The 286,866-nt window shown below is 46.4% G+C and overlaps 4 protein-coding genes and 1 long non-coding RNA gene across 13 annotated transcripts; 4 read left to right on the top strand and 1 right to left on the bottom strand.

Annotated features, from left to right (window-relative positions):
* The first annotated feature begins 107,760 nt into the window (after positions 1-107,760).
* Positions 107,761-112,507, top strand: LOC310830259. Its single transcript, XR_014557503.1, has 3 exons — positions 107,761-108,051; positions 110,726-110,825; positions 112,278-112,507. It is a non-coding gene; the product is annotated as an uncharacterized lncRNA (long non-coding RNA).
* Positions 112,508-113,537: 1,030 nt separating this feature from the next.
* Positions 113,538-151,105, bottom strand: KAT7 (lysine acetyltransferase 7). 4 transcript variants are annotated; one of them, XM_083709415.1, is made up of 16 exons: positions 150,990-151,105; positions 144,549-145,107; positions 140,910-141,057; positions 139,946-140,122; positions 138,870-139,109; positions 138,670-138,752; positions 137,525-137,614; positions 135,781-135,879; positions 133,819-133,929; positions 126,477-126,668; positions 126,195-126,284; positions 124,781-124,921; positions 122,049-122,142; positions 120,159-120,305; positions 118,941-119,047; positions 113,538-117,048 (listed from the first exon to the last, which is right to left on the bottom strand). In XM_083709415.1, exons 2-16 carry the CDS (start codon positions 144,561-144,563, stop codon positions 116,947-116,949), a joined length of 1,836 nt encoding a protein of 611 aa, XP_083565541.1. In that variant the 5' UTR covers positions 144,564-145,107; positions 150,990-151,105; the 3' UTR covers positions 113,538-116,946. The 4 variants fall into 4 exon arrangements, with proteins under 4 accessions (XP_083565541.1, XP_083565539.1, XP_083565540.1 ...); XM_083709413.1 differs by lacking the exon at positions 150,990-151,105 and having other exon boundaries at positions 133,801-133,929; positions 144,549-145,497; XM_083709414.1 differs by lacking the exon at positions 150,990-151,105 and having other exon boundaries at positions 144,549-145,493.
* Positions 151,106-151,249: 144 nt separating this feature from the next.
* On the top strand, positions 151,250-191,692 carry FAM117A (family with sequence similarity 117 member A). Of its 3 annotated transcripts, none has more exons than XM_083709664.1 (8): positions 151,250-151,466; positions 173,834-174,006; positions 182,913-183,002; positions 184,786-184,899; positions 186,137-186,271; positions 187,280-187,508; positions 189,127-189,247; positions 189,950-191,692. In XM_083709664.1, exons 1-8 carry the CDS (start codon positions 151,361-151,363, stop codon positions 190,290-190,292), a joined length of 1,311 nt encoding a protein of 436 aa, XP_083565790.1. In that variant the 5' UTR covers positions 151,250-151,360; the 3' UTR covers positions 190,293-191,692. The 3 variants fall into 3 exon arrangements, with proteins under 3 accessions (XP_083565790.1, XP_083565788.1, XP_083565789.1); XM_083709662.1 differs by lacking the exon at positions 151,250-151,466 and adding an exon at positions 157,109-157,192; XM_083709663.1 differs by lacking the exon at positions 151,250-151,466 and adding an exon at positions 169,763-172,923 and having other exon boundaries at positions 173,772-174,006.
* A 503-nt stretch (positions 191,693-192,195) lies between these two features.
* SLC35B1 (solute carrier family 35 member B1) lies at positions 192,196-212,093 on the top strand. The gene is made up of 10 exons (XM_083709737.1): positions 192,196-192,497; positions 192,941-193,405; positions 195,014-195,117; positions 196,399-196,529; positions 198,075-198,105; positions 200,002-200,162; positions 203,205-203,331; positions 207,410-207,516; positions 208,951-209,104; positions 211,688-212,093. The coding sequence occupies exons 2-10, from the start codon at positions 193,179-193,181 to the stop codon at positions 211,738-211,740; spliced, it is 1,095 nt and encodes a 364-aa protein (XP_083565863.1). The 5' UTR covers positions 192,196-192,497; positions 192,941-193,178; the 3' UTR covers positions 211,741-212,093.
* Positions 212,094-234,126: 22,033 nt separating this feature from the next.
* Positions 234,127-285,253, top strand: SPOP (speckle type BTB/POZ protein). Of its 4 annotated transcripts, none has more exons than XM_083709720.1 (10): positions 234,127-234,256; positions 268,584-268,728; positions 269,285-269,406; positions 272,450-272,601; positions 272,742-272,869; positions 276,427-276,604; positions 279,226-279,281; positions 280,306-280,428; positions 282,535-282,677; positions 283,871-285,253. In XM_083709720.1, the coding sequence occupies exons 2-10, from the start codon at positions 268,651-268,653 to the stop codon at positions 284,013-284,015; spliced, it is 1,125 nt and encodes a 374-aa protein (XP_083565846.1). In that variant the 5' UTR covers positions 234,127-234,256; positions 268,584-268,650; the 3' UTR covers positions 284,016-285,253. The 4 variants fall into 4 exon arrangements, with proteins under 4 accessions (XP_083565846.1, XP_083565847.1, XP_083565849.1 ...); XM_083709721.1 differs by lacking the exon at positions 234,127-234,256 and adding an exon at positions 234,517-234,549; XM_083709723.1 differs by lacking the exon at positions 234,127-234,256 and adding an exon at positions 234,638-235,019.
* The last annotated feature ends 1,613 nt before the right edge of the window (positions 285,254-286,866 follow it).

Below are 286,866 nucleotides of genomic sequence, written 5' to 3'. Positions count from 1 at the left end.
CCCTTTTTTTTGCAGGAAATTCCCTTATTCCAGCGCCGTTTCCCGCTGCTTCCCGTTGCTATCCTGGATTTTTAGATATCCTGTAGAATGTCCCTGGGACAGGTGAGGCTGCTGATCCCTTATTTTCAAATCTGAAAGTTGACAGCTATGTATTTCTGGGTTAGCGAAGTCTGTAACCTGAAGCGTCTGTAACCTGAAGCGTCTGTAACATGAAGCATCTGTAACCCAAGGTACCACTGTATATAGGTCCTGAAAATGCTTTGGCTTTGCCAGAGCTAACATTATTCAGCGCAGCTTCCAGCGCACTACAGAGAGAAGCAGGGGTCCGTTCTGTCAGGATTGCTCCTCAAAGTCTCCCCGCCTCCATTATTCCACATTCCCCAAACCCCTCCTTCTCCTATTGTGTACTGCATGCCTGTCAACTGTCCCGATTTGAGTGAGACACCCCAGAATGACAGAAGCCAACCCGGCTTCTGATTGGATGACAGGATGTCCCATTTTGGCGCCCATGAGAGCATGGCCCCAAAAGATACCCATTTGGAGGGGGACGTGTCCTTTTGCACAAGTCACGTGACACACATCCCAATTTTCACCCACAAGATGTTGGAGCGTATTGTAGTGTCATCATTAGTTCTGTACCACAGCCTTATCTCCCACTGGTCTCCAAGCCTAGATGGTCTATCCTAATCAAACCCGCACCATACATTGAAAGCATGTTTTTTCCACTTCTCATGTCTTTCATTTAATGCTTTAATTTATTTATTTATTGCTGCCTTTTAAGCACACTTTCCTTAAATTATTGAGGAGCATGGATGGATGAATTTTTGGTTATCTCTGTTATGTGTCCAACCTTAAATTCGGTTCTTTGTATTTCTCCAGCAATTTGTATGTTGTTGTGGTTTTTTAAAAAATCCTTATTAAAATTCTTAAGCATTTCAGTGCAAATTTCTACTAATGTGCACTTTTTTGTATCACGTTTTGATAAATATACACATTTGTGCAAGCAACTTTCTCTAATATACTGCATTTTTATACGTTGTTGCCATGAATATTTGCATTTATATACATACTTTATCCTAATATCTTCATTTGCACACATATTGCTTGGGTGGAGTAAAGGTAAACGGACCCCTGACCATTAGGTCCAGTCGTGGCCAACTCTGGGGTTGCAGCGCTCATCTTGCTTTATTGGCCGAAGGAGCTGGCGGACAGCTTCTGGGTCATGTGGCCAACATGACTAAGCCGCTTCTGGCGAACCAGAGCAGCGCATGGAAACGCCATTTACCTTCCCGCTGGAGTGGTACCTTTTTATCTACTTGCACTTTGACATGCTTTTGAACTGCTAGGTTGGCAGGATTGGCTGGAGTACTGCATTGCAATATTTGGGGAAAGTGTGTCTTTTGAATAGGGTTGCTATACGCCTGGAATTTCCTGGACATAGCTGGAATATGGCAACCCTACTGATGAAGGATGGCAACATTTCGGTTCCCAATATTGTTTCAGAAAGTGCAAATGTGATAAGTTTGCCTTTAAAGGAGAACTGGATTGAATTTATCCTCCATCCCTACTGCGGACTAAGAGCTGGTTATTCATGCCGCTTAAAAATGGAGGATAGACTATGTCTGGATTTCATTGAGTATTCCTCCTGATTTGCATGCAGATTACACCTTCCTGCTAATCATTTGTTCAGCCCTGTCACTTTCCTAACTGCAAAAAGGTTGCGGTTGTTGTTTTAAAGTGGATTTGTTGTACTAGAGCAACAGAGCTCATTAATCCACTTTAATTGCACAAACCTAAATTTCCGGAGCGGGCTTGAATCCCTTTCACAAGATAGTTACAGACTGTAGCCACTCCTTCTCCAAATGACAGACCAGTGTTATTCCCTGCTGTTCCAGAGAACCAGTTTAAGACGGTTAAACGTCCTAAAATAGCACACTATGCATGGAAACATGTGAAAGAGAAGAGGCAGAATAATTAAAATTGCCCAAAAAATGATAGCAGAGCCAAAAAAAACCCCCGACTTGCACAGATAGCAATACTTTTGAGCACTCTTCAAAAACCTGCAAGCGAGCAACAAATTTGAGCAAGGGCACCAAATAAGCTATGGGAAAAGGTTACTGGGACAGCAACATTTTAAAAAGAAAAGCTTCTGGTCTTTTTGGGAATGTCCTTTCAAAGCATTTTCTCCATCCCAAAAGCCTTAAGCTGCTTTGCATGTCCACCATGGCAGAATGTACAGTGGGACCTCGGTTTACAGACGCTTCAGGTTACAGACTCCGCTAACCCAGAAATAGTACCTCGGGTCAAGAAATAGTACCTCGGGTCAAGAACCTCTGCCGTGCGATAAGAACAGAAATCGTGCGGCAGAGGTGGGAGGCCCCATTAGCTAAAGTGGTACTTCAGGTTAAGAACAGTTTCAGGTTAAGAATGGACCTTCGGAACGAATTAAGTTCTTAACCCGAGGTACCACTGTGACTGCTGTTTCTTGACATTTCCAACAAATACCCGATTCTGATTTATACATCTTTGCTAACTTACTCAGCGTCAGATAAATCCTTTTCATACAGTTTTCTGTAAATTTCAGACCAGTTCCCCACAATTTCCCCTAGAAACTCAGTTCTATATTATGTCCTACATCCCTTGCCCAATGGATCATGGCGGATTTTGCCAAGTCGTCTTTTGTTTTAATGTTTTAATGTTTAACAGACTACTGTATTGGAATATACTTTGGAATATACTTTGGAATATACTTCCAATACTTTGTTGGAAGCCGCCCAGAGTGGCTGGGAAGGCCCAGCCAGATGGGCACGGTATAAATAATAATTTATTATTATTATTATTATTATTATTATTATTATTATTATTATTATTATTTTGTTTCCCATGGAAGGGGGGGAGTGCTCTGGTCCTGCTTATGAGTTTCCAATAGGTGGCCGCTGTTGGAACAGGATGCTGGACCAGATGGGACATTGATTTGATTCAGCAGTTTCTTCTTGTGCTAAATCCTGCAAGTAGAAAACTAGCACATCAGGCTTGCTAATATTTTATGAGACGGAGTCTTCGACATAGGGGAACCATCTGACCTTGCAGTGGTCTAAACCACTGAGCCTCTTGGGCTTGCCTATCGGAAGGTCGACAGTTTGAATCCCCGCGACGGAGTGAGCTCCCATTTCTCTGTCCCAGCTCCTGCCAACCTAACAGTTCAAAAGCACACCAGTGCAAGTAGATAAATAGGTACCACTGCGGCAGGAAGGTAAACAGTGCTTCCATGCGCTCTGGTTTCTGTCACAGCGTCCTGTTGCGCCAGAAGTGGTTTAGTCATGCTGGCCACATGACCCGGAAAGCTGTCTGTGGACAAACGCCAGCTCCCTCGGCCTGAAAGCGAGATGAGCACCACAACCCGATAGTTGCCTTTGACTGGACTTAACCATCCAGGGGTCCTTTAATCTTTTTTTCACCCCAACTTGCCCAGCGGTTGTTTTTTTCTGGGGGTACTCAAGGATACACAGTACAGGCACCATTTTCTCTCTCCAAAAGTTAAAAGTGTGGCACTTACTCTAACAACTTTGTGGTGAGTACAGTGGTACCTCGGGTTACATACGCTTCAGGTTACATACGCTTCAGGTTACAGACTCCGCTAACCCAGAAATAGTGCTTCAGGTTAAGAACTTTGCTTCAGGATGAGAACAAAAATCGTGCACCGGCGACGTGGCGGCAGCAGGAGGCCCTATTAGCTAAAGTGGTGCTTCAGGTTAAGAACAGTTTCAGGTTAAGAAACGGACCTCCAGAACAAATTAAGTAGTTAACCCGAGGTACCACTGTACAGGCACCTTTAAAAGAAGAAGAAGCAGCAGCAGCACTGAATAGGACAGTATGAGGAGTCTTCCTTCTGGGGTAGGGATAGTATTATTTTTGCACTCTGAACAGCACCAAGCACAAGGTTGCCATAAAAACAGGCATTGCACCACAGGTAGCGTGACTTTCAAGCTTTCACTCATACACCCACTTACCTGAGAATGAGTCTCATGGAACCCAGTGGGGTTTATTTCTGTGTAGGATTCCCCCCCCCCCCATGGACGTTGCTCTAGGAATCTCTCACTCATCCTAGTAATCAATTTGCTTGCAAATGTGTAAGTGCTTAATTAGCCGGTGCTCTGCGAGGAAAAGAGGGGGAGTAGAGCCCTGTAACGATCCCCCGGTTTAATTGTTATTAATTATTGAACTCACACTTCTCCGCTTTGCATGGCACTATGGAAAAGATTATAAAGATCTTGCCCCTAAGGCTTTTGGATTTAAATGAGAATCGTAAAAAAAAGAGAGAGAGAGAGAAACACATTGCGAAGCAAAACAACTGGGCGGGGGAGGGGGGAAGAAAAGCAAGAGATGTCCTAAGCCACAAACAAACCCTGACTCATACTGTGGGTGATGCTTACATTTTTTAAAGGCAGAGACTCAGTGAGGAGGTGGCAATGGAGCAAGGTTTGGAGTGTGTGTGTGTGTGTGTGTGTGTGTTGCTGACTCCTTGCACTCACAGCCAATTTTCTGGCACTTACTTATCCCTTCCAAAATACTTCCCTTTGGAACTCCTTGTGGATGGGTTTCGTTCACATCCAGGACCAATGATTACGACTCATCAGATTTGGGGATCTGATTTATTTTACACCACCACCTCCAGGGGCAAAAGTGGTATTTTGCATAAATTTGAAATCTGGCGACGTTTCAAAAATTCAAAATGTTTCAGTGTTAATCTCCTCCCCCAATTGTTTTGAAAAATAGGGCTTTGAGGCCTTTTAAAGGCAATAGAATTAAGCACCAGCTTGCTCCATGCAGTGTTTTAGGATGTTTGCTCTTTTATAACCCCAAATCCAACACTATCTGGAACTGGGAATGTTGGTTGTGGGTTCAGGGTTTGCGGTTGGTAGGTAACGGCAGAATTTTGAAGGGTGCTGTGGGAGTGGCTGTTGCTGCTGCTATGTCCCAACAGCTGTTGCTGTCTGCATTTAGATCACAACTCTATTACACTGGTGTAAACCCTGGTGCAGCAGAAGCCCAGAATAGCAGCAAATAAAATCCGCTCATACGTCAGTGACTGATAAGACTTGTCAACCAGTTCTTCCAAAGTCTTCCTAAATTATAAAGCTCCAAAATACAGGCCAAAAGAGAGTAGGTCTGGGAAAAGAAAGCCATACAATGGGCACCACCAGTGAAAAGGTCCTGTTCTGTGTAGCTCCTGCCCTGTCATTTGATAGGGTGCTCACTTGCCCTCCTTGCTGACATGGAATGCTCTCTATTGGAGTCTCCAAGTCCAGTATAAAGACCATAAGAAGGGAGAGCAGGGATCTTGAAGTTCCCAACAGCTGTTAATCAAAAAAAAAACAAGCAGAGGTCACCTTTGTCACAGGTGTGTCACGCCTATGTCCTGGCCAGGCCTGCACCCAATCTTGTTTTTGTACAATCTTGTTTGTCCTCAGTAACCAAAATTATAATATCAACATATACAAGCAGAAAAGTTGTTTTCCTTCATTTGCAAGGAATCGAACAAAACAAAGTGGCACAAATAAAGAAAAGTTCCAGGGTGGCAACAGAATGCAAACTAAAAATGTTTTGCAGTTCATCAAAACTATCCAGCAATATCAAGTGATAGGAAAACTGGTTCTATTAACAGTAATCCTTCTAGTTGGTTAATTGATTCTGCAACTTCCATGCTCATGACATGTGTTGCTAATTATTTCGCCAAAGAGTGAAATGATAGCTCATCAGAGGCAGCTCCAATTGCAAATGGCAACAAAATATCTGAGAAAGGAAGAGGAGCAGGTTTGCTCAAGTGTGTTACAGGTAGAAATACTGTTTGCAATGAAGTGAGAGCAGGAGTTTAACTTGCTCAAATTAACAAATAAGAAAGTTTTGATAATTTAAATGCTAGGTTAAAATTGATTACTTCATTGAGAAGGGGATTGTAAGAAAAACACTGGGGCCTAATAGTAGAGATCCTGGTATCTGGTGGGCAATCTCATCCTTTATTTCCACACTGTGGCTTCAGACCAAATCACCTGTCAGGAGAGTTATTAGATTCAGGTGAGGGTCAGATGCCTTGTCAGTCCCAGCAGGTATATAAGAGGCCTTCGCCCTGGCCAGGCCATGGCACGAGGCTTTTGGACGTCTGTCTCCCACATGCCTCCATCAGCTGCTGTGATTGTTCCCCACTAGATCCACTATTCCTTCCAGTCTGCTTATCTGCACCCTTAACTCCGTATTTTGAGGTCAGGGTGATGCGATTCTTCTCCTTTGTGGGGGAAATGCATAAGTGGCAGTTCTGGTGACAAACACAGCAAGCCCCAGTAGTATTTGCAAAGCTGAAATGGCATAGCTGAAAATTTGGCCCATCGTGAGCTTTCACAGAGGATAAAATGACCATAAAATCCTCCGCTTCCTCCCTATTCATTCCTATAACCAGATGGCATGGTGTCTCTCTATGCCTATAAGATGACTAAATGTGATTGTTCATTGCTGAATGTGATATTGGCGTTCATTGCTGCTGCCACAACTATAATTTTTATATAGCGTTTTTCAATTTTATACACCCCTGTCGAATTCCAAATCTGTCCCCAAAAGCAATCGCAGTAGGTCGTTATGCCCATTTCATAGAAAGAGGTTGTTGCCAACTTAGGCTCTGTGCATGCTATACCCTGGAAGAACATTGAAAGCACATTCCCCCCTGCCTCAAAGAATTATGAGCACTGTAGATCACTAAGAGTCGCTAGGAACTGGAACTGCTGGAGGTGAAAACTACAGTGCCCCAAAAGATCAGACTTTGGGGGATAATGAAAATGATGAGAGGAGGCTTGCTTCGATTCAGCAGACCCTTAGCCTCCAAATCCAAGCGAACGCTCTTTAAATAGGCAACACTGTCTAATCTCCCTGCGAATGAATCTGGAGGAAGGCTCAACAAACAGGTTGGCTGGAAGTGCCACAGATTGCATTGGAGAGCTCAGTGCTGGAACCACCGAGGACGCATTGCAGCAGACGATATGTTGAGAAAGCAAAACTTCCCAGAGGCCCAGCTGTGGGGAAAGATTAAAGGGAGCAATAGCAAAGCTTGCAGGAGAAAGCCATCTATGGGGACTGGAGTGGAACCATTCCAAGTAAGAGATTTTAACAGAACTGGACAGGTTATGAAAGGAGATTTTGACTAAACGTCAGGAATGACTGTGGCGATCACACAGGGTCCCCGGACGTTTGACGGTCTATTGATGCCTGTGCCACCACTGTGCTCGCTTCCCCCCTACCGCCAACCCGTTTCTCTCAGGTACACACAGAGTCCAGACAGTTGTTAACATTAAACCAAATAAACAAGTTTATTTTATAAGCATTAACAAGTTTATGGTTTCAGATAATTTTTCTTGTCAGTTTCTTAATCTTAGTTTCTTTACCGGCCTATACCATCCTAATAACTTCTAAATTATTATCCCAACTGTCTACCTGACTTCTCTTAACAGATTCTCTCACTCTCTCACATCAAACTATCCCAACCCACAGACTTATCCTCCCTCTCTCTTCTCTAACGCCGGACTGACTCCTTAACAACACTAACTCTAACTAACTCCTCCCCTTGGGTTCCCACTTGCCAATCACTTCACACTCATTTAGCCCTTTCCTTATGACCCAGCATGATGTCACCTAGGAGGGCAAACGCCACAATGACTTTCTGACAGTAAGAGCTGTTTGACAGTGGAGAGGAATCTCCCATAGTAGGTGGTGAACTCTCCTTTATTGGAAGCCTTTAAGCAGAGGTTGGATGGCCATCTGTCACGGATGCTTTAGTTGAGATTCCTGCATTGCAGGGGGTTGGACTAGATGACCCTCAGGGTCCCTTCCAACTCTACTAGAAACAATCTAGTTTGGAGGGCTGGGAGAGAGAGACAGGAAGAGTGTTAGCAGCTTGACTTATCAGACTGGAAGTGAAATAAAAAAGAGGGAGGTATCAGAAGAGTTTAACCTCTGCTTAAAAGCTTCCACCGACTGAGAGAGTCCGCTCCACTGCTTTTTACTGACAGCTGGAAGTGAAATTACAAGGAACCAGGCAGAAGGCCTTCTTAGTAGTGGCACCTGCCCTATGGAACGCCCTCCCTTCAGATGTCAAGGAGATAAAGAACTGCACAACTTTCAGAAGACATCTGAAGGGAGCCCTGTTTCAGGAGGTTTTTAATGCATGATGTTTTTATTATGTATTTAGATATGCTGTAAGCTGCCCAGAGTGGCTGGGGAAACCCAGCCAGATGGGCAGAGCATAATAATGATGATGATGTTTACAAATGCACACAGCATGAAGCTACGAGGCTCTCCTCTTTTTACTTCTCGTTTTGGAAATCACCACACCTCCCAACAAGTTGTTTGACTTCTCCCTCTCACCAAACACAGCATCTTCATCAAGAGATGATAACATGTATACAGACAGATGGAGACAGCAGATGAAAGTCACTTCTGAATCGGCGCTATTGAATCTTCAAGCATCTTCCCTTTGGGAAAAGAACTGCTAGGATCAGAGAGCACATGGTAGCATCTTCTAGCTCAGGGACAAAATGCTAGCCAGGAGTCATTCAGAGTTAGGAGGCCCTGGTGAGCTTATTTGGAGGCCAAGAGACATGAGGTACTCCGGAGGAAAGATGATACTCTTATATAGGAAGTACAAGTAAAAAGAAAAATAGCAATGAAGAAGTTAGAGTCCCTTATTGAAACTTCTTCCATCCTTATAACTCCTTTCCAGGGTATTGGCTATCTGTGACCAAAAAGGGCTCATGATGTATCTGATGCTGACTCCAGCTCCTCAGATGCTGAATAAAATGAAACACCCATGTCATGGATGGAGAACTTGTGGTCCTCCAGATATTAATGGACATCTGCTCCCATAATTCCTGGCCATTGGCCATGCTGGCTGAGGCTGATGGGAGCTGGAGTCCAGCAACACTAGGAGGACCACAGCTTTCCCCATTCATGACCAGCCATGATACAGAACGTATTTGATACAGAACACCATGTGGGTCATATTCTTGATCCAGAGGTTTCAGCCTATGGACCTGCCTGATTCAGGTGAGGAAGTGGACCTCTCTGAAGAACCTGAATGCAGTGAGATGGCAAGGTGCAGGTCTTTCAAGGCCCAGCTTGCATGTTGTCCAGCTATAGAAAGGATGATCTCCACGACTGCTGGCATATGACCAGCTTGGGACCATTGGCTATTTGGTATATTATTGTCCAGTTCCGGTATTTTATTCCACATGGGATGAACAGATGCCTGGTTTTCCCCCTCTCTGGGGGAAAGTGCTCTGCCTTTATTGATTGTTTTGTTGTTTTAACTAATCCTTTAAGGGGAATCAAATGAACCGCTGGGGCAGTTCTGTTAGGAATTGTGAATGCGGGCGACAGTGTGCATAGCTTCTGCTGAACATGAGGATGTTTCAGACAAGGCAGCTTTAGTTTTCTGCATTTCCTGGGTCTTCATGAAGATGTTCCAGTGTTCAGCTTGCAGGTCATGAATCAAAGGGAGGAGGGGAAACCCACTCAAAATCGCAAAGAGAAATCCCCCCAGCTGCTTATGATGGCGTGATCCTTTTCACGTCCGCTCAGAACCAAATTCCACGCTTGCTCCTGGGTAAGTGAGCGTAGAAGTGCAGCTTAAATTTTGCACAGTGTTTGCAGTAGCACAAAACTTGTTTTCCCTGATGAGAGGTGATGGTCTGAGCAACAGTGCCATCTGGCGAGACTTACTGAAAAAGTGCTTGCCTCAGATGCCAGCCAGGATAAAGTTAGGACAGAATGCAGTGTACTTTTGTCTATTTTTATCCAGAGCAGCTTGTCCAGCACTCAGACCCCTTATAGGTACCAAGATAGATAAAGCTCAATTTCCAGAGGCACTTTTCATAACTGGAAAAACCAGGTTTATAGAATGTGCCCATCACTGACCACTGCCAACTAGTGCTTGCTAACCAGCTTCTTTCAAAACACCAGAGTCAATAGCTTTCTCCTGCAGAATGCAGCAGGAGAACTGTTTTCATCTGCTTTTTCTGAGAGAGGGTAGAAATCCTGCCGAGAAGTTTCTGGCGTATAGAGCCTGGCCACCTTTTTTAAAATTCAGGGCTCAGCTATCCCTAAAGGTAAAGGGACCCCTGACCATTGGGTCCAGTCATGGCCGACTCTGGGGTTGCGGCGCTCATCTCGCTTTATTGGGCAAGGGAGCCGGCGTACAGCTTCCGGGTCATGTGGTCAGCATGACTAAGCCGCTTCTGGCAAACCAGAGCAGCGCACGGAAACGCCGTTTACCTTCCTCCTGGAGCGGTACCTATTTATCTACTTGCACCTTGATGTGCTTTCCAACTGCTCGGTTGGCATGAGTTGGGACAGAGCAACGGGAGCTCACCCCGTTGCGGGGATTCGAACCACCGACCTTCTGATCGGCAAGCCCAAGAGGCTCAGTGGTTTAGACCACAGTACCACTGCGTTCACACTTACAAATGCAAGGGACGCGGGTGATGCTGTGGGTTAAACCACAGAGCCTAGGACTTGCCAATCAGAAGGTCGGTGGTTCGAATCCCTGTGACAGGGTGAGCTCCCGTTGCTCGGTTCCTGCTCCTGCCAACTTAGCAGTTTGAAAGCACGTCAAAGTATAAGTAGATAAATAGGTACCACCCCGACGGGAAGGTAAACAGCTATCCCTACCCTCCACTAAAAGAGAAGGAACATAATACAGTATGTGAATATTTCCTGTTAATTTGGCTGCTGGGAACGTGGGTGAACTTGATACCACATTCTCTCAGCCATGCTGGGTGCGAGCAAAGTACTATCTCTCCTAGTCGTTCAGCAGGGTGCAAACAAATTGCCAGCTGCCAGTAGTAGCATTGCCAGTTCACATCTGACCCATACAAATTCGCTTTCTTTGACAATGAAGCAATTTGGATGCTGATGAAAATTAACTGGTGCAGTTCTTAAGAGTAAGTGCAATGAACTTTCTGTTTGTAGACATTTATCAGCCTGGAGATAACACTTGTTTACAGATCCGATGAAAGACTCAGCTAAGGGCTTGTCAACACTTTCATTTGGTCCGTGACTTTTAGGCATGAGTCCAAGAGGTTTTTCGTCTGAACTGTAACAAACGTCAGTCAGGTTTTCTATGGACTGATGTTTGTTCCAATTCAATGGTAAGCAGTGGGTTTTCCAGGGGAATGCGGGAAAGGTGGAGGTAATGAAAACCATATTGGACCCTTGCTTAGAAGGCAAGGGACAAATAGAATAAAACGCAGACCCAACGAAGTGGATGAACTCATAAATGACATAGGATTTCCTTCCTGCCTCTGTGAGCATTTGGCGGGCAATCAACATTAATTAAAATGGGACTTCTGCTGAGGATTGTGAAATGCTCCCCAAAGTGTAGAACTAAAACAAATTTGATTGTGTGCGTGTGTTCAAAAAAGGATGCCAATTTCCACCTTCACATCTGAATGTAAAATTGTGGTATTGCGGTTTGAACTTTGCTATAGCCTGCCCCATTGTCGTTAGACAGTTTTGCAATATTTGCAAGACTTTGCATGGGTGCTGTTTTTTTAAGCAGCTCCAGGAGAAATCAGACCTGGTCTATAGCACTGAGAAAGTTCTACAGACTCTTATGTGATTTCACATTCATTGTTTTTTGAGTCTGCATTGCCCCCTCCCATCCACTCAAAAATGCTGTTTGGCCCATTGGTGGTGGAAGAGAAAGGTACCTGTATAAGATAAGGAAAAGCAGAGAGAATTTCTGAGCTGAACTGTCCTCTTCCAAGTCTTCCAATCTGGAATCCATGTAACTGCAGACAAATATTTCAGCTGCCTTCTACGAAACGTTAGGTTTCCTTCTCAATCTCTGTTCTAGAGCCGTGTTTCAAATTCCATCCCTCAGGGTTCCATAAAATTGTGGAGGGTGATAAGATGATGGGCAGATTGAGTGCATCAAGGCTCATTGTGTTATAATCACCATAATAATCACACCGAACGATTATGGAGTGTTGGCAATTTCAAAACCTTGCATGAACATTAACCGAGTAATTAAACTTCACATTAAACCAGTACTCTGTGCCAAAGCTCTTGAAAGCAAAATCCTCTTGCCTTCTAAGCCAAAGAATCAAAAATTCTGGGCTAAGGGGACTCCATTTCTGCACTCAAAATATATTGCAGAATAAATAACGTTCCCGGAAGTTAGCACAAAGTTTTGCCGCTTGCATGCTCAATTTGGAAACCAAAACTTCGGGTTTTGCAGACTTTTTCAGGGGTGGTTTTTTTTTTTAGTAGGGAACATCTTGATAACAAAATATAAGGTATGCTTCTCTGCATGATAGGACAGGTACTATCTACAATGGTCATGAAGGAATAACATAGAGCCCTGCTAGACACAGCACCTCTCCCCCCTCAGGCACTGAAGTCTCTTCCAGAAACAGCTAGCCTAGTTTCACATATGTTCACAACCATGAGAACTAGGTGGTGGTTGGTTTTGTGTTGGTTTTTTTTTTTTTTTTTTTTTGGTTAAATGGACACTATCAGATTCTTATAACAGATTTCAAGTTTCCCAGGTGATCCCATGTGCACAGAAAAGAGCCACCCCTAATAATAATAATAATAATAATAATAATTTTTATTTATTTATATCCCGCCCTCCCCAGCCAAAGCCAGGCTCAGAGCGGCTAATAACAGTAAAAATAACACCGTTTACATAAAATCACAATCAATTAATTGAAATGCATTCTAAAATCAATTCATTCTAAAATCAATTCAGAGTCAAATTAATGGCAAACATTGGGCTAGAGTTCTATGAGGATTACAGAAGGAGGGGGGTCATACTGTGCCTTGGCCAAAGATCTGGTGGAACAGCTCTGTTTTGTAGGCCCTGCGGAAAGATGTCAAGTCCCTCGGGGCCCTAGTCTCTTGTGACAGAGCATTCCACCAGATCGGGGCCATGGCCGAAAAAGCCCTGGCTCTGGTTGAGGCCAGCCTAACCTCCCTGTGGCCCGGGATCTCCAATATGTTTTTATTTGAAGACTGTAAGGTCCTCCGTGGGACATACCAGGAGAGGTGGCCCCGTAGGTATGAGGGCCTTAGTCCATATAGGGCCTTAAAGGTTAAAACCAGCACCTTAAACCTGATACAGAACAAAGGGAAGCTGGTTCTGCAGGGCTGCTGCAAAACCCGGCTGCGCACAGCCCTGATTGGCTGAATGTCACTAAAGCATAGGAGAGGCCACGAGAAGCAACAGGATTCTCCCTCACAGCCATCACTGCTCTGGATGCTCATCTGCCTCCCTGAGCTCGGCAGCGGTGACACTTGCCGGGGAAATAGGGACATCAGACCAGAAGCAGGAATGGCTTTTGTAATTCTGGGGTTGTCCTTGAAAACTGGGACATTTGGAGGGTATGCCTTTTGGTTGTCCTTCAGTCCTGGCATCTTGATCTTCCCTATTGGTTGATGCCTCCATCTCAGCTGCTCAGAGAGCCAGTGTGGTGTAGTGGTTAAGAGCGGTGGACTCATAATCTGGGGAACCGGGTTCGCGTCTCCGCTCCTCCACATGCAGCTGCTGGGTGACCTTGGGCTAGTCACACTTCTCTGAAGTCTCTCAGCCCCACTCACCTCACAGAGTGTTTGTTGTGGGGGAGGAAGGGAAAGGAGAATGTTAGCCGCTTTGAGACTCTTCAGGGTAGTGATAAAGCGGGATATCAAATCCAAACTACTACTATTCTTCTTCTTCTTCTTCTTCTTTTTCTTCTTCTTCTTCTTCTTCTTCTTCTTCTTCTTCTTCTTCTTCTTCTTCTTCTTCTCCAGTGCGCCCATATTGGCTTCCACAGCAGAGGTAGGACATAGGCATGACTTGGTCTAACCCTCTTTCAAAGCCAAGCTCACGGCTTGAAGAGTACGTTTTCCCAACACAAACCTAATGTTTGGATTATTGTCATCAGACATTCCCCCATTGAATTTGGGAAATGGTCCCCTGCGTGACTTGCCAGCTCAGCATCCTGTTGCAAATTCCGCCCCTGGGTATCACTGAGATGTCTCAACAACCTGGATAGCTGAGCCTTCCTATCTGGGGATGGAGGGAATGGCGTGTTTCGACACCACAAAGAGGTTGCACGCTCAGCAGCAGCACCTGCCCACCCTGCACGTGAGGGCGCAGCCATGTGAGGCAAGCTCAGAACACCCACTGGCGGTGGGCGGTCGAGGAAATAGCTTTTGATGTCGGAGCAACTGAAGCAATGCAGAAAGGAAGGACCGGAGAGCGACTTTATCACAAAGAAGCTCATCCACCAGGGAAGGAGGAGGTGCTGGCTATGACAAAAGAGAGGTGTGTGCATGTGTAGGTAGTCATTTGATCACAATCCAGACTACATGGCCAACAGCAGCAACAACAAAGAAAATCAACAAACGATTGATACTTGGGTTATAGATGGCCATGAAACCAATCCAGAATGAAAAAGCAGCAAACTTAGGAAAATACTTTCTACCAAGTCAGACCATTAGTCCATTGAGCTCAGCCTACTTTACTCAGGGTTTCCCAAACTTGGGTCTTTACCTGTTTTCGGACTACAGTTCCCATCTCAGTCCTGCTAGCAAGGGATGATGGGAGTTGTAGTCGAACAACAGTTGGAGGCCCCAATTTGGGAAACTCTGCTATACCTGATCTACTATGGATCTACTATGCATCTACTATGTATCTACTGTGGAGTGGATCATCTCCCCTGATCCCAGAGGAGCCCCAGAAGCGACTTTAGTCCACATTGCTTAAAATTTTGGGGTCTAGTAGAACCAATCTGAGTCACACTGATTATTATTTTTGTTGTTGTCTATATTTCAATAATCCCAAAGCTTGAGAATCAGTAGCACAGATGTTGTAAAGGTGTGGTGGAACGACCCCATTGAAGAAGACAACCATGGTTACCCAGACCTCATTGCTGGTTGTGAAGGGGCCCCCGTGACAGTTCAAGCTTCAGAGCCCCCCAAATGTTAGGTCCATCACTATAAATTACCTCCAGTATTAGAGGCAGTGAGCCCCTGAATACCAGCTGTCTGTGACCATTGCAGCATCCTCTATACTTCTCATCGCTCAAGGAATTATGGAACAACTATGTCCAAAATCAAGTAGGGGGATTATGTTCCTCGATTTCTTTTTGAACTGGTGAAAAACCAGGATAAGCAAAGTGTGCGCTGCTGAAGCTCTTCCATCAGGGGAGCTGTCTTTTGGCTGTCATGTGACTCCTGCAGCCTCTGCCATTTTGAAGGGCTGGGTCGGAATAGATGATACTGCATCTCCCTTCAGGAATCTTCATGACTAAGAGGTGTCATCATTATACACCCCAATACTAATTATTCAGATGCCTCTGGGCCTTCTCCTCAGGCAAAACCGGCAACATGAAACAAAAACAGGGAGATTATGGAAGAGCTTGGGACAACAAGGCCTCCAGCTTCACCTTGGGTGCCATTTTGAAACATGTGAAAAGGTGATGCTCTGGGATCAAAGAGGGGAAAGTCAGATGGACAGACTAAACCCATGGTGAGGAACCTGTGGCCCTTCATATTTTTTTGAGACTCCGACTCCCAACAGCCCCAACCAGCATGGCCAACAGTCAGGGATGATGGGAGTTGTAGTCCATCAAATCACCTGGAGGGCAAAGAGTGCCCCATCTGTGCTTTGTGTGGGACATTTTGGCCTGGAAAGGCATTTTTATAGCTTGTGTCATTTGTTCTTCAGCAGGGTAAATTTAGGCCAGATATTGAGAGTGCTGCCTCCATGCTCTCACCTCTGAAGATGCTACATATCTGTATGACTGAAACCCTGTGGGGGGGGGGGACCCACGCACCTCAAACAGAAGACTCCACACAGATTAAAGGTAATAATAATATTTTTTTTTTATTATTTATACCCTGCCCTTCCTGGTTCAGAAAACCGGGCTCAGGGCGGCTAACAACAAATTTAAAACACTTAATGGATGCAACAAAAAACAGCATAAAATACAGTATAAAATGTGAATAACAATAAATTCAGAATGCAAAAATCAATTTAGGGGGGAAATCCATCCAATAAACATTAGATGATCACCAGTTCTAGCTGGCTAAGTTAGTCCTATCTGGGCCAGCGAGGAGAGCAGGGGAGAATTAGCTGTGGGATCCCAGAGCGGGTAATCTTCATAAAAAGGGGAGGGGGAGGGAAGGAAGGGGAATAAAAGATCAGGCTAAGTTCGAATTGAAAGCCAGGTGGAATAGCTCTGTCTTACAGGCCCTGCAAAAGGAACTTAAATCCTGCAGGGCCCTGGTCTTATGGGACAGAGCATTCCACCAGGTCGGAGCCATCACTGAGAAGGCCCTAGCCCTGGTGGAGGATAATCTGACTTCCTTAGGGCCCGGGACCTCCAAACTATGATTATTCATGGACCTTAAGGTCCCCTGCAGGACATACCAGGAGAGGCGGTCCCGTATATACAAGGGCCTTAAGCCACAAAGGGCTTTAAAGGTCAAAACCAGCATCTTGAACATTGTTGAAACTAACAGATAATCTGTGAGCATGGACTTTAAAGAAAAACCCAATGAAAAACATGGGTGATCGCCATCACTATCTCCACCAACCATTATAGCAGCAGCCTACTATGGCTGCATCCATCTCACCCAGAGAACAACACTGCAACGGAGCTTTGCATTTAAGCATTTGCCTGGTAGCCGTGGGTGACAAGGAATTGCACGTCAGCAAGTACATGGCATTGATACACTTGGCGCAATTGGCTTTTGTAGCTGTAATCCTTTTCCAAGCCTATTTTGGCATTCGGCGCTTTCTAACTTAACTAAATAAACAGTCTGCAGGCGGGCAAGAAGATTGGCACAGGCGCGATGGATCATTAGCATAGAAATGATCGAGAGAAAGGATAGAGCTCTCTGCTCCTGTGCTAGTCCCTAGCTGGCTAGTAAGCTAACTTACCAAAAAATAAATAAATGGCAGGCTAGTAATTTGTATGTGTCTATTTGCAAGCCTCCTGTAATGGACTTTGAAGCTGAAAAACAGCCAACTGCCCACCAAGGAGGAACCATAGCTGTCAACTTACAGATTTGAAAATAAGGAGCTTTGAAAATAAGGGATCAGCAGCCAAAATAAGGGATTTTAGTCAACCAGCTGAAATGCGAAGTTAAAAGGGACCAGATGATTTGGGAGAGCAGCGCTGGTTTTTAGCCAGCTCAGGACACCAGCTGATGAAACACTGCAATTAAATAACTACAAGCAGCAACCACTTTTCGCACAAAACGAAGTCCAAGCTACAAAGATGCTGCTGCAGTTCTGTATCTTTTCTCTCGTGCTCCATCTGCTGCTTTCAGTTCCATCAGGCGGGGTGGGAGGAAGGGGGGGAATAGCACCCGAAGTAAACCCTCAGATCAGACCATCTATGCTAGTCTACCACTACAAATCTATGGGAGAAGCGCTTGTGGACCTTCCTCCGCTTTCCCCCTCTATGATTAGCCCTTGGAACACCTGCCCGTGCCTCCGCCTCCTCCTCCTCTCTCTGAACTGCTTTCTCTATGGTTGCCCTCGCTCTCCTCTCAAGGCTCCTCAGCAATTCATAGGCTGCGCCAGGCTGCCCATCTCATCTGGCTCCTTCAGCAGCATAGTGGGAGCGGCGGCGGGGGGCAGAGGGGAGGCCACAGGCAGAGACGCTCAGTTTGGCGGCCACAAGGAGGATAGCAGCGGAAGGGCCTGAGGCTCCCACCAGTCTCGGCGGGGAGGGGTTCCCGGGGGCCGAGGCTGGTGAGAGGAGGCCGGAGGGGGCCGGGCCGGGCAGCCAAGCAACACAGTTGGAGCCTCCCTCCTCCCTGGCTGGCAGAGAGGGAGGGAGAGGAGCTGCTTCCTTTGAAACCCAGGAAATTTAAGGGACATCATCAATAAGGGACAGCAGTGGGACACGGCGCTGGGATAAGGGAGTTTCCCGCCAAATAAGGGACGGTTGACAGCTATGGGAGGAACTCCGATCTCTCCTCCTTCCCGGAGTGTGCACCTTCTGAACTCTTCCCTAATCGCCTTGTTTTTGAAGGCTGAGGTCCAATCGATTTGGACTTGCTTCCAAGAAAACGTGATTGGGATCAGGGCGTTGAAGCTCATTTGAAAACAGGAGCATCAATCACTCAGCTGCTCTTCCTATCTCGCTCCTTTTCATTTCCTCCAACACTCCCCTCCCCCCCTCTCCACCTGAACATCCTTCTGCGTTAGGAAGGACCAGGAAAGGCAAAAGCCCGAGGCCTCCTGTTGCCTCTTGGGAGAAGGCTGGCAGGATGCAACTGGCTCCACTACATTCCAAGCCACTTGGTACCTTGCGAAGCAGGAAGGCCTCCAGGCGGAGCCTCTCCTACAATCTGGAGGCACTGGAGTGTCCCACTGAGGGCCAGAATAACAGGTTGTGGAGTCTGACAATCTCCACACACACACCCCCCCCAAAGGAGTACAAACTCAACCAAGGGGGCAGGTTTGGAGCATTAAAACAGAGGTGTCAGCCCACTGCAGCCTGGAACCCCTCATGAAGAAAATCCAAATCTCTATTATTTTTCTTTCCTTTTTTTAAAGAAAGTGTGTTTCTTGTCCTCTTTGTCATTGCCAACAGCAGCCGTGGGAGAAAGGTAAAATGCTCTGACCTGTCAGGAGGAGCATGAGATTATTAATTCCAGGGCCGAGGGTTCGAGCCCCACGTTGGGCGAAAGATTCCTGCTTTGCAAAGGGTTGGAGTAGATTTTCCATGATCACGATCCCTTCCAACTCTTCTACGATTCCTCCTCCTCCTTTGTATTTTGGCTGCTGAAAATAATCCTAAATGATCTGAAACCTTCGCCAAGCCATGCATTTGAAAATAGGGAGCTAAACACACACAGAGAGAGAGACATGGATTAAGAAGAAGGATGCTGCATGGGGGGAGAATCAGTAGCCTAAATTTCTCAAAGTTCATTTGTTTTTCCAGCTGCCATAATTTCAGCATCCTTTTTTTATTTTTTTGCAACCCCCCCCCCCAAATAATAAAACTTTGAACAACAATAACTGGGTACTAATCAAGTTATATAATGCAATCACCACCAAAAATTTTACATTGAATTTGTAGCATCAAGCAGATTCTTAAGACATCAATGGTTAATATAGCCTCTCCACAGACAAATTAGAGTAGTGGGTGGGAGAGAATTGTTATCTACTTTCCTTACATATGAAAAGAAAGGGCACCAGGGCTGTATCTACACACAGTGGGGGGGGGGTGCTATAATAAATTAGATTGTTATAACAAAAAGGGGGGGAACCCCTATGTAAAATCACATAGACAAGTTTTTTGCTCTACAGCGCCATCTGGTGCCGCATCTTTACAATGGCGTTACAACGATATAACTGACTGAGTGTAACTGAGTCCATGGTTTCAACAAAGGTATCACTCTTTGTTATGCTTTTTGCTATGCTTCTAAGCCCAGTTAGTTGCTCTGAGATAGCCACATCCCAAACGCTGTTGAACAATACCTTGAAAGGGTAGCTCAGCCTCAACTTTCCAAAAGTGTGGCATCACCAAACGTGTGTCTGTCAGTAGAAAAAAAACCTAAAGTTCTATGTCAAATAGTGAGGTCAGAACCTATGTTTAATGAAAGCAGGGCTATAGCTAGATTTGGCAAGGAAGTTGCTTAACGGTTTTAGAAATGATATCAAAGACCCTGGTCCAGAATATTTGAATAATTTTACTTCAACAACAACAACAACAAATTTAATTATACCCCGCCCTCCCTGGCCAAAACCGGGCTCAGAACGGCTAACATCAAATATAAAACATATTACCATAAAATCAAGTGATCAATTAAAATACATCCTAAAATCATATCAGAATCAAAGCATGGAAATAGGTTTCAAAAGCTTTTTGATGAGCTAATCGCAAGTATTGGGGAGTTACTCCATATTATAATTTGGGAGTCACTCCACAGATAAGGTAAAAAGGTAAAGGTAAAGGACCCCAGGACAGTTAAGTCCAGTCAATGGCGACTATGGTGTTGCGGCGCTCATCTCACTTTCAGGCTGGCAGCTTTCCGGGTCATGTGGCCAGCATGACTAAACCTCTACTGGCGCAACAGGACACTGTGACAGAAACCAGAGTGCACGGAAACGCCATTTACCTTCCCACTGCAATGGTACCAGTTTATCTACTTGCACTGGCATGCTTTTGAACTGCTAGGTTGGCAGGAGCTGGGACAGAGCAACGGGGTTGCTGACAAAGGACAGCTGGACATATAAAGGGCCCCAGTACCTTCAGTAGCTTAGGGCCTCATCAAACCTAAATCCAGCCCTGCTTTTGTGTGTAGATTTACTTGCAATAATGGGGTACCATCTTGCTGCTTCTTAGCAAGGTTTATAGGAACTGTATTGTTTGCAAGACCTGGGCAGATATTTGCAAGGACTAGGGCTCCATTTCTGGGTTTCATCCATATAACTTTCCCAAACGTTATATGGATGAAACCCAGAAGTGGAACCCTAATCCAGAACATCACCCACAACTGAATATGGACTACATGTTCAGCAATATGGCCTGAGAAGACATTCTCTTTGAGTTCCTGGGCTGAGAGGCACAACAGGAATACCTCTCTGCTTGCTGTTACCCAATGCTGCCTATTTACACCCCAGCCTGGGGATCTGATCTGCCTCCCTTCATCCCAACAGGATGAAGAGTAATTGGTGGAGGTTTGTCCAGGTTTCCCATGAATCACATTAGAAGGGGGAGAAAGAGGGCAGCCCTTTCCCTCCCTCGCCAATAAGTCATGAGTCACCCTTGACCTCAGATGCTCATAGCATCCGTCATTTGTTTTCCACCTGGAGAACAGCGCAATGTCTCGTTCTTCAGGCATCTTCTTCGTTGCCCTGTTGTAAGCTGCTCCACCAAGGCTTGCGCCAACCATCACACAGAATCTACTGGATTATTGCATCAAGGGCAGGGCCTTATCCTCTTCCAAGCCAGATTATCCAGCCTTTGAACTGAAAGAGGCAGCTCCTCCAGGTGTGCTTGGAAGATTATGGATGTTGGCGGAAGTTGCAGGCACAGGGCAGAGATGCAGATTAGGGGGGCAGCCTGTTTGCTGTACAATCTGATTCCCCTCTAAAGCAAAGCAGAGATTTTGGAAATTCAGGACTCTTAAATCAAGTTGCCCTCTTCGGGTCCAGTTCTTCAGATATTGGAGGACCTTGCAAATCTCCCTTCTTATCAAAGGCAAAGGCCCCCATCTGCACTATATATTTAAAGCAGTATGATAGCACTTTAAAGAGCCATGGCTTTACCCCAAAGAATCCTGGGAACTGTAGTTTATTAAGGGCACTCAGAGTAGTTAGGAGATGTCAATTCCCCCTCCCAGAGCTCCAGTTCCCATATTTTCAATAAACATTTTCCAATCTTCTCTAAACTCTAATCTTCTCTTGTTCTCTTATTCTATATGTTAAGTCTGCGAGCTGTGCATATTCCATCAGTTTAAGTTGCCATTCTTCTTTAGCTGTGGCCTCGCTCATTTTCCATTTTGGGAGCTAACAAACACAGGCCGCAGTAGTGGCATACATAAATAACCTTTTTTGACACCTGGGAATTTCAATCTGAGTTATCCCCAACAAAAAGGACTCTGATTTTTGTTTTGTTTTTGAAAAGTACTATTAAGCATTTTTCCTGATTCATTATGGATTACAATGGTACCTCAGGTTACATATGCTTCAGGTTACATATGCTTCAGGTTACATACGCTTCAGGTTACATACGCTTCAGGTTACAGACTCCGCTAACCCAGAAATAGTACCTTGGGTTAAGAACTTTACTTCAGGATGAGAACAGAAGTTGTGCTCCGGTGGCGCGGCGGCAGCTGGAGGCCCCATTAGCTAAAGTGGTGCTTTAGGTTAAGAACAGTTTCAGGTTAAGAACAGACCTCCAGAATGAAATAAGTACTTAACCCGAGGTACCACTGTATTTCCCAATACTCTTTTACCCTTTTACAAGTCCACCACACGCGAAAGAACGTTCCCTCAACCTTAGCCAGCCTACTCGGTGTTAACTACCTTCTGTAAATAGGATCTGCTTACATTCTTAGCTGAAATTTCTTGAAACCCAGTGGGAGAAATCAGTCATGGATTTGCCTCCATTGATTTCAATGGGAACTAAGTGCAACTAACTTGCCTCCATCCGAGCCCAGAAGGCTGTTTCTAGGCAGGCCACACACAAACACCTAGGGCTGACTTGCGTGGGTTATACCATTCTGATAAGGCCATTCCCTGGATGTTTGTTTTCTCCTTTAGATGCCCAATTGTAGGACTTATCCAAAGACTGTCATCTTTCATACACTTGCCTCTCATGCCAGATGTGATAAAGTTATGTGATAAAGTACCTCAGGCTAAGAACTTATCTTAATTGGTTCCGGAGGTCCGTTCTTAACCTGAAACTGTTCTTAATCTGAGGTACCACTTTAGCTAATGGAGCCTCCCGCTGCCGTGCGATTTCTGTTCTCATCCTGAAGCAAAGTTCTTAACCCGAGGTACTATTTCTGGGTTAGCGGAGTCTGTAACCTGAAGCGTCTGTAACCTGAAGCGTCTGTAACCTGAGGTACCACTGTATTCAACACTCCTCTACGGTATGGCAAGGGGAGAGGCAAATTCCCCAAATCAGCACACGGCGCACGAAATAGTAGCTTGCACAGCTCTGCAGGGAACGTATTAACACGGAACAAATCCCAACATGTTTCAAGTCTACTGGCAACTTCATGGGAAGAATCTGCAAGTATGAACTGCAACATGGTCTGAAGGCACAGCCTGCTTGACGCCAGTCGGTCTGGTCAGTGCCTGACTGGGAGACTTGGGAGCCTTAGAGATGCCACCTTGATTTCTACTGAAGAAAGCTGAGATATAAAGAAGATAAATCAGGGTGGGGGAGTGAGGACCCTGTGGACCTCCAGATGTTGCTGGACTCCAGAAGGAGCGTCTCCACCCCCATCATTCTGCCCGGACACTGAGGTCCGGCTCTGAGGGTCTTCTGGCAGTTCCCTCACTGTGAGAAGCCAAGTTACAGGGAATCAGGCAGAGGGCCTTCTTGGTAGTGGTGTCCACCCTGTGGAACACCCTCCCATCAGATGTCAAGGAAATAAACAACTATTGGACTTTTAGAAGACATCTGAAGTTTTTAATACTGGATGAATCATTGTATTTTAATATTCTGTTGGAAGCTGCCCAGAGTGGCTGGAGAAACCTAGTCAGATGGGCAGGGTATAAATGTTGTTGTTGTTGTTGTTGAAAAGGACACCCCTATTTTCATCAAAGAAATGTTGGCAGGTATGTGTTCATGCAGTGATACTGATATAGAATAAAATGCCCCTATTTTCATCTGAGGATTATTGGAGGGCATGTTGTTGTTTTGCCACAATACAGCAGAACAGCCAGTGAGAGCTGAAATGGCCAAAACACTCAAAGTACATTGTTGCAAAGCTTTTCTGGTGCCACAACTTAAGTCCCCATTCCCAAGCTGGCATGAAATCAGAGGATCCGCTAAGCAGAAAATGTCTGCTGCAGCACATCTCTTGTTTTTAGCAACCCAAAGGTTCGCCTTTGTGATATCTGTTACGAACAAGCAATCCCTCCACAAACTCCATATCCTGAACACAGGGCCGGAATTAGGTTTGATGAGGTCCTAAGATACTGAAGGTAATGGGGCCCTTTATATGTCCAGCTGTCTTTTGTCAACAACAAATTTTCACTGTTTTTTGTGTTGAATATATGCTATATGGTAATTTAGGGACCTCGTAGGTACCTAAAGCCATTTGCACATGTTGTCATGCAACCAGTCCATGCAGAATATAGGCACCCTATATATAGAAATGAGCAAACCAGTGATATTTTAGGGTACAGGCTAGCAGGTGGGGCCCATAACTTACATCATAGGAGCCTACACAACACAAAACACTGTTGCTGTATGTAGGTTTTGTTTTATTTGTTTTTTATCTTATATTTTGGAAATGTACATCCAGGTTTTTAACCTTTAATTTTTGGGGGGCCCCAAGAGTGTGGGGCCCTAAGCTATAGCTTGTTTAGTTTATACTTAAATCCAGCACTGCCTGAGCACCTTTCCCCGATTGCGACGGAGCGGCCGATTTCAAAGAGTGCCTTGGGCCTTGTTTTCCCTTTCCTTCGGTGTCAGAAAGGGAATCAGCGACGTGCAGGAGCAGTAAAGCTTAATGAAAACAATACAATTATGCTTAATTGGATTAATAAGGGTTTGGGCACAATGCTGATTTAATAAGCCACAAAGGGAGATTTCTCCCTTGGCCCTTTCCTAACCTTCAGTTCTCGTTCTCTTGTTTAATTTGTCTCAGCTTCTCCTATTGGTCTTTGGAGAGCATTTCAGTGTTTCGCTCATTTATTTATTTTGTTACAGTTCCTTTCCTGCCTGAAGTTCCTGAGCCTTTGTCCAACTACCTCACTGTTACAGATAGGTGGGGAGAAACAATTGTAATGCAAATCTACCTAAGTTGTACTTTCTGAAAAAAATACAGAAAGCAAAATTCAGCTACCCATTGAAACCTGCCTTCCCCCCCCCCCAAAAAAAAAATCTCTGAGTGAAGTTTTCCAGTTGAAAACTGCATTCAAAGTGTTCTATATTGAGGGGAAAGATGCATTAAAAGGCACAAGTGAAGATAACGTATGAAAAATGCAATTTAAAACAGAGAATTGCTTGATATCTTAGGCAAGGTGGCATACAAAAAAGTGTATATTATGAAATAATGGTGAATTATCATGATGACTTTAAAAAAAAGAAATTCACAAATGAATACATAAACATAGCAATAAACGTAGCAAACAGAAATTAAGAATGGAAAAATGAGAAACCGAGAGTGGACAAAATGGACATCCATCGCCTCACAATCACAAGGGAAATTTGACAGGTGCAGCTTTTCCTATCACAAGCTGATAGGCATCATAGAATTGTAGGGAAGGGACCCTGAGGGTCATCTAGACCAACCCCCTGCAAGGGAGGAATCTTTTGCCCAACGTGGGGCTTGAACCCGTGACCCTGAGATTAAGAGTCTTGTGCTCTACCGACTGAGCTAGCCCTGGACTGAGCTCGCTGCCCTGTTGCATTTGCTCCCGCCTTGCAGTCATTAAGATGCTCAGGGGCCTCTGCTGAAAGAGAAGTTGACCACAGTCCATGGAGAGCAATCAGGCCCCTGCCCAACAAACCTTGGTGTGTCCTTGGCCACCTTCTACCTGCCCTATTTTCTTACTTACAACCAGTCCAGGGGGGTGTCAGGCAGCAGAGAAACAAACCCCCATGGCAGATTGCCAGGAATGGACTAGAGAGAACCCTTACCATCTGTTTTTATTCAGTATTCACAGAGAGAGGCTTGGGAATGTGGCCTCTCGGAATAATGGCAGTGAGTCTCCATCCCTATCCTCTAATGCGTCGTCACTGTTGTATTTGCAGTCTCCTGTGCATAGCGGAAGGATGAGCAGTACGTGCCACATACTTTACATTACTTTATTTACACTTCAAAGCTGAGAGATTACAGACATGCATCTTGCCTCTGCGAGAGCAGAGAAGCATCCTCACTCTTCGGAAGCACCGAGAGAACTGAGAAAAACAGGAAACCAGTGTACGTCACATCCAGTCTCCCTTTCCCATGGGAAACCCAACAGTACGCTGACTGTGGAATGTAAACACCTGTCTCATGACAAGCACTTTGCTGCACAGTGAAAGAAGCAGAAACCAACAATCACTATGGGTGCTGAGAGGTGCCCTCTGAGCTCTCTACTCTCCTACTTTCAATGCTCGCCGGGTTCTGGGAGAGAGCGGGAGTCTGGAATGCTTTCTAAAGACACTGTGTCCATCAGCTGTCCTCCCTCTGGTCCTCCTTCCTCCTCCTCCTCTCCCATTATTTCCCAGCTTTTCCCCTCATCTGCCCCTGAACTGCAAACTCCCTCAAACCCCTGTTGTAATTCTCTTTTTTAAATAAAATGTTAATAACAATTTCAACATAACAAATTATCAAAACAAATCATCTTCCTTATTTTCCCCCCTCCCACCTCCCCAACCAACCCTCCCTCCCTCCCCACCCAAGACTTACCTCAGCTCCTCTCTCTGATTTCTCACCTCATGTTGTTCTCTGCATATTGTAAAATTGTATACATCCTTATATTATCTGTCTACTATATTAACCCTCAATAAATTTGTGTATGTTTATTCAAAACCTGTCATGGAGTCCAGTTCATCTTGTTGTCTTTTTAAATAATTTGTAAAAAGTCCCCGTTCTTCTTTAAGGTCACAGTTGTCCTTATCTCGCAATTTGCATGTCAGTTTCACCAGTTCTGCACAGTTCATCAATTTCTCTTACCACTGTTCTTTTGTCGGGGTTTCCTCATTCTTCCATCCTTGTGCTATCAAGACTCTTGCCGCTGCTGTGGCATACATAAATAAGTTCTTTATTTTTCTTGGCAGGTCTTGTCCTACAATCCCTAACAAAAATGCTTCTGGGTTTGTTTGTTTTACAAATGTCATTTTAAACATTTTCTTCAACTCATTATATATCATTCCCCAATTTTTTAAAATTTCTCTGCATTCCCACCACATATGGTAAAAGGTTCCTTCCTTTTCTTTACATTTCCAACATATGTTTGACCCAGTTTGATACATTTTTGCAAACCCCTGTTGTAATTCTGAACTGTTTTCTTTTTCTCTGGAAGGGTCAGGCTGGGGAGGCGGTCTCCACCATTCCTTCTCTGCCCCGTTCCTGACAGGGGGTGGCCTTGACTGTCCATTTCTTCTTTCTTTGCCTCATTGTTGCCCTTGAAAAACTTGTCAGGGAGGAGGATGCAGGTACGAAACTAGATTGAGCTGATTCTGCTTGTCATTGGCTCTGCTCCCTGTTGGACGTCCACCCTTCTGTGCCACCAGCGACCGCAGGCAGTAGCAACACGAAGCATCAACCTCAAACCTCATCCCTTACGATCTGAGATGGTCGGGCCTGCTGACTTCTCTAACTGCTTCAGAAAACAAAGAGAAACACAACAGAACTACAGTGGTACCTCGGGTTACAGATGCTTCAGGTTACAGACGCTTCAGGTTACAGACTCCGCTAACCCAGAAATAGTACCTCAGGTTAAAAACTTTGCTTCAGGATGAGAACAGACATTGCACAGCAGCAGCGGGAGGCCCCATTGGCTAAAGTGGTACCTCAGGTTAAGGACAGTTTCAGGTTAAGAATGGACCTCCAGAACGAATTAAGTTCTTAACCAGAGGTACCACTGTATCAAGTAAAATATGCACAATTATATTGGTTTTAGGCCCAACAAGAAATCCGTATTGAAAATAGCTGGGGGAGAGAGAGAGAGTGCTAGGGCTGGATCTTCTCTCAGACCAATGGAAGTGTATCTGGCATGACATTCTCCAGCAAACACAGAAGGTTTTTACAAGTTCTTATTCCGCTAGTACCTAACACTGTTACATCTTAATCAAATATACAGTACAGCAAGTGATGCCTGTCAGACATGCAAAGGCGTAAATGCTGGGATGTGGCATATATTTTGGATGCGTCCCAGAATTAGAAAATTATTGGAGGCTGTAATAACTGAAATAGAAGTAATTACAGGCTGTGTTTTATCTATGGATCCTCTAATTTTGTTATTTGGCTACGTTAAGCATAGTGTACTAATGGGGAATTAATGCAACATTTGCTGACGGTTGCCAGAATGGTCATTTGCCAAAATTGGAAGAAAATGAGCACACGCTCCAGGAATCAACAGATAACCAAGCTTTAGGATATTGCATGTTTGGTTAAGCTTACAAATGTGGCGGGAACCAGGGAAGGAAGGCAGGCAGATAATGTATTTGTGGGGAACTGAAGTATTTTTTATAATTTACTGGAATAATAAGGTTCAGGATAATGTAAACCTATTTGCATTACTCAGAAACCTATGGTTTTGGTCTGCCATATCTGACCAGTTAAATTTCTTTTGTCTGTTTTTAGGTCTGGATATTTATTTTCCTTTGGTGTTTATTAATCTGACAATATCCTGTTTTCCTTTATCCTGTGGTGGTGGTGGTTGTTGATGATGATAGGTCTGATTCAGTGGGCTGCACTAACATTTTTATGGGGTACAGAAAAAAATATAGTGGGCAGTAGGGGTGCCAGACTGAATAAAATATTTGGGGACAGGTAAGCTCTGCCCCTCTAAATCTATCACAAGACACACACCATTTGAATGACAATGGCCATCAATTTTGGGGGGACTTGGCCCCTCGAATATTTTATTGGGGGGCCAAAGAGCCTTGGCCTCTAAGGGTTGACTCCTATGATGTGAACAGGGATTTTCAACTCTGACAAATATGAAAGATCAGAAAAGAGAAAGGCTTCTTTGGGTCGATGAGAGTTTGTCGGTCTCAAATTACACCTGTTATAAATGAGATTACCCAGCAAAAGCAAGCTCACACCTCTCACAGAGTGTGTACGCATACTTAAAGTACACATGTAAGAGTCTTGTTTATAATTATATTTTGAGAATGATTCATGTTCTTATGTAGCTGTATTGCATTCTGGATACCACATGATCATATTATAAAGTACTTGTGTTCTGTGCTATAAATCAAGCACTGCTAGGAATTGTTTCTTTTCGTTTTCCAATGTATTTCTGACCACGTGGAGCAAGCAGTTTTTTATTCTGAAAGTGTGGCTCAGAGAAAAAAGTTTGAAGAGCCACTGCTATAGACAATACTGAGCTGATGGACCTAACCATCTGACTTGACTGTTTTCTCTGTTCTTATATTCAGATCCAATATTCTATTTTCAAATAGCATCACTTGTGAACAGGGGTGTGTATCTTTGTACAACCTTCCAGATTTCTGTGACCCTTTTGGAAAGAAGGACTCTGCAGAAATCAGACAAACTCCTGACTCACATGCAGGGGGGAAAGCACTTTTCGGGATATGCAAGTGATAACTGCATAATAAAGCTCTTGGCTTCACAGCTTTCATTTGCCTCCTGGCCTTCCACTAAAAGCACATCTCCCCTGACTGGCAACAGGAGATGAACAAAATAATCCCAGCCTGCCATTCTTATGAGTCCAGGAGGAAAAACATTTGGAGAATTATATTAGCGTTGACCTGTCATTTTAGTTTGAGTCTACTTAAGTCAATGAACGAGATCCAATGTTAGTTAGAGTCGAGCCACTGAGAACCATGAAATTCAGCAACTGATTTCAGTGGATGTACTCAATGGCATCCAAAATCTGCAGGGCTGCAAACAACGCAAAGGAACAGCGCCACCTAATGGAGCTTGCAGGTTCTGCCACCTAAGTTCTCCTTTCTGCTCGCTTAGTGGTCAAGTTCAGGCAAACTGGGATTGCGGCACTTCTAAGGCGCAGCTGTGAAAGGAAAGGGAGCTTCTCTCCAGAACAAAAAGTAGCACACCTATTTCCAGAGCTTGGGCTGGTCCACCAGAATCTGCTGAGCTGCTTCCCAGCAGAGTTGGGATTTTGTTTTTAACCAAAAACACAGAAGAGTAAAATCGACATACATGCACATACCGACTTATTGACCCTTCTCTGCATTGAATGCCAGAGCTCTCCTGATCTTATGCTCCTGCTTTGCCACATCATGGGGCTCTGTGGCACTGGTCAGATTATAGGTGGAAAGGGAGGGGGTCCTTCATAAAATGCCCTCCCTGTCTTTCCCCAATTTTAGCTTGAGGTGCCCAAAGTATTGGAGCCTCAGCTTCAGGATCTGTCCTTCCAGTGAGCACTCAGGGCTGATTTCCTTCAGAATGGATAGGTCTGATCTTCTTGCAGTCCATGGGACTCTCAAGAGTCTCCTCCAGCACCAGAATTCAAAAGCATCAATTCTTCGGCGATCAGCCTTCTTTATGGTCCAGCTCTCACTTCCATACATCACGACTGGGAAAATCATAGCTTTAACTATACGGACCTTTGTTGGCAAGGTGATGTCTCTGCTTTTTAAAATGCTGTCTAGGTTTATCATTGCTTTCCTCCCAAGAAGCAGGTTTTTTTAAATTTCGTGGCTGCTGTCACCATCTGCAATGATCATGGAGCCCAAGAAAGTAAAATATCTCACTGCTTCCATTTCTTCCACTTCTGTTTGCCAGGAGATGACAGGACCAGTGACCATGATCTTAGTTTTTTTGAGGTTGAGCTTCAGACCATATTTTGCGCTCTCCTCTTTCACCCTCATTAAGAGGTTCTTTAATTCCTCCTCACTTTCTGCCATCAAAGTTGTGTCATCTGCATATCTGAGGTTGTTGATATTTCTTCCGGCAATCTTAATTCCGGCTTGGGATTCATCCAGCCCAGCCTTTCACATGATGAATTCTGCATATAAGTTAAATAAGCAGGGAGACATGGCTGTAAATAAATGTTCCTGGCGGTTTCTGCTTTTGAGACACACTTTGGTAGCAAACAACCCCGTTGCATTTAATACACACACACACTTCGTAGGCCCGGTGCCCATTCTGGGGGAAGGGGATGGGCGTTGGCATGGCGACATGGGATTTCTAAAGGCCCTGTGGAGAAAAGGAACCTTTCCAGGCCTCCTTTCCAAGACCTGTCAGAGAGAATTACGGGTGCATAAGTGAGGGAAAGCTGATGAAGAAATTGCTGGAGGGGAAAACTGGAAAGGAAGTCGAGGGCAGGCGTGGGAGGGAGAAGAGCATTGTCTCTTCATCATCATCTGTTGACTGGCACAACCAATGACTTCTTGCGGCTTATTTAAAAGCAGCTGGACTATGTGAGAAGCCTACAAAGGGAGGCGGAAATTTCAGCTCCGCCTCGGATTTGGACAAGAAAACCCATATCACTCAGGCTGTGTACAAATGCATACATTTAAAGCTCCTGCACCCAAATCCTGGGAACCGTAGTTTGTTCAGGGTGCTGGGAATTGTAGCTCTGTTAGGGTAAGCTACCGCTCCGAGGGGGCAATTTAAATGTTTGATGTTTATGCATCCTACGTCGGCCCCATTCAGGACCTTTCTTAATGGTTAAGGTTCTTTTACTCCTTTATCACTATTTTTTATATCCTACCCTACAGCGGGGACAGCTCAGTCCATAGATCGTGAGGCTCTTGATCTCAGGGTCGTGGGGGCAAAAGATTCTTGCATTGCAGGGCGTTGGACTGGATGACCCTCAGGGTCCCTCCCAACTCTTACATTCTAGGATTCTGTGTTTCTTTCTTCCAGGATGCTCAAGGCAGCATACATACCCCTTTTATCTTCTTAACAACCCTGCCAGGTAGGCTGGGCTGAGGGAAGTTGACTGGGACCAGGCCAGCCAGTGAACATTTCATTTCAAGCAGGGATTGAGCCTGAGTGTCTTCAGTTGTTGCCTGACAATCTACCATAACTAATATGAGCATCCCCCCCCCCCCCGCTGACCACATAATGCTTCACCATAGATGCAACACTGGGAATGAATGAATGAATGAATGAATGAATGAAATGAAATGAAAGAATGAATGAATGAATGAATGAATGAATGAATGAATGAATGAATCTTTATTTGCGTCAGCCATCGGCCAGAGCAATAAAGCAACGATACGCTATACAAAGGATAGAAATAAAAAGTCAATTCTATAAAATACATTTTAGGGTAGTCCAATAGTGGATCTTATTCTGATTGCCCCTGCTAAAAACCTTGCAACCTTTGCTGTCACCTGCTCATCTTGATTTGCCAAGAGAAAGGACACTGTGGCAGTGACTGGGCGACCCGGGATGGAGAATAAAAGAGGGGTAATAATCTCATTCCTCTAGGCTTTATAAAGAGTGCAAGCCAGAAGGGCATGCGCCACCAATTCAGTACTGCCATCTCCACAAGGACATAAGTGGAATCTGTTGGAATCGTCCCTCAAGTACAGCCGAGGGCAATGCATCCAATCTTGCAAGAGTAAAATCATTGCTAGGTTATGCAGATAGGGTGCCAGAAAGTCGAAATGGGAAGGTGGAAAATAGTCATACCATGGGCAAAATTTCCTTATTGTGGCCAAGTTGTTCTGACGCTCGATATCATTTAGGTGCTGACCAATTAGACTGTTTGCTTTACTAAAATCCAAAGTGAGTAGCTGTTGTGGTGATAAACCACAAGAGTGAAGTTTTTGATAGACAATTTTAGTCCAGTTACAGATAGGTAGCCGTGTTGGTCTGCCATAGTCAAAACAAAAAAAATTCCTTCCAGTAGCACCTTAAAGACCAACTAAGTTAGTTCTTGGTATGAGCTTTCGTGTGCATGCATGTGTATCTGAAGAAGTGTGCATGCACACGAAAGCTCATACCAAGAACTAACTTAGTTGGTCTTTAAGGTGCTACTGGAAGGAAATTTTTTTTGTTTTAATTTTAGTCCAGGCACTCTTGTAACAATCTTGCAGCACTGGGGATATTAGGCTGGGGGAGATTTGAGTTTAGGCGAAGCCAATACAGTGGTACCTCGGGTTAAGTACTTAATTCGTTCCAGAGGTCTGTTCTTAACCTGGAACTGCTCTTAACCTGAAGCACCACTTTAGCTAATGGGGCCTCCTGCTGCCACCGCACTGCCGGAGCACAATTTCTGTTTTCATCCTGAAGCAAAGCTCTTAACCTGAAGCATTATTTCTGGGTTAGTGGAGTCTGTAACCTGAAGCGTCTGTAAACTGAAGTGTATGTAACCTGAGGTACCACTGTAGTTAAGTGTCCTAGGCCAGATTCTACCAAGGGAAAATGTTTGTTGAATATATGGGGAGGAATTGCATACACTTGAAAACATTGGCAGCATTAAGAAAATTCAACAATAAGTTTTGATGGATGTAAATAATGGAATGCTGAATGGTTTCGTTTATGTAAAATATGCAGGGATTTATGGTATGCAAAATGAACCACGGAAAGAGAAGAAGGGAACTTATTGACATTTTAAGGTTGCTTAAATGCGTATTCTAAATTGTAAAACAGAATCATAGAATCATAGAGTTGGAAGAGACCACAAGGGCCATCGAGTCCAACCCCCTGCCAAGCAGGAAACACCGTCAGAGCACTCCTGACATATGGATGTCAAGCCTCTGCTTAAAGACCTCCAAAGAAGGAGACTCCACCACACTCCTTGGCAGCAAATTCCACTGTCGAACAGCTCTTACTGTCAGGAAGTTCTTCCTAATGTTTAGGTGGAATCTTCTTTCTTGTAGTTTGGATCCATTGCTCCGTGTCCGCTTCTCTGGAGCAGCAGAAAACAACCTTTCTCCCTCCTCTATGTGACATCCTTTTATATATTTGAACATGGCTATCATATCACCCCTTAACCTCCTCTTCTCCAGGCTAAACATGCCCAGCTCCCTTAGCCGTTCCTCATAAGGCATCGTTTCCAGGCCTTTGACCATTTTGGTTGCCCTCCTCTGGACACGTTCCAGTTTGTCAGTGTCCTTCTTGAACTGTGGAGCCTAGAACTGGACACAGTACTCCAGGTGAGGTCTGACCAGAGCAGAATACAGTGGCACTATTACTTCCCTTGATCTAGATGCTATACTCCTATTGATGCAGCCCAGAACTGCATTGGCTTTTTTAGCTGCCGCGTCACACTGTTGGCTCATGTCAAGTTTGTGGTCAACCAAGACTCCTAGATCCTTTTCACATGTACTGCTCTCAAGCCAGGTGTCACCCATCTTGTATTTGTGCCTCTCAATTTTTTTTGCCCAAGTGCAATACTTTACATTTCTCCCTGTTATTAACTGAAAAGTTAATAAAAATTAGATATACAGGAAAGCAAGCAGAAGCAAGGCATAATTTGAGCTGGTACTGAACTGTGGGACACGTTGAGTATGGATAATGATATATTGAAGCAAACGTCCATAGTCCTTTTCCAACGGTATATCTGTATAAGTCCCAGCAGGACGAATTCTGGCTTGAAAGTTAATCTTCAAAATTCTCTGTATCAATGGATGTATTTGTATCCAATATTTTCTGGCTCTTTTAAACATCCACCAAGCATGACAAAATGTCCCTTCCTAGAATCTTTGAATTGTAGAGTTGGAAGGGACCACGAGAGTCATCTAGTCTAAGGTTACCAGATGTCCCCATTTGCTGGGGACAGTCCCCGGATTTACAAATCAGCCCCCTGACAAAATCCTATCATTCCTACTGTAGTTGAAAAGTATCCCCAGATTCATTGAAAAAATCTGGGAACCTTAATCTAGTCCAACCCCCCACAATGCAGGAATCTTCTGTCTCATGCTCTAACCCACTGAGCCCCTGCTTAATTAACTGTGATCAGTGGCGTAGCGTGGGGGGTGCAGGGGGGCCGTCCGCACCGGGCGCAACATCTGGGGCTTAGGGTTAGGTTAGGGTTAGGGTTAGGGGGCAAAAAACCACGGGTTAGGGGGCGCAAATCCACGGGTTAGGAGGCGCAAATTACTTGCCTTGCCCCGGGTGCTGACAACCCACGCTACGCCACTGACTGTGATGGGACTATCTAGATGTTACCTGCCACTTTGCGTAAGGGAATCTTGATGCTATTTTGTGTGCACATAAAAGAAGGGTTTGAAAGGGGGCATTTGGAGTGGAGTAGAATTTTGGAGTTGGGAACTTGTCGCTCCCTCCTTGTCCTTGGTTCTTCCTTCCAACCTCCCACCTCCCTTTTGCCTCCCTTGCGCCCAAGCACGTCACTGGTAGGGACAAAAGGGACCTGTCAGCTCTGCTTCTCATTTTAAAATCCAGCTTTCCACATTTCTGCAGCAATTTGCGAATTCTTTTTGTAAAAAAAAAAATCCCCATGAAAATTCCTCACCATTTAGGGGCGAATTTCTCCCAGCAAACACATTGTTGCAAGCGATTTCTCCTAATATAACGGATTTTTTTTATTTGTTATATTCCCATTTTCATTTCTGCACACATTTCCTCCTGAAATGTGCATTCTGTTTGTATACAGGATTGTGATGAAACCCGTAAGGGGTTTTTCCAAACACAGTTAGAAGCAGGTCTTTCAAAGCATTGGGATAATTAAAATCAACAGTAAACAAACAAGAAGATTAAAAACACATGTCAGCATTCTACCTGTCTGGGTAGACTTGCCTGAACAAAACGGTTTTAAGGAGGCACCAAAAGGAATAGAGAGAAGGTGTCTGCCTCATGTCAATGACTAGGGAGTTCCAAAGTTTGGCTAAGAGATTGATTTCTTACAAGTATGGAACCTGTCACACTGCTAGAATGAAGAATGATTTGGGGAAGTGAAGTTGCATATGTGAGCATCACGCCTTCCTAAGCTGGGCAGAAACTTCCTGGGCTTTGGGAAGAAGACGCCTGGCATTAATATTTTAATGTTACTGGGAACATTTAGGGGACTAGTTTAGTCTCCCAAGTCCAGTGACCGCACGCTCCTGTCAAGTGGGCATGGAAGGGGTAAGGCAATCCAGCAAGTCAGCTGTTCCTGAGGTATTAAACAGTATATACTAGCAGTAATGGGACGCGGGTGGCACTGTGTGTTAAACCACAGAGCCTAGGACGTGCCGATCAGAAGGTCGGTGGTTCGAATCCCTGCGATGGGGTGAGCTCCCGTTATTTGGTCCCAGCTCCTGCCAACCTAGCAGTTCGAAAGCACGTCAAAGTGCAAGTAGATAAATAGGTACCACTCTGGTGGGAAGGTAAACGGCATTTCCGTGCGCTGCTCTGGTTCGCCAGAAGCGGCTTAGTCATGCTGGCCACATGACCCGGAAGCTGTACGCCGGCTCCCTCGGCCAATAAAGCGAGATGAGTGCCACAACCCCAGAGTCGGCCACAACTGGACCTAATGGTCAGGGGTCCCTTTACCTTTTACTAGCAGTAACACCTTGAACTTGACCCAGTGTGATACACAAAATAAATGACCTGCCCTTTTATGATGCAGATCTAGAAGAAGCATTTTGGAGAAGCAATTGGGAGAATACCGTTCTTAGCTTGAAATTCTTTGAATCGTCCACATTCCTAACGCCGTCTAGACCTCCCCACTTTCCCCTCCAGATTTCACAGAGTTCACCTGTAGACTCGAAACCGTTGCAAAGGTGTTAAGTTCTTTGGATAAAGTGGTTGCTGTGTTTATGGGGGCCTGGGGTTGTGACCATCAGGTCATCTGCCAAGAGCAAATGCAATTTTGGTTTTAAACTCAGTGTAAAGTAGTCTCTTCCTGCCAACCTAGCAGTTCGAAAGCATGTCAAAATGCAAGTAGATAAATAGGTACCGCTCCGGCGGGAAGGTAAATGGTGTTTCTGTGCACTGCTCTGGTTCGCCAGAAGCGGCTTAGTCATGCTGGCCACATGACCCGGAAGCTGTACGCTGGCTCCCTCAGCCAATAAAGCGAGATGAACACCGCAACCCCAGAGTCAGCCACGAGTGGACCTAATGGTCCTTTACCTTTACCTAAGGTAGTCTCTATGGGAGCATATTTTATTTAATTATGGGGTATCAGAGTTTTTAGGGGGTTCACCAGGTTGGGATACCTGGGATAGTAGCCTTGTTGTTTTTTGAATGTCTGGTGTAGATTTTTTTCAGTTTTGTTGTTCTGTATGGGACAATGGCAATAAAGATTATCGTATGGTATGAACTCTACGATTCAGTGATTCCAGGTTCTTGCAGGCCACCTTGCGATGTGGGAAGCTCGTCATCCTTCTTCTCCCACCCTTTGCCCCCAAATCCTCCCAGCCTGGATGCTTACCAGGTGACCTAAAGCTCTTGGCATTCCCAGCCATCCTGTCCCACCTTTCCTGGAGCCATCCTTGCCTTCGGCAGGAGGAGGAGGAGGAGGAGGCTGCTGGCAGGTATTCATGCCTCCTTCTTTCATCGCAGGTGCCAGACCCACCCCCTTTGATTTTTATTTTATTTTTTTGTGGGGGGCGAGGACAGGGGGAGAGGCTGGCTTAAGGGGCAGCTTATGATGCCCAACCACCTCCCTTCTCCCTCCTCTTCCTCCTCCACCCCTTGTCTCCCAGTGCCACAGACTGGGCGGCGAGATCAAAGGCCTCCCAGCCTCTCTCTCTCTTTTTACTGAAGCTCAAGGTAGATTGCCTCCTGCGCGGCTGGAGCCGCCGTCGCCGCCACCACGCTGAGCCTGCAAGCGGCTCCTCTCGAGTAACCCGAGATTCCCCCCCCCCCCCCACTGCTGCAGGCGGCTCCGGGATTGATAGGTGACACGGAGACACTCAGATGGGGCTGGCCCCGTCCTGACACGCCCGGCGATGCCGAGAGAACTTCCCGTCAAGGATTTTCAATCTGTCTGCGGTTAGGCATGGGATGTGCCCAGCGAGATTTTGGACGGGGAAGAAAGGCAGCAGCAGCAGGAGAAAACCCTGGGAGGAGCCACCTTTTCAACAGCAACACCCTTTCTTTCACCTACGTTTATTACCGCGGCTCTCAACATCTCCGACGAGCCAAAAAATAAAAAAGGCAACATCAAGAGCGTCCCGTCGCCCTCAAACTCCGAGCGACAACCAGAGGTTGCGGAGAGCGCAGGCACGATGCGTTTTGCCAGTCGCCTCAGCCGCCGGACGCAGCGCGCGATTGTTTTACATAGCGCTGCCCGGGTGCTAGGCGCTGTACAAATGCAGAAGAGATGGTTTCTCTCTGCTGGAGACCTTATGAACAGTGCTGGGGCAATAGGGCGGGCGGATGAGCTGAGAAGAGGCCCAGCGTCAGCACGATGGTGCAAATGCCAGAGGAGCTACACATGATGAGGCCTGCCCCATTTTTTAAAAAAATGGCTTGGTATTTCTCTTTGAAGCCCTGAGAAATGTCCTGCCACCTGTCCTTGCTGCTGCTGCTCATTGCAGAGCTGCCACCTTTTGCCACACCATAATTAATGGGGGGTTACCAGGATGCCTGGGATGTGGGTGGCGCTGTGGGTTAAACCACAGAGCCTAGGACTTGCCGATCAGAAGGTCGGCGGTTCGAATCCCCATGACGGGGTGAGCTCCCGTTGCTTGGTCCCTGCTCCTGCCAACCTAGCAGTTCGAAAGCACAAGTGCAAGTAGATAAATAGGTACCGCTCCGGCGGGAAGGTAAACGGCGTTTCCATGTGTTGCTCTGGTTCGCCAGAAGCGGCTTAGTCATGCTGGCCACATGACCCAGAACCTGCATGCCAACTCCCTCGGCCAATAAAGCGAGATAAGCGCCGCAACCCCAGAGTCGGCCTGGACCTAACAGTCAGGGGTCCCTTTACCTTTACCTTTTACCAGGATGCCCAGGATGCCCTCATATCTGATGCCAGCATGGGTTGATGATTTATAGGTGTGAAATGAAGGCATGGGAGAATGAGGAGTCCCTAGGGGCTCACAAAACAGGAGGACAAGGTGACTAAGGCAATAATAATAATAATAATAATAATAATAATAATAATCTGTATATAGCCCTATACCTGTGGATCTCAGGGCAATTCACAACATAAAATTGCTGGTGTAATTGGGGGTAACCTGGGTTGCCGCAATAAAAGGAATGCCTCTAGCCACATGCAGAGTTCTTTCCCTCCAACTAACAAGTGCCCAATCTCTACCAAACGTGGACAATTTAGAGCTAGGGTGCCTTTCTTTTTCAGGCAGCAGCCAGCAAAGAGAAGGAAACGATCAGAGAGGATCCCAGGAACTGATCATCTTGACACAAACTAGACGAATTATCCTATACAGAGGCAAATCTCAAAATATTTAGGTTCCTGGTGTTGTCGCTGAAAGCCCAGAAGGAGACTTGCACTCCCGTCTCATAAGGGTGAGGCACATTAGCCCCAGAGACAGCATATGTAAACGGAACCTGAACGTGCAGACTCAAGGATAAATTCTTGGATACAGAGACCTAGTGCTAAACATGCAGTTCCGATCAGGACTCTTCCTTGCTGAATAGCCAACTGGCCCCATCCAAACAGGGCATACCGGCCATCTGATAAGTGTGCAAGTTGATGCACTTGTAGGTCTCTGGATTGGGGCCTTGACTTGGAAGTCTCTGCCTATATGCTCTGTTCTTAACTGAATTGCAGCCGAAATCTTCTAGCATGCGTATGCCACGTCTCACAGAGAGGCCAAACTCTTGCAACGCTTCCTGGTTGGATCGCGCAACTTGACCCTTGCAAAGCCAAACCTCGCCTTAGCGGGCTGCAAACATGCAGTTCTCCACCTATACCGTTGGCAGGTATAATGAGCCAACGACACTTGATGAGAGTTAAGCTGCATGATCCATCCCAAGTGGTTGTGCAACAGCTCAGCTCCTATGCAAGCTGGTCCATAAGGTGATGTTTTCTCAGCAGCAACAGCTCAACTAGATCCACCACAAGCTGGAGACAGAAGCAGAGGTGGAGATGAAGAAAAGTTCTTCTCATATATATGTGTGTGTGTGTGTGTGTGTGTGTGTACAAAACGTGGGACACGGGTGGTGCTGTGGTCTAAGCCACTGAGCCTCTTGGGCTTGCTGATCAGAAGGTTAGCAGTTTGAATCTCCACGACAGAGTAAGCTCTCATTGCTCCGTCCCAGCTCCTGCCAACCTAGCAGTTCAAAAGCACACCAGTGCAAGTAGATAAATAGGTGCCGCTATGGCAGGAAGGTAAACAGTATTTCCATATGCTCTGGTTTTCATCGTATTTCATTGCACCAGAAGCGGTTTAGTCATGCTGGCCACATGACCCGGATAGCTGTCTCTGGACAAACGCCGGCTCCCTCAGCCTGAAAGCAAGATGAGCGCCGCAACCCCATAGTTGCCTTTAACTGGACTTAACCATCCAATAATTGCATTATTTTGTAAGTTGGCTTCCCACTCTCACCTCCACAGTGTTTTTTCCCCTCAAACATTTTCTACTGCATTATATCTTCATTACAAAAAGTTTCTCTACTATTTCAATTATCTTATCATTTTTCTCCTCTTGCTTTTATCTCACAATTTCATTTGGCTGTAATAATTTTTTTAAAAAAATACTATATTCTTCTATTTTTTTTAAAAAAAAAGTTCATCATTTTTGATCTCTTAATTTCGCTGTCAGCTTTTCACAAGATGGGGCAAAGTTCTGACTCAGAGTTGCACATATAACTGTGCTTGGCGGAGACGACAATCCGATTCTCCTGCAAGGTACACATGCATCCCTCAACTAATTCAAGCTGAAACCTCCTGGCATCTGACGATGTGTGAAAGAGATGAGAACTTGGGGAAGATTATAAAAACTTCAATGGATTTGCTCTACTGGCAGAAGCTGCTCTTTCATCCATTCACCTGTCAGAGGCCTGACTCTACCTGTCTCCTTGATCTGTCTGTCTCCGTCTGACAGTTCATCATATATATATATATATATATATATATATATATATATATATATACGAAAGCAAATATATATATATATATATATATATGCGCGCACCTCCATGCTAGAAGGGACCCCACCCAAAACTTCAGCTAAGCCAGGATGCAGGCACACAAAATATATTATAATTCAGAATCATTGGTGCCACAGGAGTCTCGGTGGTAGAAAAATTAAATAGGAGATATGGGCAAAAAAGGGTGAGGCAAGGTAACTCATGATCTTTCAGCAGGGTGGGGGGTGGGGGTGACCTTGCTTATTAATATATTGAAATCTCTAAGCAGTAGAGAAAAAGGCAATATAAAAACAAATAGATACATAGAAACAGGGATACAACACGGAAACCACTAAAATAAAACAGTATAAGAAAAATCAGATAAAACCTGGAATATGCAGAAATGGTGAAACTTACTGGGAGAATAAGAAATCAAGATAACAAACTTTTAAAATAAAATAATGGAAATGGTTTATGGAATATTTGCAGGTAAATTGTAAGCAGATAAGAACATTGGCAGGATTGTTGTACAGTGATACCTCAGGTTACAGACGCTTCAGGTTACAGACTCCGCTAACCCAGAAATAGTGCTTCAGGTTAAGAACTTTGCTTCAGGCTGAGAACAGAAATCGTGTTCCGGTGGCGCGGCAGCAGCAGGAGGCCCCATTAGCTAAAGTGGTGCTTCAGGTTAAGAACAGTTTCAGGTTAAGAACGGACCTCCGGAACGAATTAAGTACTTAACCCGAGGTACCACTGTAATAACCTGCAGTATATATTTAAAGAAGATGAATAAATGAGCAAATTAATTTGGATATGCAGAAGATATTAAAAATAAACTTAAGGAACTGTAGAAGGGGGGGAAGGAAGGCAAGTTTTGAAATGTCAAAATGGTTGTAAAATTAGTAAAATGTATAAGCCAGCAAAGTGTGTGTGTGTGTGTGTGTGTGTGTGTGTGTGTGTGTGTGCATGTGTGTGTGTGATTTTTAAAGAAAATCAAATAAAACTGGGAATTCAGTAATGACAGGGTCCAATGCTTTGGGTCAAGGAAAACCTGGGCAAAAACATCTGAAGCAACTGACAGATGATGCTTCCCGTGTGGTAGATGGAAAGGCATTACACCGTGCAGTGGCAGAAAATGTCCATTTGGGGGGGGGTGACTGCTCTGTGATACTCTTATCAGGCACAGTGCTCTGAGCCCCATTTTACCACATGAGCTAAGTGATCCTATACAGAGGTTATATTCAATTCAGATAACCTGCTGAATTGTTCAGGGTTTTAGCTGATACCAGCACGACCTGGTTGCTAATCAGCAGCCAGTGCAGTTCCCTCAACGCAGGTGTAAAAAGGTCAAGGACCCCTGGACAGTTATGTCCAGTCAAAGGCGACTATGGGGTTGCGGCACTCAAATACTTTCAGGCCGAGGGACCTGGCATTTGTCCACAGACAGTTTTCCAGGTCATGTGGCCAGCATGACTAAACTACTTCTGGCGCAATGGGACACCGTGACGGAAACCAGAGCGCATGGAAATGCTGATTACCTTCTCGCCACAGTGGTACCTGTTTATCTGCTTGTGCTGGTGTGCTTTCGAACTGCTAGGTTGGCAGGAGCTGGGACAGAGCAATGGGAGCTCACCCTGTCATGGGGATTCAAACTGCCAACCTTCCAATCAGCAAGCCCAAGAGGCTCAGTGGTTTAGACCACAGCGCCACCCGCGATGTGTATGCATTCGGGTATTCCACTCAACAACCCAGCCACGGCGTCCTGCATCGACTGTAGCTTCTGGAACAGTCTCAAGGGAAGCCCCACATATTGCACCTTACAGTAGTCCAGCTGTGGTGTTAGCAATGCATGGGCAAGGTGGACCCTCCCTAAGTGACTCCCTAAGTGACTAATAATTATTATTATTATTAAGTGGATCCTAACGTAGGCTACTGTTGCCCTTTCATGCCCCCTCTTCTTCGTTGCCCAATCCCAGGGTGCAAAGCAGGTGGAAGAGATGGCGCCATCTCCCCATACCCATCTCTGCATGCATGCCCAATGAAGGCAGGTGGGCAGGTTATGGCAGCAAGGAGCAGGCAGACCAGAAGGGTCAACAATTGTGTTGCCATGGCCTAGGGCTCTTTGTCGCTCTCCATGGTCCTGATCCTCAGCTGCCTGACCTGCACCACTCATGTACTCTTGGCCTGAATGAGTCCCAACCTCGAACAGGAGGAGAATGGGCCTTGGAAGGCGCCAGGCAATGCCCAACCCAAATGTCAGCCCTGCTGCACCGACGACAACAACAACCCAGGAATCCCACCAGTACAGCCTGGAAAGAAGCTGGCAAACATGAAGAACCTTCATGGTCACCTATAGGTAGCTGCATCCATGGGCACTAATTTGCTGAGGTCTAAGTGAGGACTACGTGAGGGATGCGGGTGGTGCTGTGAGTTAAACCACAGAGCCTAGGGCTTGCCTATCAGAAGGTGCTTCGAATTCCCGCAACGGGGTGAGCTCCCGTTGCTCGGTCCCTGCTCCTGCCAACCCAGCAGTTCGAAAGCACGTCAAAGTGCAAGTAGATAAATAGGTACCGATCTGGCGGGAAGGTAAAGGGCGTTTCCGTGCACTGCTCTGGTTCGCCAGAAGCAGCTTAGTCATGCTGGCCACATGACCCGGAAGCTGTACGCCGGCTCCCTCGGCCAATAAAGCAAGACGAGCGCCGCAACCCCAGAGTCAGTCACGACTGGACCTAATGGTCAGGGGTCCCTTTACCTTTTAAGTGAGGACTGTGCAGGTTTAGTAGCCACAAGATGCTAAGTGGCTTTTGGGGTGCAGGGATGATGGGACACCACAGCAGAGAGGAAATGGATTAAAATATCCTGAGAGAGTGTGTATGGTTGGCCAGAACAGGAAGAACACTCCACTCAGCAACATTCCGGTGCACCTGTGCTCATATCGTAAGATGCCCATTTTACAGATGAAGAACTGAGTCAAAGGCTGAATGAGGACCTGTGACACCGTGTGGGGTGTCTCTTTTCCCATGTCCAGTATTTCCAGCCCATTGGCGACGTTGCGCCTACTTCCAGTTAGAACCGCTCCCGATCAAAAGAAAACGCAGGCGTGTATTATGCGCCAGTTTGTCTTCTTTCTTCCCTTGCAAAGTTTAGAAAGGATCCCCTCCGGCAGAGAGGGAAGAATCTTCACTCGACTCTCCCCTCCGTGCAGGTTTTCGTTTTCCGCCCAAGGTGGGGGAGGTTGCAAGAGAACAAAGGGAAGCCACTCCTACCCCATCAGCACCCTTGTCTGCCCCCGCCCCTTGGGCTGCCCCAGCCTTTCCGCCGAGATCAAGGCAGAGGCTCAGATTGCTGCAGGAGGGAGCCTGCATGTCTCCTTGCCCTAAAGAGGTGAACTGATCCCAGAGGCCTGTCTCTCTCTCTCCCCCACGTAGACGGGAGAAGAATAGGAAGCGAACGAGAAGAAGACAGAGCTGGGGTGGATCACAAAGGACAAGAGGGAGCAGAGCTTAACCTACTTTGGTAGATCGCGTGCCTTCTTGCAAGCACTGCAAGCAGTACTTTTTTCCCCTTTAAAAATATGTTTAGGGGTGCTTTCATTTTGACTCCAGAAAATCACCATTTTATAGTGCAAATCAGGAAAAACAAATACAGTAAATGGACAAAAGTACAGTGGTTCCTCGGGTTAAGTACTTAATTCGTTCCGGAGGTCTGTTCTTAACCTGAAACTGTTCTTAACCTGAAGCATCACTTTAGCTAATGGGGCCTCCAGCTGCCGCTGCGCAATTTCTGTTCTCATCCTGAAGCAAAGTTCTTAACCCGAGGTACTATTTCTGGGTTAACAGAGTCTGTAACCTGAAGCGTAGGTAACCTGAAGCGTATGTAACCCGAGGTACCACTGTACAAAGATTCACAAAATGTTTAGGGCTATGCGTACCCCTGTATACCCCCCAAGAAAAAAAGCACTGCTCCCAAGTTTAAGCAACTCCTTAAAAAAAGGAATCTCAGGTAGTTAGCAGAGTGGGGAGATATTGTTGCCAGAGATTGTATTAATTGCCAATTTTGGTTTCATTTTATAAGCGAGGAAATCTGAATGAATGAATACACACACAGAGAGGGAGGGAGACACTGCCTCTGCTGCTGCTTTGGAAAAATATTCTGGAGCCCCATAAATCTTTGGCGTTCTCTTTCCCTTCAGGACTTGCTGCTACCTGTGGTAACAATCCAGCTCTAAAATGCACTTGGCAACAGCCTACACAACCCATCCCCAATCTATCTTTAAAAAGAAGTTTGTCCAGCATCCTGGCTGATGCGCTTGACATCATCCGCCGTGGGTGGCGAGGAACTAAAATAACCCCTTTCTGCGGGAGAAATGTGCTTGCGAGATGTTCCAGCGGCTCACAGATGCATGAGCGCACACCGAAACACACACACGCGCACGCTCATGCGCGCACGCACAATCCAAGCCCTTCTGCTGCACATATCAGCTCGGACATGGCAAACAACAAAACGGGCAAGAGAGCAGCAAGAACAGCAGCGGCAACAAATCCTCAAAGGCCAAGCCTTGGAAAGAGATGGCGAGACTGTTCCCCGTAGCGACACGCAGTGGATGCCAGGGTATGCAGCCGCATTCCAAAGGTGTGCCATAGGCAGGGGTGATTATTCCCTGCGCTACAAGATCCATTGGTCAATCCACATTCTGTGCCAAGGGAGGCAGAATTGTGCAGAGCGAATAAAATTGATACCCCGGTTTTCTCCCTTCCTCCTAATTTCTCCTGCTTCTCCTTAAATCTTGGCACTGACTACCTTCAAAGCTTCCATGGCCTTCTCTCCCACTCTCCCAGCAAACCCCAGCTCTCCAGGCTCATATCATATCACATAATACCTGCTGGTCCTTATGCCAGACGCTCCAAGTGATGATGAAGTAAAAGGTAAAGGGACCCCTGACCATTAGGTCCAGTCGTGCCCGACTCTGGGGTTGCGGCGCTCATTTCGCTTTATTGGCCGAGGGAGCCGGCGTACAGCTTCTGGGTCATGTGGCCAGCATGACTAAGTTGCTTCTGGCAAACCAGAGAAGCACACGGAAATGCCGTTTACCTTCCCGCCAGAGTGGTACCTATTTATCTACTTGCACTTTGACGTGTTTTCGAACTGCTAGGTTGGCAGAAGCAGGGACCGAGCAACGGGAGCTCACCCCGTCGCAGGGATTCGAACCACTGACCTTCTGATCAGCAAGTCCTAGGCTCTGTGGTTTAACCCACAGCGCCACCTGCGTCCCCTAGGATGTCCCTATTTTCCTCAGAGAGATGTTAGAGGGTTTGGGATCCATTGTCTTTAATTTGGACATGGATCGAACAATCATTCAAATTCAAGACTCTTATCAATTGGGACTGGTACCCATACTGATTAAGGGCCAGGGCACCTGTAAGTGCATGTTTATCCCAGGTATCATTGAATGACAACTTTTAAGGTCCTTGTTCTCTTCTGAATGTCTATCTTAATTCAGAACCCTTCCAACAGAGAGCTTGCCCTTTGTAAAGTAGGCCACATAATCACCCTGTTTGCTGCACCACACTCAGTACTCCCTGGCAAATCATAGCTTTGCCGAGTGACGCAGGGAAAATTACACAGGGGAAGAATCTGGAGCAGACCGAAGGAGGGTTATGCATGGTGGAGCTGGGAGCTGCTGATCAGCAGAGGCTCAACGCTACGGTGGGAAAGGGAGCATGAAGTCTGGGTTATGTAAAAGCAGTACAGTGGTACCTCAGGTTACATACGCTTCAGGTTACAGACTCCACTAACCCAGAAATATTACCTCGAGTTAAGAACTTTGCTTCAGGATGAGAACAGAAATTGTGCAGCAGCGGTGCGGCAGCAGCAGGAGGCCCCATTAGCTAAAGTGGTGCTTCAGGTTAAGAACAGTTTCAGGTTAAGAACGGACCTCCAGAACAAATTAAGTTCTTAACCCAAGGTACCACTGTAGCAAGCATCAGAGCCTGCTCAGATCAGTCGCACCAGTTTCTCCTGGGAGCAAATAGCAACTATGGGGCTCAGGGAATCCTGATTAGGTCGGCAATAGGGGCAAGGATTAAATCCTTCTCATCCCCCATGCAGCGGACCTGATCTAGATCTCCCCTCTAGGTTGCTATTTCATACCCTCCAACATTTCTCCAATGAAAATAGGGACGTCCCATTCCATAATGATAATTTTACTATTTATACTCTTACTGGGTCGCCCCAGCCACTGTGGGCGGCTTCCAACATACAGTGGTACCTCGGGTTAAGTACTTAATTTGTTCTGGAGGTCCAGAAACTGTTCTTAACCTGAAGCACCACTTTAGCTAATGGGGCCTCCTGCTGCTGCCACGCCACCGGAGCACGATTTCTGTTCTCAGCCTGAAGCAAAGTTCTTAACCTGAAGTAATATTTCTGGGTTAGCGGAGTCTGTAACCTGAAGCATATGTAACCTGAAGCATATGTAACCCGAGGTACCACTGTATGTAAAAACACAATAAAGCATTTTATTTTATTTTTTTAAAAAAAAACCTTCCCTAGACAGGATTGCCTTCAGACAGCTTGGGGTTTGGATAACTCCATACCCTCCAACATTTCTCCAAATAAAATAGGGATGTCTTAAGTAGAAGTGGGACATTCCAGGATCAAATCAGAAACTGGGATGGTTTTCTCTAAATCGAAAATAGGGACACTTGGAGGGTCTGCTATTTAAGAACCAAAAAAACCTAAGGGCCAATTGTGGGCTTAATGCCAGGCGTAATCCGAGCCTTTGCCAAATCTTTGAGCCCGCAGGGTTGCAGAAATATGCCTGGAAATGGAGGCGCAGAACCCAATGAAGTTAGAGAAACTGGGTTTGGGGAGGGGTGCAGATCGTGACTTTTCCAGTGGGTTGGTGGGGTTGCGTTCCAGCCTTCATCCTCCCCACAGCGCAGTGCCATCCATGTGAACGATGCTTTGCAAACATGCAAAGAGGACGGCAGGTCCCTGCCCAGATAATCTTACAGTATAGATCAGAACGTGACGGAGCGGGGAAAAGCACGGGTTTGTCAGTTGCACGTACTTCGTTCCAGCTGCGGACGGGGATTAAGGAGCTGCGCCCAAGGCTTCACGGAAATTGTGGGTTTTGAAGAGAGGGAAATAAGGGGAGGTGCGGGAAGCACGGGATGGGCGGTAGCGCCATGACAGAGCATCAGGTTTGCCTGCAAAAAAAGGTCTCAGGTTAATTCCTGCTTGTTGGAAGGCCGGTACATTGCAAAGGAAGCGGTTGGTTATTTTGCAAGCTGGGGACAGTGCATTGGGGGGGGGGGCGGTCCACGTCCACATCTTACGCTTAAAGCACATGGCTCCCCCTAAGGAATCTTGGGAACTGTAGTTTATCCCCTCCGCGAGCTACAGCTCCCCATCACTTTTAACAAACTACAGTTCCTAGAATTCTTTTTTTAAAATAATTTTTATTAGAAATTTAAACAAAACATATTATCCAAAAATACATCATCCTTAGTTCTCCCCCCCCATTTTCCTCCCCCCCCATACAAAACCCCACCCCCCACCCTGACTTCCCTCAGTTCCAATCTTTGATTTCTCTGTACAGTGGTACCTCAGGTTACATATGCTTCAGGTTACATACGCTTCAGGTTACAGACTCTGCTAACCCAGAAATAGTGCTTCAGGTTAAGAACTTTGCTTCAGGATGAGAACAGAAATCGTGCTCTGGCGGCGCAGCAGCAGCAGCAGCGGGAGGCCCCATTAACTAAAGTGGTGCTTCAGGTTAAGAACAGTTTCAGGTTAAGAACGGACCTCCGGAACGAATTAAGTACTTAACCCGAGGTACCACTGTAAATGCTATTCTCTGCATGTTACAAAGTTGTAGAAATCCTTAAATTATCTAACTAATTATTGTCAATAAAGAGTGTGTGAGTGTTTATTCAAAACCTGCCAAGGAGTCCAATTCACTTTGTTGCGTCTCCAGATACTTTCAGTTACAGATAGGTAGCCGTGTTGGTCTGCCATAGTCAAAACAAAAAAAATCCCTTCCAGTAGCACCTTAAAGACCAACTAAGTTAGTTCTTGGTATGAGCTTTCGTGTGCATGCACACTTCTTCAGATACACTGAAGAAGTATCTGAAGAAGTGTGCATGCACACAAAAGCTCATACCAAGAACTAACTTAGTTGGTCTTTAAGGTGCTACTGGAAGGGATTTTTTTTGTCCATATACTTTGTAAAGGGTTCCCATTCATCTTTGAAGTCACAGTTATCCTCGTCCCGTAGCTTATGTGTCAATTTTGCCAGTTCTGCGTAGTCCATCAGTTTCTCTTGTCATGATTCTTTAGTTGGAATTTCTTCAGTCTTCCATCCTTGTGCTATTAGGACTCTCTTTGCGGCCGTTGTCACATACATGAAGATGTTTTTCAACTTTTTTGGCGGGTCTTTCCCTACGATCCCTAACAAAAATGCTTCGGGTTTTTAAACAAATGTCAAGTGGAACATTTTCTTCAATTCACTGTATATCATTTCCCAATTTTTTTTTTAATTACATTACAATCCCACCACATATGCTAAAATGACCCCTCCTTTTCCTTAAACTTCCAACATATATTTGAACTAGTTTTGTACATTTTCCCTGACTGCACTGGTGTAATATACCATCTAGAATGCATCTTCATAAAATTCTCCTCCAACAGGGAACAGTCTGTAAATTTGTTCCTAGAATTCTTTGCGGGAACCATGCATTTTACATGTATGGTGTGAACGTGACCCAACAAGGCAAAAAAGGAAGCATCTCGTGGTTGCCCGTCTTAGTAATGCTTCTGTGTCCTGGAGGGAACTGCATTGTCCCCAGGGTGTATCAGAGCTGATCATTTGACCTTTAAAAATTAACTATGTCAATGGACCAATCTAACATTGCCAAACAGGGGCCACATGGTTAAAGAAGAAGAAGAGGAGTTTGGATTTTATATCCTGCTTTATCACTACCCGAAGGAGTCTCAAAGCGGCTAACATTCTCCTTCCCCTTCCTCCCCCACAACAAACACTCTGTGAGGTGAGTGAGGCTGAGAGACTTCAAAGAAGTGTGACTAGCCCAAGGTCACCCAGCAGCTGCATGTGGAGGAGCGGAGACGCGAACCCGGGTCACCAGATTACAAATCTACCACTCTTAACCACTACACCACACTGGCTCTCACACCAAATACTTTATTATTATTTATTTACTCGTATATCCCATTTTTTTTTTCCTCCAAGGAGCTGGTAGTTCTCCTCCCCTCCTTGTTTATGCCCCACAGCAACCCTGTGAGGTAGGAGTGGCTGAGAGACGGTGACGGGCCTAAGGTCATTTCATGAGCCTCATAGTGGAGTGGAGATTTGAAGCCTGGTCTCCCAGATCCTAGTCCAAAACTCTGTTCACTACAACACACTGGATCTCTCTTTTTTTTTGGGGGGGTAGGTATTCAAGAACTCAGATGCGGGTGGCGCTGTGGGTTAAACCACAGAGCCTAGGACTTGCCGATCAGAAGGTCGCGGTTCGAATCCCCGCGATGGGGTGAGCTCCCGTTGCTTGGTCTCTGATCCTGCCAACCTAGCAGTTCGAAAGCATGTCAAGTGCAAGTAGATAAATAGGTACCGCTCCGGCGGGAAGGTAAACGGGGTTTCTGCGTGCTGCTCTGGTTCGCCAGAAGTGGCTTAGTCATGCTGGCCACATGACCCGGAAGCTGTACACCGGCTCCCTCAGCCAATAAAGCAAGATGAGCGACGCAACCCCAGAGTCGGTCACGACTGGACCTAATGGTCAGGGGTCCCTTTACCCTTTACCTTAGGCATTCAAGAACCAAATTGTTCATTCTTTGCATGCTGTTCCCAGCTGCTTCTTTCTCTGAGCTGCATCTGTGGTGTTTTTGTTTTTTTTAAACAATATCACTGGCTTCTAACTGAGATGATGTTGACTTCCAGCCAGTCAGGGAATCACATAGGCATCCCAATGACATCACATCATCCAATGGAAGATGGGATTTGCCCATGCAATGTCTTCTCAAGTTGTTCTGGCTTAGGCTTAAAGGAATTCATTTATTAGAATGATCCCCATGAAAAGATTATGCAAATGAAAAAAAAAATGAAAAAATTAGGTGTCATAAGCCAATGAGGTTACATTCTAAACAGGCGTAATCCATTAGTATTTATAACAATGTTTCACAAATATAAATCCCTGGGAACTGTTAGAAGTGTGACAGCAGCAATCATTCAGTTTGTAACGTAAGGGTTAATTCTGTTATCAGCAAGTCGGCTAACGGGGTGCGGTATTGCCTAGCAACCAGGCAGAATCACATGATCTCTCCCGAGGTAGCATGTACTCTGATTGGCTGTGTAGTTCTGAAGGAGTTCTTCTCTGTATGTTTGGTTGGGATTCTTCCTGCTATGTCCAAGACCTGAAGTAGGCAAGACAAAACCTATGGGTTTTGTTCAATTTTCTTAGTAGACTGTTGTGAGGGTTTCTTTTCTCATTAGACACCATCTGCAATATTTAACTGAGTTCCAGAGATTGAACAGCTGCTGATCTTTATCACGGGATCCCAGGGAAAGCCACAAACAATTAGCAACATTTTTAAAAAATTCAATGAAACAAGAAACATGCGACAAGTATAAAATACAAAGAAGATCAATGATTAATGTCTTTATTGTAGCATAAAGTGCCAAGAAGCTCCTACTCCTCAAAAAGGAAAGGTGAGTATGTGTGTGGTGAATCAAGCCTGAATCTTGCAAGAGCAAGGAGACCACATTCCTGACATCACAGTCAGGTGATCTGGTGATGCAATTAAGGATGGAGTCTGACACCTACACAAGGCCTGCCTTGGCTTCCTGGAATATTTGACCACAGTCAAACCTTGTGAAATCATAGACAGACCAGTCAACGATATCTGACCAGCCAATTGACTAGCATCTCAGCCCAAGTGTGTTTCCAGATTAAACCTCCTGCTTTTTCACTCCACCACCCCACAAAATGGGGCAGCCCCATTGCACTGGCCCATGAAAACATGTGCGCTTCCATTCTGCATTGCTGTGATGGATGTGAAAGGTGGGCATTTGCAGGACAAGGTTGCTATACACCTCATAGAGAGCCAGTGTGGTGTAGTGCTTAGGAGCGGTAGACTCGTAATCTGGTGAACCGGGTTCGCGTCCCCACTCCTCCACATGCAGCTGCTGGGTGACCTTGGGCCAGTCACACTTCTCTGAAGTCTCTCAGCCTCACTCACCTCACAGAGTGTTTGTTGTGGGGGAGGAAGGGAAAAGAGAATGTTAGCCGCTTTGAGACTCCTTAGGGTAGTGATAAAGTGGGATATCAAATCCAAACTCTTCTTCTTCTTTAAACAGCTGGAAACTGGAAGTAAATTGTTTCTGAGCATCAAATTGCGCATGGCGTCAAATGTGTCATCCTGGATATGGTAGGATAGAAGAGTGGGGTTGATAAGCACAGATCCTCCAAGTGTCCCTATTTTCCAGGGACAGTCCTGGATTTACAGAAGCAGTCCCGGTTTCCAGTTTGATTCCAGAATCTCCCGCTTTTCCTTAGGACATCCCTATTTTCATCAGAGGGTCTGGAGTCATGTGCCAAGGAGATAAGTAACTACACAACCTTTAGAAGATATCTGGAGGCAGCCCTGAAAGGGGAAGTTGTTTAATGCTTTGTTATGTTTTTATAAGTGTTGGAAACTGCCCAGGGTGGCTGGGGCAACCCAGTCAGGCGGGTAGGATATTATCATCATCATCATCATTATCATCATCCCTATTTTCATCAGAGAAATGCAATTTCTCTGTATGCAATTTACTGAAAGCAGTCACTGCCTATGAGACCAATGTGGAGGGTTTATGAGCTGTCTTATTAGCGAGTCAGAAGTGGCCTCTAGTGGATGAGGAAATTCAGAGCAAGACACAATTAAAAGCAAACCAAAAGAAAGACCAAAGAATTGCCCGGTCAATGATGCCTCTTGTGGTGTTTAGGCTGAATCAATTTCCTGAATGCAACCAGTATCCCAAGAGTGATCTGAACGATGACTCCTGGCTTCTTCATCCCAGATTTTGCAAGGAATTCGAAAACACACTTGGGTGTGGGGTTGGTAAAAGTGGGCAAAAGCCTGGCAGGATGTGAAAGGTGTGGCCTGGCCTTTGTAAGCATCTAGTTTCCAGGCTTGTCATTTTGTGCCTCTCATTTACTAGGAAAGAAACCCTGTTTACTTTGAAAGGAACTCAAGAGGATTTATTCCAAGTAAGCATGTATAGAATGCAACAGGACCTGTTGGGCTCAGGCATTGAAGATATTATTTTGAAAACTTTGCTATTTTTGCATACGGTTCACTTCTTATAAAATACAGTGGTACCTCAGGTTAAGTACTTAATTCGTTCTGGAGGTCCGTTCTTAACCTGAAACTGTTCTTAACCTGAAGCACCACTTTAGCTAATGGGGCCTGCCGCCGCCGTCAGAGTACGATTTCTGTTCTCATCCTGAAGCAAAGTTCTTAACCCAAGGTACTATTTCTGGGTTAGCGGAGTCTGTAACCTGAAGCGTATGTAACCTGAAGCGTATGTAACCTGAAGCATATGTAACCTGAGGTGATACTGTATACCAAAGCAATATAGCAACTGAAACAGAAACAAATGAAAAATAAATCGAAGGAATTTCATACTGAGAACAATGGCATGTGTGAAAGCAAATAAAACTGTATCGTGTAAAAAGAGTTGGAACTGTTTCATACTTGGTAGTGACGTGGGTGGCGCTGTGGGTGGCCACTGAGCCTCTTGGGCTTGCTGATTGGAAGGTCCCCGGTTTGAATCCCCATGATGGGATGAGCTCCCGTTGCTCTGTCCCAGCTCCTGCCAACCAACAGTTTGAAAGCACACCAGTGCAAGTAGATAAATAGGTATCACTGCGACGGGAAGGTAAATGCCGTTTCTGTGCACTCTGTCTTCTGTCGTGGTGTCCTGTTGCGCCAGAAGTGGTTTAGTCATGCTAGCCACATGACCCGAAAACCTGACTGCAGACAAACGCCGGCTCCCTCAGCCTGAAAGCGAGATGAGCGCCACAATCCCATAGTCGCCTTTGACTGGACTTAACTGTCCAGGGGTCCTTTACCTTTTACCTTTACCTACTTAAGAACAATTTGAAATCCAAAGCTGAAATCCAAACATCACTACAGTTCCCAGGATTCTTTGGGAGAAGTCATGTGATCTAAATGTTTGGTGTACACACATACCCCACCCCAGGCCACTGACCCACCAGTGTGTGCTGCAGAAATGAGGCCACCAGGCTCCAACAGAGGCCCCTCATCCTGCCCTAATATTAGGCAGAGTGAGGCAGCCGCCTCAGGCAGCTGGTTCTGGGTGTCATGAAAGGACTGTAAATTGTTAGTTGCTTTAATGTATTATTATTGTGATTTTACTGCCAGGATGAGCACTTGTGGTATTTTCTGGCTCAGGTGCGAAAATAAGTTGATACTATGCCCTTTGGCTTGACACCGCAGCAAGGAGTGGGTGGAATCAGGGGGCATTGTTGAGTTTTCCTCTTTAGATGTTCTAGGCTGGTCCTGGACCTCAGACATTATTCAATGCCACCAGGAAGCCAGGGCTTATCACAAATGTGCTGCTGAAAAATTATCTGTTTTCAAAATAATCTCCATTGATTAGTGAGGAACACTGTCAAAAGGGAGAGAAAATGTTGATGAAATTCTCATGGGTAGACTTCAGGGTGTTTGATGCGCTTAACTTCCTTGTGAAGGGGGAGCTGGGAGAGGTTATGTGAGTGAAAAATGCAAGAAACCAAAAACTCCCACCCCAACAGAAAAGGCCCCACGGAAGCTCAGGGGAGACAGCATGGAGTAAAATTGCTATTTTTTTCAGATCAGAAAGTATAGTTTGCTGAGCAGTTTACTGAGCATTTATCCTAATTTGTTCACACGAAGTTTGTGGGGAGGTTAGACATCACCAGTTATCTACTGAACATTTCATTTTGATTTTGTTTCTGGGAAGCTTATAGGACATCAAGCCATCATTATCATTTTCAGCACATATGCCCCAACACTTTCCTTATCACAAAAAGTCCAGGATTTTTTTTTGGAGGGGGAAGGGAGTTGCTGCATAAGAGTGCAAAATCAACTTTAATTGTGCCGTCTGAATTTGCTAATATGTGATTGAATCCCACTCAAAAACAGTGACCACCAGGAAGCACCCACAGACATCCAGAGAAGCTTCAGAGTGATGGGAGATGTTTACCAGACAAGAAAAACACACATATCACCCTGGGACATCTCGCAGCACCCCCACCCACCCACCCAAACCATGCCCACTGCAATTCCTAAAGAAATTCTCACTCTATTCTGCCTTGGTGAGACCACACCTGGAATACTGTGTCCAATTCTGGGCTCCACAATTTAAGAAGGATGTTGTCAAGCTGGAATGTGTGCAGAGGAGGGCAATCATGATGATCTGGGAAACAAGCCTTATGAGGAGCAGTTGAAGGAGCTAGGTATGTTTAGCCTGGAAAAGAGGGGACTGAGAGGAGATATGATAGCCATCTTTGCCCCTCAACCCCTTCTAAGCCTGGGGTTGGGCCAGGCAGAAGCTATGGTCAGGCAAAGAATCACAGACACCAAGAGACAACAGGACTGCCCAAGGTGCCCCGACTATAAAATTGGAGAAATCGAGAGAGAGATAGCCGCACTGGCAGCATATCTCTTCTTTCTCGTATCAAAAATGCAAGGGCTTTTACGCTTGCCAGAAGCTCAGCTCTGCCCTTGCTGGTCCTGGAAGGATCCTTTAAAAAAGTCCCATACGCTCAGAGATTTTGCGACTGTTCATTGGGGGATATAGGAAGCCCAGAGAACTTGTTCTTTAGATGTTCCTTTTATGAAGAAGCACGTAGTGAGACCATTGATCCCCTGCTGACCTCCCAGAAAAGCAAAAAATTGACCTTTTCCTGTTAGGCAAAGGATTATTCCCAGATTCTGTGTACAGTGGTACCTCAGGTTAAGAACTTAATTCATTCTGGAGGTCCGTTCTTAACCGGAAACTGTTTTTAAACTGAGGTACCACTTTAGATAATGGGGCCTCCTGCTGCCACCACGCTGCCACCGCGCGATTTTTGTTCTCATCCTGAAGCAAACTTCTTAACCCGAGGTACTATTTCTGGGTTAGAGGAGTCTGTAACCTGAAGCATCTGTAACCCGAGGTACCACTGTACAGATCTGTAGACGCAGACCATCCCCCAACACAAATTAGTTCGTCAAGAAAATCCCCAAACTCAGTTCCATGGGTGACTCTGGGTTATCTCTCTGCGGTAGCTTATCTTAAAGTTTTAAGTGTCTATACGCTTATCGCATTTATAAATTTTATTGTTGTACATTGTTTTAAATGTTTGTTTTCCTTCTGGGATTGTACCCCCAAGTGTGTCTTATAAGCTGGTCTCCGACCATAATAAATTATCTATCTATCTGATAGCCATCTTCAAATATCTCAAGGGCTGTCACGTGGAAGAGGGAACAAGCTTGATTTCTCCTACTCTGGAGGACAGGACTCGAACCAGTGGCTTCAAGTTACAAGAAAGGAGATTCTAAAGAAGAAAGGAGAACTAAACATCAGGAAAGACTTTCTGACAGTAAGAGCTGTTAGACAGTGGAACAGTCTCCCTCGGGAGGTTGTGGACTCTCTTTCCTTGGAGATTTTGAAGCAGAGGTTGGGCGGCCACCTGTTGTGGATACTTTAGCTGAGATGCAGCAGTAGCCCGTCTGGTCAGCTTTGTTATGTGGAATGGGTTGGAGAGAGATCTTGTCGTACCCACAGAGCCGGGAGCAAAATCATCTGCAAACAGCAAATCTGCGCACATAGACAGAGGCTGTGAGCAATGGCCAGGGATGGGGCTTAGGCCAGACCATAACCCACGAAATATTGAATGTCCACAAAGTGAACCTGGTTTGAGGTTTTCTGTCTCAGCCAAAAGATATTCATTATGCGCGGCTTATGGTTGCCCCAGAAACAGCTGGTCAGCAGTCTAGGGAGTCTAAGGTAAAACTTTCCTGCGCATCAGAGAGGAATCCACCCCGGAGGTGCGCAGAGCCCTCTGAGACGCCACTTAGCTGACACAAGGCAGTGTCTTCATCTTCCCCGCCAAGCGTCTGCCCAGCTCAGCGTCGTGTTGAAGTGCCAACCGCATAGACGGTCGGTCATGCAAAGCGAGGGGATTATGGACTCTTGACGAAGCCTTGGATCTAAAGCCAAATCGGTCTGCAACGCCTCTCGAAGGAGCTTTCAGGAGAAAGGCTTCAATAGCTTTTGAACTGTCTGCCTCCCTGCAATGACATCACGTCAATCTGTCTTATCCCAATGTTAGCATTGTCTCGGTCTTCTCGCGGCGGGTGGGGCAGAGGATTGGATCTCGCCACTTGTACGGTTCACAGATCGTTCCACATCCTGCCTCGATCAGGTTTCGCAGTTAAACGTTCCTCGTTGCATTGGTTCTTGAGGCCCTGTATTTGTTTGTCTAGCAATCGTTCAACAGTCTAGTGTTTATACGGGGCCTTTTGGGTGTCCCAAGAGCTCCAAATGCATCACTCCACTAATCTGTACAAAAACTCTGTAGTAGAGCCTAGCTTGATCCTTAGATTGCAATTGCCCAGGCTGTCTACACACCTTGCATTTAATAATAATAATTATTATTATTATTATTATTATTATTATTATTATTAATTTATACCCCGCCCACCTGGCTGGGTTCCCCCAGCCACTCTGGGCGGCTTCCAACAGAATATTAAAATACAATAACCTATTAAACATTAAAAGCTTCCCTAAACAGGGCTGCCTTCAGATGTCTTCTAAAAGTTTGGTAGTTGTTGTTCTCTTTGACATCTGGTGGGAGGGCGTTCCACAGGGCGGGTGCCACTACCGAGAAGGCCCTCTGCCTGGTTCCCTGTAACTTGGCTTCTCGTAGCGAGGGAACCGTCAGAAGGCCCTTGACACTGGACCTCAGTGTCCGGGCAGAACGATGGGGTGGGGACGCTCCTTCGGGTATTTAAAGCCAGTCCACCCACCCCCCCCCAAAGAATCCTGGGAACTGGGGTTTGTTAAGGGTGCTGAGAACTGTAGCTCTGTGCAGGGTAAACAACAATTGCTAGGTTGGTAATTCCTGTTGCTTCCAATTGAAGAGTGGCCAATGAAGATGGTGGAATATGCAGAACTGGCGAAGCTGACTGGGAAAATCCGAAACCAGCGTGATCAAGCTTTCCAAAAAGACTGGGGTAAATTTATACAATGTTTGAAGGACAACTGCAAACAATTAACAACAATAGCAGGATTGACTTAAGAAGACTTGTAATGTTGATGATTCTACCTTTTATATATTTTTTTAAAAAATGTAATAATTGAAATGGATGTAATGTAAACAGGAAGAGGTACAAATGCAATGATATAGTAAAGAATTAAGGTAACCATGAGGTGGGCGGGGGGTGGGGAGTCAACCAGCTCACATGGCATGGGCAAAAACTAATGTGCAAAATAAGGATGTATTTACATATTATAAAATGGAAACTCAATAAAAATATTATTAAAAAACAGCAAAACAACAATTGCTAGGGTTATTTGCTGGGGGGTACGTTCAATATGCTTTAAATCGCTTTTGGTTGCCTTGGGCAAGGTATAGCAACTAACAAATTTCATAAACAAACAAATCTGTTCACATGGGCAAAAAAATTAAAAAAGAGCTTCCTCCCACATGATCAATGTCAAAAGGCCATTGCTTGAATTAAAAGCTGTTGCATCATGGGTTGTACACCACCTTTAAAAGTTACTCGACCTGCACTGAGGTGTGGGGTAGAATTAAAGGGTGGGCATGGTATTTCAAAGAGCCCAAACCTATTGATTTTGAACACCTGTCAGGTAGTTAACAGGTCATGGGGAGCATCACCCCAAAACAGGGAGATGGCCTGCAGTCCTAGAATCACTTACTAGGGAGCACATCTCATTAACCCAGTGGAGTTTCCGTCTGAGTAGACGTGTATAGGAATGCACACATCGTCTTGTGAATGTGGACTTGCAATTTCAAAAATATGCCTTTTAAAAAAAAATATTCCAGTTTCGCTATTATCATTTACATTCAAATACAAGTCATAATCTTAAGTATATCGGATTTCCCTGAATCCTTGTACTGCCCTCCACCCCTCCATTGGTTCCATTATTAATCTGGTTTGCACTGCATTTCATATTAAAGGGAAAGGGAAAGGTACCCCTGACTTCACGGACGACTCTGGGGTTGTGGCGCTCATCTCGTGCTATAGACCGAGGGAGCCGGCGTTTGTCTACAGACAGCTTCTGGGTCATGTGGCCAGCATGACAGCCGCTTCTGGTGAACCAGAGCAGCACACGAAAACGCTGTTTACCTTCCCGCTGGAGCGGTACCTATTTATCTACTTGCACTTTGAGGTGCTTTTGAACTGCTAGGTTGGCAGGAGCAGGGACAGAGCAAAGGGAGCTCACCCCGTGGCAGGGATTCGAACTGCCGACCTTCTGATCGGCAAGCCCTAGGCTCAGTGGGTTAGACCACAGCGCCACCCATGTCCCATATTATCCTCATCTCATATTATCCTCCGTTTTTTCTTAAAATACTCATTAGACCCTAGTTCTTACTACGTTACAAGTGTTATTCCAATCCTGCCAATGTTTTTAATTGTTCGCAGTGTTCTCCTAAGTGACTTATAAATTTCCCCCACTCTATATTAAAAGCTTTTGTCTTCTTGGTTTCTAATTCTCCCGGTCATTTTCACCATTTTGGCATAGTTCATCATCTTTATCAGCCAATCTTCTCTGATTGGGACTTTGTCTTCCTTCCATCTCTGGGCTAGAAGGATCTGGGCAGCTGTCGTCGCATACATAAATAGTCTTTTCTGGTCCTTTGGTATTTCTGCACCTAAAATTCCTAGTAAAAAAAGCTTCACAATTTCAAAAATATGCTTGACTCCGATGCAGATCGGAGCACTCTTGAGTCATTCCAGATTCATGTCAGCTACATGAATCCACTGAATTGGGGTGGGGGGTGGGCTTTTTACAAAAGGTAATCTAGGATCCCACAGCTGGAGCATTTCCTGACCAATGGCTCAGCCCCACCGCCTCTTTAACTCAAAAGCCCAAGTCTCCCCAGGTTTACATATTCCCAAACCACCATGGCCTCCTCGCATGCAAGCAGGGTGCTTATTAACTTCTGGAGGATATCACAGCGGCAGCACTAAATTGCAGCTTTCAAGGTGATGGCAGCCTGTCATTTGGTTTCCTCGGGTAGAGCAGAGCCAGGGTCAGACGTGACTTCATGAACCTTCCCCCAGTCCGACAGCTCCTCCTAAGGATATCTGACCAAGCAGAGTTTTAGATTGACCCTAAAATGCCAGGCACCCTCTGCACTTAAGACCTTAAAAGGTCAATGAAGAGAATGAGGTGGGAATGCTTGCGATCAAGAATGGGGATTAAAAGGCCAAGACATGGATAGAAAAACCACCTTGATTTTCATGAAGAAACTGGAGTAAAGTATCGTGCGTTGTTCATTCAAAGGTGACCTGTGATGTTAGGAACTGCATAAAGCTGTTTCGAAGAAATAGAGGCAACTAGAACATCAGTTCTTCATGTTTCATGGGGCTACTCCAGACTAGTTGTTGTTGTTTGTTTGTTTGCGGTACATCACCTTGCCAACAAAGGTCTGTATAGTAAAAGCTATGGTTTTCCCAGTAGTGATGTATGGAAGTGAGAGCTGGACCATAAAGAAGGCTGATCGCCGAAGAATTGATGCTTTTGAATTCTGGTGTTGGAGGAGACTCTTGAGAGACCCATGGACTGCAAGAAGATCAAACCTATCCATTCTGAAGGAAATCAGCCCTGAGTGCTCACGGGAAGGACAGATCGTGAAGCTGAGGCTCCAATACTTTGGCCACCTCATGAGAAGAGAAGACTCCCTGGAAAAGACCCTGATGTTGGGAAAGATGGAGGGCACAAAGAGAAGGGGACGACAGAGGACGAGATGGTTGGACAGTGTTCTCAAAGCTACCAGCATGAGTTTGACCAAACTGCGGGAGGCAGTGGAAGACAGGAATGCCTGGCATGCTCTGGTCCATAGGGTCACGAAGAGTTGGACACGTCTCAACTCTTTGAAACAACATTTTGAAACATGTCACTGATGCAACAATAGCGCATTTATGGTGAAGCATCTACACATAGTTATGTTTTATATGTCATTCTGTAATGCTTCCCCAATGTTATTGCATTGTTGCCTTCTGGAAGGACAGCCTTGCACTATAGCACAACGACAGAAGGGGGGGATATAAACCAGAGTTGGGTCTACACATACGGAGGAAATGATATAAATAAGTCAGAAATCAAATAGTTATAACAAAACGGGGAAAAAATGTTATGGAAAATCGCTTTGAAAGTTTTTTTGCTCTCTGGAGCCATCTTGTGTTGGATGTTTATAACACATCCAAAACACGTGTTTCTTGACTAAAGTAGCTGAGCCCCAGGTCATTCCTGGTGTGAAAAGTTACAAAATTTCAGCTGGACGTTGCGAGACATGCATTGATTGAGAAAATGAAGCAGGATGTCTACCCTTGAAACTTTTAGAGGTACAAGCAGAACTGAAATCCAGATTGTGTACAACTGCCCCAATACCATCAGAAGCCTGAATTCACAATAAAAAAGGACATCTGGAGGGACCTTGAATCTCATCTAATGGTGGAATATGGAGTTGTGCAGTCGCCATCAGGAGTTCTGCCTTCCCTGTTTTGGGCAAGCCCTTCAAATCCCTGAAGGGCTGTCACGTAGAAATGAGCAACGCTTTGTTCTCAAGTGCCCCTGGGGGGCCAGACTAGATCTAATGGAATTAAGTCATGGGAGGGTAGATTTGGTTGAACATTTGGAGAAGCATGGTAAGAGGAGTTCAGCAATGGAACCTGTTACTTAGAAGAGCGGTGGAGTCATCTTTGCTAGAGATCATCCGGCAAAGGCTGGATGGGCATCTGTTGAGGATGCCCCAGCTCTTTAAGACATTTATTTACATACCACTTAATCTTGGGACATTGCTGGGTTTTCCACTTCAGGCACAGTGAGATGTTCTAGGCTAGTCCTGGACCACTTAATTGTTTCGCGTTCTGTCAGGCTTCAGGGAATCGCCTTCCTCCTCCTGTGGCAGTAGATCAGCAGAACAAAGGAAAAGGAGTCTTCTTACCAGTTAGAAACTTTTAATAATCACAGCGAACCCATCTCCTAGAAATGGTGGTGCTCCCAGTTAAGAATCCCACCCTCTTCCGTCTCTATTAATCCATGTCACTTCTATGTTTTGTAATCTGAGCTTGTCCCTTCTGTGCTTTGTGTACTTTCAGTTCCTTGGGAAGAGCGGAGGAATGCTTTCCATAGACAGTGAATCTGTTAACCCCATCTCTCCCAGTGTTCCCTCTCCTAGCTGTTCCCCATTCAGTATATCCCAGCTTCTGCCTTCTAAACTATGCCCCTCTGCAAACCACTGTTCCAAATCTATACTGACCTCCTGCTCCTGGGAAGTTTCAGGATCTGGAGCAGGGGGAGGGGGAGGCTCCCACCATTTTTCCTCAGTGCAGCCTTCCCCAGCCCGGTCCCTGACATGTTCTAAGCTGTGTAAATAAAAACAATCTGTAGAAAGTGGGACAAGGCAGCAACAAAAGTTTGCCATAAAATCAAACACTACATTAAAATGTCTGCTGGAACAAGAAAGCCACACATCTCAAGTTGATTGAGGAGAGTGCCTATCCAATATTAGTCGGGAGAGAGTTCCACAGGCTTCGGCCCACTACCACAGCTTCCAGTAGTTACGAGCCTGCATCAGAACCGTGCATCTGGTGTTTTGATGTTGTGAAGCTTCACGTTTGAGTGCAAAATGCTATTAAATGAAGAATCAGCCAAGAAAATGCCACAAAGAGTTACATCATATACTTCTGAGTCAATACATCAAATCCCTAATAACACTGTATCAACAACACAACAATGGTTATCTTTCAAAATCTGCACTCTGTTTGCCAAGTCAATATGGCATCTCCTAAGTAGGATTGGGAAAAGATATATGTCTGAAACTCTGTCAAGCTGCTGTAAGTCATTGATGCCCCAGTGGTCTGACTTGGTGGAATGTATATTTTCCTATACATTGAAATAAGAATGTGGAATTTTGCAGAAATATCTCCCACATTCTTCAGGAACCCTGCGGTGTGATGATCCTACAACTGGCTTACAGCTGTATACAGTATTTGAATATTTCGCTCTGTGTGGGTTTTATTGATCATTTTGTTGCTGTAGAGTTTGACATATCTACGGCCTATCGAGCAGATCAGTTTATTGTGATTGTTCCTTATTAAGACTCTCTATTCTGTTGTGTTGTCCGCCCTGGAAATGGTAAAATAAGGAAAGCAAGCACAATCCCACCTTGATTTTCAAGTAAGCTGACGAAAGCTTTAAAAACTGAAATGGCGTTCAGCAACAATGCTATCTCGTAAAAAGTACCACCAACAAGACAACCTGGGGGTTAAACCTGTGTGCAAGGCAGATGCCCCAGCACTGACCTACGACCCTCCCCAGATCTGGTCCCAACGGCTGACCACGTGAGCAATTTGCAACATTCCCTTTGCTGGGGACAGTGCCCTCTAAAGACTAGCCCTAGTGCTGGCCTCGTGTCAGCAAAGCCAGAGGCCAAGGCAAAGCTTTTGAGTCATCTTGTTCCACTTCCTGGAGTGCTTGGGTGTTCCTTAGCACTCCTCCCCCTCCTCTCCCCACTCAAGTACAGGCCAGCCCAAGCCTGTTGAGCTGGTTTCCTTGCAGGTCCCGTGCATGATGCCAAGGCTTCGAGTAACTGCATTGGGAACACTAACAAAGAAAGGGGGCAGTAGTTGCAAGAAGCTGGAAGAATCCACTGAGGAGGGTAGCCATTCATATATATATGTGTGCGGCTCTGGCTCGCCAGAGCAGCGATGTCACGCTGGCCACGTGACCCGGAAGTGTCTCCGGACAGCGCTGGCCCCTGGCCTCTTAAGTGAGATGGGCGCACAACCCCAGAGTCTGTCAAGACTGGCCCGTATGGGCAGGGGTACCTTTACCTTTACCTATATATATGGGACGCAGGTGGCGCTGTGGGTTAAAGCCTCAGCGCCTAGGACTTGCCGATCGAAAGGTCGGCGGTTCGAATCCCTGCGGCGGGGTGCGCTCCCGCTGCTCGGTCCCAGCGCCTGCCAACCTAGCAGTTCGAAAGCACCTCCGGGTGCAAGTAGATAAATAGGGACCGCTTACCAGCGGGAAGGTAAACGGCGTTTCCGTGTGCGGCTCTGGCTCGCCAGAGCAGCGATGTCACGCTGGCCACGTGACCCGGAAGTGTCTCCGGACAGCGCTGGCCCCTGGCCTCTTAAGTGAGATGGGCGCACAACCCCAGAGTCTGTCAAGACTGGCCCGTATGGGCAGGGGTACCTTTACCTTTACCTATATATATATATATATATATATATATATATATATATATATATATTCAAAATTAAAACAAGACATATCATCCTTGTCCCCCCCCCATTTTTCCTCCCTCCCCCCACCCTCCCACACAAAACCCACCCCCCGACTTCCCTCAGTTCCAGTCTTTGGTTTCTCTGAGACTGCTGTTTTCTGCATGTTACAAAGTTGTATAGATCCTCAAACTATTTAGCTGATTATTATCAATAAAAAGTTTGTGAATGTTTATTCAAAACCTGCCAAGGAGTCCGGTTCGCTTTGTTGCATCTTCAGATACTTTGTAAAGGGTTCCCATTCATCCTTAAAGTCACAGTTAGCCTTGTCCTGTAGCTTATATGTCAGTTTTGCCAGTTCTGCATAGTCCGTCAATTTTTCTTGCCATGATTCTTTAGTTGGGATTTCTTCAGTCTTCCATCATTGTGCTACCAGAACTCTCACAGCTGTTGTCGCATACATGAAGATGTCTTTCAGCTTTTTTGGCAGGTCTTTCCCTACAATCCCCAACAAAAATGCCTCGGGTTTTCAAACAAATGTTAAATGGAACATTTTATTCAATTCATTGCATATTATTTCCCAAATTTTTTAAATTACATTACAACCCCACCATGTATGATAAAATGTCCCTTCCTTTTCCTTACACTTCCAACATATATTTGAACTAGTTTTCTCCATTTTTGCCGTAACTGCACTGGTGTAGCCGTTCCTAACTGCTGCATAAGATTTCTCTGAGTGCTGCTTTTAAACTGTGAAATTCTGACTAGTATGGGTTCCAAACAAACTTCTCATTTTCCAATTGATTGGCTCATTGCAGGAGTAAATTCTTCGTCTTGGCCAGGGCGAAGGCCTGTTATAGACCTGCTGGAATTGGCAAGGCATCTGACCCTCACGTGAATCTCATCACTCTCCTGACGGGCGATTTACTTTGCAGCCACAGATGCAAAGAATGAGGTTGCCCACCAGATACCAGGCACTCTACTATTCAAATTAGGCCCCAGTGTTTTTCTTACAATCCCCTGATCAATGAATTAATCTATTTTAATCTAGCATGTAAATTCTCGAAACTTTCTGACTGGTTAATTCGAGCAAGTAAACTCCTGCTCTCACTTCATTGCAAACAGTATTTCTACCTGCAACCAGTGGCGTAGCGTGGGGAGTGCAGGGGGGGCCGGCCGCACCGGGCGCAACATCTGGGGGTTAGGGTTAGGGGGCGCAAATCCACGGGTTAGGGGGTGCAAATTACTTGCCTTGCCCTGGGTGCTGACAACCCACGCTACGCCACTGCCTGCAACACAATTGAGCAAACCTGCTCCTCTTCCTGTCACAGATATTTTGTTGTCATTTGCAACTGTAGATTCCTCTGATTAGTTATCATTTAACTCTTTGGGGAGGAAATTAGCATCACACGTCATGTGCATGGAAGTTGCCAAATCAATTAACCAACTAGAGGGATTACTGTTAATAGCACCAATTTTCCTATAACTTGATATTGCTAGATATTTCTGATGAACTGCAAAAGCATTTGCAGTTTGCTTTCTGTTGCTACCCTGGAACTTTATTAGTGCCACTTTGTTTTGTATGATCCCTTGCAAATGAATTAAAACAACTTTTCTGCTTGTATATGTTGATAATATAAGTTTGGTTACTGAGAACAAACAAGATAGTACAAAAACAAGATTGGGCGCAGGCCCAGCCAGGACATAGGCGTCCCAACTGTGACAAAGGTGACCTGTGTGCTTGCTTGCTTGCTTGCTTGCTTGCTTGCTTGCTTGCTTGCTTAACAGCTGTTGGAAACTTCAAGATCCCTGCTCTCCCTTCTTATGGTCTTTATACTGGACCTGGAGACTCCAATAGAGAGCATTCCATGTCAAGAAGTAGGGCAAGTGGGCACTCTATCAAATGACAGGGCAGGAGCTAGATGGAGCAGGGCCTTTTCACTGGTGGTGCCCATTGTATGGCTCACTTTTCCCAGACCTGCTCTCTTTCGGCCTGTATTTTGGAGCTTTATAATTTAGGAAGACTTAGGAAGAACTGGTTGACAAGTCTTATCAGTCACTGATGTATGAGAGGATTTTATTTGCTTCTATTTCCGCCCAGACACTGCTTCCAAATGCAGTATTCTCAGTATGTCTGGGAAATTACCGACGTATAGCAACCCTAATATATCATGGTGGCCCAAGCATATTTGCCATGCACCTGATGAGGCAACACGCAATACTGCTTTCACCTCAGTATTGCCTTCACTAGCAGGACCAGTGATCAGGGATGATGGGGCTCACTTCTTAGTGGATTTGCGCACCCTCCCACATGCATGCAGAAGGTCCCGAGTTCAAATCCTGGAATATCCAGGTGGGGCTGGGAACGTCCCTCGCCTGAAACCCTGAAGGGCTGCTGCCAGCCAGTGTGGGAACACTGAGCCGGAGACAGACCCAGCAGCAGCTTCTGACGTTCCGAAGTGACTCACAAGCTTTGTTTCCCTTCCCCTCCCTCTCCTTCTCCTTAGTTCTCTTCTTCATTTCTTCCTTCCATTCCTCCCTCCTCTCTCTCCCTCCCTCCCCCTCTCTCACACACACAGAGTTGGACGGCCGCCATCCGGGCCCGTCTGAGGCCTAGCAGGAGACGAGAACAGGGCGAGACGCATCTTGAAGCCGCTTCTCTTCACAGACCTGCAGGCACCTTGTGGAAACCACAAAGCAGTAACCAAATAAACAAGCAGCCAACCCGGGTGCCTCCGGCTCACCCTTGCCCGACACACGTAACACCCACCCGCCCCCCTCGCCTTTGCCAGGCCCTCGGCAACCCGCCGCTGAGAGAGCGCATCGGTGCCAGGATGTGGGATACCTGAGTCCCAGGAGGCCTGCGAGGAAGGGAAGAGGCAGGAGGGCTGTTGGGTCCTGCCCTCCTCGGAGCCGCGATGTTTGGCCCCGGGGCCATGTGCTTCAAAGCTGGAAAGATCACACGAGACAGGGCTCCCCATCTTGCGCCCCAAAGCTCCTCCGCGAGGCAACCGCCAGGGCACCCGCGGCTTGTAGCACCTACGTGAGGACAGGCAGGAATCCAGGCGGTGCTGCTTCCCCGCTCTGCCTCCCTGTGCCATGGAAAGCGCCCGGCCTGGGGGGTTTCTGCCAGGCCAGGCTGGTAGTTGAACTGCTGTGGGGTCAGTTACGGCACTGAGCTGCCTAAAAACAGACAGCAACGAGAATAAATAAGGCTAGAAATAAGCTTCTAAGGCTGCATACGTATATATCTTTAAAGCACACACAGTCAAACACCGAAAGAAACTTGGGAACTGTAGTGTGTGGTGCTGGGAACTGTAGTACTGAGAGGTAAATTACATTTCCGGTGTTTGTTTGTTTGTTGGCAGGGAGTGTTCCTGTTTAAATGTTCTTTACATGTTTAGGTGTGCTTTCGACATTTGGTGTGTTTGCAGCCCAGGTCAGAGGAAAAGGCGGCGGCCCTGTTTCGCCTCCCCATAGCTCCTCGCACCTAGTGGACCACATCTCTTTCCGTGCCACTACCCAGGATGCTGCGGGGCAGAAAGGGGAAGCCCCTTTCTCTCATGCGCACACCACATTTGGCAATCCCTGACAAAGCATCGAGCAGAACAATTAATAGAGAACAATGCCCTTGGGGTCTCAGACGATTAATTCTGTTTCTAAAAGGAGAAGTGCCAGGGCTCAAATTTGCCCTCCTCTTTGGAAGGTTCCTTAGCTGCAGAAGTGTTCTGGCTAGTTGTAGTGAGGAAAGGCACTCTGCACATGCTCAAGGCCACTTTCTCATATGTCACTACTGTACTTTATGGGCTGAACCTTTGTTTGGACAGAGCTCTGAGGGGCTAAAATACAACGCCTTGCTCCAAGGAAAAAAGCGGCACCATTGCAGTTCTATGACACATTCCTGCCCGGGATTATGGGCTACATTGGTACAGTGGTACCTCAGGTTACAGACGCTTCAGGTTACAGACTCCACTAACCCAGAAATAATACCTCAGGTTAAGAACTTTGCTTCAGGATGAGAACAGAAATCGTGCTCCAGCGGCACGGCAGCAGCGGGAGGCCCCATTAGCTAAAGTGGTGCTTCAGGTTAGGAACAGTTTCAGGTCAAGAACGGACCCCCCAGAACAAATTAAGTTCTTAGCCCAAGGTACACTGTAAATGAAAAGTGTTTTATATACGTCATAACACTGTCATACCAGATAGCGCTGTAGAATTCCGTCTTTCGGCAACGTGATTTCCCACTACATTCATACCTCGGGTTGAATGCGCTTCGGGTTGAGCGCGTTCAAGTTGCGCTCCGCGGCAACCCAGAAGTAACGGAGCGCGTTACTTCCGGGTTTCGTCGCTTGCGCATGCGCAGACGCAGTGAAAAGCGACGCGCCTGCAGACGTGCCATCGCTAGTTACGTTTGCTTCTAGATGCGAACGGGGCTCCGGAACGGATCCTGTTCGTATCTAGAGGAACCACTGTATGAGGTTTACAACCTACAGTTCCCTGAAATGTTTTTTTTTTTAAAAAAAAAATGTTTCTAGATCCAACCCAGGGCTTGTATGAGCAATACATTATACATACAGCTGGTTCCATGGTGTGGGGGAGGGGCGCACTCTCTGAGCACTCTCTTAGCTCAAGTCTTACCAGTGGACTTTGCAATGACTAGGGCTGGATCTAGACGCATCCAGAAAAAACGTTTCAGGAAAACGCGTTGAAACCTCACAATGGGAAATCACGTTGCCGAAAGACGGAACTCTGCAGCGCCACCTGGTGTCACCGTGTTGTAACGCATTAAAAACCATTTGTTTTGTTTTGCTAATGTAGCAGAGTCCTAGCTCAGTTGGTAGAGGGTAAGACTCTTAATCTCAGGGTCGTGGGTTCGAGTCTCATGTTGGGCGAAAGATTGCTGCATTGCAGGGGGCTGGACTAGATGACTCTTGCATCCCCTTCCAACTCTACAATGCTATGATTTTATGTAGGTGTTGCTCCCCATTGATACACATGCACAAAACTGGACTGTAAAGCTGTGCATGTAAACAGGAGTAAGACTTTTTTGGTGGGTTAATTATTTTTGAATGAAGATTATTTTCTGTGTTGAACAAAATGGGGCATACATAAGTAATGTGTACCCCTGTGGAGGACAGGGTTACTTTCTGGCTGTAGTGTGGGCTTTAAACGTACAGTGGATGCTCGGGTTGCGAATGTGATCCGTGCGGGATGCATGTTCAGAACCCGCAGTGTTCGCAACCCGCATCTGCACACGCGCGGGTTGCAATTCAGCGCGCGTTCCGTTACTTCCGGGTTTCGGCAGTCTACAACTGAAAAAACACAACCTGAAGCATCTGTAACCTGAGGTAGGACTGTACTTGTTTCAGGTCGCATTCATGCCATCATTTAAACAAGAAAGACAAACAGGATTCCTGGGGAAATGCACTGATTTTCGGGTCCATCTGCAGGGAAAGGATGAACCAGCTAGGATGCTTGCTCTCAGTGAAGACTCTTTGCACCCAAATATGCACATATTTAAAAATAAACACCCCTGCTTCAGGGACTCAGCACACGGGAATGTGGCGTCTGATCGGCTTTGATGTCAATAGGGCCTAAGCCACATATAGGTACCTGGAATATTCCCCAGATGGTCTATGGGCTGTGTGGAGGATGTTTAAAGGACCAGCTTGGTTCATGCTGCTTCTCTGCCTCCTTTCTCCACTCCCACCTTCCCACCATCCGCCCCTCGGGGCAGACTGAACTCTATGGTATGTGTGTGGCTGCTGGCGACAGCGCTGGGTGGTAAGACAACATCAAAGGGGCTGGAGAGTACCAGGGAGCTGGGAAGGGTGTAATTAAAAAGCCTGGGCTGTGCTGGTTCGCGCAGATGTTTGAAGTTATCTCGGAGCACAGAGGCATCAAAGAGCTGGGGACGGGGGAGGCTGGAGACAGAAATTCAGGAGCATCCTGGTGGAACAAATCGACTCAGGAGTTACACCTGCCGGGGAAAACATTCCAGAGGGGACCACAGGTGCGGGGGCGAAAAGCACAGCTCGGCCAGCCACCAGCTACGCCTCCTCCCACAGCAACGTGGTGCAGGTCTATGGGCGCCAGAGAAAGAGAGGTATTTGATGGTTAGAGATGGAGGCAAAACACCCCTCCCCAAGTCTGTTCGCATTGTCATGCCAGCCTACTCTCGTTGGAATTCGCAAGCCAAAACGGAGCTATCCTTTAAAACTTGCGCTTCTCCAAATTATCTTGGATGCAACGCTCCAGCCAAGAAAAGATGGATGCGTTTGAGGAAAGTGTACATAAAAGCACATATATTAGCGACTTTAAAAAATGTGTCTCATTAGGGGAAATACCTTGCAAAGAATGTATATACTGGGGGGGAGGGCAGATACTGATGGGTTTTAAAAACCAACTGATGGAGAAATGCGGCTAACTGAAGAATGGGAAAATGACGAACCAAGAGAAACTGAAACCAACTCATAGAGTGAAATAGTTTCACTCCAGGTGTCCCAGACTTTGAAAAAAAGGCTAGTGACTTGAGTACACGGAACGGGGCCTTTTTGGTTGTGGCACCCTCTCTCTGGAATTGCTTACCTAGGACAGTTTGCCAGGCAATTTACTATCAGCTTTCTTTTGAGAAAATGGCAAAGAACATTTTGTTTCAGATGGGTTTTTGGCAAGCCAAACTGTAATGACTGTGCCTGTTTTTAATTCTGATTCCTCTCTTTTTTATATGTTGGTGTTTTGGTAGTTTTGGGATGTTGGTGTTTTGATATGGTTGTTGTTGTTGTTGTTGTTATATGTTTATTGCTGCTGCTGCTATTTCTGCTGCTGCTTTTAGCTTTCATGAGAGCCCAACTGGGCCAGAATGGCACCTGTGCATTTGGAAACCACCATGAATGAAATGAAGGAACAAACAAACTAGAGATGTTTCATGCCAAATATGCCGAACAATGAACAATAACCAAACAACCTCAAGTCACATGCTGCAGGAGATATAAGTCCCAGGATATATCACTGCCGCTTGGTTAAAGTTCCCTTTTTCATGATTGTAAATAGGTGACGGTGTCAGATGCTGAGCATCGTCTAAACTCACCTATCAAGAGAAATTGTACTGGTCTCATCTCCAAGCCACTTTATATCCTTACCCCAAAAACAGCCAATTTTGATGCCCCAGAGACAAGGTGAGGAGTGCAAAGGAAGTTTATGTGCTGGGGAAGACCTGTTACTCATGTTATTAAGTTCGCCATTGCAATGCACCATTCCCAAACTCTGAGGGGTGAGAGACTCTGAAGGTGTCTGAGCTTTTCCAGGGCTCAGCTTGCTTGGAGTGAAGGTCAATGGAGACTGTGGTGTCTTTAGGAGATATGATCCAACAGAGAGGACCTGTCCCTGCCTCCAGCTTTCAACTCACATACATCATGACTCTGCTATTGTTCTCCTGGGAGGGAAAGGCCTGCACCAGCAGTCAGCAGACTTTTTCAGCAGGGGGCCGGTCCACTGTCCCTCAGACCTTGTGGGGGGCCAGACTATATTTTGGAAAAAAATAAATAAATGAACGAATTCCTATGCCCCACAAATAACCCAGAGATGCATTTTAAAATAAAAGCACACATTCTACTCATGTAAAAACACGCTGATTCCTGGACCGTCCGCGGGCTGGATTTAGAAGGTGATTGGGCCTGATCTGGCCCCCCAGGCCTTAGTTTGCCTACCCATGCACCTTTGCTTCTAATGCCACTGAGCAACCTTTTTGCCTACATATGCTAAACTGTGCCACTTAACTAGGCAGACAAAGGAATTACCTTGACAAAGGAACAGGTTCGGCAAGCTTCCTCTTCTATATTCTACCCTCACAGATACAGAATCACAGGTTTTGGAAGTGGTAGGTTGTAGAGGGTTTTTGTTGTTGTTTTGCATTTTGGAGCTTTTTTATAAATTAAATTCGCCAAAATCGATGCTTCCAACAAGGGCTGCCAGATTTTCCCAGACGTTTCGGTGATTATTGTTGCTGCTGCTGCTGCTGTTGTTATTGCTATTATTGATTCAACTTATACACCTCCCTACACCCGGCTGTCTCAGGGTGGTTCACAACAAGACCACAACATATAAAATGAAACTGAAAGCAATAACTCAATAACTCCCCCCCCCCAAAAAAAGCTGCATCTTAAAAGGGTGTTGGATGTCAGTCAGGTCAACCATAGGCCTGGTTAAAAAGGAACGTTTTTGCCTGGCGCCTAAAGGTGTGTAATGAAGGCGCCAGGCAAACTTCCCTAGGGAGAGCATTCCACAGACGGGGAGCCACTGCAGAGAAGCCACTGCAGAGAAGTCCTCGTGTTGCCACCCTCTGGACCTCTGGAGGAGGAGGCACACAAAGGAGGGCCACAGAAGATTATCTCAGGGTCCGGGTAGGTCCATATGGAAAGAGGCAGTCCTCCAGGGCATTGTTTGCATGGGCCAAATGCCGGCTATGTCCCTACCAATATCAGCATGTATTTAGGGGGGGGTGTATCCAATGCATTTTCCATTTGTGCAATGAAACTTCTCCTCCCTCTCAATTGGTCACAGCTTTGGATCCAGCACAGAGTAGGATCTGTCCGTGTTCCCACTGGCGGAGGAAGAGGAGTGCGGGGGGAGCGCACCACCCCCAGCAACGCGATCCCAATGGGGTGTCATCGTGGCTGCCCCACCCACCTGCGCTGGGCGCCATGCCCCCGGGACACGCGCCAGCCTTGCCCCCACCTGTTCTCCGCCCCCATGCCGAAGCATGAAGTTCTGCCACTGCCTGCCCCCAGCTTTCAAGTCACATACATAAACAACTCTGCTATTGTTCTCCTGGGAGGGAAAAGCCCTCACCTTTGTTTCTGTGCTGCAGAGCAAACCTTTTTGCATATATATATATACTAAACTGTGCCACTTACGGTAACTAGACCAGGACCCCTGGGTGGGTAAGTCCAGTCAAAGTCGACTACGGGGTTGGGGGGCTCATCTTGCTTTCAGGCCAAGGGAGCCGGTGTTTGTCCACAGACAGCTTTTCGGGTCATGTGACTAAACTGCTTCTGGCACAACAGGACACCGTGACAGAAGCCAGAGCGCACGGAAACGCCGTTTACCTCCCCGCCGGAGCGGTACCTATTCATCTACTTGCACTGGTATGCTTTCAAACTGCTAGGTTGGCAGGAGCTGGGACCGAGCAACGGGAGCTCACCCCATCGCGGGGGTTCGAACCGCCAACCTTCTGATCGGCAAGCCCAAGAGGCTCAGTGGTTTAGACCACAGCGCCACCTGCATCCATGGACAGAACAAGTGTGTTGAATACCACCCCTGAACAAAATTAGCATTGCTCTGGCCTTGTGGTGGCAGGCTTTGGTCAAGATAACAGATACATGAGCAACTGATCCCCCGATAGATGGTGAAAGTATATGTGACTCTGGGCAAGAGAGAGCTTCTTAGGAGCCAGATGGGAGCAGGCAAGAACTCTGCATCCACCTGGAGCAAGGTGTGTCTGATTCTACAGCCCCACTCCTTCTTCCTCTTTCCTCTTACTCCTCACTTTAAACTCCTACTCTGGCCAGCTAGCCGTCATAGCACCTGTCACTGGTAACTATTCCCCTACAGAATGTGTTCCGAAATCTCTTTTGCTTTAGGAAAACAGGTTCCTGTACTAACCATAAAGTTGTTACAGTGAGTGCCACACTTTTAACTTGGGTGGGGAGGTGCCAGTACTGCATACCCCTGAGTACGCCCAGAAAAAAAGCACCACATGTGTACTATTTATTGTTGCGTTTCTACCCCTGCCTTTTCTCCTAAGAGCTCGTGGTGGCATGCATCATTTTCCTCCTCCCCAATTTAATCCTCACAACAACCCTGTGAGGTAAGAGAGGCTGTGAATGGCCCCCCAAGGTCACCCAGTGAGCTTTGTGGCTGACTGGGGATTCGAACCCAGGACATAGTCTGACACCGTGCATGTGAGAGAGGGAGGGCCTTTCGTGTATTTTTGTATGGTATCAGTAAGGGTGGCTCATAGACTCATAGAATTGTAGAGTTGGGACTGATCTAGTCCAAACCCCATGCAATAATAATAATAATAATAATAATAATAATAATAATAATAATAATTTATTATTTATACCCCGCCCATTTGGCTGAGTTTCCCCAGCCACTCTGGGCGGCTTCCAATCAAGTGTTAAAAACAATACAGCATTAAATATTAAAAACAGGGATGGGAGTAAATGCAGGAATATCCATCTGCCCCACGTGGGGATCGAACCTGCAACCTTTGCGTTATCAGCACCATGCTCTAACCAGCTGAGCTATCCATTTTTCTCCCCACTAAGAATCTCACTACAGATGGGCTTTATGTTAGACTACAGTTCCCAACAACCCTGACCAGCGGCCCTGATGTCAGGAGCTGATGGGAGCTGGAGCCCAGCGGCAGCTGGAGAGCATCACATTGGCCACCCAGTAGAGTATGGGAAGTCATGGTCACGGGTGATGGGAGTTGTAGTCCAACAACTTCTGGAGGGCCACCAGATCCTCAGCCCCGCTGTATGGAAGAGGGTTGGCCCCTTCCTCACAAGGGAAAGATAGAAACCTTCTGGGGTGTCCTGCAACTTTAATCCTGCTACTTCCTCTTAGCGTTCCCAGCAGAGTCTAAACAATTTGAAACCGCAGGCGTGCTGGATCAAGAAATATGGCAGCCATCCCAGCAAGCTGCCCACAAGGAGGCGTCTGGCATCCACTTCCAGCCACAGCTCCTCCTGGAATCGGAGTCTCGGGAAGAGCTCCATCCCTTTCCATCTAGGTCTTTCCAAGCTTGGCTCTGGGCACACTGATGCCTCACCTCCTCCTTTGGAAAGCCACCTCATCTGGTCCTGTTGGAAAACTCAGAAGGGCGGGGGGTTTCCAAGGTTGCAAACTCTCCTGATTCCCATCTCAGGATCTGAGGAAGTGCCAAGCCAGAAGGCCAAACAACAGGCCTCTTGCAATACTGGCATCAACACCCATCATCTGCATTGTGCCAGGCATTATCCTGCGGCTCTCCATTGGACTTCTGTCATCCCCAGCCATTGGCCGTGCTGGATGGGCTGATGGGAGTTGGAGCCCAACAACATCTGAGAGAAGCCGCAGGTTCCCTTCCCTTGGCCTGTACTGATGCCCTTCACCAACTGTGCCCTGCTTCCATTCTCTACCCCACCCACAGCCACCCAAATAAGGTCCTGGCATCAGCTATGGCAGGTGTCAGGGACTGGTTGGATGCAGAGAAATGGTGGGAGGAACCAGCTAGGGAACCACCAAGGGAAGAAGGCTCAGGGTCCAGGGAGCGGTGGTGGGACAATGATGAGCAGTCAAACTGGGAGCAGGAGGTGTCAGAAGCTGAGGAGGTAACAGGGCTTAGTGAGCAGGGAGAGTCTGTGATAGAGAGAAGTCCAGAATCAGAAGGAGAGTGGGGTGAGAGAGGCCAAGAGGCAGGGATGAGCCAGGCTGTTGAAGAGGCAAAGGTGTCTCCTCCTCCTGCTACAACAAGCTCTGTTCCCCCCTTGTCTCCTAGAACCAGAAGAGGCATGAAAAAGGCGGGGGGTAACTTATGTAGCTTCATGCAGGCCTAGTCTCAGATTGCTTGAGAAAAACCTTGGTGAGGAGGAGACTTTGGCAGCACTGGGGAAACAGGGTCTTTCCATCTCAGCAACTGCTTCATGAGGACAAGACCTGCTGGAGATGAGTTGCTGTTTTCATTAGGCCTGACGCTCCTGTGCAGATTGCGTTTTTGCTAATAAAGAGTTAACTCCAAAATTGCACAGTGTGATTTACTGCTGGCTCGCTGCTGACACCAGGCCAAAGGGCAGGAGTCACATTAAGATGGCCACTTGTAAGTTGCCAGAAAATGTGGGGGGGGGGGGAATGAGGACACCACTTTGCACAAAACTAGCATTGCATGTGCACAGGTGCAAATCTTGAAAGAATTCCTAGAGTTTAAATGGCAATGCAATCCATTTCACTATCGTGGGGAAAGCTGGGGGGTTCTTGATCTTGAAACCAGGCTTTGATTGGGGAGGCCTTTAAACAGAGGTGTGTCCCATGCAAAGCAGGAGATATACTCACCCTAAGTCACATCTAGATATTGTGTTTCGGGCTGACAAACCAAGCCAGCTCGGATTGCTTTGAGTGACGCGTATCAGTCATCTCACAGAGATACATATCCCTCTCGCCTTGCTTCGTGGCTGCCTTCCGAACGGGTGAGTCAGGCCGGTTGCTAAAGTAGGGGGGTGCAAATTTCAACCACAAACATGACTCAGCGAAACCCAAAGGTATCACCAATGGGAAGAACCCAGTGCGAGGAACAGCTGCCTTTCAAGTCACTTTGCTCAGTAGTGTGTTCGGGTTTGATGGCATCCCAAGGCTGGACGCAAGCGAAAGAGGAATAATGAGTTGATAGACAGGAAAATAAAGCGAATAAATAGGCATAAGGGGAGAAAGAAGAAACAGATATGCAGAAAGACAGAGAGGTTTAAAAGCACGAATAGATGTGGGACAGGGATGGGGGACCTGTTGCCCTTGCAGGGGGTTAGAGGACTCCAACTCCCATCACTTCCTGCCAGCAGGGCCAAAGATCAGGGATGATGGGAATTGTAGTCCAGGCGCCCCATTCTTGCAATGAACAAGTGAAAAATAGAATGAATGGATGGTACACAATGGATCCTTAGGTGGAGAGATGGCCAGAAGACCCCGTTGTTAAGGACAGCTCAAGGCAAGGTTGCAGAACTTTGGGGAGTTGCGAGGGAATGGAATCTCAGTGCGCACACATGTGCAATCCGCAAATCCTTCATCTGCTGGCCAGCATGTCCTGTGTTGTGCACAGCCTCAGCTTTCCAGATCCAAATACTTAGCCTGCTGCCAGCCATCTTCAGAAGTTGTGGCAGAAGCAGATTCCCATTTACAAACAGGGCAGGACAGCGTACCTTATAAACAGGCATGCATACGCTTGCTCTAGTAGCAATACTAAGCGCTAATTGGCTTATAACTTGACCCTATATTAGACTGTTGTAAGTTTGGGCATTGGGTAGGAGAGGGTTAAGTGGCCAGTACTACCATCAGGAAGAGCTTTCTGACAGTAGAAGTCATGGGTAGGCCCGGGGGCGGGATCTGGCCCAATCGCCTTCTAAATCCGGCCCGCGGATGGTCCGGGAATCAGCGTGTTTTTACATGAGTAGAATGTGTGCTTTTATTTAAAATGCATCTCTGGGTTATTTGTGGGGTACAGGAATTCGTTCATTATTATTTCTTTCAAAATATAGTCTGGCCCCCCACAAGGTCTGAGGGACCGTGGACCAGCCCCCTGCTGAAAAGGTTTGCTGACCCCTGGTAAAAGCTGTCTGGCAGTGGAACCGTCTCCCTCAGGAGGTGGTAGATTCTCCTTCCTTGGGGCCATCTGTCATGGATGCATTAGCTGAGATTCCTGCATTGCAGGGGGTTGGAGTAGATGACCCTCAAGGGTCCCTTCTGACTCTACAATTCTATGGAAGGCTGCCTAATGACCCCAGCAGAGTTGACAGGTCCCTCTTTCTTGGGGAAACGGCAGGTAAATGTCCCACAGTTACTGAGGAAACAGCTGGGGGTCACCTTTGGAAGGGAGACCCCACTTTGGTAGAAGGTTTGTTTTCCCACCCTCTCCCTTGAGGCAAGAGTGGCGCCTGTGAAGGAAACATGGTAGTTAGAGTCAGAGGGAAAAGTTCACACCCACACCATATATTTAAAGCACTTTAAAACACATGACATGCCCACCCCACCCCAAAGAATCCTGGCAACTTGTCCCTCACAGAGCTACAGTTCCCAGCACCCTTAACAAACTACAATTCCCAAGATTCTCCATGACTGCTGAAGTGGTATAAGCGTGCTTTAAATGTGTGGTGTGGATGGGTGACCATCGTCTACGTCTAAAAACCTGTCCATGGGAGTGTGTGAAGCTGGCCTGGATAAAATGTGTTTGTTCCTCGACTCCCTTTCCTCCATAAGCATTCATCTTCCGACATCATCTGCATCTGAAGACCTCCCAGGGAAGTAGCCCTGAGGCTCTGGCGACAGACACTGGAGGAAGGGGGTGGAAGTATCTCTTCCCCCTTCCCTCAACCCTCAGTCTCTGAGTCTGCGTCCCCACAAATTGCAGGTTCGAGCCTGTCTTTTGTTGAGGGAAGAAATGATGTAGGGTGCTTTACTAGAGAACATTTCCCCTGTGATACACACAAACACACACACGTATCCTCAAATGTCCACCTCAGCCTCTTCTAAGCACGTAACCCTCTGTTATCTCCCACTGCGAGGTGATTTGGAGGAGAGGGGGATTTAGCAAACCCCAAAGAAAAGGCCCAAGTGGTGTCTGTGTGGAGCAGAACGCAACACAGCCGGCTCACCGCAGTCTCCCCTTCGCCTCCTTCCAGGGTTCTCAGGCCCAGACATGTTGTGGCGTCTTCAGCACCTGGCAACAGGAAAGTGTGAGGTGAGGCGTCTGAGGAAATGTGGCTGTGAAGCTACCTGAGCAATGTTTCCTTTGCCTTCTTCAACATACGTCATGGCCTTCCTCGCACATCATGGAAGTCAACATGGGCCTCACGTTCTGCATTCTAGGCTTGACCTGGTCTGCTATGGTTGGCCATTACCTTACCAAGAGAGTGGTGGTGCAGGTCTGAGCAAGTGTGATGGCCTGGGACTTGGGCTCAGTGTCAGAACCAGTCTGCACTGGATCCTTTGCCTCAGGCATCATCTGAACCAAGTCTGGGGCCTGATCCTGAAGAGTCCCAGTCTGCACAGGTTCCCCTGCAACAAACACCAGCTGGGCTGAGTCAGGGGCCTGAGCCTGCCCTGGCTCCAGATGCAGGGATTACCTCGTTGCCTTCAGCTGGGCCATCACATACGGCTGCTCCACTACCGGTTGGGTCAGGGGAGGCTGAGGTGGCCCCTGGGTCTAGTAACCCACCGACGTCTCCCGAGCTGCAGAGACTGAGGTCTGAGAGAAGGAGAGACCTGAGTACTCGCAGGAGGAGTGCTAGCCTTCGGGCGAAACAGGGAGGTGAGTCACCAGGGGATCAGGACTGGCCGCTACCCCGACAAGGATAAAAGACTGTCAGAACCTGCCCCAGGTTGCAGGAGCAACATTGCTGTATGCCAGACCCTGCCTGAGATCCTATACCTGTCCTTGCCTGGTGTCCTGCCTTGACCCTGTTGAACTGACTCCCAGCGGAACCTATGGATTCTGGACCAGACCTGGACTGTGGCTCCTGGGTTACCCCGGGCCCAGCACAGCAAGGTACCTAGCCAGCAGGTCACCAGTCGTAATATCTCACTGTGTCCTCTACCATCTTTGGACCGTTAGGCTTGTTGTATCCCCCTCCCTTGTCCAGCCACCCCGAGGTTGAGAATGTTGGTGCAGAATAATAACGTCTAGATAGGAGAATTCCTGAATGCCAGGATCCAAATTTGGGGCAAGTGAGTGAGAGAACCTCAGCAGAGGTTTAAAGTCAAAAAAACATGCAGCAAAGTAAAACATGCAAATATAGGCCGTTAAAGCTTTAAAATATGTCCAAGTCCCTTCCAAGGTTCCCCTCTTCTCCTTGCGTAGAGAAAGACCGCACATTTGGTCAGTTAAAATTGTGGTTTACTTACAAACACTTCCAAGGTCAGATTCATGTGCTTTTCCATAGATCAACCAGAAAAGTTGCACAGGCTGTAGAACTTAGCTTAGAGGTGAACTTTCTGAGTTTATTGGTATAGGAACTCAAGAGGGGTTAGTGAGAGTCATGCAGCTGAGCAGGAGCAACCAGCTCAAACCTCTTCACACGTTGAGCATCTCAGGTAGACTAGGTACAGTGGTACCTCGGGTTACATACACTTCAGGTTACATACGCTTCAGGTTACAGACTCCGCTAACCCAGAAATAATACCTCGGGTTAAGAACTTTGCTTCAGAATGAGTGAGAACAGAAATTGCATGGCGGCAGCAGGAGGCCCCATTAGCTAAAGTGGTGCTTCAGGTTAAGAACAGTTTCAGGTTAAGAACAGACCTCCGGAACAAATTAAGTACTTAACCCAAGGTACCACTGTACAACAATAGGCCTTAGGCACCCTGCCAGCACAGCATCCCTTAGTGCCAGTCAATTTCCTAGGGTTGCCACCTATTAATTTCTTTTAACCGGCCTTCCTGCTGTGCTTTCAGCAGCAACCTAGCACCCAGAATATTGCAAGTGAAACTTCGACCGTGGCTTATAGCCCTGCCAGGGAAAAGCGTCCCTGCCAGCCTGGTATTGGTCAGGCTGCTCTTTCAAAGCCAATAAGCTAGGCCCAAGTAAGCAAAAATGAAACCCGGAAGAAGGTGGCAACCCTATAATTCTCTCTCCGTCGTGTTGTAAGATAACAGAAGATATGTCTCCATCAGTGCCCACTCTCTGGATGAAAAGAGCCCCAGGCAACTTCCTCCCACCCCCTCCATTTTGGCAGTGGCTCCCCAGCAAAGTCCTGTCGGCCGAACTGTGGCCTGGGGCTCCCTGCCAGCGGTTGCTGGTGCCGCCCACTCCCCGTTTTGGAGATTCGTTTGCTCTGCCTTCCCTGCCCACCGCGGGCTCAGCTCAGCGCTGCTCCCTTCCCTGCCTTGTGCCGAGGAGGCTGCTGGGCTTAAAATAGAATAAGGAAGGGGTGCCTAAAAATAAAGCTTTAATTACAGAGGAAGAGGGTGACTGGAGTTCAAAGCGTGCAGAGATGCGGGGACGGAGGCTCCAAGCAGGTCCTCCTCCTCCTCCTCCCCTTCCTCTGTTGTGGATCTGACTGTCGGAGCCAGATGCAAACGGCCTACGCAAGCAAGGACCGACCAATATGTCTGCCCTCTTCCTGGTCCAGCTGCTCATAGGCTGAGCTGAAGTGAATGTCGTGGGGGACACAGATTCCATAGAATCATAGAATTGTAGAGATGGAAGTGGCCGCAAGGATCCAGCCCCCTGCAATGCAGGAATCTTTCACCCAGCATGGGGCTCAAACTCACAGTCCAGGGATAAAGAGTCTCGTGCTCTACTGACAGAGCTGTTATCCCATTTCCTCGTTGCGTCCAGTGCGCAGGTGCTCATTCATGGATGGTGATGCAAATTTAGAGAGGGCTACTGCAATTTAAGGGATGCGGGTGGCGCTGTGGGTTAAACCACAGAGCCTAGGGCTTGCCGATCAGAAGGTTGGCGGTTCGAATCCCCGCGACAGGGTGAGCTCCCGTTGCTCAATCTCTGCTCCTGCCAACCTAGCAGTTCAAAAGCACGTCAAAATGCAAGTAGATAAATAGATCCGGCGAGAAGGTAAACGGCGTTTTCATGCGCTGCTCTGGTTCGCCAGAAGCGGCTTAGTCATACTGGCCACATGACCTGGAAGCTGTACGCCGGCTCCCTCAGCCAGTAAAGCGAGATGAGCGCCACAACCCCAAAGTCGCCCACGACTGGACCTAATGGTCAGGGGTCCCTTTACCTTTACTGCAATTTAAACAGAAGTACATCTCGTCTCTTGGTGGGGAAAGGCTGTGGCCAGGTCACCAGGGATGTGAGAAAGCTCTGTTTCTCCTTCTTCCAGTCTTAAGTGAACTGGCTGTGGTGAACTTTGTTTTCATGTGTGAGTGGGGTGGGTGGGTGGGTGTTTTTGAATCAGGTTAGCCATATTGATTCGTATACTGCTGGTGGATGCTTGTCATTGTCTTGTTGGGCTGTGTATGTTATAAAGGGGAGCCGTACCGGGGTGAAGGCATCTTCTTCTATTTGTCCCCGTGTCCGTTTCAGTGTATTAGTTAGTTTTTCTAGTAAGGCTCTTTCCCATACTATTGGGTACCACTGGTCCATGCCTACTCCTGACAGGTCTCTCCAGTGTCTGGTTATGATGTCTCTAGCTGCTGAGAGTAGATGGGTTATGAGTTATTTGTGATGTGAGTGGGCATTATTGTCCTGGAAGATGTTTAGGACTTCTAATAGTTCTGATCATGCCAGCCTGAATGCAGGACAGAGTGGGTTTTTTGCGGAGAAACCAGCCTACTGTCCAAAGATAAAATGCACATTCATTGTCCTGCTTCCCTTTCGCTGTCTATAAATGCAGAATCCTGAAACCATTTTAAATGTACAGTGGTACCTCAGGTTACATACGCTTCAGGTTACAGACTCCGCTAACCCAGAAATATTACCTCGGGTTAAGAACAGAAATCGTGCTCCAGAGGTGCAACATCAGCGGGAGGCCCCATTAGCTAAAGTGGTGCTTCAGGTTAAGAACAGTTTCAGGTTAAGAACGGACCTCTGGAACGAATTAAGTACTTAACCCAAGGTACCGCTGTACTTTCCCCTTGTTTCTGTACATTTATTACGCAGCCGTGAATAAATTTCCACAGAAATTAACAAACAAGGTGCCGCAAATGAGAGGAGAGCCTCTGCTGTTCCGGCAGCCGCTCTTTCAATCTCAATTCCTAGGGAAAGTTGCCTGCTCACTTTACCCCACAATATTAAGGCCTCCCTATTTAGAAAGGGCATTGGCTGCTGGGTTTTTTATTGCTCGCCTACCCATAATTATACACAATCCTTCTGGGTTTTGGCTCTGGCATTGTGTTCTGTTTTATTATGCTCCTTAGCACAGTGGCTTTTAAGCCGTTTTACTGCTGGCTTTTACTGCTGCTTGTTGTGTTTTCCTCTTTTGGGAACCCGCCTTGAACTATGCAAGAAAAGGTGGGGTGTACATATTTTAAAAACAGGTGTGGGGAACCTGTGGCCCTTTAGGTATGGCTGAACTACAACTCCCATCATGCCTGGCTATCGGCTGCACTTACTGGGGCTGATGAGAGTTGACTTGGCCTGGGGGATACAGCCTCACAGGCCAAATAGGGGTGGCTTCGTAGCCAAAACTAGGCCTGCAAACTCGAGGTTTTCCCACCCACAGTGTAGATAACACTGAGCTACATGGAGCAATGGTTTGACTCTGTATGGGACAACTCCCTATGTTCCTATTAACGTTTCTCTCCACTGGTGGGCAGGGGAGAAGAATCAGTTGTTATAGCACAGCTGGAGAAACCTGCATCTTCCCAGATGTTTCACTACACACGGACAAGTTGTGTACAAATGCAGACTTGCCATAGACAATTTTAAGCAATACAGTCATACCTCGGAAGTTGAACGGATTCCGTTCCGGAAGTCCATTTGGCTTCCAAAATGTTCAGGACGGGAACCAAGGCATGGCTTGCGATTGGCTGCAGGCAGCTCCTGCAGCCAATCGGAACCCGCGGAAGACACATCAGATGTTCAGATTCCAAAGAACATTCACAATCCGGAACAGTCACTTCTGGGTTCGCGGCATTTGGGAGCCAAAACGTTTGAGTCAGAAGGTGTTTGACTTCTAAGGTAGGACTGTATTTGGAATTGATTTTTATAAATACCATGTTAGATTAAGGTCTGGTTATCTACAATAATAACTTCCTAGTCTATCTCCTTTTGTAATGTACACAATATATTTTTTGTTGTTATTGTACTGTTTTGTTTTCTGCATTGGTACTATTTCTTCTTCTTTGTATCTTAACTTACTCTGCCCACTTATAATTTTGTACTTTTTATTGTTCAGTAGTTTGTGTTCATATGAATATATAAGATATGTGTGTATATAAGGTGTGTGTGTGTGTGTTTCACTCATAGAATCAGCTGGAAGAATCAGGCCCATCTAGTCCATCCCTTGTAATGCAAGATTCTTTTGCCCAACATGGGACTCAAACCCACAACCTTGAGATTAAGAACTGTTGGATTCCAACCTCAGCCAGCACAGCTGACAAACAAGGGTATGATGGGGGGGGGGGGTCCAGCAACATCTATAGCAGGGGTCGGCAACCTAAGGCCCATGGGCCACAAGCAGCCCACGGGGGTCGTTTAACCGGCCCACGAGCCACCCCTGAACTGAGCCACCCGCTCGGCGGCAAGCCCCCGCGTGCTGTGCTAAACTGGTGCAGCGCAGTGTGGGGACTCGCGTCTGTGCAGACGCCAAAAATCACATCTGCACAGACACAGGAAATCGCATCTGCGCAGATGCCAGAAATTGTGGGCGCGCACGCTCACACACGCATGCGATCCAGGCCACGGAAGGATCTCCGCTGGAGTGAACCAGCCTAGGTACTGTGTTTTTCGCTCTATAGGACGCACTTTTTCCCTCTTAAAAAGTAAGGGGAAATGTTTATGCGTCTTGTGGAGTGAATGCAGGCTGTGCAGCTATCCCAGAAGCCAGAACAGTGATCCTTCTCGCTTTTCTGGCTTCTGAGATTCAGAATATTTATTTTTTCTTGTTTTCCTCCTCCAAAAACTAGGTGCATCTTATGGTCTGGTGCATCTTATAGAGCGAAAAATATGGTAAACTTTGCCAGCCCCTGATCCATAGAGCCACAGCTTCACCATTCTTGGGTCATGGCTTCCTTGCCTGAGAGAGGGGGCCTGCCTCACTCACAAGTCTTCTGCCAAGTGTTCGAATCCGGCCTTAGACTCATCTGACATTCACCCATCCGATTTCTGCAACTTCCATGTCCCTATGCGACGTTTGCAGCGTTTTTGGATTCGCAGCAGCAGAAAAGGCCGCATTTGCCCCCCGGCAGCTGGTTTCAGTTAGGTCTCGAGACACATGAAAGCCAGCCGTGGTTTATTTTTAGCAGAGCCGATTTCGGAGGAAAGCCTTTTATCCTCCAGCCTGGTCATCCATCATGGCCTTTGAGGGTGGGGCCGCATCTCCAAATAGCTCCCACGGACACACACGGCAGTGGCAAAAACCACACTTCCTCCCGGGACGGTTCCTGCAAGACCGGCGCCTGTTGCGGTGAGACCCTCCAACAGCAGGGTTTCAAATCGAGCCTGGGCTTACCGAAGCTCGGCCCCCAGCACCCATTTTGGACGGACAGCCCTGAGATTTGCGAAATGATAAGGAACACACAAGCCTTTGGCTGCGTGCAGAGTTGGTGCGCCCTTGTCATTGGAAAAGCCAGATCTCCCCTCCCAACACACAAACGCAAATTTGCAAAATAACATCCTGCTTAGAGATAATTTGCAAAATAAAATCCTGCTTAAAATCCATTCCCTTTGGCTTCTGTCAGTTTTTCATTTTTCAAACCGTAAAATTCAGTTTGCCCTGCTTTAGCACCAACTTGCATGCTTTGTTTAGGAAATCTGTACATGTGTTCATGCACAGCTCTAATATGCACATTTTGTATGCATCTTTGCCTAACATACACCGTTTGGGAAATGATTCTTCCAAATATAATGAGCTTTTGTATGTTTTTATATATTATTTTTACAAATATCTGCAGTTTGGGGTGCAGGACTGAATTGTAACATTCGGAGGTGTGCCAATTTTGAAAAATCGATGTGGTTCAGGACCTGTTGTGGTTCAGGAAGTGTGAATTACGTAAGTCTGAACTAATTCATCTCTCCTTCCTGATCACATTTATTCTTCACTTCATTCTGGGTTCTTTCAGTCACTTTAACACCGGTGTAAATCACATTCTGGGGACCTGATCTCTCCCCCCCAAAATTTTGCTCCCCTCCCAAGATCCCACTGATTTTAGTAGAGGTGCCTCTATTTGAACCAATCTTATAATTGTCAGTTTCATTTGGATATTTGTCTGGATATGTGGACTGCTCATATTAATATATATGCTTAATTTAGGATTGTTGATGGATTATTCTGATTGTTAATGTGAGCTGATGTCGGGTTTCTTTTTCCCTGCTACATTTGCAATAGCGTACATAATCCCTTAGACGTTCCAACAATTAACAGACGGCAGGACCCATATCGCTGCCATTTTAAGTTCCCACAATGCCCCACAAAGCAGAAATACTTCTGGGGCATTGTGGGAAATTAAAATGGCCGCCAGGCACAGCTTTGTGGTGCTGCTTGGAATGCTAGGCCTGAAATCAATAAAATAAAATAAAAAATAGGGAGGGGGTTTCCAGGTATGACTAAGGTTGTTTTATTTCTTCTTCTTTCTAGATGTAGCTGCCTTAATATAAGAATCCAGTATCTCTTTTAAAAATAAGAGCACTGTTCTTCAATACAAGCATTTATTTTAGGGAAGAAGAGCAATGTCGCAGAGTGAATCTATACAAATGGTTGGCGATTCAGTTGCCAGGGTGGCAGGTTCTTTGGTTTTTTGACAGTAAATGGTTAAAGGTGGTGGGGCTTTGTTTAAACAAATAGGGATCCATTGATGGAAGTCTATTGCCACCTGCTGGGCACAACCTCTAAGAAACAATATCAAAGGTCAGGCTGTGAAATTCAACTTGGCTAACCCCAATTTAGTACAACCACGAATCTTATTAAAAATAATAATCTCTTTCGCTTACGGATGAGAAGGGAAGCTGGCTCTGATCCCAGGGTAGAATCAGCACAGGGGCTTGGACTCACCCAACAAACTCAGGCCACACTGCCTTGCAAGTGAAAATGCAATAAAGATTAAGATCATAGAATCACAGAATTGTCGAGTTGGAAGGGACCCCATGGAAAACGAGTGAGATCCCAACCAAAGAGGAATGGCAACTTAAACTGATGGGATACGCGCAGGTTGCAGATTTAACATCTAGAATAAGAGAAGAAGAATGCGTGTTTAAAGAAGACTGAAAAATGTTTACTGACTATGTGGGTGAAAATTGTCTTTATTTAAAAACTCTGGTAGCATTAAGATAAATTCAACAGTGTAAATAAGTTTTGATGGATGTAACCATGGATTACTGAATGGTTTAGTTCACGTCAAATGTGCAGGGATGTGCGGTATGCAAAATGAACCACAAAAAGAGAAGAAGGGAAGTCATGGATTTAAGGTTGTTTAAAGGGACGCGGGTGGCACTGTGGGTTAAACCACAGAGCCTAGGACTTGCCAATCAGAAGGTTGGCGGTTCGAATCCCTGCGACGGGGTGAGCTCCTGTTGCTCAGTCCCTGATCCTGCCAACCTAGCAGTTTGAAAGCACATCAAAGTGCAAGGAGATAAATAGGTACCGCTCTGGTGGAAAGGTAAACGGCGTTTCCGTGCGCTGCTCTGGTTCACCAGAAGTGGCTTAGTCATGCTGGCCACATGACCCGGAAGCTGTACGCCAGCTCCCTCGGCCAGTAAAGCGAGATGAGCGCCGCAACCCCAGAGTCGTCCGCAACTAGACCTAATGGTCAGGGGTCCCTTTACCTTTAAAGGAGTATTGTAAAATGTAAATTAGAATATATATATATATATATATATATATATATATATATATATATGGCATCCCTGAGGGTCATCTAGTCCAACCCCCCCTTGCAATGCAGGAATCTTTTGCCCCAATGTGGGGTTTGAACCCACAACGCTGAGATTGAGAAGCTAAGGCTCTACTGACTGAGCTATCCATGCTAACCCATATTTCTCATTCCGCTTCACTTTGCAGCCTTGACAGAAGGGGCAAGGAACCTGCAACTCTCCAGATGTGGTGGGACTACAACTCCCATCATTCCTGACCATGGGCCATCCTTGCCGGGGCTGGTGGGCATCCAGGGTCCAACAACAGAACAGCCCTCCATCCCTGCATTTAACAGGGACAGATTGCTTTGGAGCCGAGAGTGCTGGTGATGGACAGACCCCGAAGAATGCTATATGTGCCCCAGTCAGTTCCCTTCTTACGCGTGGATCGCCTGAAGGAGGAATGGAAGCAGACTAAATCACAACTAGCAACCTTGGAGCACACACAGCACTCTCCCCAGGGACCCTGGGCTCTCCGAAGTTTGTGCATTAGGTGCTGCCTACCGTGACTGCCGCGATGTGTGTGCAGCCTTCTGTGTAATGGGAACAGCCGAAACAATCTGAGACGCTCCAGCGCATAACTAGGAGCTATTTGTTCCCAGCTGCCTGGGAATCCAGGGTCAGAAAACACAAGGCTGGCACAGCGCAAACAAGAAAACGTTGGTCTCCTGGGCCTGCTCACTCCGAGGTCCGTGAAAGGAAGATGGAGCAGCCAAACTGCTGCCGGAAAGCAAGGCTGATACAGAGGAAGCTGCCTTATCCTGTGTCAGATCCATGGTCCATATAGATCAGTACTGTCTACACTGACTGGCAGTAGCTCTCTAGACAGAGCCCTGCCTGGAGATGCTGGGGCTTAAACCTGCAACCTTCTGCATGCAAAGCAGGTGCCCTTCCACTCAGGTGTGGCCCTTCCCCAAACTACTTGCTCTTGAGTGTTGGCCTGAAGCATTTGTGGGAATGTTCAGGGTGGCGGGAGATGATATATTGCTTATCAATATTCTTCCTAACTTGAGCTAGCAAGTTTCTTTATGTAGCAGAGTTACATTCCCCTTTTAATGCACAGCAGATAGCTGCTTGCAGGCTCGTGTGAGCCTCTCACTACAGTGGTACCTCAGGTTAAGTACTTAATTCGTTCCAGAGGTCCGTACTTAACCTGAAGCTGTTCTTAACCTGAAGCACCACTTTAGCTAATGGGGCCTCCTGCTGCTGCTGCACCGCCGGAGCCCGATTTCTGTTCTCATTCTGAAGCAAAGTTCTTAACCCGAGGTAATATTTATGGGTTAGCGGAGTCTGTAACCTGAAGCGTATGTAACCTGAAGTGTATGTAACCCAAGGTACCACTGTATTATACAATTCAATCTGTCTCAGATTGAATTGTACGTTCCTGGTAAGCTCCCTTGAATCCCTCTTAAAAGAATAAAGACCCCACAATCTTATTCAAAGTCAATAAAAGAAGTTTATTCACATCAGTTCACAGTTGGATTCCTGAAGAGGCAGACTTGGTTACAAATATGTACATGTGGATCTACCCCATATGGCGGAATAATCTCAGTGCTTCTGCTGGCTGAGAGCTAGCAAAGCAGTCCTAGCTAAAAGCTGGTCCAACAAAAAAGGAAGCGAAAAAGAGGGAAGGGGGCTGCATGACTCATCCTTTTGTTACCTGGACAGGTAAGGCCATGCCCACCTTCTACCACATGCAAAAGGAAGGATGCTCCAGCCAGGAGGAACAGGAAGTTCCGACTGGCTGGACCAAACATTCCCTCTCATGTCTTCTCTAGCATTACAAGGAATGTTGTACTTGACTGCCTCTCATGGATCACATCTCACAGCATTCTTGCCTACGAACCGGCCCTACCATTGGGCAGAGGGAAGTGGCTACCTCAGGCAGCTGGTTTGGGGTGTTGTGTTGTTATGTCATTTCATGTTTTATTATTTGTGCCACCAGGAAGCAGGGGAGGAAGTGGGATTTCCTGCTTCAGGTGCCCAAACAGTGTGACCAGCATTAGATGCTAATAGTCCTGGTTAGTAATCCAGCTGCTGTGGAGTTTGTTTGGTTTTTTCCTACTTCGTTGGTAGAACATGAGTCTCTTACTCATGGTCGTGGGTTCGAGCCCCACACTGGGCAAAAAAGATTCCTGCATTGCAGTTGATTGGCCTAGATGACCCTCGTGGTCCCTTCCAAAGCTACAATTCTATAATTTCCAAGTTGTCTTCAAGGGCAGCCCCGCATGCAACACGACACAGTAGTCTAGAAGGAATGGTGAGAGAGCATGGGTGCTAATTTGTCCTGACCACTAGCAGAAGCCGACAGGGCTGTCGGGCTCTCCGCTCGGCCAAGCTGATAAAGCTCATTTTCTTCCCCCGAGTCTTCGGAATCGCCTCCCGACGTACAACGACCTGAGCCTTTGATAAGGCTCCAAGGCATGTTCCATTCAGCAGAGTTTCCAGCACAGGAAAGAGACGAGAGGTTTGGGCTACATTGTAAAGAGTTTATTTCTAAGCTACGCAGTCAGAAAAGACATCCTCTCTCTATGAAAGCAGAGAGCAACTGGACAAAGGAACAAAGGAAACAGGAAACCACCAACGTCACATCCCGTCTCCTCTCCCTTGAGACTTCCAACAGTCTGGAAGCCCTGGAATGTAAACAGAGTCCTGTGACTCCAAGCAGCTGCTCAGTGGCAAAACAGAAACTAACAAGGGCATGGGGTGCTGTGAGATGATGTGTTGATGGACTGACTCAGTCCAAGGTAGTCAGGCTAATTCTCAGGTCACATCCACCAAATACACTCATAGACCACTTTAACAGTCATGAAGCATGCTGGGAACTGTAGTTTGCTAAGGGTGCAGGAAGCTGTAGGTCGGTGAGGTCAGCACCCTTAGCAAACTACAGTTCCCAGGATTCTTTTGGGTGAGCCCTGACTGTTATCAGTGGTATCAGAGTGCTTTAAAGGCAGGCGGTTGATTTGATCTCTGTCAATCTGGTAGGCTGGGTCACTCAAAAATTAGCAGGACCTTGGACAGATCCATACTAGCCATTGAAGTTATGCAGCCCAACTGAGCTTTTCCCTCTCCCAAGATCTGCTCCCTTGCTAAGAAAAAGTATTAAAGGAACCATGAATGAATTGGAACCATGTACTCTGTCGACAGTCTTGCTGGGGGTGTGGCCTGTGTGTGCTGTTTCCAGACCAAGTGGACTTAGTTGGGGTGCTGGTGGAGGGAGAGATCTGTTGGCATCCGTCCGTCTCAGGAGGCAATGGAGGAGTGTGCCGAGCTGTTGGAAGGTTGCAGCGCCTGCTGTGACTGCAGAGACCAATACGGGAGAGACATGTTTTGTTGCAGCTGGGGCAGATGAAGGGGTCCGGTTGTGCTTCTGCAGATGCACCATGGCGTTCCTTCTCTCTGCGCTCCTCCCAGCGGTCATCCCTCCTCTGGTCACTGCTATGAGCATGTGACTTGACTGCCTGTCTCCAGGCACTGTGGTTGTCCACAAGAGATTCCCATGGGGCAGGGTTGATGTTGCCAGCCTTCTTGTCACATCTAATGCAGCGCATGTAGAAGGTGTTGAGGCGTTACTCCCAACAGTGAGAATTCCCTATAAATCACTATGTAAGCGGGTGGCACTGTGGTCTAAACCACTGAGCCTAGGACTTGCCGATCGGAAGGTCAGCAGTTCGAATCCCCTTGACGGGGTGAGCTCCCGTTGTTCGATCCCAGCTCCTGACTGTCTAGCAGTTAGGAAGCATGTCAAGTGCAAGTAGATAAATAGGTACCGCTCCAGTGGGAAGGTAAATGGCATTTCCTTTTTTTTTACAAGATATTTATTAAAAAATTTAAAGATACAGAAAAGAAAATCAAGAAGAACATCCTTTTAAACAAGAAAGGATAAAATGCAAAAAAGAAAAAAAAGAACATTCAAAAGGGGGAAAAAAAGAATTGAAATCCGTTAAGCGGGGGGGGGGGGGAGATACAGCAAATCTTTCCATTACTTTCCTTTCATTAGCTTATTTCCCTGACCTCCTCACACCTCACCTCCCTTTTTTGTATTCTATGTCAATTATCCATTTCAGCAAATCCTTCCCCTCTTTTCAAGTTTTTGTCCTGAAAATTTATCTTGGTATTAATATAAATTTGCTTTCCCTCCTTTGAGCAATTAACAGTCTATTTTTCTTAAATCTTTGTTACATTTCTGCTAAAATCACATAGATTCTTTTCAACATCACTCTAACATTCATTAATCTTACAATACTTCTGTAAATAATCTTTAAATTTCTTCCAATCTTCCTCCACCGACTCTTCTCCCTGGTCTCGGATTCTGCCAGTCATTTCCACCAGTTCCATATACTCCATCACCTTCATCTGCCATTCTTCCAGGGTGGGTAGATCTTGTGTCTTCCAATGCTTTGCAATAAGTATTCTTGCTGCTGTTGTAGCGTACATGGTAAACGGCGTTTCCGTGTGCTGCTCTGGTTCGCCAGAAGTGGCTTAGTCATGCTGGCCACATGACCCAGAAACTGTACACCGGTTCCCTCGGCCAGTAAAGTGAGATGAGCTCCGGAACCCCAGAGTTGTCCATGACTGGACCTAATGGTCAGGGGTACCTTTACCTTTAAGCCAGAGGTTATCAACCTTTTTGAGTCCACGGCTCCCTTGATCAACTACATTCTTTCTGCGGCACCCCTGTGGGGCTCAGGAGCCCAGTTATGTCACCCTTTCCTACAGAGCAGGAAGCCTCTCACCCTTTTTGAACACCTTCCCCTGTGGAGGGTTCCCTCAGCCCCCTCTCCCCTCTCCTTGGGAGTCCTCTGGGCAGCCGCTGCTGCCACCCCTGGTCTCTGAGCTGCCCCCCATCGCCCCAAAGAGAGGTGCCTCATCACACTGCCCCACAGGGGCCTGGGACTTGTCTGTCCATTCCCAACAGCAAGGGCTGGTGGACAGCCTGGCTGGGCTCCCTCACCTGCTTGCTTGCTTATTGGCAAACCAGCACCCCTTGGCCAGCCACAGAGGCACCATTCGCATGCAGAGCTTGTAACCAGGGCTGCTGCAACAAACAGTCACACAAGCCTTTGGGAGGCAGGGGCACGAGAGGGCATCAGAGGAGGGAGGGAAGGAAAGAGAGGCAGAGGTCAGTGTTGCCCGCGGCACCCCTGACTATCATTCAAGGCACCTCAGGGTGCCCTGACACACTGGTTGAAAATCACTGAGGTAAGCAACCGATCAGCCTGACTTCAATCATACAACCCAACGACCCTTTAGAAATCCAATGCAGTGGTACCTCTGGTTACGAATTTAATTCGTTCCGGAGGTCCGTTCTTAACCTGAAACTGTTCTTAACCTGAGGTAACACTTTAGCTAATGGGGCCTGCCGCCGCGCTGCCGCCGCCGCGCGATCTCTATTCTTATCCTGAGGTAAACTTCTTAACCCAAGGTACTACTTCCAGGTTAGCGGAGTCTGTAACCCGAAGTGTTTGTAACCCGAGGTACCACTCTTTATTTCTTAGTCTGGAAACCAATTCATTTCAATGGCCATTGTGTGTCCTTTGTTTAGGCCAGGGGTCAGCAAACTTTTTCAGCACGGGGCTGGTCCACTGTCCCTCAGAACTTGTGGGGGGCCAGACTATGTTTTTGAGGGGAGGGGAGAGAACAAATTCCTATGCCCCGCAAATAACCCTGAGATGCATTTTAAATAAAAGCACACATTCTACTCATGTAAAAACACACAGATTCCTGGACTGTCTGCGGGCTGGGCTGAGAAGGCGATTGGGCTGCATCCGGCCCCCGGGCCTTAGTTTGCCTACCTGTGGTTTAGGCTGTTCCCATCGTGGAGCCCAATACATTTTGCTGCCTGAGGCAGAGGACAAGGTAGCACCCGCCTGTGTCCATTCCCAATAAGCCTGCCACTTGGCTCTTACTTCAACCCTGGAGTTGTGGCAGCATCTTGCACGGCACCAGAGGGCTCTCTCTAGTTTAGGGCAGATTGCAAACTATGCACTCACCCCTCCACATTTGCCACCCGAAGCAGCTGCATCACTGCCTAATGGTAGGGCCAGCCCTGTCTCCGATCCTGCCCCCCCCTTCAGAATCTATTCAGTGACTTGGAAGACTGGTGGCAGTGGGTGGGTGGGTGGGGGAGACTTGCTGTGAATTACTTGCAACTAATTACTTCTTGCCTCTATTTTTGTCCTCTCGTTTTTCTCCACTCCCACCTCTTCCCCTTCCCCTGGGAAGATGCTGTCATCTCCGACTCTGATAAGGCGTTGTTGTTGTTTTCCCCTCTCCCTGTGACACGTCGATAGGGAAGCAGGCTAAAAGCGGATTTAATTATATATAGGGGGTATTTTCCAAAAACAAAGTGGTGATGGCGGCTGTATTGGCTGCTTCATCCTCCTCAGGTACAAAGCACTTTGCCATTCCTCGTGTTCCACGTTACTGGAAAATAGCAAAGGGGAGGGAGAAAATCACACAAACCACTTCCCTTGTGTTCAAGAGAGATCACAACAGATCTCTCAGCAGCAGTGGTGCCTGGGCGATCCCACCCTTCCCTTTTCCCAGAATAATCCCCTTCATAGATCAGAGCAAAAGTCTATCTCAGCAGCCTGAAGGGCCAGCATTAAGAATTCCCTTTCCATTAAGCGAAGGGTCATAGCTCAGTAGCTGTCAGAGAGCGAGCCGGCAGTAAATCACACTGTCAAAGTCGGACTTAACTCTTTATGAGCAGAAACAGGATCTCCACAGACTTGGCTGAGTTTCAGGCCTAATGAGCGCAACAGCTCATGCCCAGTAGGTCTTATCCTATAAAAGTCTGTTGCCAAGACTGATCTGCCCATTTCAGCCCTCTTCTGGTTCTGGAAGGCAGGGGGGATGAGGAAGAAGGGAGCTTGTCGCAGCAGGAGGGGGAGACAGCTGTGACTCTTCACCAGCCTGACTCATCTCTGCCTCTTGGCCTCCCTTTTCCACTCGCTGGCTTCAGCTTCTGCCTCTGATTCTAGACTTCTCTCTGCCCAAGACTCTCCCAGCTCACTAAGCCCGGTCACCTCTTCGTCTTCCAACACCTCCTCTGCCCAGTCTTCTCTCTCTGACCACTCATCGTCATCCCACCAGCATTCCCCAAGTTCTGAACCTCCTTCCCTTGGGGGTTGCCCAGCTGGTTCCTCACACTGTTCCTCTGCATCCAACCACTGTCCATGACAGTGGCAGGACATCTGCGCTGCATGCAGAAGGTTACAGGTTTGATTCCTGATGTCTCCAGATAGGGACGAGAATGTTTCATTGCCGGAAAGCCTGGAGAGCTGCTGCCAATTGGAGTGGAGCACACTGAGCTAGATGGACCAAGCGTCCCATCAGAATCCCAGAATCCTGAATTGGCTGCTGTTATGTATTCAGTGGTCTGTGTTTGCCTGAGCTTCAGTCTGGACTAAGGATTCTGAACTCCTGTGTTCTGATTCGATACATAATGGCCAATCACAGAACATTTCAGGACTTGGACCTCTGCCATTGGCCTTTGAACTCTGAGTCATGATTCGCAGCTTGGAAGTTTAGACAGCCAATCATGCTGGGAGTGGGAGCGGCCCAGGCTTTTCAGAAATGTATATAAGCTGTTGTTTTGCCCCTGTTCCCCAGTTATGTAGTTCAATAAAGGTTCTTGCTGTTATCACTGTGTCTTGCCTTGTGGGAACCCACCCACACTTCAGCTTCAGTAAGAATTCCCTTCCTAGACCAGAACAACTAGGATGGGGGACAGTGTGTTGAGGTTCCTGCATTGCAGGGGGTTGGACTAGATGACCCCTGGGGTCCCTTACAATTCTATGAGAATAGAGGACTGTGCTCCTAAATATAACAACAACAACAACTTTTATTTATATCCTGCCCTCCCTGGCCGAAGTCGGGCTCAGGGCGGCTAACACCAGATATATAACATTAGTATAAAATCAAACGGGATGTGGGTGGCACTGTGGGTTAAACCACAGAGCCTAGGGCTTGCTGATCAGAAGGTTGGCAGTTCGAATCCCCACGACGGGGTGAGCTCCCGTTGCTCAGTCCCTGCTCCTGCCAACCTAGCAGTTCGAAAGCACATCAAAGTGCAAGTAGATAAATAGGTACCGCTCCGGCGGGAAGGTAAACGGCATTTCCGTGTGCTGCTCTGGTTCGCCAGAAGTGGCTTGGTATGCTGGCCACATGACCCAGAAGCTGTATGCCGGCTCCCACGGCCAATAAAGCGAGATGAGCACCGCAACCCCAGAGTCGGCCACGATTGGACCTAATGGTGAGGGGTCCCTTTACCTTTACCTTATAAAATCAAACAACAATCAAATTACCTCCTAAAAACAGGTCAAATCAAATGAAAATCTAATTAGATGGCTTTCTTCATCTGCCTTTCAGATAAGAGGACTGTCTTCTGGAAAGTAGGACCCAGGTCACCCTAAAGAAGACCTCGAATTATGAGATGTGCCGTCCTTTCTGACATGTTAAACCTCAGACAGAGAGGTTCGGAGTCAGAATGGAAAAGCACCAGGGCCATGCAAGCAATCAAAGGAGATCAAATGAAGGCTTTTCTGCTTGGCTGCAAAGCCTGAAAAGTGATCAGACCCGACATGGACAAAACCAGGCTCCGGCCGCACAGATCATTAGGAGATCGAGGTAATTACACACAGAGCTGTTCTTCAGGCAAGGGGAGAGTTTGGCTTCCTATCCTTCCATCCATTAGCGATCTCTATTTCCGGCAGCCCGGAGGCATGAAGCCATGTCCCCTGGGCAGAGGCAGAGTCCAGGGGAAATGCTCACTTGATGAGCAAGAGAGAGATCGACCTTTGTCGGTCTGATTGTTTGGGAAAGCAGAGAAAGGAAATCAGCATGATTGTATCAGGATTGTATCAGAAGTTCAGAAGGACGGACAGTTTGGGGTGGTGCAATTTCTTCCATGCACCCTGTCGCCACCCCAGATTTTGCACAGCTGTGGCCCAAAGTAGCCCCTTACATTTGGAAGGAGGGAAAACACTGTTTCCCTGTTGTTTTCTATTCCACACACACACAGAGAGAGAGAGAGAGAAGAGGAAGAAGAAGAAGAAGAAGAAGAAGAAGAAGAAGAAGAAGAAGAAGAAGAGGAGGAGGAGGAGGAGGAGGAGGAGGAGGAGGAGGAGGAGGAGTTTGGATTTGATATCCCACTTTATCACTACCCGAAGGAGTCTCAAAGCGGCTAACATTCTCCTTTCCCTTCCTCCCCCACAACAAACACTCTGTGAGGTGAGTGGGGCTGAGAGACTTCAGAGAAGTGTGACTGGCCCAAGGTCACCCAGCAGCTGCATGTGGAGGAGCGGAGACTCGAACCTGGTTCACCAGATTACGAGACTACCACTCTTAACCACTACACCACACTGGCTCTACACCACACTGGAGATAGAGAGCCACAGCTAGTTCACAACTTTTGCAGGGAGGGTCTTTACATACTTTTTTTTACATAGCATTTTATTGATATTCCAAAAATAACAAATAAATAAATAAATCATAACCAAATTTTTAAACCACAGTTTTTTTGGTCGATTTGCCACTCCCCTCTCTTCGTTCCATTGCAATATGCTTGTTCATGCACATCCATAAAACCTTTTATACTTAACAATCCAATTTTAAAACCTTCATCTTATTACAAGTGACTTTTAAAAGTTGTTGTTGTTGTTTAGTCATTTAGTCGTGTCCGACTCTTCGTGACCCCATGGACCAGAGCACACCAGGCACTCCTGTCTTCCACTGCCTCCCACAGTTTGGTCAAGCTCATGCTGGTAGCTTCGAGAACACTGTCCAGCCATCTCGTCCTCTGTCGTCCCCTTCTCCTTGTGCCCTCCATCTTTCCCAACATCAGGGTCTTTTCCAGGGAGTCTTCTCTTCTCATGAGGTGGCCAAAGTATTGGAGCCTCAGCTTCACGATCTGTCCTTCCCATGAGCACTCAGGGCTGATTTCCTTCAGAATGGATAGTTTTATCTTTTTGCAGTCCATGGGTCTCTCAAGAGTCTCCTCCAGCACCATAATTCAAAAGCATCAATTCTTCGGCGATCAGCCTTCTTTTTGGTCCAGCTCTCACTTCTATACATCACTACTGGGAAAACCATAGCTTTAACTATATGGACCTTTGTTGGCAAGGTGATGTCTCTGCTTTCTAAGATGCTGTCTAGGTTTGCCATCGCTTTTCTGCCAAGAAGCAGGCGTCTTTTAATTTCGTGGCTGCTGTCACCATCTGCAGTGATCATGGAGCCCAAGAAAGTAAAATCTCTCACTGTCTCCATTTCTTCCCCTTCTATTTGCCAGGAGGTGATAGGACCAGTGGCCAATATCTTCGTTTTTTTGATGTTGAGCTTACTAATGTAAAAAAAATCTATACCCAAAGCTTTAAAAAAATATGCATTAAACATTTCCCCTTTTTTGTAATAATTTGTCCTGCATAATTCAATAATTTGTTTTGCCAATCTTCTTCTTTATCTTCTTCCTTTACATCTTTACATACAAAAAGTGGTCATATTGGTTCATTGCCTGCCAAATCCCCTCTGAAACAAAAACCTCTGTTAAGATCAGCTCAACAGCTTCGCCAAATTAGTGAGTGAGCTTTTCAAGTTCTCCAGAAATCCCCATTGGACAGGGTGTTAACAATAACAAGATGTGGCGGGGTGGGGGGGGGGAGAGAGAAAGTTGGGCAATTGTGCAAACTCCCCAGATCTATCTATAGAATTGTAGAGTTGGAAGGGACCTTGAGGGTCATCTAGCCCAACCCCCAGCAATGCAGGAATCTTTTGTCCAACAAAGAGAACATTCTTTACCGAATTGATGGTTTGAACCCAACCAGGGACAGCCTAAGGCAGGAGTTGGCCTAGATGCCCGCAGGGTTCTTTCTGATTCTATGATCTTTAATACTGCTTTCCAGCAGTGTTCACAGAACAGGTGTTAAGCTAATGTACCTGTAGTTTCCCTTCTGGACCCCTTATTTAGGAACTGGTGTTACCTGGTCCACTTTCCAGGCTTCAGGTCTGAAGGCTGATTCTGTGGGACAAGTTACATCTTTTTTCCAAGAAAACCAGCAATTTCACATTTGAGGTTTTTTAAGAACTTTCAGGTGGGTGCTATCCAGACCTGGTGATTTGTCCTTGTTTTTATGTTCCCTTCCCTTGGGTTCCCTTCCGGGGGTGGGGGAGTTAGTCCAGGAACAAAGAATGGCAAGTATTTACAAAATGTGCAGAACACACTTGAATCCAGATAGATAGATGGATAGATGATAGATAGATGCCAAACAGACAGATTCATAGTACTGTACTTGACAGGAGTGGAACTGGGATTCAGGAGTCCCTAGCTTGCGCTGTCCAAAGCTATTTCACTTCATCCATCACAACAATACACACATTTAAAAAGGATCTTTGATGTTCAGGAGAAATGAAAGAAAACCATAAGCGTTTCTGACAGGTGGGTATTGACATGCCGGTGTCACTAGGGGGCAGAGCACAAAGGGGACAGAGAAGAAGAAGAAGAGTTTGGATTTAATATCCTGCCTTTCACTCCCTTTAAGGAGTCTCAAAGCGGCTAACATTCTCCTTTTTCTTCCTCCCCCACAGCAAACACTCTGTGAGGTGAATGAGGCTGAGAGACTTCAAAGAAATGTGACTAGCCCAAGGCCACCCAGCAGCTGCATGTGGAGGAGCGGAGACGCGAACCCAGTTCCCCAGATTACGAGTCCACCGCTCTTAACCACTACACCACGCTGGCTCTCCAGAGGTGTTGTGTCCTCCTATCTGCAAACAGAAACATGCAAGTGGGGCTTGCAGCAAAATTGTTGCGAGGAGGAATGCTCCTGTTCAGGTTTCCAGACTGTTCATTCCCATCACCGGCACTCCTCTGTTCCTCCAGCACCACAACAGTCAGGCTTCATCTGCACTCTGCATTTAAAGCAATAATACCATACCACTGCAAACAGTTGTGGCTTCCCCCAAAAATCTAGGGCAACCCAATCAGATGGGGAGGGTACAAATAATAAAATTAATTTTGTTGTTGCTGCTGGTGGTTGTGGTGGTGCTGAGAGTTAAGAGGAGACCCCTTTATCATTTGCAGAGCTATGCTTCCCTGCGGACTCTGGGAATTGTAGCTCTGTGAGGGCCTCCTCGCAACTCTCAGCCCCCTTAGCAAACTACGGGATTCTTTGGGAGGAAGCTTTGGCTGTTTAAAGTGGTATGATTCTGCTCTAAATGTATAGTGCAGATGGGGCCTCAGTCATGCCTGCAGAGCATACTCTGTCCTCATAGAGTTAGGATTTTTTTATATATAAAATACCGTATTTTTTGCTCTATAAGACGCACCAGACCACAAGGCGCACCTAGTTTTTGGAGGAGGAAAACAAGGGGGAAAAAATATTCTGAATCTCAGAAGCCAGAACAGCAAGAGGGATCTCTGCGCAGTGAAAGCAGCAAGCCAATTCTGGCTTCTGGGATAGCTGCACAGCCTACATTCGCTCCATAAGACGTACACACATTTCCCCTTACTTTTTAGGAGGGGAAAAGTGAGTCTTATAGAGCAATAAATACAGTATATTTTGTACTTCTGTAAACCGCGCAGTTGCCCCAAGCCCTGCTGTTACACCTTGTGTGTGAGAAAATGAGATCTGCCTCTTCCTAGCTGCCCACCTGTCTCTTTCACACACACACACACACACACACACACACACTTGCATTTCTTAGACGAGAATTCAAGGCCATTTAAAATTCCCTAAAATAGCAAAGTGGGCCATTTATAACGAAGTAGCAATCAATACGTTGCGAAAAAGCACACACTTTGCCAAGCAGTGAGAAGCTCAAAGGCTGCTGATCTGAGTTCCTTTCGGATGGGAGAGCACTGGAGACGGCGGGGGCCTTTGAAATATTTGCTTTATTTACCGCAGAGGGAGAAGTGGAGGCATTTGTACAACACAGGCAGAAGATCCTCATTCCAGGAGCAAGCAGGGCGCTGTAGCCCGTCTTCCAGAGCCTTCTAAATTCCTGGACAAGATCAGAAGCAGAATTGACAGTTCAGATTTTAGGGATTAGTGCCTGTGCAGAAACCGTTTTGCGGAGATTAAGGGTGTCTCCAAATTACCAGTTTATGAGCGTTCATCCTGATTTGCTTGCACACAGTTCTCAAATAAATTGCATCATGCCTGTTCTTTATTGAGAAAACATGTTTGCAGGGAGGCTATAGGATACTGAGCATTCATCCTGATTTGTTTGCACAGAAGCTGTTAAGTTATGGGTGAACATATCAGACGATACAGTGATTCTTCAAACAGCTCTTGTTTATTCACAGGCCAGGACAGAACTGAACTGAAGGGTTCAGCCAGCCTAATCACAAATAGGCTGGTGGGGGGGTATAACTGGATTTGATGTGCCAGAGCAACAAACACTTACCCCCATATATGCCCACTCAACCACTTCAATCAGTGGAACGGGCACTGATTCAGGTGCTTATTCCACACTTGTAAGCAATCCATCTTTTAGTGTGGCAGCAGCTAGACTTTGGAACTCCCTGCCACTTGACACCAGGCAGCCGCCTTCACCGTAACCTTTTCAGCTCCTGCTTAAAACATTTTTCCTTAGACAAGCCTATGCAGATATGCAGAAGTTACATGTGCTATATTTCTTTTTTAGCCACTGTTGGTTCTAATCACCTTCCGAATATTTTCAAATACTTGTTTTTAACTGTTCCTTTTAAAAGAGTATTTTTTATCTTACAATACAATCACTGCAAAGAAAAGAACAGACCCTCCAGGTGCCCTCTTTGTTTCAGGGACAGTCCTGGATATACAAAAGCCATCCTGGTTTCTGATTTGAGCCCAAAACATCCTGCTTTTCCTTAAAGGTAAAGGTAAAGGGAACCCTGACCATTAGATCCACTTGTGGCTGACTCTGGGGTTGCAGCGCTCATCTGGCTTAACTGGCCAAGGGAGCCGGCGTACAGCTTCTGGGTCATGTGGCCAGCATGACTAAGCCACTTCTGGTGAACCAGAGCAGCACATGGAAATGCCATTTACCTTCCCACCAGAGCAGTACCTATTTATCTACTTGCACTTTGACTGCTTTTGAACTGCTAGGTTGGCAGGAGCAGGGACCGAGCAACGGGAGCTCACCCCGGAGAATCGAACCGCCGGCCTTCTGATCGGCAACCCAAGAGGCTCAGTGGTTTAGACCACAGTGCCACCCGCATCCCTGCTTTTCCTTAGGATGTTCCTATTTAACTGTTCTTACCTTACAGTTTTATTTTATACATTATATATATATTTTCTAAAGCCTTTCGAGGTTTTTCTTGCAATCAAGCGGTATATGCATTTCACTAAATAAATAAAAGAAATCACACAGACCTAAATATCTGGTATGCGATTGGAACCCCTCCTGCAAAACAAAGTTTTTGAGACAATACAACCGGAAAGCACTAGATGGCGCCATTGGCAAATGCTTTCGTTGAACCGTCCACTTCCAATTTGAGACAGAATGTTTTTTTAACAAACAAAAAAAACCCAGGTGCATCCTAACAACTGCTTTGAATGTGCCTAATTTAGCTGCCGCAGTGCAAACAGATCGATGCTCTGCTGAGTTTGAGCAATGCCATGTCTGGGGCTGTGAGCAAGCGATGCCTTTTGGGAATGCACTGATATACGAAAGGTAGCAAAAGAAACATGATGATCCCTTGGGTCAGCTGTTTCTGTTTCCCCAAAGATCCCCCCCCCCCAGTATACATAACCTTCAGTAAACATAACCCTCAAACCAAGGGCTGAAGGGATGTCTCCACCCCCATCGTTCAGCCCAGACACTGAAGTCCAGCTCCGAGGGCTTTCTGGTGGTTCCCTCCCTGCGAGAAGTGAGGTTACAGGGAAACAGGCAGAGGGCCTTCTTGGTAGTGGCACTCGCCCTGTGGAATGCCCTCTCATCAGATGTCAAGCAAATAAACAACTATCTGACTTTTAGAAGACATCTGAAGGAGCCCTGATTAGGGAAGTTAAGTGTGATGTTTTTAATATTCTGTTGGGAGCTGCCCAGATTGGCTGGGGAAACCCAGCCAGATGGGCGGCATATAAATAATAAATATATTATTATTATTATTATTATTATTATTATTATTATTATTATTAGACTACGTACCAACAAACCTCAGTTGTCGCAGATTATTCCGAGTTGTCGCTGTCGCAGATTATTCCGAGTTCTTTCCTTGGTACTTACTCATTCATCTCTGTACCCTATGACTCTATTCTGTGCCCCACACAAGAAGGGACTGTGTGTTTCAGATACCTGACTGGCCTCAAAACAGAATTCAGCCTGAGTTTCAGAAGACCAAAACAGCAACAGTGTTAAACGGGGTAAATGCCTTCCCCAGGAAAACGAGCATCCACAGTGCACTCGAGGACATATCTAAGTGGAAAAAAATCAAGGAGGGGAGGTAAGTGACAAGTCAACCAGATGATCATCGCTTTAACCAGCGTCCCACAGTCTCAAAAAGGCAGCTGAGACGTGCAGCTTCCATTTCTGCATCTCAATTGTAGTCCATGAACGGCTTCCAGGTGGCAAAAAAAAAAGTCCATTGATTTTGCTTTGCCTTTGGCCAATTTTTATACTGAATGTCAGTTTTTCCTCCCAGAGCAAAATGATTTAATAGTCTGTGGAGCCATAACTCAAAAGTCCATTTGTCTACTGGTTTCCAACGTTTTGCAATTTCCAGGCATGCTGCTAATAACAAAAAAGGGTATTAGTGTTTTATATACCAGGTCTTCATTTCCCCCCTTCTCTTTTCTCACTAGAAAAAAACAAAACAGAACAGGTTAAGTTTTACTCCGAGTCGACCCATCGAAATCAATGTACCTCCTAGTGGTTCAGTAATAAAGTTGCTGGCACATTTGCAAAGCTAAGCAGGGTCCAATATGGTTTCAGATTGGATGGGGACCATGTGCTAAGATTTCCTGCATTGCAGAGGGTTGGACCATATGGTGCTCAGGGTCCCTTCCAACTCTATGATTCTATGACTTGGCAGCCCATTGGCTTGATCCAACTGGCTCTTCTTGCATTCTGGAACTGGGCTGTCTCACATTCACGCTACCTGCACATTTGAGCCGCTTCCTGGCTTCCTTCCTGTCCTCTGAAGCAGAGAACCAGTCTGTTCTGGGCTGAAACCACACCATACAAGGATCTCTCCATAGCAGCATCCCAAGCAGACACATTCCAAAGGAGTGATGCACCCAGAAGCTGTGATTTCATTTCTAAAAAGAGATGCTGAAACCCACCGGCTCCATTAAACCCCGAAAGCTCTGCATAAATACAATGCGGTTCTTAGTAAAAACAAGATCTCTTTCGGCAGCGTGTGGACCACAGAGGCAGGTTTATTAGGGCAAACGGGACCCTGCCCTACCAACGTCCGTCCGTCCTCATTCTTGCCTTACCTGCCTGCCTTCTTCCTGGAGAGATGCCACCTGCCCTACTCAGCTAGAAAGAACAATATTGTGCTCCTCCTGGAGTGGCTTGTCCACCTTTAGCTCCCCGTCCCAGACTCAGCTCTCACCTATGGCTCCTAGAAGCTGCCAGCATGCGACAGCAGCTACACCGTGGGAAACGGCTTTGGCTGGCCGGCTAAACCAGGAGAGGGTAGCCAATGGGTCTCCAACCCTCAATGAGAGGTGTTATGTACTGAGGTTCTCACCCTGGGCCGGCAGGGGGATACTGCAGATAGTTCAGGTCCACATATGCAAATAAGGGATCGAAAGTGACGTTCAGTGATTGGATAATTACAGAAAGTTGTTACAGTTATGTTGTACTGGAGCTCTATATAAGCAGGCTGGCTGAACCCTTCAGTTCAGTTCTGTTCTGGCCTGTGAATAAACAAGAGCTGTTTGAAGAATTGCTGTGTCATCTGGTATGTTCACCCATAATTTAACAAGAGGGATTTCCCCTGCATGCAAAGACAGGCTCCAGCAGAATGAGTGGACAAGAGCAATCGAGCCAGTGTGGTGTAGTGGTTAAGAGCAGTAGACTTGTAATCTGGTGAACTGGGTTCGTGTCTCCACTCCTCCACATGCAGCTGCTGGGTGACCTTGGGCCAGTCACACTTCTCTGAAGTCTTTCAGCCCCACTCACCTCACAGAGTGTTTGTTGTGGGGGAGGAAGGGAAAAGGAGAATGTTAGCCGCTTTGAGACTCCTTAGGGTAGTGATAAAGCGGGATATCAAATCCAAACTCTTCCTCTTCTTCTTCTTCTTCTTCTTCTTCTTCTTCTTCTTCTTCTTCTTCTTCTTCTTCTTCTTCTTCAATAGTGGGTCCAATGGCCAAGAAGGCAGTTTCTGCACATTCTGCAGAAGGAAGTGAGGAGCAAGTGGAGCTCCTCCACCTGGGAAGGGAGCCCATGTAGGAAAGGAAAAGCTCTGCTCCTCCACCTCCTCTGCCTTGTGGGGTATCTTCGGGTGGAGAAACGGCTCAGGAGTAAACCCTACACAAACCCAGAGTGGAGTCCCTAAGACAGTTGGATGGCGCCTTGTACGCTTCCTTCCGGCAACTCCTACAGCCCAACTGGTCCCAAACGTCTTGCTCTGCTTTCCTTTGGACACATCAGCGAGGCAGAGAGGGAGGTCTTGTCTCTGAGCAGCCCGGGGCTGCCATACACACTTGCCCAGGTTTGTGCACCAGGGATGCTGCTAACACGGTGGTTTGTCTTTACCACTCATTATCTCTCGAGACCAGGGGTCAGCAAACTTTTTCAGCAGGGGGCCGGTCCACTGTCCCTCAGACCTTGTGGGGGGCCAGACTATATTTTTTTGGGGGGTGGGGGAATGAACGAATTCCTATGCCCCACAAAAAACCCAGAGATGCATTTTAAATAAAAGCACACATTCTACTCATGTAAAAACACGCTGATTCCCGGACCGTCCGTGGGCCGGATTTAGAAGGCGATTGGGCCAAATCCGGCCCCCGGGCCTTAGTTTGCCTACTCGTGCTCAAGACAGATGGGTGCCAACAACTGCAAGTTAAATTATCGACTAGTCTATGGATGTTCGCAATGCAGCATGCAGGCTTTGGCGTTACACAGAACTCTTCTTCCCAGCCAAGATCTGTGTAACCTGGTCACATTGCAGTCATTGATGGAGACCATCTGTCTAACGCAGGGGTGGGCAAACTTTTGTTAATCTCTTAGAGGTATCTACTGGTGGTGGATGGGATTGGGTTCCCTTTTCTTGGTGCCAAGCAAAGCGTGGGGAGAGGAACAGAACACACTTGCCAGAGGTCTGACTGAGAACATGAAGAGTGCTTTAGAAATTAGTCCCCTAGCCACTTGAAACTAGTCCAAGAGCCACAGGCCGCCCACCTCCTGGTCTAATGGCAGACAGCTGCTGTAGAATCCTAGAAGTGCAGCGATGGGTCTCAAGGGTCATCCAGACCAACCCCCTGCAAGGCAGGAATTGCAGCTAATCACTTGGCCGTTTCCTGAGTCCTGCCAGCTGCCACCACTTCAGATCCGGTTATCAGGCAACTTCATATGCTCAGCTTGGATCAGGATCCTAGAATCACAGAATGGTAGAGTTGGAAGGCTCATCTAGTCCAAGCTGGAATCTCAGCTAAAGAATCCCTGGCAAACGGTGATCCAACCATTGCTTAAAAATCTCCAGTGAAGATTACCTTACAAGGGCTTCGAAGAGCTCTTACGTGTCAACCTCCTTCTTAAATTGTGCTGCCCAGAATTGGACACTGTATTCCTTTTTATATATACTAATTTTATTGCTTTTTCATTTTTATCCTAATCACAGTTTCAATACACAATACAATAAATTCAAACATTGCTCTAGCAAAGCATCGACCTCCCCCCGCCCCTCTTTCTGACTTCCATACATAATAACTTATTTCTTAGCATTTCTATAACCACTTTTTTTTAACCTTCTCTCTTATTTTTGTATTTCCCCTTATTAAATGTAAATCAGTTCCGTATATTCTCATTACAAAACATTTGAACTCATTCCTACAAACGTTTTCAGATGTTTACAATGTTCTTTCATATATAATATAAATTTGCTCCAGTCCTTCTGAAACAGTTTGTCGCACTGATTCCGGATCTTCCCCATCAACTTTGCTAACTCTACGTATTCCACCATCTTGCTCCTCCAATCTTCTAGTGTTGGAGGTTCCTGCGGTTTCCATTTCTGAGCCAAAAGTATCCTTGCAGCCGTTGTGGCGTACATAAACAAATTCACATCCTTTTTTTGAATTTCATCTCCAATTATACCTAGCAAAAACGCCTCCAGATGTTTATTGAAATTGCATTAAAAAACCCTTTTTTAATTCGTTATATATTATGTCCCAGTAGGCTTCCACCTTAGTACACATCCATCACATATGAAGGAAATTCCCTTCCTTCTCCTTACACTTCCAACATTATTTTGGACACCATATTCCAAGTGTGGTCTGACCAGGGCAGAAGAAAACAGTACTATTACTTCCCTTGATCTGGACATTCTGCTTCACTTGATGCAGCCTGGAATTAGGTTAGCTTCTTTGCTGTTGCATCACACTGTTGACTCACGTTAATCTTGTGCTCTACTTAGACGCCTACATCCTTTTCACATGCACAACCAGCAAGCCAGGTGTCCCCCATCTTATATTTGTGCATCTGGCAATTCCTGCCTAGGTATACAACTGTGATGGCCTGGGATTCAGATTCAGATGCTGAACCTGAGGAATCCCAGCCTGCACAGGATTCCCCACCTCCAGAACCAGCTGAGCTGGGGCTGGGGCATGAGTCCTCACCTGTGCTGGGTCCTCAGGTGCAGGCACCAGCTGAGTCTGCTCTGGCTCCTGAGGTGATGGAGGACCCATTGCCTGCAGGTGCTCCACTCTCAGCCCCGTCAGAGGAAGCGGAGGTTGCCTCTGGGTCCGGTAACCCTCCAGCCTCTCCTGAGCTGCAGAGGGCAGAGAGGCGGAGAGAATTAAGTTCCCACAGGAGGAGTGCTCACCTCCAGGCCTCCAGTAATGGAACACCATGACGAAAGCCAGAGTGCACAGAAACGCCGTTTACCTTCCCACTGCAGCGGTACCTATTTATCTACTTGCACTGGCGTGCTTTCGAACTGCTAGGTTGGCAGAAGCTGGGGCAGAGCAACAGGAGCTCACCCCATCGCGGGGATTCGAACCGCCGACCTTCCAATCGGCAAGCGCAAGAGGCTCAGTGGTTTAGACCACAGCAGTTGCAATCAGTGTCCAGGGAGAAATTGCTGAAGTGTCCTGGAAAGTCCTGACGTATGGCAACCCATGTCAGAAGTGTAGATTTTGGTGAATTTCTTTAAAAACAGCTCAAAAGCTTCAAAGGCTTAAGAACGTTTGTGTCTGGATTTTCACTTCTTGAAATATGGCAAACCTACGCTGGATCCAACGGGGCTCTGCCTTGCTCTTGTTTTAGGGGTTAGGGCTTGGGGAATCCACACCAGAGCTTGAGTTCAGTCGGGGGGGGGGGGATAGAGGTCTCAGAGGTCTGGGAAGGGGGAAGTCTTCTGGACAGGGTTAAATAACTAACCAGAAGATGGGGAAATGGGGTGGACTCAGAGCAGGGGACACTGACAAGACTGGGAGGAGCAAAGAAGAGAGCAGGAGACATAAATTGATGCACTTGTAGCTTTTGAGCTCTGCAAGGGGAGAGAGAGAGAGAGAAAGAGAGAGAGAGAGAGAGAGAGAGAGAGAGAGAGAGAGAGAGGAGAGACTGTGGGAGAAGCAGCAGCTTTCCCCCTCTTTTAAAACTCCCTTGCTTTTCTGATTACTGGCGAAAGACAGTGTCGAAGGAGGGATCAACAGCCGGGCAAGATGGGCACTCTCAAACTACTCTTGGCTCTGATCTTCCTATCTTTGCAGATGTTTCGTTTCGAAGGGGAAGCAGTGGTTGTGCCAGCATCGCAAGAAGAGGAGGCCTCTTTGAGAGACCTAGCCCCCAAGGTAACTTTGGGTTACTCCTGGATTTGGGCACGGGAGGTATTTCGTGAGAGCACAGGCTTAACTGTGTCAACTTTTCTCTTTTTCCCCTTTTCTTTTTTGCCTTGTATCGCTTTGTTCCTCTACGATCAAAATTCTTTCGATAACACATTAATGGCAGCTCAGGGTCAAGTCCTATTGAAATCAGTGGGGCTCCCTTTCTCAAGCGAGTGGGGTTCGGATCGCAGCCTCGGGGTTCGTGGTATTAAAGACTGAGAGACTGAAGGAATGAAAGTAGTGGTGAATTTTTTGATGGGTGTATTTTACTGCAAATGTGGGGAAACAGAACATAGGGGCTGATAACATTCTTCCCTCCCCCCAACCCTCCAGGATGATTTTTAAGTATTTACATAGATTAATACATTAATCAATTTACTGGACAAATCAACACTCTGTGCAATAAATTCTACACCTGCTAATATGCAAAAAAAAAAGAGAGAGAGATAAGGTCAAATAATTATATATTTATGCTCTACTGTCTAGCATAATAGCTGGCAAGGTGACTTACCAAAATTTCAAATCATTATTTTTGGGCATCCGGGAGTGTGTAAATTATAAATAGGATGCTTTGCACAGTCAGTTATGACAAGATAGACCTTTGTGCATGTTCTTTAAACCACTGGTGATGTTTCGTGTTGTTGTTGTTGTTTTTTAATTGTAAGCTGCAGTGAAAGTCCTCTGAGTGAAACTTGGGATATACAGTGGTACCTCAGGTTACAGACGCTTCAGGTTACAGACTCTGCTAACCCAGAAATAGTACCTTGGGTTAAGAACTTTGCTTCGGGATGAGAACAGAAATTGTGCTCCGGCAGCACGGCAGCAGCGGGAGGCCCCATTAGCTAAAGTGGTGCTTCAGGTTAAGAACAGTTTCAGGTTAAGAACAGACCTCCAGAACGAATTAAGTTCTTAACCCGAGGTACCACTGTATGACTGTTTGAAAGAAATCGGTCGCTGTGTTTCACTTTGGCTGTGGTGTGCAAGGAGCTCTGCTGTTGACAGTCATGTAGGAAATAATCTTACATGCTAGGCAGCTGTGAAACACAAAAGAGGTCAACCAAGAGGTTGCCTTAAACCGTTGTCATCAATACAGAAGGTGGGACACTTTTGAGTTACAAAGAACACCTGATCAGGTAGATCAGGTGTGCTGTGCTGTTCGGAAGGTTACATACTTTGAACCCGGAACCAGTACCTAACCATGCCTGGCACAAAACACAAGGCACAGAGGTACTGTGTACATTCCCACATTGATAAACATTGCATTTTCATGCCCCAGGCTCTTTTGTACAAAATCCTCCTGCCTCAGGGCTGGAAAACCTGTTATGCGCCATTTGCACCACCCATTAGAAATACTCCTGCACCACTTTAACAGCCATGGATCAGCATCCTGGGAACTGCAGTTTGTTCAGGGTACAGGCCTCACAGAGCTACAACTCCCAGCACCCCTCAAGAGTTCCCAGGATTTGCCTTGCCTTCTAAACATAGCTGTCAACTTACAGATTTGAAAATAAGGGACCAGCAGCCTTGAAAATAAGGGATCAGCAGCCAAAATAAGGGATCAACAATTACCGTATTTTTTGCTCTATAAGACTCACTTTTTCCCTCCTAAAAAGTAAGGGGAAATGTGTGTGCATCTTATGGAGTGAATGCAGGCTGCGCAGCTATCCCAAAAGCTAGAACAGCAAGAGGGATTGCTGCTTTCACTGCGCAGCAATCCCTCTTGCTGTTCTGGCCTCTGAGATTCAGAATATTTTTTTCTTGTTTTCCTCCTCCAAAAACTAGGTGCGTCTTGTGGTCTGGTGCGTCTTATGGAGCGAAAAATACAGTACTTTGATAAAATACATATTTTGTTGCATGCAAATGGCTTTAGATACCTATTAGGTCCATAAATTACCACATAGCATATATTCAACACAAAAAAGCAACAATTTGTTGTTGACAAAGGACAGCTGGACATAGAAAGGGCCCCATTACCTTCAGTAGCTTATTTAAGGGACATCATCAATAAGGGACAGCAGCAGGACATGGTGCTGGGATAAGGGACTGTCCCGCCAAATAAGGGACGCTTAACACCTATGCTTCTAAAGTGGTCCAAGAGTGCAGTGTGTATGTGCATCCAAATGCAGCTGGACTCCCAGCACTTACCAGCTCCAGCCAGCACAGCCAATGGTCAGATATAATAGGAGCTGACGTCCAGCCGTATCTCACGGGAGGCACAAATTTAGCATCCATGTCCCACAGGGTCCTGTTTCTCAGATATGTACTTGCCCTAGCTTAGAGAGCTAGAAGAGGCTGTGAGCACACAATTGTTCTGGCTTCCACTTGGCAGTGGCAACCCTGAATATCTTGTCTGTGTTACCAGAATGGCTAGATGACTGTGCTTCCAGCTTTCCTGTGCCTTGAGCAGCAGCTCCACCTACAGAGATCAGCTTCCCTGGATCAGGTATGATGGCACGTTCGTGCCATGAGGTCTAGCAACTTGCTTCTTGAAAACATGGAGAACCGGCGTCTGCTGTGCGGATTCCAAGAAATAATCAGGAGGTGTGATCCTGGCCTCATTCCTTGGGGTGCTTCTCGAGAATGAGTTCTTGCTTGTCTTTCAAGCCACTCCTAAGTCAAAAAACCCTCTGGCCTTTTCCAGGATGACCGTCTGCAGAGGAGAGCCTTCCAGGACTTTGCTGACTTGGTGAAGAGGGGAAAACTCCAGCAGTTCTACGGCTTGATGGGGAAACGGGCCAGAGGTGAGTAAGGAGTCCTTGCAAGTCGGCCTTATAGAATAGAATCATAGAATCATAGAGTTGGAAGAGACCACAAGGGCCATCGAGTCCAACCCCCTGCCAAGCAGGAAACACCGTCAGAGCACTCCTGACATATGGATGTCAAGCCTCTGCTTAAAGACCTCCAAAGAAGGATACTCCACCACACTCCTTGGCAGCAAATTCCACTGTCGAACAGCTCTTACTGTCAGGAAATTCTTCCTAATGTTTACGTGGAATCTTCTTTCTTGTAGTTTGGATCCATTGCTCCGTGTCCGCTTCTCTGGAGCAGCAGAAAACAACCTTTCTCCCTCCTCTATGTGACATCCTTTTATATATTTGGCTATCATGAACATGGCTATCATATCACCCTTTAACCTCCTTTTCTCCAGGCTAAACATGCCCAGCTCCCTTAGCCATTCCTCATAAGGCATCATTTCCAGGCCTTTGACCATTTTGGTTGCCCTCCTCTGGACATGTTCCAGTTTGTCAGTGTCCTTCTTGAACTGTGGTGCCCAGAACTGGACACTGTACTCCAGGTGAGGTCTGACCAGAGCAGAATACAGTGGCACTATTACTTCCCTTGATCTAGATGCTATACTCCTATTCATGCAGCCCAGAATTGCCCTTTCCATTGATAATTTCCAGGGAGTTTGCAATAAGCAATAAAAAAACAATAGTAACAGAAATTTCTGCTATGTGACAAAGAAATTCAATAATCACAAGTGTTGATCTGCTCAAATAACTTAATTTGTTTGCTTGTATTTGGGTTAGTAGTGATGTTATTGGGATGTGGGTTGCACTGTGGGTTAAACCACAGAGCCTAGGGCTTGCTGATCAGAAGGCCGGCAGTTCATATCTCCGCGATGGGATGAGCTCCCGTTGCTCGGTCCCTGCTCCTGCCCACCTAGCAGTTTGAAAGCACGTCGAAGTGCAAGTAAATAGGTAGAACGGCGTTTCCGTGCGCGGCTCCGGTTCGCCAGAAGTAGCTTAGTCATGCTGGCCACATGACCCGGAAGCTGTACGCCGGCTCCCTCGGCCAGTAAAGCAAGATGAGCGCCGCAAGCCCAGAGTCGTCCACGACTGGACCTAATGGTCAGGGGTTCCTTTACCTTTACCGGTGTTATTATCAGAGGCTGATTTAGGGGAGCGTGACTGATTCTCCTGCACTGGGCACCGTAACAATGACTTACAAAGGCATGGGACGGGAGGTGCCAAAATTTGGTGTTGCACAGGACCCTGCTAAAATTTGAAAGCACAAAGTCTGCCACTGGTTATTATTGCTCCTGGTGCTTAGATTGAATTTGTCTAAATAGGTCAAGCATTGTTGTTGTTATGGAATTTTATTGAGAGCAACATCTTTGCCTCAGGCGAGACAAAAAATTACGTATTTTGTGTTTTTATTTTTTTGCTGATCCCCAATTTCTTTTCTCCCAGAGCCAACACAGGAACGGCCAAGCAGAGAGCTACTTCCACCTTGGGCATCTTAAGCGAGATCTGCTACTTGGTACCATTTCCTCCGCTGCTCTAGAGCCCCTGTGGATATTACGTCGCGTGTTTCTCAAGTAGCCAAGAATGGCAAACATTTTGGGTGTTTTACAGTTCCCATTATATCTCCTTCCGTTGTTAAGCACCAGCCTGGTAACATAAATGTGTCTGCGAATCTGTGGGCTGTCTTCGCTTTCTCTGCACCACGTTCTTGTGAAATAAAGCCAAGACGGAGCGGTGGCAGGTTTTTTTGTTTTTTGTTTTTTTTAAAGTCCATCGTAGTGTTTGTGGCTTTAAATGGGGTTGGCAGTGGCGACTGGCATTCATTGGGACTGGTCAGGTGACGAGTGGGTCAAGCCAGTGACAGGTACAGTCAACTAATTCCAAGTCTTGTCTGCTGCCTGTTCCTTGCTGAGTTTTGCAAGGACTTGACTCAAAATTAAGAAGTTGGCAGATAATAGCCTTTGTCCCGCAGAACTAGTTGTCAGGTGGCAGATAGGTGGGGACAGATTGAGGTACTGGTAGGTGCTCCATTGTTTCCATTAGACCAGCCACCACTGGGGTTGAGAGTAGCAGTAATTATTATTATTATTATTATTGTTGTTGTTGTTGTTGTTGTTGTTATTACCCTGCCCATCTGGCCAGGCTTCCCCAGCCACTCTTGGCGGCTTCCAACAGGATATTAAAAACACGATAAAACATCAAACATTAAAAACTTCCTTAAACAGGGCTGCCTTCAGATGTCTTCTAAAAGTCAGATACAGTGGTACCTCGGGTTACATATGCTTCAGGTTACATACGCTTCAGGTTACACACTCCGCTAACCCAGAAATAGTACCTCGGGTTAAGAACTTTGCTTCAGGATGAGAACAGAAATTGTGCTCCGGCGGCACGGCAGCAGGAGGCCCCATTAGTTAAAATGGTGCTTCAGGTTACGAACAGTTTCAGGTTAAGAATGGACCTCTGGAATGAATTAAGTACTTAACCTGAGGTACCACTGTATTCCCGGAACTTGGAAGAATGTGAGCGAAAACAGGTTAGAAACACATGCCAGAAACCGATACAAGCAAATGGCTTCACCCGCATAGTTTATAGGGGATCAGTTTTGTTTGTTGCAAAACGGGCGATGGCAGGGAAGTATCCAAAAGTCCAAAGCTCAGATCGACACATTGCACAGACATTTCCCCCCAGGAATGATCGTGCTTGGAATACTAGAGCAGAGAACATGCTTTATTGAGAAGTAGATACACTGGTAGCATATTCTAACATATCCAGGAAACAGAGATTCACTTCTGTACAAGAATGGCCAACCTCCCCTCCCCACCTGAGAGGGCGCCGCCTCACCATTTGCTAAAAACTAGAAGCTGAGGGTGCTGGATGACACTTGCCAGTAATGTGCACAGAAATCTAAACTTTGGCAGATTTAGGATGGCAATGAAAAGACAAAACCAAACACGAGAGCCAACCACAGGAGTGCTTGCGGAAAGATCTGTGCTAGAGGGATCGGCTTTCAACTGGAATCCATTTTGTCCCAAGATGGGAGACAAGGAGAGGCGTTTCTTTTGGGGGGGGGAGAAGTTCGGCTAGAAACAAAGAGGTGGTGTTTCACACACGCAGCAGACTAGAGGCCAAAGACATGGCGAAAGGATGGCTATTTATGCCCTCAGGGTGTTTTGCTTCAAGTTGGAAGGGTTTTGTTTTGTTTGCCAAACTTTACAATCGAAAACCAGACTTGCTGGAAATGGACGGCAGTCTGAAAGACAGGTGAAAACACACTGCGCTCTAAGGCCAGGCATCCCCAAGGTCCAAAGGCTTGTGCCAAGGTAATTTCTAGGAAGGAAAGAAAATTATGTTCTAGGGATGACAAACAGTACTAAGATGCAGCCTGGAGTGAGGTGGTGCAGGGGGGCAAATATGTGACTCGCGCACACACACACACACCCGTCTCCTTTGTGGCCTCTTTGGTTGCGCTGCATGTGACACACACACAGTCCAGCTTGGTCTGTGGTCCGTGACATGTGCCCTCAGACCCTGGGCTTTGTGCAAAAGCACCTCAGCGTTCAAGGGGGTGGGCTTTTGGCCCCCCAAATGGTGGGGTGTCACCAGGCGACTCTGCAGTGCGGGGCAAATGCCACCAGACGATTCGCAATTCTGAAAGCACGCCAATGGCGTGTGAGGGGCCCAGACCTTCAAAGAGCGAACCTGTCAAGAGGTTTCTGACTCTGTAAGGAAAGGGACCTCTCTGGCTGCAGCTTTTCAATGGGTTGCCCTCTCTGTGAATAGCAAGGTTAGGCAAAGTGTGCTCGATGGAGGCTTCCCTTTGGTCTCTGAACACTTAAGGCGAATTTGTGAGCTTAATACCTAGAGCAGGAATGGGGAAGCTGTGGCTCATCCCATCATCCCCTAAACTGGGGTTGATGGGAGCTGCAGTCCCCATCTCTGACTTTACAAGACATTTTTAAACGGCCAAGCACTCTCCTCTTTAACAGACAGCCCATCAGGTCCACCTACCGCTCAAGCTTCCTGCCTTTCCCCTCCCAGTCCTTGGAAACAAGTGCCACACAGCTCAGGGAAGGGTTTCCGTCCCAAGCCGGGGAGTGACAATCACTTAAAAGCTGGGAGGGCTCCCCTTGAAAAGGGGCACACGCATTATTTTGGTCAAACTGGGGCTATGTGTGCTTGCACACACACTTTCCAGGCTCTTGGAACTATTTTCACAAATTTTATAAGGGCGAATTAGTCTTGGGACGAGGACCCGCATGCAGCCAGGTACGGCATCCCAGAAGTGTGGGAGAAAACCAGCCTTTCTGGGGGAACTCATGCTTCTGCGAGACCATCAAGCGAAATCAGTAGAGAAGGTCAGAAATGACGGGGGTAAGTCGCCTGGCCGTGGTGGTCCTTAGGGGCTCTCACAATCTATGGGTGAAATAAGCACACGTTCTGGAAAATGGAAGCTGGTTTCCCCCCTGGCAATCCTTTAAAAACAATGGCTCTTTGCCTCGGCCAGAATGGAGGTGGGCAAAGGTCCAGGGTGGTCCCCGGATGAGCACAGAGGGTTCAAGAGATGCAGGAGCGTGGACTGCAAAAGGAGCCAAACGTATCGGGGGGAACTAAACTACTACTGCATGAAGGCAAGCCAGGTGACTGCAGCTAACTCCTGCCTAGATCTGGCACTATCAGACCACCGCCGCAATTCAAAGTAGCGCCAAAGCTGGGCGGCAAAAGCTACTGTGCAGGAACAGGCTGGCAAAAGGAGCGGCGTCCAGCTGGCAGTGCTCTCTGAGCAGCTGCAGCAGTGTGGCTGAATGCATGCTCCTTGGCCTGTTAGGTGCGGGTTTCTTTTGGAGCGGGCGGAAGCTCAAAGGACAAAAAGGCCGGAAGCGGTGAGGAGGCACCAGGACAAGGGGGATGGTAAGGGCTCCTGGTCCTGCCATTTCTCTTCCTGCAAAGGAACAGTTATAGCTGGCTCTTCAGAAGGGTTTGTGGTCAGAGCACTCAAAAGCAGCTGTGAGGAGGAGCAAGGAGCTCCATGTTAGGCGACACTGGGCAAGGGCACAACTACTGCAGGAGTGAGGGAAGTGGTGCTTTTTTCCGTTAGGCCGCTTTCCCCCACCGGGGACTCAGCTGTGTGGCCCACAGAGATAGCAGCACGGCCTTAACGTTCAAACTTTTCGAGGGAAGGGAAGGGGAAGCAGCCAAAGGGCGTCCCTACATTCAGTCAGAGCCTCCCGGAGATTTCCTGGCCTGCTGGGAAGGAAGAAACAACTGCTGTTTGCACATGCTTGGTGTGCAATATCCAGTTAGCGCTCAGAACCGCAAACGGGTATGAGAAATTGATGGTCTCGAAGGAGCCCAAGGGGGTGTCTGATCATTTCCACCTGCAGCGTGATGGGGAGGGGGATGGTCCCACAAACCCACCTTTAGGCTGGATCCAAAAGTGCAGCAGAATAAGAGGGGGGTGGGAATGTGGGGTAGAATGGACTGGACCAAAATTTCATATGACTGATGGGAGATAATTGATTTCGAATGCTCTCCTTTGTATAAAAAAAACCCTGTGGTTAGAAAACTAGGACAGGAGATAGAGAGCCTGCTAGATTCTTTATCCCTGTCACTGCTGGTTTTCTACTGAAAGGGAATTCTTTACATGGGGAATCGCGGGTGCCCCACACTCTGTATTGTGCAGGACCTTTACCACCTCACAGCAGGAGCCGACCAGGCCCTTCAAGGCTGCATGGAAGCAGGAGGCTGAAATAACTAAGAAATTACGAGTTACGACACCATCTTATGGACTAGGGCCTTGTGGTTCATGGAGCGGCAAGTTGCAACGGTGCGCTGGAAGATCTTGCTGCCCCTTCCTGGGGCCACATTAACACTGTATCCGTTCTGATCTTCCCGACCTTGCCGTGTGGAGGAAGGACCTGGGTCAAAACGGTCCCGGGGAGAAGAGAAACATCCTGAAGGCATGTGAAAGAGGGGCGGGGAGGGTTGGTACCAACAGCAAGTCACAACTCTGCGATCCCAAAGGAAGTTCCTAATGCTGGAAAAGGAAAAGGGGTTATGGTGGTGGTGGTGGTCGGCGGCGAGGAGGTGTCCACACTTCTCAGAGAGGTTGGTCAAATTAAGTGCCCTTAGGAGGGGTCCATTTCAAACAGCTGGGATCCATGCTTTTATTGCTGTTAGACCGCTTGGCCTCTTTGGCTATCCATTCGTCGATAAGATCCTGAAGGGAGAGGGAGAGAGAAAGGGAAGGCGCAGGTTAAAAGTCTGGGGGAAGCTGCTAACAAGATGATAGAGCTGCGTCTAGCATGGATAAGGATGCCCCTAAATTCAAGGAAACAAGCACCGTAGTAGTTTTGTGCTGCAAAATGACCCAGCTTAATCAGCCGGGGCTTCCATACTAGGAGAACTCTCTTTCTGTGTAACTGCCGAGTAGTAACTTCAGTTTCCATCGTGCAAACGTGGAACTCCATTTTTGAGAATCTGCTGGACCTTTCCTGATTGTGTGTTGTGTTTTCTGCAGGTCAAATTTTGTCACGGGGGGGTGGGGGGGTTCAGGCTTGATGTTTTAGAGGGGGGCTGCAGGAGCCTGAAATATCTGGGTGTTTTAATGCTATGCTAGAGATGGAAGGAGAGGACAGAGAAGACCTAACGAAGGAAGAAGGCTGATTTTGTTGATCTCTCCACATTCTGGTTATCGTCTTAACCCGATGTTTGCCGAGCCCCATCACGAATGTAGCAAGGAGGCGATTTTGCTTAGCAGGCAGGGTTTTCTGTGTGCTAGCTAAGTAGCAATTAAACATTAGAGGCTGCAACCCTAACCACAGTTACTGGGGAGTAAGCCTTGCACTGAACAAGTGAGACTTACTTGTGAGCACAATCCTAACTATGTCTACTCAGGAGTAGGTCCCACTGGAATTCAGGGAGCCTTACTCCTAAGTGGAAAGGATTAGGTTAGCAGCCTAAGCCCACAAAACTCACCAGCTGGCCCAAAAAATATTAGTAGCCTCCTGGGGGGTGACAAAGGAGTGAAAAGCCCCCATGTATCCCGCTTGGTGCAGAAAAAGGATGTGGTGTTGCACCTCCCATTCTGCAGGTTCATCACTCATTGGCATGCAATTCCTTATCACTTGTGGCTACCACAAGTGTTAGTCTAAGGCACTTCAAACGACACTGTAGACAAGAGACTGATGGGTGAAACAACCCGAATGTCTCCTGAAAGGTAAATGAGATATGCAGTGCAGAGGGAGCATGCAACGAGAGCCACAAGAGGGTTCACTTAATGCAGTGTTTCTCCAGCTTGGGTCCCCATCTGTTGTTGGACTACAACTCCCATCATCCCTGACCACTTGTCCTGCTAGCTGGGGGATGATGGGAGTTGTAGTCCAGCAACAGCTGGGGACCCAAGCTGGAGAAACACTGGCTCACTGGAACCTCATTCCTGCGGTCTGTCTGTACTTTGTTCTTTTAAACTGCCGTGGCTTTTCTACTCCATAAAAGCAGCTTTGTTGTGACCAACTGGGCGCATGTCTGACGTTGTCAAGAACCACGGCAGCTGGAACTGGAGCAGTAGCAACCATCATGAGCAGAAATACAGAGGCAGGAAAGGAAAGGAAAGAGAGACTCTGTGGGGGGGGGGGGGGAGTCAAGGAACAGGGAAGCTACACACATCCACTTTTCCTGGTAGCCATCCCTAGCCCTAAACCAGGCATGTCCAAAGTCTGTTTCAGGGGCCTAATCCGGTCCGCTGGTCGGTTTAATCCAGCCCCTGTGGCAGTTTATTTCCTGGGGTAAAATCCTACAAAAACCTCAACTTAAACCCTAAAAAAAGTCAACACCTTTAGTTGGCCCTTTGGTCGGCCCTCATGGCCCTTCATTTCATCAAATCTGGCCCTCTTGGAAAAAAGTTTGGACACCACTGTAAACATAGCAATTTCTCACCACTGACTGGTTACATGCACAAAACAATCCTGCCATAGGTTTCTGCGCTAAGCTGGACTCTCTGCTTTTCGTTCACAGCAAATCTCGATGCTTTTCTTAGAAATCTCTTGAGAGAAACACAGCGACCCAAGAGAGGTAGATACCTCTCTCGCAGGTAATAGCCCCACAACTTACCTGCCTCTTTAAGACTAGATGTTTGCCCTTCCAATACTTGAGCATCTGAAGCGCTTGCAGAGTGCTAACAATGTCAACAGGGTTGACGGCTGTCTCCTGGCTGATTTCTGAAACAGAGAAGAAAGAGTGTGTTTTACTGAGGGACTTGGGGGCGAGGGGGATATATGGGACAAACCACCAAGAGAGCTCTTGCTGTCTCCTGCCAACTCCAGCTTTAAATGCACAGAAGCATCAGGACCGAACATCTTCCACGACTCCAGACAAGATCCCCGAGAATGATGGCTGAGAAAGGTAGGTAGGAAGCAGATGAGCAAGGCTAGCAGAATCTCAGTATACAGGGGAATGTAAACAGGGCTTCAGCACTCCACATTGCTCCTTTGGCATTCGAGGAGCAAAGGTGGGAGAAATTACATTTCAGTTTGGGGGAAGAAAGACTAGAACAGGGGTCGGCAAGGCTTACTGGCCATGGGCCAGATCACTCCCAGAGAGATCGCCTGCGGGCTGGACCGGCACAGTGCGGTGCTGGAAATTGCGTCTGCACATGTCCGTGGTGCCAGAAATCTTTTCTGCGCATGCCCAGACGCCGAAAATCGCTACTGGGCATGCGCAGAAGCAACTTCCGGTATGAAGGAGTGTCTCCACCCCCATCGTTCTGCCCGGACGCTGAGGTCCAGCGCCGAGGGCCTTCTGGTGGTTCCCTCATTGTGAGAAGCAAAGCTACAGGGAACCAGGCAGAGGGCCTTCTCAGTAGTGGTGCCCGCCCTGTGGAACGCCCTCCCATCAGATGTCAAAGCGATAAACAACCACCTGACATTCAGAAGACATCTTAAGGCAGCCCTGTTCAGGGAAGTTTTTAATGTGTGACATTTTAGTGTATTTTTGGTCTCTGTGGAAGACGCCCAGAGTGGCTGGGGAATCCCAGCCAGATGGGCGGGGTACAAATAAATAATAATAATTATTATTATTATTATTATTATTATTATTATTATTATGTGTGTGTGCGCAGACGCAATTTCCTGCGCCGCTCAGCAAGTCCCTGCACCACACTGTGCGTGGGGAACTTGCTGAGCAGGCGGCTTGGTTCAGAAGTGGCTCGTGGGCCAGTAAAATGGTCTTCGTGGGCCGCACACTGCCGACCCCTGGACTAGAAGGGTTGTTGTTGTTTTAAAAAGGTGCTGTTTGCTACTGATGCACTGGGGAGGAACATCTAGAACCCACCTTTAATGGAGATCTCTTTGCCTTGAAAGTTATGCAGATAGCGGAGAAGAACTTCCTTCCAGTAACTACGGTAGCTAATAAGGCCCAGGTCTGAGAGGGGCCTTTCTGGAGAGCCAACCTTTTCTTCCACTTTGGAGAGTAAATAGCCTGTTGAAAGAGAACAAAGCTGTCTGGAACCTGAATCAAGTGGTCAACCATCCCCTAGCTGCTGTCAAAAGCTCGTAGCTCCCTGTCAGGCAGTTTCATTTTAAAGTCTTCTTTAAAAAAGTCATATTTTTTTAACATCACAAAAGCTTGTGCTACTGCAAAGCTAAAGCACCTCGTAAATATGTAGAAAATAGCTTATTTTGGAGGTGGCCAAATTTTGCTTCCAAGCTAACTGGCCCTCAACCAAAAAGGGTTTGTTATGGAAAGATGGTGATCACTAAGAAAGCAGCTACCATGTTTATTTACCTCTTAACAGCCCTGGTCATACGGCCACTAGGGTTATAACTTTTTTACAACCTCATGCTCCATTAAGATTAGTTAGATGAACTTTTACCTAAAAACAAAGGAATGAACTTTCATTTCCAAAACTCTTGAAAAAAGTTCGTCGTCCCCCCCCCCCCCGAAATCAAAAAATTGATTTTTGTATATGCAACTTTATAATGCATTATGTAATATGCATAGCATACGGTATATTATAATATAGTGGTACCTCAGGTTAAGAACTTAATTCGTTCTGGAGGTCTGTTCTTAACCTGAAACTGTTCTTAACCTGAAGCACCACTTTAGCTAATGGGGCCTCCTGCTGCTGCTGCTGAGCCACATACTGTACATTATGCATTACTTCTTACTGCTTAGAATAAACCAAGGTTGCAGTTTGTTTTGTTTCTGCCTCAAGCACCATAAAGTTCCCGCATCGCTTTGATTGAGCATAGATTACTTCTTGGTATCTGGAGTACGGATGGCTCCTGCTTCCAGTGATTCTCCAATAGTTTCAGGAAGTTCCAGACAGCTGTAAAAGTCCTAAACAGTTCCATAAAGTTTTTAAAATTTATGCACCGAATGAGGGGAAATCTGAATTCTTCAAGAAGTTGCATGAGACTTTACTGGACTATCTGGACTATAATTTAATTCTGATGGGGGATATGAACGGAGTAGTATCTACAAACATGGACAAGGCACAAAGACAGGTAGTCACCAAAGATGGTAGACTACCAAAAACTTTTTTTGAATTGACTGACAATATGGACTTGATTCTTGATTGACATCTGGAGAACAAAGAACCCCCTGGGGAGAGAGGGAACCTTTTTCTCTGAAGCCAAGATGACACGGACTAGAATTGACCAAATATGGATAACTAGAGGAATGGCACCAAAGATAAAGAAAGTGGAAATCTGCCCAAAAACTTGCTCCGACCATAACGCTGTAAGGATGGAGATGAAGCAAATAACAACTGGTTCCTTCAGATGGAGGATGAATGACACCTTATTTAGAGATGAAGAAGTGTATAAAAAGGCCCAAAAAACTCTGAGAGACTACTTTGAAATAAACATGAACACCAATGTTGAAAAAAGAGTAATCTGGGACAAAAGCGCTAATACTTCTGAGTAGTAACATTACATATACAGTGATTCCAACTTTCATTTCGGGGTGTCCTTTTATTCACAACTGAGAAAAATTAGTCCATAATGGCTTAGTGTTTCTAAGCAAAAGTTCATCCCTATACGATAAAGGAAATCATTGTTTTGAAGGGAAAAAGTCAAAAAGTTATAACCCTAACAACCATGCTGCGTTAAAAAACCCCTCAACTGCTCTGTGTCACATCTGAGGCTATGAAACCGTCTGATTTGTGGCAGTATGTAAGCATTGGATTAAGAACAAAAGCGCGTGTCCGTCCACACTTACTGAAGTCAATGAGCATTTTGCCGTAACCCTGCCTCATGTACTGAGGCATCGTCAGGATACAGGAAACGTTGTAGTTGAGGAATGAGTTCTTCTCCTGGAAGTAAACAGTATAGCCGCGAAGGGTCATGTTTGACAAGAACTGATCACATCGTGGCAAAAGTTCAAATGCATGGCTTTTGCAAGCTGATCAAAACAGAATGGCTGCAATGCAAAGAATCACAAAGCTAGTCCTGGACACCCAAGGAGCCTTGAGACCAGGGGTGGGGAACCTCGGGCCCAGGAGTTAAATGTGACCTTCAAGGCCTCTCTATGGGGTCTTCAAGACTCGTCCCAGGCCACACTCCTCACTGGTCCTGCTCTGCACCCTCTCTGAACGGTTTTGTTTGGCTGGAATGCATCCTTGAATGGTGACAATGTCTCTTGCCTGCCTAGATCAGGCATCCACATTGGAGAGCCAGTGTGGTGTAGTGGTTAAGAGCGGTAGTCTCGTAATCTGGGGAACCGGGTTCGCGTCTCCGCTCCTCCACATGCAGCTGCTGAGTGACCTTGGGCTAGTCACACTTCTCTGAAGTCTCTCAGCCTCACTCACCTCACAGAGTGTTTGTTGTGGGGGAGGAAGGGAAAGGAGAATGTTAGCCGCGTTGAGACTCCTTAAAGGGAGTGAAAGGCGGGATATCAAATCCAAACTCTTCTTCTTCTTCATCATCCCCAAACTCAGCCCTCCAGCTATTTGGGGACTACAATTCCCATCATCCTTGACCACTGGTCCTGTTAGCTAGGGATGATGGGAATTGTAGTCTGAAAACAGCTGGAGCGCAGAGTTTGGGGATGCCCGGCCTAGATGGACAGGTGTGGGTGACGAAAGCCTTCTTCTGCATGGTCTGGATGCAGTCTACTATACAAAAGCAACATCTTTGGCTCCACCCTCTTGTCCCACCTGCTAGGCAATGTGGCCCTCGGGCTGAAACAGATTCCCTACCCTGGCTTTGGGCCTGCATTTCTCAAACATCAGCTCCCCTTAGGGCTTGGGAATGCCAGCGAAAGCTCTTTTGATATTAGCTCATACAGAGACAACTTGAATTGGCCTTGTTTGGCTGTGGTGGCCATTTCTGCCTGGGCGATGAGTAGATTCCAAACTATTTGTGAGGGGAAATGCCAAACTGGAAAAGGAAGTGAGTGATCGTAACCTTCAATTTCATCCTTAATACCTGTAACTGAGCTAGGTTCGAGGTGCTTCTACAAAGCCCTGTACAGCTTCGGACCAGGATACCTAAAAGACTGTCTTACCCCTTCTTATGCCCAATCTATCACAGCACACTTTATGAGAGGGCATCCTGCAGATACCATCTTATTAGGAGGTCTGTTCCATAGGATATACAAATTGGGACTTTAGTGTGATGGCATCTACTCTTTCGAACTCCCTCCCCTTGAATTTTAGACAAGCATCGTCTCTATTGCTCAGGGTGCTGTGTTCAAAACCCGCACAAATTGAGAGTTGGGCAAAACAGTCCATTTCTCTTACAAAATTTGTTTGTTTAATCTTTTCACAGAAACTGTACCAAAACAGTGATTTTATCAACCTATCATGTAAAAATGCATGAGGCAAAAACTTGAAAGTGCTGCATGTCCAATGGCAAACTATTAAAGTTTTTTGATGCAGCACTCCTAGTGGCCTTGCTGCACGTGTCAGAGACCAAAGTTAAACAGAATCAATAGTTCTAATGGCCGTTTTGGAAAATGGCCTCTCACACTGCCAGAGAAAGTGAAATTCAAATTGTTCCTGTGCTCTATTTTGATCAGCATGACAAAGCACTGTATCTGGGAATTCAGGTCAAATGTAAAGGAACAAACAGAACCCACACCAGGCCTTCATTTAACCTCACATCACACCTGGACTTCCAATATTCCTCTGTCAACAAAACAGAGACTAAGATTGAGATAGGAGAGTTTGGCTGCCTGGGCTAACAAGCCCTTACTGGGGAGCAGGCTAGAAGCCACCTTCTCTGTTTAAAACAGTGGTGGCCAAACTTGGCCCTCCAGCTGTTTTTGGACTACAACTCCCATCATCCCTAGCTAACAGGACCAGTGGTCAGGGATGATGGGAACTGTAGTCCCAAAACAGCTGGAGGGCCACGTTTGGCCACCAGTGGTTTAAAAGATGAGGATTCAGTCCACAAACTTGATGCTGAACCAATTCTAAGCCAGCAAACCAATGAGCAGAACCACCACCCACCCAACAGTCTTTTCAAGAAAGCTCAGTAGATTTATAGTCGGAACTGATCCCACTGTGAATCTGATGCGGGGTGTGTGTGTCAGGGTGTGGTGCTCCCTGCCACACAATGCAAGAGCACATTCAAAACCCTGATTTCTGATTAATATACCTCCGAAACCCAGCTCTTATGAATGTTACTGGAAGCAGGTGTTTGCACATGCAACTATAAGGGGGGTGGAGGAGCCTCATGAATACCAAGAATAACTGGCTCTGTTTGGCACCAGAAGTTTGCACTTGTAACAAAGCCTGAATAAGATTCCAGTAAGCAGCCTGGCTTTCATTTGTCTTTGGACTATAAGCTTGCTTCCCGCTGTTAACTATATTTCACGAACCAACTCTTACAGATTCAGTGCCCAGCCTTTGAATCCCCTCTCCAGAGCAGGCCCGTCGTTCTGATTTAATGCCTAAGTCGTGGCCAGTGCCCTGGTTGTGGAACAGAGCTTGAGAAGCTGCTACCGACCTTGGAGAAATAGCCTATCAGGTGACAGCCGGTGTTGTCGGCTTCCGTCATGACGTAGAAGAGGAAGGGCTCCACATCGTAATACAGGGTCTTGTGGTCCAAAAAGAGCTTTGCCAGAAGGCAGAGGTTCTGACAATATATCTGGAAGAATCAGAAGGGATGTCAAAACACAGATGTGTTGGGAAGAGGTGGCCAATTCTAGGCACCCCTCTCACTGCCCCCAAACCATGAAAAACCTCTTTGGCCAAATCTGCTTCTTTGAAGCTGTGACTGGCCCATCTCTGGTTTTCTGAAACTGGTCCCAATACATTTCCAAACACAATTCAAAGTGTTGATGTTGACCTTTATAAAGCCCAAAACAGGTGATGCTCAGAAAAGGGAGGGCATCCTCTGAAGTATGCGGCTTGGCTTACTGGCATGAGTCAGCCTTTGCCAAAATGGTGCGGTAAAGATGTTTCGGACTAAACATCTGCTGGTAGTCCAAAACATCTGGGGGCATAAGGTTGGTGAAAGTTCAGAACCTACATTGGCTCCCAGTATGTTTCCGAGCACAATTCAAAGTGTTGGTGCTGACCTTTAAAGCCCTAAACGGCTTTGGCCTTGCATACCTGAAGGAGCGGCTCCAACCCCTTCGTTCAGCCCGGACACTGAGATCTAGTTCTGAGGGCCTTCTGGTGGTTCCCTCACTGTGAGAAGTGAAGTTACAGGGAACCAGGCAGAGGGCCTTCTTGGTAGTGGTGTCCTCCCATCAGATGTCAAGGACATAAAGAACTACACAACTTTTAGAAGACATCTGAAGACAGCCTTGTAAAAGGAAGTTTGTAATGTTTGATATTTTATTGTGTTTTTTTTAAATATTCTGTTGGCTGAGGCAACCTAGTCAATGGGTAGCACAAAAAATTATTGTTGTTGTTGTTGTTATCATTATTATTATTATTATTTAAAGAAACTGTGGTATCGGTTTGAGAAAACATCTGCTTCAGGCTAGTGTATACATTTAATATGGAGTTCTGTGGACACTAGTAAGCCAGGCAAGACTACCTGTCTAATACCCTCAAAGGCCAATTTAATGAGTTAGACCAATTTAATGACCAGTACCATATCCAGGTTTTGAAAGGCCTTAGGGCAAGACAGCCTCTATAGGACACCCTCCTGCAGCAGGTCCCAGGGCTCTTGTCAATGGGCCCCTGCTAGGGTATGACCTCTTGCCAGATGCCCAGTAATGCCAACCCTTGGCACTGGTCCTAATGAGAGCCTTAGTATTTTTCAAAGAGAGCTGGGACAGGTTGGGGCAACAGACTTCAAGGAGAGCCAGCTGGGCAGCCTGCCTATGGCCCACAAAAGACAATGTGTTGCACAAATTCTCTCCTCCTCCTCCTCCTACTCCGAAACCAACTCCAGTTAAGTATGTTACCTTGTTCTTTTTCCCATCGACTTCAAACACCGAAATGGAGCCTTTACGGTAAATTTCGTCACCCGGAGGATGCTTCCAGACACATTTCGCCTACGGAGAGCATTGCACAAGCATTAGCACGGTCACCTAGCGTGGCCAACGGCATCAGAAGCACAAAGAGGCGGAAGAGAGAATCGCGAGGGGAAGAACGAGATACTTACTAGGGGGCACAATAACATAGCAGCAGAAGCAGCTACACATTTTCTGCTCAGCCAATCAAAAGGCGGTGTGCCCAACACTTACCATGTGCCTGCGTAGTATCGTCTGGCTCTTCATGTATTTGAGGCAGAACTCGCACATGTAGAGGCGCCCCAGTCGCGCATACTCCTCTGGGTAGGGAGAATGGTACCATGTGTCCAGCTCATAGCGGCCAAAAGCAATCGTCTTGATCATGTTGCTCCCTTCTGTGATCTGGCCCTGAAGTCGCAGCTTTTCCTATTGAGAGAGAAGGGGAATCAAAATTATTTTAAAAAAGAAACAGTTCACCATGCTATTTATTGGTACGATCTATGCTAGGCCCATGTGAGAAAACATTCCCACCTACCCCCAAAACTCCTCTGCAATCAAAACAAACTCCAGTATCAGGAAGAACTGAGTTTTGTATAAGTGATAGCACAGATTAAGGAAATTTATGCAGAATTGCTTATTTTGCAGTTTGTTTCACTAATCGCAGGGAGCGGCAGAGCTATAAAAAGCATCAAAGCCCCACTCCGATCTTTGGAAATGCAAACTGCCCCACCCACATTCAAGTCTCTCTTTATTTAGCCTTAAGGTCTACAAACTTGCTGCAAACAGAAAACTGAAACTGTTAGGAAACTGAACTCTGCAGCTTGTGAAATACTGTACGGAATTGGCCAACTACGGTCTGGATCCTTCCCAAGTTAACTGCGCTTTCAAATCCATGGAACTTAAAAGTCAAAACTAGCTGGATCCAATGATTTCAAAGGCATTCAAGTTCACACCCTGGCCAGGTCTATTCAGCCCCAATGATTTCAATGGGAATTAACCCCAGTTTAGTGCACATAGGACGACAATCTAATTTAGGCTGGATCAAGCACAATGTGTGTAAATTCAATGTGAAGGTGTCTAGTAGAGGACAGCAGCCGCAGCCTCTGTCTCCTCTTCCTCCCCATGGTGCCTTGAGAACAGCTGTGGAGGGAATTGTCTTCAGCCTGAGGGCAACATTCATAGAATGCTGGAAGGGACCCAAGGGTCATCTAGTCCAACCCCCCTGTTAATCTCAGCTAAAGCATCCATGGCAGATGGTCATTCCCTTCTGAACAACCTTCTGGGATCACATGATCGTGGGGGATGAGACCAGAGGCAAATGCAGACAGAGCAAAACATGTCATTTTCACCTTTGTGCAGTAGTGAAGGTTTTTTCACATTCACCCCTCCCTCTATACAGATTTTTTAATGTTTGATTTGTTGTGTTTTAGTTTGTTGGAAGCCCCTCAGAGTGGCAGGGTAACCCAGTCTGGTGGGCGGCTTACTGTATATACCAAATCATCATCATCATCATCATCATCCTACAGCCAGGCAAACAACAAGTATCATCAGAGTCCCAGGACACACTCCAGCCCATCCCTGTGGTAAGGATTTAAAATGTTCTCACGGTGTGTTTGGGGGTCTTATAGGAGTCTTTTGGCAAGTTAAAAAAATAACAATTCAAAGAGCTCTATTCAGTGTTCACTCAATGTCTTCACGCTTCTCTGTATTTGCAGGTTCTGTGTCCCAGGTACAGAGGTTCCTTGGTTTTAGAACAGCTTAGTTTATGAACACCTTGGAATAAGAGCGCTGCAAACCCGGAAGTAGATGTTTTGGTTTGTGAACTTTGCCTTGGAAGCAGAACATGTTCCGCTTCCTGTTGAGTGTCTTCTGCTTGTGAATTGAGTCCCCCACTACTAATCAGAGGCTTCCTGTTGAGTCTGTCAGCTGTTGAGTACCAAGTACCCACGCAACACAGAGGTGATATTTGGAGCTTTTGATTTTGCTATTATTATTATTTTGCATTTTTGTTTGTGTGGCTTTTTCATTTTTTTTACTGCAACTTGCTCTTTGTTTTATGGGACCGACTTGTTATTTCGCTTCTGTGACTTGTTTTTGTGACTGCTTGGAAGCCAGTTTAGCTACTGGTTGATTGTGTGACTGCAGAAATGGATAAAAGCCCCCCATCCAAACAATGACTATCATCAGTGCACATAAGGAAAAAAAAGTAATTTTAATTTATTTAATCTACAATACTGTTTTATTTATTTTATAAAACAGTACATTGATTATTGCTTTCATTTTATGGATCAATGGTCTCGTTAGATCAGGCATAGGCAAACTCGACCCTCCAGATGTTTTGGGACTACAACTCCCATCACCCCTAGCTAACAGGACCCAGTGGTCAGGGATGATGGGAATTGTAGTCTCAAAACAGCTGGAGGGCCGGGTTTGCCTGTACCTGTGTTAGATAGTAAAGTTCATATTAAATTGCTGTTTTAGGGGTTGTTTTGCATTGTCTAGATCCATTTTCCATTACTTTCTATGAGAAAGCAGGCCTTGGTTAAGAACACTTTGGTTTAAGAACGGACTTACGGAATGGATTAAGTTCGTAAACCCAGATACCACCCACATTCCCCTGAATGGCATTCAATGGAGGCAGGATTCCTTGAGGATGCAGGAGGGCACAAGCGGGTGAAGGCGTGGTTAACAAGCAGCTATTGGGGCTCTGTGATTTCCCTCTGCCCTGGACCACACTGACTCCGTGCTTTACATCCTGGGCCGGGTTTTCAGAAGTCCTGAGAAAAATCTGGAGACACCGCCCGCTTGCCTTTCATTTTCGAAGCCTGTGTGTATTTTCTTCCTCTCTCGTTGTGAAGAAGATGGGGGCACAGCAGCAGAGGTGAGCTGGCATATGTGTAGCTTTTAACGCTGCATTCCTGCTGAGGCTTGAGGACTGGGGTTGTGGGGAGGAAGTTGGTGGTAAATCATGGCTCCCTGGCATCACGGTGGTTAACCTGACCTGCTGTGCAGCTCTGATCACAGTTAGCCGTTGGAGACGGGAAATCTGGAAGGCCAATTAATAAGCTCCCCTCCCCAAGACCTGAACAGTGCAGAAAGCCTGGAGGTCTCTGCAGCTTGCAGTCTTTTTCAGATTAACTCCCAACACAAATCTGAAGAAAGTGCTGTTCTCAAAGCCACCGTGGCCACATGGAACAGGGGGCTCAGCACTTCCACGTGACTTAACAGAAGTACCAAAGCATTATTCTGGAAGTGGTGGTCCACTCTTAGCAGAACCCCAAGATAAGCCACACTGGACTGCCAACCACGGTGTACTTGCCCCTTTTGATTTGCTGTGTATGCTTTGATCTACGTTTGCCAGAAGTCTCTCCCTAATCTTTTGGGGGAGAAGCATGGGCCTGAGGGGTCGTATCACAAGGAAAGCATCAAATGAGCTTCAATCAAACATGAAAAAGGATCCATTCTCTTGCCCCAGGGCTTCTGGCACTCTTCAAGCTGGGAAACCGAAGAGATGCAGACTGCACCTCGGGCAACTGCTTTCGGAAGTCTGGCACCTCCTTACACAGCAAAAGACAGCGAGGTGGAGGCCCGTGCTCAGTGTAACTGTCACCGCTGAAAGAAAGTGGCGCTTCTTCCAAACGAGAACACTTACGAAGCTGTTTCATCTTCTCACACTTTTCAGTGCCGGTCCTCGGGGGCACGTCAACACAGCCATCCACATCCCAGCAGCAGGGCCAAGAAATGCTGGCTCAGAAACAGTGGGGCTGGGCATATACGTCTGCATATCTCGGCTTCCAAAGATTATGGCACATGTAGTTCTGCAATTCTTTTCTCCAGGCTTTTTTTCTTTTCTATTTAAACCTTAAGCAGCTCGGTCTGCTCTGAGCAGAAAACGGGCAGGCCAAGAGAGCCTGCTTAACCCATGGCGCTCTCGTCGTCTTGCAGCTCAAAATTGCTGTACTCAAGCTGCTTTTTCACTCTGGGGAGGTGGGAAGGAGCCACCCCATCCTCTTCAAATGGAAAAGAAGCTTGGGGAGGGAGGTTTTGAGCTGGGAAAGGACCAGGAGGGAAAGGGTGCACATTCCCACCTGAATGTCTTCTCAGGCACAGTCTCCCACCCCAGCCTGCTTTGAGTTTGAGAAAGAAGCAGAATGATGCAACTCCGCTTAAGAAGTAGCTTAAGCCTCAAGCAACCTAAAACCTGCATCTCCAGATAGGCAGTGAGGTTTCAAAAGCATCGTCTTTTCTCTCTAGGCATTTTCTCTCTGGAGGTCCTTTGGCAGGACCAGTGCATCTACAGCGAAACTGCCATTCAGCTGACATAGCCCCGGTCCGACTGAATCCACATTTTGCTGCCATCGGCAGGTTAAAAAAACCTTGTTCTGCTGCCAGAGCTTTCCCACACAATTGATCGGTCCACTTTCCACACACCTCTTCGTTGTCATTTTTTAAAATGTGCCCTTTGTTAGCGTTTTCTTAATTATTATTATTATTATTATTATTGAAAAAAGAAAACGGTGTGAGAGGCTGGTCTCATTGGGAAATGTGCTTTGATTATTTCATCACAACTCTAAAAAGAGGCCAATGCAAAACCATTATGTGGCATTTGTCGCAGCTCTTACAGTGCATCAGGACTGCAACTGCAGTGTCTTTAATACCTGCCCTTCATCCAAGACAGGGTTTCCCAAACTTGGGTGACCAGCTGCTTTGAGACTACAACTCCCATCATCCTTAGCCAACAGGCCAGTGGTCACGGATGATGGGAGTCATACCCCCAAAAAGCTCAAAACTCTGGTCAAAGACATAGAATTCACTTGCCCACCCCCAACAAGGAGGGAAAACTAAATAGATATTTGATGCTGGTGGGGAGATTGTAAAAACAAAAAACAAAATCAGCTGTGTACAAATTACTGTTTATGAGTGATCTAAATTGCAAATACAGTGGTGCCCCGCAAGACGAAGGCCTCGCAAGATGAAAAACCCGCTAGACGAAAGGGTTTTCCGTTTTGGAGGCGCTTCGCAAAACGAATTTCCCTATGGGCTTGCTTCGCAAGAAGAAAGCCCATAGGGAAATCTCCGGGGACCTCTTTTAAATGCTAGCGGTGGGGAGCAAAGCCTTTCCCCCCCCCTCCGGCCTTCAGAAGAGGTCCAGGAAGGCCGGCGGGGGCCGAAAAGCTTTGCTCCCCACCGCCAGCATTTTAAAAGCAGTCCGGGATAGCAGGGAAGCGCTTCCCGCTATCCCAGATGGCTTTTGAAGGCAGGCGGCGGGGGAGCGTTTCTCCGCTCTCCCAGGAAGGCAGGCAGGGGGGACAAAGACTTTTGCCCCCCGCCCGCCTTCAGAAGAGGTCCAGGACCTCTTCTGAAGGCCGGTGGGGGGCGAAAGTCTTTGTCCCCCCTGCCTGCCATCCCGGGGGCTTTTAAATCGCCCCGGGACAGCGGATAATTCCTCCACTGTCCCGGGGCGATTTTAAAATGCTGGCGGGCAGCAGCGCTGCCGCCCGCCAGCATTTTAAGATCACCCCAGACAGCGGAGAAGTCCTCCGCTGTCCTGGGGTTTTTAAAATGCTGGTGGGCGGCAGCGTAGGCTTCGCGGGCAGCAGCGCTGCCGCCCGCCAGCATTTTAAAATCGCCCCGGGAGCGGAGAAGTCTCCGCTGTCTGGGGTGATCTTAAAATGCTGGCGGGCGGCAGCGCTGCTGCCCGCGAAGCCTTCGCTGCCGCCCGCCAGCATTTTAAAATCGCCCCGGGAGCGGAGAAGTCTCCGCTGTCTGGGGTGATCTTAAAATGCTGGCGGGCGGCAGCGCTGCTGCCCGCGAAGCCTTCGCTGCCGCCCACCAGCATTTTAAAATCGCCCCGGGAGCGGAGAAGTCTCCGCTGTCTGGGGCGATCTTAAAATGCCGCCCGCCAGCATTTTAAAATCGCCCCGGGAGCGGAGAAGTCTCCGCTGTCTGGGGCGATCTTAAAATGCCGCCCGCCAGCATTTTAAGACCGCCCCGGGACAGCGGAGAAGTCTCCGCTGTCCCGGGAAGGCAGGCGGGGGGGGGGAGCAAAGACTTTCGCCCCCCACCGGCCTTCAGAAGAGGTCGGGGGACAGACTGTCCCCGGACCTGGTCTGAAGGCGGTTTCCATAGGAACGCATTAATTGATTTTTAATGCATTCCTATGGGAAACCGTGCTTCGCAAGACGAAAAACTCGCAAGACGAAAAGACTTGCGGAACGAATTAATTTCGTCTTGCGAGGCACCACTGTACAGTGGTACCTTGGTTTACGAACTTAATCCATTCCGGAAGTCTGTTCTTAAACCAAATCGTTCTTAAACCAAGGCGTGCTTTCCCATAGCAGCAGGTGACTCAATTTACAAATGGAACACACTCAACAGGAAGCGGAACATGTTCTGCTTCCAAGACAAAGTTCAAAAACCAAAACACCTCCTTCCGGGTTTGCAGCGTTCTTAATCCAAGTTGTTCATAAACTAAGCTGTTCTTAAACCAAGGTACCACTGTAAAGAAAGATACGATAAAAAAGAAAAGCAAACCTTAACTGATCTAGTAAATGGTTTGTAGTGGAAACATCCAAGAAAGGGCCACATTTTGGGGTGGAGAGAGGACACTGAGAAGATAAGAATAGGGGAGTGACCATAGTTTACCTTGATCAAGGCCACAACAGACAGAAGCGGTCCAGCTTCCAAGAAATGGCCTGCTGTACCTCTATACTTTAAAAAACGGTTTTATTTGTAAGTTGTCTTGAAGTGTTTCCTGAAGGGCAATAGATACACTCTAAAAATATAAGCAGATGCACAGCAGTTGAGAAGCTGGCAATCCTCTTTCATTCTGCTATGTGAATGGTTCCATGGTGCTCCTTTATCTCCTTCTGCTGTTCTGCCATCAATACACTTAGACTTCAGTTCACATTAATCTAAAAGCATCAATGAACGGAGAGATGGGGCGTGTACCACAATTGGAAACTGAGCACCTCTCCTCATTTCTTCAAGCTTAAGTCTGGTAACAGTGGGAGCTCCTCAAATACCTTGTTCTCAGAACTGAGGAGTCAGAAACCCACAACCTGGACGCAGTTACAGATCCATCATTGCTTCTCCAATCCTCCGCAGGCTCAGGAACCAAGAGAGACCACCAAGATTCTCTACACCACACAGCTCTCTCTGTCCATTCTGCTGATTCAAGCTTCTGCCCCCTGCCCAACTGTCCTCCCCTCGCAGCTGCCGTGATTGGTGAGGGCCTACTGCCAAATGCCTCCAGCAACAGTTCCCTAAGATTCTCCGTTACCCTGTTTTCTCCCTCCATGCAATGCATATTGTTGAATTTCTGAGCCCTTTTGAGAAGGAGCCCATTTATTTATACATAACTGCTGTCGCCCATCTCTAGACTCTGAGGATACGCCAAGATACTTTTCCTTCTTTTTGCTCACTTCTCCCCACCCCTTGCTCAGAAGTTTGATTCTGTCCAAACGGAGTCACAAGCGATTCACACTCAGCTAAGCACAAAAAAAGAGTACAAATGGTTTTACTTCAAGCCTAGAAGGTGGAAGGATGTGTATCTTACCCAGCCCAGTCCTCTTACCAGATCCTCAGAGGCTCTTGCTTGTGCTCGTCGAAATAACTCGAGGTCGTACTCACTGGTCAGATTCTCTAGAAGGGGCTCTCTGGTGTTGCCGTAGGTTTGCCGGTGCTCCTACACCAAACAGCAGAAATAATCTCTTAGAAATAGTTTGCCTGTCCTGGGGAAAGTGGATCCCCTCAGCCTCCACTCTCTGCCCTTTCTTGCTGGACAGCGAAATTATACTGGCTCCTGCTTTGAGGGAAGTAGAAGGCCGAGGGAATTCATCATGCAAAAGGCTGGGCTGGATGAATCCCAAGCCAGAATTAAGATCGTCGGAAGAAATATCAACAACCTTAGATATGCAGATGACACAAACTTGATGGCAGAAAGTGAGGAGGAATTAAAGAACCTTTTAATGAGGGTGAAAGAGGAGAGCGCAAAATATGGTCTGAAGCTCAACATCAAAAAAAAAAAAAAAAAGATCATGGCCACTGGTCCCATCACCTCCTGGCAAATAGAAGGGGACGAAATGGAGGCAGTGAGAGATTTTACTTTCTTGGGCTCCATGATCACAGCAGATGGTGACAGCAGTCACGAAATTAAAAGACGCCTGCTCCTTGGGAGAAAGGCGATGGCAAACCTAGACAGCATCTTAAAAAGCAGAGACATCACCTTGCCAACAAAGGTCCGTATAGTTAAAGCCATAGTTTTCCCAGTAGTGATGTATGGAAGTGAGAGCTGGACCATCAAGAAGGCTGATCGCTGAAGAATTGATGCTTTTGAATTATGGTGCTGGAGGAGACTCTTGAGAGTCCCATGGACTGCAAGATCAAACCTCTCCATTCTGAAGGAAATCAGCCCTGAGTGCTCACTGGAAAGACAGATCATGAAGCTGAGGCTCCAATACTTTGGCCACCTCATGAGAAGAGAAGACTCCCTGGAAAAGACCCTGATGTTGGGAAAGATGGAGGGCACAAGGAGAAGGGGACGACAGAGGATGAGATGGTTGGACAGTGTTCTCGAAGCTACAAACATGAGCCTGACCAAACTGCGGGAGGCAGTGGAAGACAGGAGGGCCTGGCATGCTCTGGTCCATGGGGTCACGAAGAGTCGGACAGAGCCCCTCCTCTGTGTTGCTGGGGCTACAGCTTCCATCATTCCTGACCACTAGCTCTGCTGGCAGAGGCTGATGGGAGTTGTAGTTCCGCAACGTCTGGAGGGCTACAGGTTCCCCACTCAGTGGAGACCGACTGGACCGGGAGGCAACAGATATAGCACAAAACACAACTCCTACGAGGGGAGGTTGAAGGAACTATGTTTAACCTGGGGGGCGGGGGAGAATAGAGGGAAAATCTACGGAAGCATTCTTCAACTGCTTGAAAGGCTGTCCGACAGAAGAGGGCGGAGGTTTGTTCTCTACTGTCCAAAAGGGCAGGACTAAGTCCAGTGGATTTAGAGAATAGATTTTGATTGAACATTAAGAGAAATATCCTAATGGTAAGAGAAGTTTAGGAAGGGAACCAATTACCTAAAGAGGCAGTGGGCTCTCCCTTATTGGAGGCTGTCAATGCAGAGGCTGGGCAGGAACCGGATGGGGTTGCTCCAGCACTTAATTTCCTACATTGCACAGGGGGCTGGTCTGGGTGGCCTACAAGCCCCCCCCCTCTAACTACGGCCTCGCGCAGGGCCAACGGACACAAAGGTCTACATGCAAGAAGGGATGGGAAGCAGCAAGGCTGGAATTCACAAACCGAATCGAAATAACGGGAGGAGTGTTTAGCTCATGGCTGTCTATTCTTGTTTTGGTTCTACTGTATAGCACTATGACCTAGAATCTTGGGATCAGATGCAGTTAGAAATTAACTATTCCCTCTATGCAGGGTGTGAAATACGCCATGACATTAAGGGTGGCCTGATTCTGCTAAACACACACTCCTGAGAGAGAGAGAGAGAGAGAGAGAGAGAGAGCTAGAGCTTCTGTACCATGTACTTTTCCTTCTGCTCCTTAGTCAGCCCAGCATTCCTCTTCTTCCTCATCTCCGCTACTTTCTCTTTGTACCTTAGCTGTCTTTCAGTTGGTGCCTACACAGGGGATGACAAACACAGGACATGCATAGGAGGCTGCAACCTGCCCAGGATCCTGAGCCCTCTGACCCCAAAGCAGGCCAACTATTGCTTCATATGCTATAACAGAGGTGGAAAGCCTGGGTGGCCCCTCCAGGTGTTGCTGGACTACAACTCCCATCATTCCTGACCATTCCTGACCTGTGCTGGGCTGACGGGAACTGGAGTCCAGCAACAACCTGGAGGGCCACAGTTTCCCCAACTCTGTGCTATAGGCCACACCTTTCTGACATGGAATGTCACATATGCAATATGGCACAAGTGTATACTTTGCTCCCGCTGCATGGGTCTGGCAGCTCAAGTGTGTCTGCGCTGAAATGGATTCTTGCACTCCACTCCATACATAATGGGATATATGTTTCTTTGGTACACAACACCAGCTCATGTAGCAAAAAATACTCTGAATCAAACTGCACTAAGCCAGATACCAAATTCTATGGAGGAGGGGTGTTGGCTGTGGTGTTGTTAAGTCTGCTGAGCATGCCCAGAAACATTCGCATTGCCAGCAATCTGGCAGATGCAGAGGACCACGGCACTGTCAGGTTTCTAACCTGCTATTATTTTGAGTATGCTTTTGCGGGAGTTAGATGCTCGTCTATTGCACTTCCATGTCAAACGGTTCAGACCATGGGTAGGCAAAATAAGGCCCGGGGGCCGGATCCGGCCCAATCACCTTCTAAATCTGGCCAGCAGACGGTTTGGGAATCAGTGTGTTTTTACATGAGTAGAATGTGTCCTTTTATTGAAAATGCATCTCTGGGTTATTTGTGGGGCATAGGAATTTGTTCATTTTTCCCCTTCAAAATATAGTCCGGCCCCCCACAAGGTCTGAGGGACAGTGGACCGGCTGCCTGCTGAAAAAGTTTGCTGACCCCTGGTCCAGACCATCCCTTGCAAACCAACATGAGCCTGATTACTGGGAACTATTACTGGATGGGAGAACAGGACTCTTGCCACACTGCATTGTATTATGTGTGTTTTATCTCGGTATAGCAAGATGGTATACTTGGGACCGTGCTTGAAAAATATCAGGGATTATTTACATGTCCCTCACTTGGCAACACAAAGATGACTGTGAGAACTGCCTTCAGTGAAGTGTATGGCATTTGAAAGGATACAAAACATATTGTTATAATTTATTAAATTTGTATACTGCCCTATACCCTTAGATCTTGGTGGGGTTTCACACATACCTATCGCTACTGCTGAAGGATGAACATGCACAGAGTAATCTCAATCTAAAGAACCACACCCCGCGAACAAGGCACAAATCATGAATTCTTCTCAAGTTATCACAGGGCAAGTTATATTTAATTGTTTTAGAAACTAACATGTTTATTCTTTTCTTGGTAAAACTAAAGCATGGAACGTTCCTCCACACAAGTTTTAGATTACTCAGAAAATGTGGTCAGCAAGATAAGTAGACACAGGTTCAGACAGAATTTCCACACAAAATTGCTTTTGATTCTGGGTTTTTCATTTTTTAACTGTCTTCTGAAACTGAGATGTCAATGATCGCTAGAAAAAAGATGGTCCTGTTGGGGTGTCAAAGCCAGTGCATACTTGATAAAGGTGCAACAGTAAATATGTAAGATGGAAGTACCTGATGTCTGGTAGCATGCCTGTTGTTATCATCTTGTCGGTGAGACAGCATTCTGTCCTCAACTTGTTTATCGCGGCTCTGCGCTCTCACCTTGAAATCCAGAGAGAGATCGTATCAATCCTTCCCTTCTCACGCCATGCAAATTCTTGCTCAGATAATGTAAGAACAGTCCAACCAAAACCACAGTCCAACCAAAACCACAGCTCCATCAGGAATTTGTGCCCCAAATTACAGGTGGATTTTTAGATTTCAATGTTGTATTTTTGTATTGTCCTCTGCCCCGGGAACCATGGTGGCTGAAGATGTAGGGTATAATTTTACAAAATAAAGAATAATTTAACTAATTCCAGCACACACATTCAATATGAGAAAATCTGATCACCTCTCCCTGCCCCATTTTACCACAAGTTTATTTCAGCAGTTACTACCAGAGTCCCTAGTAAATAATTTCTTAGTCACGTGCAAAAAAGACTCTGAATATCATCCACAGAGAGACATTTGCTGCGAACACCTGGTGTTCAACAGCATACTAATTTTTTAAAAATGTTAACTTTCCTGGAAAAACAAAACAAAAAGGAAATCTGTAAATTGAAATTTTGAACACCAACATACAGACTCACCCAAAGCCTACAAACGAAGGGTTTGATTCAAGTTTCAAATAACCATTTTAAAACTCAAATCATAGGCTTGCTGGATTTTTGGACAGCCATGCACAAGCCTGAGAACAGAAATTCCTATGTATGCTTCTAATAGTGTGCTTCCCGTGAGAATTTTGTCCCCGTGTTTGTTTCTGTGTCACAAATCACAACGCTCAGAGGAGAGGAACTGCACCAGTCTTTGACAACCTGGTGCTCTCCAGATGGTTTTGACTACAGCTCTCATCAGATCCAGCCAGCACCGCTGATAGAAATGGTAAGCCAAAACATCTGAAGGTCAGCTAGTTGGCAAAGGCTGTGCTGCACATTACATGGCCATGCTGTGTGTCCAAACACTGAGCACCGCTTCTCTCCTGCAAAGCAGCACTGAAAAGAGGAGAGACGGTGGGTGGGATGAACTGTGCTGTAATTCTCTCCGCTCCCCATGCCATTCCTCCTGACTGATCTCTTTCCACTGCCACAAGCTCGTTTTCCAAGAGAATAAATTACCTTGCATTCGTCTGCTGAAAGGTTATGATACAGTGGGCATCCAGATATGGAGAAGTGCCGCTCATGTTTTCCCGTCAGGTGTCCTGTGGAGAGCCAAAGGAACACGCCTTAGGGCTGGTAACAAGAAAGGGCACGTGGGGGATTTGGGCAAGAGGAGAGTTCGCTTTTGAAATCTCAGATCATGGAAGGTTCCACCGTACCTAATGAATTGCAGCCGGGCGTCGGGCATTTCATGTTGAAGTTGTAGCTCTCGTGGAATCGGCGGCGTTTGGGACGATGGGAAAGGTCACTCCCCGAATCCTTCATAGACATATCCTTGGCGATACTCTCATCGTGGGACATGTTGGGACTGGAGATGTCGATGTCAGACTCGGAAGACGGGGCATTCCCAGTCGGCGTGCGGGGTGGCGACTCATCGTGGTCAGCGGCGTTTTTAGTGTCTGTGTAGAGTCACAATGTTACAAAAGTGAGCAGAGCCCAATAAACGGGGGTGGGGGGGAGTCCTCCCCAGAATCCCTTGTAGGTCAAAATGCCAGGCCTAAAAAAGCAATACAGTGGACACTCGGGTCACATACGCTTCAGGTTACAGACTCTGCTAACCCAGAAATACTACCTCGGGTTAAGAACTTTGCTTCAGGATGAGAACAGAAATCGTGCTCTGGTGGCGCGACGGCAGCAGGAAGCCCCATTAGCTAAAGTGGTGCTTCAGGTTAAGAACAGTTTCGGGTTAAGAATGGACCTCCGGAACGAATTAAGTACTTAACCTGAGGTACCATTGTACAGTGGATGCTTGGGTTGCGAATGTGGTCCATGCAGGATGCACGTTCGCAACCCGTAGCGGCGCTTTTGCGCATGCGCGACTGCCAAAACCCCGGATGTAACCCGTTCCGGTACTTCTGGGTTTCGGCGGGTGCGTAACCTGAAAAAATGCAACCTGAAGTGGCTGTAACCTGAGGTATGACTGTACTGTACTAGGAAATGTATTGTTGCTCTCCTGACCAAAACTGTCAGGGTGATCTTGAGATGGAGAAATAAATCAGAGGGGCAGATAAAAGGCGGTTTCAACTGGGCATCATCTCAGCTGTGCTTTCCCTCTCTTTGGGATCAACGCAGCAACTAGTATTTCGAAAGCAGCCTTGGCTAAGCTAGTGCCCCTCAACCTAACCTAGAAGTCATCAAAGTTCTAAAGAAATCCGATGAAGAACATGGTAAAAGAAATTCAGCATGATCTGTGCCAGTTTTAGCCACTCTACATCCTGCCCAGCCATTTACAAACCTCTATCTGAAAAGTCAACCACTTGCTCCGTTTCAGATCCTGACGAGCGGGTCTGTCGAAGGGGATATTTCTTGGGAGTCACAGGTGTGGGCTGCTGCTGGCTACGGGTTACCCTCCGGGTGGAATAAACAGGCTCCTCTGCTCCAAACGATGGTGGGTTGCGAACCGGGCTGGAATCTAGTTTTAAGAGGATGGGGAGGTAAGGAAGTGGGGAAACACACACACAGGTGTTTCATTGGGATAAACCACCTGCAACACTCACACTGCAAAAACATCTGTCCCCTGCATGGAAGGACACAGTGCAGCCTGCCTTCCCAACATCATCAACATACGTTCTGAGGATTTAAGAATTTTAATATAGCCAGGATTTTCAAAAGCACAAGTTAAGGAGCAAAGAACAGCAAGGTAATAAATGAGCTTCTTTCTGATACTACTCCACGTCCAAGTTCAGATTTTGAGTTTATGAGAGCCAGTGTAAGTTACAGATGTGAGTGAGCAGATCCTGGGTTCAAATCCCAACTCAGCTCTGGTCTCAGAGCCACTCTCTCAGCCTCTCTCTGGAATATAGGAATAATACTGGAATACCCAACATTTGCAATGCCTCTCCTTGCTGCTTCTTTGCATGCACCAAACAGAAGTCTGGAAATCCTCCAGGGAGACAGAATCCTAATTATTGACCCTAATTATTGACATCAATATCCTCAACCTGATGCTCAAACTCGTTTTAAAGGTGTTATTATTTAGAGATCATTCTCTTACAGACTGACCTGTTGCAGGTCCACAAGGTGGTTAATGCAATGACTTACAGGGCTTCAGAGGTGGGTGGGACTAAAGCTAGCATGTCTCCAATTAAGATTTTGGCTGTGCCTACATATGGAGTGGGGTGGGGAGGGCAGACACCAGCTTATTATACAGCTCATGCCATTTAGAATAAGGCTTAAGACCAAACATTCAAACGCTCTACCTTGGGAGCTCTGGCTGAGCCTGGCGGAAGAGCGAGTCACACGCGCAGACTGGCGTGGCGTCCCGTCACTTTCTGAACTGTCTGTATGCTCTGGGTCCGTGGAGAAATCGGAGTCTTCGGTTCCGTCAGAACTGCTGCCAGCGTTCCTCTGAAAGGCCAAAGACTCAACCACATAAGCAACACGCATCATTTTATCTGGGGTCTACTCCTTGAGGAGCAGCACTAACTAAAACGTTTCAGAAAAACGGATATCGTAAACTAGAAAGCATTGCGCACTGTGCTTGCAGAAATACCAAGCCAAAATAGAAACCTCTTACAACGGATTGGAACAAAACGCTTAGGCTAAAACACTGATGAATCTCCACACATCCACAAGAATATTTCTCTCTGCGCTCTTGCTGTCCAGACCGTGCATACAGCTATATGTGAGTGCTCATTTAGTATATGGGATTGCAATGGGACACGGTGACGGTACTGATCTCTGATTTCAGTCAAGAGGGATTGCATAGGTCAAACCAAACTCTCCAGAACTTTGTCTAGAAGGCAACAGGAACAATCCCATCAGAAGAAATGAGCTCAGTTGTATGCTCGCCACAACTTCAAAACAGTCTTCAGCATATTGTGCCTGTAGCCCAAGTCTCATGCTTACTCAGTCAACACAATAGGGTAGGATATGGTACAGTGCATTAGCAAGCCTCAAGTGTGCAGGCAATTCTTCTTCGTAGCATAAAGACAAGTGGTGGTAAAGGTTCACCTCCTTGATTTCTGTTGTTCAAAAGACACAGGACCGGACAAAAAGTGGCAACTCCACCCAGTCTGTGTATACCACAATCTTCACATCACAGGAATCAACACACTCTGAGCAAAAGTCTGTTTTTGCAACTGCCACCAAACAGGGAAGAGATCTCAAAACCCAGGGAACAAAAGCTATAGCTGAACAATTCATCCAGGGGCACACAGCAATCCACTTAAGACTGAAAGTTATGCAGCAAGGATGGGAAACCTGTTGCTCTTCAGATGGAACTCCAATGCCCATCAGCCCTGGCCAACACAGCCAACAGTTAGGCAGGATGGAATTTATACTCCAACAACATCTGGAGGGCGACAGGTTCCCAAACCTACTACACAGACTAGCTTTCCTCAAGTCTGAAACAAACATTGTATTTGTAGAAGCAGCTGCTGCTCCTTTTAAATAGCCAGCCTAAAGCCAATAACTTTTTTCCTTTTTTGCCAGCACAATGCATCCTTTACTACACACATGGCAGCCTATTCTCTACTCTGCAGGAAAGAGTAGCCGAGTTTGGCTCTTGAACTCACAGTCTGCTACTATTGGCATCAATTTTGAACCTGTCACAAAACCATTCTCTTTTTGTAGGATCACGACATTGCAACAGATGAAAGACCGTTCACCCATCAGCCACTTCCCACACATTCAAGAGTTGCTGCCTGGTTCGTATAGGGCAGGCATAAATATAACAAGTGACAGAAATGCAGTGATAGGGAAATCTGTTCTGTTGCTACCTGTAGGGGGTAGGTGGGAAAGGAAGGATTGTACACCATCCATGTACACAACCAGAAAGCACCCCCACCTCACACACAGTTGGTGCAATATATTCAGTAGTCAGAGCAGGAGCAGACACCAGGTGTGTTGCATAGAGGGGGGCTGCAGACCAGATGGCTCTACAAGAGACTCAAGCATGTGAGACAAGCCAGCACACTGCAGGGAAAGGCAAACATCTCAATTTGGCTTCCACTGCAGGACTGAACAAGCATAAAGAATAGCCCTCCTCTGACTCACGATTCTTTCAGGACCTTAAGTTTGACCATGAGAGCAAATTCCCCCATCGTGCTTTCCAATTTCTATTGTAATTCCTCCCACTTTTTTTTTTTGTTGTTGTTTTTCCTCTGACTCTATTTCCCCACTTGTAACGATGCGTGTAACACAAGAGGGATACCAGGGAAGGGGGAGAAAATAATCTAGAGTTGCAGGGAATGAGGATTTCATTTATATAGCACTCCAAACAGATATGAAGCTGGGTCTTCGAATGCTGCAGGTGCCATCCCAATTCATTTCAGATTATGACTGGGGCAGTCAACCTTTTTTCTGTTGAGGGCCACATTTACCTGGGGGTAATATATTGTGGAACTGTATGGTGGGTGCAGCTGGAGACAAATGTGGTCAGGACCAGAGCCTAAAGTAGGTTATCCTACCCCTTCTCTCTCTCTCTCTCTCTCTCTCTCTCCCCATGAATTTCTTTCCCCCAATATTTGTTCCTCCTTTCCACTTGCATGAAATGAGGTTATTATTCATCGCTTTAAGACAATCTGCACAAGTAACAAAACTGGCCTGCTAAATGTTATATTTTGTTGCTGAGAACCTTTAGTGAAACAGGCACTTTTTAATATATAGACTAATGAGATCACTGAACAACCTGGAAGGACCAGATGCTACAGCAATCCTGATTCTAAGCAGGTAGGAATTGGGTCAACCCCCATGGTGTATATGCATGTGTGTGTCTCATAAAAGAAATACATTTTGAAAAGCAATATGAAGATTGGAACTTTGAACCTTCCAGGCTCCTTGTGAGCAACAACTGCATGTTTAAAATACTGTGGGCTAGAAATCTGCTCTTTTAAGATCTGTACAGCGTAGCAAAAAATGGTTCTTGCCCAAGTTAAAAGACTCGATGGTTCAAAACCAAGACTGCAGCCCAATTCAAGATACAGCTACTACGAAACATGTCCTATTATTAAACCTCTTGGTGAATTGTCATTCACATTGCAGCCTCCCTTCCTTTGTTGCAAGAGACTATGGAAAGTCCTCTTAAAAATGTGTAAAATTCCTACTCTTCTGCAATAAAACTAATTCTATCTGTACTTAAAACTAGATAGTTGCAAAAAAAAGCCTTAGATTTGCAGCCAGAATGATCAATCCTTTTATACATGCAGACCGATTGTAAGAAGATTTACTTATAAGAAACCCCTACTGAATTCCATGGGACTTACACCCGAGTAGGCACAAAACTATAGCCATGGCTGCTACCCATCCCCATGGCCCAGTCCATCTTGCTTGCTGTGTTTTGAACCCTCTGTGCCATTTTCCCTCTCCTCCAATCATAACAGCGAGGAGGAGGACCTTTAGGCGACCCTGTCCCCCAATGGGAAACGGAGAAAGAAGAGAGGGGCGGGACCCCGTGGACGCCAATTCAGGCCAGAATGCCCGGCCAATCAGCAGCTACTTCAACACCCGCTCCCAAGGCACCTAGCCAAGTATGAAGTCGTTGGGAACAGGAGCGACGGGGGAGGAGGGGAAAGGAAAACCGCGCCAGTAGGAAGTGATAGGGAAAGCAGCCAATGGCATTTCAGCGCCGGAACCAATGAGCAACGAAAGGAGGCGGGACACAACAATCACCGAAAGGGTGGAGGGAAACAAATAACCGTTGAGGGTGGGGGCTGCGCTTGACTGATGGCGAAGATGGCCATAGAAGTTGCGGCGGGAGGCAGCGGCGACCAATCAAGACGCGAGATGAAGCAGGGGCTTGAAGGCCTACGTTTTTAACTGGTTTTCGAGCCTGACGGTCTCTGCAGCTAAAGGAGAGGAGACGGGAAGGGGGTTTGGCTCGGTTTGCGCTCTCTCACCTTCCTACGCGACATCCTCGGCGGAGGAGGCGGCGGAGGCAGCGAGGGTGGCTGCGCCCCGGCCGCCGCGTTGGCTCCGGCTGTATCCGTGGTGACTGGCGTGTCTCCGGTTCTCCAGCGCTAGGCCGCGCCGCTTTGTTTTCCCTTTCCCTCCAGCTGCGACCTTTCAGCCGACTCCCTTCACTCTTCCGCCGGGACACACGACGGGGATACACACACCCCCGTCCTGCCTGTCACGTGACGCAGACAAACCTCACCTCACGCCGACGGCGCTCCGCCATCTTGGAGTCGGGATTGGCGCCTCTGAGAACCAGTCGCCGGTGAAATGCCGCGGCCATCTTGGTTGTGGGCAGCCCTTCCATTCGCTTTAGCAGGGGCGGCCATTTTTGAGGTGGGCACCGTTGGTGGTTTCCTGCACTCCGAGGTCGAGCGACCTCAATTGCAGTGCGGTCCGCACTCGCCCCGATGCTGGATCCGCCATCTTTGGTCAGGGGCCCAGCCTGCGTTCTTCGTGGTGGAAGAACCATCTTTACTTGGGGCAACGGAGGCGGTGTTTCCCCTATGTGTAAGGAAAAGGTGCACGATTATCTCTTTCAGTAACCCTTGGGATGTTGGAGAAGTTACAAAGGGCTGAATTCCTGAATCTAAGGCTCCATCTCGTTGACTGATTAGGTCGATTAATCAGTTTAAAACTTCTACTAAAAAACTTCTGACTAATTGGCAATGCATTTTTTTTAAAAAAGAAGTTAATACAGAACATTGGGGGGGTGGGGGTGTCAGGTCGTGCAGTTTTCTGAAAAACCTTGCTTTTTACCTTACCGTAAGAGAGAAGTCCTCTAATGGTATAGCAGCATGCATAATCTAAACTAAACGATACTGCTTTATTCATATGCCAATTAATCAACTAAAACACAAATCATATTAAATATGGTGCCTTGTATCATTTATAAAGAACAGGTTTGGGAGTCCCCTAGCTGTATGCATGCTTATGCAGAAGGAAGTACTGTTGTGTTCTGTGGGGCTTACATTTAAGAAGCCTGCATGCAAATCTTTTACTGTAATGTGAGCTGTAAGCCTTACTTGAGATTTGTAGCCTGTGCCTAAGCATGTTTGGTTGGAAGTAGCCCCATTAAAGTGGGTTCTCCCACCACCAGGTAGCTATGCGTAGGTCAGTGCTTAATTTGGATCATCTAGTTCTAATCCAACCCCCTGCAACGCAGGAATAAGAAGCTGTCCTATACAGGGATCGAACCTGCAACCTCAATATTATCAGCACCACACTCTTAACTAGCTGTTTAGGATCAGGCTACAGTTGCAAACACACTTATCTTTAAGCACATACAGTAGTCAGAATTCTCAGCAAATCTTAACAAACTACAGTGCCCAGAATTCCTTGTGCTGGGGGTCAGGAGATGCTTCAAATATAGTGTATATGCTGTATGGCTTTATAATCTTTCTGTTCTTTGTCCTCACAGCTACCCTGCAGTTGAGGCTTGTTCCAGGTTCTTTACTTTCAGTTCCTAGTGCCTTATTCATTTCAGAGGTTCAGATGAAGTTCACAGAACCCTTATGCCCACAGAACATACACTCTTGAGCCATCCCTTCTGTTTCCTGAGATATTGTGCCTTTATTTGCCAACAGAATGTATGCCCCACAGCTTTGTTTCAGCTCAAGCAGAGACTCCCTAGGAATCTCTCTTGCAATTTCTCAGTAAAGAAGGAATTAAATAACTCCTGTGTGTATAAAACAAGCTTGGGGCCACCCCAATCACCATCATTCATGTCACTCAGATACCCTATGAGATACCCTGTTGGTGCATTTGGCTCAAAACTTCAAATGGGGGGGGGGGGCAACCAAACACACATCTTTTTAGCCCCAAATGGGTCCCTGAGGTGATGCGCAGATTTTAAAATCTCATTTTTATTGCAGTTTAAAAAACATGATACATAAACAGAAAAAACTGTGCATGGGAGGGGCATAAACAACTAGGTCAGTTTAAAAAGAATTGCCACAGCAGGAGGTTTACAGATTAAAATCAAAGCAGAATAAAAAAAAAGTATTTATGGCACTCCTCAGACAGTGGCATAGTAAGTCTGTTTGAGATGCTTTGTGGGTCTAGTCCATGTATAATATATCCAGGTTTCTGAATACAGCTAGATTACAGTAACAGATAATAAGGTTGGAATTTAGTAATAGTGTTGTAATTAAGTATGAGTAGAGTTTTGATATTGAAATCCTAGCTATAAGTAGCCTATCTTGTCTTAGTGCTACTGATAAATAGCTTACTCATACCCACGGGTGAGCTCCCCACTGTCTTAATTAGGCATGCAACTTATCAGCAAGTTGAATTTATGCCTCTTAAAACATGGAAACTTGTTAAAGCCAGATGCAGACGTAAGCAGTTAAAAAATGCAAATGCTAAATTTATCGTGGTTCAACTCCCAAAGGGAGCTAAATGCACCAAGCCTGTTTGGTATGGAAGTGTCGCCCAGCTGGGGGGTGGGATGCGAACGTCAGTGTTCTTGCACTTGGACCATCATTGATGCAATGAGGTTAAATGGCTCAACTGCACTATAAACCTGAACTGTGCGAGTGGGTGGAGACAGGATATGGTGCAGAAAGGACGTGGGGGGGAGTAGGTCAGCAGTCTAACCATAAAACCAGGATAAGGAATGCATCTTCGTCATTATAATATACTCCGGGGTGCTACAAAAAGCAAAGCAGCGGTTTTGGTCCTTAAGACGTAATCCAAAACACTGCTGGGGTAATACCTTTCTTAAGCCAACCAAAATGTCACAAGATAGTGTGGTAAGCTTTCGCGTTCTCCAGAACCCTTCATCAGGGCGACAAAAATGGAGGAAGCTAGTGATAAAGGTTGCAACTGGACTTTCAATTGAGGCTATGATATGGAGGCTTCAGGTTGTACCAAGGCCTACTAGGAGACAGAAAAATAAAATGGCTAATTTCCCATTTCTGAAAATACAAAAGCCAAGTGCTGCCCTGGTCTGTCTCCTTACCTAGGCAAAACTACAACTGTTCTAGTTACAGATAGGTAGCCGTGTTGGTCTGCCATAGTCAAAACAAAAAAAAATTCTTCCAGTAGCACCTTAAAGACCAACTAAGTTAGTTCTTGGTATGAGCTTTCGTGTGCATGCACACTTCAGATACACAGTGTATCTGAAGAAGTGTGCATGCACACGAAAGCTCATACCAACAACTGTTCTGACAGGCAGAAGCTATCAATCTTCCTTTTATTTGAATTACAATGGAGGTTGTTCCAAAGGCATAAGAACCTAACATAAGAACAATTTGCAAGTGGGTAGCTCTGATGTCCAGATCTAGGACCTACATTTTAAGATGTGTAGCTCCTCTCAAGCACATGCACACTACAGACATACAGTACTAGAACAAGGACTTGGGAACCTGGTGCCCTCCATATGTTGCTGGACTACAACTCCAGTCATCCCTGACATTGGCCACCTTTGCTGGGTCTCCTGGGAGTTGGAGTCCAACAACACCTGGAAGGTCAAAGGTTCCATATTTCAATATTAGAACCTTGAATTGAGCTGTAAGATGAAGAGGTCTGTAGCACTTAATTTTTGCCTCTACACGAAAGTACAATTCCCAGGATTTGAGGGTGGAGTGGTTTACTCCATAGTAATTCAAACTTGTAGTATAGGCATACACTGTCCCTTCTCTATCCCATTTTTCTTTCTTTTTTAAACAATTGTTGCAGGACCCACTTTAGGTGAAGGCATTTCTGGGGCTTTAATAAATTGTGCACACTGGTCTTTTGAATATTTACTTGGAAATAAATTGCACTATGTTAAGTGGGACTTACTTCCACATAAAAACAGAGACTTTGGGTTCCTTCAATGTTAAGACATTTGTTAGTTTTTTTAAGGTAAGGTGCTACAAAATGAAAGTTAGTCTTGCAACAGATCTATTATGGCTGCCCCTCTGTCTTTATTTGGGACTGAAGTAGGTTTTTATTTTGTTTACTGACAAGCATTAATAGAGTCCAGGGTGGCGGCTTGTAACAGAATAAAACTATAAAAATAAAATAAATGTAAATCCTGTAAGACATTGAAACAATTTAAAACCGGCTAGTTAGTCACATCTAATTACATGTGCATAGCAGTCTCAAGGCTTTAGTGTTCAGCACACTTGTATGGAAACAAGGCCCATCCATTTCAAAGGAATTTATGTGCAAGAAAATATGCTAGGTGTTGACTCCTCTGGCCCTGTAAGAATGGTTTAAATCCAGTGCTGACCTGTGAATCACTTGGCAAGTCTTTCTTGTATACCGTCTGGCTCTTTACAAACTAGGGGGGCTGAGCTAGGATGTGGAGATCTATCCTGAGGTTCTGTGCAAGGAAGTTGTCTTGCAGAAACAGGAGCACCTGCTGCTACTTTATCCTTGCCTCTTATCTCCTTCAGGCTTCAGGGAGTCTGCTCTAGCTTCTTTAAGAGATAGGCACACCACATCAGCTACTTTGCAGACACTCCAGAGAAGACTAGTAAAGGTAAAAATGCCTTTCAAATTAATAAAGCATAAATAAATATGGAAGGAAGGCAGGTTATTTACATGACTTATTGCACTCGCAGATTTTAGCACAGCTCCTTTAATTTGTTCCTTTGTTTGCTTGGGGATGCAGTTGGAAAACCTCCCCTTGTTTAGGAATTTTGACTTCCTCCTCCTAGTTTACCTATAATAGCAAAATAGTCAGAAAGGAGGCTTTGCTTCATTAAGAATGCAGGGAGCGTTCAGACTTCCAAGTAAACTGAGGAGGAAAAAAACGTTCCCCACCTTGACATTTAATTGCTAAACTTCAGAAGCGCTGAACCTCTGCTCCTTAACAGTCCAATATTGCACTCCATCTCATCTAAGTTGACTGCCAAGTGCACTATCTCTTGCACCAATGCAAGCCAGTTCTTCTCCTAGTCTCCCATCTATTTGCTATTCCACTGTTCACTTCGTATAGGTAAAGGTAAAGGGACGCCTGACCATTAGGTCCAGGCGTGGCCGACTCTGGGGTTGCGGCGCTCATCTCACTTTATTGTCCGAGGGAGCCGGCGTACAGCTTCCGGGTCATGTGGCCAGCATGACGAAGCCGCTTGTGGCGAACCAGAGCAGCGCACGGAAACGCCATTTACCTTCCCGCCGGAGCGGTACCTATTTATCTACTTCCACTTTGACGTGCTTTCGAACTGCTAGGTTGGCAGGAGCAGGGACCGAGCAACGGGAGCTCACCCCGTCGCAGGGATTCGAACCACCGACCTTCTGATCAGCAAGTCCTAGGCTCTGTGGTTTAACCCACAGCGCCACCTGCGTCCCACCTCACTTCGTATACTTGGCACTAATTTTTGGCCTAGTTTCTATCAGTGTTCCTGCAACATCTGTGCTTCCTCGCAAGCTGTGTTTGCCATCTTGTCACATGCCTCGTAGGCCCAGAGAGAGAGAGAAAGATCATTGGTTACAGGTAGGGCTGTGTTGTCAGGGCCTCTGCATTTAGAGGCTGTTGGTGGGGACAGAGCATGCCAGCGATAGCATATGGGTTAGCGACGTGTTATCCATGGGTTATCCACGTTCCTTCTTTGTACACAGAAATGAATGTTAAGGCTGCTTCTCATGGGGCTGCTAGTTCTGTGTTACAAGTCAACGCTCAAGTTCAGTGTTCTTATGAGTTCAAGACCTGAGAGTGGGGATGGAAGACCAGATAACTTTACTACTCCCAAATTCAGATGGATTCCAACTGTTGCTTGGGTGCCCTGGCTATTGAATGGAGTTTTATTCCTTGAGAGCTCTCTCCTCCCCAAATCCTGGAGCAATCCTAGAGGGGCTGCGGCACTCTGAGCACAAAACATTTCTGCTGATTAAGACATGCCCCCACTGCTAATAACCACTGTGTAGCCAAACCACGACTGTAGCCAGGATTTATGCATTGGAGGGGGGGGGGAGCAGGACGCCCACCTGTCACCATCCTCTGCCTGGCTCTGTGCAGATCTGGAATGAAATGTCTCAACAACGGTTGTTTTAAATGTCTTTCTTTTGACCCCTTGTGCACTGAAAAATCTGTCAACGTCTTTCTACAATGTGTAATTTTAGTTAAGTGTTTTGATTTACTTGCTTGATTTAAGGGGGTAGTTCCTCCTCCGGCTACGCCCATTTCCCACAGGATATAAAAGGTGGATTTAGAAGGAACGCCAGCTGTTTCCTTTCGGGGGTTGGTTATTTTTTTTTGGGGGGGGAGAGATAAAGTGCTGCTTTGCTCGGTCGAATCGCAGCTTGCATTAAAAAACAACAACAAAAACCAATCCTGCATTTCCCTCGCTCCCGCCTCTACTTTTGGGGCACGCGCGCGCGCGCACACACACACACAAAACCCCACCACAACTCTAGAAACCCCCAAGCCGAGCAGCCTTGCATAGGAGCCTTACCAGCACAAGGACCGTCTTAAGCAAACCTGCAGGAAGAGGAGGAAGAGGTCGCGCGCTGCGTGCAAGAAACCCGAAGCCTCCCCATTGGCCCTCCGTTCTGTGCACGGCGAGCGGGCAGAGGGGGCGGTTCCGTGGGCGTGGTCTTTTACCGGGGACCCCGCCCAACCCAACTCCCCTGGCCAATGACCGGCATCCTCCGTGCGGGGTCCCGCCCCTAGCGCGTTGAAAAGGGGACCCCGTGCCAGGGGCGTCCCGCGGGCGGCTCAGTCGCGGCGGCGGAGGCGGCGAGAGAGGGGTTGAAGCCGGGCGCTCGGGAAGCTGCTGGCGCGGCCACCTCGCCCGCGGAGCTTGGAAGGTGGCGGGGTTGGTCCATGGCGGCAGGCACCTCCTCGTGTTGCCGGGGCGGGCTGCAGCCGCTCAGGGCCACCGTCCCCTTCCAGCTGCAGCACCGTCGAGGCGGAGATGGGGGCCGGGCAGGTAACTGGGGGGCGGGGGCGTCCGTTAAACGAGACCTGGCTAGGCCTAACTACGTGGTGGGGGGGGGGGGACAGGGTAGGTAGCCGCTTCAGGGGGCAACAGGTTTCGGGCCGTAGGTGGGCAAGCAAGCAAGCAAACAGTGAGGAAGGGGAATAAAACCGGTAAGTTCGAGGTGGGGGGGTAGAAAGAGGGTAGAAAGTGTTTCTGAGGGCTGTTGGGGGGCTGAGCAGCTGGGTAGGGTGTAGTAGAGAGGAGGAGGTAAGGTGGGGGAGCCATGTTGGAGAAAGGGGTGCATGAGGGCAAGTGATGGGTTCGGGGATTGGGGGGGGGGGCTGAGAAAGCAATGGATGCAAATTGCTATTAAAATAATGTGCAAAGAAGGCGAGGGGGGGTTGAGGTAGTTTCTGGGGTAGTCGGGCAATTATTAAATTTGTATGCGGCCCTTCATCTGAGGGCGATTCATCTGAGTTGAAGGGGCGAAGGTTAAGTCGAGGGGGCGCAGGGTATGAACAATGAGGGGACCCCCCTCCCCCCAGTTTACAGCTGACAATAAGCTTATTAAGCATGATTGAGTTCAGGCAATCTGCAGGGACCCAAGTTGCTGGGTTGGAACACGCAGCAAAAACTCCAGGAGAGATTCTCCCATCAAGAAAATGTAAAGTAATGCATATTGGGATGAACCAACACATACACCCCTCATAAAATCCTGCCTACATATTATACTGTTGGTGTGTGGGTTGGCTGTGTCCACACCAAAAAGCTCCCCTGAAAAAGGCCTTCGCTTCGAGTGTTGGAGAAGGCTAAAACAACACAACGTTGGAGATTAATGGGCTGCAAGTATCATTGTTGCCATATGATGTGGCCACGCTTTGGAATGCAGCCAGAGTTGTATTATTTTGAAGGGGGAAAAGGGACCTTGCACAGCTGAAAGAAGGCTCAGAAAACAGCAGCTTAAAACGAAGTGGGTGTGGAGGAAGAAGGTGGGCGGTGCTGTTTTGGGGGGGTGGGGGTGTTCCCTGGAGCTGCTTGCATTGCAGGCTGGAGCTCTGTTTGTGGCCCAAGTTAGGATACCTATATGGGAGAAGGTATGAAAATATGTATACAGTATACAGTGAAGAAATGGGATGGGTCAAATTTTGGATGGGAGCGTAGAAGGAAAAAAAAGGGGTCAGCTTCCAGAGCCATAATAGCCTGCTGCAACAAAAACAAGAGTTGTGGCATCTTTTTTTTAGAGGACTAATAATTGATGGAGGTGCTGCAGGTGGAACCAAGCAGGTTCAGGTCTCGGAGGGAATATTTAGTGGCTTTCCTGGGCTGTGAAAATGGAGGCTGCTTGAAGAGGTGGGGATTTGTAAAAACATTTGCAAATGGTCTTGGAACAGAGGAAGCTATAGGGCAGGTCAAACAGTGGGTGTGGAAAAGTTAGGCCGAGATCAGTGAAGAGCAGTGGCAGCTGAGGGCTTCTGTGTTGTGAAATGGTGGGAGCAGCAAGCACCTGGGGAGGGATGTGGAAGTAATGGGGGCAGCAGTAGCAGGGTGTTCTGCTACGTATTTGGTGTACTTGGCTATGATAAATGGCTAAGGAACATGGAGCTTAATGTAGGTAGGACAGGAGGATTTATTCTGGGGAAATGGGGGGGGGCAGGACAGAACATTGACAGAGATGGGGAGTAGTGGTGCCCCATTATAACACTCTTTCCCCTCTCTGCTGCACTTTGATTTCATTGCTATGATATGCTACCACCTCCTTTCTCTGCAAGGTTTTTTTCTTTTTTGGGGGGGCGGGGGAGGCAACTGTATCTGGGTCATCTTGATTTAGCACCAGCCAGTTCGCGGCCAATCTTCCTTTGCAGATGAAATGGTTAGCCTATTCAGGTGATTCTGTACATAACAGCAAAAAGCAGGAGCTAAAGCTGTCGGCGCATTTGCATGATGGATTGATCAGAAGTTGGAAACAGAGATAAGGATGTGCCTGTGCCTGTGGCAACCTCAGTCCCTTGCTGTTCCCCTCCTCTAAATTCTTCTCTAGGGCGTATAGACGCTGTGTGTTTGTGCTTTGGGAAGCTGGGCTTCTCTTATTCTGTGCGGAGCTTGGCTTGGCTTACTGATCTTCCTTTACTTCTCTTGTGGTTTGCTTGACTTACTGTTTTAAAGAATAGAAAGCCATGCCTGTTTAATCTTAGGGTGAGTACCTGGTGCCAGATCATATGTACCTAACACCTTATGCAAGCTCCCATAAAGAAGGAGACTGAACTGTGAAAATAAAGGATTAACAGTTGTTCGTTCAGATTGTATTCTTGTAGGAATATATGTGTTTTTCCAGGCCTATCCCAAAGAGTACGCCAGAACACTTCATAGTGCTGTGTTGTTTTTTATAAGTTGAGAAAACAGTGCATTTTGAGTGAAGTCTTCACCTCTGCACCTCGCCTTTTCACCAGTTTGGTGGATGTGCATCTTATTGAAGAAACTGCTAAACTCTTTATTTACCACTTAATTGATGGGGTTTTGTTTTATGATGTTGGGGGGAATTAATAACACTGGGCTGCTAGAATAGCCTGTCTATTCTTGCTCCATGTGCAGCTTATGACAACTTACTAAACTCTCCCAGGCAGCACACAGCAAGTCAGGATGCTCTGAGGTCAGCAGCAGTCCCATCATTAGTTGACAAATGCATTATTTTCAGTTGCCAAAGACAGAACCATAATGAAATCAGTAGAGTGCAATGTTATGGCCAGATTCCATAAGAAATTGCCCCAATTTCTGGCCTAGCTGCTCTTCATTAAAGGTGTACCTTTATATCTATTTTATTAGTGTATTGATGCCAATGTTTTCCTTTGAACATATTGAAACCCATCCTAATAAGATGTTTGATTAATAAAAAAAAGGATTGCATTCTTCCATTTCCCCTTTTGAAAGGAGCGTATCTTTTTTACTTTATGAATCACCTAAAGGAGCTAATGGTGAGATCTGAACTGAACGAATTCAATCCCAGTGTTAAAAAGTAAGGCTGTGTGTGCTGTGGGACAAGACTGAATAACTCCTTAGTGCCTTATTTTGAGCAGCTGACACACATCACAGCCATGTTCTCTCTGTCCTAGCAAGGGGGTGTTCTGTAAAAACACCCTCTGTTCCCTAGTAATTCCTTTCAGACCCTGCACTACACACATAGAGAAACTCTTCCTAGAGAGAAAGTATTTCCCCCTCCGGTGGACAAAGGCATCCTGGGGACCCTCATGTAACAACATTCCTATCAGCAAAATGGCTGGAGTTCAGGGCATCTGTTTGCCAGCTCAAAGGGGAATACAGAAGTGTAGATTTCACTTGTGTTTTGTGTACATAATACAAGCTGAGTGTGTTTAAATAAGGAACCGAGAGCTCAGGGTCAGATGATGTTTGATGCCAGGAGATTTGAGTGTTTGCACCCAGATCTGCAGAAACCCACAAAAGCGGGGCGGGGGGGGGGGAGAGGTTACTACTTGAGAAGCAAAAAGCATATGCAGTGGAGATATTGCATTCCTGCTTTGCTCTTTAAATTGCCCCCCTCCCACGCACATGCACGTTTCTGCAAGATCGTGGCAGATCCAAGTTTAAACACACGCCTGCTTCTGTTTTCTATTACCAGCTCAACAAATGGAAAACGGAGAATTGTTCCAGAGATCCCACAAGGCATTAGCAGCGTTGTAAAATTTAGATCCCCTCAAGGCTGCATATCAAAATTAGGAGGCTGGGAAATGCCATCTACTTTCAGTGAGACCTGATCCCTTAGATCCCATTTTCTCTTTCATTATCCAGTTCTGACTCTGGTACTAGTTAGGACCGAGGTGTGTTTTTTGTGTTCCGTTTTTAAAAAAAAGACTACCCCTGTTACCAGAGGGCCTTGAGAAATGACTCTCATTTGCAGAAAGTAGTTATTGCCGTGCCAGGGAAAGTACACGCAGTGCCTTAGAGGCATGCGAATTTATATTTCAGGCTGAGTGGGTAGAATGAAAGGAATATGAGATGGCAAGGCAGGTAATAGGCTCGCATGCAGAGGTGGTTGGGTTCTCCCCCCCCCCCAAAAAAGAAGGAGTTCTCAGCCTGCTTTGCATAGGATGTGTGCTCTCATGGCACCTGGGCAGAGGTGGTGGATGGAGCAGAATTAATAATATCAAAAATCCTCCCCGTGGTGGTGAATACAGTGGGCACAGCCTGTGCTTTTTCTGTGTGGGGCAAAGGGAAGTGGGTGTGAGAAAAATCCCCTTGACATCCGCCACCAAGCTGCTCTGCCGCCACCCTGCCTTCCTCAGCTTTAGGGAGCCTGCGGTGGGTGGTTGCAGAGAAAGCACATTCACCCTGCAGCCCCTTGTGCCACAGCTCCTGCGGAAATGATGAGCTAGCTCTGAGCTCAGCATTCTTCCTCCTTGGTTACACACGTGTTGGGTGACACAGTTTAGCCTTGCACACTATGTGAAAACGATGCTTCCGGCTTCTGTTCAAACTCTGGCAGCTAGCCCCCAATCCTGGTGCTCGCACAACCCTGGCAACGGGCCCAGAAGCACTGAAATCTTGTAAGGTTGTGGTGGTAGTGGTTATTCCCCTGGTTAGGTGGTTAGCAATCCTAAAGTTATTGAGGAGCACAAGAATGGAAAGGAGGAAGAGGAAACCTCAGTCCTGTTTTCATTTGGAGATGGTTGGCAGTGGAATCGTGGGAGGATTATCACCAGTGTTGCAACCAGTGTTTGCTTAAGGTGCCAAATGGCTCCTTAAACCAGGGTTACAGTCGCCAGAATGGAATGCCTAGTTGCAATTTTTGGGGTCAGGCGGCTCGGAAGTCATATTTTTCAATATGGCTCTTTGGCACCTGGAATTCTGATTGCAGACAAAATATAGCAAAATTCTTCCACAGGGTGTGCTGCTAGTGTGTGAAAACGATCACGATCCAAGGATCCCTCGGCATGCGCCTCCAGATGGAGACGTCGGTCACCATCCTGGCACCCAGGCATCTTCACTTGGCCTCAAGTGGCTGATCGGCAGGTGCAAAATGCACCTGGTAAATTTTGAACGCTGGATGCACATGAACAGAGAAGCGGCTACCAAGAGAAGGCAGGTAGCAGTGGAAGGACTGTTGCTGGCTGGAGATGGATAGCAACCTTAGATTCCCCAGCCTTGCTCTGCTGCACCTGGAAAACAACACCACCAGCCCTGCCCATCAAGAGTAAGAACCCGGCCACTCCCATAGCTTGAGCCTACTCATCTGGAAACACAGCAGGCTGCTGTCAGTGGGGCAACCCCAAAGGGTGAGAGACTGTCCCTTTGGGTCGCTCCTTCGTGGAGTGATTTGTTGTAGATGGACTTACTGAGACATTGGACCAGCTGGGATGGGGATATGAGTTAACTTGGCTGCTAAGTGAGAGGTGGAATGCTCTGTAGCTCTGTCTGTGTGGCTGGTAGGTGCTTTGTGGTTTTGTTGTTTAATATTGTTGCGGTTAACCTGTATTCATAGGTTGAACCCTTGAACCAAAAATGCAGCAGGTAAATAAACCGTAGAATAACAAGTTGGCCCCAAGGAAGACAAGATCCACTATGGTTTGATAACAGTTCCTGCCACAGAACTGCATCACCCGGCTCGAGTTTTTTTCATATCACATGTTTCAACAGGTGCTAAAAGGTTTATCACGGAGGCAAGAGCAAAGTAAGGAAATTACAAATGTACATTTGTATCTGTCAATCAAATCCATGCACAATAGGTAAGTATTGTCAGTTATGTCCTATTATCGCAGGGCAAACAACTCAACGTTATGTAAGCCCTGTTGAGTCACCTTTTCGTTTCGTTTTCTTATTTACCTCTTCTTAAAACGATCACCCCATCTTCATTAATACAGTATCCTGCAAACACAACTGCAACAGAGGGTTGTTAACATCTTCTATCTAACCCATCAAGACACTGGCTGGAATATATTGGAGCAAAAGTAGGAGGCAAGTTATTCTCTCCTTTAAAAAAGAAAAAGGCTTTCAGCCAAAGTTTTCATAGTGTGTGTGTGTGTGTGTGTGTTTTACCACCTAGGAAATTCAGCTGTTCGCGCCTCTTTCCACCAACAGCTCATGCCACCTCGTTTTATTTAAGACATATGCACCGCTTTCTGCTATAAATAGTACAAAAGGCTGCTTGCAAATACCAAGGATAAAAATGGTGCCTGATGCCTATGTGAAAGATTCCCTCCTTGGTACCTTCTCTTCAGCCTCTCTGGGCCAGGCGGTTCCCCTGTCCCTGTGCTTTGAGGGAGGTTGCTCCAGAGAACTTGAGAGCAGAATGCTCTGCAGTTACCAGATGCCCATCGCCAGATGACAAACGCATCTCTTCAGCTGCCAAAAGCCCTGAACCATAATAAAATCAGTGGAGTGCTACATTAGGGCCAGATTATAGAGGAGCAACTCCGGGGTTTGGCACAATTATGGCCTGGCTGCAGCATCAAACGGTTAATATGCCCATTTCCCCTAATATGCAGAGACACTTTCTCTCCCCCCCCCCCAAACCCCTTCAGTTGATCTTCCAATTCACTTTCAGCAGGAGTGTTGATTTCAGCATTGCATGGTGGTCTCTCTCTCTTACTCCACAATTAGGATGTTTATGAACGGTTTTTTAGCATTGCAGCAAGCTCAGTCGTGGCTTAGGGCCAGGCAACAAGTTTTTGATGGTTATATATGAGGTCTGGTGGCTGCCATTGCAGTCTCTCGATCCATACAGTTGCTGGGACTTGTCCCTTCAAGAGAAGAAGCATAGGTCCAGAGTGTGACCCACTGGCACCTCCACTGTGCATCTGGCATTGCGGCTGCAGGATAGGGGCCAGTCGTAGGGTGTAGCCTTCTTTGGCTGATTATAAAATGCATTTGGGGCTGGGATGGAGGGGGCAGAAGAATCCCCTACTGCTGCTTGCCTAGGGCCTCCTTGGGTGCAAAGTAGGCAGCAGTAGTGGTACAAAGTGCTGTAGGTGAGCAGGCCGAGAATGCTAGCACTCATGCAACAGAGCTGCACCCACAGTGCTGCCCTGCATGCAGTGTGTCTGCGCTCCCGGGTGGGAAGGTTTCATTGTCTCCATAAGCAGCCTTAACACACTGTGGTACTGGGATTGGGGGGCCCGACTGCATGTTTCTTGCAAACACAACAAAAGGCAGGCGGAGGTTCTCCCTCCATCTCACAGAAGCGTGAGGAGCAGGAAGAGTTGGAATGATGTATTGGAGGACAGATGCCCTTAACCTTTCTGTGCATACACCACTTTACTGCCAAGTCCCCCTCGGGTGTCTGTGTTTGAAATTAGCCAGGAGCCAGGGGCATTTTGCACCTGACTGTCACTTGTGAAGATCTCTGGGCACCAGGATGACGCCTGTCATCTCCACCATCTGGAGGTGCATGTCTGGAGATAACTGGATCTGGACTGTTTTCACACAAATAGCCCATCCTGTAGAATTCTTTCAGTTATATTTTATTTGCACAATCGGAATGAATTTCAGGAACCAGAATGCTTTGTCTGTGCAGCCTGAGCAGGAGCAGTGCACAACCTTACAGTTCACTGTTGCAGCTTGTCTTCACTTAACCCACCCTACTGCCCTGCTCAGTTGTGAAGAATATTCTTACATTATGAATGGTCTGTGTCACCATTAAGGGGGGGGGCAGAAGAAATAGGATGATATATATTTGGACTGTCCCCAGATAAAGTTCTCAAGGTTCTTAACCCAGCTCTAGGTTGTCATCTGAACTAGCAAGATGTTTAACTGAGGATCAATCACAGCCAGTCCGTCATTTGAAAAATAAGACTTGAGTTGTTGTGCCCCCAAAATGGCAACTAGACATTCTGTTTTGGCAACTGCAAGCTCTGTTTAAGGAGCGATTTGGCCCCTAGCTTTTATATTGTATCTGAGTTTTTAATACTATGGAAGAAAAACTACGTTTCAGGGCAGGGTAATTTAAATTGAAGTAGTAGTGGGTGGTTATTTCCCCCTAGGGAATCTCCACAGGCATGCTCTCATAAGATGCACATGTGTCTAGCATCAGTAGGGGGAATCCAGATGTTGCTGAACTGCATCTCTCAGCACCCCAGGCCTTGCTGGTGGGGGCTGATGGGAGTTGGAGTCCAGCAGCATCTGGAGGACGAAGGACTCCCCACTCCTGGTGTAGCATGTCGTTCTGCTCCTGGCCTCTTCTTCAAGAGCAAAGTTACTCTCTTTCTTTACCCATTAGATATCTAAACATGAAACAGATGGGCAGGGTGTGGCAGTGGCAGCTGCCTGTTGCTGGTGCATTTGATTCCGAGAAGGCACTTAATTGTGGAGTGGATGCTAACAAAAGCCATGATTTCAGTCCTGGTCTCGTTCTCTTACCAAGCTGGAAAATGTGATGCTTGCTTCGGTCTAAGTTGAGTAAAACTGCCGTGTAAGCCACCAGCTAATTCCTCTCAGTTCTGTAAACTGGAAAAAAAAAATCTCCTGTCAACTTTTCCTGCGTTTGAGGTCCAAGTTGCTCGTTTCTATGCCTTTAGTACCCTCTCGTGTATCGGGGTGGGGGGAGCCAAGCAGTCTTGCCTGGCATCATCGCTGCACAGATGGCTTAAATCTGGCATTCTGACAGCCTTTAAATGCAGAGCTGAGATCCTGATGGGGCATTTGTGCCGGAACAGTAGAGATTAGTCACCGCTTAATGGAAACAGTTCTGTGGAAGCTGACATACAAACTGCTAACATAGGTTGTGCTTCTGAGCAGACAGGATCTTGCTAGTCTTGGTAGAGGAGGATTCACCCTGCAGGTAGTGTGCTTGAGAGTTATCCTTCTCTGCCTCACCCCAGGGGGATGCTGTTGGCATAGTTTATTCTCCCCATTAAAGGTGCTTATGTCTCGAGCTTCTCCGTCCAGTAGTAACTTGCCCCTGCTGCCTGGATATATGGGGTGTGGGTGGGCTGCGGCTCCTCAAGAAGACCTCTGCACATGTTCAGAAAGTAGGCATTCCAAAGTGCATTGCCAACCTTAGTCCTCTTGACCTCCACTCTTAAGTGTAAGCCCTGGCTGGTGAATTTTACCAATTGCTTCCTTTCATGTACTGTTCTTTCTCTGCTGAAGCACTCAAGGCTTTGAAATAATGGACAGCAAGCTCAGAGGCATGTCACAAGAGGGGCATAAGGAAATCCAAGCACCATCTTTCCATAACATTACCATGTTTCTTGCTGGAGACTGGCTTCCAAACTCGTGCCTGTTAGCCGTGATGGGTATGGGTATTTCCCCCCACCCCCGTGCCTTCAGTTGGAGGCAGCTGTGCTTCTGAATACCTGTTGCTGGAAACCTCAGGAAGGGAGAGTGCTCTTTTGCTAGAATCCTGCTTGCTGGTTGGCCACTATGAGAACGGGACGCCGGACTAAATGACTCATTCGCCAGATGCAGCAGGCTCTTCCTGTGTTCTTAAAAGCCCAGAGTGAATGGCAGCTGGTCCCCGCATTGATCTGACATTGTGGGTCCTGGCTATCTCATCCCTTTTGCTGATTTAGCCGGGTGCAATTGCAGTTTGGTGCAATCATTTCTAAGAGGGGGAGAATCCAAAGGACTGTTGGACCCAGGCAAACCAATGGAGGGTGGTGGAAGAAGCACCATTGTTTTCTCCATGCTGCTTTTGGCTCCAGGAGAGCTGTTGGGGACGGTGTGGTCACCTAGGGTTTCCCCCTGTGTGCCCAGTGATCATTCTTGCTTGCCGCAGTTCGGGCCATTCAGTGCCGCTATCTGGAGGAGAGAATGCTGCTTCTTCCTCCTTCCCACCCGTCTAGTGCCAGAACTCTGGATTTCTGGGAGCAAAATGGAATCAGTAGGAGTAGTTTGGGCCAGAAGACTTGAGGCTTCTGCCCAGAGATTGTCTAGGCAGTTAAAATGCAGCAGCAGAATCTACTGGTCCCTGCTTGCTAATCGGCTGATAAGAAAGTAGGTTATGGAAACTAGCAAAGCAGAGGCTTCGGAACAGACATGAGCGGTAGTTGGCAGTCATCCCCTTCTCAACCAGGGCAAAGGGAGCATTTCTCTCTGGCTTGCAGCACATTGTGGTGATATTTCACTTTTCAGGAACTTGCTGTTACAAAAAACCGAGGTGACTCATCCATCTGACGCTGGGGGTTTTCATTGGAACCTCTCCGCCAAATAGTTTCCTTGCAGCCTAGGTGCTGTGCACCAGTCCAAGAGCAGAGAGGGAAACCACTGTGAAACTTTTGCCTTTTTTTTTTTTTTTTTTGGAAGCACCAGGCATGTTGGCTAGTTAGTGTGTGTGTGTGTGTGTGTGTGTGTGTGTGTGTGTAGGGGTGGGGGTTGCTGGTTAGTTGGTTGGTCAGTCGGGATGCTGCTTGCCAAATAGAGCAAACTGGGCGTATTCTTGGCCGGGTGGAAATGTTTGGATGCCGAAGGACAAAAATTCCACTTTGCGTCGTCGGTGTGGGTGGATGGAGCTGATGGAAGAGAGCTTTTATATTGCGAACAACTGCTGGCTCTTCTCCTGCCTAGCAAAGAATGGAAAATAAGAGTGTCTCTACTATGAGCTGGATGTTTTAGCTACTGGGCCTAGTGGAACTGTAAGCAGTAGGATACGTGCCAGGGTGGAGGGGAGAACCCAAAGCAGGCTTACCCAAACTTGGGTCTCCAGCTGTTTTCCAACTACAATCATCCCTGACCCACTGGTCTTGCCAGGTAGGGGAGCTGTAGTCCAAAAACAGCTGGAGAGACAAGTTTGGGAAACACTGATCTAGAGCAGGGTTTCCCAACCTTGGGTCTCCAGCTGCTTTTGGACTACAACTCCCATCATCCCTAGCTAGCAATACCAGTGGTCAGGGATGGTGGGGAATGTAGTCCGAAAACAGCTAGAGACCAAAGGTTGGGAAACACTGATCTAGAGTATCTTCCTACCCCCACCCCCCCAAAAAAAACTGGTGCTCTCCTATTAGCCTTGACTATTGCCCACGCTGTTGGGAGCCCAAAATGCCTGGAGGGCACCAAGGCTGGCAAAGAATTGGCAGTATCAATTTTCCTGACTTTCAACAGTGTCCAGAGTGTGGGGCTGTTTACTACCGCTTCCTTGTTGCAGCCAGGTTGCTCACAATAATAGTAGGCTCCATCTGTGCTATATACATTGAAAGCAGTAGCACACCGCTTTAAACAGCCATGGTTTGCCCCAAAGAATCCTGGGAATTGTAGTTTGTTTGTAGTTTGTTTGTTTGTAGTTTGGGACACAGGTGGCGCTGTGGGTTAAAGCCTCAGCGCCTAGGACTTGCCGATCGAAAGGTCGGCGGTTCGAATCCCTGCGACGGGGTGCGCTCCCGCTGCTCGGTCCCAGCGCCTGCCAACCTAGCAGTTCGAAAGCACCTCCGGGTGCAAGTAGATAAATAGGGACCGCTTACCAGCGGGAAGGTAAACGGCGTTTCCGTGTGCAGCTCTGGCTCGCCAGAGCAGCGATGTCACGCTGGCCACGTGACCCGGAAGTGTCTCTGGACAGCGCTGGCCCCTGGCCTCTTGAGTGAGATGGGCGCACAACCCCAGAGTCTGTCAAGACTGGCCCGTACGGGCAGGGGTACCTTTACCTTTAAGGCTGCTGGCTGTTGTTAGGATCCCCCCCCCCTTCCTCTCTGAGCTGCAATTCTCAAGAGCGGTAGTTAACAAATCAGTCCCTCTTCCTAGGGAACTCTGGGAATTGTGGTTCTGCGAGGGGGAACAGGGGTCGCCTAACAACTCCCAACAGCATCCTTAGAAGGCTATGGCTCCCATGACTCTTTTGGGGAAGTCCATGTCTTTTAAAGGAGTGTGGTGGTGCTTATATAAATGTGTAGTGCAGATGGGGATCTAAATGTTTCCTTTGCTGCAGGTGTTGAAGATTTGTGGTGCTCGTTTTGTGGTGGTTCTGAAAGAACTTCTCTACACGGGAAGTTTCCGTGGAATGTTAATACTTTCTTTGGGTCATTGCTAGGTTGCTGTTTTCCCTTGTGCTACTCTTGTCAGAAGGTTTTGCTTGTCAGAAGGTTTTGCACTGCGACTTGGGGCTGTTGCTGCCTGTGCCTCCCTGCAGAATGCAGTGCAAAATAATAATAATAATAATAATAATAATAATAATAATAATAATAATGGCAAAGTTCTTGGGTGCTATCAACAAAAGCTGCATAATTCTTCTGTTGTTTTTATCCTAATAACTCTCGGCCAGAAGAAACTCAAAAGTGGCTAACAGTTAAAACATACAATGCTTTCGAACTACTGTAGAAAGATGACCTGGTCATACTTGGCAACTTGTGCTATATTTGGCAGCTCCCCTAAGGCTACTAATAATTGTGGTTGTACCTTGTATGTGTACTCTTGTCTTAGTGTAGCTAGTGTTCACAACCTATTTTATGACTTGTGGTTGTTGTAGTAATTTGCAGCTTTTACTTTGCACTCATGGTTTTGGTTTAAACAATCGCGCTATGAGAAAAGGGCAACCGGCAGTTGCGTATTTCAATACAATGGTGCCCCGCAAGACGAACGCCTCGCAAAACGAAAAACTCGCAAGACGAAAGAGTTTTCCGTTTTTGAGTCGTTCCGCAAGACGAAATTCCCTATGGGCTTGCTTTGCAAGAAGAAAGCCCATAGGGAAATCTCCGGGGACCTCTTTTAAATGCTGGCGGTGGGGAGCAAAGCCTTTCACCCCCCTCCGGCCTTCAGAAGAGGTCCAGGAAGGCCGGCGGAGGGCGAAAGTCTTTGCTCCCCACCGCCAGCATTTTAAAAGCGGTCCGGGATAGCAGGGAATTGTGCTACGCTTTCCCGCTATCCCGGACCGCTTTTAAAATGCTGGCCACCGGGAGCAAAGACTTTCGCCCTCTGCCGGCCTTCAGAAGAGGTCCTGGACCTCTTCTAAAGGCCGGCGGGGGACGAAAGTCTTTGCTCCCCCCCCCCCCGCCTGCCTTCCCGGGACAGCGGAGACTTCTCCGCTGTCCCGGGCGATCTTAAAATGCTGGCGGGGGGCAGCGAAGCGAAAGTCTTTGCTCCCCCCCCCCCGCCTGCCTTCAAAAGCCATCAGGATAGCGGAGAAACGGCAGAGAAGTCTCCGCTGTCCCGGGGACTTTTAAAATGCTGGGGGACGGCAGCAAACGCTTCGCTGCCGCCTGCCAGCATTTTAAAATCGCCCCGGGACAGCGGAGGCTTCGCTGCCGCCTGCCAGCATTTTAAAATCCGCTGTCCCGGGGGCTTTTAAAATGCTGGCGGTCGATAGCAAAGCCCTCCTGTCCCCAGAGCTTGCGGGGCGGGAGGTGGGGAGAAGGGCTTTTCTTCCCACCGCCAGCCTTCAGAACAGCCTTCTGAAGGCTGGCGGTGGGGAAAAAAGCCCTTGTCCCCCCCCCCCCCGCCTTCAGAAGAGGTCGGGGGACAGACTGTCCCCCGACCTGGTCTGAAGGCGGTTTCTATAGGAACGCATTGATTGATTTTCAATGCATTCCTATGGGAAACCGTGCTTCGCAAGACGAAAAACTCGCAAGACGAAAAAACTTGCGGAACGAATTAATTTCGTCTTGCGAGGCACCACTGTAAATGGAAACCACAGTGGCAGCGCTTGTCAGATCATCCAAAGGTTGTAAGGCCTGCCTAGGCAGAAGCGTTGAACAGTTTCTCAGCCATTCCAACTGCTTTAGGCTGATGGGTCTTGCAAGGAGAAAGGTCTTCCAGGCTACAAAAATGTTGCTTCTGTTTAAGGTTTCTTTTCATATGCAACGTGCATTCATACCGGTGTATGCTTAGCTGCACGTATAAGTATGATGTAAGAATGCCAGAGCACATGGTAAACTTATGGAACCAGACCGCACATGAGACATTGGGTTTTTGCAGCAGCATGAAACACTTCCAGCACTCAGACCACTGTCTGGAGAAGAGTGGTGCATGCACACCCACACTCAGAGAACTCAGCTACCCATGAATTAATTCAAAGAGAATATTTTATTGCAGTGTTGTTGGTTGGACTACAACTCCCATCATCCCTAGCTAGCAGGTCCCCAGCAGTCAGGGATGATTGGAGTTGTAGTCCAACAGCAGCTGGAGACCCAAGTTTGAGAAACACAATTTTATTATTAATTTTCTACCTCGCCCTTCCACGAAAAATGGGGAGTTCTTTCCAGCATTGGGGTCAAGCTGAGATGAGTAGCAGCAGCAGTTCAGATACCTGCTGTACTGTTAGTGAAAAACAGTGCAGAAAGGAATGTGGGACTCCCATTAGCTCCTGTGGCTCTGGTTGTATTGTACGCAACAGTGTTATATTCCATTGTGTGCATTGATCGTGTGTATTCAGCCCGCTGAATTCTATCCAGATGTTTTCTTTCTGACCCTCTGCATCTTGCAGTCGTATGAACTAGGAAGGGACTGTTGCATGCCTTCCTGAGAGCCAATGCAGCTGAGTATTGGGGGGCGCACAAGGAAGGAGCAGAACCCCCCTTTTTGCCTCCTCTCCAAAACACTGATTCTCTGCCCCCAACTTCATTCAGTGTGTAAAACAAGACTAGGGAATTAAAAAGGAGCTGTCCCAGACGGAAGAGCCGAAGATGTGAGGCAGCTGCCAGACTGGTGGTCCAAGATAGTGCCGGTTCCATTTATCTCCAAGCTGTTCTGTTCTGGACGTCCCCCCCCCCCCACTCCCCAGATCGGAGATGCTCAGCTAGCGATGGGAGTCTAGAAAATGCAGCCAGGTGTGGCCGGGCTGAACCCAGCCTAATGGACTAGGCTGATAATAGAGCTGTGCTGTAAACAGGACACCCCACCCTGCCTCTGCTTCTCTCGCATGCCATCTTTGTCTTGCAGCGAGCATTGTTTTGCTGCCTCTGGTGTATTTTTAGGCCGTGCTGCTTTGACGGGAGCTGAGAAGTGCTCCCAGGCCAGCTGTTAGGACTGCAATCTTTCTTGGCTCTGCTCTCTGTCTGTCTATGCAGCCACTGATTTCACAGGTGCCTTCAGCTTGGCAGGGCCTATCAGGTGCGAGTTATATGGGGGGGGCGTTTACCAGCTGACCACCCCAACCCTGGGATCGTGAGTTTGTGCCGACTGCCTTTTCACCACTGAGCGGCCACATCTCTAGGGTTAAAGGGCAGAGCTTTCGGGCTGCTGAACCAGCCTTCCGAGCTGGCTTGCGACTGCTCTGAAACAGAGTGCGCATTGCATGCGCCTCAAATAGAGCCTGCCTGATCTGATGCTCAGTCAACAACCAGTGAAGGGGGTGCCTTAAATAGCTGCTAAACTGCTGTGAGTCAGGAGCTCTGAATCTGAGCTGCCAGAGATCTCTCCTTGGCAGCGTACCAGGAGGTCCCGGCTTTGGTTATTACGAGTGCATATTAATTTACGTGTAAATGAAAAAGCAAACAATCTCCAGCCTTGGGGCTTGGGTTGCCATTTCTCTTTTGCTTTAAATGCGGTAGCTGGGAGCGTGATAGCTGAGAGTGAGCTGGGAGCCAGGAAATTGTCACTTCAGAGCTCTCCGGCTCAAACCACAAATTTGCGGGTGGCTCTGTGCCACTTGGTCTGTGTCAGCGCTTCCACACCCCCCCCCCCCAAGTACATTGATAACGCAGGCGTGTGCTGTGGGAGGGGCTGTAGAGTTTGCTACGATAATGTGTTGTGAAGTGGTTAGATATTCCATAAATCTGAAGTATTACAATGCGGTTCTTAGGGCCTTTGCAGCTCATGATAACAGCGTTTTCATTTCTTCTCCCTAATCAGGCTAGTACCAGTTACTTGCCAATAGCCCAGTATTCTGCTGCTGCTGCTGCTGCTGCTGCTGCTGCTACTACTACTACTACTACTACTACTACTACTACTAAAGTGGGGAGGGTGAAAACTTTGATGCAAGGGGGTGGCTGCTGCCCCCCTTTTTGCTTTACGAAAGAATCTGGTTGGGTGAGAGAAGGAAGCATGCACTCTGTGCCAGCAAGCCGGGGGTGTCTAGCCTTTAAAAAGCTAAATATGAAAAAGCAACCCCCAAGAAATGGGGAAGCTTGGACAGAGCAGGGCAATAACATACCCTGGAGGCAGTGTTTGAAACTCCCATTGTTCCAGGCCAGGGGTCAGCAAACTTTTTCAGCAGGTCCAATGTCCCTCAGACCTTGTTGGGGGCAGGACTATATTTTGAAAAAAAGAATGAATTCCTATGCCCCACAAATAACCCAGAGATGCATTTTAAATAAAAGAACACATTCTACTCATGTAAAAACACGCTGATTCCCGGACCATCCGCGGACTGGATTTAGTAGGCGATTGAGCCGGATTCAGCCCCCGGGCCTTAGTTTGCCTACCCATGGTTCAGGCCAGGCATAGGCAAACTCCGACCCTCCAGATGTTTGGGACTACAATTCCCACCATCCCTAGCTAACAGGACCAGTGGTAAAGGATGATGGGAATTGTAATTCCAAACATCTGGAGGGCCAGAGTTTGCCTATGCCTTGTTTAGGCACATTTTGCGACAGGGAATTTGGTTAGCATTTGGTTTCTGAGCTCTGAGCGCAGTACTGTGCCTACGAATTCAGATTAAAACTGCAGAGTATGGAAGGAAAGGAGGACCTTTTTCTGCCTCTCCACTTCCAGCTACTCTTAAGACTGGAGAAGATACCCTCTTAAGAATATTAGGGGTGTGTGCAGCACTAGGCCATGTGAAAAATGAGCATAATATTTTAGCTGCAGTTCATTTTCAGCTTTCTATTCTTGTTATAAAAGAAAGTGTGCCTACACATTCCATTCCTGCACCCATAACCTAGGTTTAAAGTGCCATTTAGCTCCTAGCTTTCATATCTCAGTTTCTAACATTGCCTGGATAATGGGCAACTTCTGGGGTCTAAATGCGGCCCTCCATGCCTCTCTGTGTGGCCCCCAGGGCTCTTCCCCAGGCCACACACCGCTCCCACAGGCCACATTTTCCTTAAGTGTGTTTGTTTTGCATGGCTGGAATGTGTCCTTTAACTGCAACCATGAACCTTGCTTGTCTAGGAATAGGATGCAGAGGCAGGTCTCTGTGTGTGGAAATAATCTGTCTTCTGCCTGGACTGTTGTGACTCACTAATACCCCATCCTGTAGGATTCTATCAGTTACATTTATCTACACAATCGAAGTGAACGTCTGGAACCAAAATGCTTTTTCTGTGCAGCCTGAGCAGGAGCAGTTGCTATTAACGAAAAGAAGTCGGAATAGGCCAATATATATGTGGACTGTTTCTGGATCAAGTGACTTTTCTTTGAATTATCAAAGCTCTTAATCTAGCTCAAGTTGTCAACTGAACTATCCAGATGTTTAACTGTGGGTCAATCACAGTCAATTGAAAAATAAAGACTTTAGAGCCATCTTGCCCCCAAATGGCAACTAGACATTCCATTTTGGTGACTGCAACCTTGGTTTATGGAGCCATTTGGCCCCTAGCTTTATATATCTGAGTTTCTAACACTGGTGGAGAGAGCGCAGTTGCACTCAGGTCCTCCTTGCAGGTTTTCCATAGGCATCTACTTGGCCCCTGTGATGCTGGACTAGATTGGCCTATGGCCTGATCTCTTCTGTTTTTAAGGGGCCTGACTCTGCACAAGGCAAAGCTTCCTAGGGTCTTGAGTCTCCATTATGATTAAACTGCATGCGACACTGTTCAGGGCACAGCTTGCTTTATATCCATCCGTCAAGGTTCTTGAGGTGGCGAATGTCACATATATGCTTCTCGGGACCCATGTGGTTAACAGCACTTGTGAGCGCTGTACAGTGTGCTTCCTTTGCCAATGAGTGAGCTGGCTCTCGCGCATCTGAAATCAAAAGTGCAGAGGCTCTTGAGGTTTCAGTAATAAAACCTGCTATGATTAACACTTAAGATCAGGCACCGTGGCCTGCCTAAGCCTACCTAGTGGCTTTAGATAAAGTTGGATCATTGCTCAGGGTTGTTTCCAAGAAGGGTATCTCTCCTGTTCCTACCAGGAGATGCCAGGGATTAAGACCTTTTGCCTTCAAATTTTGTGCTTTTACAACTGAGCTGTGGTCTCGTTCCTCCCCTGCCAACAAGCTATGGCTTGGCAAAGCTGAGATCTTGGGTCCCCGAACTGAGGCTTTGCCTATCAACTTCCAGAAATGCTGGGGACCAGGGACTGGGCATGCTGGGAAGCAGGAATGTTCACAGAGCACAGCTGTTCCTAAATATGGCTGCAGCCGTTGGCATCAGAAATAAGTGCATAAAATAGACTTGCCCCGGCTCAGTCAAGGAAATAGTAATCATCATTTTACTAAGAAAATAGTTGCAGATCCTTGTAATAATTTGGGGAGGCCTACACCAGGCCCAGCCTACATGCGTACAGTCTAAAAATAAGAGGAGGGGATGCATTCCTGTACAGAAGCAATTGGGAAGCGAATGTATTAAGATGCAATTAGATGTCTGTCCCAAGGGCTAGGTGTTGCACCATCTCATCTCGTATTTCATCTCTAAGCCTGTGAGGAAGGTTCAGCTGAGAGAATTGCCCAAGGCCACTGAGCAAGCCAGTGGATTGGGGGGGCGTGTTTCTCACGCTAAATTGGATACAGGTGCAGTTTGTTCAGAAGGCGCTTAGATTGCCTCTGTTGCAAAGGAGGTGGGAGTCCCCCTTTCCCTTTGGAAAAACCCAGGGAAGGTGCAGCCAGTCCTTTTCACACATAGAATCAGAGTTGGAAGGGACCCACAAGGGTCATCTAGTCCAATCTTTTTTGCCCAACGTGCGACTCGAACCCATAACCCTAAGACTAAGAGTTTCACGTTCTACCGACTGAGCTATTAAATAATAATAATAATAATAAAATTGTTTATACCCCGCCCATCTGGCTGGGTTTCCCCAGCCACTCTGGGCGGCTTCCAACAGAATATTAAAATACATTAGTCTATTAAACATTAAAAGCTTCCCTAAACAGGGCTGCTGTCTTCTAAAAGTCTGGTAGTTGTTCTCTTTGACATCTGCTGGGAGGGCGTTCCACAGGGCGGGTGCCACTACTGAGAAGGCCCTCTGCCTGGTTCTCTGTAACCTCACTTCTCGCAGCGAGGGAACTGCCAGAAGGTCCTAGGCACTGGACCTCAGTGTCCAGGCAGAACGATGGGGGTGGAGACGCTCCTTCAGGTATACTGGGCCAAGGCCGGCCTTTTAGGGCTTTAAAGGTCAGCACCAACACTTTGAATTGTGCTCGGAAACAGTTGATGCTGCCTGTCTGTCTTAAAGGGGAAGGGCAGTAGCAGTGCTTTTTTTTTTGCAGGTTCACCCTTCCCAACTGACTTGTACAGGAAGAGGGTTTAGCAGGACTTAAAGAAACGCTTGGAAACTTGTTGCTAGCTCCTGCGTCTAGAAAGCTGACCTGTTGCATTGGCCCTCCAAGGTAGACAAGTGAGCTCTTCTTGGCTTTGTCCCTGTTCGCCTGTCACAGTAAACCGTAGCTAGGAATATGCTGTGAGCACAGAGAGGGGTCCTGTTTTGTTTCTCCCCTAACATGAGTTGCAAGCCGCACTTCTAGGCTTAGCTTTATGTCTGATCGTGGTGTTTTGCTCCAAAGAAACCACAGCACAGAGCCAAGGTTTATTCTCATGGCTTGTTTGAGCTAAACAAATGGTCCATCGTAAAGCTAAAGCCAGATATCCCGGCTTGTCGCTGCTGTACATGGTAAGGAGAATTGCGTTCACAGTAAACCATTAACCATGCGTGGCAGCCTTTGCGTCCTGGAATTCCCAAGGCCAGCAATAATGAAATACAGTCGGACACATTTTAAATTGGTTACAGTAAATAAGCAATGAAAGCAATAAAGCGGTGCAACAAGTAACAGGAGGTCGGTAGCAATAAAAGGAAAAAGAATTGAGTTGCTGACGAGGAAAAGCAGAGTTTTGACTGAGCATCTTATAAGCAAATCAAGAGAGGATCAGAGGAGTAAAAAGAGCGGCTCAGATTTGCATGAAATTTGTGCATGCTGGTGTGTGCGTGCTGTGTACAGAAATACTGTACACTTCACTCTAATACAACTCACTATAGTGGGGAAGCTTGGCCAGCTGACCAGGGTGTCTATCCGGTCTGCTGTCAAGGTGCTGACGGTTGTTTGGCAACATCAGGACCCCTCCTGCTCCTCCCTTCTTAGGGGTCTTGAATCTGGGCTTGGACCAGATAGCCTTTTGAGTCTGTAAACCTCCATAAGAAGTAGGGCACATTGACCATCTTCCAAATGAGCTTTCCTTGGGGAAGAGTTTCCAAGCCTGGGGACCGCTGCAGAGAAGGCCTTAATTCCACGTGCCCACCCGCCACATCTTGGATGGCGAGGGTTCACAGAGAAGGGCATCAAATGTCATCCAAGTGGGAAGAGGCAGCCTTAAGGAGAGGCTGGCCCCAAAGTGGGGGCTTTAAAGGTCAAAATTAGCACTTTGGATTGTGTTTGGGAAATGGGAGCCAACGGAGACGGCACAACATCAGAGAGCTCCGTAGTCCAAAAAACAAAATCCAAGATTTGGTAAATACTCCCCCATCTGTCTAATGTTCTCCCCAGGGAAGTTCGCCTGGAGCCTTCATTACACACCTTTAGGCGCCAGGCGAAAACGTTCCTCTTTAACCAGGCACTTGGTTGATCCGATTTACATCCTATGCCCTTTTAAAATTGGGGGGGGGGGGTAACTGGGTTGTTGTTTTTACTTTTATTAGGTATTTTGTTTTTTTATATCTTGATTTTATTATGTGAACCACCCTGAGACCTCCTGGTATAGGGCGGTATATAAATTCTAATAATAATAAAAAATTAATACTACTACTACTCTAGGTGCTGAATTTTGAACAAGCTGGAGTATCCAAATGGGGAATCTATTTTTTTAAAAAAATACTCTTTATTAAATTTTCCACTTCAACAATCCAATCAAACCATATTAAATATTCCAAATTACACATACAATTCAATAACCAAACAGTCCAAATATTATGCCAAATTATAAAAAATTTTGGAGGTATCTTCCCATGTTCTGATCATCTCATACCTCTACTGCTTTCATAATTTCCGCGATAGTTCCCATAAATCATTCCAATGTTAATCCTCGTTGCTTTTCACAGCCTCTGAGTTTATCAAACAAGCGAGATCAAACAAAAATATTCTGTGTGGAATTTATGTCCAGAGTTCCCTCCAAATGGGGAACCTAAGGCACCTCTGGCAATGAACAGATAAAGTGTCGAAATTATATGAATGGCATATGCAAAAACAAAACGCAGCCCCGTCCATTTGCAAAATTTCCGGGAGATTCGGCAGGGTGCGGAGGGAATCTGCTAATAATTCTTCCTTCCCTTTGGGGGTTTTTGATTTAGTTCTTGTTGCTTATTCAGAAGCACACGCATGAGAAAGGTTAGGAAAACCATATGGCCGGCCTATGCACCATACATTTAAAGGATTCGGCTGCCTGGGAATTGTAGTTTTTCCCCTCACAGAGCTACACTTCCCTACACTACAGATAAGCACCTGCTGCAGGTAGAAGAGATTTATTTTTTTTTCCAAAATTTTTATTAGGTTTTTTTAATAAAAGAGATACAAAGTTAAAAAACAGCATTGTTTGTGTCTTTACAAAATTTCATAACATCTTTGGACTTCCTCACGTCATCCGCTCGCACTTACATTGTTCATAAAATTTTTCAAGCAAATTACCATCTTATTTGTAATCTTATAACCAATCATTACAATATAGTCTAATAATGCTCATCTAATTTAGTGATGGCCAATTGTTTATAATCAAGCATCCTTCTTAGCATTCCATCAAATTACAATAATTTTGTAAATAAATCTTAAATTTCTTCCAGTCTTCTTCAATCCTTTCTTCTCCCAGGTCTCGAATTCTGCCAGTCATTTCCGCCAGCTGCATATAGTCCATCAGCTGCATCTGCCATTCTTCCAGCGTGGGTAGATCTTGAGTTTTCCAGTTCTTTGCGATGAGTATCCTTGCTGCCGTTGTTGCATACATAAAGAAAGTTCTGTCCTTCTTTGACACCTTCTGGCCGACAATACCCAGAAGGAAGGCCTCTGGTTTCTTAGTGAAAGTATACTTAAATACCTTTTTCAGTTCATTATATATCATTTCCCAGAAGGCCTTCACTTTAGGGCAAGTCCACCAGAGGTGAAAGAATGTTCCTTCATTTTCTTTACATTTCCAACATTTATTGTCGGACGAGTGGTATATTTTGGCAAGCTTAACTGGGGTCATGTACCATCTGTATATCATTTTCATTATATTTTCTTTCAAAGCATTACATGCAGTAAAGTTTAGCCCAGTGGTCCACAACCTTTCCCATTCCTCAAACATAATGTTATGCCCAATGTCCTAGGTAGAAGAGATTTAGGAGTGATGCTTCGAATTCTTAACTTGTTTCTCTTCCTTTCTCTCCAGCCAGTGTCCCATGTGCTGCAGCTGGTCCGGTTGAGAAGGCCTGCCGGAACAGGGCCCCCCGGGTGAGGCGCACCTCCTCCCTAGACACCGTCCTTGGATCTTACCTCTTGGGCCAGTGGCCTCGGGATGCGGAAGGAGCTGCCGTAGCGCATATGAGTGACAAATCTACCCAGGTACTGGAGCTACCTTTTTGCAGGGACAGTGGGGGATCATGGAGGGATGATGGGGCAGATCCTGAAGGTGGCAGGAGATGTTGCCTGATTGGGCTTGTGTTCCCAGAGGTCAGGCTGGGATCAGCAGCGATGTGTTTACATGAGCGCTCTCAACTTAAATGCTTTGTAAGAAAAGCTTTGCCAGATCAGGCCAGAGGTTCACTTTGTCCAGAGTAGTGTTGCATTGAGAAATCGTCTGAAATGATTATGGCGTTCAGATCATGATACTGGTTTCAGACAATCTGAGCTGGCGATAAAACATGCCAGTTCAAATGGCCTGCAGACAGCAAAGGCACAGGCAAGCAGGCAAAAGGAGCCCAAGGTGGGAAGGAGGAAGCAGCCGAGATACATTCCAGAGTTGGACATTGTGATATTCAGCTGCTGGTGTATCACAATGTTGAAAATCAGATATCTCTCAGTCCTACTCACCCCAGCGCTGTCCCGTGCCTTATTGCAAACTTCCAATTTGTTGCCAAGTCCTGTATGGTTCTGTCTCCAGTATAGCAATCTTGGTGCCCAGCCCCAGTAAACACCGTGCAAAGTCTTGGGGGAACTTTCCCCCTCCATCTCCCAGGAGTGGCCCTTGGCTACAGGCAAGAGGTGCCTGGAGCAGGGCTGGGCGATATCAGTTTTTCAGCATTGTGTTATATCACCAGCAAACATTGCGGTCAGGCGATATACCGTGATGTTGAAAAACAAGCTGCATTGGCCTGTGCCTGTGAGGCACTGGTTGAAATTGCCGCAGCTCTCACCGTGGGAACTGAGGCAGCTTTGCCCCTTGCCTAGCGGACTGGGACAAGGCAGCTTGTTTGTACGGCTCAGCTGGGGTGTAGGAGGGCTCCTGAGCCATCCCTGGTGCTCTCCCCATTTGTGCAAGAGCCAGCACTGGGCTGGTGGATCCTTTAACCACTCGGCTGAGGTTAGCTCACTCCTCAGCTGAGCAGTTAAAAGATGCAGAGGGAGGAACAAGCTGTGTCGGCGCCTCACCAATGCAGATTTTTTTCCTCCCTCTGCACAGTATGATATATCGCTGGTGAAACTGCCACCAAGTCCCTCTGTTAGCAGCGCTCGCTAGAGGAAGTTGCTAGTAGAGGGACTCTGGAGCGGTGGCAGTTTCACCAGCAATATACCGCTGAGTGAAGTCGACATCGCGGTCTGCTCCTCATCCCGGTCCTGGGCGATATATTGACATATCGCCCAGGTCTAGCCTGGAGGGGCTGTTTTGCAGTTGTGTTGCACAACCACGGGATTTGGCTTCTGTGGCGATGCAGGTGATCTGAAGAACCTCTGCTTGCATCTTACTTTCAGCCCACACGGTTGCCAAGCAGACAGTGCTTGATGGGAAGCGAGAGGCGGTTGCTAAGGAGGCATCAGTTGCTGGATGACGGGCAGTGAGCGTTGCAGTCCAGCTGCATCTGGAGGTGCCGCAGGTTCCCCATCCCTGCTTCACTCCACAAAAGCATTTAATATATCTGTTAGTCCTTAAAGGGTACTACCGGACTGTTTGGTTGGAGAAGCAGGCAAAAGACAGGTGTGGCCTTCCCAGGCATTCAACCCAATAGCTGAACGTAACCTCTTTGTTCTAATTATCAGGTTATGGGTTCAATCCCCGTATGGGACAGCTGACTATTCCTGTATTGGCAGGAGGTTGGACTAGATCAGGTTTCCTCAACCTCGGCCCTCCAGATGTTTTGAGACTACAATTCCCATCTTCCCTGACCACTGGTCCTGCTAGCTAGGGATCATGGGAGTTGTAGGCCAAAAACATCTGGAGGGCTGAGATTGAGGAAGCCTGGACTAGATCCTCAGGGTCCTTTCCAACGCTACAACCCATATTCTGTCTCCAGAATATAGTGGTGGCTGTACATTGTAAGGAAGAGTAGTAAGCATTAAGGAACTTTAGAGTGGGGCCTGAAGTCAGAAATGGACGTACTTGAAAATAAAACTCTGTGTGCTGTTTGTGTCTTTTGTACCAAACATCAATACCCCCAGCCTGGAGAAAGCAACCCAAGAGCAGAAATGGATTTGCTGGGCTTGGAGTGAGGGCTGCCTCCAACAGCCTGCGACTGTACAGTGGTACCTCGGGTTAAGAACTTAATTCGTTCTGGAAGTCCGTTCTTAACCCGAAGCTGTTCTTAACCTGAAGCACCACTTTAGCTAATGGGGCCTCCTGCTTCCACCACGCCACCAGAGCATGATTTCTGTTCTCATCGTGAAGCAAAGTTCTAACCCAAGGTACTATTTCTGGGTTAGTGGAGTCTGTAACCTGAATCTTATGTAACCTGAGGTACCACTGTACTTCTTTGGTCACCCAGATCAGCAGATGCCATAGGGCTGTAGGTTCCAACATTGCAGGAGACCCAAGGCCTGGTTCTTGCAGAAGCGATTAAATTGCGGGAAGGCTCCACCGCTTCACATACACATCAGTACTCCTGCAGGCACTCCCAACTCCCTGCACTTGGAAGTCTAGCATGTCAGGAAGAAAGGGTTTTCAAGTTCTCCATGCGAAGGAGTTTCATTTTTATAAAAGCCTATTCAGCAACGTGAGACTCCACGCATGGTTTGAAGAGGTATGGCGCAGGCACACATTTACCGCTGCGCCGAAAACCAGCCCTAAGTCTGGCCAGGAGGGACAGCACGCTTGGTGATGGCACCGCCATTTTGGAATTCTATCCCCAGGGAAACCTTCCCGGCCACTGCTTTGCAGCTTAAGGCTCCCAATTAACAGGTTTGTTTTTCTAGGATTTAATACCTCGGGGCCCAGTTATGTTGTATTTTTATAGCTTCGCTGGGCTGCTTTTCCAGCTCCCACCATGCTGTTAACTTTGCCTAATGGTGGGTTGTTGTTGTTTTTTATGGATCTGCCTGCTTTCCAAGCTGTTGCTACTCCGAGTACCTCTCTTAATGGATGAAATGCTGAACCCTGCAGGGAGCCACTCAAGCTAATGTACCTATTTGGTCACTGCTTGCGAGGCTGGTTTTGTAACATGCTCTCTATCTAGGCACTCCAATTAAAAAGGCTAGATTCATCTCCAGCTGAAAGGGGTCGAGGCTGTCCTTTTGTCTCAGAAGGACCATTTGTTGCTCTGCAGAAATATTTATGGGTTGCCAAGGCTTCCTCGATGGCTGGAGGCTCCCCACTCCATCCAGGAGCACACACGCTTCGCCCTGAGCAAGCCTCTCTTCCATCGCAAGAGCCCTCGATCTCAAAATCAGCGCATGGCACACAGCCCTGAGAAATGTTATGTAAGGGTTTTGGCCCAGGGCGGTGAGCCGAGCTGAAAGAGCCTCAGAGCACTGAGCCCCTTTCCAGGAGGACAGCTGCCTCTGCAACAAAAGCCAAGGAAAAGTCAAGGGTTGCCTCTAACCAGCAGAAGCACAACAGGGAAGGCCTTCCCTAGAAAGCCAGACACAAAGAGCAGGGCTTGAGACTGAGGAGAGCACTCTCACCCAGCCTGGGCATGCATGCATTTTGCAGTGAAAGGCATTTAGACTTCTAGTTTACCCGGCTCAATGTTTTCCAGCAGAATTTTTTTTGCACAATCTAAGTTAAATTTTAAAAGTCCAGCTTAAACCCTTGCACATCTGGTTTTACAAGAGGGTTGCAGAACAGTGACCGGGATGTTCCCCTCCCCAGGTGCATAGCCTTTGCTTTAGCTTCAGCCAAAGGGAAAGGCGGCTGGGCAATGCTGTTGCTGAACAAAAGACGGTCCCCTGTGGGGCAGCACTAAGGGTTCTCAGCACAGTGGTACCTCGGGTTACATACGCTTCAGGTTACAGACTCCGCTAACCCAGAAATAGTACCTCGGGTTAAGAACTTTGCTTTAGGATGAGAACAGAAATCATGCTCTGGCGGCGTGGAACAGTTAAGAACAGTTTCAGGTTAAGAACGGACCTCTGGAACGAATTAAGTACTTAAACCGAGGTAACACTCTACATGGGAAGCTTCCTTAGATTGAGTCGGACCTGTAGTCCATCTAGTATTGCCAACACTGATTGGCAGCATCCTGCAAAGCTTTTCTGATGTGGGTCTTCCCAAGCTTAGGTAGAGAAGACGAGGATGGAACCTGGGACCTTCTGCATGAAAAGTAGCTGCTCTAGTCCTGACCTATGACCCTTACAGAAGAGGTTGGATCAGAGCTATGCAAGTCCACCTGTGCAAGGCAGGTCTAGGGTAGCCCTTGCACAGTGACTGTAATGTTGGTTTAGCCAAGACGCGCAGCCAGTCTGGACAACCACAAAGGCTTCCTTACTGAACCTGCCCCAGACCAAGGAACTTGGGGATTGCCCCATTTTCATCCTTGCAACAACCCTTTTAGATAAGCTCCGTTCAGAGCCTGGGCCAGCCGAGGACTTGAACCCGAGTCTCCCTAGCCCAAGGCCGGCACATTCTTTGTGCAGCCTGCCGTTCTGGTGCTGCGCCCACTTTGCCGCCTCTCTGCCATAGGGGGAGCGTGGGGATCTTGGGGCAGACTGCGCAAGCTCAGGTCGCAGGTGAAGCGAGTGCCTGAAATCCTTTTTTCCTCTTGTGTGCAAGAGCTGGTTTAACGTTTCAACAGAGCCTCCCAAACCTCCTGCCTTTCTGTGGGTGCTGTGGCTGGCTTTCTGCTGTGAAGACAAAGGATTTATTTATATTTATAGCCTTGGGGATGAGACTCGAGAGGCACGCCCTTCCCTGCAGATTATCTGACCTTGTGGTTTCAGACCTTGTGATTGTCTTCTCAAAGCACTTCCCTCCCCTTCTCTCCTGCTCGGCGGAAGCTGTTTGGCCACCACTAGAATAACGTGTTTGGAAACTTCCTGCCTCATGGCAGAAGGCTGGGCCTGCAGGGGCAGGGTGCTCAAAGCCAGGCCTCCCCCTTGGCAGCAGCACCAAGAGTTGCAGCTTGGGGGGGGGGGTTGTTTCTCTCCTGCCCCACATTCCCTCTCCACCCCCTAGCCAGATCTTGTGCACATTTTATTTATTATTTTATTATTTATTTATTAATAAATGTTACAGAAAATTAAAATCAAGTAAACAAATACTAATACAAAATTAAACTAAAGAAAATACATGTACCCCTACCCTGTAAACATTATTATTGTTATTGTTATTATTAATGCCCCACCCATCTGGCTGGGCTTCCCCAGCCACTCTGGGTGGCTTCCAACAAAATATTAAAATACAGTAATGCATCAAACATTAAAAGCTTCCCTAAACAGGGCTGCCTTCATATGTCCTCTAAAAGTCTGCTAGTAGTTTTTCTCTTTGACACCTGGTGGGAGGGCGTTCCACAGGGCAGGTGCCACTACCAAGAAGGCCCTCTGCCTGGTTCTCTGTAACATAAACGCTACATACCCCCATGACTTCCCTCCACCACAACTCAACTTCCTTTAGGTCAAATTTAAATACTGTCATTGCATTCTTTGGACAATACATCTCTTATGGCCACTTCTAATTATTGTTCTCACTGATACTTTACATACTTAATCCATGCATATCAACATATTCTTTTTAGAGCAATGTTTTGTTCCATATACTCCTCAAAGCTCTTGTGTACACTTTAGGAATGGAGGCCGCCTACAGCTTTCCTTGAGCCCAAGACAGGCATGAAATCTGCCGGCTGATGTGCATTTCAGCAACGAAGCAAAATAAAACAAAGCTTTCTGGGCTCTCCGCTGCAACATGATGTGGGGTTTCCAGGCAAGGCAGCTCAGCCGTTCCTGCAGCCGGGGCAGGAAGCTTGCACCAAGGTGCAGCAGTTTCACCTGCAAATAGTTTTTTGAGACGTCGCTGCCATGCGTGGGGGGGGGGGTTAGCCTCCCCCACACCGGCGGCATGGGTGGAATTTCCCCCTTGTGACCGGCACTTCGTAACTTGAAAGATAAGGGTTTATCTCGAGGTTTTAAAAATACCTCGAGTGGCGGTTGCTATTTGCTCCTGCTCCCGAAAAGCTTTGCTGAAGGGTTGGGTGGCAACTCTTGGCTCCGCATCAACACTTGTGGGCACATTTTTTCCTGGCATGAAGTGGGGGCCAGGGGGGAGTCATTGGCATTCTACAGTTCCACAAAATGTCTAGGTCCTGCCCCTTGCAACTCCTCTCCCGCCACTTGCAAGGGCTGTACCAGTCAGGATTTGCAGCGGTTCGAGCTAACTTCCCAGGGTTGTTCAACAGGGCTGTTTAAACAAAAAACATTTTTAAAATGGCTGCCAGATTTCCTGTTTTATAACAGCCTTTCTAGGGAGGCCGGTTTTGCTGATATAAAAGCCCCTTCTGCTGCCTTGGCAGCTGGAGAAAGAGATGTCCCCAGACCATGGTCTTGAGTGCAGAGCTCTAAGGTGATTGGGCCGTAATAGCTTTCTCTGCACTAGTATTGCTAATTTGCTACTGGTCTTGGAACATGCCCAACAAGATGGAAGCGTAACGTGTCCCAGCAGCCCAACCATCTGGGTTGTTGGACAGGGTGGCCTGTCCTCTCGCTTGTCCTGTAAATGGGGGGTAAGGTGGGGCCTTGGATGCTGGGGGTCTGGCAAGCCACTTGTCTGCAAGCGCTTGCCCGAACTTAGGCAATTCTGCCACCGCCACTTCCTTTGCTTCTGTGCAGCCCCACCTTGAGGGCCGTTGATATCATAGGCCAGCAGTGCTTGCATGGCAAACCCCTTGAATAGCAGGAAACAGACAAGTGCAATGCTCACCATTAAGGATCGCCTCTCGCCGTACTAACCAACCCGGACCCTTCGTTTGTCACCTGAGGCCCTTCTCTATGCCCCCCATCCCAGAGAGGTCCGGAGGGTGGCAACAAGAGAAAGGGGCCTTTTCTGTGGTGGCTCCCCATCTATGGAATGCTCCCCCCAGAGAGGCTCACCTGGCACCATCATTACATGGCAAACAGCCAGGCAAAAACATTCCTCTGTACCCAGGCCCATGGCTATTAAATACTCTATGTATGGCCTGTGAAAGTGTGGGACTGTTATGATGATGACTATTTTATTATTAGGCTTTATATCAGTATGCTTTTTATTATGTTTTCATCACCGATGTTCTGTGATGTGGTTTTAATGTTGTACCACCGCCCAGGGATCTTTTGATAAATGTATATAAATTTAATAAATAATATTAATAAATTTCCAGGCAGGTCACAGAGATTGAATGAGAGCTGCTGGGTGTCATAAAATGAATATAAGGCTTTTCCTTAGTCTTTGAATAATGTTCTGCCTATAGTAACTAATTTCGTTGGCATCTTTACTTGGAATCTATTAGGATTTTGCTTGTAGCATTCAGCTTATTTTTCTTAAGAGTTTGCTTTGTGTAAATGCAGTGTTAAATTGCCCTGAGACATTGTGACGTGATGGACTACGGTTCCTGAATAAAGACCCAAGCATGGAAGCCTATAAGTTTGCTGGAAATATTATTGCAGGGCTACGTGGGAAGTAGGGCTGGGCGATATCTGGCTTACGACATTGTGATATATCACCAGCTAAACATCACAAAATACAGATATTATTATTATTATTTATTGAATTTATATACTGTCTTATACCCGGAGTTCTCACGGATATATCACGATGTCTGAAATAAGGATGGTGCCATGTAGAAGTGTTGGTTGCCTTTGTGGTTTTTCTCATGTGATTTTTGCTGGCACCTGCTCTTGTGTTTTGCTGCCCCCCTGTATGAGGCAGAGGAGAGCTGAGCCACCAGAGTTAACAGGGGTTGCAGGAATCGAGAGATGCCTTGGCGGGCTTCAGTTTTTCACACTTGGTGATTTTTGTATAGCACACACCCATCAAGATTTGCAATATATTGCCAGGTCGAAAATTACGAAACTGATAATCACGATACGGACTCCAAACCGGTTTTTGATGATATATCACCCAACCCTAAGGTAAAGGTAAAGGGACCCCTGAGCATTAGGTCCAGTTGTGACCGACTCTGGGGTTGCGGCACTCATCTCGCTTTATTGGCCGAGGGAGCCAGCGTGGCCAGAATGACTAAGCAGCTTCTGGAGAACCAGAGCAGTGCACGGAGACGCCGTTTACCTTCCCACAGGAGCAGTACCTATTTATCTACTTGCACTTTGACCTGCTTTTGAACTGCTAGGTTGGCAGGAGCAATATATTGCCAGGTCGAAAATTACGAAACTGATAATCACGATACGGACTCCAAACCGTAGGCAGGAGCAGGGACCGAGCAATGGGAGCTCACCCTGTCACAGGAATTCGAACCTCCAACCTTCTGATCGGCAAGTCCTAGGCTCTGTGGTTTAAGCCACAGCGCCACCCGCGTCCCATATCACCCAGCCCTAGTGGGAGGCATATTCTCCCTCGAAAAGAAGTGGTATGGAGCTCCACTTGGACTTCACTGGCTGAAATGTGGATGAACACTCTTCTTGAGTTAAGGTTTTCCTCTGTGAACACTTCTGGGCATAATTTTCCTGAAAGCAACTTGTGTGGAACACAAGCTCTTTGTCAATTTTGGCTATCGTACTCTGCAAGGAAGACGTGAAGGCATAGAAAGTCATTCGCAAATCTTTCTTGAAAGTTTTAGTTGGGCTTTTTCCATCCAGGCCTGTGTAATCCATGACATTTTATACCAAGGTCGTTGTGTAGGAAAACGCCGGCCAAGCATTCTGCCCTGGATTCCAAATGCACAGAGAGCAGCAGCCAGAGTTTCCTAGGTAGCATGACAATGTGGTTGTACTCTTAGTTCCCATAGGAAAGTGATATTTTTTTTTTTCATTTTCCAAAGTCCCACAAATTAGGCCTTTGGCATGACGCTTCCCCCCTCCAATGGCGTGTTTTCAGAATGACTCTTGCAAAGTAGACTGCCGTGTTGGAACTCGCTTGGACTGGCCGTGCTCTGCTGAACGCTTTGCTCCCTTCTTTGCAGACTCCTGTGTCCTGGCATGAAACAGAGATGGGGAAAGCCGCTGCCCATAAGCGCTCTGCCTCGTGGAGTAGCGTGGATCACCGCAGAGAGGTGAGAGAGCTGCTTAGCAAGCCAAAAGATGTTTCCTGCACAGCACAGTGCACAAAGGAAACTCGGCCACTGGCCTGCACTGAGCATCCCAGAAACCCAGAATTAGTGTCCTTCACAGATAACACAAATTGGCAGGTAGTTCCGTCAAATAAGGTACCTTCCCACTAGGCCCTGTGCAGGCTTTCCCAAGCTTAGGTCTCCAGCTCCTGTTGGACTACAACTCCCATCATACCTTGCTTGCAGGACCAGCAAACAGGAATGATGGGAATTGTAGTCCAAAAGCAGCTGGAGGCCCAAGTTTGGGAAACCATGGTTTATAGTAATAAACCAATTGTTGCTGCTGTTGCTGAATGCTGCTTGCGATCCTCACAAGCAGTGGCAGGGAGGAGGCACCACGCTCACCAAAAGCAGTAGTGGCTAGTGCGTATTGGTAGGACGTGAAGGCAAGGGACCCAACAGCAGGGGGAGCCAGAGCCAGCTGATTCTGCCTTTATTACCATCCTCCTTGTTGAGTTCTATAGGGAGGTGTAAGCTGACACCCTCTGTGATGATTGTAAGTAAGAAGGCAGGGAGTAGGGGCTGGCTGAGGACAGGCTGAGATGGGTGGGGCAGCGCCCCATTTGCCCTAAGAGGCAATACACTGCAGACAACGTCAGGCTAGTGGTCCATTAACTCAGCATTGCTTACAGTGCCTAGCAGAAGCCTTGGAACTAGCTCAAAATAAAAAAGGAGATTATTATTTTTTAAACAAGGTTTCATGCACCCAACGGATTTCACATAAGTATCTTTGAGGGCAAAATATAATAAACCTGGCAGTGTCTCTTCTCCAGTGAGGGAAATTAGAGGCCACCTAGAGAATAAGCTATGTTCCCAACTCCTTCTGTAGGTTCTCTCAAACAGTTCAAAGTGCTTGTTTCTTCCCGTGCAAAAGCTATATGGTAAACACATTGGATGCATCGAGTTTCTCATATATATATACACATACGTACATACACACACATATATACATATACATACATATATATGTGTGTTTTTTCCATGAATAGTGGTCATTAGGTGTTGCCTCTTCCTTTCGAAAGGATGCTCTTTGTGTTTGTGTGGGTGTTTTAAAAAAAACCTCACAGCAGAAACGGCCCCACAGATTTCAGAGGGAGCCCCCTGCAGAGCGAACAAGAGGCCTCCATTGCCCACAGGAAGCAGAGCAGCTGTTGCTGCTGCTGCTTCCCTGGCTTGTGTTTGCAGAAAGCCAGGCCTAGCTGTGTGACTTCCAGTTGCTTAAAAGACAACACCTCAAAAAGGTGACACCTCCTTAGAGGAAAGACTGGTCCTATCAGAACGATCTGATAATTGGGCAGCAAGTTATCCCAAATGGCTGAGTTCCTTAGAGCAGTGTTCCCCAACCTTGGGCCTCCAGCTGTTTTTGGACTACAACTCCCATCATCCCTCGCCAGCAAGACCATTGGTCAAGGATGATGGGAATTGTAGTCCAAAAACAGCTGGAGGCCCAAGGTTGGCCTTAGAGCATGGTGCTGATAATGCCAAGGTCACAGGTTCGATCCCTGCATGCATGATGGGACAACGGCTTATTTTCCTACATTGTAGGGATTTGGACAAAAGGATCCTCAGGGTCGCTTCCAACTCTACGAATCCATGGCTGTAAGCCGGCACTGGAAGGGCACCTTGCAGAAGTTGCCCCCTGTGCTTGTCATGCATTGCACATGGGCAGAAGAAATTGTGAGGTCCTTTGCCTCTTCTAAATGCAGGTTGCATTCTCATCCCCCAGATTGCCAAACTGAAGCAGCAGCTCCAGAGAACGAAACTCGGTGCCCGGAATAGCAAAGAGAAAGACCAGATCTCCCCCGTCCAGGGGGATCATAGTGTCCTCTCGCCCGCCAAGGTATGCACCGCATCCCTCTCCTTTGTTTGCCCCCATCCGGCCAGAGGAAAACAGGGTCCAGCTGTCGATGGACTGTTGGCAAGAGACGAGCGCGAGGCTATTTTTGGGAAAGAGTTTGAAGTATTCAATTCTGCTGCTGCATTGGCAGGGTGGGGGAGGGCAAAACCGTTCTCTTCAGCCCCACCCAAAACAATGCGAGGAACTTGGGGGGCGCACACACACTTCCTACTGGCCTGTGCTGGCTGCTGTGTATGCGGAGGTCAAGAGCCTTGCTCCAAGCTCAGGTGGTCGTGCTTGAGCTGCCCTTTGAACTAGGCATTCAAGGTTCATTTCTCAGCATCCAGGTCTCTCGGCATCCCTTGGACCAAAAAAAGGAGAGGGTTCAGTGTTTGAGAGGCATGTGATTAGAAGGGTATTAGGAAGCAGGACTTAGGAGAGACATTTGAGAGCACATTGCCAGATGGGTCAGGGACGGGTTGCATGGACCAGAGTGGTGGAACTGGCCTATTAAGTATGCACCTACTTGACCGGTGCCCTTCCAGATGTTGTAGCCCCTGCCCACATGGCCCAGTGTCAGCAATGCCTAGGCAACACGATGACCATGTACATACGCAATAGATAATCTTTATAGAATTCCTTCAAGCCATAACAAGTACAAAATGAAATCTTTAGTCTCAAAGTCTCTGAAAATCTTTAACTGAAGCGAGGTACCAGACTTTGTACGATGAAAGACAAGCTGTGAAGCTTTGTGTATTCAGCAAATATGATGTCCAACACTGAGCAGTGATTCCGGATATTGACTACTGTTTCGTAGAATTCGTCAGCGGGGTCCCTAGCCCCTGACCTCTCAATATCCCTTGGGCAAACAAAGAAGAGAGCATTCAAAGCTCAGTATTAGGGAAGGACATGATTGGCTGTGTAGAGCAGTGGGTCTCAAACTTTCAGAATAAAAATTTGCTCGTGCCGCACCCAGTTTCTTTAGTGATAAGAAATACATTGGAAAATTAAAAGAAACAGCTAGCTGTGCTTGATTTTGGAAAGAAACCTATCCATATTATGCAAATTAAGAATTTTTTTATACTGTACTATACTGAAATGTTTAAATGTTTCTTTGATTTTCCTTGAATCTTCCCATTCTCGCCACACCCTTAAAGAACCATTGCTGTAGAGAATACTTTCCTTGCAAAAAAGGTGTCGGTGGCTTGTTTTACTACATTGCTGGATGTCCTTGTTTCAGGTTTCCCCACCTGCACCCTTTCCAGCCCTGACTGTTGCGCCGATCAGCCCCTGTTTGCACAACAGCCTCGATGGTCTCAATCAAGAACTGGAAGAAGTGTTTGTAAAGGAGCAAGGAGATGAGGAGCTCCTCAGGGTGAGTTACGGCTGGTTCCCAAAACTCTGCTGGGCAGAACACACCTTTGTGGCCCCTTTTGCCATCTTTTGCACCACTAGTTGAATACAAAGCTCCCATTCATGACATACCCTGAGCTGTACACTGAAATTCTCTGTACTGAAATTTCCAAACACTCATCTAGAAACAGTTACAGCTGTTTTAAAGTACAGATAGGGTGAACCTACAGCATCAGCAGCTAGCCACAGCCAGCCCCTTGTTCTCAACGAGGGCCGCTGACTTTGCATGGTGATTTTATTTTTAAAAGAAATCTCCAAATGCTGGAGGAATCCTACGGTTGTAACCTCGTCTCCCGTGACTTAGAAACAGACCACACCTAAAGGTTCATAACACACTTTAAGCACATGTTTGATTTGGTTCTCTTGAACTCTGGGGCTGCATTGCATCCTTCCCTCACTCCATAGCTGGCCTTTGAGTCACAGCAGATGTGCAACGTCTCCTCTGGAGGGCAAACTACAGCTGTTTATAGCAAAATGCCTGCACTGCTGCAGGAGAGGGTCTTGGGGTTTTTTCCCCTCCCAATAAATGCATTGATCTTGCAGTAAAGGTAAAGGGACCCCTGACCATTAGGTCCAGCCGTGACCGACTCTAGGTTTGCGGCGCTCATCTCGCTTTACTGGCTGAGGGAGCTTCCGGGTCATGCAGCCAGCATGACTAAGCCGCTTCTGACGAACCAGAGCAATGCATGGAAACGCCGTTTACCTTCCCGCCGGAGCGGTACCTATTTATCTACTTGCACTTTGATGTGCTTTCGAACAGCTAGGTTGGCAGGAGCAGGGACCGAGCAACAGGAGCTCACCCCCTCGCGGGGATTCCAACCGCCGACCTTCTGATGGGCAAGTCCTAGGCTCTGTGGTTTAACCCACAGCGCCACCCGTGTCCCTCTTGCAGTAGCTGCCCTGAAATAAGAGCTGGGGTAAAAAGGCCCTAAGTGAACCAGTATTAATTTAAGAAGTGTCTTCCTTCTAGATCCTGGATGTCCCCGATGGCCACAGAGCCCCAGCCCCACTGCCGAGAAGCACCAGAGAAGCCTTACTGCTGCGGGTGGAGCACAGCAGTAGCAGCTGCAGCAGCCTCTCTCTCTCTCCGTCCCCTTCAGCTGCCTTTGGGCGGTCCCCACACACGCCTGCCCAAGCAGCAACAGAGGAACTTCCCCCCGGAGTGCTGGATAAGCCGCTGGTGGAAGCTAAGGGAAAAGGTAAGCCAGAAGGGGGCCTAGTAAGAGGCATGTTGGGAGCCTTAGAAAGTTGCACATTTTTTAAAGAGGTTTTTCCAGGCCTTGTTTGCCCCCCACCCTCTTGACCCCCACCCGTCCACAGTACGAAAACACAGCCTGGAAGCTGGAGGACAGCATAGGGTGCTCCTCAGGCATCACTATTTATCGAACAGTCATCCTGATTGGTTTGCAGGGAGGTCAGACGGCATTGGTTATTGAATGAGCCTTCGCTCTGATTGGTTTGTGTAGATGACGTTGCATCAAAGCAAGTCTCCCCACAATTTTCCAGACGCTTACTGCAAAAAGTCAGATCTCTCAGGGAAGTGGGTTTTTGTTGTTGCTGTTTTTGGCGCAAGATCCTCCCAATCCTGAAGGAGCGGCTCCACCCCCATCGTTCTGCCCAGACACTGAGGTCCAGCTCCAAGCGTTTTCTGGCAGTTCCCTCCCTGCGAGAAGTGAGGTTACAGGGAACCAGGCAGAGGTAGTGGCACCTGCCCTGCGGAACGCCCTCCCGACAGATGTCAAGGAAATAAACAACTATCTGACTTTTAGAAGACACCTAAAGGCAGCCCTATTTAGGGAAGTTTTTAATATTCTGTTGGGAGCCGCCCAGAGTGGCTGGGGAAACCCAGCCAGATGGGGGGTATAAATAATAATAATAATAATAATAATAATAATAATAATAATAATAATAATAAATTGGCTTCAGTTGCACAACCTAAATTTACTGGTATGTGATTGAATCCTGCCAGAAAACTGATAGCACATCAATGCCCATAGACTCGCCTTGGAATTGTGGGGGAGGATAACCAAAAGCAAGCAATGGAGCATGAACCTCATTTTACTGACTTGCCCTACATCGCTAACTCAAAGCAATTAAACCCTAAAATAAAAAGATCCAGCCTGCTCTTCCCTTTCCATGGATCATCAGTGTCCACAAACCAGTTGAAGGGAAGAGTACGGATATTAGGGATCGCAAACAGTGTGATGTGCCTATACAAGGTCACAGTCTAATTGGCTTGAACTTCTTTCCAAATCTGACCCTGCTCATTCAGGATTTCACATCTTTTATCCCTAAATAATTGCCGTTCTAATTATATTTGGGCATTTAGAATCCTCCTGACTGTAACGTGTATCAAACCAAATTTCTCAGGTCTTATATGAAGATAAATGGTGAAAATCCCACCATACGTCCGCCGTATGATCTCTCCTTTACATATGGACCTGGCTGCTAGTTTTGTAACCTTTTCTTTTTTTATGGCAGCAAGGGCAGGGAAAAGCCCACTGTATTCTGTGATGCTTTGTGGAGCCCAGTGAAGGGGAAAAGGATGGAGGGAGGACTTGTAAATATTGGATGCGTTTCTGGGAGTGCCCCCTGAATGTGTAAGAAGGAAAACCAGGAAAATGTGGTAAAGGGAGAAGTTGGAAACAGGAAGCTGAGTGTACAGAAGGCGCAACAAGAATAGCTTTAGAATCAATGACCTGGATGGGACATTACGCAAACGATTCTTCCACATTTAGATGCATTACAGCATTACTGGTTCTGCATTTGTCTCTGTCACATTTAAGCCTTTCTCTTTTTCTTTCCCACTTCCACCAGAAAACGGCAGCACTTCTCCAGTCCTTGCTTTTGCCCTGTCTCCTCGTCCCAACCACACCTATGTGTTCAAGCGGGAACCTCCGGAGGGTTGTGAGAAAATCCGGGCTTTTGAGGAAGCTGCGTAAGTGAGAAGGGTACTTGCCTCTAGGGACACAGCAGGCCGAGATACTGCAGCCTTATACAGTGCAGTCCACCTCCTCCATGATCAGCCCTGGGAAACTTCTGGCCTGTGGTCCAAATTAGGGGGTCCAAATTTAGCCCCTGAGGCTGCTTCCCCCAAAATACACACCCATGCACCTGATGTCATATGTATGGGACAAATGAAATAAAGTGTACCCCTGACTGGCACTAACAGCAAGCCCTACTTGCCAAGAACAATCAGCTGACTGGCCGTGAAAGCAAACTCTGCCCAAAGTTGGGCTTTCTATAAGAGCCTGTTGGCTGAAAGGTTAAACAGCAAATGATGCAGGGAGGAATGCTTTTCCTAATGTGATGTCAAGTGATTGATTTGTGAGTGGCCCACAGGGGTTGGGGGAACATCATGATCCAACCTACCAACCAGCCCTCAGCATTCCTAACCATCAGTCACGATGGCTGGGGCTGATGGGAGTTGGATCCTGCAGATGTTGTTGGACCACAGATTCCCCGCCCATGTCCCAAAGTCTAAACGAGGAACGTCAAAGATTCTCTTCCTTCACACACTCCTCCTTGCTGTTCCCACTGCAAAGGATCTTTACAACCACCAGTCGAAACTCTCAGCCAGTTGATGGCATCAATCCTTGCATTCCTCATCTCTTTCTCCTTGTGGTTTCTCCCTCTCCAGGCCTCCAAGCCCTGATCAGACTTTCCTGCCCTCCTGTCCCGATAAGAACAAAGTTCACTTCAACCCAACTGGCTCTGCCTTTTGCCGATTCAGCCTGGTGAAGCCTTTTATTCCCAGTGTGGACTTCCTGTTCAGAGACTTCTCTTCCTCTCCCAGCCCCATGCCACCGGGCACGTTCTCCTCCTGCCAGCCCACTCACACGGTCCCAGTCCTCAGTTTGCGGAAAGACTCGAGGGGAGACGACTTCGTCGAGAACCCAAAATCTCCTCCGCTGAGCTTGGAGACTTGGAAGCGGCACCAGGCTGAAGACACGGTCCTCTTCCACAGCTCCCTGGTTGTCTGAAGCTCAGAGGGGCAGACCCCAAATGAATCTGTGGTCCCGCCATGGCCTGTGGAGAAGAGTGCCTTGGAATGGAGAGAACAGAGCACTTCTAGGACACAAGTCCTCCAGCAACTGCCTTAAAAAATGCAGACTGCCACTGGACTTTTCTGCAGCCGCAGTAGTTTTTTCCCTTTTGACTCCTGGTACTTAAAAGCACTTCGTTTCCCTGCAAGTTCATGTCACTGTCCTGCTATTGCGATGTCCAAAGAGCCCCTCATCTTATCTGATGGAATATACACACTATAAGCTACCGGGTTTTTCCTCCTCTTGTTTGCTTGCTGGGTGAGGCAAGAGCTCATGTATGTTTTGTTTTGTTTTGTTTTGTTTTGTTTTGTTTTGTTTTGTTTTGAATTATCCTAAGGATGTGTCTCAGGCTTTCCACAGACTAGGGAGGATGAAAGGGTTTACATGTATCCAGAGGAACTGGTGTACGCTGCTCTAGCAGATGGCTGCTGGGCAAGAGTTGTGCTGGGCAATCTGTTTCCAGGGAATGAGACACCTAGAGATTATTTTGCATCCTGCCCTGCACTCTATGAGACTAGCATTACTGGAACACAGCTAAATGCTTGAAAGAAGCATTTTCTCTTCCAATCATGCTGTAACAGTTAGAAGTTGAATTGACAGAAATTCAACTTGTGTGCCTTTTTTGAGGTCTTACTCCCTTCCCTTATGGAGTAAGAATAAGGGAATGTTCTCTCTTTTCCCCCTCCCCCTTCATACACTCCCCAGACATCTTTTCCAGTGGACCTCTTGAGTTGATTTCTTGCAACAGTTCTGGCAAAGGAAACTGATGCTGAAGCCAGAACAATGTCTAAAGTTCCCTGGTGGAATGCAGCTCTTAGCATATCAAATCCACTTCCTTCCTTTTTTTTTAATTGTAATGATTTGGCCAGTCCAGTTAGGTCTGACACTACTACAATTCTGGCTGATGAGTCAGGGGGATCTACTCAGCTTTAACCCTACTTTTTAATGCACAGAACACTCCAAAGATCCCATGGTTCACTTAAACTTACATTTTAGGCCACCCGCATCCCCACCCCACCCCACAGCACAACTGTGAAAGGCCTTAAACCTGGTGATGCCTTGATTGCAAAGTATTAGAAATGAAAGCAACTCTTCTTTTTGCTAAGCCTTTGGATTGCATTGAAAAGGTTTTCTTGAACCTGAGATGGAAACTATATTTTCTATTTGAAAACAGTATTTTTGCAGCTACTTTTGAAGTTTTGTAAATTTTAATGTATGTATCACAAAAGCTTAAGGAAGAATGTTAGCCTTGGAGGATCACTGCCTTGTCTTGGAGAGGCTTTTGCAGATTTTGGTGTTTAAACCAATTAAAAAAATAAAATTGTTCGGTATCTGAAGTATCTGTACTGTGCCTTGTCTGAGTAGAGATTGGTCAGTGGGATTGGATGAAGTGTTGGACACACTTGCAGCTCTGTAAAAAGAGTAAGAAATCTACAGATGGGTGGCATATTCTTGGGTTGGTATTTGCTTGTTAACCCATCAGTTGAACCTATTAACTAATCTCTAGTGAAAGCGTTTGGCTTAAACTGGGAATAATATACTTTAGGAGGCTGTAGATTTGTTAATACAGGCTTTAAGTATACATCTCCTTTCCTGATGATGTCAAGACCATCCTAATGAGCTCAGAGACTGGTAGCAATGCCATGTTAAAACTTGGCAGAAGAGCCAAAACATTTTTTCAGGAGGCTGTGGACTTTGGCTGATGGGAGGTTTGTGACTGCCACATCATTCTTCCCATGTCACGTCAAGGCCATCCTAATGAGTTCAGAGACGAGTAACAGTAGTAGATGGCAACAATGGCTGCATAGCATGCTGAACTTGGAGAAGCAGAGGAGAGACATTTGGGAGCCAGGTAACATCTATAAAGACCAGGTGTTCAACTGAGACAGCATATAAGCTTCAAAGGGAGTCACCATGACTACTGAAGTTTTTGTTTGGCTTTTTTAATGATCAAGGGACATATCAGTTTTCTTAATTAAGCAAAACAGGCCACTCTGGGTTGTAAAAGGCAGGATTTAATTAGGGCAACCTTCCCTAAAAGGGATTTAATTTGCTAGGTTTCTTGAGCCATTAAAGTCAGACGCAGAGGTTAGGAAGGCGCATGTCAGCTCCCAGCTCAACCAAAAGGCCACGAGGACGGGGGTAATTTTAGGTAGAGATGAAGGCTTAGCAGGTAAGAAAAAGCAGCCTGTGTGTCTTTTGTGCATTAAATTGAAGGCACGTTCATACCAGAGGGGACTGGAAGTGGCATCCCGCCAGGACTCTGCACTTGTTACCTGTGCAGGCGCTGCTTCGTTTATTCCTCCTTAATTATAATTAATTTGGGTGGGTGGGAGAAGGAAGGCGGTAAATAAGCGCATTAAGTAATTTACTGTAGCATCAAACGCGTGTCCTTTAGGACGCCCTGACACGTGTATCCCAAATCCTCACGTTATCGTGCCGCCTAGCCGCTGCCCCCCGCGGCTCCGCCTCTCCCGGAACCAGCAATAAGGCTCCGACACGAGGCAAAAGCCCTTCCCCGCGGGCCCCGCCTCCCGACGAGCCACATTTGCCGACGTCTAAACCTGCCGCCCGCTTCCTTCTAGGCCCCGCCGAGGTGCTGCCTTTCGCGGCGCCTGAAGAGGCGCGAAACAAGCGCGAACAAAACAACGCGGGAGCTCCGGAGCAGTGGAAGAGAAGACCCCCTCAAGCGGACCCGCGCGCGGCTCGGCCGACCCCCGTTCAAACAGCGTCGTCCTCCTCCTCCTCGTCAGGCGCCGCGGAGGGCAGCCCCCGGCCGGGAGTCGGCGGGGGTCCTTTCGGGCCGCCGTCGCAGCCGCCTCTATGAGGCCCTCTTTCCCCCCGCCGGCGGCACCGCTGAGGGATGTTTGCGTGGAGCTGCCGGCGCTGAGGCTGCCGGCGCCGGGAACGGTTCCAGGGCCTGTCATGGGGGTGAGCGGCGGGCCCGGAGGCGGCGGCGGCGCCCTGTTCCCTGAGCGGTTTCGTCTGCCGCTCTGCTGCCTGGGCGTCTTCGTCTGCTACTTCTGGTACGGCGTCCTGCAGGAGACAATGTAAGTTGCCCTGAAGCCGCGCACGACACGCGCCTCTGGCTTTGAGGGGTTGCTTGGTGGCGACCTCAAAGCCGCCGCCTCCTCCTCCCATATGCACACGTCTTCTTCCTACCTTCGCAACGTAGCCCCCAGACTCTCTCCACTGACTTGAGGAGCGGGGAGCAGTGCCGGATTTACGTATAAGCTAAACAAGCTATGGGAAGTGGGTGCCGCTGTGGTCTAAACCACAGAGCCTAGGACTTGCCGATCAGAAGGTCAGCGGTTCGAATCCCCGCGACGGGGTGAGCTCCCGATGCTCGGTCCCTGCTCCTGCCAACCTAGCAGTTCAAAAGCACGTCAAAGTGCAAGGAGATAAATAGGTACCACTCCGGTGGGAAGGTAAACAGCGTTTCCGTGCACTGCTCTGGTTTGCCAGAAGCAACTTAGTCATGCTGGCCACATGACCTGGAAGCTATACGCCGGCTCCCTTGGCCAATAAAGTGAGATGAGCGCTGCAACCCCAGAGTCGGTCAGGACTGGACCTAATGGTCAGGGGTCCTTTACCTATCTTCAGGTAGGGCTGGGAACATTCCCTGTCTGAAACCCTGAAGAGCCACTGTCACTCTATGCAGATGGTACTGAGCAAGATTAAGCCAGTGGTCTGACTCTGCATAAGGCAGCTTTCCCTTCTGTTTGGTGGATTTACTTCTTACGTCTCTTCCATTTCTTACACTTGCTGTTTGAGGAGGAGGTTTTGCATGGGTTGGATTTTTATACAGGCGCCTCCCCACTTGGGCACGATCAGCACAAGAGTTCCTGCAGACACACATGTCATTTTCAGTGCTGCAAGGGGGCAGAACAGGGGAATCCCCACTTAGAACAGAACCCCTCTGTGTAGGGATTCCCCTGTAGAGTGGTACCTCGGGTTACAGATGCTTCAGGTTACAAACTCCGCTAACCCAGAAATAGTACCTCGGGTTAAGAACTTTGCTTCAGGATGAGAACAGAAATAATGCGCCGGCGGTAGTGGGAGGCTCCATTAGCTAAAGTGGTACCTCAGGTTAAGAACAGTTTCAGGTTAAGAATGGACCTCCAGAACGAATTAAGTTCTTAACCCGAGGTACCACTGAATTTTACTTGTTATGAGCTGTTTGAGAGTATATGTTTCCTCTCCCTATGCCTCCCTGCCTCATTATCTGGCTTCGATCTTGTGTCTCCCCTACCTCCTCCACAGTTAAAGCACTTTCAAGAGTTGGACTGCCCTCCCTTCCTATTCCTTGTAGTCTGTTTCCAAAGCAGCTGTTGTCTCATGGCCCTGCAAGAAACCACACAAATCTGAAAAGAGCCACAGTTTGTGTGTTCTCCTGACGGGGACACAAGTGCAATCCAGCAATTGCATTCCTGTACTTTGTTCCCCTCAGTTACCCATGACTGCACGGGGGGAAAGATCCTGATTCCGTTTGGCTCACTGAAAAGAAGTAAATGTACCTTGGCCTATCTCAGATGTTCAATCCACCGTAAAACTAGCGCATGCCTACCCTTTGCTACTGACACATGCAAATAAGTTGAGTCATTTGATGTCTTTTCCTTTGCAACTGACACTACCCTTTCAATTTGGTTTTGCTGCAGTACGAGAGGCAAATATGGGGAAGGAGCAAAGCAGGAAAAGTTCAGATATGCTCTGTCTCTGGTCTTCATCCAATGTGTGATCAATGCTATTTTCGCCAAACTGTGTAAGTACTTTTTTATTTATTACAACCTTTTTATTCCACCTTTCCTCCAAGGAGCTCAAGATTGTCTTTGTGGTTCTCCCTCTATCCATTTTATCTTCACAAGAACTGTGAGGTATGCTAGGTTCAAAGACAGTGACTGGCCTGATTTCTCCCATTGAGGTTCTATGACTGAGTGGGGATTTGAACCCTAGCTTCTTGGGTCCTAACCCAATATGCTAACCACCACTGTATTAGAAATTAGTGATGTGGCTGCTCTGAGCCCTTTGCCTATCCCTTACTTGTGAAAGTTTTTTTGTAAAACCCACCGGGGTTTGAAGCACAGCCTTTGCAGGAAGGAGTTGCTTTGGACTGATTCTTATTAACACCTGCAGCCAGAGATTTGGCTGGCTGTTTTCAATCCAGATAGGAAATTCAGTTCCCTTTTGATACCTCTGCATCACCCTCATCAGCTTTCTCTGAGGAAGGGAGGAGCGGGTGAATGAGAATTCCTGTTGCTTGTGTGCTTTCCTTTCTCTCCCGCAACATGCCTTTTGATTTTGAAAACTCAGAATAGGGTAGGGGCAAAAAGTCATGCAGAAGACATCTCTGTTCCTTTTTTCCTTTTCTCCCCATTCAAAAATGGCTTCAGAAAGGTAGCAGAAGGTTGTACACTCTTTCAAGTGCATCCATTTCCTGAGCACACTACCATTGCAGGTGGAAGGGAGAGTTAGTCTTACCCTCAAGCAACTCAACTTAGCCCCCTTTATCTTCCTCCCTCCCCTCCTTTAAAAATATTGGCCTGCTGGATACTCCACAGAGATTTCCTGGATGGGGGAGGGGGGACAGCTTAGGGGAGGGTGATTTGGTCAGGGAAAAAATGGCTGAGAGGGAAATAATTATGTGCCCTCTATTGCCTACCATCCCAGCTGCTGGTGTAATCAGTTATACAGGTTTCTGATGCTGCTGTCTCTTTTTTAAGAGTATTGTGAGAAAATTGCATGTGTAATGTCTTGTTTGGCTGTAAGAAACAATACGAAAGACTTTTAGGGTTCTGGTTCCCTCCCCCCTTGAAACAAGTGTTAGAATGCTGCTGATTTGCACCAATGTATACCTGTGTGGTCCTCCTAGACATGGCTTTGCCTCTATTCCATGTTCAGGTTTTAGAGTTAAGAGGCCTGAGCACCTTAACCATTTCACCTTCTGCATATGAAAGCCAGGGCCATGCAGTTCTGCCGTTGGTTGGCCTGCTCTTGCTTTGTTGCCAACATGCCTGTTTCTTTCACCTTTTTCTCCCCCAATCAGTGATCCAGTTTTTTGACAGCGTCAAGGTGGATCGGACACAGAACTGGCTATACGCAGCTTGCTCTCTCTCCTACCTGGGTGCCATGGTCTCCAGCAACTCTGCCCTGCAATTTGTCAACTACCCAACTCAGGTGAAGAAGGGGAGGTTTCTAGTGGGGAGCAAGGGGGTTAGCAGGAGACGAAGAGGGTCTGGGAAATGGGATGTCTCCTGCTTTCTGGTGCACAGCTTGGCAACCTTTTCACTGCTGCATGCATGATACCTTAAGCCCAGGGAATAACAAAGAGAATATATTGAAAGCAGGATACCAGCTGCATAAATGTGGCAGACATGATTTTTGTCCATGATGGTTCTGAAATAATGGTCCTTAAATGAGACAGGAGTAATAAGAGGCTTTCAACAGTGTGTGACCCTCCAAGGGGGGATATCAACAGTAGAACAAACCGTTTTGCCTGCCTTTTTGGTAACTACCTTAGAAGAGTTTGATGCTTAGAATCTGCCAAACAAGCTTGCTCCAGGATTTGGGGACACCCATATTAAAAGGAAAGCAGCCAGACCAGCATACAGTGGTACCTCGGGTTACATACACTTCAGGTTACAGACGCTTTAGGTTACAGGCTCCGCTAACCCAGAAATAGTACCTCAGGTTAAGAACTTTGCTTCAGGATTAGAACAGAAATCGTGCAGCGGTAGTGGGAGGCCCCATTAGCTAAAGTGGTGCTTCAGGTTAAGAACAGTTTCAGGTTAAGAACGGATCTCAAGGACAAATTAAGTACTTAACCCGAGGTACCACTGTACACCCCACTTCAACATTCACCCAGATCCCCCTCATTTCTCTGCTACATACACAGGCCCCTGCACACTTTTTCCTGCAGAGGTTTATGGGGTCTTTCATTGTCTGCTTCTCTTCCAGTAAAGTTGGAAGTAGCAAAAGCTGCTTATGCTGCTTAAAGCTTTTCTGCAACCCAGAGCAAAGTGACAGTATCCTCTGTTCCCTGAGTCTCCTGCAGTGTGCTGACAGAGACAGAAGACTGTGAGAGAGGTGCCCGGACACATGGCACAAAGTCGAGAGTGATGGCCCAGTTGTTTCAGCAAGCCCTCCCTGGGCTTGCAAATCTAGGCATTTTGCTTAACCCAGACAGCCTTTTGCACCCGCCATGATTCCAAAGCAGGGGCCATGGCCTTTCGGGGATTGCTGAAAAGGATGAGCAAGATTGGAGATGTGTGCAGGAGACAAAACACTGCAGGTGGGGGAGGAGCTGGGATTCCGAGAAAGCCGTGGCTTCAGGAATGTAGAAGCCGAGCAGGAATGGCCAGTAACACCACCAGGAAGATTTGGCAGGCAATGTAAAAGAGGGAGGGGTGTGATTTTGTAATATTGGAGAGGGAAGAATGAGGTAGCGAAGAAGGAAAGGAGGGAGAGAGTATTAAGTAGAGATAAAGCACAGAGTCAGAGCTTTTAAAATTAAGGACTAGAAGCTTAAAGAGGGTGCCAGATGTGATGAGTTTGCAAAAAGAAAGAATAGAGATTCTTTGTTTCTGTTCAATGAGTATCTTCTGCACATCAAGCATCAGTTTTTCTCCGGAGTAGAGTTGACTCAAGCACTTGCTGATGCTGCTAAAGGTGAGGTTATGGAATGTTAGGTCTAAATAAATCTCTCCCTTTTCTCCCATGTAGGTGCTGGGGAAGTCCTGTAAACCTATTCCAGGTAAGTAGCCCCTGTGCTGGTAACCATGTTTTGTGCTTTGCAAAGCAACTACACAGATGAGTTGAGCATATTGACAAAATCTGCATGCCTGCTGCTTGGTTTTGCTACGTTTGCTTCCCAGATTCAGACTTCACCCCAAAAAAGTCAGAGTTAAGGACTGGAATGGCAAGGAGGGGAGTTTAAAGGCTCTTGGGACTTTGCTGCCTGCCGTCTCTTTAATGAGCCCAGAATGGCATGTTTATCCTCAAACAGTCCTGAGTGGTAGGCTAGGCAGAGAGGTAATAATGGCTTGCCCAAGCGCAGCCAGTGACTATCCGACCTGAGTGGAAATCTGAACCTAGATTTCTCCCATGTCGAAAGCAACCCCTCCAGTGCTTCACTTTCCAGTACTGATGCATTCTGTCCCATCCATCAGAAGGATTGGGTAGGTAGCAACACTTTTCAAACGATGCAGCTGAATGAAAATGGAAAGTGTGCTAAATGTTAAATAACCACAAGTCAAATTAAAAGTGACCCTTAATGCCACTCGCCAAAAGCTCAAACCTGAGCAGCAAAGGGGGTTAGAGCGTGGTTTAAAGGCTCCAGATACACCTCTGAAAGTAAAGAGTGGGCTGGAAGCCTCATATAATACAAGCTGTTCTAAGCTGCTTGGAGGGAGAGGTGGCTCAAGATGATAACTAATGAAACGCAGTACCTAATACAGTGCAGGTTCTTTTCTTTAAAAAAAAAATAATTTCCATTAAAGATTTTCATGAACTACAAAGAACGTGCAACGTCTCTCACTTTTTTTTTTCTTTACAAAAACATTGTATACAGTCAAAGCTCGGTTGTTGAACGTAATCCGTTCCAGAAGCCCGTTCGGCTTCTGAAACGTTCGACAAATGAATCACAGCTTCTGACTGGTAGCAGGAGCTTCCTGCACTCAAGCGGAAGCCGCGTCGGATGTTTGGCTTCTGAAAAACGTTTGAAAACTGGAGCATTACTTCCAGGTTTTTGGGAGCCGAGGTTTGACTGTACTAATAGAGGTTCTGCTACTACAGACACCCATGGAGCCCTTAAGTAGGAACTGGCTTATCTGCATATCTTTTAGAAATGCTGTGATTCTCACATGGAGTGGTGCACCGCAATGGTGCAGCAGGAGAGGATGGCAAGTATTGTTGGAAAATTCCAGGACAATCAAAGAAACATTTAATTAGACCGGATATAAATGAGATTACCAGGCATAGGCAGGCTCATGCCAGAGGGTCATTTATAATTATATTTTGGGAGTGATTCGTGTTCTTATGCAGCTGCATTGTTTTATCCTTTCTGGATGCCCCAGGATCATATTATAAACTAGTTGTGTTCTATGTTATGAATCAGGCACTGCTAGGAGTTCCTTTTTGTTCTCCAACGTATTTCTTACCAATAAATAGCTTGGTGTGGCGTGAGCAAAATTTATTCTGGAAGTGTGGCCCAGGGGGAAAGTTTGAGAACCATTGTGCTAACAGGGTTGGAGAATTCATTTTGGGTCCTCCCCACAGATTGATTCCTGGGAGGGAAGGGAGCCTGTAAAAGCCAAGCTGGGCAATGCTAACCCACATTTTGTAGCCCCGTGGGATCCCTCCAGATGCAGATCTGCAAGCATCTTTTGTTCATTTGACTGGGGCTGTTTCCAAGGCCATATTCTCACAGGACCAGGCAGAGACTCAGCAGGTTTAGAGCGTCACTTGGACTCAGTGTGACAGTTCCTGTTCTTGAGACAGGCCTGTGTCTCTTGCTCTTTGGGAAGCAACATTGCCGCAGCACAGGAGCTGATGTCGCAGAGTCTGCAAAGGTCAACAGTTGGTTATATTTCCTAAAAGAGCCACCCTGGGAGTCACCTTGCCCACCGTTCCTTCCTTTCTCTCTTTCTAGTCATGCTCCTGGGGGTGACGGTGCTAAGGAAGAAGTACCCCTTGTCCAAATACCTGTGTGTCTTGCTGATCGTCACAGGCGTGGCCCTGTTCATGTACAAACCAAAAAAGGGAGGAGATGTCGGGGACGACCACCTCTTTGGGTATGGAGAACTCCTGCTGGTAAGCCCCTGAGCATTAATAAGTCTGTGGCAGCAGTGGCAGGGTGCTCGATTGGTGCTGGACGCAGCAGGAGGGGCACCCATGCCTGGAGCATTAAGCCACCCTTGTAGAATAAGTCCACACAAGTTACCAGCCTGCCACTTCCTTCCTTTATTAGCCTACTGGGGGGCTGGCAAAGGAGAGATGGAGAACTCCATCCATTTTGCAGCAGCCTGCTGCATTTCTGTGCTGGATGCTCAAGAAGGGGGGCTTCTGTCCTCTGGCGACCCACTCAGTTTCTCTGCTGGGCACAGGGGAGGTAAGGAGTTCTCAGTCCCTCTGTGGCCAGTCCACTCACTCACTTGCATGCAGTGCCTTGCTCCCTGGAGCTCCCAGCACATAAGCGGCACACAAAACACTAAAATACCATTCTACGTTCTAAATCTTATATTAATAATCCAAAAATTGAGAGAGCTATGTACAAGATCTACTACAGAAGCCACAAACAGAAAACTCATTCAAATTGTGTCCAAAAGGAAGATTCAGTCTTTAAAGGTTCCTTTAGCCAGGCTCCTGTAGATGTCAACTAAGGTAAGTTGGATCCAACGGAGTGTCGGCTTAGTAAATGAATAAATGCTTAAGTCAAGAGAGAACTTAGCATATGAAGTTGAATGTATGTAAATACACCAAAATCTTGAGGGAGAATTTCCTGAAGAAGAAATTAAATGTTATAGTTTAATCTAAGAAGAAATGTAACTTATGGACTCGAATGTTTATAAATATTTCAAAACTGTGAGAGAGAATTTACTGAAGAAGCCCGAGACTTCATGGGCAAAACAGGTGACAAATGCCGGCACCCTGTCTAACTCTTCTGCGTAACATCACCGACACTTCGTTTGATCAAACTTATCCTCGCTGATATCTAACCCTTGAGCGTAACACCACCAACACTCTGTTTGATCCAAGTTACCTTTGTTGATATCTACAGGAGCTGGTCTTCTACGAGAATTGGCAACATAGGTTCATTTCTTCAGCCCTGGAGCTCCCAGCCACGTGCTTAAATACAAGGCTGGCGTAGTCAGCCATGCTGAACTGGGTGATGGTTAATTTATTAGCACACTTCAGGGGCTGACTCCAACAGGGGGTTTTCTCTGCCACGGGGCAGGGAACCTGTGACTCTCCAGATGTTGGACTGAAGCTTTTGTTTCAGCTCCATATCGTTGTCCAGGAGCCTGGATAGCTTCATTGGTTAGAGCGTGGTGCTGATAATGCCAAGGTTGCGGGTTCGATCCCTGCATTAGACAGCTGCATATCCTGCATTGCAGGGGGTTGGACTAGATGATCCTTCCAACTAGACAATTCTATCATTCTATGACTCTTGAGAGGCTTCTTCGTGTTAAGGCCTTCGATACCTCAACGCTGAATGGGACGCTCTAGTCGATCACTTCTTGTGTGAGTCATTTTCTGTGGGTTCTGATCGTGCTCACATTTCACCTATAAAACAGCCCTTTCTCCTCTATTGGAGGAAGGGGGAAATCCTGTTTGGATTGGCTTCACCTACCTCTCCACTGGCAGGAAGTAAAAAACTTTGAGAGCCTACAACTGGGGCTGGGACAACCCCTCTCTCTGGTTCAGCTTCCTGCCAGCTCCTCTGCAGGTTGTTCTAGCCAGCTGCTCTAGGCTCGGCAAAATAGAAAAGGTGGGAACACCATCTTGGAAGAGATTTTCCCTTTGTTCTCCCTTTGTCTGTTCTTGGTTCCTTTTTCTGCTCCCTTCCGCTGCTACTCCTGGATGGAGTGGCCAGTGCTCTTTGAGGCCTCCTCTTCTGTCACAGCCTTTCCAGTCTGCGCCTGTCACCATCTACAATCATTGGGAAATTGCATGGGGAGCATGCCGGGGTGGTGCAGAAGAGCCCCCCCCCCCTTTGGGCCTACAGCAACATGTGGGTGGTGGCAGGGGCTGGGGTTGGCAGGGGGCAAGGCAAACAAGGCACATTCCCACTATCCCGGTGCATAGCATCGTGATGAAGCTGCAACAACCGAAGGAAGCTGCTGTGGTGCAAGGGGTTTGCCTGGAGAAGGGGCGCATTCTTAAAGTGCGTTCAGATTTTAAAGCAGGGTGGCTAACCTTTCTCAGCTGGAGGAGCAGGCTGCTCTTTGCCACCCCTCCAGGAGCTGCATGGCACAGGGTGGGTGTGGCCAACCATATAGGCCACACTCATGCGCACATGTGTATACTCAATAAATCATGGGTGCAAAAAGATGACTCCTCCATCTTTTGTTCATTGACTTTGTTTGGCAGCTGGTAGCTCCATAGTGTGAAAATTGGGATGGGGGGAGATTTAAATTAATAACCTGACTTGGTGGTGGGCTTCCGTACTTGTGCCTTAAATTAATCTATACACTTACAGTGGTACCTCGGGTTACATACACTTCAGGTTACAGACTCTGCTAACCCAGAAATAATACCTCGGGTTAAGAACTTTGCTTCAAGATGAAAACAAAAATCACGCGGCAGCAGTGGGAGGCCCCATTAGCTAAAGTGGTGCTTCAGGTTAAGAACTGACCTCTGGAACAAATTAAGTATGTAACCAGAGGTACCACTGTATGTGGAAATGGAGACCACCTTACCACTTTGTAGAGTAGCTGTTGTCATCATTGAACACAAGCGTACTTTTTGTTTGAGGCTTTTAGGGAGGTCAGAGGGAGATGCAGATAAGGCAGGTATGGAAAACAAGGAGGCAGGAATAAGTGTCTGTGAAGCTGTGCGTGTGACTTACAGATTCTTAAATCTTCATTAGTAACTGCCTAGATGTGTTAGCTTTCCCACTCTAAAGGCTGGATATCGGCCTCTCCTTAAAGCTGCAGTTCACTGTTCTTGGAAAACACCACCCATTTCTGCGCTGCAGAACCAGATTTGGCGTATCCTTGTTTGAGTGTTGTGTTTGTGGGGGAATGTGTGTGTTGCTAATCCCCTTGCTAAGCAGGTTTTGTTCAGCCCAGCGTGCCGAAATCAGCAGGCGTACATGTGTGTGTGATTTCTCCTTCTCTCATCCCACCCTAGTTGCTATCCTTGACCTTGGATGGACTGACCGGAGTGTCTCAGGACCACATGAGAGCTCATTACCAGACTGGTTCCAATCACATGATGCTGAATGTCAATCTGTGGTCAACTTTGTTCCTCGGAGCCGGTAAGCACTTTCTTGTGGCACAGGGAGCGGGGGGAGAAGCAGGACGGCCTAGTTTGACCTCAGTAGCCCTGATCTGCACCGTCATGGAAGCAGCCGAAGGCTAAGTGCATGTGGCTGTACCTGCAAAAGGGGGTGAAGGTCTAAGCCTGTTAGTACATGAGCCTTGAATACGCCAGAATCCTTGTGGCATGTAAGGCATGGGGGTGTGCATTTTCTTATCCCATTGATGGATATAGTCTGTCCCGCTTCCTGCTCATCCACAATATGCCTGGGTCCAGTAAATTCACCTGCAGGAACCTGTTTCCACGCCTAAATTGCTGTTTGTTGAATTAGGGCGAACCTTTCCTTGGTTGGCAGCTAGACTGCCCAGCAAGCCAGTTCAAATAAACTGGATAGCTCAGTCGGTAGAGCATGAGGCTGTTCATCTCAGGGTTGTGGGTTCGAGCCCTGCGTTGAGCGAAAGATTCCTGCATTGCAGGGCGTTGGACAGTATGACCCTCATGGTCCTTTCCAATTCTGAATATGTTGACGGCTGCCTCCCTTGGGTTGCCACTGCTCGGCAGTTCTCCACATGGCCATGGAGTGGTGCTGATGTCACCTGTAGGACTCCCCTTCCCAAAAGCCCATTCCTGTGCGCAACTCGGTTTTGCCTGGGGTCCCACTGCAGCTTGGCAGCAACAGCCTATTTCCGCCGTTTGGCGTCTCCCTCGTTCCAGCAACCTGGGTGGTTTCCACATTCTGCTAGGCTTCCAAGAGTTAAACCTTTGCAGTTTGGCTCCCCCCCCCCCCCCATGCAATTGTTAGACCTCTCCGCTGAGGCTGCCTTAGGAGAAACAGCTGATAATTAATGAAAAGGAGCAGTCCCTTGCAGCCAAAGTAATTTGGAGAATGATTGTTCCCCTGTATATTATTTTAAAACAAGGCAGTGTGTTAAAATGAATTCCGTAGAAGCTGCAAAGGAAGCCGGTCGGCCGGTCGGCCTGTCGTCTTCAAACGAATTATTAAGTATTAAACTGCACAGTTTCCTTCTCCAGGTGAATCAAGCCGTGGTCCACAGTGACAGGCAAAAAACCCCAAAATACGGAAAACACCAGTCTTGCAGGGTTTGTTAGCCAGTCTAACCTGTGAGGAGGGGTCTTCCTGACTGGAAGAGGAAGGGTGATCAGCCTGAATGTGAGGTTCAGCCAGCAATTTATTTTTGCTTTATTTCTTTTTTCTCAAATGCCAGTCTTTGACAGCACACCAGACTATTCCTCCTAGCGGCACATCCTTAAGTGCATCATCTCTTGGTGGCCTAGAGCAGAAGTGGGGAAGCTGTCACCCTCCTTGTGCTCCTGGACTACAGCCCCCATCATCCCTGACCATTGGCCAAGCTGGCTGAGGCTGATGGGAGTTGTAGTCCAATATAATAGGGAGGGCCCAAAGTTTCCCACTCCTGGCCTAGAAGCTGGTCCCGGGAGGATGGTGACGCGACCCTGCAATTGGGACCTTTCCTGACTCTGAGATTTTAGGAGGGGGAGGCTCCAGCTGATGGGCAGTGTTTGCAAAAACTGCCTTTTGACTTCTGCTACACCTTTACCTGCCCCACGCATATGACTACCGGTGTAGGTGTGCCTGGCTGTCAGGGACTGGCAGGTTCTGGTGAGTGTGCCACGGGGGAAGCGGGGCCGCAGTCTGACTTGGGAGAGGGGGCAGTGGCTTGTAGGAATCTGTACCAGCCAGGAGACAAGAGGCAGGGAAAGCTTCAGAGCTGGAGGGTGGAGCCACAGGATAAGTCAGAAGAGGAGGCAGGTTGGGAAAGTGAAGGGGGAAGGGCTTCCCTACCCTCTTCTGCAACACTGTCTCCCAGATCCAAGAGGGGGTTGAAAAGGGAGGAGCAGAGGATGTTTCCACGCAGGCATGGTCTCTGGCTGTGTGCACGCAGTCCATCGGGAGAAGGTACATAAACCAGCAGAGGGGAATTGGTCCCGTGTTGCTGCAACTGCTCCATAGAGCACGGACCTGGGAATAGCTGCCTAGACGCTAGATTGGTGTGCGTAGGTATCCAGAGTGACGGTATTACCTTTGACAATAAAGACTTAACTATCTGCTATGTAGAACCATTGAATTGTAGAGTTGGAAGGGACCCCGCGGATCATCTAGTCCAACCCCCTGCAATGCAGCTGTCCCTTATGAGGATTGAACCAGCAACCTTGGCATTATTGGCACCATGCTCTAACCAACTGTGCTGTCCAGCTTTCCTTTGGCTGGGAAGCGCCTGTGACATTGGCCAAGATGGCCTTGCGAACCAAGTGGGGAGGCCCGGCGGGCCCAATTTGAATGCTTTACATGCTGCCTTTGGCCTCCCTGGTACTGAAAAATGGAGGTTTCTGCTCCATTCATTTTCTCTCTCCTGAAGGTGGCTGGAGGCTTTTGCATGTGATGGCAGATGAGAAAACATGGAGCAGCTAGGCAGGCACGTCAAATTCAAAAATAGCTTATTGAGCAAGGAGCAGGAGGGACTGGCTTTTTCCTCTTCCAGACGCTGCTTGCAGCGTTGCAGGCTTACCTGTGAGCTAGACAGGACCTGTTTTCTTGTGGAACAGGAGATGGTCAAGGATGCAGAATGCTGGTCGAAAGTGGGTGGAGCCTGAATTGCCTGCAGACAAGGCTGCCATAGTTAAAAGTAGTTGTCAGGGAGTCTCCAGCCATTTTGGCACAGGAAGAAGGACCGGGTGGGACTGAAGTGGAAAGGAATCACTTTGCAGTATGTCTTTCAGGGGGTGGGAGAGGATTCAGTGCTTTGATTTCATCCCAATCCTTGCAGCTTATTTATATAGTTTACATAACTTACATGCTGTTTATCTGTATGCGTAACCTCTTAAGCAGTGCGCACACACACACACAAACCCTGTTTATTTTGGAGGATGTTCCTTTTGGAAGACGTGACAGCAGCCACTGGGGGGGAAATCAGGGCTCCAGTTTCTGTGTTTTCAAGGAAGCCAGCAGGCTCCCCTCCTAAATTACAAAAAGCTCCTTTATTTTGTAGTCTGGTCACCATGCCAAATAAAAAAGAGGAGGGCATTTTTCTCAGGGCGAGTTAGGAGGAGATTCCACCATAATGTGCTTCCAGGTGTTATGAACAGGAGCAGCACCTCTGCTGCACACAGGATCATTGTTAGATAACTGGTGATACTGAGTCATCTTCCTTTGTTTTCGGAAATGGAGAAGGGGGCTTGTCCTCTGCTAATGCCCATATCACCAAAAAGTTTGGGAACACTTCCACAGCACACTTCTCTCATTTTCATTGAGGAGCTGTAGGGTATTAGGCTTTATGAAGTGTAAGTAGCTGTTCTGGTTAGACGTAGCCTCATCCTGCAAGCTCTTTCAGGACCCACCTGCCTGTTTTTACCCCCTGCCTGAGTGAAGGGAAGATTGAGCTGTAAGCATAAATAAGTGTTTTCCTTCGGAAAGTTTAAAGGCACTTAGTGGCTGAAGTTGGGGAAAAAATGAGAGAGCTGAATTCTAAACAAACATGTGAGAGAACACCCAAACCACCAATAGAATCAGAATGCTTTTATATGGTCTCTATTTCATCTTTTATGATCACACAAACACACACAAATTACTTTGATTCATTCTGATAAACTCCTGCTATTGGCGATTTAGATTTTTCTCTATACCGCTTGTCTGTTTCTGGTCTGTGCCAGGATGGAAGATTTATCTGTGAACCCTGCATACACTGTCTCAAGTTTAATTACGGAAGAAAGATGGGAGAAAATATTTAGAAAAACAATACGTTCAGATGCAGTTACCTTTCTGGCATATTCCTAATGCACACCTAAAACACACAAAGGCAGCAGTTTCTTCCAGGTCCAGATTTCTCCCCAGCCAGTATTTTATGGTTTTGAACCACCAAAATTTGGTGGTTGAATATTGTCAACTGGCCAGTCCCAGTCAAGTGAGACCGTTGAGCCCTGTAAATTGCCGGCCTGATCCATCACAGCAGTTGGAGCCAGATAACTTTGAACGCCTGCTGATTAAAGCAGACAGAGGAGAGCACATTCTATTTTTCTAAACATGCCCCCTCCCTTTGCAGGTATCTTGTTTACAGGAGAGCTTTGGGAATTCTTGAGTTTCACCGAGCGTTACCCCAGCATTATCTACAACATCCTCCTCTTTGGCCTGACAAGCGCCCTGGGCCAGGTGAGTGGCGTGCGTTTGCTACTCTGTGCATTTCTTCATTTTAACCAGCCCAGGATGTGTGTCTTAACCCTTGCTCTGTTCTCAAGGCGTTTGGCGAAAGGTAGGATAAAGTCTGCGGCTTGAAGTACATGGATTTCTGGATAGGTTGTTCATGGGATTATTTCCAGAGTGAGAGGCCCTTCCCAGGATACGCTTCACCACCATAGAGCAAACTCTAGGTTATCCTGATAGGATTTCCCACTGCTCATGAAAAAGATCTTCCTGTACATGGGTAGGCAAGGGTCTTTGCCCTCATCATGTGAATCAGGAGGGGACGATCTGTGTATCTTCTCCCATTGGTCCTGTGCACTACAGATGCCTTTTAACTCCTGCAGATGATTCCCAGAGACTGCAGCTCAGGCCATTTTGTGGGGTGTTCTTAAGGCTCTGCCTCTTCATCCTGTCCCTGCAGTCTGACTTTGACGCTTTGCGTGTGCTCAGAGGGGCCATTCTCTTGCATGTTCTGCAGCTGGGCTTTCTGTCATCTTCGCCCCTTTCGCCTAGAACCCTTTTGCTCTGACGTGCAAATCAACAAGAGAGTGCCTTTTGCCTTTCTGCTCCCATGCCGGGTTCAGAAGCCACCCATCTGGCTCCTTGCAACGTGTGGGAATCGAGTCCCTGCTTTTCCTTTTTGCTTGGACCTCTGTGCTTCAGCAGCAAGGTTGCTGCCACGTTCCCTAAGAGGGAGCGGAGGACACAGCCTCTGAAAAAGGAAACTGCCCAAATCTTTTTTGGCCCAGGTGGGTGAAAAGCAGCACTACCTCTTCCCAGTACTCCAAGGTGAAAGGGCCACTGTTGTGTCTGGTCACATGCAAACTCGACAATGCAGGGGTACGTCCCGCAGCAAAACCACCTGGGAGGATGCAAAATCTGTGTTGCTGTTGTTTGTTCCCTCGTTGATGGCATTTTACCATTGTACTGTGGAGAGTGTATTAACTTATGGTCTGTGTGTGTGGTTTGGGAGCTGCACGGCCAGGGAAAAAACAATTCTGTCCAGGGTTGTAAGGACGGCAGAGAGAATATTTGGGTGCACTCTTCCCACCTTAGATCAAATCTATGCTGCCAGGTGCGATAAGAAAGCTGCAGAGATAGTGCAGGATAGTACACACCCTGGAAATTATCTGCCTTCTGGAAGAAGGTACAGGGTTATAAAGACTAGGACTAGCTGCCTGAGAAACAGTTTCTACCCAAATGCAATTCTGGTTTTAAATGCAGTATAAGGAGTCTCTATAGGAGTATATTGTATTTTAAAATGGGGTTTCAGAGTTTTTAGGGGGTTTTGAATGTCTTATGTAGATTTTTCAGTTTCATTGTTTTGTATGGGACAATGACAATAAAGATATCGTATCGTATCGTATCCAGCCTGACTGCACATCTGCCCCTGTCTCATTGCAGAGTTTCATCTTCATGACTGTGGTATACTTTGGGCCCCTGACCTGCTCCATCGTCACCACCACCCGCAAATTCTTCACCATCTTGGCTTCGGTCATTCTGTTCGCCAATCCGATTACCGGCCTGCAGTGGGTGGGCACCATCCTAGTATTCCTTGGTAAGTTTCGGCTCCATTTGTTTCTGGGGGAGTTTTGACTCCGTTTCCAGCAGCTCAGTCGGTAGAGCATGGGACTCTTAATCTCAAGGTCATGGGTTCGAGACCCACCTTGGAGAAGCGATTCCTGTATTGCAGGGGGTTGGAACAGATGACCCTTGCGGTCCCTTCCAACTCTACAATTCCTAGCAAAACTGCCAAAGCGGTCCTGCAAAGTCTGGTGCTTTAAGTGGCATTTCCTGTTGGGAGGGGCAGCCTGGCTAGTCCCTCCCCGTGAGGGTCTGTAGGTGGGACAGTGCTATCCTTCTCTCCTGCCCATCCATTGGGGAGGTGGGGGGGCAGGGAATGGTTCCATTATTAATTTTTAAAAAAATCTATTTGCAGATTCCCAGGGTGGCATCCAATTTAGAATAACAAAAGGCAATAAAAAATTTCCATATAAAGCATTAAATACACGGGAGCAGTAGCCATAAAATCAATAAAATCCATGCAGAGCTGTAAAGACAATAGTAAAACCCATTATAAAATACGCTGGAAGGCCTGGGCAAATTAAGAGGCGGGTGGGAATATTTGCCTGGCGCTGTGTAATGTCAAGCTTCTCCAGGAATTGCATTCTTCTGACTACAAAGCGCCACAACCAGCACCTAACCTGCACCTTCCGTGGGCACCAGAGGTAGGGGAGGTCATCTGATGAGCAAACGATCTGGGCCGATTCCCCAGGGGAATTTTTTTGGGGGTTTTAGTTTTTGGTTATGTCGCCCAGAAAGCAGAAAAGCTTTTAGGTGAGTTTTTCAGGGGGACAGGGGATTATTTATTTACTTATTTACTTTGTTCAGAAAGCATTTTTAAGACAGGACCATCTAACTGGGTCTTGTCCGCAGCTGTTTTATTTAATTGCCACGGTGCTCTGTAAAATCAAGGATTGCTGGGGAGAGTCTGCTGCTGGGCGGAGGAACCGCCACAATGTAAGCCCTGCTGCACTCTCACCAGCCAGGGCAAAAAATTGGGAGGGAGCAAGTTTGTGCATTCCCCACCTCCCCTCGCTTACTAGCAATGGGAGGGAAAGTGGCCAGAGCCCAGAGGGCGTTGGATCCAAACGCAACCATCATGCCCCCAGAGCACTCTGTTACCCTTTCTTCATAGAGGACAGGTCTGCAACAGCAACAGTGATGCTTCATAGCCCCTCTGCAGAGGCTGCTTTCCACGCACGTCACACTCCAACCACAGGGAATGAGGTTCGCAGCATCCTGCAGGCCCTTGGCCGCTCCCCAAGGGAGCACTAGATTGTTCCCTTTCCCAGATTTTGGTTCCTAATAACAAGCCACGTGAATACATATTGGTATAGAAAAGGAGGCTATCATAGAATTAATAATGAAAATACAGTGGTACCTCCGGTTAAGTACTTAATTCATTCCGGAGGTCCGTTCTTACCCTGAAACTGTTCTTAACCTGAAGCACCACTTTAGCTAATGGGGCCTCCCACTGCTGCCGTGCCGCCAGAGCATGATTTCTGTTCTCATGCTGAAGCAAAGTTCTTAACCCGAGGTACTATTTCTGGGTTAACGGAGTCTGGAACCTGAAGCGTATGTAACCTGAAGCGCATGTAACCCGAGTTACCACTGTAGGACCTTCTGTCCTATAGACTACTGTGGTCAGAGAGAAGGTCTCAGCTCCTGGTTGTGCTAGTCGTGTGAACCATGTGTGTATATATTAATAATGTATAAGCATAAATGTGCATTTTTGTGCTTGGAGAAAGAGAGTGTGTGTCATTCCATAAAATAGTTGGAGGCTGCATGCTATTTCTTTATTTATTTGATTAATTGATGGATATACCACCCTTCATCATAAGATCTTAGGGCAGTTCACGGAATAAAATACAGGATAAAAGCACGAAAATGAATAAAACAAAACAGCAAAACATTACCCCCCACCCCTTTGCACAGACACATTCAAAAGACTGTAGAATACTAATCAGCCAAAGGCCTGGTTGAAGAGGAGCATTTTCTCCTGGTGCCATATATATATATATATATATATATATATATATATATATATATATATATATATATATAAAAATAAATTTATACTGTGGATTGCAAATGGCCCCACCCACAAAGAAGGGGAAGGTGTATGCATGCTTGGACAGGGGTGGGGACCCAGAGATATACGGACTTGCATTCAATTTCTTAAAAACTGCAGAGGAGGCGACAAAAAAAATCAAATGGAAATGAAATGACTGCATGTATGAACTTGTGCAGGGGGAAATGAGAGGAGGAAGGAGCTTAACGGTTACGGGGTCGGTCAGCTCAAGTAGCCTGCACACAATGCGAGTCACGTTTTCACCATCCCTACAAAGGCAGGGAGCTTTCCTGTTTGAGGCTGCCTCAAACAGGAAGCGTCAAAGGTGCCAGTTTTGCCTTCTGAGAGCCAGCATGGCTCTTGGGGAGTAATTGGCCAGCAGGGGCGAAGGCAGAAGCACTTCTCTCTCCCATTCATTGTAAATAAAATCTCGCACACCCACAGAAACGACCTATCTGCTGTGAGAATACCCTCTTAAAGCCGTATTCCCCTCTTGTTTCTCTGCAGGGCTTGGACTGGATGCCAGATACGGGAAAGCGTCCAAGAAAACCTCACATTAAGACAGCAGTGGGTCCTTCTCTTGGAAACCTCAACCTGAACAAACTGTTAACTTATTGTCTTACTCCCCGGCACTTATCAGATATGGACTCGTGCTTTGGGGGAGAGGGGGTTTTATGGGAGTGTGGGCAGGGCATTAGTTTGGTGCAGCTCCAAGAAACTTGGAATATTTTTTTAAAAGAGAAATCAAAGGTTTTGTTTTAATTGAAATCAACAACGTGAAGGTTTCCACGTATACTGCCTCCTCCCCTCTGTGCCAGGAATCGAAGCTGAGGTTGGCAGGCGGCAAAAAAGAGAAGCAATTGACGAAAGGAGAGGAGCCCTTCATAATAAATAAAAGGAGGAGAGATTGAGAGAGATTTGTGTTCTCGCTTTTTTCGTCACCTTGTGGTCCTTCACTCTTGGAGGCTTTGGGCGGGAGTCACACGGACTTCCTCCAATTCATATGTGGGGAACCTTTGGCCCGCTAGATGTTGCTGAATGTCATGGGCTGGTTGGATGCAGAGGAATGGTGGGAGAAACTAGCTTGGGAAACATCCCAAGGGAAGAAGGCTCATAGCCTGGGGAGAGGTGGTGGGATGACAGTGAGGGTGAAGACTGGGGAGAGGAGCTGTTGGAAGCTTGAAGAGGTAACAGGGTTTGGTGAGCAGGGAGCATCTGTGGCGGAGCGAAGTCAGGAATTGGAGCTGAAACAGCCGAGGAGGGAGGCCAAGAGGGAGAGATGAATCAGGCCGGTGAAGAGTCACAGGTGTCTCTCCTGCTGCAACAATCTCTCCTTCCCCCATGGTTTCTCAGAACCAGAAGAGGCATGAAAAGGGCAGAGAAGAGGTTGGCTTCATGCAGGCGCAGTCTCCAGTTGCTTGGACAAAGCCCTGGAGAAGGGGGGACTTAGATGGCTGTGGGCAGGTTGGGACTTTCCATCTCAGCAACTGATTTCCATGGAAGAAGACCACCAGGAACGAATTGCTCTGCCCATTAGGCTTCATACACAGCTGGGTCTGTAGCGATCGTGGTTTGTTTTTTTCTAATAAAGTGTTAACTCCAATTTTGAACTGTGTGATTACTGACCGGCACGCTCTGTGACACTGAACTACAACTCCCATCAGCCCTAGAAAACATGGCCAGTAGCCAGGGATGTTGGGAGTTGTAGTCTAGCAACAGCCGAAGGGCCAAAGTTTCCTTACAGGTTCTGTAGCAGCTAACTGAAAACACCTGTGTTCACATTGTAGCGTAGGTGTTTGTGGGTTAACATTACAGTGGTACCTCGGGTTAAGTACTTAATTCATTAACCTGAAACTGTTCTTAACCTGAAGCACCACTTTAGCTAATGGGGCCTCCTGCTGCTGCCATGCCACCAGAGCACAATTTCTGTTCTCATCCTGAAGCAAAGTTCTTAACCCGAGGTACTATTTCTGGGTTAGCGGAGTCTGTAACCTGAAGCATCTTTAACCCGAGTTACCACTACTTCACTGAAAAGCCCTTTTCTTCAGGGAGCCAATTGACAGCCGTCCTATATATGTTGACTCAGAAATAAGTCCCAGTGTGTTTACTGGTGCTTACTCCCTAGCTAAGCATGCATGGGGCTGCAACCATAGCTTGAAGACTTGGATTTGAATGCTGGGGCTGGGGCTGCAAGCCAACCTTTGCTATGCGCTCACTAAACTGAGCAAGCTGCTGCCTTCCTAATCTCTAAAAATGGGAGTTAGCAGTCTCTGATCAAGAAATCCTAACTAGGTATTAAAGGTATGCAAATAAAGCATCATTTGTCATCCTGTCTCTTCCTCCCCCTTCCCAATTTTTGTAGATAGGCTGAATTTAATCTGTTTTCTCAAGCTTGTTGCTAACATTGTAAAACCTGTGTTCTGGAGGTACTACTTCAGAATGCAGGTATATATGACCTGAATTTTCCTTCTGTGCAAAATTATAAAATAAATCCACACAGGGGACAAGGTTAACACAGGAACCCTTCTCACGCCCATCTATGTAGATTTCTGTGTGGAGAAAACTGGTTAAATGTGTCTACACTCAGAAGCTGTAAGGCCCAAAGTCTTTCACCTCTGCAAGAAACGGTCATATTTGTGTTTTATAGAAGCTGGGATCTTGTTGCTTAGCAGAAGAAGGCTGGAGAAAGGGAAGTAGACAGAGAAGACTGGAATGCCAGCAGAGGAGGACTTAATAGAGAACAGGAGCCAAAGAGATGTTTCATTCTGCACCTGTATGTTTTTTCATTCATAACTGCTTTCCAGCAAAATATGTGATGGGTTCTCTGAATGAAAAACGAGACCACCAAAACTCTGCACTATATACTGAATTCTGGTTCTGGTCTGTTATCACACACACACACACACAGAGAGAGAGAGAGAGAGCGCAGCTGCTTTTGAGGAAGTTGAAGTTGTACGGGGTTGTGATTTTTTGCAGTCTAATTGCAGAATGGTCATATTTCCAGGCCTCATGTGTGCAGAGGGGAAACTGGAGAGAACAGCGCCAAGATGAGTCATAGACTCTCAAATAATGAAGTAAGTCGAAAGAAGGCCTTTCACTTTGATCCTTCGTGATTATGAGCGCTTAACTCGCGCCAGTTTGGACCTTTTCGAAGCTGCAGCTTCATTTTCTTTGTGTATCTCTCCCTGGCTGCAAGATCATACAGGGACTTGGCTGCACGCAGTTACAGCCTGCCAGGGCTGGCAGCCATTTCTGCCTCGCGCAATGCTCATCCAGTGCTTGAGCCTGTTCTGCATAAAAATAACACAACAACTGCGTTCGTAAGAGAAAGCAAATGGGAAGGAAGGTGACTTCGGATCGACTGTTTCTGCACACAGCGTCACAACTCCCAGAAGGTTTATCTCTGCTGCTGAAGATCTCTTCTCCCAAACGCCGCTGAGCCCTAGCCAATGGACACGTGCATTGCAATGTTTTTAAAAAGGGCCCTCCACTGTCATTAAGCACCAGCCCTGAGAGCTGCACCAGGCCAGGCCGTTTCCTGAGTGCACAGTAACAGGGAGGGACTGTTAGCAGAAGGATGCCTTCAAAACCAGAGTGCCAGAGTCTCTGTGGAGCAAACTTTACACATGAAAGCGTGTCTCCACCAGCTGTCGCCACCAGCTTCCATCTGCTCTGTGCCTTTGGCCTCTCGCCCTTCCAGATGGGACCTTGATCTCCCATCCTCAGTGGCTGCTGCAAACTTGCTCTTCCCCCTCCGCTCTTCTTTTCTGATTTCGCGCCAGTCTTCGGCTGACTTCTATGTTAATCTCTTCTGATGTTCTCAGTCGCTGCTCCAGGAACACTTTTTGCTCCCCTTGCTCCGAAGGGTGGGGGGTTGTTGTTGTTGTTGTTGTTGTGGTGGTGGTATTTTTAAGGACAAGGAAAAGGAAAAGTTAAGGAGTTGCTGTAGTCAACCTGTTCCTGTTTTCTTAAAGGTCAGCCAACTTGGGGCAAAGGGAAGATCTTTTTCACAGTCAAGGAAAGATGGTGTCTTCATCTTCCTTTAATGAGCTCTGCAAAATTTTGGAATGGTTTCCTGTTAGAGCAGGCATTGAAGCGAGGGACCCAATCTGTAGATGTGTGCTTTCAACAAGCCAGGCATGGAAGAGAGAGAGAGGCTATTGACGCAGGCTGTTTCAAGCGGTGCCCTGTTCCCACTGGGCAATTCCAGTCGTCCTACTCCTTAATTAAGAGTGAGAGGCTTGTTTGGAAGGTGCTTGCTTTCAGCTCGAGAGCCTTTTAGTCCGCAGCCCCCGAGAGACATTGATTTGTTAAATGGGACCGCCTGCTCAGCCTTTCTGAAAGTCTGTTCCAGCCTAAGAACAACCCTGTGAAGTAGATTCAGCCAAGAAGGCCAGATCCCAGCTGATCAGAGAGCGGCTTTGGAGTTGTCTTGATGGCTAAGTCAGAGAGATGGGCGTGGAGTCTGGCTGTTCTTATCCCTGGTGAGAAACGAGCCCTTTGTCCGTGCTGACTCTTTGTTGTTAATCCAGGGCTGAGCCATTGCATTCAGAACAGGGGCTGGGATTGAGTCTTGGCTCAGTAGCTTTAAAAAATATTGTTAACAAAAGTTGGGTGCCTCCCCGTCTCTCTGCCAAGCGATAGCAAGATCCCAGGGGGTTCCAGGCATTCACCTAGGGTATAAGAAATATAGTTTATTCATCTGTTTACATGTTCAGTCTGTCTGGGGGGAGTCTGTATCTTACAGCAGGGCCATTTCAATAGGAGGAGCTGTGCAGCCCTAAAGTTCAAGGCATCTCTTCCAGCCAACCTTCAGCCAGCCTGCCCAAGATGGATCCCAGTATTTCTTCTTCCTTCTTCCTCCCAGAACACCTTGCTAAAAACCTCTATTTTCCTGTCACCTCACATCCAGTTTCTCTGGCAACCTTCCAAACCTCCAGTCTCTGTTCGCACAAGGAGGAAGTACAGTTCTCTTGCATTGTCAATGCCTCTTTATTGTTTCTTAATGGCTCTAGTTTGGCCAGGTCATATGCATAGGCTAGCCCAGGAATTCCTCTGCAGCTGGTATTTCTCCCTTCATATCCAAATAATCAAAATCCTACCATTTATTAATTTCTAGGGTTTGGGGGGGTCCCCCTCCCAAATTTATAACAATATACACATTTTCTTATTGGAAGATGAAACAGTACATCAAATTCATCACCTTTGGGATTAAACAGACCGTTGCTCTCAGCAACGGAATGGCAAAAATTACCCCCCCCCCACACACACACATCTTGCAGGACCACTTGTCACATCTCCCAAAAGCCCTCTTATTAGAATTCCCAGGCTCTCCCTTCCTCAAAGTGATGATCCACAGCTCTCAAAGTTTAGGAATTTTCTATTAGCACTGACCTCAAGCACAGCTCAGTCAAACTGCCAAGTTTCCAGCACAACTAAACTGAAATGAAATGCTGCACAAATTTGCCTGAACAAATCAATCAGTCTGGAATTGGAATTCTGAAAGTGCAAAATGCTGTTCTGAAAGAGAACTTCTAAAATACTTTATTCGGAGTAATTATATGTACTTTGATGACAATCATTTTAAATGTTATCGTGACAGGCAGACTTAAATTTGCCCCCCCCCCATATGTACTATAAAATTAAAGCAGTATCACACCACTTTAAAGGGTCATGGCTCCCCCCCCCCCAATAATCCTGGAAAATGTAATTGATTAAGGGTACTGAGCATTTTTAGGCGATTTCTATTCCACACACCTGGGATGTGGGTGGCGCTGTGGGTTAAACCACAGAGCCTAGAATGTGCCGATCAGAAGGTTGGCAGTTCGAATCCCCGCGACGGGGTGAGCTCCCGTTGCTCGGTCCCTGCTCCTGCCAACCTAGCAGTTCGAAAGCACATCAAAGTGCAAGTAGATAAATAGGTACCACTCTGGCGGGAAGGTAAACGGCGTTTCCGTGCGCTGCTCTGGTTTGTCAGAAGCCGCTTAGTCCTTCTGGCCACATGACCCGGAAGCTGTACGCCGGCTCCCTCGGCCAATAAAGTGAGATGAGCACCGCAACCCCAGAGTCTGTCATGACTGGACCTAATGGTCAGGGGTCCCTTTACCTTTGCCTTTATTCCACACACAGAGCTAAATTCCCAGAGTTCTCTGGAAAGAACAGCGATTGATTGTTAAACCATGCTGGAAATCGTGGCTCGTTGAGAGGTAATAATAATAATAATAATAATAATAATAATAATAATAATAATATAACCTTTATTGTCACTACACCACCTGTGTGCTGTGAAATTAAATGAGCCCCCCTCCCCCCACACATACACTCAGTCTTGTTCACGCTCTATGTGCTTGTCAGAAGTCAATTACACCACTATTTTTTTCCATTCAGCAGCCCAACAGCCCACCAATAAAAACTGATATGTTGTGTTGTTTAGTCGATTAGTCGTGACCCCATGGACCAGAGCACGCCAGGCACTCCTGTCTTCCACTGTCTCCCGCAGTTTGGTCAAAAACTGATATAGGGATGTCCTAACAGCTCTTAGCACAATTAACAAACAACAGCTCCCAGGATTTTTAGGAGGAAAGGCATGACTCTTTAAAGTGGTATAATGCTGCTTTGAACATATACAGTGGTACCTTGGTTCTAAAACTTAATCCGTTCTGGAAGTCTCTTCCAAAACCAAAGCGTTCCAAAACCAATGCGCGCTTTCCCATAGAAAGTAATGCAAAAGAATTCATTCCAGACTTTTAAAAACAACCCCTAAAACAGCAATTTCACATGAAATTTACCATCTAACGAGACTATTGATCCATAAAATGAAAGCAACAATCAATGTAAAGGTAAAGGGACCCCTGACCATTAGGTCCTGTCGTGACCGACTCTGGGGTCGCAGCGCTCATCTCGCTTTATTGGCCGAGGGAGCCGGCGTACAGCTTCCGGGTCATGTGGCCAGCATGACTAAGCCGCTTCTGGCGAACCAGAGCAGCGCATGCAAACGCCGTTTACCTTCCTGCCGGAGCGCTATCTATTTATCTACTTGCACTTTGACGTGCTTTCAAACTGCTAGGTTGGCAGGAGCAGGGACCCAGCAACGGGAGCTCACCCTGTCGTGGGGATTCGAACCGCTGACCTTCTGATCGGCAAGTCCTAGGCTTAGTGGTTTAACCCACAGCGCCACCCGCATCCGAATAATCAATGTACTGTACTATAAAATAAATAAGACAGTATTGTAGATGATAAAAATAAAAATTAATTATTTTTCTTACCTGCACTCATGATAGTCATTGTTTGGATGGGGGCCCTTTATCCATTTCCACAGTCACACAATCAATCAATCAATCAGTAGCTGAACTGGGTTCCACACAATCACACACAAAAATTAATCGAAAAAGCCTCAAAAACAGTAACACAAAATAAATAGCAAAAGCAAAAGCGCCAAACTTAATCCATTCAGGAAGTCCATTTGACTTCCAAAATGTTCAAAAACCAAGGCACAGCCTCTGATTGGTGGAGGTGCGCTGGAAACAATCGCCGACAGCCTCATCAGATGTTCGGCTTCCAAAAAACGTTTGAAAACCGGAACGCTTCCGGGTTTTCGGAGTTTGAGAACCAAAGCGTTTGAGAACCAAGGTACCATTGTAGTACAGATGGAGCCTTAGTTTCATTGATCTTCCCCACCACCAGCAGTAATTTCCTTACATTTAATTCAGTCACAACATTGCAACAGATTGTTTTCTAAGAACAGAGGAACGAACAAAACCGGTAAAAACATCAACCGCCACTTATGGAATGAAGGCATCATTACAACCGAGCTGATGTCAAAATAGCCTTGAGCTGTGACCCACAAAATTTTCATCGCTACACTCATGCGACTGCTGCAAATAGTTAGGGCGATTGTAACAGCTCCCGGCCAGGAAATGGGTGCCACAAACTTGACACGCTTCCAAGGTAAATGGTATCTGGAACAACCTGTTCTCGGTCGTCGCAGCAAGGAAACTTGCTGTTGCGCTGAAGCAGGGAGGAATGGTTGCTCTCTTAATGCCTTGATACCAACTGATGGGAGAAACTGTTCCTGGAATACTGTGCTTGGCTCTGGTCTCTGCACCTCAGAAAGGAATGTGTCCATAGGGCTTTTTTTCAGCCAGAACTCAGTTCCGGCACCTCTCAGGTGGGCGCCATTGCCATTCTAAGAGAACAATGTTCAGGGTGAGTGCCGGCACCTCTTTATCTTGAAAAATAGCACTGAACTCTGTACTGAGAATCCTCCAGAAAAACAATCTCTCAAAGGATCTGTTGATGGCATTTTACCAATGTACTGTGGACTTAGGGTCTGTGTGTGTGGTTTGAGAGCTGCACAGCCAGGGAGAAAACAATGCTGTCCAGGGTTGTAAAGACTGCAGAGAGAATAATTGGGTGCACTCTTCCCACCTTAGATCAAATCTATGCTGTTAGGTGCCATAAGAAAGTTGCAGAGATAGTGCAGGATAGTACACACCCTGGAAATTATCTGCCTTCTGGAAGAAGGTACAGGGTTATAAAGACTAGGACTAGCTGCCTGAGAAACAGTTTCTACCCAAATGCAATTCTGGTTTTAAATGCAGTATAAGGAGTCTATAGGAGTATATTGTATTTTTAAATGGGGTTTCAGAGTTTTTAGCGGTTTTTGAATGTCTTACGTAGATTTTTCAATTTCATTGTTCTGCATGGGACAATGACAATAAAGATATTGTATCGTATCGTATTGTATCGTCAGGGAAAGGTGTAGCAAAGGGCAGCCAAAATGATCACGGGGCTGAAAGAACGTCCCTGTTGAGTCTCTTTGGTGCAGAATAAAGAAAGTGGATGGGAAGGTTGTGTTTTCCCCTCCCTTCCTCTCATCATAGTGGAAACCCAGCTCACCCGAATCATCGAAGATTCAGGACAGGCAAAAGGAAGTACGCAGAATCATAGCAATGGAAGGGACCCAATGGGTCATCTAGCCCAACCCCCTTGCAATTCTTCAATATTTTGAACTGCAAATAGTTAAAACTACGGGATGAATTGCCACACTGTTGTGGTTGTGGCTCTTTCAAAGGGGTTCGTGCTGGATAAATCTTCTGATGGGTACTAGCTCATGATAGCTCTAGGACCAAGGGTAATGGGTGACACAAGTGAGGAGGGGGCTATTGCCCTGTGTTGCTTTTGGGCTTCCCAGAGACATCTGACTGGCCACTGTGATAACAGGATCCTGTCAGAGACAGGCCTTTGGTCTGATCCAGCTGGGCTCTGCCTGTGTTGTTGGTTAGGAACACAGGAAGGTGCTTTATACAGAATCAAGCCATCGGTCCATCTACCTCAGTATTGTATACCCCAGGGTTGGGGGGGATCCTCCACTCCGCAGGCCAGATTTTGCCCATCAGGCCTCCCCATTTGGCCTGCGAGGCTCTTTTCCCCAAACTACGCCCAGCTGCCTAGACATAGAGTCATAGAGGGGCTCTGAGGATCATCTCGTCCAACCCCCTGCAATGAAGGAATACACAGCTGTCCTTTATGGGGATCGAACCTGCAACCTTGGCGTTGTCAGCACCACGCTCTATCCAACTGAGCTATCCAACATGTGACTCATGCAGCCGATCCTTGCAGAAAGCACTGGCGGCAGCTCCTGGGTTTCAGGCAGAGGCATACCTGGAGGTGACAGAGATCAAATCCGGGACCTTCTTCACGGAAAGTAGATGCTCCCCCAGTAAAGCCCATTGCCTAGTGACCTGAGACCAGTGGCGTAGCGTGGGTGATGCAGGGGGGGCCGGCCGCACCGGCCGCAACATCTGGGGGTTAGGGAAATCCACGGGTTAGGGGGCGCAAATCCACGGGTTAGGGGGTGCAAATTACTTGCCTTGCCCCGGGTACTGATAACCCATGCTACGCCACTGCCTGAGACCATTTCTCAATGGCTGGGTTGCCGCTCAGGCAGAATATCGCCCCTTTTCTGTATTTACGCCCTCATTCCCTGCCAGTTTAGCCTTGGTCTTAACTAAAACAGTTGCTTTTGCTCAGAAGCTGCCCTTGCCTGCTGTGTGTGTGTGTGTTTGCTTTTTTTTATTTTATTTTGTTTCTAAAAATGTACTTCTAGCAGGAAACCCTCTGAGGAGCCTTGTCAGTTCTCGGCCGTTGCAGAGATGTGAGTGGGCTATTCACACGGATACCGAACCAAACAGCAGATTATGATGCTTCTGCCTCCGCAGGTCCTCTAGGAAGGAGTTGCTTGATAGATCAGCTAGGAAAGGTGAAGCTTTATCTCTTAGCCAGCCAAGATGTGGCATCCGTGGGGGGAAGAACTTGGCAGACCATCTCTTCTCTCTTTCATCTCTTCCTGTCTCGGCTGGTCCCCAATGCAACTCCATTTTCAGCATTTTCTTAATAAATAAAATTGGACTGGGGAAGAATGAGCAGTAAACCGGAGGGGGCTGGCATGACCTCACATGTAAATATTAAAAGCTCGAGTAGGAGGGAATCTACTTTCCTAGCCAGTGCAGAACGAAGGCATAGCTATCAACTGGCCCTATTCTGAGCGGGACATCCCAGAATTACAGAAGTCATCCCGGCTTCTAACTGGATGCCAGAATGTCCCGTTTTTGGGTCCGGTGCTCTTTTGTCTTGCGCCAGAGAACTTAACCAAAATAAGCTCGTTTTGGGGGGTCTTGCACAAATCAGCTCTCTCATGCCAGAGCACCGGACCAACAAACACTCATTTTTGGGGGTCTCCTGATTTTGCATGAGTCAGATGGCTCCCATGAGAGCTCAGGGCCAAAAATTGAGCTTCAGGAAGCTGGTGGTTTTTTGGAACCCACCCAAGGAGCTGGAGAGAAGCCCGTCACATAAACCTGTTGCCTTACCAATCTCTATGCAGCCTGAATTTGGTAGTTACAATTTGAGAGTAAAGTGCCTGACAGAACTTACAGCACAGTAGACTGGGAATGTGAAAAGAAAAATCTTTGTTTCATCTGCTGGCAGAAATTCCATAACCTTCGCCAGAAAATAACAACACAAAACTAAAACTGCTTGGGAAACAAGTCAACCCCTCCCACCAAAACTGTGGTCTAACTCTTACTTCTGTCACAGAGGTGGTGTCCATATGATGAGTTTTCCATCTCCTTGAGGGGGGAGAGCTATAGCTAGGTGGTAGAACCAGTGGCGTAGCGTGGGTTGTCAGCACCCGGGGCAAGGCAAGTAATTTGCGCCCCCTAACCCGTGGATTTGTGCCCCCTAACCCTAACCCCCAGATGTTGCGCCCGGTGCGGCTGGCCCCCCCTGCACCCCCCACGCTACGCCACTGGGTAGAACATCAGCTTCACAGGCAGGAGGTCACAGGTTCAAACCCCCCCCCCCCCGGCATCTCCAGGTATGGTTGGGAATGTTCCTCATCTGAAGTCCTGGAGAGCTGCTGTTCATCACTGCAGACCAGAGGTTTCCAATATGGTACCTTCCAGATGTTTTGGACCACAACTCCCATGAGCTCCAGTCAGCAGGGGGCAATGGTGGAGGATGTCCATAATATTGGCTTCTCCTAATGTAGACTATACTGTACTGTGCTAGATGGCCCAAATGCAAGGCAGTTTTGGGGGGGGGACCATTGACAAAAGTGACCAGAGTTTTGTGCCAAGTATGGCCAGCACTGGATACGGCCCATTTTTTTTATCATTACTATATTACCACACATTTATCTCACTTTTCCTCCAAGCGGCTTAAGGTGACATACACAGCACATTGCAGCCTTCATCGCCACAGTCCTCCTCTATCCCAAGTACTGGGGGAAATGAACAGAGTGCACTTGTAAGTCATATTTAGATTTATTTATTTTTTAATCGTCTTTACCCTGTCGCTGTAGATTCATGCATTGCCATAGCTTTTAGGGCTTACTTCGTTTGTTTGTTCTTTTCGTCTTGCCCATGGCAGCTCAAGCAGCAATTCAATAAGGCAGCCTTTCTGGAGACACGAGACTCTCTTGCAGGGGCATCCTTTTATAATTGCATGCGCAAGAGAGAAAGTACCATTGAGCCGTCCGGGATGCAGGACCAGCTTGGACTGCATCCCTCGCCACTAATGCGGGTGAAGTTCTGCCCTGCCAACTGTTGTGTGGTCCTTCCTGGGCATCTTCTGCGCACGAGGCCTTTTCATAAACACGCTGGTCCCACAACACTGCTTGTATTTTCCTCCCTTCCTGGCGCCAGAAAACCGACAGCTGTCTCCGCGAGCGCGATGCCCACTTTGCTCCCTTCCTCTGTCCTCCCATTAAGGCCTACTTTTTGCTTTGCCTTTCCTTTGCTACCGTTGTTTGTTTGCCATCGCTTCTTGCCACTTGTCATACTAGATAGATCACCCTCTTCTTCTGCCGTGCCCTTTGGCCAATTATCCTTCTCTGCCTACCTGCAGATTGGTGGCGGGGGGGGGGGCGGGGGCAGGGAGGGGGCTTGGAGAAAAGGCAGCAATAAAAAGCCCTTCGCTTCCCTTCATCAAGACAGTTCTCACTTTTCCTTTTGCAAAAGCAGATTGCGGAGATAAAGCCGAAGATTAATTTCTCTTCTGCCGGGGGCTGGGGGCGTCGGTTGGCATGGGGGGGGGTAGAAGCAGATCTAAATAACCCAGAGAAGCTTTTGACAATTCCCACCCCCAGCCTTCTCCCCCCCTCCACCCCCTCCAGTGCTCGCCAGCTAGGTGGATGCTAGCTGAATTAGTGGCGTCTTTGAGAAAGGGGGAAATAATTTCACACACCATTAGGGCTGTTGGGAAGCAGCAGGATCAGTTTTTAATGAATACAGGATCAAAAGCATCTTCAAGGCAGGCAGCCGCTGAAAACAAGAGACAGGCCTCGCCGGGGAGGAGGAGGAGAGGACGGAGATGCTCCTAATAAGAAACAAAGAACGGACTCAAAGGCACTAGGGAGCCGGTGCCTCACAACTGAGCATTTTAAAGTATAATTACCTCCTCTCTAAGAAATTAACTTTGATATTCCTCCCCCCTCCCTCCCCCCAAACAGGTGTATATATAAGAGCATCACACACAGACGGCATGCAATTAAAATCCCCAGATCGTATTTAAAGGTGATAAGAAACCAACAAACCAAAGAGCTTGGCGGTTGACTTAACAAGACCAAGTTCCCCTCCTCGCAAGCGATGTGAAAGCTTGAAACTTTTGAATCTCTGCATCTGCGGCGCTGGGGATGGTGAAGATGTTGCCTACCAGACTAGCTGCAGATGGAAACGCACAACACCCTTGCTTAGCAATCTCACTGCCCTTTCCCGTCAGTGTGTGTGAAACATCCATGCCTTGGCAACGTTAAGCCACCGGCTTGCTGCAATCCAATCCTTGGCCGTTCTCTGGTGGGCTCAGAATAGCACCTGAGACGCAGATGTGGCTCAGGACCAAGCAGAAGGAAAAGGAAAAAGGGGCACAACTAGAGGGTCATTTTGAGTTTACTGCATTTAACATATTTTATGTGTGTGTGTGTGTGTTTTTACAGTAGTGATGTATGGAAGTGAGAGCTGGACCATAAAGAAGGCTGATCGCCGAAGAATTGATGCTTTTGAATTATGGTGCTGGAGGAGACTCTTGAGAGTCCCATGGACTGCAAGAAGATCAAACCTCTCCATACTGAAGGAAATCAACCCTGAGTGCTCACTGGAAGGACAGATTGTGAAGCTGAGGCTCCAGTACTTTGGCCACCTCATGAGAAGAGAAGACTCCCTGGAGAAGACCCTGATGTTGGGAAAGATGGAGGGCACAAGGAGAAGGGGACGGCAGAGGACGAGATGGTTGGATAGTGTTTTCGAGGTTACCAGCATGAGTTTGACCAAACTACGGGAGGCAGTGGAGGACAGAGGTGCCTGGCGTTCTCTGGTCCATGGGGTCACGAAGAGTCGGACAAGACTAAACGACTAAACAACAACGTGTGCGTTTTTAAGCGTCCTGTGCCACTCCCAGCTAGCATTCACTAGCCAAAAGGACCAAGAGAAAACACAGATTGTTAGGTATTGGTTCCTCAAGGATCTCACCCAGTTATTCAAGCCCTACAGACAAAAACTGATGGTACAAACGTGGATAAGCAGAACCCAGTGTCCATTTTAATTGTTTCCTGTCTACTTCTATGGCATTGGTATATTTTAGATCCCTATAAGCAGCTCTGAGACTTTTATAAAAACAAAATAATAATAAATGTAACGAATAATAATAATTGGTTCTATCTCAGCAGTGATAAGAGCAGCATAGCAAATCTTGGAATTTCAAAAGGCAAATTGTCTAGCTAGTTGCTGTTTAAAAGATCAGCGTAGGAAGGAGGATTAGGGGGAAAGGAGACAACGACCTAGAGCTGGCTTAGATCATACAATTACAGAGTTGGAAGAGATGCCAAGGAACATCTAGTATTCTAGTCCAACCAATAAGCAACTGTTCCATATGGGGATCTTCCAACCTGCAACCTTGGTGTTACCAGCACCATGCTCTAACCAACTGAGCTATCCAGGCTTAATTGTCACTGGTGTGGTAAACCTGAAGTGGTACAGTCCAGATATAGGCTTACTGCCTGAGTGAGGGCCAAATTAGACATGATATTGGGAAATCTCTTATTGGATCTCCCACAGCCTGTTTGAAACAAGGATGAGGGACTTGTTGCCTCTCAGATGTTTGGTGAACTCCAACTCCCATCAGCCCCAGCCAGGCGAGCCAATGGTCAGGAATGATGGGAGGTGCAGTCCAGCAAAATCTGGAAGGCCACATGCTTCCCAGCGATAGTTGAAAAATTAAAGCAGCTGTGTGAGGGGAAGGATCAGGGCTGCAACATTGGTTAACCTCCCTGCTGCATGCATGACATGTACCTATTGTCAACCATCGTTTAGTGCTGCCATTTTCCACAAAGAATGAAAGTTTCCCATGGCAGCTTTTACTAAAATAATAATAATAATCCAGGCAATCTATTCACGTTTTCCTGACATCAAGCTCAGTTTGGCCACAGCAGACCTAACTAGAAGTTGCATGATGAATGTGCGTAATACAATGGAAACCTACACATGTCTACTCAGAAGCAATTCACTGGAACTCATACCCAATGTAAATGAGTATAAGATTGCATATGCTCCAACATTTCTCTGAAAATAGGGACATCCTTAATACTGCTGCTGCTGCTGCTGCTAATAATAATAATAATAATAATAATAGTGTTATTATTTATACCCCACCCATCTGATTGGGTTGCCCCAGCTCCAGGTGGCTTCCAACATACTGTATATAAAAACATAAAGCATTAAAAAACTCCTGTGTACAGGGCTGCCTTCAGATGTCTTCTAAAGGGTTTTTAGTTACTTATCTCCTCGACTTGGAGGTTGCATAACTCCATACCCACCAACTTTTCTCCATGTAAAATAGGGACATCCTAAGGGAAAGCAGGACATTCCAGGATCAAATCAGAAACTGGGATGGCTTTTGTAAATCCGGGACTTGTCCCTGGAATATAGGGACACTTGGAGGGTCTGGGATTGCAGCCAGTATCTCAGAAGATTATTGTTTTAACCAAAACACAGCTGAGGGAGAGTAGGATCAGGGTCGAAGCAAAAGCAGGTTGACAAATTATGATCTGAAATCAGCCAGAGAGATTCCCTCATCTGTTTTTCTGTTTGTGATTCCAACTTCCTGCAGCTGCTTTTTATTAAAATAAAATTATATGCACCTCCCATGTAACATAATGTTTGGCTCCGACATAACTAGGTACATATGGAAACAGGAAAAAGCAAGAGCTAATCATTGATGGGGTTCACCAGATGATCAGCTGCGCAGCATGGGAAGCAATAAGCGTGGTGAGAGCCTCTGGGCGCATGCAGAGTGGCTTACAATGCAACTCTCTTTTTAGAAATTAAGCACTTAGGAGTGGAAAAAGGTGGGGGAAAGTAATACATTTTTTAAAATGAAAGTCCTCTGAATGTAGCTCAGCACTTCCTTTGAACACACATAAAAACATTCCTTTTTAGATTACCTTCAGAAAAAATCAGTTGCAAAGATTTCCCAGTGGCATAAGGAGAGGTGAATCAAATTGAGCTCCCATTGTCTGCTTTGACTGTTGCATAGATAAAAGTCCTATTAAGTCCCTCCAGTGAACAGTGGCAGGGTTTTGTTTGGAATAGTTTTTTGTTTGTTTTGCTAAGACAAAGATTAGCAAATAAGAAGAAATAATTAAATAACCGGTTTTTGTACTGTCTCGATCGTCAGGAGCTTATATGAGTTTTTAATTAGTGCTGCATTTTCAATAAGTCTATCTGTACGTGTTACCGATTCTTTCCTGGATAACGGGGAGATAATTACGCGAATCCTGTTTGGGTTTTCTTTTTATATGTTTTTTCTTCTTCTCTCACTAAAGGAACGGCTGATATATTTAATCATGATGTAGAAATGCTGGCAGCTTTCTTGCAGCCCAACCTCCCTCTAATTACATTTCTAGGTTTTTAGTAAATTGAAAGGCAAAAACGGAGGAACAAAATAATTAAAAACCGAAGAGGAAGTGAATTTTATTTTTATTTTTTTAAAAAAAGCAGATGCTGTTAAAAAATCCGCACACGCAACTGCTTTCAAGGACATCGGTTTAGAAACTTGGGGATACAAAAGGCTGTCGAAATGCCACCACCAAAGCCATGTCAACGCTCATAAGGTCTGCCGCGGCTTCTCAAAGAGTGGGCGAAATATCCCTAGCCTGTCTCAAAGTGTTCAGATGATCATTAAGAATGTCACGGTAGTGCACTGGAAGATTTCTGTGGCTACCCCATGGACCCTGGCGTCAAAACTCATACGGCAGTGATGGTTCGTGAGGTTAAGCTCCAAATACAGTGGTACCTTGGTTCTCAAACTTAATCCGTTCCGGAAGTCTGTTCCAAAACCAAAGTGTTCCAAAACCAAGGTGCGCTTTCCCATAGAAAGTAATGCAAAATGGATTAATCCGTTCCAGACTTTTGAAAACAACCCCTAAAACAGCAGTTGAACATGAATTTTACTGTCTAACGAGACCACTGATCCATAAAATGAAAGCAGTAAACGATGTACTGCAGTCGCACAATCAATCAATCCGTTGATGAACTGGGTTTCACACAGTCACAAAACAAAACGAATAAGAGCCGCAAAAATGCAAAATAAATAGCAAAAACAGACAGACCTCAGCGTAACACTCAAAACGGAAGTGTGGCCCTCAAATCGGAAGTGTAACACTCAAAACGGAACACATTCGGCTTCTGAAAAAAGTTCGCAAACCGGAACACTTACTCCCGGGTTTGCAGTGTTTGGGTTCCAAGTTGTTTGAATACCAAGGCATCTGAGAACCAAGGTACCACTGTACAGTGTCTGCATGTGGGACTGACCTCAACAATTGTCTTATGACCCAGAATGCCTCTTAATATTTTTTGGAAACATGTCATGGTTTACTTCTATCCTTTCAGCCTCTGAGGGCTATCAGTACTCTCAGATAATGCAGTTTAACACAGCAACTTTGCCCAGTTTTGTTCATTCACTGGTTTTGGGACTTTGCTGACTTTCATCTACACCATGATATCCATATGAAGATCTCTGTGGTAAGAACATGAAGCAATTCACTGCAGAATGCCATCTGGCTGTCTTCTGTGTAGAAGGTGCCTCAGACTCACTTGTGGGCATTTTGTTTTCCATACAGATTGCTTTTCCTGTGCTAGGGTGACACTTGAACTTTATCATACTCAACCATCATCTGAGGCAGCCTTTCTCAACCTGTGGGGTCCCCAGATGTTGTTGAACTACAACCCCCAGTACCCCTAGCTAGCAAGGCCAGAGCTCAGGTATGATGGGAGTTGTAGTCCAACAACACCTGGGGACCCACAGGTTGAGAAAACCACTGAAGGAGACCAAGGCTGAGAAAGAGTGGCTTAACTGGAATTTGAACTCCCATGCCCAGTATCTCCATCCATCGTTCAACCCGGAAGCTGAGGTACAGCTCCGAAACTACAGGGAACCAGCAGAAGGCCCTTTCGGTAGTCCCACCCACCCTGTGGAATGCCCTCCAGCCATGCCAGATGTTAAATAGCCTTTTGTAGACCTCCAAAGCTTTGGGAAGCTTTTTAATGTTGATGTTGCTGCTGCTACTGTTGTTGTTTTTCCTGTATTTTTGTTGGAAGCCATCCAGAGTGGCTGGGGCAACCCAGTCAGATGGGTGGAGACAGAAGAAAAATGTTGTTGTCATTTAAATCTTCCTCTTCCTGTTATTTAAACCTATCACCTTCTGGGGTTTTGGTTTTTGCAGATTTGCGCCAAAACAGGTGATGAAGTCAGCATGCATAAAGTTTCTATGGCTTCTGTTTGTGAAGACAGACTGACAACTGTCCAGGAAGAAGGATTCCTGCTCCAGAGATTCAAAGGAACAGTAGAAAAGTGGCTGTATTCATGGATCAACAGTGTCTAGCACAATACAGGACAAACTCCTGAGGGATATGAATGGGGGAGACGGAAAGGGTTCCATGTATATTCCAAAGCTGCTAGATGAACTCCCTGCCTCTCCATTTGCAACACTGGAGCATCTTGTATAGCAGATCTGCATGAAGAAATCTGCTTCTGCACACGGATTATATTCACTTGATCAGGGTGACTGAAAATGTCTCTATTGCTGACATGTGTAGTATACCCCTCTGCAGCGCCACAAATCCAACCCAATGGTGTAACATTGGAAAGTGTCGATCACTTCTCCTACCTGGGCAGTTATCCTTCCACAAGGGCCGACACTGATGCTGAAATCCAGCATCGCCTGACCTCTACAAGTGCAGCTTTTTTCCACGATTGAAGTGCAGAGTGTTTGAGAACCGGGACATTCGCAGTGAAACCAAAATGCTTGTTTACAAAGCTATTGTACTCACCAACCTTACTGTATGCTTATGAAACATGGACTACTTATAAACGCCATCTCCAACTCCTCGAAAAATTCCATCAATGGTGTCTCTGAAAAATTTTACACATCACTTGGGAAGACAGGCGAACTAATGCCAATGTTCTGGAAGAAGCAAAGATCACCAGTGTCGAAGCGATGATTCTTCAACATCAACTTTGATGGACTGGTCATGTTGTTCGGAGCCTGAGTATCTTCTTCCAAAGGAACTACTTTATTCTGAACTCAAAAATGGAAAGCATATGCTGAGTATCCTGAGATGGATAAGCTGACAGGGCAGATAAGAGATCAAACGAAACAAAAAATTAAAAATGATCGGAATATATTTAAATAGTATTTGAAAAGAGTATTATGGAGAAGTATAAATTTTGACTGGTTTAGAATAACTCTTGTAAGGCGAAATATTAAAACACTGCATAGTAGAAAAGTAGGTTACTAAGTATACAGATATGTTATGACAGGCACTCAATTAAGCAAAATAGAGGAACCAAGTAAGAAGGGGAGGGAAGTCAGATGTAAATGGAATACAAATGAATCAAATGATTAAGAATATACCTTTGTTTTCTTCATTATGTTTTAGGATCACATGTTTAATGACAGGAAAATTTGAAATGTTATAATGTGATTTTATGAATGTTTGTTAAAATAAACCAATAAAGATGAACTGAAAATGGTAATAATATGGAAAGCGTAATGCTGAAGGTCAACAAAAGAGGTTTAAAGACTCACTCAAGGCAAATCTAAAAAAATGTAGTATAAACACCAACAACTGGGAAACACCGGCCTGTGAGTGCTCTAGTTGGATAACAGCCTTTATCAAAGGTGTCATGGACTTTGAAGATGCTCAAACTCAGAACGAAAGGGAGAAACATGCTAAGAGGAAGGCATGCTTGGCAAACCCTCAACTCCTGCCTGGAAACCTGTGTCCCCATTGTGGAAGGATGTGTAGATCCAGAATTGACCTCCACAGTCACTTACAGACTTACTGTTAAGATTGTGTTCATGGAGGACAATCTTATTCGGCTATGAGTGATCGCCAAAGAAGAGAGAAAGAAGAGTATACATGATACAAGTAAAGACCCTCATGTTTTTTCTAAAAGGATTTGTAATCTTCACACTCACACCCACAACTCTCTTAAGCATTTTATGCTCTCTGCCCTTCCTCAGTGGATATTCTCCCACATATGAGAACCGGAGAAAGATTGGTGGAATTTCCACTACAGGCTCAAGAACAAGGCAGGGTAGATTTATCCAGTTTTTCAACCTTAGTTTCCTGATCTGTAATATGAGAACAATAATAAGATTGATTCACCTATTTCATTTTAGGAAGAACAGCAATTGTAATAGTAAGCGCAAGGTGGAGTTAAGAAGCCTGCTGTTAAAAAGAAAACCAACAACCTGCAGTATCCTACCTTAGACGAATTAAATATTGCCTGTGGGCACCTTGAAAGTCTGCATCTTTAACCCCGTCAAAGTTTCATTCAAAAGCCCATGCTGCGTGGGCAGTACCTTTGTGGTTTAATTTGATACAGGTTGCTCATGAGTCTCAGAATTCAGAATCAAAGGACTCCTTTTGCTCCTAAACCGTCTGCTTCATGGATTAAAAGCAGGAATTCATAAAAACACCATGTTGCCAGCAGCAACCATATATTTATTTCTGACAAGAGCTGCGTGCCCATTGAAAGAGCACAGCTTCTTTCCCTGCAATCACAGTATGAAAAGGCCACTCACTATTCCACACTTCGGTATGGCGGCTCTTCTGCACACACAAAGAGGGCTCTCCTTCACTGGAGGTTTTTAAGCAGAGATTGGATGGCCTGGCCATCTGTCATGGACAGTGGCGTAGCGTGGGTTGTCAGCACCCGGGGCAAGGCAAGTTATTTGCGCCCCCTAACCCGTGGATTTGCGCCCCCTAACCCTAACCCCCAGATGTTGCGCCCGGTGCGTCCAGCCCCCCCTGCACCCCCCACGCTATGCCACTGGTCATGGATGCTTTAGTTGAGATTCCTGCATTGCAGGGGGCTGGATTAGATGACACACAGGGTCCCTTCCAATTCCACAATTCTATGATTTAGAGGAGGATTGGAATTCTGGTCTCTCCTTTTGCATTAATAATAATAATAATAATAATAATAATAATTTTTATTTATACCCTGCTCTCCCCGGCCAGAGCCGGGCTCAGGGTGGCTAACATCAGTGAAAATTACAGTAAAAACATAATGGGGGGGGGGGAAACAATTTAAAATACAGATTAAAATGCAATTTAAAATGCAGCCTCATTTTAAAAGTAGCCCATAGATCTAAACCATAAGGGGAGGGAAACATAAGGGTCAGACTCAGTCCAAACCAAAGGCCAGGCGGAACAGCTCTGTCTTGCAGGCCCTGCGGAAAGATGGCCCTAGTCTCTTGTGCCAGAGCGTTCCACCAAGTCGGGGCCAGTACTGAAAAGGCCCTGGCCCTAGTTGAGACCAATCTAACCACCTTGCGACTTGGGACCTCCAAAATATTGTCATTTGTGGAAGCGTTAAAGGAAGTCAGAAAGGGGGGGGGGCGCTTCTGCCGTTTCCCATTTCTTCAGTTACCATTGGCTCATCTGCTCTGATTTTGGGAATGTGATGCACTAACAGAGGCTGTCCACAAAGTAGCTGTCCACAAAGTATGTGACCAGACCCTCCAAGTGTCCCTATTTTCCAGGGACAATCCTGGATTTACAGAAGCCGTCCTGGGAAGCCAATCCCACAATGTCCCACTTTTCTTTAGGACGTCCCTATTTTTATCGGAGAAACGTTGGGGGGGATGGAGTTATGCACACCCCCCAGCCAAGGAGATAAGTAACTATACAACCTTTAGAAGACATCTTGAAGGAGGTGAAGACAGGTGACCCCACCTAGGCCCAAAGTCACCCCCCCAACCAGAGTTCCAAGACAGGAGCTTTCTGTTCATGCTCAGGAAACACATCATGGGGCAGGACTCTTGAAGAGGAGGAGAAAGGGGAGGGAACTGGAAGGGGAATATATGCTCTGTGCAAATGACTGTGAACTCGTGCTTGTTTTGTGAATCTATCACACTTGCTCCTTCTACCAATTCATGGATGGTAGAAATAAAGCTTTTTCTCTGAAACTACAGTATTCCTTGAGTGTCTGTTTGACTCCCACTCCCTCCCCGGCTGCAATACTTTTTCCCACCCGAGGGCAAAGCCTCATAAGGCTACAATCTGAGGGCAGCTCTGTATAGGGATTTTTTTATGCTTAATTTTTTTATGCTTTTATATACGTTGGAAGCTGCCTGGAGTGGCTGGGGCAACCCAGTCAGATGGGCAGGGTATAATAATAATAATAATAATAATAAGATAAAGTCCCTACCAGAGAAGAATGGCAACTTAAGTTAAAGGACTATGCCGAAATGGCAAAAATGACCAGAAGAATCAGAAATCATGAAGACCAAAATTTTAACAAGGAATTGGGAAAATTTATAATTTATCTTAAAAAGCATTGTAAACAGTTTAAATCGTTAGCAGGATTGGAATAACACTTTTAGTTTAATGGTGAATTTTGGATATATTGGAGATGTAAAAGATTTGGATTATCATAAACGATACAGGAGGAAATGACTAACAACAGGACCCCCAAAGGGTAGGAAGAAAGTCCAGATTCTTTGGCATCTTGTTTTTATGTTGTATGTTGGATATGTGACTGTAAAATTTTAATTTGAAAAACCAAATAAATAAAATTTCATAATATTAATAGAAGAAATAGAATAGGACGACCCTATTTTTATCAGAGAAATGTTGGAGGGTCTGCACTTAAATAGTTGTGCTTTTGACATATGTAACTCGTACACAACACGTGTAGTCACTCAGAATAGGAAGCCAGGGGTTTTAAACGCATCTGAGGAACAACTGTGCACCGTCCGCCTGCCGCACCTCTCCTTTATGCTTCCCCACCCCGTTAATCTCAAATCAGCATTTCGACGAATTGCTGTTTTTCCCGCCAATTTTTCTTTCCAGGGAAGGTCCCTTGCGGCGCATGCGCAATACCTCCCCTCCTCCTGTTGAGTGAATGAAGCGTCGTGGCGACGTCACGGGAGAGTCCCGGATGTGTCAGGTCAGGGCGCTATGAGGAGACCACAAGGGGACGGTCGCAGCTACCGCATATCGCTGTCAGGTGAGGTGGAAAGGGCGACGGATGTGGTTCGCCGTGCCGTAGGGACAAAGGGAGACGTATATTAACGGCCGCGGGCGACCGGCCGCAAGATAATGAGCTGGAAAGGCCTGACGCAGGGAGAAGGGGCGGGGCAGAGAGAAAGAAGCCTCGGGCGAGAGGTGCGCATGCGCTCGCTGTGTGGTTTCTGTGCCGCTGGAACCGCAGGCGCATGCGTCTTGGGTTCAAACGGTTGCCGGGGAGCTGCGCAGGCGCCTTACTGTGCACTCGGCGTCGTGCGGGAGAAGGCGGCGCACGTGAGGTTCAGGGCACGCATGCGGCGCGAAAAGTTTTGTATCACGCCGCCCCACTGCGCCTGCGCAAAGGGGAGTGGAAGGGCAACAGCCACATCCTGCAGCTTCCTGGCTTCCCTTCTCCCATCTTCTCTCCCCCCTCCCGCACCTCCTATCCCTTTCCTGTTGCGCTTGCGCATAATGTTGCTGCAGGGGCCTTGCGGAATAATGATCCTCCGCAGCTGCGCAAGGGGGAAAGAATTGCAAGAGGAGACATGCTGCCAAATAGTGAGCCGCGAGTGCTGTTGCTAAGCTTTCACAAGGGGAAAGGAAGAAGGGGGCCAGGAATGATGGGGGAGTAGAGAGGGAGGGGGTTGTCTTTTTTTGCCTACGTTAATACCCCACTCACCTCACCTGCCTGGGTCACTGGCCTACCACCCCTGATTATTCTGATAGCGAACAAAGTGGCAGAAGTTACTTACTGAGGCCAACAGGTAAGAGCTCCATCCTTCTGATACACCCCCACCCCCTCTAACTGAATGATGGAAAAAGTGGTTGGGAGAGATAGATCTGTTAATAAAGGAATTGTCTGGAGTGGTGGCGTTTGATCCTTGAAACCTTGACTGGGATCTTGTATGGTCCAATGAGTTTTGGTTTTGGATTTGGGAGACATGGTGTGAAATCACTGGTAAAAGCCTGGAGGGTGGGGGAGAAAAAAGCCAGGTAGTCTGTGGGTAAGGGCTTCTACTTCGCACACCTGTTAAAATGGTAATGATAGCATCAAGTTTTGTTTTGTTTTTTGTTTGTAGGGATCGAAAACTTTAGGATCAGAGATCATGCCAATGAATGGGTGGGTGTTCCCTGTGACAGGTTTACATGAGTTGGCTCTTGAGTTCCCTCTCTTGTTCTAAAATCTCCACCACTACACAAGTCAGATGGAGTTGTGGAATGTGTAAGTTTACTTTTGAAAACTTAGAGAGCTTTTGAGGTGGAAAGAGGTAGAAAACAAAATAGAGGCCCTTTTCATATACTTTGCCGCCCCATTCATTGATCCAGTAAAGAGTGATAATTTTCATGATGAATGCGGTGCAGTGAGTTCGATTCTGAAAGGAAGAAAAAGAAGAGAGGCATAATAGGTATTTCACAGTTTAACTTACCATTACTCCCAGAGGTCTGAGAGAGCAGATAAATGGACTAACTAGATTAAGAATCAAAAGTGGCTCCTTTGTTGTGTGGTAGTTGCATATGAGGGAGAATTTTTTTGCAGCTTCAGCTGTCACAGTATTGTAGTAATGGGTAAAGCTACAGCTGCTGAAAGTTTTTCTGCTCTGCAGCTACTGAAGGCATAGGAATCTCTTCTCCTGTATTGAAACTGACCATCGTAACGTCTGGACAAACCATCACATGTAGAAGTTGTCAGCACCTCCAGTCTTTGTTGTTGCTGTGCCTTTTTTAGACTTACAAAAGTGCTGCCTTGCTTATGTTGTTGTAGCACCTATGTAACTCATCCAAACTGTTTTCAAACCATCTGGCGGCACAGCCAAAATAAGCAACTGAGTGTACTTAATAAAAGGTTGTGTGCAAAGCAAACTGATAATCAGGAGATTTTAGACTTTTAAGCCACCCAATCCCCAAAAGTTCTGAATGTATAACAGCATTTAATATTAAAAAGGCTCCATTTGGACATACCCTCCACGAAAAAACCCCAAACCCACACCTGTTAAAAGCACATTCGTTACTCATTCATATGACCACTTGGCTAAACGAAGATCGTCCATCACTTGCTAAATATTTTGAGACTTAGGCTCTGATGGTACTTCTGGGAAGAGGATCTTAACTAAGATGTGAGTGTGAAATCTCTCAGTGTGCCTTACCATGGTATTTTGGCATACTTCTTTGGAGAAAGCTTAGCTCAGTCAGTTATGTTTGGAAGTGGGTGAGAGTAGAGAGAAACCTAAGAGTAAAGTGTTACTGGAACAAGGAGTTGATGGAAGAGATGATGATGTGCTAGGATCATACCAAATCACTCTTGTCAGCATTTCTCACCAAGCTGTGAGGGGATTTATGGGTAAGTTACCAACTGCATGGCATGCAGAGAGGGTGGGAGTGATAAGTTAAAAGCAGGGTTTTTTAAAAATAGCCACTCAGCTAGGCACCCATGATGGGTATGAATTGCTTCCAAGTGATCAGGCAAGGAAGTTTTGTAAAGTGGTTCTTATTTTCTTTTCAGCCAAGCATCATTAACATTGACATGTGTGGGCAGCAAAGCTAGTGGGGAAAAAATAGTGTGAACTAGTAATTCGGTAAAGTTATTTGGAGGACTGTCTTAAAAGGTCTGGAATAATGGCTGCTGTACAGGAGTAGGTTGCCTGTTCTGTGGACCGCTAATGAGTCAGGGATGTTCCAAGCTAAAAGCTGTGTTGTAAAATGGTGGGCTTACAACTACCAAAGCATAATTCAAAAATGTATTCAAAGTGGGAAGGCAGTTGGCCTAGAGAATGTAGAATTCCCTTTGGCATATTAGGAAACAGATCAGTGTCGGTTGCCTGAACATTCCAAGGTACATAACAGACCAAACTGAAGGAGTCTGACTTGCTGGGTGGCAACTCTCACCCTTCTCCAAACATACTGTAAGAAAAGGATGGGGCAGGGGGTTAAGAGGATGTTGGAATTTGTGTTAGAAACTCCCTAGGCACGTTTTCTGACTGGAGCTGCTCCAGTTGTGACCACATGGAGATCTCTGGTTGCCAGGTTGGCGACTGACATCTCTAGCTGGCTGGCCTCTCCAGCTTTCTTAAGCAGAAGACCTTACTTATTGCGTTAATATCCTACCTTTTTCTCCAGGGGGTACATGGTTCACTCCTCTCCTCAGTCAATCCCTACAATGACCCTGTGAGGTAGGTTAGGAGGTTATGACTGGCCCAAGGTCACCCAGTGATTTTCATGACTGAGTAGGGATTAACCCAGGTCCTAGTCCAGCCACTACATCACACTGGCTTCCTAGGGTACGTCTGCTATGGGGCAGCTGGATATATATATATATATATATTTGCTTTCGTAGATTTTCACGGGTACAGGAATGCAGGTTTTGGTGTCCTCGGGTGTCTTCCCGTGTAAAAGTTGGGGTGTCTAGGCGACGTTTCGACGAGGTCTCACTCGTCATCTTCAGGCTGGTGCTTTCGGCTTCTTCCAGTAACAAGAAGCCGAAAGCACCAGCCTGAAGATGACGAGTGAGACCTCGTCGAAACGTCGCCTAGACACCCCAACTTTTACACGGGAAGACACCCGAGGACACCAAAACCTGCATATATATATATATATATATATATATATATATATATATATATGGAAAGCAAAATGCCCCTTAGAGAAGGATCTGAAATATTTTACCTTGAATCTAGAAATTTTTTTTTCTGGATTGTTTTATTTGATGTATTAATGTGCTGTGTGTAAACTGCTTTGAGATTTTTTTCTTTAAAATATCAAATGGTATAGAAATGAAAAGAAGAATAAATTTCATGGGGGGGGCAATGGGGCTTAGACATTCTGTTGTGGCAACTGTAACCTAGGTTTAAGCTGCTATTTGGCGATTAGCTTATTTATCTGAGTTTCTAACACTGCTTGGAACAGAAACTCGCCTGAAATGCTTTCCTTTTAACACCTGATGCAGAGAGCTATTGTAGAAGTTTCACATGCTTTATCTGCTTCTGTGCTGTACCATTTGAGACTGTATGTGGAATCAAATGTTTGAATACTCTCCCGCTTAAAAGAATAGGCCCTTCACATTCAGTGCAAGTGTGTCAGGGAGAAGACTAGCTTATAATCTCTTTCCTGATATAATAGTTCTGAATGTGTTGTAGAGTATTTTCTGTGGGGAAGCATTCAGGCATTTAATCCTCATCTGCAGTCTGAAATGATACAGCCCAGCAGCATAGACAGGTTAGACACCTGTCCACATGTGTAATCTCTAACAATTGCCCTGGGCAGTTGAACAAGCTGCTTTAATGGAGAATTGGTCAGTGAATGCCAGTGATGTAAGTCAGGAGGCGTTGGGGAAGAACGTGACCTCCTCTGGAAGGTTTGCCTTATACTTTGAGAACCACCACCATTTTAGGTGGTTGTTGAGTCCAGATTGAGGGACAGTATAATCCAGATTGTCCCTTCCACTGATCTATTAGACCCTAGCATGCCAAAATTGACGGGATGATCCTTGCCCGCCCATCCCGAACTTCAGAACAAAATATTTTTGAATGTGTTATGTACCATAGTAACTCAGCCAGCGGCTAAAGGTAGGTGATTGGGCAAGGAAGCGTTTGTGAAATCTAAAACAGTAGTTTATCTAAGCCATTGATGTGATATATATAACTAACCTATATACAGTGACACCTCGGGTTAAGTACTTAATTAGTTCTGGAGGTCCATTCTTAACCTGAAACTGTTCTTAACCTAGAGCACCACTTTAGCTAATGGGGCCTCCAGCTGCTGCCATGCCGCTGGAGCACGATTTCTGTTCTCATTCTGAAGCAAATTTCTTAACCCTTAAGCAAAGTTCTTACTATTTCTGGGTTAGCGGAGTCTGTAACCTGAAGCGTATGTAACCCGAGGTACCACTGTATATGGAAAGGCAGACTACTATTTTTTTTTAGGAGCTGCCATCTAATTTGCAAGAACTTATGCTAAGCCATGTGAATACAGTTTTGCTAAGATGGTTCTTGTAACTGAAATTCAAGCAAATTTGCGGTGAAAAATAAGGCCTGCCCTGCTGCTAGTGCTTCCTGCTATTTATCAATCTGAGAATGCTTCTAATAATTCAAACTGCTCCATAGCCTTTGCACTTCCAAGAGACCTGGGAGGGGAGGTTGTTGCTGCTTGCCTTTTCTAGATAGGAAATGGAGGTTGAGAGATAAGTGACTTTACTCAAGACCACAAAGTTGCTGTGTTCAGACACAGTGCTAAGCCACATAGGATGGTCTGTTTAAAATACAGTGCACAAGCTGTGTGCTGGTGCCTGCAGCTTGAGCTTCCCCACTTTGCTCCTCTCTTACCACAGAGCAGCTGGTTTATAGCATTGCATCCAAACCAGCACTTGGAAGTTTCTCTCCAGATCAGCTACGATTGGGAAAGCCATAGTTTTTCCCTTGGCTTCCCAGTTGTGGTTTGTTTGGGAGAAACACCTGCTGGTTCAGGTGCAATGCTGAACTATCTGTTCTGTGGTTTGCTTGACTGAAGGAGGTGTGAAACTGGAGCACTCCGACCTGCTTGCCTCACCACACAGTTTGCGCCCGGTGTGCTTAAAAAGGTAAAGGTAAAGGTACCCCTGCCCGTATGGGCCAGTCGTGACTGACTCTAGGGTTGCGCGCTCATCTCGCTCAAGAGGCCGGGAGCCGGCACTGTCCGAAGACACTTCCGGGTCACGTGGCCAGCGTGACGAAGCTGCAACTGGCGAGCCAGCACATGGAAACGCCGTTTACCTTCCCGCTATAAAGCGGTACCTATTTATCTACTTGCACTTAGGGGTGCTTTCGAACTGCTAGGTGGGCAGGAGCTGGGACCGAGCGACGGGAGCTCACCCCGCCACAGGGATTCGAACCGCCAACCTTACAATCAGCAAGTCCTAGGCACTGAGGTTTTACCCACAGCGCCACCCACACGTCCCACCCGGTGTGCTTAAGCATACGCTATTTTGTGGCTTAGTATTGCACCCAAATGTAGCTGAGGTGAGCTTTAATCTATTGACTGCTTTGTTCACTCGATTATACATCCACCCCCACCCCCCTAAATACAATAAATGGATTGGATCAAATCCTATAGTTCTGCTTATGGTTAACTTAACAGATGTGTATAGTTTGGTTCTTTCTGTGTCTGTGTAATTAGGGCTCCCCTTGGATATACAAGCAGCAAACCATAGTAAGTAGATACGGCATAAGTCAAAGATGGGGAAGTGCATTCTGTTGGTGGGCTGGATCCTTATGACCCCTACTCTCTACTGGCCGTTTGACAAGAGGGCAGGGCTGCCCACATGCCAGTCAACTGATGTCACAATGGCATTAGATGACCCACTTTTTTCCAAAGCAGTTAGAGGTCCAACCGCGTGTTGGCAAAGGCGCTGCATTTTGCAAACACTGATGAACAGCTGATTTTCAGGTCTTTCAAATCAGGTCTTGCATGGGGCTTTGCATAAAACTTTGATAGTGGTGGTGCTACTACTGATTAGTGGTTGCAAACCCCCTTTCGGCCCATCTGTGTCTACACCTGCCTCACACCTGCCAGGTGTTAAATATGTTTGGCCCTCTTGTGGGCCCAGTGGAGAAGCCTGCAGGCCAGAGGTCTTCCGCCCCTGGGTATTTGCTTAGTAAATGGATTTGCTAAGTAATCAGCAGCAGTTCATGTCTTGGATTTGCTAAGTAACTAGCATCAGTTCACGTTTTAGGGCATGGCTTTGGTGGTGTGACTTGTCTGATGGATCTAATAGAGTAGTAAGATCCCATGCTGTCCCTTTCCAAAGTTCTGCATTTTGTGCCACTGTTCTTGAGGGGTCTGTGCTACAGAAAAATCCAGTGTTTTGTTGCTTGCCTCTTACTGTGAGATCAAGGACTAATTAAATTGCTTTAGGCAGTAGAGCACTAGATACATTGTGGCCTGCAAATGAGACAACACCAGAGGCTCTTAAATGTTTGCTAACTTTTTTAAAAAAAGAAAAAAGGAAAAAAGCTTTACACGCTAAACTTCCTTTTCTCCTTCTCATTACTACTGGCCTAACATAATGGTGACTTCTAAGTGCTGCCCTCTCCCTGACTACTGTGAGTTATGATGGCAACCCTCACTACTAAGTTGCATGATATTATAGCGCTTACACTGGGTAGGATAAATGAAAAATGCAGGGGCAGGAATTGTTGGTCAGAGGAAAAATAATGGTGGCTACTAAGGCTTGTTGTAGTGTCCCTGCAGTGAGCTCCGCCTACATGGTGTGATCCCACCCCTACATATTGGCCTGCTGTTGGGGGCTACCATTCTCTTGCCAATAGCTACTCATCCACTGCCTGGGAACAGTTGAAAGATAAGATTGAGGGATAAGTAGCATGACAGATTAACCATTCAAGCCATCCTGTGTCATACAAGTGGCTGTATTGGCAAGGGGTGTGTGTGTGTGTGTGTGTGTGTGTGTGTGCTCGCTCTTCTATACCTGTCCAGGATCTCTTTTTTAGAGAAAAGCAGGGTGATTTTGCATTCCATTAAAATAAGTAAACAGGCAAAAAACAAACCAACCAAAATAAAAAAAACAACCCTGACTGGGAATGATTTCTGTTGTGACTCATACATATTTCAGAAAGGCTAGAAAGCTATTTGCCAAGGATGCATTCTTCTTGAGTTTCTACTTGCCTTCTGCACTGCATTTAGATGTGGAAATGCTCCTAGTCCTAGAGAATTGGAGATGTGTGAATTCTCAAGGAGCACTGCACATATTCTCACTAGTGCAGGGTAGGCCTGGGCGAGGTATCAATACATTGCCTGAAACCACAATTTAAAGTTAAAATCATGAGACTGATTTCAGAATTTCCAATCCGGCAGTGTATCCCGAATCCCCCCAACCCTGCTCACAGCCAACACCACACACTTCAATCAGGCCACATGATAGTCGCCTCTGCTAACCCACTCCCTCCCTCCGCAGCCCAACCGCCAGCCTAAAAAGTGTGGCTTGCCAGCCAGCCAGCCAATGCCTTCATTTATTTCCCTGTCTGCACAAGCACTGGCAGGCTACCTCCTCCCTCTGTTCCTCCTTGCGCCAAGCGGGACTGTGCCGCAGCGAGCCTATCGTAGGAGTGAGCACTCCACCTGGCGCGGCGCCGCCCACCTAGCCTTGCCAGGAAGAGGCAGAAGCTGTTGCAAGGTGATGCCAAACATTTCTGACCAGCAACTGCTTTCTTCCTCCCCGCCTCCTTTCTGACATCTTAATATACCGCCATACCGCAAAGTTTAGCTAGCAAGATACTACAATGTTGGAAAGCAGATATCACCCAGTCCTAGTGTAGGGAAAATCTAGCGGTAGCTAACTTGTTTAATAATAATAATAATAATAATAATAATAATAATAATAATTTATTTATACCATGCCTATCTGGCTGGGTTTCCCCAGCCACTCTGGCCTGGGCAAGAGTTTTAGATTTGTAGCCTGGCTCATCAAAAGGCTTTGGGAAGGGACACCTTTTCATACTATTAAACAAGAGTCATGTTCTGGGAGCCCACATTCTAAACGAGTGAAAGCCAAGATGTCCAACTTCTTGGCTGTGGCTCTACTATAAATAACTCACAACATGTCAGCTCGCCCCAGTTCCAGCCTCCTCCTGCTACAATATAGAAAGAGATAAATGCCCATTTAGTTATCCCTTAATTGTGATAACTCTTCTCCCACTCACTTCAGATACTTCTGTATTGGGAAGGCAAAGTTGATATAGACCCTCCGCTGGGACCAGTTAGTTCAGCCAGCCAGAACAAACATTATTTAGTTTAGATTAACTTGCCCAGTCAAGAGGGCTCTGTACAGGTATCAGCGCTTGAAAGAAAACCAATACATAAAATAAAATTGCCTCCTTGCTTGCCTCCCCTCCTGCTGTCTCTCCTTTTCTCCAGTCAGTTTGAAATGCCTCTGCTAAATCCATCTTTCTCCAATTGCTGTGATCACAATATCCTTTTCCATCAGCTCCCTGTACTTTGGCTACTCCTCACAGATCTGCTGCTTCAATCCTTCCACGTATCTCCCTGAACCTGGAAGTTCTTGCTGCCAAATGAATTGTGGCGGGTAACCACCAGTGAGAGGTTGTGAAATAACCCTGCCTGGTGTCATGGTCTTTCCTGGGCCAGGTGAAGACCTCTTTGTTCATCCAGACCTTTAAATACCTTAGCCTCAGGCTCTTTTTCAAACACTGTTTTAATTTGGAATGTGTCTGCTGTACTTTCTGTGTGGTATTTATGTAGGTCCTCCAACTTAATTGTTTTATTTTCCTTTATATTTATTTACCAGTTAATTCCAGTTAATTTTTTACTTATTTATTGTAAATAAATAAAGAGTACTTTTTATGTTATAGGGTGTCATATAGGGTGTGTGTATAATTTCTCCACCTCTTTCACTTTCTCTATGTCAGCGGTTCTCAATCTGTGGGTCCCCAGATGTTGGACTACAACTCCCATCATCCCTGAGATGGGAGGTAGCTAGAGGCGGTGGGAGTTGTAGTTCAACAACATCTGGGTACCCACACGTTGAGAAAGGCTGCTCTACATAGTCTATTGTTACTCCAGGGGTCAGCAATGTTTACCTCGCCTGGGCTGCTTCACTCCAGGGGAGATCCCTCTGTGGGCTGGATCGCGCATGCACCCACAATTTCTGGCACCGCGAAAGCGAGTCCCTGCACTGCGCTGCACCGGTTTAGCGCAGAGCGCGGGGACTCACCAGGTGGGCGGCTTGGTTCGGGGGCGGCTCGTGGGCCATTTAAACAATCCCGTGGGCCATTTGTGGCCAATGATCCATAGGTTGCTGACCCCTGAGTTACTCTTTGCTTTTTCCTCTCTGTTCCTTCTTTCATTCTGTTCCCTATGCCTCCTGCGCCTCCTTCAAGCAACTCCATCTCCCTTCATTGACTGCTCTAGCAAACCTCTTTCTCAATCACAGTTTCTCCATCCGTAACCTCTCCCTTCCACCTCTGTCTTGTCTAACACATAATAGATTGTAAGGTCTTTTGTCAAGGTAACCACAGAAGCACTGACTCTGAATCAATGTGCAGTGGTAGTAATAGGTCATAGCTCTTCTGCAGATGGAAAAGAAGTAGAAATACTCATTTGTAGCTTGCAAAAAGTGAGTTGGCTAAACGCCGCAAAATAAGTTAGCACGGCTTAAGGGAAAGAACTTGTGTCAAAGTCTGAACACAAGTAGGCACTAGAGAGTTGCTGTGCTTAGTTCAGAAGAAGAGCAGCAGGTTGTCCTGAATCAAGACATTTTGGGAAACAGCTGAAATACTGGAGCCTTGCAGGAGAACACTTGGAGTTCTCATCTGAGGGTATAAATTAAATATCCATTAGGCTGCATTCTTTTTTTTTTTTAGCCTGGTTTAATGATGGCTCATGAAAACCCTGCAAAACTGCAGGGCTTGCGAAGAATGTTTGCTTTCTTAAGCTGGAGCAACATGTGGCTGTTATAATATTTTGCTAATTAGTTATAAAAATATACAAAAGAAGAAGAATGGGGGTGGGGGAACTACACGTTGTCACCAGGTCGTGTTTCCAAGCCCCAGCTGCCTCTATTTCTCTTTTTCAGAGTAGCATTGAGAGAGAGTGTGTGATTTGTACAGAAGTAGTTGTAGACAGGAGTGGGAGTGCTTAACCCTTTCCCATGCCCACCACTTTTGCAGTCTCCCTGTCTTCAGTGATGAGTGTGGGAAGGCTTGAGCCCATCTTTCCCCTTTTATTCCCTGCAACCTGATCACGACCTGCCAGCATTTTTCAGTGGAGAAGTGGCGCTGACAGTTTGGGAAGATGCCATATTTGCATCTATTGGAGCCAGGTACCCAATTTCTCCATGCTCACACGTTTTAAAGGGGAAAGCTGTGATTTATAGATGCATGTACCTGTATCTGGCACATGGTATCACCTGCACATCTGAATTGTACTTGAGCATCATTAAACAAGTACCAAAACAGTTGCTTCAGAGGAATGCCTCAGATTTTCATCTTTGTGAATTCTCTCAAAATGTTCCTGCATTTGGTCCATTGTCTGCTATCTTTACATATGATTAATATTACAGTCTTTGACATGATTCTTTATACTTGCTAACAGTGTTTGAAATTTGCCAGGCACATTTTGCACCTGACAATTGGCCACTTGGAACCAAGTGAAGATGCCTGGGCTCCAGAATGGTGCCTGACGTAACCACCATTTGGAAGTGCATGCCTGGGGATCCTTGGGTATGGACTGTTTTCACACACTAGCAACACATCCTGTAGAACTCTGTCCGTTATATTTTATCTGCGCAATCAGAACGAATTTCAGAAACCCAAAAATTGTATTGAAAAATATGACTTTCAAGCTGTCTGACCCCAAAATGGCAACTAGGCATTCTGTTTTGGTGACTGCAACCCTGGTTTAAGGAGCCATTTGGCGCCTAGCTTATATATCTGAGTTTCTAACACTGGTTGCTAAGTTGAGTGGCCAGCTAGCCCAAAATACAGGGAACTTTCTGGAATATATTGCTCATTTAGTTTAGATTTAATCTGGAAGCTCTCCTTTTCTAGCTGATTTAAACTACTAGAAACCCACTTTGGCAAGTGAAGGAGGGGAGGGCCCAAGTCCCACTACTCCCCCCCCCCCATTTAAATGCTTAGAAGCCATTTTAACAACCAACCAACCAACCAACCAACCAACAGGCCTCCTACAAGATTTCAGTGTCACAAATGTTGATCATTCACCTGCCTGATATTGGCAACTGAGAGGGCTGTGTGTTAGCTGTCAAGAAATCATAAAGGTTTAGTTGAATTTCTGTATCACTGAAGGATTAATATACCGTATTTTTTGCACCATAACACTCACTTTTTTCCTCCTAGAAAGTAAGGGGAAATGTCTGTGCCTGTTATGGAGCGAATGCCTACGGATGGCAGGGGGATCTGCTGCAGTCGTGAGCAGAGGATCCATGGTTCCCCTTCCTTCCCTCCTCCGTGGCTCGCTTTGAAACAGCAAAGCGGGAGAAGAGCCGCTGAGTGGGGAGGAGAGAGGGACAGAGATCCTGCTTGCTTTAAAGGAGCAAAGCGGGAGAGGAAAGGAGCCTTCTCTTATACCCCTCTTCTGCATTATTAACAGCATCCTTCTCCACCCACCCCACGCATGTTCCTTGTTCCTTGAGTGCTTTTCCTTCCCTCCCCACTTAAAACATGGTTACAAAGCACGGATCCACATGGATCCTCAGGATTTTTGCATTGGGCTACCCCAAACTCACCGTCAGATCACATGTCTGTGGCCACAGCATGAATCACAAAAATCATACATCCGCTGTTTCGTTTAGAATATTTTTTTTCTTGTTTTCCTCCTCTAAAAATTATGTGCGTGTTATGGTCGGGTGCGTGTTATAGAGCGAAAAATACGGTAGTTGCCTCCTCAACCTACCCAGTTTTCCCAGTAAGTACTTGGAGAACCTGGTGAAGGCCAGTAATTAAAGGCACACTGTCAAAAATGAGTGTTTCCTAAGAAATTGTTAACTTTGGAACTGATTATCACTGAACTCACAGATTACTTAAATCAGGGTTTCCCATACTGGTCCACAAGTTTCATTCAGGTGGTCTGTGCCTTGTAAAAATACAATTGAAGATCATAAAGCACCTGGCAAGTGCACCACAATTGCTACAAAAGGCTGAAAAATTATTAAGTGGTCCACCCAGACCCTCAGCAATTTTCAAGCGGTTTATGGGAAGAAGGTTTGGGAACCACTGACTTAAATGCAGCTGTTATATAGATCGAAATCCCACGTGATTCCCCAAATGTAGCCTGCAACCTCAGCAACTTTAACTACAGATACTTGATATATTGCAACTGAGGAGCTGATTAACACCCTTTTTGTTGGCCAGGTCCTGAGGAACGTGTGCGCACACACAGCTTCACATATGTGGATCACTTTATTACCTTCCAAGACAGCTCTGTGACGCTGAAGTTAATGTGGCAATCCCCACATAAGAGCTTTTCTTAACATTTGCTGGAGCCAGGCCAACTTCTCGCTCTGAGTCTTGTGTGTTTAATTTTGGACCCCGCAATCTCTTTCTTGCCAGATAGGCGTGTTCCTTAGGGCATTTGAGCACTTGCTGCTTATGTTTTACTGTATTTTCTCTTGAACTGCAGCTTGCCCTGATAGAGCCTTCAGATTTTTTCTCTGCATCTGTAAAGATCCTTATTGGGTGTGGAATGTTAAAAGGATGCACTTGTCCTACTGGAGGTTTTTGTGTAACTTCACTTTGCCAAAGGGTACACTTCTGGTAGGAGGTGGTGGAAAGAATAACTTATTTGCTGATGCATTAAAGAGAGGAATGCCTTTCTCCTTCTTTGATTCAAGGCATCTGCTTCTCTACCCAGTGATCACAGTGTTACCAGGTCATGAATTCTGAAAACAAAAATACAGTGTTGGGGCACCTTAAAGATGAAGCTGATCTTTAAGGGGCTCTAAGACTTAGTCCAGCCTTTCTCAACCTGTAGGTCCCCAGATGTTGTTGAACTACAACTCCCGTCACCCCTAGCTAGCAAGGCCAGAGCTCAGGGATGATGGGAGTTGTAGTCCAACAACATCTGGGGACCCACAGGTTGAGAACCACTGACTTCGTCTGTTGCAGATAACACAACCAGTGTTAGAAATTAGCCAAGTACGTTTTGTGACTGGCGCAGGTCCAGTTGGGACCGTGTGGAGATCTCTGGATGTCAGGCTGGCAACTGGGGAAAGCAAAATGTCACGTAGAGAAGGATCTGAAATATTTTTCTTGAAGCTTGAATTATTGTTTTATTTGATGTTTCAATGTGTTGTGAACTGCTTTGAGATTTGTTCTATAAAATATAAAGTAGTATAGAAATGATAAATAATTCCACTGCAAACAAAAAATGGCACTGAGACATTCCATTGTGGCAATCACAACCTAGGTTTAAGGTGCCATTTGGCAATTAGATTATATATCTGAGTTTCTAACACTGAACATGACTGTCATTCGAGAAGTCAATTGATTGTATTTCTTCCTATTCAAATGACTTGGCTTACAAACCGTAAATAACAACAATATAATGGAACATCACAAAAACATCGTAAATCATATAATTAACAAATCATCAAAGCAATTGCAATCTATGAAACACTATTAACAAACCAGCAATTAAAAAATAAGACAAACATCACAATTGCAGCCTAAGTCATATTATATGTTTAACAGATAAATAAGGCATTTACAAATCTAATAAAACAATATTAACAAAATAGCAACTAGAAATAAGTTCATACATGCACACTCCCCCCAATGACTCATAATCTTTTACTCTATTCAGTTTATTCAACTAAATATACACATCCATCATACAGGAGGACCCTGATCTAATAGAAATACCCCCAGCTGTTTCTGCAGGAGATTTCTCTCCATGTAAATAGTAGGTGTGGGGTCCTTATCCATTTCAGGGCTGTAGTGAAGCCAAAGTGTTGAAAATTCAAATGTGCACACACACCAAATTCCAAATCCACTTTGGGGAAACTTTGCTTTTGAAAGATGCACCAAGTACTTTCCATGAAGTCTGAAAATATGTTGGCAAGGCATGCATGTTTAGAGTCAAATGTGCTCCATGCTGTTACCTTCCATCTGTCCTTTTGGTTTGGTTCTTTCCCCTTTGCAACTACATTTGGTTGAGCTGTATTCCCTGCTGCTCCAAGAAGGGTGAAACATGTGGGCATTTTTTAGCCACCAAGATCAGCCAAAAGCATTGCCGCCGCCGATCATCATAGGTTGCTGCTTCCATAGGGATACAGCTAGGTGCCATTTCACCTTTACCTCTTCTCCCCATCCCTCTCTTTTTGGTACGTTTGTCTCTCATTCTCTTTTAGCAACAGCTTTATACCAAATTATATAGCTCTGGCAACGCTGAAGAACAGCATTAACAGCAATTTTCCTTTCCGGCCTGCTAAGTAATCCTCCTTATAAATGGAGCAGTGTTTTTTCTTTGGCTTCTTTTACAGCTTGACGTTCAAACTCCTTTTCCTATTTCATCAGTGTGCATCCTTCTCCTAATTATACATCAAATCTCTTGCTTTTGCCATACTGGTTCTATTGTGTCTTTCACATTAGTGCCTTTGCACCTTCCCATTATCTATGGAATATGCTACTTCTCATTTTTGTGTGATTTTTTTTTTCTTCCCTCCTGAGTCCCTAACACCTATCTCTTTTATTAAAGGTTTCACATTAGGAGTGATTTCACTGTCTTTGGTGTGGGCGGTCCCCAGATCCATTTGTCTCTGCTAATGTTGTTTGGGTCCAGCCAACCGTGTTCTCTAGATATCAGTGCTTGCTTATTTGTTTCTGCTCCATTTCAAAAGCTTTGTCTGAAAAGCCAGCTCTGAAATGGAAACGGTAGCCAATTAAAATCATGCGCTAATGTTTAGGCGGTAATTGCCTCTCCTGCACCCTCACCATGGTAAACTTATGACACTTAAGTTAGGAGATTTATCATACCTTAGAAAATGTGGGTTTCTTAAACTTGTTCAGAACATGACATACCTGTAGTCATTGCACATGGGTGCACATTGAGGAGAAGAAATGTCCTCTGTATTAAAAATGGTGACTTTCCCACATCAGAAATGAAAATGAGACTCGAATCCAGGGGTGGGGAAGCTGTGGCTTTCCTGATATTGCTGGATTTTAATTCTAATCAGAACTGACCCTACCATACTGGTGGGAATTGGAGTCTAGCACCACTATCTGGAGAGCCACAGTTTTCCCATTCCTGCTCTTGCCGAACATAAGTCTATTTTGAACTCTGGCAAGCCTCCACATTGGTGGAAATGGCGTTGCCAACTGTAGTTTAGACATCATAGTTTGAGGAAGGGCCACAGCTCAGTGGTAGTGCATCTGCTTTGCATGTAGAAGGTCCCAGGTTCAGTCTCAAGGTAAGGCTGAGAGTGTGTTCTGCGTGAAATGCTGAAGAGCACCTGCCAGGTAAAGGACCCCTGGGTGACTATGGGGTTGCGGCGCTCATCTCGCTTTCAGACCGAGGGAGCCGGTGTTTGTCCACAGACAGCTTTCTGGGTCATGTGGCCAGCATGACTAAACTGCTTCTGGTGCAACAGAACACCGTGACGGAAACCAGAGCGCATGGAAACGCTGCTTACCTTCCCGCCACAGCAGTACCTATTTATCTACTTGCACTGCTAGATTAGCAGCAGCTGGGACAGAGCAGTGGGAGCTCACCCCAGCATGGGGATTCGAACCGCTGACCTGATCGGCAAGCCCAAGAGGCTCAGTGGTTTAGACCACAGCGCCACCTGCATCCCTTGCCAGTTAGTGTAAACAGTACTGAGCTACATGGACCAACTTTGTTTAAGGCGGTTTTCCATATTCATTTGTAGAAAAGATGGCAAATAGTATAGAGTGGGAGAGACGATAATCTCTTTAAAGACTGGTTTTCAGGATCTCTTGGAGAACTTGATTGGCGATATGCTTAGGAGAACTGAAATATTACTTGCGTCAATACATAATAAATCTATGGAAGCAAACTTAGAAGATACGATGACACGTATAAGTTTGGAGTTCACATTGGCCGTCTGCTAAAAATCCAAAATGTGCATCTAACGCCAGGTAAAGGTAGAACAGGCTTCTCACCTGGATATAGGTTTCAGTAGCTTGGCCCACAAGGTGATGCAAAGGATCCTGTCCTTATGGGGCAGCAGCCATTGTGGGCAGAGTCTGCTCTGCTGTAGTCCCAGTGCTGTGGAATGTGCACCCAGAAAATTCATTCTGAAGATTCAGGCTTTTAAAGTCTGAGTTGTAATTGTACAGAGTTTGTTTTAAGCAGTCCTGTTCAGTTGGTACTCACATGATGGGACAACAAGGGCACAAAGGGGCTGCAGGGCTTTGCCTTTATTCAGCTGCCCGCCCGCCCGCCCACCCACCAGCAGTTTCTTCCAGCTTTTGTAAGTCCACTGTAACTTGCCCTGCTGCAGACATTTACCCTGAACTTTGGGAAGGATTTCTTAAAGGTTTGCTCTGAACTTGTCGGAAGTTGGAAGGCACCACATGACAGCAGATGTGGGGCTAAAAGTGTAGCCCCGCTTGTCTTGCCTGTTTCTGTGAGTAATGACTAAATAGGGCTGCTGGTTCTGCTAGTTTTGGGATCGTGGATTACACTGCTGGTGCTTTATTTAAGTTTGTAAATAGCTTTGAAGAGGTGTGGGAGCTAAATGTGTCGGAGGAATTAAAACCAGGACTTGGAAAGGTATGCCATTGCTTCTGAGCACCCCCGTGTTGAAGGATGACAGACAGTGTTCGAAATTAGCCAGGCGCCAGGTGCGTTTTGGAACTGGCGCAGTCCAGTTGCGACCATGTGGAGATCTCTGGATGCCAGGCTGGCAACTGGGGAAAGCAAAAACTTAGAGAAGGATCTGAAATTGTTTGCTTGAAGCTTGAATTTGTTTTATTCTGGATTGCTTTATTTGATGTTTTAACATGTGGTACACCTCTTTGTCATTTTGTTCTTTAAAATATAAAGCAGTATAGAAATGGAAACAACAACAACAACTCAGAGAAAACAGTGCCTAGACTTTCATTCCATTGTGGCAACCCCAGCCTAGGTTTAAGGTGCCATTTGGTAATTAGATTATAGATTTGAGTTTATAACATTGGTGACAAAGTACTGTCGTTAGCCACAAACTACTGATTTTGCTGCAGTTCCAACCCCACTTAGCTGAGGTTAAGCCCCATTGAATTCATTAGGATTTATTTCTGGATTGTGCTGATAGTCGTTCGTCCTCCTTCTTGCATAAACTGTTTTACTTTAGGGGAGAAGGGGCTGTGCTGCTGAAATTGCTTCACCCCATCTCTGATATGCCTCGGCAGCGTGGCGAACAGTGCTCTTGGCGATTCAAATGTTGTGTTGCCGCAAGTTCTCGAGAAGAAAAAAAAAGGAATCTGAGGCATGCAGGAGTAGAGAGAATTGGTTTTATCTGCTCTTCTTCGTTTTATTGGTGATTCACTTTTACAGAGATTGTTATTGACTTTAAAAATTGTTTTTATATTTTTATTACTGCGAGCTGCCTTGAGTGCTATGTGCAGAAAGGCAGGATCTAAATTGAAATAATAAACAACCGCAGGGAGAGGGAAAACTTACCTCTGTCCCTGTGCCTTCTCTCCCTGCTAGATGTTGGCCAGAGAAACTTTGACCTCTGGTTAGGATTCATCTGTTGAGGTGTTTTCTTCCCCCTTCTCCTTAGCTATTCTGACATCTACTCTCTGGGAACAAGCTGCAAATTTTGGACAGGGCTTGGAATGCACAGAGGCTTCAAGGCGGGCATTTGATAAACAATTTGGACACCAGGTGTTTGTTAAAAAAGAAGAAGAAGCCAGGGGGACAGGCCCGGAAGGTATGTGGTTGCATGCCAAGCCACAGAAGTTAAGAGTAGAAAGTCAAGCTGCCTCACCACCCCCTTGTGTAAGCTGCCTTGTCCCATGTTCTGTCAGTATTCTGGACTCCGAGATGCAAAACAACAGCCCTCGCCTCTGGAGAAATCCAGAGTTGGCTCACAGTTAAAGCAGAGTCACCAGCACTTTGTGCACAACTGTCAAACTTGTTTCCCCACCAAATAAAATAAAGTGCTCAGTAAAAACCTGGAGAGAGAATTTGGTGGATCCGGTTGCCCTGCTGATTGTATCTTCCTGAAACCTGTGATTATGGGTGTCTGTCTAGCCATGAGAAGCCCAGAATAAGAACTGCACCATGACTACTAGGGAGCGGGGAAATAAGACAGATACAGTGGTACCTCAGTTTTTGAACGTCTCAGAAGTCAAACGTTTTGGTTTTCGAATGCCGAAAACCCAAAAGTAAATGCTTAGGTTTTCAGACTCGGAAGTCGAACATGCTATGCGGCTTCCGCTGAGTGCAAGATCCTAGCTCTCGGCTATTGGGGTTTCGGTTTTCGAACGTTTTGGAAGGGGAACGGTCTTCCAGAATGAATTACGTTCAAAAACTAAGGTACCACTGTATTCTGAGACCCATCTAGAATTTAACTCTCTGATTTTCTTTATGTACACGACCTCAACATTGTAGCCATGCTCTTTGATTTCATTCATTACGTTTTGGTTTTAACTGAGATTTTGTTTACCGCATAGATACACTTACTGTTTTAGTTTTCCATTTAGAAATGAATAGAATAAAAATGTTCCGTAATCCAGAATTCCGTCCACTCCACCAATCTTCTGTGGCTACTCAGTACCAAAGAAAAGGTATTCAGCACATATTTGTACAAATGCTCCTTTTCATCAATCCTGTGTTGCAAAGGAAAGAAAAATCCCATTCTGATCATTCAGAATGTGACCAGTCTGTGCTTGAGAATGAAAGTGAAGGATCACATGCTTATGTTTTTAACCCCTTCCCCTCCCCCCCAAAATTGCTCGTGGAAATACAGTACTTCACAGATTGCTCTGATATGTAGATAGACTTCAGAATACTAGGATCTGAAAGAAATACGACAATGGAAACTTCAGAGAGAAGCATGCTTCCAGCATACAAAACTGCCCATATGTGCTCTAGATAAAATCACTGACACCAACAATTAAAGGATCATGGGTAGGAAGTGGAAGAGGAGAGTTTGACTGAGCTTTTGAGGAACAGCTCACAGCAGCAGACCAGTGATACAACTCTGCTGAAGACACCTCTGTTGTTTTCAGAATATTCAGGGCGAAATGAAGCACCAAAGTTGCTTTTTTTCTTGGTGTCAAAGCAGATCACTATAAATAAACCTAGGAGTACATGGCTGTTCACAGCTAGCCTAATTGTAAGGATATAAAATATTACGCTGCTGGATCCGACCTAAGGATCCCTGTTTCTAAGTGCGGCATCTAGGTGCCCTTAAGAAGTTAACAAGCAGGGAATGGTGGACATTATTATACTTACCCCCATCTCTAGCCTCTGCATAACGCCTTTGAACATCACAGTTCTATTTAGCTGTCGAGACACCTGTTGTCCGTTAATCTGTTTTAAAGCCACCTTCTCTCGTGGTCATCACTGGCTTTTGTGACACTCAAGTCCACAAGTTAATTTGGGATGAAGTAGGACTTCCATTTATTGTGAACCTTCATTGTAAGCATCCAGAGTTTGGGTCTTTTGGAAGAGAGGAATTTCTCCTCTTTATGGTTTTATATACTTCTTTCATGCACTCCCAGGGTCACGTTTTCTGGATTTAAAAGGCATCTTTTGTACATTTTCTAGTTTCATGATACTATTTTTATGATTCAGCTGCCAGCGTAGTGCACATAATGGACTAATTTGGACAATATCTTAATGAGCCAAGAGATGAACAAGCATTATGGGGGTGCATGCTGCCTTTCTGGTCTTCCTTTCATTGCAGAGAAGCAAGCAAACCAGGAAACCTTCTGTGATCTGTAGTTTCCCGTTTCATCTAAACTGGGAAACAGTTGAAATAAATAAAAATATTGTCCAGTAGGACCTTAGAAATAACTAAGTTTGTTCTGGGTATGTGCATGCACACAAAAGCTTATACCCAGAACAAACTTAGTTGGTCTCTAAGGTGCTATTTTATTTTATTTTATTTTATTTTGACTACATCAGACCAACAGGGCTACCTACCTGAATCTGGGAAACAGTTGTTAGCTGTTTCAGAACAAGCCAGGCTATGAAGGCACAGTTTTAAGTTGGCTTCATATTCTGGCCATTAACCATCTTTTCCCAGTTTGGATGAACTGCGAAACTATAGATAATGGAAGACTTTCTGGTTTCCTTACATAAAGAAAGAAGCAAAGGGGCCAATGGCATGGCCAAAAAGCTCATTCATATATCACCTTTATGAGTCATATAAAGATAGCCTATTGCTCTGTACACACACCTGTTTTACTCTGCATGCAGTATGCTTCTGCTGCTGATTTGGGAATTGGTGTGCGCACAACATCATTTGCAATTCATACCTGCAGTTTCTTACAAAATAATGCATTGTGATGCATTCACACCCCCCCCCCAACCCAGCTTCAGTCTGAGTTGAGAAAAGGGGACTGTGTACCTATCACTGGTTTAAAAGGCAGGTAGGTGATTCTTTTTTCCAATTCGGAACCAAGGTGATTTGTGGGGAAACGTCAAAACTCAGTATTTCATAAGAAACAATGAAATAGATATAGGATGGATTGTTGTTAACATCGTGTGGACACCGCTTCCAAACCAACAGTGGGAGCATAATAAACCAACAGTGGGAGAATAATATATGCAAACAGCAGTATGTACACAGCCTAAATATCCTCATCTTCCTTCATTTCTCCCTTTCTCCCTTTTTCTCATTTAACACTTTTGCTGCCTCTGATTGGTTTCCTGCTTTTCAAGAATTTAAAGGGTTTTTTTGTTTTTTAGTGTTTTATAGCTTTGGCCATTTACACCTTAGATAACTTCCTTATTGTCATTTCTTATCTGGTTTGCCAAAATTTGTGCTTTAAAAAAAAAAAAATCTTCATGTATACAATAAAGCAACTTTCTAGCAACCTTCTATCCATTCATCTACTTAACTGGCAAACTTTTGGCCCTGTTTGTGTCTTTTCTTTTCTATGTTGTTTAAGTCTTGATTAGGTTGTTTGTAAATAACCTCTAAGCTTTCTGCAGAGATTCGATCCTCTTAATTATACCTTTCAGCTTCCTTTTACCTTAACACGTCTTCTGCTTGTTGGTTTCTTGACTTTGTTCCAAGGCACAGTTGTTTGTTTTGCCTGGACATTTTTGTGTCTCCTTTCATGATCCAAAACTGCATTTACCCAACTAATTTGAGCGTTGTTGAAGTCCTCCAGTATTATTAATAGTCATTAGCTGCATTTCTGTTTTATCACAATCAGAGTTTGTCAGCAGGGCAATACTGTCCCCTTACCTTTTTCATCTTTTACTGTACCCTAAGTATTATAGGCTCTCTTTTTTGCTCATTATAAGATTTGTGTTGAATGTGGTTTATAAATTGCAGTGAAACAGAAAATCTGCACACTTTCTTGGTTAGCTAGCCAAAATTTGTGGTTTCTGTCAGTTCCATCTGCCCTAGCTCACAGGAGGCATGGAGGTTGCTCCTTGCAGTTCTGCTGGCCTTTGAAAGCATTTGGACCAGCTAGAAGTTTTGCTACTTCCAGTTTTCTCTGAAGACCACTGTGAGGTCCCAGATGAGCTTCTGCTGCATATTGCTCAGTTTTATCTCATCACAGACCTTCTCTCTGAGTAAAAGAGATGCTTCCTGTTGACAAGTGCATTTGTGGACCCCTGATTAGAAACTTAAAAATGTATAAGCATTATTTGGGGTATGGGTGGAGAAATTCAGCTTTACCTTTGGATTTTTCTTTGTTCAAATTTCTAGGCATTCTAGTGAGCAAGGACTTTTCTTTCCCTCTGCGTTTGGGAATTTAGGAATCACTTTTAATAAATAAAATTATTTTAAGCCATTATAAAAAAAAACCTGAAGCAGTAGTCCAAATTCCTGGATGTCAGCAAAACATTCTTAGGAACCTAGCTATCAAACATATCTGTTGTTGTTTTCAGCGATCTTCAGCCTGAAATAGGTGACCATGTAATTGAAGAAGGGAAATGAACCATCAGGGGGAAATTCATTGGAGAGCTTCTGTGAAATGCTTAGGCTATAAGTTATGGCTGTGATCTGTGTGCAGCACTGAGGGCCATGTCAGAAATATTAGCAGGAGGCCAGCTTTCAATTTGCAAAGGAAGCAAAGCAAAGCAAACGTCTGCCAGAAGTGTCCACCCACATAGTGCAACAGCAGTTTGGTCAGGATGGTGAAATTCCCCTGGCTACTAGATGCTGGTTGGTGCCAAGGCCTTGGACATATTTTTCCCCAGTTCTGCTTTCTTGGATAGTGGAGTCAGTCTAATGCTTCCTTCTGCCTATGAGAGAGGCACAGTGTCCTCCTAACAAATGCTTGCACGTCTTAATGGAAGCCCGACTTAGACACCTTGAGAATTTCTTTCTCAATTAAAGAAGAAACTCCAAAAGCCAGGCAAGTCTTTAATAACATTGTGATCAAATGCAATAATCTTACAGTCTTTGAGATGTAACACTCTCTAAGTGGTCGTTGGTCCCAATTGGGGCTGGTAGGGCAGAAAACAAGAGTAAGTGGAGCCAGAACGGATGGCAGCAGATCCAACTAATTCGTTTTCTTGCCATCCTCTTCCTTGCCAAGTTCTACAAGGCCAGTATTGAAACCAAAGTGGAAGAAGCTTAGACTGATGGTAAGTAAGCAGACTGGCTGAGAGCAGACTTCCATTTGTCCTAATGGGCCATCTTCCACTGCTCCCTTCTCTGTTTAGATTGTTCTCCTCATACAACCCGTTGCTAGTCCCTAAAACCACATCTCCCTTCCAGCTTCCTAGTGCATCTCACCCACCCAAATTTGCCAAAAGTGCAAACAGATGAGGGGGGCTTATTCCTTCCAGGGTTGTCTCTACTGTACAGTCCTCTAGGGCCATGGGATTCACACTGGCATGGGAGTGGGGGTTGTTCTCTACTGACATAATCAGTGCTATTCCTGAGATCATGCAAAGCAAGCCACACCATAGCCCCCTCTATAATCTGTAGGAATTATGGACATTTGCATGAGTTTTTTTATTATCCTGCTGGCAGCAGGTCTTAATTTGAGCCCCAGAACTAGTTTCAACGTCAGGCTTTGCTTTGTAGCTTTGTGTCTGCAATTGTTGTGTCTTGCTTATGCAAGTATAGGGTGTAGCAAGGACCCTGTGAGCAGTCCCAACTCCTGTTCTGCAGGATCTATCCTTTATGTATTACATTTGTGTCTCTAGCAAGGAGCTCCAGTTGGCATGCTTGGTTCTCCCTACTCCTGTTTTCTCCTGTTAGGCTGAGAGACAGTGTGTGTCTGGCCCAAGGCCGCCAAGTGGGCTTCTTAGCCAAGTGGGAATTTGAACCCTTCTCTCCCAGAGCCTAGTCTGGCATTCCACCCGCTCCCCAACACTGCTTCTCGATATAATCAAATTCTGGAAGAATCCACCTGCTTTGCATTTTGGCCTCACTCAGGCAAATGTCAGCATCTCAAATTTGCTTTGTGTGTCTACAATAAGTACACACATTAGTTCTTGGTTTGTCCTTACAGGTTTGTCCTGTAAGTTTGATTTCAGCTGCCCATTTCCAACCCCTGTTGGGTTCTTGCTGCTCTTGCCGCCCTCCCCACCCACCACCAGGCACTTAGTGGGAGTGGGAGGAATGCCTGAGCCTGCACAGGCTTCCCTTCCCTCATCTCACAGCAAGCTTTCATGGATCTTGTGGTGTCCTAAGGGTGTGTAAAAACCTAGGAAGCTTCTGCTTATGGAGAGTCCTGCACAGCAGGATTCAAATTAATGGCTCATTCCAAGTAGTAATTTGATGCCCTGGCATGGCAGTGTGTGAAATCTTCTTTTCAGAGAGTGAAGCAGCGTGGCGGGTAATCTCTCTGTGCCAGGCTAATCTCGATATCTGCTGTGTTTCTGAAAGCTTTGTTGCCTTTTGAAAAATCTATTTAATTTTCTCTTGGTGATTCAGAACTGTGTTGATAATACTCTTATCAGCTTGCTTTAAGCCAGATGTGTATGGTATGTGCAGATTTGTCTGTTTTGTGATGGATATTTTTTTTTAACACCTTCTGTTGGTTACTTCTTACTTTTCTTTTCACATTGCTGGAATTCACTACCCCCCTTTTCTGTTTTAACATGGTGTGTGTGTGTGTGTGGTTTGCAGTGGGGGTACGCAGTTGACAATTCTCGGTTTTTAGCAAATCTTCCTTTTCTACGATATAATGGAAACCCGTCCTGAGTCTCCTCCTTAGTTTTCCTTCCCCAGACACTCAGAATAACCCACCTTCCTCTTTGGGACAAGTGTCCTTAGTGTAGGTTGTAATTTGGGGCAAGAAGCTGGATTGGTAGATGAAGCACCAACCTAGGAAAGATGAGAGTTCGTTAGTTCAGGGTGGCTATATGGAATACAGTTATACTTTGGAAGTCGAACGGAATCCGTTCTGGAAGTCCGATTGGGTTCCAAAATGTTTGGAAATCAAAGGGCTGCTTCTGATTGGCTGCAGGAAACTCCTGCAGCCAATCGGAAGCCCCGACGGAGGATCGGGTTCCAAAGAACGTTTGCAAACTGGAACACCCACTTGCGGGTTTGCAGCACTCGGGAGCCAAATCGTCTGAGTACCAAGGCGTCTGGGATCCAAGGTACAAGACTTGAGAGCCACAGACAGGAGAGTAGGATTCTGATCTGGAAACCTGACCTCATACCCCATTTCTCCATGGGATCCCAGATGTGGCCTTGGGTAAAGCACTTCCTCTCAACGTCAGTTTTTAATCGGTAAAATGGAAATAATAGTGACCTGCTTCACAAGGTAGTTATGAACATGTGCACAGCAAATGCTTCCAAACACTTGATGAATAGAAAATGCTATATAAATGGAATCTGGGACTTGCAATCACTTCATATTCAACTATACAGTTTTAGACTTGGCCAATCTAGAGAGAGGCAAGCTGTTTTGGATGGGGTTGCATTGCGTTGTTCTTGGAAGAGTTGGATGCATAGTTTGGGGTACCCTGGTGGCTTGTGTGGCCAGGAGTTCCTTTACCCAACTTCGGCCTGGAGCCATGAAGGACTTCGCTTCCCTCCCTTCCTGTGGCCAGCTTCTGACTAAAAAACCATGCCCCAAATATGCCCCTAGACCTTTATATACACAAAAATCTGTGCCATTCCATATCCAAAGGTGGATCTTGTCGTCGCTCCCTTACACACGCAAACACAAATGACTCTGCAAATTGTTGGTTAAACTATGTGCAGAATCAAACAGAAGACATTTTCACTTCAGACTTCCTGACTGGAGCATCTGAATTCCCTGCTCTTAGAATTTCCCATTATTTGCGAAAATGCAGTAAGCCTGCAATTTGCATGGGCGTTACATTCTGGGGATTGCCTCTAAAGCCCAAATCACGTATAATCATGGCTAAGTTGTGAATATTAATTTCAGTGGGTCTGCTTTGAGTAAAACTTAGTTTAACACATAAACATTACGCTTTATGTTATAAATATGCATCTATAATCTTAGCTGTATTGTGAGTTGCTTTATGAATGCTTTTCTGCTTCACAAGTGGGATGTAAAAACTACTAGCAGTAGCAAAAAATAAAGACCACAAGAGGGATTATTTCCTGTGTGTCTTCTGTAAGTATTTACCTATAGAATTATTATTATTATTATTATTATTATTATTATTATTATTATTATTAGTTTTCCGTCCATCTGGCAGGGTTTCCCTAGCCACTCTAGGGGATATTTGTATAAAATATATACCATTTTTCAACCGTAGCAATTCTCGGAACAGTTCACACTAATGCAGTCAAGATTTATAGGCTAGTGATGTTACCTTCATAGCAACACTAGGCACATACCACATGGCAAATTTAGTAGCCCTCACCATTGAACATGCAGGCAGATAGTTTTATGGAAATGTGGGAGAGGCTTCAGAAAGCCACACGTTTGAAATCTGAGTCTTTGGCATTCTTTTTCTTTCAGCTTTGTCTCTGAGCTGGGATACCACGTTACATGTAAGCTGGTATTTTTAGGAAACTACAGTGGCCTGGTTTCTATGCCCTTTTAAAATGTGAAGGGTTTTTGTGGAGGAGGGAAACATTATTGGGTTGTTGCTTTTATTTTGATTACATATTTTGTGGTTTTATATTTTGATTTTGTTCTGTGAACCACCCTGAGACCTCAGGGTATAGGGCGGTATATAAATTCAATTTAATAATAATAATGATGGTGATGATGATGATGCCATGGGAAGCCAAACTGTGGATTACCACAAGTAAGCAATCAAAAGGGGGTTTGCTTGGACAGACACAAGCCGCAGGTTGTGGTTTGCACATATTGCTAAGCTAGCCCTCTGGTTTCCTTCCTTCCGGCGTGACACAGAAAAGATTGGGTGTGCGCAATCTGAGCAGTGTGCACCGGCACCACGTGCCCCTTTCATAAGCCATAGGTGCAGTGTTCAAGTCATGCTAGGCCATTATTAAACCGTGACTTATTTAAAAATGTTTATTGCACCAACCAGACGTCATTCTCTGCAGGCAAAAGTAACTACAGTGGTACCTCGGGTTACATACAATTAAGTTCCTAACCCGAGGTACCACTGTATTGATAACAACACATACGTAACAGGCTGTATGTAACTATATAAATTATTTTTAAATGCAATTCAGCATATATCAAAATATATGGTTCTATAGACCAACTTATCATATAAACAAAACATATTACAGTGGTACCTCTGGTTACGTACTTAATTCATTCCGGAGGTCCATTCTTAACCTGAAACTGTTCTTAACCTGAAGCACCACTTTAGCTAATGGGGCCGCCGCGCTGCCGGAGCACGATTTCTGTTCTCATCCTGAAGCAAAATTCTTAACCCTAGGTACTATTTCTGGGTTAGCAGAGTCTGTAACCTGAAGCGACTGTAACCCGAGGTACCACTGTATGAGAAATTAAAGTCCAGCAGACAGATCAGGAAATACAATCTATTCAGTTCTTATATTGGCAGTATCCACGGTATGGAATTCTTATATCAAGCTTGTCATGGTCCACGTGAAGATGCTTTTAAGAATTCCTTGTTTGCAGGTATCAGATGAAAAACTTGGAAGAATGGCACATGCAGAAAATAAGACAAGGATTCCAGGATAATTCCTTGTTTCGCCCAACCGGGCTTCGTCAGCCGTGCACACTCTGGATTATATAAACAAACATAATGTGATGTGAAATGCAAAAGTAACTATGGCTTGTTTTGTCATACTCTGCCCACCCTCAGCTGCCTCTCTGCTTTACATCCCTTAAGTATGTTGTTTCTCATAGACCGGCATCGCCTCACAGTGTCACCATTTCCCTTCCTATTAGTTGGCTGTGAGAGCGAGGGTGTGGAAATCTCTGCGATCTTCAGTGCAGCTGCCATTAAGCAGCTGCTCTCCCCTTCCATTCTCCCAGTAGAATAAATGCCCCTACTCTTTTGCAGCTTTTACTTTTCCAAACCCCTTTCTTCCCCTGTACAACCATGCTTTTTTGTTTTCCTTTCCCCAGCCAACAATCAAGTGTCATAATGAATTTATGCTTTGCGCTTTGTAAGCACTCTGCTGCTGAAAGACTGCTTTTACTAATGCAAACTTTAAGTCGTTTCACCTGTTAGCTGGCTTGAATTTCAGGATCCAAACCTGAGGTTTTGAACCTTACTCAACAGTCTCTCTTCTGTACTTTGCTATCAAAGTGTAAAGTTGCTGGGAACCTTTATCTATGTGGGGAAAGTGCATTTGTTTGGAAACAGAAATTCGCCGCCCCTCTGTATCTTAACCCTATGACCCTTACAATTTCTGTTTGTGCGTGTTAAAACGCACACTTTTTCCAGCTGCTAAAAAGTCTGGTAAAATCCCAACCCTGCTAAGCTGCCCAGCTCTGCAGAGGTGTGAACATCGGCCTGTTTGAAGCGCCCACCCTAGCAGCGCAAACGCGACTCTCCAAAGGTCTTTGTGCAGGAACGTTACTTGGAAATTGGATGAGACACGTGCGGCTTAAAAAACTTTAGCAGCAGATGTTTTGGGGGCAGTGCAGGTGTGGTTGTCAATGGTGTGTGTGTCGCAGAGTTAGCGGCAGTGTTGGCTTCAGGGAAAATGCCAAAGAAGAGGATCTGAGCATGGAGAGAGGCTTTATTTTCCAGCCACTCTTGCCTGATGTCTCTGTCACTTGGTGTGCTGTTTGGGCAGGGTGATAAAAGAGACCACATGCTCTGGGTTAAGGAGGAGCCTGAGTTAGCATGTGCTAAGCCATAGCTGTGTTCAGTAAGCCAGCAACAAATAATGGTTTCTTTTCCTGAATAAACCATAAAGTTACTGTGCTGGGTTCAGACATAAGCTTTGGTTAATGTTTATTTAAACCATGGTTTCATTTCACCTGAGAATCAGGTCATAGGTTGCCTGTCGCACAAGCCCCAGGCATTATGTTCCAACTAGGGACGCTTGAGAAATTAGAAATTTGCCTGTTCCAGTATGACCTGACCTTCATCTCTTGGACCAATGCGTTGATTGGAACTTAGTGTTGATTGGAACTTAGCGTTTGCAATTCTCATATGTTCTGAAACAGTTTTTGACTTCTTCTTTCTAAGTATTTAAGAAAAGTTTATTTGAGACAATATTTAGAAATGTGTAGTTTAAATGTATTATTTCGTGGATTTCAAAATATGCAGCTTCACTTAAAAAAATGAAGGGGTCCATTTACAGCTAAGCACTCGAACCCGTTTCCTATGCTGAGACCAGCAGCCTGTTCCCCTGCGTGGAAAAAGAGTATTAGGCAGATACATGGCAGGTAGGTCTATGAATAGCTTTCAGGTGTTGATCACTAAAAAATAGAAACCTCATGGCCTCTGCTCACCAGATTCTGGAGTAACCATTGCTCCATGTCTTCTAAGACATATGGGGGAACCGTTAGTGCTCCACGTGTTACTGAACTACAACTCCCATCAACCTCAGTGAGCATGGCCAGTGTTGAAGGATAATGGGAGTTGCAGCATCTGGAAGGCCACAAGTTTCCCACACCTGTTCCAGGGGCAAAGTGAAACTTCCCTTTGACCCACCACAGTCATTTCTTAGTGGTTTTTAATAAATACTTTTTATAAAAAATTGTCCAGTAGCACCTTAGAGACCAACTAAGTTTGTTCTGGGTATAAGCTTTTGTGTGCATGCACACGTCTTCAGATACCATGCACACAAAAGCTTATACCCAGAACAAACTTAGTTGGTCTCTTCTCTAAGGTACTACTGGACAATTTTTAATTTTTTATTTATTTATTTCGACTGCGTCAGACCAACACGGCTGTCTACCTGAATTTTTAATTTTCTATCCCTAGTTCAAGTTGCCTGATTTCTTTGTGTAGAGAGTGCCCAGCTGTGGCATTATTGCATTTTTGTCCCACCCTGTCAGCCGGGATTGGTCCGTTGGTAGAGCATGAGACTCCTAATCAGGCGTAGGCAAACTCGGCCCTTCAGATGTTTTGGGACTACAACTCCCATCATCCCTAGCTAACATGACCAGTGGTCAGGGATGATGGGAGTTGTAGTCCCAAAACATCTGGAAGGCCGAATTTGCCTATGCCTATACCTGCTCTTAATCTTAGGGTCGTGGGTTTGAGCCCCACGATGGATGAAATTTTTCTGCATTGCAAGGGGTTGGACTAGATGACCATCGTCGTCCCTTCCAATGCTCTATGATTCTGTGATTCTTTCATCAGGTTGCTCAGAGTTGTACTTCTCTGCCCCCCCCCCCATTTTAATCTCACATCAATGCTTTGAGATGGAAGGGGAAGTGGCGGAGGTTTGAGGGCACCCAGAGAGCCTCATGAATTATACTTGAGAGTGGATTTGAACTCGGCTCACCCGAAACCTTGTTCAGCACTCCGACCACTGTGCAGCACTGCCTAAACACTGCAGCATATGTGACGGCAGCTAAGGCAACTGCTGCTGACATAAGTGAATAAAAGTGGGGCTGCAGGTAGCGCCAGGGATTGTTGGCATGGCTATTGAGAAGTACATGGCGGTGGAAAAAGTGCTTGGATTAAAGACCTGCCAGTGGTAGCTCCCAGCAAAAGGGAAAATGACACTCTGATGTGCAGGTTTGACCCTTTGCAGTATGGTGTGAACAGATCTGTCCAGGTGTTGTGTGCAAGAGGCCTGATACACCCCAACTAGGGTGCTATATCAAAACACTGTTGTTGCAGTAGGAAAACAGACTTATTCCTTACTTAGCATGAAGATTTTTGTAGAGGTAGCATTCATCTCATTACCAGCCTTCTGGAGAGTGCAAAGTGTACAGGAAGGCAATCGTCTTGGATCGCTGATGGTTGTACATCTGTTATTTAAGGAGTTTGTGTCAGTTTTTCTACTTAGAATAGATAAAGAATGTGTTTATATCTTGGGCACCCTGGAAGGTAGAAAGCATCTGAAAATTGTATCAGAGCTTGGAACTAATGTGCCAATTTTAAAAATATATATATGAGAGAGGTTTGCTGTTTTTGGAACGTGAACAAAAAACAGCAGTTCTGTTCATTTCTCCCCTTTCCCCCCATTGCAAATTCTATGAGAACATCTGTTTTTTTCTTTAGCTTATCTCTCGCACCTCTGCGGTTTGTGGCAGTTTTGATTGTTTTTGTGTGTTTTTTCTTTTTTTAATTTTAGATTTTGTCGGGCTGGTGGATACACACATTTTGCCAGCTGTTAGCAGTCAAGTGTGTTAGGGAGCCACGAAGGATGGGAAGAGAGAGCCTTGTGCTGCTCCCAGAGGACCCAGATTGCTTTGGATGGGCAGGTAGCTCATAGTTCTGCAAGTCTGAGAAAAGGATGGTGCTGGTTGTAGAGGGAACCAGCAAACCAGAGTGCACAAAGAAAAGGACCTGCAATTCTTCTTTATGTGAGCTACTCCACCAAAGCACGTGAGCAAGGCTTTGAGGAGCAAATCTAAGGCACAGTGGTACCTCGGTTTTCAAACGTAATCCATTCCGGAAGACTTCCGAAACATTCGAAAAACGAAGCATATACTTCTGGAAAACTCAACACGGAAGCTGTGTGGCACATTTGACTTCCAAAAAGCGTTTGAAAACCGAAGCAGTTACTTCTGGCGTTTGATGATCGAAACTTTGACTTCCGAGATGCTCGAAAACCGAGGTACCACTGTATAATCTTCCCAACATAAGTGAGCCACATATTTTATTTTTTTTAGACAGTTTTTATGCTCAGACACTTTCATATACAATATGAACAGCCTAAAAACATAACCTACAACATTTATACACACATACTGTGATGGGATAATGAGCTGCTTGTGCGTAAAAGCTTGATCCCTCTGGGGTTTGGCTAGTCACCCAAACCTAGGCACTAACGGAGCCCCCAAAGCATGACTCCGTCAGTCGCTGGTAGAATCCAACAGTGGGCGTCTACGGAACTTACTCCAACATAAAAGTTGTTTGACGGACATGCGCCTCCTGGACTCTCTGCGTGACAGCTTCCGGCGAGGGGTGGGGGTTGCTAAAGGGGGTCTTGTTACCTCCTCACTGTTCTCACTAGAAGTATCCCAGAGCCTCTCCCCCGATTCCCTTTCCGCTGGAACTCCTGCTCTCCCCCTACTGGTTCCTTCTGCTGTAGAGTCTCTCCTATTCTCCTGGAGCCTCTCCACCACCTGTCCCTCTGATGGCAGTTCCCTGACACATACATACCATCCTTCATCTGTGGATCTGAGGCAAGTTCACAACATAAAATTACAATGCAAACAAACACAAAATACATAATAAAAATAAGAACAAAAACAAGCCAATAATCCCTCCCCTTCCCACGACACATTTAAAAGGGCATCAGATGTCAATCAGCCAAAGGCCTGGTTGAAGAGGAACGATTTTGCCTGATGCCTGAAGGAGTATAATGAAGGCGCCAGCCAAACTTCTCCAGGGAGAGCATTCCCCAAACAGGGAGCCACTGTAGAAAAGGCCCAGCCTCATGTTGTCACCCTCTGGATCTCTCGTGGAGGAGGCACATGTAGAAGGACTTCATATTATGATTGCAGGGTCCAGGTCAGTTAATATGGAAAGAGGCAGTTCTTGAAGTATTGTAGTCCTGGGCCGTTTACGGCTTTATAGGCTGTGACCAGCGCTTTAAATTGGGCACAGAAACTAATTGGCAGCTAGTGCAGTCAAACCAGGATTCATGTAATATGCTCAAACCATCTTGCCCCAGTGGGCCACCTGGCTGCTGGATTCTGCACTAGCTGAAGTTTCTGTGTCTTCAGAGGCAGTCCCACATATAACGCATTTCACTAATCTAACCTAGAGGTCAAAAACATCAGTAAAAGCCAACTGGCAAAGAAAGGCCTGTGTGAATAATGGTTTTCCAAAGACCTTGAATAGTGAGCAGCCAGCCTCTCATTTGCAAGAGTTCGCTAATTTTATTTTATTTTTAATTGAACATACCTCTCAACTTGGTTCATACACTCATATAATTGTATAGCACGCAGCAGCTTTTGTTGTTCTTGCCAGTCTCTTCAATCCCCATAATCTAGTGCCTCACATACTGGTAAAATTCCAATTGGAAGCTCCTTGGGGCAAGGACTGCCATCTCTCTAAAGTAATGTACAGCGTACCTTAACAGTGCTCTTTATTTTGAATGTTAATGATGCAAAGTTTGGAGCCAGCGAAGCACCTGAGTTAGCTAGCTAGAGTGAGTCTGAAATGGGTTTATATTGTTTCAGTGTACAAGTGCTACGAAAGGTGCAGTAGTTGACTTTGGAGGGGAGCCTTGTGATATACCTTACTTTTAGGTTTGGGGGTAACTTGTGTGCAAGAATAAGAATGCATCTCATGTCTTCAGGGCTGCATTGTTTGGATGCAAGCCAACACTTCACAGGGCTGCTACTGAAAATCTTTGAATTATTTGTGATGGTGGTTTGGCCCCAGGTTCCTTTTGTTCAAACACTGCTAAATGTCAGCTTGTGTTTGAAAAAGCACAGGTAGAGCGTGGGATAAAACAATTATAGTTGTCTCTGTACGTAGAGTGGTGCAAGACCTTGTTACCTGTCCCACGTCTCTTACCTTGTTTCTTGCTCGTCCCCTTTTATTCCTGTGGATCGAAAATGAGGTCCATATTTTTCACTAGGCTCGTGATTCTTGTTTGGCTTGGTTGTTCTCTTGGAGTTGCAAACCCATCCGTGGTGCATGATTTGACAGTTCAACTAGCTAAAAAGTTTGCTTTGATTCCGATACCATCTCTGCTTTTGTAATTCCCCATTTCTCAGTTTCTCATACGTAAAAGAGGAGTCCTGATCTACGTGCAGGAAAAAACCTGCTATAAATAAGTCATAAAATAAATCGTTATAGCAAAAGGGAGGGTGGGGAAACCCTATGTAAAATCACATAGAAATGTTTTGTGCTCTATTGCACAGTCTGGTGTTGCATGTTTATAATGTATTTAAAACACCCTTATTTGACTAGTGTAGCTGAGTCCCTAGTGACCCACAGTGGGGCATTAAGGTAAGTAATAAATATTGCAAAGCATTATCTTCCTTCTGCAAATTAAACTTGGTGTAGAGACACTATAGTAAGGTAACAGAGGTGGGGAAATCCGCGGTGCCTAACCTTTCCCAGTAATAAGACGAATTTTTAAAAACAAAGCACTGGAAAGCTAACCAGAACCCAAGCTATTCTGAGGTCACCTAACAATTGCTGGGAAGTTTTAACTAACCTTTATATCCCACTTCCTCTTTAATCAGGGTGAAGTTTGTACACAAAAATTTCTTTAACTAACCTGTGGAATCCTGTCTGACCTCCAAACTGGCGATGTCAAGGGTACCGAGTCCTCCTCCTCCGGCAGAGATGTCAAGTGGGCCTGTTGCTGAGAGCTGGTGTTACACTCAAGTAAGTCCGCATTTTGGAATCCTTTCGTTTGCCCCACAGAGGGGCAAAGAATATCTTAGTGAAAGGCAATACTGGCTGGCATCTTTGGTGCCTTGTTCAAAAGGTCACAGTCCCGAGCCAGTGTTTTGGGCAGCGTGTGATGCTTTCTAAAACTTGAAGGTCGAGTTCTGCCCACTTTTAACAGTGATGAATCTGATGTGTACAAGCAGGGAATCCCGTGACCCGTGTGATGTTAGTGTCACGTTTCCCAGGAATGGCTGCCCTGCTTTCCATGTTCTGGATACCCTGCTAAGGTCTAAGCCATCTAATGGTCTACTGCAGCGGTTCTCAACCTGTGTGTCCCCATATGTTGGACTACAACTCCCATCATCCCTGAGCTCTGGCCTTGCTAGCTAGTGCTGATGGGAGTTGTAGCTCAACAACATCTGGGCACCTACAGGTTGAGAAAGGCTGGTCTAACGTATCATCATTGGAAATAAGGTATATTGTCTTTCCATCATCTTACTATTTGTAACTGTGTTTCTGCTGTTCTTTCTCTCCCCCCCCCCCCCTTAAGATCAAAGTGGTCAAATTTTCCTACATGTGGACCATCAACAACTTCAGCTTTTGCCGGGAGGAAATGGGAGAGGTCATCAAAAGTTCAACATTTTCATCAGGAGCTAATGATAAATTGAAGTGGTAAGGATCATTACACAGTGCACAGTGGGGACCAGCAAGGAACACAACATTTGGTAGCTTGTGGTGCATAGAATTGGGTTCAAAACCCCTGCTTAGCTGCACACTCACTGGGAGGCCTTGGGGAGGTTGCTAATGCTTAGCCTCAATCCTGCCTTCTGTAAAATGGCACAAAAATGACTTGACTCATGGAGTTGTCTTCAGAATGACTGAGGCAATGAACTGCCCTGACCTTCAGGGGAAAGGAGAAACGATATACAAACATGCTTCATATCAATATCCCTGTGGTTTACTTGTGACTCTCAATACCATCCATCCGTATTGAAAATGCAGCTAAGACCAAGGTGTTAGAAAAGATGGAAGTGGGTAATGCCTTCTTAACAGGAATTAGCAAACTATATGGAGCAATCCGCGAAAATAATTGTAAATAATAATCTCTCAGATCACTGTAAAATAATGAAAGGGGCTAGACAAGGCTGCCCATTGTCCCCGCTGTTGTTTATATTGATGCTGGAAGTAATGTTACAGAGTATAAGAAAGAACGGGGAAGTTAAAGGAATTTTGGTGGGACAACAATCTTATAAACTAAAGGCTTTTGCTGATGATGTGGTATTAACAGCCACTTGAAAGGGTTCCTAAGGTATTAGAGGATATAAGAAAGTTTGGGAAGGTGGCTGGCCTTAAAATAAATGCAGAAAAAACTAAGATATTGGTAAAAACATGGATGACCATTCAAAAAAAAAAAGAACTGGAAATGGTGAGTGGATTAAGAATATGTAAAAAGGTGAAGTACTTAGGGATATGGCTGACTGTGAGGAATCTCAACTTAATATAGTTACGTAAAGGTGTAGAAGGAGATTAAAAAAGAGTTGGAAATATGGGGAAGAATGAAACTTTCCCTAGTGGGTAGAATATCAGTCATTAAAATGAATGCATATATTACCTAAAATGTTTTTATTTCAGTCCATCCCAGTGTTCAACAATTTACTCTGCTTCAAAGAACAGCAAAAATATATCACTAGATTTTTCTGGTAGGGGAAGAAACCAAGAATTAAGCATAAAATTTGGTAGATAGTAAAGAAAGAGGAGGCTTCTCTCTGCCAGATTTACAATAATATTATGAGGCAGTATGTCTTTGTTGACTAAAGGAATGGGTTGTATTGAAAAACACCCACCTATTGCATTTGAAAGGTTATGATTTTAAATTCGGCTGGCATGCATGTCTATGGTATGGGAAAGCTAAAGTACATAAATGTTTTTCAAACCATGTGGTTAGAAAGAAGGTATATAGAGTTTGGGAAGAGTATGAGAACTTGCTGGAAAGGAAGACACCTTTGTGGTTATCGCCAGTAGAAGCAATTGTTTTGAAGAGAATGTATATGGATAGACAAGACGACATAAAGAGACTTCTTGGATTTTTCAGAAAGGGAACCTAGACTCAAGGCTATGGAGGAAATAAGTAGCCAGGTAACAGACTGGTTACAATATTATCAATTAAATGAGCGATTCAAAATGGATAAGGAAAATGGATTTTCAGACCAAAGCTCGCAATTTGAAAGAGATTTATTAGAAAATAATCAAAAGTTATTATCTAGAATGTATAAGATACTATTGGAATAAGAAACAGAAATCAAGCTGGTAAAATCATCAATGATTCATTGGGCAACAGACATAGGGCATAGTATAGATATTGACCACTGTGAGAAATTATGGAAGAAAGATTTAAAATTTACTGCATGTTATGCGTTGAAACAGAACTGTTTGAAAATGGTTCACACATGGTATTTAACCCCCAGTAGACTAACTAAGATGTACAAATCGGAATCAATGTATGTTAGAAATGTAAAGAAGTAGAAGGAACATTCTTCCATATGTGGTGGACATGCAAAATAGTTAAAGAGTATTGGGAAATGATATACAATGAGATGAGAAAAATGTTTTTAAAAAACCCCGTAAAACAGAGGCATTCCTTTTGGGAATGGTACAGGCAGAAATACCCAGATGTCAGGAAAACATATTTATGTATGCCAATATTGCAGCTCGGATTTTGTTGCCGCAGAAATGGAGGGTGAGCGAGGTTCCTAACCAGGAGGATTGGCAACTAAGAATGATAGAATATGCAGAGCTAGCAGGTTTAACTAGTAGAATAAAAGAACAAGAGTACCAAGTATCTAAAGAGAAATGGAAAAAATTCGTTGAGCATTTGGAAAATAACTGTAAATATGTGAAAAAATTAGCAGGATTAAGGTAAACTCAACAGTATAACATAAAATAAAGGCATAAGAAAAGGAAAAGAGAACGAAATTGATATATAAGAATATGCAGAAATGATGGGGAAATCAAAGGAACCAGGAAAGGGCAAGAAGGGAAGTCATAAATGATTGTCTTATTATAAAGTAAGATATGAATGAGGGAAATGTTGATTTCAATGTAAACGTGATTCTGGAAACTGTAATAATGAAAAATATTTTTAAAATTTATTTATTTTTTAAAAAATGAAAATGCAGCTAAGAAATTTTACAGAATCATCTGCAAGGGGCCAAAATGTGTTGTCTAACAGATTGCAGCAAGGCATGACCATGCCATCTAAGCCACAGGCACACCACAAGATCAATATCTCCAGATGGCTCAAGCAAGTGAGCCAAGCCATACTTGCAATCCATGGGCATTGGCCAGTTTAAACTGGGACCCTTACAAGATAAATCCAACCTAGTGAGGAATCCAAAGGAAGAGCACTTGGGTGCATCTCCATCCTATTTAACATCTAGTTCTGGTTGTCATTGCTCCTCCAGAAGAAAGCTAAGGATGTGGGAGCACAAATCCCACGCAAGGGAGAGAAAAATGTCCAAATAACCCTTTTCCTCTTTTGGGATCTCTGTGGAGTAACCGCAAGCATCACCATATCAGAGGTTGTTCCTCCCTTGTCCCCTACATTGCATTTTCCTTTGTGCACCCGGTACAAACAGATCTGTGTGTGGAAACTTGTTTCTGCCAGCAGGTTTAAGACCATATCGAGAAGATGAAGATTATCTTTCTGCTTCTGCAGGTGTTTGCGCGTGAATCCAAAGGGCTTGGACGAAGAGAGTAAAGATTACCTTTCGCTCTACCTGCTACTGGTCAGCTGTCCAAAGAGCGAAGTCCGAGCCAAATTCAAGTTCTCCATCCTGAACGCAAAAGGAGAAGAAACGAAAGCAATGGGTACGCAGAGTTGGTGGCCGGTTCCTTGCGCTTCAGTTGCCGTTTAAACACAGGCAGCGAGAGCGAAGTAGAGCCCTGCTTGTGTGTCTTTTGGCTTTCCTTTTTCAAAAAAGAGCCCCCACTTGTTTATATATTTCCAGAGAGTCAGAGAGCCTACCGGTTTGTGCAAGGCAAAGACTGGGGATTCAAGAAGTTTATTAGAAGAGATTTTCTCTTGGATGAGGCCAACGGACTCCTCCCAGATGACAAGCTCACTCTCTTCTGTGAGGTAAGGAGGGGAAACGACGCGAAACCTTTTGTTTCATTTGGAAGAAAACCGCAGAAGGGCTGCAGAGACGCTGCTCAGCTCCCATCGCATGTCCAATCCCTTTGTCCACCATTCCTTCTGAACTGAGCACAGTAGTTGGAGTTGAATGGTGACCCTGAGTGTTTTGTTTGGGAGAGGGGCCTTTTGTAACTCCCTCCGTAAGGTGTGGCTTGGCTCGCTTGCTTGAGTTGTCTGGAGCTATTTCTCTGCAAGCACATTTTCTCTCTTGTGGCATGCTGTCATGTGAATTAAGTGGATTAACCTGTGGAGGGGAGGATGAGGAAACAGATGTGTGACTAGAAATGTATAGTTCCATAAATCCGGGGGGGGGGGGGAGATACTACCTTTTTTTTTAACTTTATGAAATTTATAAAATGATTTTGTACATCTTTATTTGGAAGACCCACTCTTGTTTAGTGGAGCTTACTCCCCGGTAAGCATGCATAGGATTGCAGCCTCAAAAAATATCAGTGCGTTAAAGTGAAATCTAAAACATGTGTTCTCATAAGTAAACCCCATTCAGTGAACCTTGGCTCCTGGATTGCAGTGTTGGTTTGGACATGCCCAAAGGGCAGTAGATGCCAGGGTATTAGCTTCTAGTATCTCCACACTAGATGAAAATTTCCCAGAAGAAAGGAAGTAGCAATTTACAATGATACCTTGGTTGTTGAATGGCTTGGCTCCTGAACAAATCGACTCCCGGATGCCACAAAAGTAAGTGTTCCAGTTTGCGAATGTTTTTTGGAAGCCGAACGTCTGATGCAGCTTCCGATTGAGTGCAGGAAGCTCCTGCAGCCAATCAGAAGCCACGCCTAGGTTTTCGAACGGACTCCCGGAACAGATTAAGTTTGACAACCAAGGTACCACTGTACAAAAAAAACAAAGGCCCCAAATGGTCCGGAACAGATTAAGTTTGACAACCAAGGTACCACTGTACAAAAAAACAAAGGCCCCAAATGGTCCTCTGATGAAGAGGGCAGCACCTCTAGGAGTCAAAATGCATCTTGGATTTGAGTGTCACATACGTACAATTTTGCCATTATTTAATGTTCTTCAGGTAGCCTTAACATCAAAATCTTCATGTTTCACATTTTGAGTGAGTAAAAAACCTTGCCTTAAAAAGCATTTGACTCGTGTCAAAAGAGAAAGCAACTTTTGATGGAGTATTTTCAGTGATCTCCAACGTTTTCAGTTTTTCTGTAGGATAAATTGGGGGTAGGGAGTGGGGAAGGGTCCTGGTACAGCACAATAGAGAAAATCATGTTTCTTCCAGGCCTTTGCATCACTCTGTGTGGGGCTTCTTCGTCAATAGACAAGGCGGCCTGTCTGTCCCCGCACAGCATGGGATTCATTCTTGGAAAGTATCAGGCTTTTGTCAGAGAAAAACGCTTTTGGATCTGGCAAGCCAGAAGTTATGCATAGAAATGAAAACTTGTGCTAGTTTTTGCTGATGCCAGGAGGTTTTCCTGCCATTTAGTGCCATATGCTCAGCGAATCCCCCCCTTTCCTTGCCACAGGTGCTTACAGCTGTGTTTTTATTTGGCAGGAATGGCATTTGAGGGTGTGTGTCTGTGTGTGTGTGTTCCCCCCCCCCTCTGCTGAGGCTCTCTAAGGATTTGATAACATTTGGTGAGCTGGGAGACTGTTACCAGGGTTTTTATTTAAAACTTGGAATACTGCTGAGAAAGAGGGTTTGTCTGTCTTTAAAAAAAAAAGAATTCGCTTTAGTTCTGCTGGGTCTTCCGTCTGTCAATTTGCAGCAACACAGGCTGCAAGTTTGGCCTGATCACATGAGATACTGGTACACCTGCTCTTGCACAGCCCCTGTTTTGCTGGCTAATACCTGTGGAGCTGCCAGTTAGCTTACATTCAGATCCTTGCAGCATCCGTTTCCATTTAGAAGTGGCTGCCGTCTCAAAGGGGCAGGCACCCGATTCTTTGTTTTCCATGTTTCCACTGCAGGATTCAGAGCAAATTGCAGCATTCTCAGGATCTCGATTTTTGTTCAGTAAAAAAAAAAAGGGTTTCTTTTAATTTTAATGCCTTCCATGACTTCAGAGGTACCAGACACAATCCACCCAACATCTCACAACATTTAAGTCCTGTTAATTGTGAGGGCAAGATTTTAAAGTGCATGCATAACCTCCATTGAAATCACTGATTCTTGAACAGTTTACTTTGGCATTGTTTATAAGGGCAAGTAACATTTCAAAAGCAGTAGTTTCGGAGGTGGGGGTTCAGAGCAGGCTTGCAAATTGTATTTTTTATTTTATTTGAAATTTTGCTGCCTGTCTCCCATTGGAAAGCAGTGTCGGAGTGGGGCAGACAACATTTTAAATGTGCATATTGTCATCCAACAGGGATGATAACAAACCTCCAATTGGTGCTGGAGTTTTGGGCTGTGAAAATTTTCAGCATGCCCTCAAGGCCCTGTAAGGCAGGGATGGGGAACCTACTACTATTTCTGGCTGTTGGCCACGCCAACTGCAACTGATGAGAGTTGGGAGCCCGTCAACAGCATCAGCTTCCCCATCTTTCCTGTAATGGCCATGTGCTTGGAGGTCTTTTAAAAATGGGCAATAGGCTCATTCATGGAGGAAAAGTCACATCAGAGGCAACCAGTCACGGTAGTTATATGGTATCTCCATGCTCCAGGGATATTCTTACATCACTTAATTTTAATTTTTTTAATCACCTCCGAAATAGCTTATAACTCCAGGTGAAGAAGTTTGTGAACCTCTGAACTAGTTAACTTGAGCCTTCATTTTTGAAAGACCTGGTTGTGCTCAAGGTTAGGGACTGATAAAACAAATGTAGGTGCGGTCAGGAAGGAATCTGGCTAGTGACTCTGGCTGAATCGAAATGACTTCATACAGTGGTAATCTGCTGCAGTATGTCTGTAATTGCTTGGGAAGCTGGCCTGTGACACTCTGCCAAGCGGTGACAATAATTTTACTACACCTCCATATACCTGACATGAAATCAGGAGGTACAAGGAGGTTCAGGAAGAGCGTACAGAAGACTGGGCTCCCTGGCATTTGTCTGTACCCCATTGTAAGTTGCCATATAGTAAGTGTTCATTGGTATTCATCTGTAGAGAGGTTTTTGTCGCTTGTGGCCTGATAGCTTTGTCTTCTGGAGCCATGTGGAGCTCGGCAGATTTGTTTTCTTTGACATCTCTGCTCCTTGCTTGCGGCACGTAGTGCCTTGGACCAATCTGTAGAAATGGATGGCCCTGCCTTTTATCCCAAAGGAGAGAACTTAGATGAACTTCTGATTCCATCAAAATCTGTGGGAATCCTTAGGCAGCCGTGCCGGTGTGTGGGTGGGAGCAGAGTTTATTTTCAGTGCATTGCTGTTTCCGTCTTAAACATCCCTACCCAAGATCATCTGTGGGGTTTTGGGGTTTTGTTTCCCTCCACCCTACCCCACTGACGCTCTGTGCTCCTCCCCCCTTTTTAAAAAAGTTCACTGTGCTGCTGCTGCTTCTTTTGTTAACCCCCTGTACTTCCTTGCAGGTGAGTGTAGTACAGGACTCTGTCAATATCTCCGGCCAGAACTCCATGAACATGGTGAAGGTACCTGAATGCCGCTTGGCTGATGAGTTGGGAGGCCTCTGGGAAAACTCTCGCTTCACAGACTGCTGCCTGTGTGTGGCAGGCCAGGAGTTCCAGGCTCACAAAGCCATATTAGCAGGTCGGTATCGACATGGGCGCAAGGCTTAGCAGGATGGCGGATGGACTGATCAGGGACAAGCCGACTGCCTTGATGAGTGTTTTGGAGGTTGCTTCCCTTCTTTTCCAGAAAGGGGCCCCAAATAGCGGGTCCTATAAGATGGGAACAGTTGATTTGACTGGGGAATGAGGGGCAATGGGAATGTATCATATCGAAACCTTAGATTAGAAAACCCATTTAATGCTATTGGGAGGGCGGGGAAGGTGCAAATTGTAAAAACCGCTTTGCCAGAGGTCTTCTAGGACTTAACGTATTTTTCGCCCCATAAGACGCACTTTTTCCCCTCCAAAAATGAAGGGAAATCTGGGTGCGTCCTATGGGGCGAATGCAGGCTTTCGCTGAAGCTTGGAGAGCGAGAGGGGTGGGTGCGCACCGACCCCTCTCGCTCTCCAGGCTTCAGGAAGACATCCGCAGCCTGGGCAGCCCTGCAGGAGGTCAGGCAGGGATGTCTAGGCTGTGGATAGCAGCCTGCTTCCTGGAGCGTCGGGCGCCCTGAAAGCAGAGCGCCCGGCGCTTCGGGAGCACATCCGCAGCCCAGGCAGCCCTGCAGGAGGTCCGGCAGGGATGTCTAGGCTGCGGATAGCAGCCTGCTTCCCGGAGCGTCGGGCGCCCTGAAGCAGAGCGCTCCGCGCGCCGGACAGACATCCGCAGCGTGGGGAGTCCTGCAGGGGTTCCCCGCAGGGTTCCCCACGCTGCGGATAGCAGCCTGCCTCCCGGCGGGTGGGGCGCCCTGAAGCAGAGCACCCCGCCCGCCGGACAGACATCCGCAGCGTGGGGAGTCCTGCAGGGGTTCCCCGCAAGGTTCCCCACGCTGCGGATAGCAGCCTGCCTCCCAGCGGGTGGGGCGCCCTGAAGCAGAGCGCCCCGCGCGCCGGACAGACATCCGCAGCGTGGGGAGCCCTGCAGGGGTTCCCCGCAGGGCTCCCCACGCTGCAGATAGCAGCCTGCCTCCCAGCGGGTGGGGCGCCCTGAAGCAGAGCGCCCCGCGCGCCGGACAGACATCCGCAGTGTGGGGAGCCCTGCAGGGGTTCCCCGCAGGGCTCCCCACGCTGCAGATAGCAGCCTGCCTCCCAGCGGGTGGGGCGCCCTGAAGCAGAGCGCCCCGCGCGCCGGACAGACATCCGCAGTGTGGGGAGCCCTGCAGGGGTTCCCCGCAGGGCTCCCCACGCTGCGGATAGCAGCCTGCCGCCTGAGGCAGACATCGGCCAGCCCCACAAGCTCAGGGAGGTGCAGCGCCCTTCCTCGACCTGGTTTGGTTTCCCCGACCTGCTTTTGGGGGGGAAATAAAGGGAAAAATTTTTTCCTTTATTTCCCCCCAAAAAAACTAGGTGCGTCCTATGGGACGGAGCGTCCTATGGGACGAAAAATACGGTATATCAGGCATGTCCAACTCCAAAGATGACTGCGATCTACTCCCACTATAAAAAAAACTGGCAGTGATCTACGCATTAGATTAGATTGACCAAAGTTGTTGAACTTTTTGGGGGGAAGCCAAAGTTGTTGGACATGCCTGCTGTATATAATGCAGTTTCAAGGGAGCTCAGGATACACCATTCAGCTTTCTTTTCTCCCTTTAGAAAGGCAAGTTTCTGTGTCTTACGACTGCAGAGATATACAGTCTTACCTTGGTTCTCAAACAGAATGCGTTCTGGGAGTCCATTCGGCTCCCAGAACTGTTTGAAGACCAAAGCGCGGCATCCTGCCACCAATCACAAGCTGTTGAAGCCACGCCGGATGTTCAGCTTCCAAAAATTGTTTGAAAACCAGAACACTCACTTCCGGTTTTCGATTGTTCGGGAGCCAAAACATACAAGTTCCAGGGTGTTTGGCAACCAAGATATGACTGTACTTGAAAGTGTGTGGCAATTCCTGCTGGAATCCCAGATGGATTGCTCAGTGCGATTTCCAAGTAGTTTAGGAGTATGCTCTCTTGTGTTCCCCCCTCAGCTAGGCCCCTGCGTAGATTTTTCACTTTCGTGCGGCTAGCAAAACCGGAATGAATTGTGACAAGCTTGTAAAATTTGTTCAACTTGCATAATTCATGTGTGTTGCAGAACCTAGCTTTTCTCGGAGCAGAAAGATGTCTGCCTGGGAGCAGAACGTTTTTTGTCTCTCTTATTAGGCAGAGGATGCACACGGCCCCGAATATATTCTGCTCCAAGCCGGTTTAACCACCACGGCTCCCTGGAGGAAAACCCTCTGAACTGTAGTGGGAGGGAATGGAGCTGAGAATGTCTGTGAGTGGTCTGCACCTTCACAAAACTGCAATTTTCAGAGCTGCTTTTGGGTGGGGGGTGGGCTGGGCTGATGGAAAAGCTAGTTTTAAGCTGGTCTCCTTTCTCTACTGTGCATATGCCCTTAGGAAGACATTTGATAACATTTCTCTCATGATCGTTTTATTTATTTTTTACGCCCTGTTATATTGGTACCTTTATTTGCAGGTACTGATTGCATGTGTCAGTTCCTCTCTGGAGAGGAAGGTTATCTCTTCACATAGTTTTAATTGCATTTTGTGGTGTTCTTTTCCCTCCTCCCCAATCTCTCTCTCTCTTGTGTTCCCCACCCCACCCCTCGGGCCGCAGCACGTTCTCCGGTTTTCAGCGCTATGTTTGAACACGAGATGGAAGAGAGTAAAAAGGTAAGTGGGAAGAGCATCTTTCTGGTCATGAGGAAGAGCCATTTGCAGATCTGCAGAGTGGGAGAGATAACTCGGGAGCTGGAACAACTCTTGGTTCCCCCAGCAAGCAGCTGAAAAATACTGCAGACTTTTGACCTCTACTTGCAAAGGTCTTGCTCAGCACAGAGGCTCAAAGCAGAAATAAAATACGTTGCTGTCATGTGTCCAGGTTGGCAAGGCCTCTTGCTATGGGAAGGAATGCTAGAGAGCTGACATTCTGAACTGTATTTTAGATAGATAGGTCTTGACCGGAGGAATGGCTGGGGAACAAGCGCTGCCAATGGAAACAAAAACCAGGTCAGGGGAATACCTTTATTAGGCCAACCAAAATATCACACAATATAATGTGCAAGCTTGCGAGTTCTCCAGAAACCTTCATCAATCTGCATGAAAAGAATTCACTGTAGGTGGACATTTCCCTTCCAGTTTTTATATTTCAGGGAGCCAGAGCTAGAGCCCTGGGTGCAAGTCCAAGGCTTGTTCAGTTGAGAAGCTTACTAGCTGATGCCTTTCGTTCCAAGATACACTGTCCCCACCATTCCTCCCTTGCAGCCTTGTTGTGAAACTAAGCTTTGAGAGATGGGCATATTGTAAACCACCAGGAACCTTCAAGACAGGCCAGAAAAGAAATTTGGAAAGCACCGTAGGAGGAATTAATACTCCTGCGCTGCCAGTGTTTTACAGTTGTGATGGCAATTATCTAACAGTAAATGCTGGCTTCTTGCTGCTGCCTGAGACAGTGGAAAAGCGAAGCTTTAAGGAAAAGTCTCACCACGTTCTCTTCTGTAGTTGGAAGAGGCAAAGGAGACTGGAACATTTCTGTTCCTTCAGCATCTTCTTCCCCAAATATTTACGTGTTCTCTCAAAATAGTTCCAGTTTGCTCCCCCCCCCCCAAAAAAAAAGAGATCTGGGGGAGGAGACTAACAGTTGGGTCTGTTGCCTGAGTGTCAGAAGAGTAACCCTAATTTTCCCCCTCCGGTGCAGAATCGAGTTGAAATCAATGATGTGGAACCTGAAGTTTTTAAAGAAATGATGTGCTTCATTTACACGGGGAAGGCACCTAACCTCGACAAAATGGCCGATGATTTGCTTGCAGCTGCTGATAAGGTACACAGGATGCTTGGGTGGCTGGCTGGCCAGCCATTGACTTTTTTCCCCTCTTGCGAAAAGGGAGAGGGGGACCAGGTCAGAAACTATGGCTTCAGCATCATTGTGTTTATACTTGATACCTAGGCCTTTGGTTTTGTGGGTTCTCGTCTCCTGGAGACGAAATTGTGGGGGACTTGCTGGCATGAACATTCTATTGGTGTCTTACCAGATTCACTCCTGGGTCTTTGGGCGCAGTTCAAAGAGATTTCCTTGGCCCGCCCAGCCTATTTTGTAAGCTGTGGGTGGCTGTATACTTGAGGCAGGCCGCATCCCACTGCTGTCAAGAGGCCCAGGGCCTGGTCAGCCATGAGGCATTGCTAACCCCTCTCCTCCTAGTAGTCTGTCCCATCCTCAAGGTGTTGACCTGCGAGAGGAGAAGCAGGGCCAATAGAGACGAACTCTTGCTTCCTGATCTTTGCAGGAATGCACTGAAAGATGAACAGTCTGCTGTAGAAGCTTCCAGGATGAGACAGCAATCTTTAGGTACACCCCTCATTGCGCTGGTGCCCTGCTCTGTTGAGAGCAGTGTGTACCCCTCTTGTACACTGCCATTTAGGTAAATCACTATCACCCACTGGACCAGATTAAAAGGGATGTGATGTCTGTCTGTGAAAGGTGACTTCACTGCCTCAGTGAAAAAGCCTCAGAGCCAGCCTCTCACAACTCCAGGAATATGGGGGTACCTGCAAGTTAAGGACACTATGCTGATGCTTCGAGGTCACATCTTACGCCACTGAATTGTGAGGTTTTGTGCTGTTCCTTACCTGTGTGTGGCAGGTTGGGGCAAAAGGGCAGAGGTGAAGAATCTGGGCTTCTCCGAATTGGAATTACCAATGCTTGGTTCAAGTTGTTAAAAGAATAGCAGTGAAAAGCCCCTGCCGTATGTATGCAGGGAAGAAAAGCAGCATGGGGAATTTAGGATGGAATATCGCAGTTTTAATTGGGGGGGGTATAGAAATTTGTCCCCCCTTCACAAAATCAAAATATACTACCATGCAGCAGATGCCAAGTGAGTCTTGCACACTTGCCCAGCAGAAGCCCATATTGGCCTCTGGGGATGGTTTAGTGGCAAGTTAATTTTCAGCCCTTCCTAGCAACAGCAGTTGTCCAGCCCATTGATCAGACAGTAAGGTTTAGGGGTCTTTAATTTTGACTTTTTATATAGCTCTTCCCCACCCCCTAATCCTTCCAGGGTGTCTGTGTAAGAACAGAAAGCAAAACCTTTTATGGCAGCACATGAAGCCTCTTAATATTTGCCCGAGAGGCTTGGGAACAGCTTGTTCTGTCTTCCTCCAGTCTCTTGGGGGAAATACGTAATTATACTATAAACAAAACACAGTGCATATCCTAAACCCTGGAGACCTGCCATTGGGCTCTTGGGTGAAGATGCGATTAGAGAGTTAGGCTTTGTCTTTCAGAAGTGTTTATTGAGGAGGATGGGAAAGGATGTTGTCGTACCTAAAGATCCAGACTCCATTGACCTTTCGTCCAGCTGCTTGGGCTTATATGTTCTCTTTGGCCAGCCCTCCCAAGCTCTGCAAGCAGAATTAAGTTATGCAGATTACCTACTACAATTTTGCATAATTCTGCTTCTCCAGTTAGGTTTGGCACTCATTATGTGTGTTTTTGGCAAAAGAAAATATCTCTTCAATTTTTCCCTCCCCAGCCAGAAGGCTTCGGACTTTGGTGAGATATGCTGACAATTGCCCAGAATATGCATCTCTCTTCCTCTTGAATATTGTGCTTCCAAACATTACTACTGAATAATTGGGGGGGGGGGGGGAAATACAGTACAATACACTTTGCATGTATCAGTGCTATGCTATAGTTACAGAAGCACTGCGCAAGACTTGGAACGTTTGCTTCAACAAGGAGAAGACTGCTAGCACAGAACTTTATAGGATTAAGGGACGTGGGGCACCACACCTACAAAAGCCATTCAAAATAGCAGTGCTAAAACCCACCTGTAGGGAGTTTTGCCACCACAGCGCAGCCTCTCTTGGGTCTTCCTCTTTCAGGGCAACCTCATTTCAGTACCTCTCTGTACTCTTTTTTTCTTTTAAGTATGCTTTGGAACGCTTGAAGGTGATGTGCGAGGATGCTCTGTGCAGCAACCTGTCCGTAGAAAATGCAGCGGAGATCCTCATCTTGGCTGATCTACACAGCGCTGACCAGCTAAAAACTCAGGCGGTTGACTTCATCAACTAGTAAGCAGGTTTTATCCTTTTCCCCCCTCCCCTCAAAATGTGGGGAAATTGATAAGTAAGAACCCTAGAGAACGAAGAAGCCCCATTGCACCTCTTTGTGTTTGTGTTCAAACACTCTCATAACCAGCTAAAGTTGGTGCACAAAAAAAGGGGGGGCAATAGGCTTATTCCACTTCCTCTGTTTTGGTTTCTCTTGCTGGCGCCCCTGCAGGTTCTTTTTTATCAAACATAATTTCTTCCCTTTTTGCCCTTGCGCTGGAGAATCAAGTAGTGGCTGTTGCATACTCCTTCTGCGAGGAGTGTGGAAGGCACTTTTCCAAAAGGGCACTCTGCCCCACTGTTTTCTGCCAAGGGGGACAGTGGTAGCTCCATTCATATTCTTTCTCTCTTAAGCATCCCAAGAGAAACAAACAAGGAGCCTCGAAAGCAAATCCTGTAAGAGAAGAGAAGACAGGTGTGTCCTGCAGTGGACAACCAGTGCAAAATACCCTCTCTCTTTCTCTTTCTTGGATGAATTGGATGTTTCTTTTAGAACTGCTTGAGTTCTTAAAGATGTCACACCCATTGCGTCTGAATGGTGAGTTGCTAAATGCAAAACCAGCACCTCTGACTTGGGGTGCAAGTGGGGGGGGGGATAGCCCCTGAAGCAGCCTCGATTCTTTCAGGCTAGGGGTCAGCAAACTTTTTCGGCAGGGGGCCAGTCCATTGTCCCTCAGACCTTCTGGGGGGCTGGACCGTATTTTCTGGGGGGAAATGAACGCATTCCTATGCCCCACAAATAACCCAGAGATGCATTTTAAATAAAAGCACACATTCTACTCATGAAAAAACACCAGGCAAGCCCCACAAATAACCCAGAGATGCATTTTAAATAAAAGGGCAATTTCTACTCATGTAAAAATACGCTGAATCCCGGACCGTCCATGGGCCAGATTTAGAAGGCTATTGGGCCGGATCCGGGCCCCGGGCCTTAGTTTGCCTACCCATGTTTCAGGCCAAGGTAGTGTCATCTTGCTTACATTGCACCACAGAGTATCTACAGCATACGATAAGGGATTTATACAAGACATAAAAGCAGCTGCTGAAACCCCAAAGTGGAAGTACTGATAGCTTGAGAACTTCCCCTTCCCTTATGTGTGTTTTGCCTTTCATTGTCAACTGGTAACCTTGGCTCCTTTGTTGTTTGTTTCCAGCCACGCTTCCGACGTCATGGAGACTTCAGGATGGAAGTCGATGGTCGTGTCTCACCCCCATTTGGTGGCCGAGGCGTATCGCTCGTTGGCCTCTGCGCAGTGCCCTTTTCTGGGACCCCCACGCAAGCGGCTGAAGCAATCCTAAGGCCGGACCCCATCGCACAACCCCGTGTGTGTATGTGTGGCTTTTTAAACAAAGAAAAAACATGGAAGTAGCAACAGAAGCAAGTTGCTTTTCCAAACCTTGACCACCAGGTAGACGATGCAACCTGTGGAGCTTTTAACTCTGTTGTGGGGGTGGGTGGGTGGGGGAAGAGACTGCTTTGAGACGTGCAGACTTTTAAAACGAAACAAAAAAATCAGCAGCAAATAAACTTTGGGGCGAATGGGGAGGGGTGGACTTTGGGTTAAAGGGGACTGTTCAACCTAATATATCCCTGTTGCTGCAATGTCTGTGTGTTTCCCTTTTGACTTGGCCAAGTCAAGAACTTAAGGAGTTGGCCGGGTGCTGGCCTGAGACAACAGATCCCAACAGTGCTAAATGGAATTTAAGGCGAGAGGAAAAGGGACGACGTTATGGCCTCCGCATCTGACAGCACAGAACAAGAAGTCAGGCATGATCAGAGCGAGGACGACGCTCTCTTTCGTTCCAGAAATGACAACGGGGAATGCGGGGGTGGGGTGGGGAATGATTCTGCCTTGACGAGATGAAGCCCACTCACGGGAGCATCCATGGGATTTGTATCGGGACTTTTGGGAGAGGGAGAGACTCCCGGCCGCCGTGAAATCCCTCCGTCCGCCTTCCAGCCATGAGGCGACGACGGTCTCTCTCGGTAGCACTTGTGTACATGGAGGGCAAAAGCGAGCCCCTCTCACAAACTGGCAACTTTTAAAAAGTGGCGAGGGGGCTGGTGTGAGGAGACGTTCCCTGGACGACTTGGATAGGATGGAGACAGCCATGACCGGCTTTCAGGAACTGTTGGTGATGCTCTGGACTTGGAATTGGCTGTCCAAGAACAATGGTTACCTGTTTAGATATTGTGGGAATTTTTTGTTCTTTTGGTATCTCTCTTCCCCTGTTTTAGTTTACTTCCTCTGAACTCCTGTGATTTCTTCACGTCCTTTTCTGTTTTCATTTTGTTTTTTAAAGAAATTTTATCGTTCATGAACACTGTGTCAAAGGTTTCTTGTCCTGCGTTGCAAAAATGATTCTTATCGAGTGTTTGTACCCAATCCGCTGGTTTGTAGAAGATTCTGGTCCTTCTCCGTTCTAAGCCAGTTTCCTTTTACAGGCAAGAAGTTCCAAAATAACTGGTAAAGCTTTTCTTTTTTTCACCCCCTTTCCTTTTCTTTTTGAAAATATAATTACTCTTTTGTACTGTGTGTTGTTCTGTCTTGTCTTTATGGCTTTCTTTCACTTTTTTTAATATAAAAAAAGAGAAAGACCTTTCCCCTCAAGTTCATATTTGGTTTATGTGTCTGCTTTATTTACGCTGACATTATTTGCAGTCCAGGAACTGGAGCAGCTGCCACCAAGATACTTTGGTTTCCTATTTCAGTAAGAGCTAGATCTGGGAGCCGACCTTTCCCACCAACGCTCCTGGACTTAGCAGAGGAGGTCAATGCTCCTGATTGGCTTGTCCCTCTTCGGTTTTACATAAAGTGATTGGACCAAGCGGAGGTGTATCTTGGCTCCCTTGCATCCTTGGCAAGGAGATGTATTGGTGCCTCTGAAGCCATGGGCAAGAATCTCAAAAGTTTACTTTTAGTTGCCTTTTGCGCTGTGCTAATGACTTCCTGGCCACTGGGGTTGGGTCTCCTCTGTTCCACCTCCTCTCCTCCGTCAGTCGGTCCGTCTGTCTCCTTCCTTACTGCTTTCCTTCCTTTTTCCTCGGAAAAGCAACCTGGGGAGCACATGGATGGCCAGAGTGGAGACGAGATTTTTGTATCCCCCTCCCTGGGCCTGCACCATTGGCAGGGGCCAACCCGGCCAACCCTTCTGTACACCCCCTGGGACTAAGAATCAGGGGTCCAGCCTCTTCCAGTCCCCTCACTTTGCCTAAAGCAGAAAGCTTTAGGGTGGTAGGTGTGCTCACAACCATCTTCAGCTCCGAGCTTGAGGAGAAGTTACCGGAAACAGTGGCACAGTATGACCAATATCTCAATATGAATTATTTGGATAACAGCCGCATCCGTCTCAGTTTGCCATTTGAATAAGTAGAAGAACATAAGTTTGGGCAGGGTGGAAAAGATGATGATGAATGAACTTGGTGGGTGGGTCACCCCCACCCCAAGGTTTTATGTTGCAGGGAATCCCTGATACCTGCAGAGCATTCTCCTCTTCTCCATTCTTTCACCACCAGCGGCAATTTTTAGTTTTTCTTCTCTCACTGATAGTCAGCGTTCGACAGCTACCACAAGTGTTTGTTCCCCATAGGGCTGTTTCATGTTTTGAAGATGGGTTATGCTTTCCTGAACCTTGGAGTTTGGATACGTTTTGGCTCTGATTTTAGTAGCAATCGCTTGTGGTGGAAATCGCTCTCTATGGAAGATTCCCCTGTAAATAGGTGCCCACGTTCTTAATTGAGGTGAGTTGAGAGGAGAACGTAAGAGTTATGCAAGTTCTGAAGCTGTTCTCTTAGTGTTCAGGCTGTACAGCGTGCCTGCTGTCAAATCCAATAAGCACTTCCTGGGGTTATACTATTTTAGGGGCCTCCACTGTGTCTCTAGAGCTGAATATCAGGGTCACATGCAGTGTTTCACACCCTAGTTTCTGTATTCGGGCCCCTTGTGAATAAGTTTTCTGCTACTCACTTTCTATAGATGGGGAGCAGAGGCCAGGGGCTTGCTTTTTGAAATGTATATTTGGTGTCTTGCCGTTTCCCTGAGGAATTTTGCTGTCAGACGGCGGTCAGTAATATTATACATATAATATTGTGCCAGGTTTGGTACAAATTCAAGGCAAGTCCACAGCAACAGCTTTACAGTCTTAACGA

This window comes from Podarcis gaigeae (assembly GCF_964106915.1).
Source record: "Podarcis gaigeae genome assembly, chromosome: 13".
Classification (NCBI taxonomy): domain Eukaryota; kingdom Metazoa; phylum Chordata; class Lepidosauria; order Squamata; family Lacertidae; genus Podarcis; species Podarcis gaigeae.
Note: the sequence above shows the minus strand (reverse complement) of the source record. Positions and strands in the feature narration are given on the sequence as shown.

Bases quoted from the DNA above. Each gene is read 5' to 3' on its own strand.
- KAT7 (XM_083709413.1), bottom strand. The intron at 135,880-137,524 runs GTACTTCCATCT...TCCCCTGTGTAG, and splicing joins GGCATGCTACCAGACATCAG to GCACCAACTGAAAGACAGCT. The intron at 124,922-126,194 runs GTAACATACTTA...TGATTCTTCCAG, and splicing joins TCGATGGGAAAAAGAACAAG to ATATATTGTCAGAACCTCTG.
- FAM117A (XM_083709664.1), top strand. From the start codon at position 151,361: ATGGCGGCAGGCACCTCCTCGTGTTGCCGGGGCGGGCTGCAGCCGCTC. The intron at 151,467-173,833 runs GTAACTGGGGGG...CTTTCTCTCCAG, and splicing joins CGGAGATGGGGGCCGGGCAG to CCAGTGTCCCATGTGCTGCA. The intron at 189,248-189,949 runs GTAAGTGAGAAG...CTCCCTCTCCAG, and splicing joins CGGGCTTTTGAGGAAGCTGC to GCCTCCAAGCCCTGATCAGA.
- SLC35B1 (XM_083709737.1), top strand. From the start codon at position 193,179: ATGAGGCCCTCTTTCCCCCCGCCGGCGGCACCGCTGAGGGATGTTTGC. The intron at 195,118-196,398 runs GTAAGTACTTTT...TCCCCCAATCAG, and splicing joins TGCTATTTTCGCCAAACTGT to TGATCCAGTTTTTTGACAGC. The intron at 209,105-211,687 runs GTAAGTTTCGGC...GTTTCTCTGCAG, and splicing joins CACCATCCTAGTATTCCTTG to GGCTTGGACTGGATGCCAGA.
- SPOP (XM_083709720.1), top strand. From the start codon at position 268,651: ATGTCAAGGGTACCGAGTCCTCCTCCTCCGGCAGAGATGTCAAGTGGG. The intron at 276,605-279,225 runs GTCGGTATCGAC...CTCGGGCCGCAG, and splicing joins TCACAAAGCCATATTAGCAG to CACGTTCTCCGGTTTTCAGC. The intron at 282,678-283,870 runs GTAAGCAGGTTT...GTTTGTTTCCAG, and splicing joins GCGGTTGACTTCATCAACTA to CCACGCTTCCGACGTCATGG.